We start from the raw sequence: 288,358 nt of genomic DNA on the forward strand, positions 1-288,358 counted from the left end.
ACAGAGGATGAGATGGTTGGATGGCATCACTGACTCGATGGGTATGAGTTTGAGTAAACTCCGGGAGTTGGTGATGGACAGGGAGGCCTGGCATGCTGCAGTCCGTGGGGAATCACAAATAGCCGGACATGACTTGACTACTGGACAAGAACAAGCAGTGTCAGATGATTTTAAATTCTTCCTAATTTTAGATATCTTCTTATCTAGGAAAAGAGGGAGGGGGTGGGTATATTCTGACAGACTTGAATTAAACTAAAAAAAACTGTTTTCATCAGCACAAAAGCTTTGATTTGAACATTCAAACCCTTACCATTGCCTTGAGGAAGAGGAATTTCCAAGAGAGTCGAGAGTGCTTTTTAGAACATTCCAAAAGAAAAATTCTAAAACCTCAGAAGGCACGTAAATGTCAATTTTTTACTACAGTCCCTGAATGAGCAAAAACTTCCTTTTCAGGGTGTTCAGTGTTAATGTGTAGGAAATATCTCATCTTTCCATGTTGAATTTATATCCTGCAACTGTGCTGAGGTCATGGATTGCTGTCTTTGTTTCTGTGTGGAACCTGGAAGGTTTCGACATGTCAGAGCAATGTTTGCCCTTGTAAATCCCGCATCTTTGTATTACCACACTTTTCCCTACAAAAACGTCTGCCTGACTGATTCATTACTTAAAATAAAGAGATCACCGCAAGGGGCTGAACGAGATGAGCACAACCCTGAAGGGTTGGATGGCTGAGACCTCCAAGCCCTTGGCTGCGATACTCGAACAGTGATTCAGAGCTGGGAGAGGCGCTCCTGCCTGGCAGGCTGGCCGATTCCCCACCAGCTGGCAGTGATGGGCTCTTTTATTCACGTCCCAGGATCAGAAACAGAGAACGTACTCGGAGAGAGCCACGGGGCGAGGAGAAGGCAAAACCACTCCAGCATCCTTGGCAGGCTCATCTGTTTCGCCAAGTCGCTTGGTAAAATGAGCCAATTTTCTTCCAGCGCTGGCTACTCACAGCCTGGCTTTTTCCTCTCCGGCAGTCATGGGTTTTTAACCTGAAGCACGGATGGGATGGAATGCCTGAACAGGTCTGCAGAGCTTCCAAAAGCAGGCTCCGCCCCCCTCATGAATATTTAAACGGGCGCATCGGTACCTTGACCCTCAAATTCCGAGGGGCCAAGATATTACACGTCCCATTGCCTGATACAAGGGGCCAGAAGATGAAAACAAAGGTAATATTACCAGCGTGGGAAGAAATATTATCCTGAATCATTTATAGAGCACTACGACTCATTGGAAAAGACCCTGATGCTGGGAGGGATTGGGGGCAGGAGGAGAAGGGGACGACAGAGGATGAGATGGCTGGATGGCATCGCCGACTCGATGGACATGAGTTTGAGTGAACTCCGGGAGTTGGTGATGGACAGGGAGGCCTGGCGTGCTGCGATTCATGGGGTTGCAAAGAGTCGGACACGACTGAGCGACTGAACTGAACTGAACTGACTGATCCTATCAACTCGAAGGAAATGAAGTTCCGGACAGCCCATCTCCTGGCACTGAAATTAAAAGAAGCTGCGGAAGGATTCAAGAGGGTTGAGAGGCAGGAAAAAAAAAAAATTATGATCAGGTAAATTCTTGACTGTGGTCATCTTTTCCTTTGGGGTAGAACTTGGTGAGTGTAGATGTTAAAAAGAATCAGAGACGGTCTGGCGCTAGGGCTAAAGAACCCGTCTGCCAATGCACGTCGATGTTAAGAGATGCGGGTTCGATCCCTGGGTGGTCGGGAAGAGCCCCTGGAGGAGGGCACGGCAACCCACTGCCATATTCTTGCCTAGAGAATCCCCATGGACAGAGGAGCCTGGTGGGCTGTGGTCCAGGGGGGTCGCACAGAGTCAGATACAACTGAAGCAACTTAACAAACACACAGTGAGGAAGAGAGAAAGGACGTCTGAAGGATGCTAGCTTGAGTCGTAAGCCACCTTTGTCCTGCTGGTAACACCAGGACCCACTTGCTGACTCTTCCTCCGGGTGGGGGTCCTGCCGCTGAGTTCCAGCTAAGTGGAAGCAGACCCTGCTGGGAGATGTGTTCCCTCTCCCATACCCTTTCCACTTGACCGACTTAAAGCCACAGCGCTGAGAACGTGGAAACTACAGAGTTTCGTGGTTGCCTGAGATGCAAGGACATCTGAAATCTGAAAGTGAAAGTCGCTCAGTCGTGTCCGACTCTTCGCAACCCCATAAACTATACAGTCCATGGAATTCTCCAGGCCAGAACACTGGAGTGAGTAGACTTTCCCTTCCCCAGGGGATCTTCCCGACCCAGGGAGTGATCCTAGGTCTCCCGCATTGCAGGTGGATTCTTTACCAGCTGAGCCACAAGGGAAGCCCCAGAATACTGGAGTGGGTAGCCTATCCCTTCTCCAGGGGATCTGCCCGACCCAGCGATCAAACCCAGGTCTCCTGCATTACAGGCGGATTCCGTACCAGCTGAGCCACCAGGGAAGCCAGAAATGCAAGGACGGTGTGGGTCCCAAATGTCTGACAGGGTAACAGCTGCAAGTCTGTTAGGCACACCCATTGCAGCCTTTACTGGAAGGAGAATCGAGCCTCTATCACGTGCTGGAATTATTACACGTGTCTGTGTTGTGCTTCAGCACTTAGAATTTCCTAACTACTAATACGGTATCTGAGTGACCTCACACAGGACAGTCCACGTGTCTGAGATTCTGTGTACTCATCAGAGAAGAATCTCATTAGAAGGAAAGAGAGCCAGCAAAATAAAAATGCTCCATACGCCACAATTATCATAACCTTCATCTGACATGAATGTAAACATTAGCTAATTCTCGGGATTTCCCTGGTTGTGCAGTGGGTAAGATTCCCACCGGAAGATCCCCTTCCAGTCTTCTTGCTTGAGGACTTCCATGGACAGAGCAGCCTGGCGGGCCACAGTCCATAGGATCGCAGAGAGTTGGACATGACTGAAGCAATTTAGCACCAGTGGGTAAGACTCCACAGTCCCAAGGCAGATGGCCTGGGGATTGATCCCTGCTCGGGGAACTAGATCCCACATGCCACAGCTAAGAGTTTGCATGCTGCAACTAAGACCCAGCATAGCCAAATAAATAATATTTTTTAAATTCAATAATTCTGACCTAAATACACACCTAAAATTTAAATGTACCATCTTACTGAGTCTAAGCACCATATATGAAATTATCCTATGCCTTGCAATAGATGTGCATGCTCAGAGTGACGTTTCAATTTTTTTCGTCACAGTATTTTAAAGAAAGGTCCAACTTTCTGCCTAGGGTGTCAGAATTGGTAAAGGGGCATGCTGTCTGCTGGATTCCAAGACGGTAACTGACAGAGTTGGTGTTCCTACAGGGTGAAGCCACATTTCTCTGCAACCTCCCAGCCACATTAGCCCTGAAAGCTAGGAGGCTACACAGTCAAGGTCAAAGGAATGAAATCCAGCCTGGTCTGCAGCCACCGCTAACATCCTCAGGGTGGCAGACTACAACGACATCACAGGAAAATAAGACCTCATTTCCCGACAATAAATGTACTCCCTGAGACTCAAAGGTTTAATATAATGATCCACAGAAAGGCATAATCTTATCCTAGCAGTAACAGCACGGACACACGGAAATACTGACTAAGAAAAATCACAGTCATCTCCTAAATCTCCAATGTGAAAGTGAAAAGTAAAAGTGCTGGTCACTCAGTCATCTGACTCTTTCTCGACCCCATGAACTGAAGCCCGCCAGGCTCCTCTGTCCATGGGCTTCTCCAGGCAAGAGTACTGGAGTGGGTTGCCATTTCCTTCACCAGGGGATCTTCCCAACTCAGGGATCGAACCCAGGTCTCCTACATTGTAGACAGATTCTTTACCATCTGAGCCACAAGGGAGGCCCAAAGTTCCAATCACACACCATAACTAGACAATGACTCATTGATGCTTTCAAACTGTGGTTCTGGACAACACTCCTGAGAGCCCCTTGGACTCCAAGAAGATCAAACCAGTCCATCCTAAAGGAGGTCAGCCCTGAACATTCATTGGAAGGACTGATGCTGAAGCGCCAAGACTTTGGCCTACCGATGTAAACAACCAGCTCACTGGAAAAGACCCTGATGCTGGGAAAGATGAAAGGCAGGATGAGAAGGGGACGAAAGAGGATGAGATGCTTGGACATCATCATGGATCCAGTGGACATGAGGTTGAGAAAACTCTGGGAGTTACTGAAGGACAGGGAAGCCTGAGTGCTATAGTCCATGGGGTTGCAAAGAGTCGGACACGACTGAGCGACTCAACAGCAACAAAAATTTCCATACATCTTCCTGGGTGTCCCATTGATCACAGCATCATATTAAATACACAACATTCTAACTGATGGTTGATATCGCCTCTAAACACTATTTCTGAGAGTTAAGATACACATGGAAATACCAACATGGCTTGATTATCTACTCTCCCAGGAGAAATAATGAATATTACTATTTTTTTTTAAGGGCACAGGAAATCTATTGCTCCTCCAGAGAGCCCCTCTAAGCTGATCCCATCTGCAGACGGCAGAGAAAGAAGTGCTCCCTCCCCAGGCCCGCTGCACGTCTCGTTGACAACTCAATCTAACCCACAATGCTGAGTTAAAAGAGACATCACACGACTATGGCCCCGGGCCAAATCTTGCCTGCTGCTTGCTTATATACAGTGCAAGAGTTATGCATGTTGATTTTTTTTCATTTTGTTGTTGTTTTTGCTGTCTTTGCATTTCCAAGTGTTTGGGAGCAATCAAAAAGAATAATATTTTGTAACACATGAAGATTCTGTGAAATTCCAACTTCAGTGTCCATAAATACAACCAGACTGAAATACAGCCATCGGTGTTTCTGTGCTGTCTCTGGCTCCTTCTGGACAAGAAAGCCAAAGATGTTTACTATCTGATGCTTGGCAGAAGAAAAGATCTAAGGCTCGCTCCCCCTAAGAAGCAGAAGAAACACCCCGTGGGAGATGTGTGAAATATTGAATCCCAGGCCAGATGAGGGGAATTATTTAGAATCTCTGATTTAAGTAGACCCTCAGGTGACTCATGCAGACATGAAAATTTGACAAGTCCACCCTAAATAGAATGGATATCGTATACATTTATCAAGAGTTCAGTCGCTCAGCTGTGTCCGACTCCATGCAACCCCATGGACTGCAGCACGCCAGGCCTCCCTGTCCATCACCAACTCCCGGAGTTTGCTCAAACTCATATCCATTGAGGCCGGTGATGCCATCCAACCATCTCATCCTCTGTATTCCCCTTCTCCTCCCACTTTCAATCTTTCCCAGCATCAGGGTCTTTTCCAGTGAGTCAGTTCTTTGCAGCAGGTGGCCAAAGGATTGGAGTTTCAACTTCAGCATCAGTCCTTCCAATGAATATTCAGGACTGATTTCCTTTAGGATGGACTGGTTGGATCTCCTTGCAGTCAAGCAAGGGACATCAATTTGAGGCAATGCAAACAAATTGATTCATAACTCACAAGAGTCAGGGGTATTTTAGTTGAAAATAAACACTAAATGATGAGACATTAACTTTCATGGGGGAAAAAAATCTGAGGAAATTTTAGATTTAACACTGAACAACTCTAAAATAGAGAGAACAAATATAAGCCCAGTCTTCTGAAAAGGGACACTTGCTTATCTGTAGGTTTTGTTTTTTTTTTTTTTTTCTTTTTTAATTGATCTAAACTGTTCCTTGTGGTAAAGATGTGACTAATTAACCAACAGAGCCATATAAACAATTTTACCTGAACAACAGGGGTGATTTATGGGTGAATATATGTTCTAAGGTTGTGAGCCAGCAAAAAGGACTTTCACAGCTCACAGAGCATTATAACCCATGAGATCATTCTAACTCATCAGTCAATATCCATTTATCCAAATAAACTGTCTATCGAGCCTTTCCCCTTGACACTTCAGCTTGGTTATCTCACGACCACGGGACAAGGACCTCTTACAGATGACCCGGGACGCTACCCTCAGGAGGAGAGTAGTATAGATGCTTAGCATTCTGCTCTTCTTAGATTTAAACCCGTGTTTCTTTTGACCGGGACCCAGGTTATTCTTAGGATTTTCTCCTCTGGTCATTAATCACAGAGGAAGAACTGACAAGAACAGGACTGTAACTTCTCCTGTGATAATTGTTAACGCAGTCCCCAAACAAGGCTGGTATTCAGCCCAGATTGTCAGGAGTGACTGCCAAAAATGATCCATTGCCAGGCTTACACCCATTGTACGTTTTCAGTTTCTGCTTTAGGTGAGCAACTCCAAGAGGCCTAACTTTCAAAATGCTGGAGTGGAAAAATGTTTGGAAAAAATACTGAGAATCTAAAAAAACAGATATACGCACGTGTATAACTGATTTGCTTGGCTATACAGCAGAAAGTAACACAACACTGTAAATCAACTATACTCCAATACAGTGTTCTTAAAAAGGTCGACATTTGGTGAAATCTCCCGAGATAAAGCAGGCATACTCACCCATCAAGGCCATTCACTTAGCAGTCATGAAATTGATTTGCATAGAAATCGGTTGTCACAGGCTATTGACAAACTTAATCAGTCATCCACACCTTTTCTTAACTTCTGGCAGTGTGGTGATACACGCCCACGTGAGGATTTCGGATTCCCTCAATCAACAGTGATGGCCCATCAACTTGGGTCTAGATCAAATGGACTCATTCCCAACATGTCACAGTGAGTTTCCCCTTTAATCATTCCAACCCTCTTGTTAGGAGCATGTCCGTCATTCCACTTCTGACTTAATGCCGAGCTCTACCTCATTTCACTGGGGGTGACTTGGAGACAATAACACTGCCCATCACCCCAGCCTCTTCCCCACATGAAATGCAATCTACACTGTGACCGAAGTCATCAAGGCTGCTACCAAGTCCTTGGTTAGAAGAACCTGTATGACTACATATACCGATTTCCACTTTCAACCTTCACAGTAATGAATGAAACTCCTACAATAAATACAAGTTCTATAATAGTGTAACAATACTCTACATGGGAACTCCCTCAATGATAAAAAAATATATATATAAACAGGAAAGGGACACGACACTATTTTCAACCAGACTGAAACTCAATGTGAACTGATTCATATTCGCCCAACTAAATGTGATTATGTTGAAATCAGTGACGAGGACTATCAATTTGGATTTATGGAATAGTCCCAACGATGGAAAGCAAAGTAAGCTAACTGAAGAGGATTAAAATGGAAAAACAACATCTCTTAAAATTAAAAAAAAAAAAAATGAGTAAAGTAATATCAGGTCAGAGATGATGAGAGCCAATGCCCAAAAAGGAATGAAGACATCTGAAAGATGCCAGCACCAGCGATTGGCTGACTACTTACTTCATTTGGGTACCACTCCTGGGATGAATTCACTCCAGCCCTTTTTATGCTCTGTTTAATATCCACACTCACTCAAGAGAGACTCCAACCAATGTAACTTCAGTTACCTATTTACTCCCTCATGATGCCATGAAGGTTAAGGGGGCCTGTCTTAGCCCACCCTCCCAAAAAATGAAAGAGGCCACGATGCTCCTTTTAAGAGAGCAACACATGAATGGAAGACAGGTGATCAGAGCAGAAACAGGCCATGAAACCTCTTGCTTCTCTGGTATCCAGAAAACCCAGGTCTTCGCAGACACATTTACAAAACTGTCCACCACCTAACATGTCGTAGTCATTCCAGGTAGAATAAGTCTTGCTCCCTAAAAGGAGACCCCACAGCCTCATCATCTGTCCAACCATCCCGGGACGTCCCTGTGGTCTCTGGCTTTATCTAGACTTCACGCTGATGTTCGACAACATAGACATTAACCTCCAGAGCCAATGCGTCCAACCACTTGAGGACAAGGAAATGAGGTACTTAATTAAAACATGCACAGCAAGTCATGTACGAGACATGAAAGCTAGAGGTGCCATATGGTATTTTTCACCTTCATCTTTTCCTACCTGTTCAAGTCCTCACGATGGCTGGCAGCACTTGGATTCACGAGGGCTCGTGGCTTGGTGGAACGAGGCTACTGAAAGCCTCCTGAACCCTGCAGGGCTACCCAGGCAGGGGGACACTGTACTCATTCATCCTGACCAGCCTGCATGATGTCAAAGGGAGCGGTCCCAGAGATCCCACTGGGCTCTTCCCATCGGCCTTATATGAGAATCACACGTCCCCCGAAGCATCCAAGTCAGCGATCCCATCCAGCGTTCTAAACACCCAAAACAGACACACGGCGGGCCCCCTATAGGTAAGCACAGAAGCTTAATCTTCGCAATACTGCTGTTAAAAGTGTGTTTAGCCTGGCGAGGCATTTCATCCCTGGATAGTTCAATGTGCCCGTCAGACAAGCTCAGAGTCAACTGCGGGAGAAACAGACATTTTCTGAGTGGGTCTTTAGAGATACTCAAGAGTAAAGAGAAAAAGAGGGAGAGAGAAACGCTGATAAATAAAAGCATACACTAGTCCGACGTTGATCAAGGTGAGGAAAATCCTTGGTTACAAATATTTGAAGCATATGCAAAATGCTATGCGTTCTCATCTAAAACTTGGCAATTCCTTATCTTAATTTCAGTGTATATGTCATTTCATTTTACTTTTCATCTACCTTTGTGTATACTATATGATAAAAACTTTACTTTGTACAAAAATTTCTGTGACTTCTTTGTCTAAGACGCTGTCTCGCCTTTTTGAAGGCAGATTCTCCTGTGATGTAGCTTTGCATGGGACACTTTGAAGCAGAGTTGTTCCTTTGTATTGGGAGTTTCCTAGAGAGTCTTCGATGGAAGGGGAAAAAACTATTGTTTATTTTTTATTTTATTAATCAGTTAAATTTAAGTATAGTTAAATTGAAATGTTGCACTAGTTTCCAGGGTATAGCAAAGTGATTCGGTTATATGTCTGTGTGTATGCTTGTTCAGATTCTTTTCCACTATAGGCTACTCTAAGATACTGAATACATTTCCCTGAGCTATAGAGTAGTTCCTTGCTGCTTACGGACTTTATACATTAATGTGTATATGTTAAACCCAAATCCTAAATTTAATACCCCCTACCTTGCCTTTTGGTAACCATAAGCTTGTTCTCTATGTCTGTGAGTCTATATCTGGTTTGTAAATAAGTTCATTTGCATCATTCTTTTTAGATTCTACATGTAAGTGGTATCATATGATATTTGTGTTTCTCGGTCTGACGTAGTTCACTCAGTATGATAATGTCTAGGTCCACCTACATTGCTGCAAATGGCATTATTTCATGCTTTTTCATAGCTAAGTAATATTCCATTGTGTTTATGGGAAACATCTATTTTTTTTGGGGGGGGGTGCACCATGCCACGAATCATGGAAGATGTTCACTGACCCAACAATTGAACCTGTGCCCCCTGCAGTGGAAGCTCAGAGTCTTAACCACTGGACCACCAGGGAAGTCCCTCACTACATCTGGTTTATCAACTCATCTATCGATGGACATTTAGCTTGCTTCCATGTCCTGGCTATTGTAAACAGTGTTGCAGTGAACACTAGGCTACACGCATCTTTTTTGAGGTAAAGTATTTCCCTGATACATGTCCAGAAGTGGGATTGGACGACCATATATATGCTAACTCTGCCTCTAGCTTTTTTGAGAAACCTGTGTACTTTTCTCTTTAGTAGCAGCACTAATTCACATGCCTACCAACAGTAGTGGAGCATTCCTTTTTCTCCACAGTCTACAGCATTTATAAAATAATGCATCTTGATGGGAGGGGGGATCAGGATGGGGAACACATGTGGATCCATGGCTGATTCATGTCAATGTATGGCAAAAATCACTACAATATTGTAAAGTAATCAGCCTCCAACTAAGAAAAATAAATGAAAAAAATAAAAATAAAATAAAAGAATGCATCTTTAGGTGATAAGTATACTTGTAGGATAAAAGAAATAATTAACAGTAATAAATATAACAAAGCAGTTATACCACCAAAGCAAAAATATCTGTGCTGAGTTTGTTATGACTGTTTTGGCAAAGCTCTATGACTAAGAAAGAAAAGATGAGGAATTAAGCTAATGAAAAATTTATAATAAAAGAAACGATAAACCTATGGATTTATATGTGATTATTGCAGTGAGTGATATAAAAACTATAATAAGACAAAACCAATTACCTATTTATTACAGGAGAGATGTGCTGAGGAGGAAAAATAATATTTGTGATTTGCAAGGCTCATAAACCAGCACACATTACTGATTCACGGGTACGGGCTTTGAGTTAGTTGATGTAACCTACCAAAAATGCTCCCCGGGGAAACCTAGAATTCTTCATGTCTGATTTATCGCCAAAACACTCTATTTTACAGCAGCATTTACAGTTTACTGATCAATGAGTCAACAGGTTCATCCATTTGGGGACAGCATTCTGTTTATGAATAAACCATAAAAAAAACTCATATAATTAATAAAAAGAACAATAGCAAGGAAACCTGGGGCACAAAATTGAGGTAATAAATTAGGCCACATTTCTCTTATGATGTGTGCTTTTATGATCCCGACTGTGTTTTACGATCCAGAACTGTGACTTTCTGCTATAAATGAAATAATTCTCCAGTTGATATTTACCCACTGCACACCAAAAAAAGTTGAGTAATAACATCGCTAACAGGATTCAGCCCCTAAAGGTGATAAGCCCGTCTTTGAAACATTAATTCACTGTTTGCTTTACATCTGTTGCAGGTTGCATTATAACACACAGCATCGGCTTCATCAAATACCTAAATACTCAATCCCCAATTTTTTCCTATAATCCCCTTGCAGACAAGATCTCTACCAACTTATTATAGAGACAACTAATACAACATCTACTTAGAGATGGAGACAAAATTACTTGAGGAAGTTTCTGATTCATTCCTCAAGTAATTTTGCCAAATTATCTGAATGATCCGAATTCATCGTCTAGGGCTTTCCTTGTAGCTCAGTTGGTAAAGAATCTGCCTGCAGATACAGGAGACCCGGGTTTGATTCCTGGGTTGGGAAGATCCCCTGGAGAAGGGAATGGCAACCCACTCCAGTATTCCTGCCTGGAGAATCCCATGGACAGAGGAAGCTGGTGGGCTACCGTCCATGGGGTTGCAAAAGAGTTGGACATGACTGAAGTAACTTAGCAAGCAGGCAGAGATTAACCTTCTGTCGGAAGACCTTCACTTGGAAACCTAAGTGCTTTCTAGAAAGAGATGTATCTGGATTACCATACTTCAGGAGTTTTCAGCTTTGGCACTATTAATATTGAGGACTGGATAATGCTTCATTCTGGGGCTTTCTAGGTGGCTCAGCGTCAAAGAAACCATCTACCAAGGCAAGAGACGTGGATTTGATCCCCAGATCAGGAAGATCTCCTGGAGAAGGAGATGGCAACCCACTCCAGTATTCTTGCCTCCAGAATCCCATGGACAGAGGAGCCTGGCGGGCTACAGTCCATGCGGTCACAAAGAGTGGACACGACTGAGCAACTGAACTGCACTGAACTTATTGAATTTGTTACAATATTGCTTCTGTTCCATGTTTTGCTTTTTTTTGGCCCCAAAGCACGTGGGATCTTAGCTTCTCCACCAGGGATTGAATCCTTACCCTCTACACTGGAAGGGCAAGTCTTAACCACTGGACCACCAGGGAAGTCTCAAAGAAAGGACACTTTCTGAAACTGACCCAACTCCTGCAGCTAGGAGATGGCAGAGTCTGCTCTGGGGGCTGAGTCGGCTTCTCATGCAGGCTTCCTCTCTTGCATGACATTTTTCCACACTCAAGTCTATGCCGGGCAGTCAGCCATGCTATTCTTTAGATGGCCTGGGGCTGTCGTATTTTACCTCCGTCTTCTTGCTCATCCACAGCGTGGCAGGTCTGAGGAAAGACAGAATGAGTGGGGTCAGTCTAAAGGAGTTAATACCCTCTGGCCAGTAATTTCATCGCTCCCTTCTCAGACGGTCCTCTCATGAACTTTGATGACATTCCCTTCTAAAGCTGCCACTCGGGGAACCAGAGCTTGAATTCAGCGTCAAGGAAACATGATGCTTTTCTCTTAAAGTTCACATTTAATGGGGGATATCAATGCATAGATGAATCAGAAAAAGATGGAGAGACTAAACTATAAGACGACAGATGGACACTGACATCGTATCAACCACTCTGAGATAAGCCCCAAACCCGGTCCCAGCCCCTCTCAGTCTGAGACCACTGCAACATGGAACCACCTTTTCTGTTTGGCTTTGATCACACTGACTGGGATGGAGGACTCTTAGTTCCCTGACCAGGGATCAAACCTGAGCTCCCTACATTGGAAGTGTGGAGTCAACCACTGGACCGCCAGGGGCCACCTTTTTTTGGCGACTGATGTACTGATCTTCCAAGGAGGCTACCTCATTCTTTTGTTTGTTTTTTCCAAACTTTAAACTTTCTGTTTTGTATTGGAGTACAGCCAATAGACTGGGTTCGATTTCTGGGTCGGGAAGATCCCATGGAGAAGGGAATGGCAACCCACTCCGGTATTCTTCCCTGAAGAATCCCATGGATGAAGGAATCTGCTGGGGCTATAGTCCACAGGGTCGCAAAGAGTCAGACACGGCTGAGTGACTAACACACCCCCCGCCCCCCACACACAGCCAATTAACAATGTTGTGATGGTTTCAGGTGAAAAGTGAAGGGACACAGCCATACAAATACATGCATCCATTCTCCCCTAACCCCCAAACCCCATTCAGGCTGGCCCATTAACACTAAGGATGCTATCTAATTCAGCCTGACCAGCTGGAGAGGATAATTAAGTTTATTCTTGAATAAGAATACATTTATTCTTATTAACACCTATGGATTGAAAATGTAGAAAACTGGTAGATAATGACTTTGACAATTGCAAATGTCACCAATTAACTGTGGGAACTAAAGCTGGCCATGTGTAAGTTATTTAATATGGCCCTTTTGTAAAACTGTGGAGCAGATGTCAATGCCTCTTGATAAGACTTTAGGGGTCAGGAATGAGTCATACGCTCTGGTATGGGCTCTCTCTGATTCTAAATTATTTGTGAGCACATTACATCAAATTTTGGGATTCCTGGGTGGCTCGGTAGTAATGAATCGACTGCCAGTGTAGATGTAGGAGATGCAGGTTGGATCCCTGGGTTGAGAAGATTCCCCTGGAGAAGGAAATGGTAACCCGCTCCAGTATTCGTGTTTGGAGAATCCCACTGACAAAGGAGCCTGGCAGGTTACAGTCCATGGGGTCACAAAGAGTAGGACCTGACTTAGTGAGGAAACAATAACAACATCAAACTTTCCTCTCCTCTAACTTTTAGATCATTCTTTCTAAGGACACACACTGACTTATGTATCATGGATTAGCTTCTCTGCCATTGATCACCCGAGGAATGATGTCGGTAGAACCTAGAAGGTGCACTGGTTCATATAAATTGTATTCCGGAGATTAATGTTTCATATCAGTGAGTCACAGCCATGGAATACAAAGTATATGAACATAGCTGAAATCATCAACTGCACAGGAGAAAAGAGAAATGTACACAATTTCTATCACCCCACCTTCTCTTTCTGGCCCATGTAGCCAGTCATTCAATCATCTGGGACGTGCTGACGACCTTGTTTCTCCTTGACTTCTGTACCTTTTTCTTTGTCTTCCGAAACCTGGGGTACATCCCCCTGCCAGCAAGCTATCATTCTCGAATATAACATTCCACACACACACGCCAGCTTCCGTTTAAAGTTAGCACTGTGACTGCTTTTTCATTTGCTAGTGACTTTGATATGACTGTATTTGTTATTATGCAGGTTGCAAAGTTCAAAAGGTTTTGAGCAACACGCTCTCAACTATTTCCCCCGAGCCCCGTTATTCTTAACTGTTTTGCTGAATGCTAAATTTATTTTTCAGGCATGTCTCTATCACGGAATAGCAAAACAAACAAAGGCAAAACTCAAATATAAAAACCCTGTACTCACCCTTAGAGGATCCATAAGCTCAGATATATCTTCCTGTAATAAAAAGAACAAAATCTTCATTTCACCCCATCTCTCCCTGGAACTACAAATCTCTGGCTATCCGTCACTTCACAGGCAAATCTCATGAAATATTCATCTCTAATTGCCATCTCCCCCTCACAACTCCCAAGGCTGGTTTTCATCTCTTCCACTGCCCTAAAACATCTCCCACAGTGGTTACCAGAAAGGTCTTTGCAACTAAATATAACAGACAAAAAAAAAAAAAAAACCACACACACAGTTCGCAGGCCCCTGGACCAGGGGGATGGATGCATACATTGTGGAGCCTCCATAATATGACAGAATTAAATCAGAAGGTGAAAATGATGTCTGAGACAGGGTGGACCAGTCTCAAAGTCACGATGCTCCATGGGAAAAGCCACCTTCAAAGACTAGATATGGGGACTCCCCTGGTGGTCTGGCGGTTCAGAAATCGCCTTGCAATGCAAGGAACATGGGTTCCACCCCTGGTCACGGAACTAACATCCCACAAGCAACTACAGGAGTCTGTGCATCACAGGAAAAGAGTCCTGAGTGACAGGTCCAAGGTCCCAAGGGCCACAACTAAGACCCAGTGTTGTTGCTGCTGTTCAGTCGCCCAGTCGTGTCTGACTCTTTGCAACCCCCATGGACTGCAGCACGCCCGGCTTCCCTGTCCATCGCCATTTCCTGGAGCTTGCTCAGACTCATGCCCGTTGAGTCAGGGATGCCATCCAACCATCTGATGCTCTGCATGAGCCAAACAAAAAGAACTTAGTTTTACAAATAAAACAATTAGCTTTACAAATAAAACTATTTAAAGAAAAGGCACAATCCTGTGCAATTGCATTTTCCAGGACATTCCAGCCAAGACAAAACTACACAAGCGGCCCTGGGATAGTTGAGGGGCTTGCTTAAAGGGGCATTTTGAGGGGGCAAAGCAGGAGAGGTAAAGGTCCCATCTCATGCCAGTCAGAGTGGCTGCTATCCAAAAGTCTACAAACAATAAATGCTGGAGAGGGTGTGGAGAAAAGGGAACCCTCTTACACTGTTGGTGGGAATGCAAACTAGTACAGCCACTATGGAGAACAGTGTGGAGATTCCTTAAAAAACTGGAAATAGACCTGCCATACGACCCAGCAATCCCACTGCTGGGCATACACCCCGAGGAAACCAGATCTGAAAGAGACACGTGCACCCCAATGTTCATCGCAGCACTGTTTATAATAGCCAGGACATGGAAGCAACCTAGATGTCCATCGGCAGACAAACGGATAAGAAAGCTGTGGTACATGCGCATGATGGAGTATTACTCAGCTCTTAAAAAGAATGCATTTGAGTCAGTTCTAATGAGGTGGATGAAACTGGAGCCTATTATACAGAGTGAAGTAAGTCAGAAAGAAAAACACCAATACAGTATATTAACACATATATATGGAATTTAGAAAGATGGTAACGATGACCCTATATGGGAGACAGCAAAAGAGACACAGATGTAGAGAACAGTCTTTTGGATTCTGTGGGAGAAGGTGAGGGTGAGATGATTTGAGAGGGTAGCGTTGAAACATGTATATTATCACCTGTGAAGTGGATCGCCGGTCCAGGTTGGATGCATGAAGCAGGGTGCTCAGGGCTGGTGTACTGGGATGACCCAGAGGGATGGGATGGGAGGGAGGTGGGAGGGGGGATCAGGATGGGGAACACATACACACCCGTGGCGGATTCATGTCCATGTATGGCAAAAATTTGTAATTTACTACAATATTGTAAAGTCATTAGCCTCCAATTAAAATAAATAAATTAATTTTTTAAAATATCTTGAGTTTTAAAAAAAAAAAAGGAATCATTTACTGTCTATTAAGCGCTGGAGACAGAAACTACAAAGATGAATCATTTACTGGGCTGTCCTCAAGGAAACAGGGACATGAATCCACTCAATAAAAGGGCTCTTCACCCCCCACCCCCCAGCCCTCAAAGGCATCCCTTCCTACACTGGCACGTTGGAAATAAATGAGTTGGTAAAGAGACTGTGTCTCATCAGGAAGTGGTTTGCTTATCTCTATTGTTGATTTTTCCCCAAAGGAAGGTTGTAATTTTTCTCTTTTCCAGGTTGAAAAATCGATGCTGAATTTAACTCTCTCCTCTGTGCTAACTCAGGAAAAAAAGAAAAAGTCACTGTGTATAGTAAGAAATCGACACAAATCAGATTTCCAAAAAGTATTGATACATCGGGTCAACACTAACCCAGATGGACACATGCATTCCATTTCTCTCAGCACTATCAATTGACAAATAAAACTGGAAGATACTTCTTAAAGAGCACAATGTAATGATATGACACATGCATATCTTAAGATAGGACGCTCCCACACCCATCACAAAAAATGCTAACCCTTTTAATTCTTTTGTGAACAACATTCAAGTTCTACTCATCTGTCAAATTTCATTTTCACAGTACAGTGGTGTCAATTACAGTTACCATGTTATATATTGAATGCTGCCGTTGTAATAATCCATGTCTGACTCTTTGCGATGCCCTGGGCAGTAGCCCACCAGGCTCTTCTGCCCGTGGGGATTCTCCGGGCAAGAATACTAGACAGGGTTGCCATGCCCTCCTCCAGGGATCCTCCCGACCCAGGGATGGAACCCGCCTCTCATTATGTTTCATGCATTGGCAGGCAGGTTCTTCACCACAAGTGCCACCTGGGAAGCTCTACCATTATCTTCAAACTTTATAGCAAAAGAAACTGAATAATCAAAATATTTAAGTCACTTGCCTCAGATCATACATGTAGTACAGGGCAGAACTAACATTAGTCAACAGGCAGTGTGATTCTCCACAGTTTATTGGTAATCATGGGTAATCCCTTAAGAAGCTGGTCAAAATGAAGAAAGAAAATGTAACTTTGACATTCAATGCCAAGAATCTTCTAATTGTGAAAAAAGACAGAGAGTAAAAGCTTCTTAAAATCACAGAGCAAAGGGGCGTGAAGGAAACAGTTCTGTAAAGAGCAATCTTTAAAAAGGACGTTAATATTGATTTTCAAAAAAAGACATCTCTGTGGTGTTTACTGAATATAGTGGGAACAGGATGGACAGGTGAGGGTCCCAAATCTTTGGCACATCCATCTGTCCCCTGGATGCAGACCTCCTGACTTAGAATGGAGAGAACTCACGCATAATGACTCCAAAGCTTGGAAATCATATTTCAAGGACACACTCCATTTTTAAACTAAGCACGCATAAAATATCGCCACTTCTATTCCCAAAAGTATTTCACTTTGACAGACCTGGCAAAGTATGCGCTATCCCAGGTTGTTTGTCAAAAACTCACAAACTGTATCCTAATAATCTTTTTTTTTTTTTTAAATTCCCTTTAACCAGAGAAAATATGCAGCGCCATATATCTGAGAAAGTTAAATAAGTACTGTCTGTTGTTGTTGCTTTTTTTTCCCCATGAGAGAGAGAGCAAAAAAGAGTAGGAATGCTGTATCTTACACCAAGTACTTTTTTTTTTTTTTCCTTATCTTTTGACACTTAACAAACACACAACCGATCAGAGGCCACAAGATAATTCTGTGTCTTCAGCTTGCAGGGAATCTCATACCAAGCATGGAATGACCTTGGGCAACTGAATCCAGTCCCCCACCCACCCAAGATATGCAGAAGACTCTTGAGAGTCCCTTGGACAGCAAGGAGATCAAAACAGTCCATCCCAAAGGAAATCAACCCTGAATATTCATTGGAAGGACTGATGCTGAAGCTGAAGCCCCAGTACTTCGGCCCCCCTGATGTGAAGAGCTGACTCAATGGAAAAGACCCTGATGCTGGGAAAGACTGAAGGCAGGAGGAGAAGGGGACGACAGACGTTGGATGGCATCACTGGCTCAATGGACATGAGTTTGAACAAACTCCAGGAGATGGTGAAGGACAGGGAAACCTGGTGTGTGCAGTCCATGGGGTCACAAAGATTTGGTCATGACGGAGTGACTGAAAAACAACAAAGATTTTTTTCATGAGGGCCACCTTTAAAGTCTTTATTGAATCTGTTACAATATTGCTTCTGTCCTACATTTTGTTTTCTGTGGCCACGAGGCAGGTGGAATCTTAGCTCCCCAACCAGGACCCCCTGGATTGGAAGATGGAGTCCCAACCCCTGGACCACCAGCGAAGTCCTTTCATCCAGTTTCTTGAGTTGGAAAGAAGATGGAAGAAGATCACTGCAGACCCTTCAGGATGAGCCTTCTCTAACTGAGCAGGACCTCATAGAGCCTTCCCAGGACAGACCGTCCCCCCATTGCAGAAAAACTTTCTGCTTCTAGATTGTAGAAAAACTTTCACCTCCCAGGCCTTCCCTGAGTTCCAAAGAATAAATTTAACCAGAGAAGTGAGAAAAATGCAAAAAAAAAAAAAAAAAAAAAAAAAGCACAGGAAAAGTCGAGCAAGATAAAATGATAATACTTTAGCCATTAGACCAAGTCAGGTGACGTGAAAGTGGGTGAAAGGGTTAGTTGCTAAGCCGTGTCCGACTCTTTTGACCCCATGGACTATATAGCCTGCCAGGCTCCTCTGTCCTTGGGATTCTCTAGGCAATACTGGAGCAGGTTGCCGTTTCCTTCTCCAGGGGGATCTTCCTGACTCAGGGATGGAACCTGCCTCTCCTGTATTGCAGGCGGGTTCTTTACCATTTGAGTCACCCAGGAAGTCCTGAAACAAAGTCAAGGACCTTTAGTTCCCCCTCAGGGGCTATGGATAGTATTCTGAGCCATGCCTCTTGAGCTATTTTATAGATACTGAAACCCTCACCAGGTGGGAGAAGCTAACCATTGATGCCCACCAGGGCAGAGACCCCACAGCACTGGGAACCAGAAGGCTGATGATGCTGACTCCCTTTAAACTGCCTATTTTGTAAAATGTATCATATTGAAGAGGAAAAGTTAAACATTTACATAACCTCCTGCTCTTCCTGCCTCTGTCACTCAGCTTGCTCCTTGCAAAGTCTGGATCACGTAGGTCTCGTAGTCTCAGAAAGCGGGGACTTACAATTCGAGGAACTGGAGCCGATCTCACTCACCCTTGTCCTGCTCTCTGCAATCGCCCGGCCCCTGCAAACCTGCTTAATCATGCCTGTCCGTGTAAAGGTCAGGCATCCCCCTCCCCATCTTGACCACTGTTCCCTCACGTGCGAAACCTCTTAGTTTAAACCAGCCCATTAGCAGCTAGTGTTGCCCACTATAGCCTGTCTATAAAAACTCTGCAACCCCTTTGTTCGGGGCTCAGAGCTTAGAGTGTTAACTCCTCTGGGCCCGCTGGCGTAATAAACCTAGGTTCTCCAACGCTCCCAATGTGGGGCTTGGTTTCTCGAGTACTGGTTTCTGCAACAGTATGAGAAATAATATTAAGGTAATAGGAATGTGAACAATATCATGGCAATTAATAGTTCCAAAAGGAGAATAAGCAGAGTGATAAACCTTTTGTCTAGGCTTTAGTTCACCTTCTGCTGCAGTATTTGTATCACTATAGCACCAAAATCTGGAGAGCTGCCCCTTGCGAGTAAAAGATTCTTCCCAGGGTGGGGTGGAGAATTTCATGTGTGGGCAAAGATTCTACTAGGAATGTGCATCAGTGATACTGTACTTGGCCTTTTCCTCTGTACTTTTTCTTTCTTTCTTTCTAATATTATTGCCTGAATGTATGTTGCAATGAGTCTTTAGTACAATGCTCAGGCTTTCTCGAGTTGTCTTAAAGCTTGTGAGATCTTAGTTTCCCACCCAGGGATGGACTCTGGGTGCCCTGCATTGGGAGGTGGATTTTTTTTTTTTAATTCATTTATCTTTAACTGAAGGATAATTGATTTACATTATTGTGTTGGTTTCTGCCAAACACCCACATGAAGCAGTCACAGGGATACATATGTCCCTTCACTCCTAAGCCTCCCTCCCACCTCCCTTCCCATCCCACCCCTCTAGGTGGTCACAGAGCCCCCGTTTGAGTTTCCTGTGTCATATAGCAAATTCCCTCTGGCTATCTATTTAACATATGGTAGGTATGTATGTTTCCATGCTACTCTCTCAATTCTTCCCACCCTCTCCTTCCCCCCAACCCTATAAGGTCCATAAGTCTGTTCCCTATGTCCGAGTCTCCATTGTTGCCCTGCAAATAGGTTCATCAGTGCTATCTTTCTGGGTTCCATATATATATCTACGTTAATATACAATACTTGTTTTTATTTTTCAAACTTACTTCACGCTGTATAATAGGATCTGCTGCTGCTAAGTCGTTTCAGTCGTGTCCAACTCTGTGCGACCCCATAGACGGCAGCCCACCAGGCTCCCCTGTCCCTGGGATTCTCCAGGGCAGAATACTGGAGTGGGTTGCCGTTTCCTTCTCCAATAATAGGATCTAGCTTCATCCATCTCATTAGCACTGACTCAAATGCTTTCCTTTATTACGGCTGAGTGATAGTTCGCTGTGTCTATGTAGCACAGCTTCTTTATCCATTCATGTGTTGATGGATATCCAGGCTGTTTCCACGTCCTAGCTGTTGGAAATGGTGCTTTAACGAGCACTGGGGCACATGTGTCTTTTTCAATTTTGGTTTCGGGGGGCAAATTCTTAAACACTGGACCTCCAGGGAAGTCCTTCCTCTGTCCTTCTGAACATTTGTCTAGAGCTTGAACATCAAGAGAAGCACTGAATAAACAGGGTGGGCAGATGCTCACTAGTCAGAATCAAAAGCAAAATTGCACTTGATCAAGACTCCACATATTTCATGCGAGAAAAAGAAAACAAAATCTCCGCTGAACAGAGAGTGGCTGCCCCCAGGTGTGAGACAGCGAACTGGGACAGGAACCCACGGGGGCCCTGGAAAAGCCAGCACCAGTGACGTCAAGTGATCACTTCGCGGCGAGCCTGTCCATCAACGCCCGACAGTCAGAGGGAACCATGTGTTTGCCTGTGTCTCTGTGATTTACCCTCATGCTTCAAGTCTCTGAATCCCCCTGTTTGAGGAAGAACTGCATTGAGATAAGGAGGGCCAGCGAGATGTTTCATGCAGGGGGTTCACTCTTTGCTTGTGTGAAATGTCTTTAGGACCGAAGACAATAGACCCATAAGAGGAAAGAGTCTGAAGCTTTTGCCCTGAGTTTCAAGGATGTGTTATCTTGCTTTTTTCTTATAACTTTTTATTTTGTATAGCCAGTTACCAATGTTGTGATAGTTTCGGGTGGGCAGAAATGGGATTCAGGACACACATACATGTATCCATTTTCCCCCAAACTCCCCTCCCATCCAGGCTGCCACATGACATTGAGCAGAGTTCTCTGTACTGCCTGTTCCTACCAGAGTCCCCAAACCCCTTGTCTTTGTTCAGCCTACAACGGTGTATAAGCCTCAATCACTGGGGCCAGTTCCTCACACTGCATTTCTCTTAGTGAACATCAGTGCGTTAAAACTGATGATCTTCTCCTCTTGTTAATGTCTTTATCAGTTTGAGTCACAACCCTAGCCATGAAAACCAGGAGGATAGGAGGAGAAAGATTTCTCCTCCCCTATGTGTTCAACAATGGCATCTTTCGAGAAGAGAGAAGAAAAAGGTAATGTGTGTGTATGTGTACATGCCTGTGTGTGCATTGGTATGTTGTGTCTGCATGCATGTATGTGTGTACAGTGTTTGTGTTTCTGCATGGGTGCACGCCTGCATGTGTGTGTTCACGGGCCTCTATACAAATGTGAATGACCCCATGGATGGTAGCCCACCAGGCTCCTCTGTCCATGGGATTCTCAAGGCAAGGATCCTGGAGTGGGTTGCCATGTCCTTCTCCACGCGTATGTATTAGTGCATGCATATGTATATGTGTTTGTGTGTGTGCACGTGCCTGTGTGTACACATATATGTGTGCGTGTGTGCACACTTCACTGGTGTCCCCAAACTCCTTTCATTACTCAGACGCTCTCCAGGTCTGTGCTCAGATCCTGTCTGCGATGACAAACGTCTTCATCAGGAATCAACTACCTGTTCCAAGGGCCTATTTCGGTCCCTTTGGCTGAGCCAGCGCTTTCTGTATTAACCGTGTAGCTCCCACCTTTCGTCTCCACTTCATAGGAAGAGAGACCCTGCTGGGGAAAAAAAAAAAAAAAAAAACCTCATCCCAAACACGGCCAAGCACAGCATGCCTCCTCACACAGTGAGAACGGACTTAGGGATGGGTGAGTGACCTGCCGCTACACAGAAGCGCATTACGGCCAAGTGAGCAGGCTTCCTGCCCCTGTCTGCTTGCGTTTGTGAAAGCAGCGGGCAGATACGCATTCAATGCACAGCTAGGGAATGCCAGGCGCATCTCAAGGACAGCTAGCTCCCTTCAACGGGGAAACCAGCAGGCATTGTCACACAGCAACAGGGGGGGCAGACGATTCACGAGGAATCGGAACTAGATACGCCAGCAACCGTTATTCAGAGAGGAATGAGAACAGAAACCATCGCAAGATGCTGGCTGCAGCTTAGAGGGCAACAGCAGAGAAGGCTCTTCACTGAGGTCAAGTAACTGCTCCCGGTCCCGTCCCTGTCCCCCAGCCCCACACTTACCTCTCAGGTCCAACCTGGGGTGCAGGGGGATCTAAGCACAAAGCTGAGATGCTTCCAGCTCCCAAGCTGCCCACCCCACTCCCACATCATGGAACCCACTGAACCAGTCCTCAGACTGCAGTTATCTCAACTCTTCGGGTCCTTAGAATGAAGCTGCGGGGGATCAGAACAAAGCCACCCCAAATGTGCCTGTTCCACGTGGTGAGTGTTCTGGCCCAGATGCTACTGAGGCCCTGCAGGTTCTGACGCTTTTCAACGCATGGACTGTAGCTCCCGGCAGTCTCCTCTGGCCATGGGATTCTCCAGGCAAGAATACTGGAGTGAGTTGCCATGCCTTCCTCTAGGGGAAATCTTCCTGATCCAGGGAAGGAACCCAGGTCTCAAGCATTGCAGGAGGATTATTTACTGCCTGGGCTACCACGGAAGCCCCACTGATGACTCAGATTAATTGAAAGGTGTGGTTCTTTGTAATTAATTTATTTTAATTGGAGGCTAATTACTTTACAATATTGTAGTGGTTTTTGCCATACAATGACATGAATCAGCCATGGGTGCATATGTGTTCCCCATCTTGAACCCCCCTCCCGAAATGTGTGGGTTTTGTGGGGTTTTTTCCCCCCCTCCAAAGAGTTATTCCCAGAGATAAATGTTAGTTAAGCAACCCCAGCTACACGTCAGGGCAAACACAACCACCCAACGTCTGCTCTTCTTCTTAGCATCCTGGGACCCTAACCCTAACTGTAACCGTAACCCTAACTCTACCCACTAACCCTAACCCTCCTGTCTTTGGAGGTCCAGGCTCCGTTCCATTCCTCCACCCAGGAAGCTGCTCAGACCTGCTTCGACCCTTCTGTCTCCGAGCCTCCCATGAATGTGAGGTCTCTGACTCTCATGCGAGGTTAGAGTATGTACACAGGTAAGTGAGATTTTCTCCTGTTCCTCTGTCCCACACCCGTTTAATTCTCAAACCAGCCAGAAGAACCTAGAAAGGGGGAGTTTCCTTTCTCCCCAATTCAACCTATCTGCTTGAATTCATCACACCTTTACTAAACATCACCTTGAAACCACCGATTTCAAACTCTGTCCTGGAAGAAGTCAGCCTTTATCACAAGAGCTTGCTGCTGATGACAGGAGCCAATGATTATTCTTCCCCTGAGAGGAAAAAAAAAAAACCTGGACATCTGGTGTGTGTGTGTTAGAAGGGAGGAGAAGGGAGAAGCAGAGAAAAGGTGCTAATTTAAAGAAAGCGGAAGGGCTTCCAGTAGTTAAGAGTCCAGCTTAATGCAGGGGACACAGGTCCGATCCCTAGTTTTGGAAGATTCCACATGCCTTAGAGCAATTAAGGCTTCCCTTGTGACTCAGCGGGTAAAGAATCCGCCTGCAATGCGGGAGACCAGGGTTCGATCCCTGGGTGGGGAAGATGCCCTGGAGAAGGGAACGGCTACCCAACTCCAGTATTCTGGAGAATCCCATGGACTGTATAGTCCATGGGGTCGCAAAGAGTCAGACACGACTGAGCGACATTCACTTTCAGAGCAACTAAGACCGTGAGCTGCAACTACCAAGCCCAAGTGCCTACAGCTGGTGCCCTGCAACGAGAGAAATCACCACAGTAGAAGTATCCACACCGCAACTAGAGAGCAGCCCCCCGCCCCCTCACTGCAACAAGAGAAAGCCCGGGCACAGCAAACAAGACCCAGCACAGCCAAAGAGAAATAAGCAAGCAGATAGTCAAGAAAGCTGAATGCAGAAAACGCGTGACTCACAGCAAACCCGCAAGCCCATCCTAGCAGAAAGACTTGCCTCACAGCCAACACGCAACCCTCCGGCATGACTTTTCCTGATGGCACTGTTGATTGACCCGGCACATGAGGCTGGCTGTAGAAACACAGCCTTGTGCCTCTTGAGTCAGACCATCTGATGCTGCTGGCCTTGTCTGCCAGAGAAGTGACCGCACCCTCGTGCTGACCTCGCAAGCACTGCCTTGGGGCGCCCTGAGTCACGTCTGTCTAGCTTCATCACATACCTCCTGTCAAGCGCCCCTTTGTTTGGATGTAAACGGCTGGAGGCATTCACACATTATACCTCCTGATCGCTCCACATGTTATGGAGCACACCGCTCCCTAAAAAAAGAGAAAAGGCAGTTTCCATGTGCACCCCTAGCACCCACAGAGTATAATATACTCTGCATTCTGCAGAGCAAACACAGTGCACCACGTGGTTAGAAAAACATCTCCAGGGACTTCCTTGGCGGTCCAGCGGCTAAGACTCCAAGCTCTCAAGGCAGACGGCCCTGGGTTCAATCCCTGGTCGGGGAACTAGACTCCCCCACCCCCGCATGCTGCAACTAAGATTCTGCATGTCACAACAAACCTTTGTGCAACCAAAATAAATAATTAAAAGGAAAAAAAAAAAATCTCCAAACTTTTACAAGTTTTTGTCGCTGTTTGTTTGCTTTCTTACATCATTTCTCCAGCAAGATAAAGAAGGGCTGGCTGGGAGCAGACTCAGTTGGCAGTGACTCAATTGGGTTGGTCACGTCCCCTTTCCCGGGACATCTGTCAATTTCTGGACATTAAAAAAAAAAAAACAACTTGTGCATTTTTAACTGGAGAATAATGACACTATTGTGTTGGTTTCTGCCATAAAGAGTCGGACACGACTGAGCAATTGAACAGAATGGAGAGTCAACAAAAGATCTTGAAGTGGTGACCGTAAACAGTCTTAACCGTCTCCTCTGTACACAAGATGGGAGGATGCCAGTTTGGAGTTTCTATTTTGGTTTGTTTGATTGATGAGCTGGCTACCCTGAGAAGGGTCAAGAGCCTGATTCATTCAGACGTCACACTGATGGAGGTGTTAACCCGCCAATACCTACCACCTCCCTACTTCCCATCCACCGGCCCGTTCTCTTGCAAATCTCCAGCCTCTGTCTCCACTCAACTCGATTTTTTTTAAGATCTTGTTGATGCTTTGTTAAGACTTCTTTAAAGTCTTTCTTAAATTTGTCACTATGCTGCTTCTGTTTTATGCGTTGGTGGTTTGGCCATGAGGCACATGGGATCTCACTTCCCCATCCAGGGATCAAACCCGCACGCCCTGCATTGAAGGCAAAAATCTTAACCACTGGACCACTACGGAAGTCCTTCCAATCAGCCGTATTTAGCTGACCCATTTGTCTACACTGTCAGCCACTATCTCAACTCCCAATTTCTTTCTTCAGTGGGGAAAACAAACGATTACAAAGTAGGTGTCCAGCAACAGGAAAGACAAAGGGTTTGATATTAAGGCAGTTTCCACATGGACCACAGACCACTCAGAACACACTCAGCTGTTTGCCAACCTACAGGCGTTTTTTTTTTTTTTTTTTTTTAATGATGTTTGACAGAAAACAACGAAGTTCTGTAAAGCAATTATCCTTCAATAAAAAAATAAATTAAAAAAATACATTCTTTACATCAATGTCAAGGTATCTGCATTCACTGCTATATAGTTGAGTGACATTTTTTTTTTTTTTTTTTTTTTGTGCCATGTCACGCTTTATGGGGACTCCCCTGGTGGTTCAGATGGTAACAAATTTGCCTGCAGTGCAGGAGACTCATGTTCAATCCCTGGGTCAGGACAAAACCCCTGGAGAAGGAAAGGACACCCCACTCTGGTATTCTTGCCTGGAGAATTCCAAGGACAGAGGAGCCTGGTGGGGTACAGTCCATGGGGTCACAAAGAGTCAGACACGACTGAGCCATTCAGCACAGCACATGCTTTGTTGGATTCACAGTTTCATTCCTGCTACCCAAAAACAAAACAAAAAAGGTTTAGCTTCATGGCTTGGTCCTACAGAAAAGGGAACACGGAGGTGCTTCAGAAGAACTGACCAAACAAGGCCTCTTCCTTTGGAAAGTACAATCTCTCTTGTCTGGGAAGAGCTAAGAATATAACAGCTCAAGTGATATGGGAAAGGTAAGGATTGCAGGGGACGGAGGCTTCAGGAAAAATTGATAGGCGTATATAGGGTACAGAATGCACGTTTTGCTTTGGAAGACCGTCACTTTAAATCTATGTATACAGATATATAAATTGCACATACACACTATATATATATATATATATGCATGTATACATAAAACTTTTTAGTAGCGTCTAATTCCTTTGGGCTTCCATGGTGGATTAGATGGTAAAGAATCTGCCTGAAGTGTAGGAGGCCCAGGATCGATCCCTGGGTCTGGAAGATCCCTTGGAGAAGAAAATGGCAACCCACTCCAGTATTCTTGCCTGGAGTATCTCAGACAGAGGAGCCTGGCAGGCTACAGTTGGTCCACGGGGTCACAAAGAGTCAGACAGCTGAGCGACTAACAGTTTCACATCACTTTCACAGTTGCTTTGCACTTCTGTACCACTTTCTGCTATACAAGAAAACTGAACGAGTAATATATAAAAATATACACAGAATGCATATCCAGTATTCTTGCCTGTAAAGTCCCATGGACAGAGGAGCCTGGTGGCCTACAGTCCATGGGCTGTACAAACATTCCTGAGCACACACACACACTCATACAGAACCCATTTACTGATAAAGGAATTGACAACATAATGGCGAAGACCCAGGCAGTCTATGCCTTCCAAAAAAAAAAAAAAAAGGCTCTCCTCACTTGAGTTCAAGGACAGTGAAATCAACTAAACCCAAGTCCCACTTCAGACAGCTCCGTGGATGGTAAAAGCCAGTTGAACTGTCGGGCTGACAGAAGTCGGATGGAGCATGCAGGCTGAATCCAGGCAGAAGATGAAGGGGAGTGCACCCTGAATTTCAAGTCCATCCTAACTGAGCCCTTTTCTGCAACGATGGCCTCTCCCATGTCTGGGGGGATGGAGCGGTGGTGGCGTTCGGAGCCCTCTGTCTTAAATCCCCAGGGCACGCCATGCCCACTGCCGTCTGCTATGACATTCACAAGAGCATCTTCCCCACCAGCGTGAGACTCACAAGCACAGTGGCTGGACCTCCCTCGGTTCTACATCTTTTACACCCAGCCCGTATTAGTTGCTCGACAAACCTCATTCAACCCGAGAATGAACAAAGATGTGAATGAGAACACAGCTCTCACTGACGCTAAGTTACCATATACACTGGTCAGAGTTCTAAGCCCGACAACCAACACGCGGGGACCACCCAGCTACGACGCACTGGAGTCAAGGCATAACCTCAGCATGTCTTCGAGGCTATTGCTAAGGGCATCTCCATAACAGTTCAAGCATCATGGCTGTGGAGGGAAGTAATCTAAGTGTCTACTGATGGGTGAATGGATAAAAAAAATGTCACACACCCATACACACACAGTGGAATATTATTCACCTGTAAAAAAACAAAGGACAAAATGTTGCCATTTGATGCAACATGGGTGGACGTGGAGGGCATTACGCTAAGTGGAAGAAGTCAAAGATATTGATTGCAAGACCTCACTTCTACGTGGGACTTAAAAAGTTAAACATCAAACTCAAGAGATGCAGAGAACAAACCGGGGGCTGCCAGACGAGGAGGGTGGCAAAGAGCATGAAGCCAAAATGTATCAACTGCCAGTTACATTTATAAGTATTTACTTATAAAACTTATTTATTTATAAAATAAATAAGCCATGGAGATGTAATGTACAAAATAGTGACGACAGTTAATTTGAAAGCTGCCAAACTTCTCATCAGAAAAAATAACTATGCAAGGTGACAGATGTTAGCTACAACTATGGTGGTGACCATTGCACAAAATATACAAATGTGGAATCATTATGTTCTACACCTGAAAATCATATAATATTGAAGGTCAAGTATATATCAATAATAAAGCCGCAGCTTTTTTTTTAAAAGTTTGAGACTTTCGTTTTTTCCCATCTGTATGACTAATCAAATATTTCACACATTCAAGAAGAAAAAAAAGTAGAACAGCAATCATGGGAAGCTTACAAGAATAAAGCAATTAATGCTCAGAAGCTGTAAATCAAAATAATACACAATGTGAAACAAACCCTGCTAGCCTATAAGGATACAAGCCATCTCACTACACAATTATCAAATAAAATGGAAGACCTATGCTATTAGGTTCTTGCCTGGAAAATCCCATGGAGGAAGAGCCTGGTAGGCTACAGTCCATGGGGTCGCAAAGAGTCGAACACAACTGAGCAACTTTTCACCATGATGTCAGCGCAAGGAGTCCAAGGCAGGCAATTGCAAGCCTAAACGGCTATGAAAAGGAAAACTAAAGCAGGTCACATGGGCATCCATGCGCAAATTCTAAGGACTATCTTCTGCAAGAACCAGCAGGTTGAAACTCATAGGGTGAGCTGAGTGAGCCTTCGTCTACATATAGGACGACAAGACTGAGAGAAGGAACCCAGGTGCATCATCACCACCCGAGTGACTGGTCCGGTCTGGAAAGAAATCTGGTTGGTGAATAAAGAAGCCCTTTCTTTCAGAGGTGCCTGGACTTCCCTGATGGTACAGTGGATAAGAGTCTGCCTGCCGATGCAGGAGACACGGGCTCGGGTTCACTCTCCAGACTGGGAAAAATCCCACATGTCTAGGAAGAGCTAAGACTCTGAGCTCCAACTGGAGAGTTGTACAACTAGAGAACGCCTGCTTGCAGCAACAAAGGCCCAGTGCGGCCCAAAACAAATTAATAAATAGATAAATAAAAAGAGACGCTGGATGCAAAATTGAGCAACACAGCCAATAGCTTTCAGCATTCTAGGCAAGCGTAAAGAAAGACATACCATTTGCTACTTCTTAATTGCTCCACTTATTCAATTATCTATTCATGTATACACTCATTTATTCACTCTTGGTACAGACGATTACTGATCACCAGTCAGAGCAGCACTTCTTCCACTTTGACGGGCAGACGAATCACCCAAGGATCTCATCAGAATGCAAGTCTGACTCAGGAGGTCTGGGCCAGGGCAAGACGTTCTGTACTTCCGACAGCCTCGTGGATGACATGGGTGCTGCTAGCCTGCAAAAAACCAACATCCCCCCCCCCCCCCCCGCTGATCCAGGCACCTGATATACTAAGCAGAAGAGGTCATAGTCCTTCTGGTTCAAGGACGGCCTCTACTAGACTAAGGTGAAAAAAATATTAATGTGGTTTTGCTCAAAATGTCTTTCACTCTCCAAGAGACTAAGATGCTCAGCAAAAAAGCATATCCTTTTTATTCTCTCATAGTATATAATATATAATTATGCTATACTATAACAAATGCTATTATGCTACACTATATATTATGCTATACTATAACAAAGGCAAGCACACAAACCCATACATTTGTAGTGGAAAATTATTCCATAATTCAATCTAGTTCGGAATGTGTTATGGCGGTTTCCCGACTCTTAGGTTCAGGATCTGACAGAGGTAAATGAAATGAACAAAATCCAGGTTAATAGGATAAATATGTTGAGAATACCAGACCAGCCTACCAGCCTCCTGAGCCGGTCAAGAAGCTACAGTTAGAAACAGACATGTAATAACAGACTGGTTCAAAATTGGGAAAAGGAGTATGTCAAGGCTGTATATTTTCACCCTGCTTATTTAACTAATGTGCAGAGTACATCATGCGAAATGCCGGGCTGGATGAAACACAAGCTGGAATCAAGATTGCTGGGAGAAATATCAGTAACCTCAGATATAAAGATGACACCACCCTTTTGGCAGAAAGTGAAGAAGAGCTAAAGAGGCTCTTGAGGAAGGTGAAAGAGGAGAGTGAAAAAGCTGGCTTAAAACTCAACATTCAAAAGAGGAAGATCATGGCATCTGCTCCCATCGGGTTCAGGGCAAACAGATGGGGAAACAGTGACAGACTTTATTTTCTTGGGCTCCAAAATTATGAACAATGACTGCAGCCATGAAAATGAAAGACAATTGCTCCTTGGAAGAAAAGCTACAGCAAACCTAGATAGCATATTAGAAACCAGAGACATCACTTTGCTGACAAAGGTCTGTATAGTCAAAGGTATGATTTTTCATGTATGGATGGGACAGTTGGACCATAAAGAAGGCTGAGCGCTGAAGAGTTGATGCTTTTGAACTGTGGTGTTGGAGAAGACTCTTGAGAGTTCCTTGGCCTGCAAGGAGAGTCCATTCTAAAGGAAATCAGTCCTGAATATTCATTGGAAGGACTGATGCTGAATCTAAAACTCTACTTTGGCCACCTGATGTGAAGAGCTGACTCATCAGAAAAGACTCTGATGCTGGGAAAGATTGAGGAGAAAGGGATGACAGAGGATTGGATGGCATCATTGACTCAATGGACATGAAAACGCTGGGAGACAGTGAAGGACAGGGAAGCCTAGGGTGCTACAGTTCATGCGGTCACAAAGAGTTGGTCACGACTGACTACTGAACAACAAATGCACAGATTTTATTGTATTAATAATTTCATATGCATGCGGGGTTTCACAGAAAATAAATGAGCACTCTAAAGAGGAAGTTAGATCCAGGTCATGTTAACCAAGGGCGATAAACTGTGTAGAAGTGACTAGATAATGAAAGAAGGAAGAGTTTTAGCTTCTAGGAGAGGCAATACATAGGAAGGAAAATATCTGAGGGAAGCTTAAGGGTTGTTTAGCAAGTTTTGTTATAAGAAGCAAGCTGATACCCTCTGCAGAAAGGAGTCATGGCTCAGTTTTAAGAGTTGTTCTCTACTTGATAAGACAGAAGACAACTTTACAACAGAAAATGCGTTCCTTTTATTAAAAGATAACGCATGGCGTGCTTTTAGGCAGAGAGGGGGAGGGCAGAGTTCCCCCTGTGTCAACCCTTGAAAACTGCTTTTAGCTCCAAATCATGTCACATGCTTTTGACAAAGACAGAGTAAAGGGACAAAGTAGATAATTGAGTAGCTAATTCCACTAAGGGATTGTAAGTAGGAGAAAGAAATGTGGGAGATCCCTTTAAGTTGGTCTTCCCTGGTGGCTCAGTGGTTAAAAAAAAAAAAAACAAAAAAAACAAATCCTGCCTGCCAATGTAGGAGACACAGGTTCGATCCCTGGGTCAGGAAGATCACCTGGAGAAGGAAATGGCAACGCACACCAGTACTCTTGCCTGGAGAATCCCATGGACAGAGGGAGCCTGGTGGGCTACAGATGGGGTCGCAAAGAGTCAGACAGGACTGAGCGACTGAACACAATCACGGACATGAATGAGCACAAGAAAAACAGGTTTGCTTAGCCACAAAACCAAGCAGGCTTCCTTAGCAACAAAAGTATGCAACAGATGCAGGAGACACGTCCCAAGACAATAAAATAATGGTGGCATGAGACCCACATCCTGCCCAGTGAGCTCGGCAAATTAGGAGAAGCTCTCTACACACATAAAGAAGGAATAATCTGTGGTCCTAACTTGACCACGGAGGGAATAAGAAACCTCCCCTTGCTCCGCATGGAGAAGGAGCCGATGATGGAAGTGTTGACACCTACTCGAGAAAGTCAAAGAAGGGTTTCTCCTCCTCCCCTCTCTACCTTTGATTATAAAAATGTTACCTCCTGACTACTCCAGGCATGGAACCCCCTGACTTGTAACCCTCATAAGAGGTCTATTCTAACGAATCACTTCTTACCACTTTGCCTCTCGCTAAATTCTTTTCTGTGCTGAGACCTAAAAGACAAGAGTTTTTTTCACAGCCCCCAGAGCCCCAGAAACACCACTCGTCTATTTCACTTTGTGGTTGGCCGCTCAGTCGTGTCTGACTCTTTGCGACCCCATGGGCTGTAGCCCACCAGGCTCCTCTGTCCATGGGGATTCTCCAGGCCAGAATCCTGGAGTGGGTTGCCATTTCCTTCTCCACTGTTTCCATTTGGGGTGGCATATTATCATCCTCTTCATTTGCAAAGTCAGAAACTGAGTCTTATTAACTGTTTCTTTCGTAGCATTCTCTGCCAAGAAACAAACTCTTCCGTCAACCCAAAATATCTTCCTGGGGGCATTTTGTGGATGCAAGTGAGGACCTCCTTCATCTCTTGAAAGTTTCGAGCACCCCAGGTCAGCTTGAAAGTTTCCCCAACTACACACATGGCCATCACCCAGAAACAGTTTCAATTTCAAAGTAGCTGTACATACACTCACTTAACCAGAGGCTGTCTTTTCCTCCAGACTGCAGAATGCCCAGGGGGCTCAAGCTGCTTGCCACTACAGGAGACATAAGAGACATGGGTGGGGAAGATCCCCTGGAGAAGAGCAGGCAACCCACTCCAGTACTCTTGCCTGGGAGATCCTATGAACAGAGGAGCCTGGTGGGCTACGGTCCATGGGTTAGCAAAGAGTTGGACATAACGGAAGCGACTTTGCACGCATGCACGCACATAGACCCCGGAAGCCTGAAGATGTACGTCCTCCACCAGCAGGCTCCACAACACGGGTTACATAATACAGTGACGGATGACATCTGTCCAATGCTCACTGCGCTCACATAGCCTTCTAGGCGCTTGATCTGTGTTAATTTCTTTAATCCTCCCAACCACTGACAAAGTGCAAGAAGGTCTGTCACCACCTGCCTTTTAGAGTGCAGGAAGTCATACTACCCAGGCAGGAAAGATTCAGGGCCAGGCAATCAGCTGTCATCTCAGGGCACCTAAATTGAAGGGTGGAGCTGAGCAGAAAAATCAAGCTGAAACAGTGAACTATCCAGAATTCTCTCACGTCTCCCATTTCACATGTCAGGGAGTCTTAGTTACTTAGTCCTGCAGACTCTTAGAGACCCCATGGACTGCAGCCCGCCAGGCTCCTCTCTCCAAGCAACTTCCCAGGCAAGAATACAGGAGTGGCTTGCCAGTTTCCCAGAGCATCCCAAATACTCACATGCCAGATGCTGGCAAAGAACACAGACCAGGTGTGCAGCCGGTGGGTTCTGGAGATCGGATTCCACTCTGGATTCCACTGTCTCTGCTGTCCCAGCAGAAACTTGTTTACAAATTTCTGCTTTTCCATCTCCATGTCTATTACCGTCCTCCCCGCTGAAGTCGCAAATCACCGCCCCAACATCCTCTGTCATCTGGAGCTGAAGACGGTATTCAAGAGGAGGGTCAGGGACACTTTGGTTTCCCAGGGTCTCCCAGGTATACGTGTTATTCAACTTTTGTTTCATATTCTTTCTGGCCAATCTGTCTCATAGCCATCTAATTCTTAGACCAGCCAGAAGGGTAGAGGAAGACTTTTTCCATCCTGACAACCGCAAGGCCAAGCTTCAATACTGCAATCTCATTATGATCATTGTAAATAGCTGAGCTTGGGTATAAGAACCTCCCTTCACACACCATCAAATGGTGCTTCTCATGCATTTTGCATGCAGAAGTGTATGAGTCAGCCAGAAGGTTCATTAGGGCTTTTCCACAAGACATTACAGAGAAACCTGATTTTTTTTTTTTTTTTTGCAAATCCTATCTATTTATCTGTAGGTGCTTCATAGATGGCTCAGAATCTGCCTGCCAATACTAGAGATGCAAGTTTGATCCCTGCGGTCAGGAAGATCCCCTGGAGGGGGAAATGGCAACCCACTCCAGGATTCTTGGAAGAATCCCATGAACAGAGGAGCTTAAGGGCTACAGTCCATGGGGTCGCAAAGAGTCGGACACGACTGAGCATGCACGCATGTATATAAAGATGACACGCTGCCAGGCCTACATGGATACACATATGTAGTGGGTGGGTAACAGAAATAAGTATACAACGTCCAAGTGTCCTTTCTCTGGACTTAAACTCTCAGGGAATCTCCTGAACTTGTGCGTCTTGTAATTTGGTTTTATTTTCACACGCAAATTAGCATTTGGGCCAGGGCAGACTGAGCGATGAGGCTAAGCCACTGACAACCGAAAAAAAAACAAAAAAAATCTTTGTCTTCATTGATCGGGGGTCTTTTCAATCTTTTGAATACACACTGCTCTCCAATGCTATCGTGTGCTAATCCACTCCCGGAACACACAACTCTTCTCCCCTGTTCTATTTACTCTGCTCCCTTTTCAAGCCACACTGTACTCGGCAGTTGACAAACAAATGCCATTCTGTTCTGAACAAATACACTTCAGCTTCAATCGCAACGCATAAACAAAGGATGATCCCCAAGATGGCAAAACACAGCTGAAGAGTTAAAGCAAATAAACACTTGTATAACCTTTTAAAACACGGCACAGAAGCAGAACACTCTTACTTAGAAATGTGGACACATCTCTTCAACCAACTGCATCACGTCCAAATTATACCAGCCGCTTTTTTTCCTCCTTCAACATAATCCAAACAGTATGATAACCGATGTTTTTTGAGCTTATTATTAAATAAACCATTGTGGCTTTGATGATGAGAGCAAAAATTAGTTATGCTTGATACCACATAATTTTTCTGAATGACCAAATCATGCATGGCCAACAAGTTATGGACAAAACTGTGCAAACTGAAAATCATGATTTACGAGGACTTCTCCCTGGTGGCTCAGAGGATAAAGCATCTGCCTGCAATGCGGGAGACCTGGGTTCGATCCCTGGGTCGGGAAGATCCCCTGGAGAAGGAAATAGCAACCTACTGCAGTATTCTTGCCTGGAGAATCCCATGGACAGAGGAGCCTGGCAGGCTACAGTCCACGGGGTCGCAAAGAGTTGGACACGACTGAGCGACTTCATTTTCTTTCTTTCTTTCTCTGCCTGTTCAGTGGTCAAGAGTCTGACCTTCCACTGCAGGGGGCAGGGGTTTGATCTCTGGTCAGGAAACTGAGATCTTACATTCTGTTCAGCAAGGTTAAAAAAAAATTATGATTTATAAGGCATTTTCAGTCACATGAGACAATGTTTGTGTTGAAATATTCATAGGGAAAACATTATACTATCAATGTATACACTGTGTTTATATCATTGCGTTATAAACAGACAATGGGCAGACACGAAATCTAAAGATGTGGATAAATATTAATACACACTCAAGATATACAAGCTTCCCAGGTGGCTCAGTGGTAAAGAATCTGCCTGCCAAAAAAAAAAAAAAAAAGAAAAAAAGAATCTGCCTGCCAACACAGGAGACGCAGGTTTGATCCCTGGGTTGGGAAGCTCTCCTGGGGAAGGAAATGGCAACTCACTCCAACATTCTTGCCTGGAGAATCCCATGGACAGAGCAGCCTGGTGGACTACAGTCTATGCAGTCACAAAAGAGATGGATACGACTAAGTCACTAATCAACAGGTACAAAAATATATAATTTCTTAAAACAAAAAGCTGTAGGAGAGATACCCAAATCATACCTATTTAGTTACATATGGAGGAATCTTCCTAAAGAATCACTTTAGTAAACAGCTTGCGGGGGACTTTCCTTGTGGTCCAGTAGCTAAAACTCTGAGCTCCCGACGCAGGGGGCCTGGGTTTGAACCCTGGTCAGTGACCGAGATTCCACATGCGTGCTAAGTCGCTTCTGTTGTGTCCGACTCTTTGCGACCCCACAGACTGTAGCCCGCCAGGCTCCTCTGTCCATGTGATTTGCCAGGCAAGAATCCTGGAGTGGGTTGCCATGCCTACCTCCTACATCCCATGTGCCTCATCTAAAGATCCCACATGCCACAATGAAGACTGAAGATCCCACGTGCTAGAACTAAGGCCCAGTACAGCCAGATAAACAGACACATATTTAAACAAAAGACAGAAACCAGAATATGAAAAGAGAGAAAGAGACAGAACACTGGACCTAGCAGCATCAATACATCTTTATCACATGAGTTGTAATTCACGACTTTCCATCAGCAGGGAACGTGGGTGACCGGATGTGCCCAGCTGTGAATCTGGAGGGCCTGCCCACCAGGATTCTCTCCTCACACTGCTTCAGACCAACAATACGAAGGAAACTATAGAACAAACATTTGGTACTTTGCTTCCCACTTCCAGAGTCACACACTGTGTAAATATGCAAGGCCCTGAGTCACAGTGATGAGTCAATAAAATTGAGGTGGGCAACTCCTGCCTCAGGCATGTTTGGTTCAGTTGCTAAGTCATGTCTGACTCTTTGTGATCCCGTGGACTGCAGCACGCCAGGCCTCCCTGTCCTTCTCCATCTCCCGGAATTTGCTCAAACTCATGTCCATCGAGTCAGTGATGCCATCCAACCATCTCATCCTCTGTCGTCCCCTTCGCCTCCAGTCTCCAATTGTTCCCAGCATCAGGGTCTTTTCCAATGAAAATATATGAATATATACATGCTGATAGAGGACAGTGGCTTATGTGTGACGATAAACACAACGTCTGTAGCTAATGGAAGTGTTCCGAGATGAAGAACTGCTTAAACGTAAATAATGATTTATGAATCACGGGCTGAAATAACCACAAAGACACATGATTCCGAAAGATATAAGCGAGAACAGTACTCCTGGAATCCTGGATTCGTAACATGTTCCCCAGCTCAGTCAATAATGTCATGTTTAAAGGAGGGGCGGGGGAAAGACCAAAAGGGGAATATGTTCATTTCCTCTAGAATCATCTCCTGTTTCATCGGCTACGTGATTATAAGTCCTCATGATATCATTTTATTTTCACCAAGGAATTTTCATTTTATGACTACTCTGGTAGAATTCCTGGTGGCTTTCCTGCTGGCTCAGACAGTAAAGACTCTGCCTGCAATGTAGGAGACCCAGGTTCGATCCCTGGGTCGAGAAGATCCCCTGGAGGAGGAAATGGCAGCCCACTCCAGTATTCTTGCCTGGAGAATCCCATGGACGGAGGAGCCTGACAGGCTACAGTCCATGGGGTCGCAATGCGTCAGACACAAGTGTGTGACCAACACTACCACTGGTAGAATTCCCCAGGATCGGGATTTCTCCCAGGACAATGTCTCTCTTTGATTCCTTCTTCCAGCGAGGCTCAGCCTTGGCTTCAGGAAAGGAAAAAAAAAAACCTCTAATGCATCATGTAAAATGTACACACTGGAATGACAGGGCGGTTTAGGGTGCCAATCAGAAAGAAAAGCATCCTTGATTCGCCTGACCCTGGACAATGGTGATGAGCACGGAAACTAATTCTGCAGGGGCTGTAATTCCCTCCCCCCCACCAGGTGAAGACCAGCATGGGTACTTTTCTGTGTGGTTGATAACCCTCAGCGCACAGGACTGGCCTTATGGAGGGAAGGTTCCCCAGGGGCTGCCTTAAAGTTGCAAATCCGCACCATTGTCATCCTGGTCTAAAGCTTCCTTTATAAGAAGATCTTCATGTCCTGCTAGGGCTTTCTTGGTGCCTCAGACTGTGAAGAATCTGCCTGGAATTCTGAAGCTCCAGGTTCGATCCCTGGGCCAGGGAAGATCCCCTGGAGGAGGAAATAGCAACCCACTCCAGTATCCTTGCCTGGAGAATCCCATGGACGCGGGAGCCTGGAGGGCTACAGTCCATGGGGTTGCAAAGAGTCGGACATGACTGCAGTGACTTAGCACATATGTGTGTGGATAACTCATTCACTTCACTGTACATCTGAAACTAACACACCACTGTAAATTAACTATGCTCCAATAACATTTTTTTTTTAATTTTTTTAAAAAAAAGGGAAACAGTCAAGGTAGAGAAGAACTCATTTAAAAGCCAGAGCCTCAGTCAGATGCCCGTTCTTTGTTTTGAAACTACAGTGGTTTCAGCATGGGGATTACCTGCAGCTAAAGGATTACCTTGACCTACCTATCTCAAAAAGAGGCAGGCAGCCCTCAGAGGAGGTGGTCTCCAGATGCCCGACGACCGAGGATGCAAACGGTAGTCTGCAGCTGAACAAACAGATGTAGAGTGTGAGCTACGGACGTGGGCATGAAGTGTGAAATTTAACCCCCGGAGGTAACTCGGAGGGGTTCATGGCGGTAAAGAATCCACCTGCCAATGCAGGAGACCCAGGCTCATCCCCTGGGTCGGGAAGATTCCCTGGAGAAGGCAATGGCAACCCACTCCAGTATTCCTGCCTGGAGAATCCCATGGACAGAGGAGCCTGGTGGGCTGCAGGCCATGTGGGTACAGTCCATGGACTGGCAAAGAGTTAGGCATGACTGAGTGACTAACACTTTAGGTCCTGCTTATCATCCCATTCTTGCCAAGGCTTTGAGCCTGATATGGCCACTCCAAAGGAGACAGGGCTTAAAGATGAGGTGCCGTGGATGGATTCCTCCTTGAAATGGACTTGCAGGCTCTGAACGGTGCGAAATAAAAGTGAATTCTAATAGCCAGCGGCAGGGGTTCCCTGGTGGCTCCGTGGTCAAGAATCCCCCTGCCAATGCAGGGGACCACGGGTTTGATCACTGATCCCGGAAGATCCCACATGCTGTGGAGGACAAAGCCTCCACAAGTTATGTGCCATAACTACTGAGTCTGTGCTCCAGAGACTGGGAGACCCAACTCCTGAAGCCCGTGTGCCCTGCAACGAAAAGTAGCCCCCACTTACCACCACTAGAGAAAAGTCTGCAGAGCAAGAAAGACCCAGCCCAGCCAAAAATAAACAAGAAAAAAAAAATTACTTAAAAAAATAAAAATAAACACAAGCAGGCTGGGACCAGTTGGGCCATAAGGATGCCCCCAGTCTTGGAAGGTCCATTTGCTCTTTTCTTGGGCCTTCACTGACTTCTGTGTCTGGGAAGCTCCGCTTTGCAAACTGTAATCACTCCTGCCACGGAAACGGACTGGTGTTTAATGATAGGAACTTGATTTTACAGGTGGTTCCATCAATTACAAAGAAGCTGCCGTCGAGTGATAAAAGGTCGGGAAACCTAAAACCTAATAGAATGGCGGCTAAGAGGGAGGAAAAGATGCCTTCGGGAAACCATAATAATAAAAACGTCCAACCTGGTGCTAAATTGGGACAAAAAAAGACCCCTCTGGGGAGGGACAAAGTTCCTTCCTGAGGGACATAAAACCCCTTCCAAGCTGCCAAGGATCAACTATCATCTGCTAACAATGCCAACTGCCTCCTCCATCCTGGTGGAAAACAGGATTAGTCTTTCTTGCCTATTTTTTTCCTACAGGACAATGATTTCATCGTTAAAATCAAACCTAGGGGGCTCCGTGGGAGTTCTCTGTACTTTCTGCTCAATTTTTCTTAAAGAATAAAGTCTGCCTAAAAACAAATGTCAGAAATCAAAAGCAGTCACAAAGCCATGGAAACCAGGAAGGAAGCAGTACGGTTGTCTTGTGGCTGACGTTTGCCGGTTCTGGTCCCTCCTAAAGGACATCAGTCCTGAGTGTTCATTGGAAGGATTGATGGTGAAGCAGAAACTCCAATACTTTGGCCACGTGATGCAAAAAACTGACTCATCGGAAAAGACCCTGATGCTGGGAAAGATTGAAGATGGGAGGAGAAGGGGATGACAGAAGAGGATGAGATGATTGGATGGCATCTCCAACTCAATGGACATGAGTTTGAGTAAGCTCCGGGAGTTGGTGATGGACAGGGAAGCCTTGAGTGCTGCAGTCCATGGGGTTGTAAAGAGTCAGACATGACTGAGCGACTGAACTGAACTGAACTGAAGCCTTTGTGCAAGGATCCTTTCCCACAGTGTTTGCTGAAAATGTGGACACATTCCAGGAAAAAAAAAAAAAAAAGGAAATCCACACCGTGTGCTTTTGTCTCTCTTCCATGTATTTTCAGGATGAGCTCTCCAGGTGGCCTGGTGGTAAAGAATCTCCCTGCCAACGCAGGAGACCCAGGTTCTATCTTTGGGTCGGGAAGATCCCCTGGAGAAGGAAATGGCAACCCACTCCAGTATTCTTGCCTGGAGAATCCCATGGACAGAGGAGCCTGGTGGGCTACAGTCCATGGGATTGCAGAGAGTCAGACACGAGTGAGTGACTAACATAGACACACACACACGTTGACTTACATTGTCACGTGTGTGCAGTTCAGTCGTGTCCGACTCTTTTCAACCCTAGGGACTGTAGCCCCGCCAGGCTCCTCTGTCCATGGGATGCTCCAGGCAAGAATACTGGAGTGGGTAGCCATTTCCTCCTCCAGGGGAATCTTCCAGACCCAGGATCAAACCCACATCTCCTGCATTGGCAGGTAGATTCTTTACTGAAGAACCACCTGGGAAGCCCCTATTATTAAGTTTTCTAAACCTATGAGAGTACATTACCATATACCTGACTGTCTTAGTTTGGTACCTGGGCTAACTCTGTTGGACTTACAAACAAACTGTAGTTATGAATGTGCTGTCAGAACAAAACTTCTTCGTATGTAGGGGACTTAAACTTTTTGTTTTGTTTTGTTTCCCAGCAACAATTCTTGGCTCCTCCCTCACCTCCCTGGAACAGCTGCTCAGAGCTACGTGAGAGAATAAGTCTTTGGGTATCATTCTAAGTAAATGGAGGGAAAGTGAAGTCGTTCAGTCGTGTCTGACTCTTAGCGACCCCATGCCACGGACTGTAGCCCACCAGCCTCCTCTGCCCATGGGTTTTTCCCAGGCAAGAATACTGGAGTGGGTTGCCATTGCCTCCTCCAGGCACCCAAAGAAAACGTTAACTCTAAACGTCTAGGTTTTGCACTCTTCTTTATGAGTTCACACAAATCATGAAACTCTCCTTTCAGATGTTCAGTTTGTTCCCTAAAAATAAATGGCAGTGACAGGCTAGATATTCGTTTAGATCCTGCGAGTGTTCAGTCAGTTCAGTTCAGTTCAGATGCTCAGTCGTGTCCGATTCTTTGTGACCCCAGGGACTGTAATACGCCAGGCCTCCCTGTCCGTCAACAACTCCCAGAGCTTACTGAAACTCACGTCCATCGAGTCAGTGATGCCATCCAACCATCTCATCCTCTGTCGTCCCCTTCTCCTCCTGCCCTCAATCCCTCCCAGCATCAGGGTCTTTTCAAATGAGTCAGCTCTTCGCATCAGGGGGCCAAAGTATTGGAGTTTCAGCTTCAGCATCAATCCTTCACCCAGTGGATACAAACTAGCGGGCAGGGACGTCTCCAACTCCCTGCACATGCGCCCTTGATGGACAGCTGTTTCCTCAAGTGACCTTGGGCAGCCACAAGCTCATTAAGGGTTCATAAATATTCTATACAAACATACATCTCCCTGGAGAAGGAAATGGCAACCCACTCCAGTATTCTGGCCTGGAGAATCCCATAGATATGGCTGCCTGGCAGGCTACAGTCCACAGGGGTCACAGAGAGAGTCAGACACGACGGAGTGACTGACCACCCACATAACATCGGATTATAACAGAATGAATTATGGGAGAGGCATGCACAATAGAGCCTGTTGCTATGCAACCTGCAACTGCCAATCAAAACTGTTAGTCCCCTCCCACCTAGTGAAAGTCGCTCAGTCGTGTCCAACTCCTTGCGACCCAAGGGACGATATAGTGCATGGAATTCTCCAGGCCAGAATACTGGAGTGGGTAGCTGTTTCTTTCTCCAAAGGATCTTCCCGACGCAGGGATCAAACCCAGGTCTCCCACATTGCAGGTGGATTCTTTACCCACTGAGCCACAAGGGAAGCCCGCCCAGATGATCACGTAAAATCTCTGTTTTGAAAACGCCCCCTAACATGAATATTCCTACACCAGTGCCTCTCTTGGCTTGGCCCACCTCTCCCTTGAGGCCATCTTTCTCTTCTCTGTTTAGTAAACTTGGCTTTGGCCGTGGGTAAGACCTCAAGAGTCTTCTCTGTGTCCTTACCAAGAACCAAGGCCAAGGACAAAGGGTCCTCCTCCCCACTCCCTATCTCCTAACAGTGCTTTCAAACAAAGCTTGGACTGTCAAAGCTTTGCCCCGATTCTACGTTCAGTTTGCCTCTGCTCAAGCCTCTTTGTGACAATCCATTTATCACTGAAACCTCCTCCTGAATATACATGTATCCAAATTTAACCCATTTTGTCCTTTGCGGAGACACCACTTCGGGAAAGATCCCCAGCGTTCTCTTTCCTTGCTACAAGTAATATTCCATCCTTCCTTCTCTTGACATTTGGTTTGGTTGTCTCTGGCTCCACACCCAGCAAGAGATGAGCCCAGCTTTCATGTAACAGTAAAGAGAAAGCTTGTTCTTTGTGTTGTTTCAATTCCAGCAGTCTTGGGTTTCATACTCGGGTTTAGTCCCTTGAGTTAAGAGTTAGGGTCCGTTCTTGATAGACCAAGATAGCTTCTCATAGTTTCATGTTTTTGATCAACTCTGGAAATGTAACCAAGTGCAAAATAACTCTACAAGCCTTTGCATGCATTACCCCAGCCACACATATACCCGCTGTCCTGGAACACACATGGCAGGGTGTCTGGCTGGAAAGAGGGCTCTTCTTTCCATATTCAAGGTGGCTGGTGAATGTGGGGTCTGTTCTCCACACCCCTTAGTTCTTTGCCAAAGGGCACTCCTCATCCAATCATTGAAGGATGATTGAATGATTGCGGCAATCGTAACGTCGGCTTCCCAGGTAGCTCAGCGGTAAAGAATCTGCCCGCCATGCGGGAGCCGCAGGAGACACGGGTTTGATCCCTGGGTCAGGAAGATCCCCTAGAGATGGGAATAGCAACCCACTTTAGTATTCTTGCCTGGAAAATCCCACGGACCGAGGAGCTTGGCGGGCTAGAGTCCAAGGGTCGCAAAGAATCGGACACGACTGAAGCGACGCAGCACCCATGCATGATGTAAGATCTACTTGTTGTAATATTCTAAGATAAAAGAATATCAACTTCCCTTCATATCTATTCAAGCTGCACCTTTTTGTTTGAAATGCATCAGACAGAAGGATGACTGCTTCAAGCAACGTATGACTCATGCGCTGCTGAGCAGTTTAAACCAATTTAAATCTCGGCTTCCTTACTGAGATTAGGAGCTGAAGGCTTTTGTTTCCCCTTTAGTGAGACATTTTTTCTCTGCATTTCTGCTTATTATCTCCCTAATGAGTGATCATGTTTGGTCTCAATTCAATGCAGCGATTCCTCTCCTACAAGGCTCTGGTGGTTAGAGCGTTGCTATTTGCAATCTCACTGATGCCCTGTTCTCAATATTCATTAATTTAATGACAAGGGCCATTAAATACCTACTGCCAAGTGAGGGGTGATGAAAATAAAATTAGTCTAGCAGTTAGGACCAAAGAGAGTGGAATCATGGGATCTCAGGTTTGAACATGGATTTGCCACGCGATAACTCTGGAAGCCTGAGAAATGTCAACTTCTGTCATGAGTTTTCTGCACATTATGGGGTCACAGTGAGGGTCGGACCAAAACAGTGCTAGACATACTGTAAGTGCTAGGAGGGTGTGAAGACGGTGATGTCATCTATTCTACTTGAAAATCCAGCAAGAAGCAGGAACAAGGCTGGAGTTCGCTCTCCCTGGTCCTGCCCACAATGGCCTTCTTTCTACTTGCCAGAACTCTGTTTTGCCAGGAGCCACCTGACAAAAATTGTTTTGAAATACAGCAGAACCCTATAGTCCTTGCGCCCCATGTCCTCTGCCTGTCTTTTGCTTGCAGAAAAATTTTCGCCAGGATTGAGTTTAATCAGAAGGGAAAAAAGGCAGAAAAAAAGGAAAACAGTCCAAGAAGACTAAATAATAGTTTCATCATTAACGATGGTTTTGAGTGTGTGTGTGTGTGTGTGTATGTGTGTGTATGCTCAGTTGCTAAGTGATGCCAACAGTTTGCAATCCCATGGACTGCAGCCTGCCAGACTTCTCTGTCCTTGGGATTTCCCAGGTAAGAATACTGGAGTGTGTTGCCATTTCCTCTTTGAAGGGATCTTCCTGACCCAGGGATGGAACCGTCATCTCCTGCATTGGCAGGTGTAGTCTTTACCACTGAACCAATGAAGAAATCTTTAGTTCTTCCTCAGCAGTCACGTACGGAAGTGAGACTTGGATCAGAAAGAAGGCTATAGGACCGAAGAATTGATGCTTTTGAACCGTGGTGTTGGAGAAGACTCTTGAGAGTCCCTTGGACGGCAAGGAGATCCAACCAGTCCATGCTAAAGGAAATCAGTCCTGAATATTCATTGGAAGGACTGATGCTGAGGCTGACACTCCAATACTTTGACCACCTGATTCAAAGAACTGACTCAATGGAAAAGACCCTGATGATGGGCAAGATTGAGGGCGGGAGGAGAAGGGGGCGAATGAGGATGAGATGGTTGGATGGCATTACCAATTCAATGGACACGAGTTTCAGCAAACTCCAGGAGATGGTGAAGGACAGGGAAGCCTGGCGTGCTGCAGTCCATGGGGTCGCAAAGAGTTGGACACGAATGAGTGACTGAACAACAATCATAAGGGCTACAGGTAATAATATTCACAGGCATATCCTGTGAGCCATCTTTAAGACACTGAAACACCCACCATGGGGGAGAAGTCAGCTACACGATGACCAGACTAGCCATGACATGAGCTGCCACAATTTCAAAACCTGACCTCAAGGAAAGTGAAAGTGAAAGTCACTCAATTGTGTCCAACTCTTTGCAACCCCATCGACTATACAGTCCATGGAATTCTCCAGGCCAGAATATTGGAGTGGGTAGCCTTTCTCTTCTCCAGGGGATCTTCCCAACCCAGGGATCGAACCCAGTGCTCCCACCTTGCAGACGGATTCTTTACCAGCTGAGCCACAAGGGAAGCCCAAGAATACTGGAGTGGGTAGCCAGTCCCTTCTCCAGTGGATCTTCCCAACCCAGGAATTGAACCGGGGTCGCCTGCATTTCAGGAGGATTCTTAACCAGCTGAGCTGTCAGAGAAGCGATCTTAAGGAAATGGGTACAAAACGGAACTGAAGACTAACTGTACTTAAAACAACCAAGATGATGCTGGCCAGACCACCAACGACCAATTTCAAGATGACCGTCAAAGCTGACTGTGCTGTTTCTGCATGGAGTCCTCTCACTCAGCCCATAAAAGATAAAAATTCTTCCCCTTGACTGTTAGTAGAGCGGGGGGAGTTGGCCTTTGGACAGAAGTCCACCCTCCCCACTGGCTGCCACCATGCAAAATAAAGCAAATCTTCCATTCCGCCAACCTGGCCTCTTTATTGGCTTTTGAGCTGTGATCAACTGGACCTCAACTTTGGTTACAGTTTCAACAGAGCTGGCCGGTGTCTTTGGAACAAACAGAAGCACATTCATGTTGGGTTTTAACAGAGCTGGCTGGTATCTTTTGAACAAACGGAAGCACATCCGTGATGGGTTTGGTGCAGAGACTGTGTCAAATCTCCACTTGGAGAGGACAGCAAAATGGAATCTGCAACAGTGAAGATGTTTTGTGTTCACTTAAGTAAAACCGAATGTAATTAAAAACAACACTGTCCATCAAACTACCATATGATCTAGCAACTCCACTCCCAGGTACATATCCAGGAAAAAATGAAGACATTAATTCACAAAGACACATGCAACCCAGTGTTCACATCAGCTTGAGTCACAGTGGCCGAGACATGGAAGCGATGGAAGTGCCAAACAAGAGTTGGACGGATAAAGAATATGATATCATTATCTTTCTGGCTTACTTCACTCTGTATAAGGGGCTCCAGTTTCATCCATCTCATTAGGACTGATTCAAATGAATTCTTTTTAACGGCTGAGTAATATTCCATGGTGTATATGTACCACAGCTTCCTTATCCATTCATCTGCTGATGGGCATCTAGGTTGCTTCCATGTCCTGGCTATTATAAACAGTGCTGCGATGAACATTGGGGTGCACGTGTCTCTTTCAGATCTGGTTTCCTCAGTGTGTATGCCCAGAAGTGGGATTGCTGGGTCATATGGCAGTTCTATTTCCAGTTTTTTAAGAAATCTCCACACTGTTTTCCATAGCGGCTGTACTAGTTTGCATTCCCACCAACAGTGTAAGAGGGTTCCCTTTTCTCCACACCCTCTCCAGCATTTATTGCTTGTAGACTTTTGGATAGCAGCCATCCTGACTGGAGTGTAATGGTACCTCATTGTGGTTTTGATTTGCATTTCTCTAATAATGAGTGATGTTGAGCATCTTTTCATGTGTTTGTTAGCCATCTGTATGTCTTCTTTGGAGAAATGTCTGTTTAGTTCTTTGGCCCATTTTTCGATTGGGTCATTTATTTTTCTGGAATTGAGCTGCAGGAGTTGCTTGTATATTTTTGAGATTAATCCTTTGTCTGTTTCTTCATTTGCTATTATTTTCTCCCAATTAACACATATATATGGAATATAGAAAGATGGTAACGATAACCCTATATGCAAAACAGAAAAAGAGACACAGAAGTACAGAACAGACTTTTGAACTCTGTGGGAGAATGTGAGGGTGGGACATTTCAAAAGAACAGCATGTATACTATCTATGGTGAAACAGATCACCAGCCCAGGTGTGATGCATGAGACAAGTGCTCGGGCCTGGTGCACTGGGAAGACCCAGAGGAATCGGGTGGAGAGGGAGGTGGGAGGGGGGATTGGGATGGGGAATACGTGTAAATCTATAAGAAGAAAAGAAAAAAAAAATAAAATAAAGTAGAGATTGGAAAAAAAAAAAAAGAATATGATATCATGGTTAGTGAAATAAGTCAGAAAAAGACTATACAGTATCAGTTACATATGGAATCCAAAAAATAAAACAACTGTCTGTAAGAAAAGAGAAACAGACTCACAGACATAGAAAACGAGCTAGTATTGACCAGTGGGAAAAGGGGAAAGGCAAGATAGGGTGGGGAGGGGTAGTAAGAGATACAGACTACCATGTGTCAAATATATAAGCAACAAGGAGATATTGTATGCTACAGTATATTATAGCTGTTAATTTTTAACAATTTTTCAGTTCAGCTCAGTTCAGTCACTCAGTCGTGTCCAACTCTTCTTGACCCCATGGCCCGCAGCACGCCAGGCCTCCCTGTTCACAACCAACTCCCAGAGTTTACTCAAACTCATGTCCGTCGAGTCAGTGATGCCATCCAACCATCTCATCCTCTGTCATCCCCTTCTCCTCCCACCTTCAATCTTTCCCAGCATCAGGGTCTTTCCACATGAGTCAGCTGTTTGCATCAGGTGGCCCAAGGATTGGAGTTTCAGCTTCAGCATCAGTCCTTCCAATGAATATTCAGGACTGACTTCCTTTAGGATGGACTGGTTGGATTTCCTTGCAGTCCAAGGGATGTTCTCTCCAACACCACAGTTGAAAAGCATCAATTCTTCAGCACTCAGCTTTGTTTATAGTCCAACTCTCACATCCATACATGACTGCTGGGAAAACTATAGCTTTGACTATGATCATCACAGCAAAGTAAAGGTCATATGTCTGTAAGAATATTTTACTAGACAATATTGTAAGTGTCACTGTATTTCATTAAGGATCCTGAAATGCATGTGGAGAGTGGATTCTTTGGTCAACATTTTTTATCAATGACTTTCAAAATGAATTCCACTTGATTTTTTTTTTAAAGTTGAAATTCAATGGATGAACCTAGAGCCTATTATACAGAGTGAAATAAATCATAAGCAGACAAATATCGTATAACAACGCCTATACATGGAATCTAGAAAGATGGGGCCGATGAACCTATTTGCAAGACAGCAACGGAGATGTGGATGTAGAGAGCAGACTTGTGGTCACAGTAGGGGAAGGAGAGAGTGGGGTGAGTGGAGAGAACAGAATGAAAACTGTGAAGTGAAACTGAAAGTCGCTCAGTCCTGTCCGACTCTTTGCGACCCCGTGGACTATACAGTCCATGGAATTCTCCAGGCCAGAATACTGGACTGGATAGACTTTCCCTTCTCCAGGGGATCTTCCCAACCCAGGGATCGAACCCAGGTCTCCCTCACTGCAGGCAGATTCTTTACCAGCTGGGCCACCAAGGACGTCCAACATATACACGACCATATATAAAACAGATAGCCAGTGGGAGTTGGTCGTATGATGCAGGGAGCTCTGTGATAACCTAGGGCGGGTGGGATGGGGTGGGGAGGTTCAAAAGGGACGGGACATACGTATACCTACGGCTGATTCATGTTGAAGTATGGCAGAAACCAGCACAACGTTGTAAAGTTAAGTATCCTCCAATTAAAAAAAAAATTTTTTTTAAACAAGCTGACATATGATTGACCTGTAACATGATATTGGTTTCAGGTGAACAACTGAAGGATGTGCTATTTATATATATTACGAAAGGATCACCACAGTATGTCTAATCAACATTCATCACCACCAGCTCCACTGCACGGCTCAAAATTTGAAAAATCTCCTTCCTTGGCAAGATTTTCAAAAGAAGAAGCCTGTCCTATTCTCCACGATGAACTCGAAAAGAGCTTCTACCCCACGTGTTAACTTCTGTACATCTGAACCTTTTAATTAAACGAGGTGCTTCAGAAGCCGGGACCTCCTTGGCTAAGATCCTTTTTAACCACATGCCCTGCCTCTTCTCCTAAGGGGAGTTGATTAAGAGTTCTGCTCAAATTCTGCCAGTGTGATTTCTTAGATCTTCTAATAACTCTGCGAGCCAGAATGTGTTTCCTTTTATAATCCGTCAGGCCCTGAAAGTTGAACCATTTGTCTGGCTTTTTTTCAAGGGCTTTCTGCTCTGATTATGCAAATCTGTGCTGGATATGGGGTCTGGAGGCTAATTTTTTTTTCCCCCACCTTGTTGAAGAACAGCTATTTTGTCTGACTTCTGATTAGCAGCGGCTCTAACTCGCCACTCACACTGTACCTTAACACCACAGAAAAGATAAGATTGGAAGATTTTATAGAGATAGTTACATAGAAATATGGACAGCATTAATTATTATATGTATTACTGGGCTTCCCAGGAGGCACTAGTGGTAAAGAACTTGTCTGCCAATGCAGAAGATGTAATAAGAGATGTGGGTTTGATCCCTGGGCTGGGAATATCCTGTGGAGGAGGGCACAGTAACCCACTCCAGTGTTCTTGCCTGGAGAATCTCAAGGACAGACAAGGCTGACAACAAAGGTTTATAGTGTCACAAAGAGTAGGACAAGACTGAAGTGACTTGGCACGCATACACGCACTGATATGTTTTAGTGATCGTGTACATAATTATACATAATATGTGCAGTCTATATAATCTATAAGGATATAGCTATAATACATATTATATACTGATATGCATTGGTTATTACGTATATTATTGTTATTGTGGTTCAGTCTCTCAGTTGTGTCCGACTCTTTGTGACCCCCATGGACTGCAGCACCCCAGGCTTCCCTGTCCTTCACCATCGTCCAGAATTTGCTCAAACTCATGTCCATTGAGTCGGTGATGCCATCCAACCATCTCATTCTCTGTCATCCCCTTCTCCTCCCGCTTTCAATCTTTTCCAGCATCAGGGTCTTTTCCAATGAGTCAGTTCCTTGCATCAGGTGGCCAAAACATGCAAGCTCTTAGGAGCTTGGAGTCTCAGCCACTGGACCATCAGGGAAGCTACAATTACTATTAAACAATTCAAGGACCCAGGTAGGTAGGAGTACCAGGATTCAGCATCTGTCCTTGCCAGTGAAAGGAAACGGGATCCCACACCTGAATTTTTTCTACTTCTCATTACTTAACAACTACTTCCAACAATTTGTTAAATTTGCTTCAGATACAGCTCCCTAGTTATACACCTTGGGATTCCCAGGTGGCACTAGAGGTAAAGAATCCACCTGTCAATGTGGGAGATGGGGATTCGATCCCTGGGTGGGGAAGATCCCCTGGAGGTGGAAATGGGAAACCCACTCCAGTATTCTTGCCTGGAGTATCCCATGGACAGGGAAACCTGGCACGCTATAGTCCGTGGGGTGGCAAAGAGTCAGACACTACTGAGCAAGTGAGCACACAGTTAGAGAACAATCTACTGGAAACATAGGTCATCGCATCAACAATAAAAGGAACTTTTGCTTCTATGTCACTCAGCCTCTCGTTATAGGTGGGTACTATTTCGAACTCTTTGTGAGTTCATACGTTAAACATTTGCTGGAAACCACCGTGCGATGCATGAGACTCTACACAAGGTGCTGGGGATCCACCATGCATACTTCTCTTCCTTTATTCAGCAAGCGTTTACTGAAGAGCTCCTAGCTTCAGAAACCAGTTGGAGGCTCATCCCGAGAACACAGCACATTTTATACACATTTCCCTAACAGCTTTCCTATTTTTAAAAAAATGCTCGCAAGAGATGGTCCCCTGCTGTTTGCATTAAATGGGCAAAGACTGTGGTGGTAATACTATTTTCAAAGATAATTAATCACAGCTATAATAATCATAACAACGGAGCTTCCCTAGTAGCTCAGAGGGTAAAGCATCTGCCTGCAACGCAGGAGACCCAGGTTCGATCCCTGGGTCAGTGAGACCCCCTGGAGAAGGAAAATGGCAACCCACTCCAGTACTCTTGCCTGGAGAATCCCATGGACAGAGGAGCCTGGCGGGCTACAGTCCATGAGGTCTCAAAGAGTCAGACACGACTGAGATACTAACACACACATCATCCTAACAACAAAACTAATGCAAAGTGTCTCCTCATTTGAGCTAGACGCCACACCATGAGTCTTTACGTGTTATTTTTTATGATCATCAAAACGACCTGAACGTGTTAAAGTGTTAGTGCTCAGTTATACCTGACTATTTGTGACCCCATGGACTGTAGCCCACCAGGCTCTTCTGTCCATGGGAGTCTCCAGCCAAGAACACTGGAGTGGGTTGCCATGCCCTTCTCCAGGGGACCTTCCGGACCCAGGGATCTAACCTGGGTCTCCTACATGGCAAGCAGATTCTTTACCATCTAACCACCACTGACCCTTTTAAAACCTCCTTCATATACAAGTAAGGTGTCTCAAATAACTCACTCCATATACCACATCAATAAAAAGATCGATTATAAAAAAGACACAAGGTGGATTAACCTCCAGACACAAACATTACGCTATTAATAATTTTTAAAGACCAGAGGAAAACCACTATACAGGTTATGATTCTAGTCCATTTAAAATCCAGAACAGGCAAGTCTAGAGATGCAGGGAGTAGATTAGTCGTAGCTGGGCAATGGGGTGGGGTGAGGACTGACCACACTCAAGGACAATGAGCAATGGGGTGGGGTGAGGACTGACCACACTCAAGGACAATGGGCAATGGGGTGGGGTGAGGACTGACCACACTCTAAGGACAGTGGGCAATGGGGTGGGGTGAGGACTGACCACACTCTAAGGACAGTGGGCAATGGGGTGGGGTGAGGACTGACCACACTCAAGGACAATGAGCAATGGGGTGGGGTGAGGACTGACCACACTCAAGGACAATGAGCAATGGGGTGGGGTGAGGACTGACCACACTCTAAGGACAATGAGCAATGGGGTGGGGTGAGGACTGACCACACTCAAGGACAATGGGCAATGGGGTGGGGTGAGGACTGACCACACTCAAGGACAATGGGCAATGGGGTGGGGTGAGGACTGACCACACTCTAAGGACAATGGGCAATGGGGTGGGGTGAGGACTGACCACACTCAAGGACAATGAGCAATGGGGTGGGGTGAGGACTGACCACACTCTAAGGACAATGGGCAATGGGGTGGGGTGAGGACTGACCACACTCAAGGACAATGGGCAATGGGGTGGGGTGAGGACTGACCACACTCAAGGACAGTGGGCAATGGGGTGGGGTGAGGACTGACCACACTCTAAGGACAATGGGCAATGGGGTGGGGTGAGGACTGACCACACTCAAGGACAATGGGCAATGGGGTGGGGTGAGGACTGACCACACTCAAGGACAGTGGGCAATGGGGTGGGGTGAGGACTGACCACACTCAAGGACAATGAGCAATGGGGTGGGGTGAGGACTGACCACACTCAAGGACAGTGGGCAATGGGGTGGGGTGAGGACTGACCACACTCAAGGACAGTGGGCAATGGGGTGGGGTCAGGACTGACCACACTCTAAGGACAATGGGCAATGGGGTGGGGTGAGGACTGACCACACTCAAGGACAGTGGGCAATGGGGTGGGGTGAGGACTGACCACACTCTAAGGACAATGGGCAATGGGGTGGGGTGAGGACTGACCACACTCAAGGACTGGTCATTTTGGGGAAGATGGAAATATTCTCCAGGTACATTGTGGTGATGGTGGAACAACTCTGTAAGTGATGAAAAAAATCATTACACACACGAGCACTATGACGTACGAATTACGGTGGTTTAGTTACTCAGTCATGTCCGAGTCTCTGCAATCCCGTGGATTGTAGCCCACCAGGCCCCTCTGTCCATGGGATTCTCCAGGCTAGAATACTGTAGTAGGTTGCCATTTCCTCCTCCAGGGGACCTTCCCTATCCAGGGATCAAAGCCAGGTCTCCTGCGTCTGCTAATTGCCAAGTAGATTCTTTTCTGCTTGAGGCATTGGGAAAGCCAGCACATTGGTATATACAAAAAAAAAAAAAAATAGCATCTATCAAGCCTTTAATGTGTGCCAAACACAACCACTTTGCTCAGGTCTTTTATTAGTTTTCTCAGAAAACCCTGGAGAGTATACCTTATCTTGCTTTCAAAATGCAGAAACTGAGGCTTACAAAGGTGAAATAACCTGGTCCAAGGTTCAGCAAACAATTCATGGAAGCACCGCACTGTGAACCCAGCCTCTAAAGTTCCAGGAACTCTCCTAGTAAATAATTTTGACTACTGGGGAGGTTTGGTCCCTAATCAACTTTGCCCCGCCTCAATCTAGCGGCCTCCCAGGTGCCACCAGTCGTAAGGAACCAGACTGCCAGTGCAGGAGATGTAAGAGGTGTGGGTTTGATCCTTGGACTGGAAGATCCCCTGGAGGAGGGCATGGCAGCCCACTACAGTATTCTTGCCTGGAGAATCCCATGGACGGAGGAGCCTGGCGGGCTACAGTCCATGGTCTCGCAAAGAGTTGGACACAGCTGAAGCGACTTAGCACGCAGGCAAACACTCAATCTAAGTAATTATTCCCTTTCATCACTGAGCTTCTTAAAGGTACCAGCTGCCTTTTGAAATGCCTGCGATTGGACCAAGTGAAATGAGTATGTCCGAAACGTCATATTTTAACTAAGTCATGCAATACTCCTGAAGAACTGTAACACTAAACGATGTTTTAATACAACCTATCGCCAAATTCACTTTTATCACACCAATGAATTAGTGTCAAACACTTCAATTGCTGTATATTCTTTTTCCAAAATTCCACTTAAACCTTTAAAAAAAAAAAAAACTTTCTATTGCTTAAGGGCATATGAGACAAGCAGGAAGAATCAACAACATAGAGTAATGAATTTTTGTTAACATCTTACACAATGCTAGAGTGCGTTTTATAGAAATTTAGCAGAGGTCAGTGACCGTGGGGCCATATTTTTGAGAACTCATAACACCGTATTTAATTTCCAGGATATCAATAGTGGCACAGCAAATATGTTTCCATTGAAAACAACATGGAAAACTGTGTTATTTTGATCTTTCTCAAATGGGGCAATTTTCTGCACACACACACACTTTGGAGGGACAATTGGCAATACATGAAGATGTCGTTTTTGTTCCCACTACCTGGGGAAGAGGGTGCAACTCACGAGTGGGCAGAGGGCGGGGATTCTTCTAAACATCCACAAAGCATAAGGCATCCAACTCCCTATTGCAAAGAACTATTCAGCCTCAAATGTCAACTGTGCCCAGACCAAGCAAATAGGGCTTACGCTGAAAGTGAAAAGTGTTAGTCACTCATTTGTGTCCGACTCTTTGCAACTCCATAGATTGTAGCCTGCCAGGCTCCTCTGTCCATGTGATTTTCCAGGCAAGAATACTGGAGTGAGCCCAGGTCTCCTTCATTGCAGACAGATTCTTTAGTTTCTCAGCCACCAGGGACTAAGACCCACAAAGAACTTCTGAAAATGAAAGTTGCTCAGTCATGTCTGACTCTTTGCAAACCCATGGACAACACAGTCCACGGAATTCTCCAGGCCAAAATACTGAAGTGAGTAGCTGCTCCCTTCTCCAGGGGATCTTCCCAACCCATGGATCGAACCCAGGTCTCCCACATTGCAGGCAGATTCTTCACCAGCTGAGCCACCGGGGAAGCCCAAGAATACTGGAGTGGGGTAGCCTATCCCTTCTCCAGGGGATCTTCCTGACCCAGGAATAGGACTTTTCAGTAACCGGTAATCATCTGGATTCAATATTTTCTTAGTACCACTTGATGTGAAGAATTACTAGAAATCTACAGACTCCCCAGTCAGCAAACAAAAGCATCATTTCAATTTCTTTTTAAGAAAAGGACTAGCTTTTCTATAATAAGTGAGCTACTCAAGTGCAACGCTATTGCAGGAATGGGAGATTGACATATGAATTTGACTTGATACTGTGATTCTTTATTTTTAATTAATCATTTAATTTATCTGGCTGCACTGGGTCTTAGCTGTGGGATGTGGGATCTATTTTCCTGACCAGGGATTGAACCCGGGTCCTCTGCATTGGGAGCACAGAGTCTCAGCCACTGGATCACCAGGGAAGTCTCTGTGATTTATTTTAAAACATGGCACAAATGAACTTATCTATGAAACAGAAATAGAATCATGGACGTAAAGAACAGAGTGGTAGTTTCCAAGGGTGGAGGGGGAGGGAGACGGATGGACTGGGAGTTTGGGATTAGCAGAAGCGATCTAGTATATTTAGAATGGATTAAAAAAAAAAATGTCCTAGTGTAGAGCACACAGAACTATGTTCAATACCCTGTGATAAATCATCACGGAAAAGAACATTGAAAAGACTCAGTAAACAGAATCCCTTTGCTGTGTAGAAGAAAGGGAAGACAACACTGTAAACCAACCATACTTCACATTAAAAAAAAAATTTATTCATCACCATTTCTGGCCCAAAATGATACACTGCACATGGAGCCGTTCAAACCAACAACCAGAAAAACATCCGCATGATGGGAAATAAACCTTAGGGTGTTAAGTCTGCTGCTGCAAAGATGGATCTAATCAAGAGGCTTCATTTGCAACTTTCCTTCCACTATGCCATGGTCATTAAAGTCTTTTTAGGGACTCTTGCTTAGAAACTGCTCAGCTATGGATGTTTGGGCGTTGGGGCTAAATTTTCCTGGCTCTTGATCATTGACTGAATCAAGTGGATCGACGGTGATTTCCCACAGAAGGACTTTAGACATAAAGCTGCTCCAGCCAATAATTTCCCCTCGTCACGACGGCATCAATTAGATATTGATTTATTGGAGAAATTTCAGCTTCCTGGCTCTTCATTCCAGACTCAAACACTCATGAGAGCGCTTTATGGTTTACCACACGAAAAAGTACTTTTCCAGCTAATAAACTTCTTATTTATCTGTCTAAACCTTACACAAAGAGACGCTCGTAAAACCATCAGTCAATATTCTGAAGGCTCAATTCAGAGTTCTCAGAGAAAGGTAGCCACTGTCTCCTACAGCCCAGATTTGTCCCGATTCCATGAAATCCTCGCTCCTGCCTTCAGCCAAGGAGGTAATTCAGTCCACATTAGTCATCAAAGGTGCTCAGCAGTAAAATAATCCACCTGCCAATGCAGGTATTGGGAAGATCCCCTGGAGAAGGAAATGACAACCTGCTCCAATATTCTTGCCTGGAGAATCCCTTGGGCAGAGGAGCCTGGTGGGCTACAGTCCATGAGGAGCAAACAGTTGGACGTGACTCAGTGACTGAATACACACATCTAGTTATTTACAACGAAAAAAATGTAGAGACTTAAACAATTTTTATGTAAAGGTTCTTGCGACACAGAGATTCTTCTAAATGCATGGGCTTCCTGGAGACTCAGGGGTAAAGAATCCGCCTGCAAATGATCAGGAAATTGATCCCTGTATCGATCAATACAGTGGGTTCGATCCCTGGGTTGGGAAGATCCCCTGGAGAAGGGAACGACAACCCACTCCAGAATTGTTGCCTAGAGAATCCCAAGGACAGAGGAGCCTGGAGGGCTACAGTCCATGGGGTTGCAAAGAGTCAGACACGACTGAGTGACTCTCACACACACACACAAACACACACAAATTCTGATGGATCCACGTCTCTCTCCTCCCTGTTCCTTATTCTCCTTCCAGTCTTTCCGGCCCCCTCCCCACCCCTTTTTTTCTCCTCCAGCTTCTTTCTGGATTTCCCTCCTCTTTCTTCCTTGCCCCTCCTTCTCCCCCATGCAGTGCTGACGTTCGGGGACCAGGCAACACAGTTTCCTGACCAGTTCTCTGAGCAAAAGCTCAGGCAGACGTGGATGTGGTTTGCAACCGGCAAGGAGGCTGTCAATCCTGTCTGCTTTCCCACTTCCTGTGGGTGTTTGTATAATATTTAAGCATTAATTATGTAATGTTTGTCAAGTGTTTGACGCTCCCAGGGAAAAGGCACTATATTAACAGCATTATTATTAGTGTTTCCTCGGCGAAATTTCCATCACCGAACGTGTCGGGAAATGCGTGGTGGCCATCTGTCACCCAGTTTTTCAAAGCTTCCGACACGCAGGATTCTCTTTCAACTGCCGAACGGAGGTGCTTTGGAAGCCATATACAAGAATCATTTTAAAAGACGCATTGAACAGCTGTTGCGCCCTGCACTCATTTCAACACCTTGCTAGCAGCTATTATTTTCAACAACCTGCAAAACAAATCACGGTTTCCGTTACTCAGTAACGCTCACGTAAGTATGCACTGTGCTAGACCAGAAACCGTTTTATGGATAATGAGCAAAAGAACCAGTGACGTGTACTTGACTTTTTAATGCATTATGAGGTTCTTGAGCTTCGCAGGGGGTTCAGTGGTAAAGAACCCACCTGCCAATGCAGGACACCCGGGTTGGATCCCTGGGTCAGGTAGACTCCCCCGGAGGAGGAAATGGCAACCCACTCCAGTATCCTTGCCTGGAGAATCCCATGGACAGAGGAGCCTGGCGGGCTACAGTCCATAGGGTCACAGAGTCGGACACGGCTGACTAAGCACGAACACACAAGGTTTCTAGGGAAGCCAGATCTCGCATAAGCCCCTGAATGTCTGGAGATGGAGCAGAGGATGGTCTCCAAAACGCTCTGAAAAAGCAGAGTCATTCTGACCAAATCCACGCTCTACCAGCCCCTTCATCAACACTCAGCATTTCCAACTTTCTGCTTCATAGTTCTTTAAATAGTTGATTAAATTATATATACATTATTTTTGTGCAAATTATAAGGAAAGAAAGCAGGTTTGCTGTTTCACCATCTGGCTTTTCAAGTTGCCCCATCACCATGAACAATACAATTATCCACCTTTCTGAAATATCATATTATCATAGAATACATTCCGATGTCTGACAAGGCATTTTTCTGACATTCTACTAATTGCATTGATCTCTCAGTTATTAGGCCAACACCAAGCCATTTAAATACATTCACTTTTATCTACTAGGCAAGTTACATATATGAAGATGAAAGTCGTGTCTGACTCTTTGCAACCCCATTGACTATACAGTCCATGGAATTCTCCAGGCCAGAATACCAGAGTGGGCAGCCTTTCCCTTCTCCAGGAGGTCTTCCCAACCTAAGGATCAAACCCAGGTCTCCCACATTGCAGGCAGATTCTTTACCAGCTGAGGCACAAGGGAAGCCCAAGAATACTGGAGTGGGTGACCTATCCATTCTCCAGCGGATCTTCCTGACCCAGGAATTGAACCAGAGTCTCCTGCATTGCCGGCAGATAGTTTACCAACTGAGCTGTCAGGGAAGCCCTATTAGGCCAACACCAACCTATTTAAATATGGTCTTCATAGTGTACTTTTGTATTGAGTCAAGCCTTCTAGAGAAGTTGCATTTTCCTTCTACATGAAATGGACTTTCTTTCCAAATTCTTTCTAAATGGCATAGAATGGACACCATTCCATTAACTGCAAACATTCAAATCAGTCTTTACAGAAAGGAGAAACTGAGGGCCAATGTAGCCCCCTAAAAACTCTCTGATATTTTCATTAAAAAAAGTGAAGAAATTATGTCTCTGAAAAAGCTTTCAGCATTGCAAACTACACAGCTCTAAAAGCTGAATGGTCTAGACTTCATTGGGTATATTACAAAGTATCATCTTGATAGATAGGTTTTGGTAAAGTGCGACTGATCCTTTTTCAAATAGTAGGATCTTTGAACTGTGTCTGTAAATGGGGAGAACTGAATTCCACCATAGCTGTGCTCCAAAATATAACAGGCCATCAAAAGTTAGCTTTTTATCCTGACTCCCAAACCTCGACGGATATCAAATTGTGTATCTGTCAGGATTTCCTCTGGCTGCAAAGATTCTTCTAGGCTAACTTACACAGTTCAGGGTGTGTTTATCTCTGGGCACACGTCAGGGGCTGTAGGAGCAACTCAAGAAGTGTACCCATGACCCAGGATCCCTCCATCTTTGATTCAATGTCTCCTTTCTGGGCATGGTCAGCAAATGGCAGCTCAAACTCCTGACACGATGCCAAATATCCAAGTAGAAAGAAAAGAGAAAGAAAAAAGTGCCAGCAATAGATGATATCGAGTTTCACTGACCACCCTCATGTCACATGTTGGCTGCAGAGAACTTTGGTAAATCAAATGCCTTTCCCAGCTTTTGGTATAGAGACAGATAAAGAAAAAAGGAGGCTGGGTATAGTGTTAAAGTCACTGACACTACAGTATCATATTTTAAAAAGTTCACCTTCATGTCAGAGGGTACTCAGAAATACTAAAAAGAAAGCCATGCCTAAATATAGCTTTGGGATGTGTGGACATTCACAATCAGAAAAAGTTTTCAAGACTTCAGTCCCCTACCTCTTCTAAGAAATAAGACCATCATGAAGAAAATATCAGCTTAACTCCAGCATTCTCTTCCAAAGTACATACTGTGAGGAAAAAAATGGAGATTTGGCCGTCTAAGACTGTAAATACAAGTTCTATAAGCAGCCAAGGAAAAAACGTTCAGTCATGAAAGGACTTCAAAAGTCTATCAAATGCATGTGCTTTTAAAATAAAAAAAAAATTCTTCAAGAATGCTGATAAACTGATAAATGAATCAAATTAATATACCAATGAAGAGAAGTGCTTTGTATAATTAAAATGTCAATAATCCATGAAACACTGAAACTCTTGGCTGGTTTAGAAAGTTGTCATCGTGATGAGCCTTAATTCAACAATAAGAACTAAATCTTGTAAACAATAATGGAACAGATCTAGTTCATGTTATAATATGTAAATCATTGTGTATACATAACATACTATATTATAACTAATACAGATGCAATAATCTTGATCTGAAAAAAAAAAGAAGCAATTCATTTTAACCAAAATCTATGCAGAGGAAAGATGAATAGTGCTAAAAATGGTGCTGAATCATTACTAAGGAGCAGAGGGCAGGTGATGTGATTTTAGAACGAAGCATCCAAATGTTTTTTCTTGGGTAAAATTTTCAAATACCCAGAGCAGGGAAAACAGAGGAAAACTTGAGCAATTAAATAAAAGCCAGAAAATGACAAGAAAGAACAAAAACTCAGAATTTTAAAAATAGCAGAGAAGCGAATATCATGAAGAAATGAAATTTTACTTCTGTCCACTTTACTTAAGTGAAAGTCGCTGAGTCATGTCCAACTCTTTACGACCCCATGGACTATACAGTCCATGGAATTCTCCAGGCCAGAATACTGGAGAGGGTAGCCTCTCCCTTCTCCAGGGATCTTCCCAACCCAGGGATCAAACCCAGGTCTCCCGCATTGCAAGCAGATTCTTTACAAGCTGAACCACAAGGGAAGCCCAAGAATACTGGAGTGGGTAGCCTATCCGTCCTCCAGCAGATCTTCCCGACCCAGAAATTAAAGCAGGGCCTCCCACATTGCAGGTGGATTCTTTATCAATACTTAACATAGAACTAATTGTACACATAATTTAGACCTATGGTTCATACTCATTCTTGCCAGACAAACCTGCCTGAAAGACCCACAGACCCTCAGTGGTAAAAGAGATAAATCCTGCCTCCAGCTGCAAGTCAGGGATTACATGATCCATCCAATGAGCATTACTCACTCTTTTCAAAACAGGAGACCTTCCCCTTTGCAACATCATGGATGAACCTGAGGGACACGATGCAACTGAAATAAGCTAGACTACGAAGGATAAATACTGCACGATTTCACTTACATGTGATTCCAACAATAGTCAAACCCACAGATTCACAGAGTGTGATGGCTGGCAGGAACTGAGGGGAACAGGGATGTGGGGAGGTGTTGTTCAATGAGGATAAATCTCACTGAAGCAAGATGTACAGACTCTGCAAATGTGTTGTACAACAGAGCGCCCGTGGTTCACAATACAGGCTGTGCCCCTAAGTGTGGCCAAGAAGGTAGATATCACGTTAATTGTTCTCACCACCACCACCACCACCACCAATAACCCCAGTAGATCAGAGTGTCACACTCAAACTAATTTACCAGTTCTAGTGATCAGAACAGTGCTGGCCCAACAGGAGGAACCCAGAAATAGCTGCTCCCTGGGAGGGCTACCAACATACTCAAGCTTTCCTCGCTTCCGTTGAATGTATTTTATTTGAGGCCAGCAACCTCCACACACAAGGGTGGAATTTCAAATCCACTGCTTGTGAGCACATGGTCTACACTCGTATAGACCCTCAGATTCTTCCCTGCCTTCCAAACAAATGCATATTAGGATACGAACTGTGCTTGAAGGAGTCACCCCTCCCGCCTTTTGAGCATTGACACATATTATTGTTGTTTTTCAGTTGCTCCGTCGTGTCTAACACCTTAGTGACCCCATGGACGGAGCCTGCCGTGGGCGCTCCTCTGTCGATGGGATTTTTACACATATTTGAACACAGTGAAACACTGGTAAAACATTAAAAATCCTGGGAACGCTCCCCATGATGTTGAAGGGAGACAAACATTGATGTGTAGGCCCTGATGACTGACAATGTTTTTGCCAATAATCTAGAAGCAGAAGTGATGCTTGCTGCTCTGAGCCTGGCTCATAAAGCTCTTCCATGAATTTCCTTTATGTTCTTCTCCCTTTCTGCTATCTGAGAAGGAGATGCTCCCAACCCTCTCTCAGGAAATCCTTGGAACCATGTCTTTCGTTTTAATGTTAAAAAAAAAAAAAAAGTAGTAAAAATATTGTACCTGGTAAGGTCGGTCTAGTCAAAGCTGTGGCTTTTCCAGTAGTCATATATGGATGTGAGAATTGGACTATAATGAAAGCTCAGCGCTGAAAAATCAATGCTTTTGAACTGTGGTGTTGGAGACGACTCTTGAGACTCCCCTGGACTGCAAGGAGATCCAACCAGTCCATCCTAAAGGAAATCAGTCCTGAATATTCACTGGAACGACTGATGCTGAAGCTGAAACTCCAATACTTTGGCGAACTGATTCATTGGAAAACACCCTGATTCTGGGAAAGATTGAAGGCAGGAGGAGAAGGGGACGACAAAGGATGAGATGGTTGGATGGCATCAACAACATGACGGACATGAGTTTGAGTAAGCTCCGGGAGTTGGTGATGGACGGGGAGGCCTGGCATGCTGCAGTCTGTGAGGTTGCAAAGAGTCGGACACGACTGAGCAACTTGTCTGAACTGAAGATTTCAGCTATTCAATGAAGTCATTCCAGAGCAGGAAAAGGTCTAGAGAAGGGAAGACAGAACAATTAAATATGCAGAGCCACTGCTGTATGCAGAGGGCATTTAAGGATCAGTGGGATTTCATATGGGCTTCACAGGTGGCACTAGTGGTATAGAGCCCAGCTGCCAAGGCAGGAGACATAGAGACGTGAGTTCGATCCCTGCGTCAGGAATGGGCTCCATCTGCAAAGACCATTGCTGCCAAGGGATATGACTGAAGACTACAAACTCATAAAAGGTAGAATTGGGATGAATACAGACGTGCCCAGCAAATCCCAGTTTACCCCATCCACTCTCCCATCTAAAAAGGAGGAAATTTAGGACAAACATAGAAAGGGTAAGTTAATACAACAGCAGGTAGCAAGGGTCTGATGTACAAAAAATGGAAGCTAGAAAACTAGAAAGTGAGAAGTGTGATAGTCGGTCAGCTGTCTCCAACACTTTGCTACTCATAGACTGTAGCCCGCAGGCTCCTCTGTCCATGGGATTCTCCAGGCAAGAATATTGGAGCGGGTTGCCATGCCTTCTCCAGGGAATCTTCTGGACCTAGGGGATCAAAGCTCAGTCTTTTGCGATGTAGATTCTTTACCGACTGAATCACCAGGGAAGCCTGAACCAGAGGTTGACCACAAATATAAAAATCTTCACATAGGTACTAGAAAAATTCACAGATGACAGTTCCATTAAGGGAGCTAAAATGATGCCTAAAAAATTAAAGAGGCTTCAAAGTGACCATCCCAAAATGAAATGCATGCAATTAGAAATCTCTCTATATCGTGAATCTCTGTAACAATGGCATTGCTCTCACACCCTCTCCAGCAGGTTGCTTTGCAGACTGCCCCTGTATTCCTTCTTCTGCAAATTAATTTTGCTGTTAGATTTATTTCATACCAGCCAGAGTGCTGCTTTTATGGAATCGCTCATGGACAGGAACCTGTTACAGGTTCTGAATGACCTGAAGAAGCCCTGATTAACTACTGAATTTAGGTAAGACTGAGCTCTACTCAGAAATTCTTCACCGACATCACTGCAGGCATGAAACGGACCCACCCATGTAAAACAGTCATGTGGGCAGTTTTGACTGATAAGGGCACATGTTGCTACCAGACCAGTAAGATCAGAAGAGCCATCTATTCAATCCCTGGATGCTTGCAGATTATGTAGTCACTTTAAAAAAAAAAAAAAAAAAAAAAAAACAAGTTCCACAAAAGTGTTGCTTTCTACATGACTGCCAACAAAAGCATGTACCATGGCTTCTGGTTACTATAAGACCAACAAATTCAACTTTTTTTTTTTTTTTTAATTGAAATACAGTTGATTTACAATGTTAATGATAGTTTCTGTTGTACAGCAAAGAGATACAGGTATACAAGCACACATATGTATCTATTCTTTTTCAGATTTCTTTCCACTGTGGGTTATTGCAAAATATGGAATATGGTTCCCTGTGCTATGTACTAGTAGGTCCTTACCCTTAGTCGCTCAGTCGTATCCGACTCTCTGTGACCCCATGGACTGCAGCCTGCCAGGCTCCTCTGTCCATGGGATTCTCCAGGTAAAAATACAGGAGTGGGTTGCCATGCCCTCCTCCAGGAGATCTTCCCGACCCAGGGATCGAACTTAGGTCTCTGCATTAGTTATCTTAAATATATGAGTGTGTATATGTGAATCCCACACTCCCAATTTATCCCACCCTCACATTTCTCCTTTGCTAACTGTAAGTTGTTTTCAATATCTGTGAGTCTGCTTATGCTTTGTACATAAGTTCACTTATTTTTTAGGTTCCACATATATGATAGCACATAATATTTGTCTGACTTATTCAACTAGTATGATAATCTCTGAAGTCCATTCATGTTGCTGCAAATGACATTATCTCATTTTTTTTTAAAATTTTTTGGCTGAATAATGTTCCACTGTTATGTACGTACCACATCTTTTTCATCCATTCCTCTGTTGGTGAACTCTTAGGTTTGCTTCCCTGTCTTGGTTATTATGAATACTACTGCTATGAACATTGAGGTGGTTGTATCTTTTCAAATTACAGTTTACTCTGGATATATACCCAAGAATGGGGTTGCTGTGTGAGGAGGTAAGTCTATTTTTAGTTTTTAAAGGAACGTCCATACTATCCTTAGTAGTCGCTGCTCCAATTGACATTTCCATCTACAGTATAAGAGGGTTCCCTTTTTGCACACCCTCTCAAGCATTTATTGCTTGTAGATTTTTTGAGGATGGCCATTCTCACTGCTGTGACGTGATACCTTACTATAGTTTTGATTTGCATTTCTCTGATAACTAATGATGTTGAACATCTTTTCATTGCCTGTTGACCATCTGTATGTCTTCTTTGGAGAAAGATTTTTTTAGGTCTTCTGCCCATTTTTTTAAATTGGGTTCTTTATTCTTTTGATGTTGAGCTGTATGAAATGTTTGTATGTTCTGGAAATTAAGCCCTAGTTGCTCACATCACTTGCAAATATTTTCTCCCAGTCCATAGATGTCATTTCATTTTGTTTTTCATTTCATTTGTTGTGCAAAAGCCTATCAATTTGATTAGGTCTCATGTGTTTATGTTTCACTGCGAAATTTTTAAAACAAGAAGGCAAATGGTGCCCAGCTGGGAAATTCAATGCCTCCAAAGTTAGTTTCTCATGAATTTCTCTGTGGTATTCCAAATTCATGGCATACATATCAGGAATGAGCACAGCTCTATAGCTGCTATTTGGTACCTTATTACAGCAATGGGCACTTTTTATATATACAAGGATGTAATTAATTAAGTGCTTCCAATGATTTATTATTAAAAATTTTCCAAATCCCTGCTGGCTTCACTTGTACCTTATAATAATTATGATCAAGTCACATTAACTCTCATGGCCACACATTTTTTTTTTTTTTAAACTCTGGAGGTATAAACACATTTCCAGTAACATGCTTTGTAATCACAATAACAGTAGCATTTCATTTCAGTAGCCACTGTCATTGGCTTATCCCTAAACCAAACTTCCCTCCTTGACCCTACCCCTTCCGCCATGTCCCCCATCTCCTTCTGTCACTTCCTGTCCCCTCTTCCTACTTGTGTGTCACTTCCTGTCCCCTCTTCTTATGTCTGTCACTTCCTGTCTCCTCACTCTACTTCAAAGTCACTTCCTACCCCCTCTCCTTTCTTCCGTCACCTCCTGAACCCTCTACTTCTGCGTCACTTCCTGTCCCCCTCCCTACTTCTACGCCATTTCCTGTCTCCTCTCCCTACTTCCATGTCACTTCCTGTCCCCTCTTCTTATGTCTGTCACTTCCTGTCTCCTCACTCTACTTCAAAGTCACTTCCTACCCCCTCTCCTTTCTTCCGTCACCTCCTGAACCCTCTCTACTTCTGCGTCACTTCCTGTCCCCCTCCCTACTTCTACATCATTTCCTGTCTCCTCTCCCTACTTCCCTGTCACTTCCTGTCCCCTCTTCTTATGTCTGTCACTTCCTGTCTCCTCCCCCTACTTCAAAGTCACTTCCTACCCCCTCTCCTTTCTTCCGTCACCTCCTGAACCCTCTCTACTTCTGCGTCACTTCCTGTCCCCCTCCCTACTTCTACATCATTTCCTGTCTCCTCTCCCTACTTCCCTGTCACTTCCTGTCCCCTCTTCTTATGTCTGTCACTTCCTGTCTCCTCCCCCTACTTCAAAGTCACTTCCTACCCCCTCTCCTTTCTTCCGTCACCTCCTGAACCCTCTCTACTTCTGCGTCACTTCCTGTCCCCCTCCCTACTTCTACATCATTTCCTGTCTCCTCTCCCTACTTCCCTGTCACTTCCTGTCCCCTCTTCTTATGTCTGTCACTTCCTGTCTCCTCACTCTACTTCAAAGTCACTTCCTACTCCCTCTCCTTTCTTCGGTCACCTCCTGAACCCTCTACTTCTGCATCACTTCCTGTCCCCCTCCCTACTTCTACGCCATTTCCTGTCTCCTCTCCCTACTTCCATGTCACTTCCTGTCCCCTCTTCTTATGTCTGTCACTTCCTGTCTCCTCACTCTACTTCAAAGTCACTTCCTACTCCCTCTCCTTTCTTCTGTCACCTCCTGAACCCTCTCTAATTCTGCGTCACTTCCTGTCCCCCTCCCTACTTCTACATCATTTCCTGTCTCCTCTCCCTACTTCCCTGTCACTTCCTGTCCCCTCTCCTTACTTCTATGTCACTTCCTATCCCTTCTCTACATCTGTGTCACTCACTGTCCCCCTCCTTACTTCTATGTCACTTCCTGTCTCCTCTCCCTACTTCATGTCACTTCCTGTCCCCTCTCTACACTTCTATGTCATGTCCTGTCCATTCTGGACTCTTCTCTGTCATTTCCTGTCCCCCTCTCCCTACTTCTATGTCACTTCCTGTCTCTACTTCTACATCATTTCCTGCCCCCTTTCCCTACGCCGATGTCACTTCCTGCCCACTCTCCCTACGTCTATGTCACTTGCTGTCCCCATCCCTATGCCAACTTGTGACACTGACAGCCCTTCTATGATACTTCCTGACCCACCTCCTTGATGTCACCTCCAATCCCTACGCCTCAGCTGTCTCACCAAAAGTCATACTCAAATTTCCCAATTAAGGATCACCCTTGAGCTGAAGGCTATAGGATCAGGCAGAGAAAGAAGAGGTTGATGGCAAAGGTCTTCACTGATGCCCTCAGCTGATTGGATGGAGATCTCTGGAATCGGGATGGCTCCGCAGTGTGGTCCATCCTCAAAGTAAGGGGAAAGATCAGCATTTACAGCCCTGTGAGGACCAGGTATTGCATGCAGGCTGCCTGTGAACTGGGCGTCTACCTTGGATGAGGCAGCTCTCCTCAACTGAGGTCTATTCTGGAGGAGAGAGTCAACTGAGATCTGTGAACACAACACACAGCAATTGCCTTGGTCCTGATGGGGTCTCTGGACAGGGTGCCCCAGCCTCCATCACCCTAACTTCTCTATGGAATTATACTGTCACTGCAAAGGGTACAAAGAACATGAAACTGTCATCTGTACCCTTTGCTGTTGTTCAGTTGCAAAGTCGTGTCTGACTCTGCGACCCCATCAACTGCAGCATGCCAGGTTTCCCTGTCCCTCATTATTTCCCAGAGTTTGCTCAAACTCATGGCCACTGAGTCCAAGAAGCCATCCAACTACCTCATTCTCTGTTGCCCCCTTCTCCTTTTGCCTTCAAACCTTCCCAGCATCAGGGTCTTTTCTAATGAGTCAGCTCTTCGCATCAGGTGGCCAAAGTATTGGAGTTCTAGCTTCAACATCAGTCCTTCCAATGAATATTCAGGGTTGATCTCCTTTAGGATTGACTGACTTGATCTCTTTGCTATTCAGGGGACTCTCAAGAGTCTTACCCAGCACCACAGTTCAAAAGCATCAATTCTTCAGCACTCAGCCTTCTTTATGGTCCAGCTCACATTTGTACCTTTGAGCAGCTTAAAATTCCATTAGAGAAATGAGACATAGTTGCATCTCTGAGTAGGGCTCACTGAATCTCCCCATCAGAGATAGGTCATGAAACTTGGATTTGAATTCTTTTAAAATGTATCACTATCAATAGACATTGCGTGATGCATTGATGATTTCAGATGAGAAATGCACATGCTATGACCCAGGAGCCAACTTCTGTCACCACCTTCTTTAGTAAACAAAGCATTATTGAAGCATAATCACACAGATTCACTTACCTACTGGACTGAGAGTCCAACCAGGACCAGAAGGGACAGAACAGACGTAGATCCCAAAGACAGAAGAAAGGGAAAGCATAGTGAATAAGCAATACGTGAAGAGACTACTACGCAAAGTTCAGGGTCCTGCTCTATGAAAGAATGGGGCAACTGATTTCTAATTCCATAAGGAAAATTAAAAAGGGCTAATTCAGAAGAGTCACCAAATAATTGTATCTAGTACCTAAAAACTAGATTTTTATATAGATTCTAGACAGAGAAAATGATTCAAAATACAATACCCCCATTCACAGGACTTCCCTGGAGGCCCAGTGGTGAAGCCTGTGCAATGCAGGGAGCAGGGGTTCAAACCCTGGTCAGGGAACTAAGATCCCACATGCCACTTGGGTGGCTAAAAAAAAAAAAGAAAACAAATTAAAATAATTAGTGCAGGATGGGAGTGAGAGGCTGAGGCAGGCCCCACGGAGTTCACAGGCTCCTGCCTTGACAAGGTGTAACTCAGAGGCCTCCCATGGAGGCAGAAGGGATGGGGCAACTGTGGAAATTTAAGAGGCGTCTAGGACCTTATCATACTGACAGCTCACTATCCTTGGGGCCCAGAGAGGAGAATGTAACACATTAGCCAGCATCTTTTTATAAGCAAGCCCAAAGGACCCCACTGGAGCTTGTGTACAAACAGACTTTTCCAGAAGTGACAATGCAGCCGTTAAGAGACAAAACCTAGGCTTCCAGGCTGAGTGGCAGAGACAGCTATTTGTATTCCAACTGCTCCTCCAAAGCCACTTGCCTGAATGACACTCGAGGGTTTGCGTTCAGATCTTTTGAATGATAATTTCTGGCTCTATTGCCTATTTCCACTGGGCCAGTTCCAAATGCATCTTCTGGCATGGTTGTCTACTGTGATAGAGGGATATTCACTTTTAAAGTCATTACCTTAATCATCTCTGCTGCTTTGATTTAGTATGAGGGATGGCTGATTTTGTTTCCTTGCTTATTGCCAAGAACTTCACTCAGGGTCAGATGAGTTTTATTTTTAAGCTGAAAGTGTGGATCACAGACACGAAAGCTTGGCGCACAGAGGCTTGAGGCTTCGTTTCGTATACACAGGTGTTAAATCAAATTTAACAACGTGACTTGGCCAGGGCTGAGCCAGACACAACAATGCAGTGTTTGCTTGAAGGAGAGATCATGAGCAATGAATGTGCAGGGCAGCTTCTCAATCAGAGCTTGAGAACACTGGACCGTCAGTGGTCACCATGCCCACCCATCACAATGGAGACTGTAACATGTCATGCACTCGAATCAGTGATGTTACTTCTTCTTATCCTTCAACCTGGACTAATGGCTACACCTAGAAGTGTTTTCAGATTTCCTAAAAAATAGGTTCTCACAGGAAAAGCAATTAAAAAATAGACACATTGGGTTACATCAAAATTAAACATTTCTGACCGTCTTAGGGCATAATCGACAGAATGAAAGACAGCCTATGAAATGGGAGAAAATAATAACAGATCATACCTCTGATAAGGGGTTAAAATCCAGTATACATAAAGAACTCCTACAACTCGACAATGAAAACACCCCCAAATAACTCTATTAAAATATGCACAAAGGATTGAACATACCTTTCTCCAATGATCAACAGATTGCCAACAAGCATATGAAATGATTTTCAGCATCCCTAGTCATCAGGTAAATGCTACCTAAAGTCACAATGACATACCACTTCATACCCATTAGAATAGCTGCTATCAAAAAATAGAAAGTGTTGGCAAGGAGGTGGAGAAATCAGAAGTCTTACGTACTCTTGGCAGGATAATGTAAAACAGTGCGGGCGCTATGAAGAACACAGTGACAATTCCACAAAACAATTAAAAGTAGCACTACTGTATGATCAAGCAATTCCACTGGTGGGTAGAGATCCAAAAGGAAGGAAGTGAAGGGAAGTGAAGTCGCTCAGTCGTGTCCGACTCTTTGCGACCCCATGGACTGTAAGGAAGGAAAGCAGGGTCTTGACAGGTATTTGTATACACGTGTTCACAGCCACAGTTTTTGCAACAGCAAGAAGTGGAAGCAATGCGAGTGTCTATCAACAGATGCATGGAGAAACGCAATGTGGTCCACGCACATTATGGAATACCGTAAGCATTAAAAAGGAAGAAAATTCTGACATATGCCAAACATGCATAAACCTGGGGGACAGTTAAAAATAATACTATGTAATTCCACTTATATGAGCTATTTAGAGCAGTCAAAGTCAGAGCAACATAAAGTCCAGTGGTGGTTGCCAGGAGCTGGGGCTTCCCAGGAATCTGCCTGCCAATGCAGGAGACCCAGATTTGATCCCTGGGTCGGGAAGATCACCTGGAGAAGGAAATAGCAACCCACTCCAGTATTCTGGCCTGGAGAATCCCATGGACAGAGGAGCCTGGCAGGGCTACAGTCCATGGGGTAGCCTGGTAGGGTACAGTCCACACTAGCCCCATGCAAACAGTCGGTGGGGGTAGTGTGTGTGGAGAGTTTTCAGTTAAAATTTCAGTTTTGCAAAATGAAAAACATTCTGGGGATTGGTTACAACCATGGGGATAGGCTTGGAACTGCTGAATTATCAATTTAAAATAGCCAAGATGGAAAATTTAATGTATTTCATTACAATTTTTAAAACGTTAAGTTTAAAAATAGTTTCACATCAAGAGGTTTTTACTTTTTTGTTTGCTTCCAATCAAAACCTTTTAAATCACAAGTCCTATATGTCTACCTAAAAATGTAAAGTGGACTAATTGTGTCATCAAACAAAATAAATGGATTGTTCAAGTAGCCACTCTTTTTTTTTACAAAATGTTTTCAAGCCAGACAGAAATGTCTGACGTGGTTGAAGCCCGCTTTACCAATCTTGCCTTTGAACACCAATGTAGTCACTGGTAGCTCAATGGTAACAAATCCCCTGCTAATGCAGGAGACACAAGTTTGATCCCTGGGTCTGGAAGATCTCCTGGAGAAGGGCACGGCAACCCACTCCAGTATTCTTGGCCTGGAGCATCCCATGGAGAGAGGAGCCTGGCGGGCTACAGTCTGTGGGGTCACAAGGAATCAGACACAATGGAGCACACACCCCCCTTCTGATTGTAAACTGTGGTGACCGGCCAACAGACCTTCCACTAAAACCAGCATGAAACTTGTGTTTTGTAAGCTGTTTCAACTGATGACAGTGGGTGGAGAGAGACTTCCTCGGTGATTGTGGCTCAGACTCTGTCCTCCCAATGAAGGGGGACCGGGTTCCATCCCTGGTTGGGGAACTAGATCCCACATGCCGGAACTTAATAAAAAGATCCTACATGAAACAGCAAAGATTGAAGATTCCCACGTGCCAAAACTAAGACCCAGTGCAGCCAAAGAAAGACGTATTTAAAAAAAAAAAAAAAAAAGGGAGGGGGGAAGAAATGGATGGGGAGAGATGTATCTATCTGAGATTCGGATGCAAAGTCCACTTTCTGAAAGCCGACATTCATAAACAGACTTCCTAAGATAGCAGACTATTTCATGTTCTCAGCAAATAGCCATCAAGCGCTTTCAGGTAGGTTATTTAGCTAAAAACAAAGAAGGCCAGTTCATGGTCCCCAAGCAGATACAAGGTGACTCCAGGAAATAATGAAAAAAATTCTAGGTGGTTATGTCATGGGGTAGAAATGTCAGAGCACGATATACAAACCCAATCGTACCTAAGCCAGTTCACCTTTTCGAGGAGGTGTGCTCAGGAAGGGCCACGGAACGGGAGTTCGTGTTGCGCACTGTTCAAGGAGAAAAGATCCAGCTGCTGTTCAAGAACTGCCTTTTTCCAAATGCTTGGCTTTATTTGGGGGGGGGGGGGTGGCAGAGGAGGAGGGGGGAAAGCTACTTTTAAAGATGGCATGGATTCTTATGCTGGTTAAATTTTGAGTGCACAAAGCTAGATTGTGGTGCCTAGCGGTTTGGTCCAACATGAATCTGGATGCTGCTAAGAAGGTACTTGGTATTGATAGATGTGTGAACATCTACCATCTACCGACTTTAAGCCAATGAGAATATCCTCTTTAATAAGATGGCAAAGAATCCAGGTTACCAGTGCAGCAAACGACATACACATGGGTTTAATCCCTGGGTGGGGGAAGATTCCCTGGAGCAGAAAACGGCAACCCACTCCAGTACTGCTGCCTGGAGGATCCGATGGACAGAGGAGCCTGGTGCGCGACAAGCCATGTGGTCACAATGAGTTGCACATGACTGAGTCAGCACAAGTGTGACCCTTACCCAGTCGGCTGAGGGCTACAGGAGTGTCACACACCCCAGGTTGCCTGGAGAGGAAGGAACTCTGCCTCAAGACTGTAATAGAGAAATCCAGCCTGCCCTGGATTTCAGACTCAAGACCACCGTTATCAGTCCCCAGAGTTTTCCAGCCTGAGTGTCTCCCCTGAAGACACAATTCAGACTCCAGGAGTCTCAGGATGACAACACCCATTCATGCCTGAGTTTCCAACCTACCCTCCTCTACTCTATGGAATTTGGACCTGCCAGACCCTGCAACCGCATGAACCAATTCTTTCAAATAAATCTCTCTCTCATATATATATTTGTAGGAAAAAAAAGAGCAAGTGTTAGTCATTAGTGGTGTCCAACTCTTTGCGACCCCATGGACTGTAGCCCGCCAGGCTCCTCTGTCCATGGGATTCTCCAGGCAAGAAGACTGGAGTGGGTTGTCATTTCCTTCTACAGGGAATCTTCCCAACAAAGAGATGAAACTCGGGTCTCCTGCATTGTAGATGGATTCTTTATCATGTGAGCCACCAGACAAGTCCATATACTTTTATATCTGTGTATATTTGCATATATATAGAAAATATATAGTATCTATATAAAATGTATATATAGTATAAATATATAAAGTAATGCATATGTATGTCTATCTATTAATCGATCTATCTATCCACCTATCTATTGTCTCCTATTGTTTCAAAGAACCCTTGCCGATACCACTCAAAGACGGCATGGCAACCCTCTCCAGTCTTCTTGCCTGGAGAATCCCACGGACAGAGGAGCCTGGCGGGCTGCAGTCCATGGGGTCGCAAAGAGTTGGACCCGGCTGAGCACAGATGCACTGATACAGCTCTTTGCCAAAGCAAGAAAGCAAGGGTCAGGAAGATGGGGAGGGAGGTGGGAGGCGGGGTTCAGGATGGGGAACGCATGTACACCCGTGGCTGATTCATGTCAAAGTGTGGCAAAAAGCATTGCAATATTTTAAAGTAATTAGCCTCCAATTAAATAAATTAATCAATTAAAAAAAAAAAAAAGAACAAACTTCAGCTGCAGAGAGAACACTTGCATTGCCTCATGTCATATTCCCTGTCCAGGAGAGAGGTCAACGTGTGTTTCCCCCCCCCATAGTCACTCCTACTTTGAGAGGACTGTGCCAAGAATTGTTTTTCCAAGTTGCTTGAATGCCGTGGATCCGGCAGAATGGGAACATTCCCAGCACTGATCTCCCCATCACCGCCATGAATATTAAATATTGAGGGCACCTACTGCCTGGTTATCAATGGCACAGGCTGCCATTAATCCATTCTGGAGGCTCGTTACACTCTGGCCATTCCTGGTTATACCCCACCCAGAAGAAGAGTCAGCATCCATCGGTGGACTCCCTGCCAGACCTCACACATCTTTTCTGAAGCAAGACTCATAAATAAACATGAGCAGTCGCCAAAATGCGGTCAGACATCAGGGCAGTGCCGCAGAATAATAGCTTTATCGTGGAGGGTACCAGACCATACACGCAGGACGCCTTCAGTAAACCTAATAAAACACGAAGTAATTGGAAGGGGAGGACTAATTAATTTCCCTCATCTACCCTTTCCGCCTAAGACAGATGAAACAGCTTTCCTTAAAACAATGCTATTGCTTTTCTTACTTAGGAAAATTGCTTTTCATTCCCTGAGTGCATAATACTTAAAAACATTGCCCATAAAAGAGTTGCCACACTCTACTTGGAGGTTTAAAAACAGAATCTATAACTCGGGGCATAACCTTTCCGTTTCGACTCCTCAAGATGTTTCTATTAACAGAAGTGGCGAGTTTCAAGGTTGTTCACGGAGACCGTTATTTGTTACTTTATAACTGCCTGAATTCGCCCTCATCTTTATGGGAATCCTCATGCCTAGACCCTGGAAATTCCTCACTGGGCTTCAAGAGTCCTCCTGCGTGCTTTGCGGTACTTTCTAAAGTTTCTAATGTGTTTTTAATTGAAGGATGATTGCTTTACAATATTGTGTTGGATTCTGCCATACATCCACATGAATCAGCCATTGGGATGCACACGTCCCCTCTGTCTTGAACTTCCCTCCCACCCCCCATCCCTCTAAGGTTTTCACAGATCGCCGGTGTGAGTTCCCCGAGCCACAGAGCAAATTCGCAGTGGCTATCTATTTCACGTGTGGTAATCCATGCGCTTTCACACTGCTCATCTCTCTGTTCATCCAACCCTCTGCTCCCCCCACGTCGGGGATCCATAGGTCGCATCTCTATGTCTGTGTTCAATCACTTCAGTTCAGTTGCTCAGCCGTGTCCGACGCTCGGCGACCCCATGGACTGCAGCATGCCAGGCCTGCCCATCCACCACCATCTCCCAGAGTTTACTCAAACTCATGCCTATTGAGTTGGCGTCTTCAATGCTGCCCTGCATATAGGCTCATCCGTATTGTCAGAAAACGCCGCGGGAAGAAAGAGCCACCTCTAAGGACCGTTGACGAAGGCCTTTATTGGGCGGTCACTCTCGGGCAGAACTCCCGGGGGCGGATGAGCGAGGAGACAAAGGGAGTCTGCGAGGTATGAGGGGTGGGGAGAGGTTTTATAGCCAGGGCCGGCGTCCAAGCCAGGTCTTCCCATATAAGGAAGAAAGCGTGGGCTACAGGGGCGGTTGGTGTCCAAGGGCTCCGTGTCGGCACCTGATTGGACCGGGCTGCAGGGGGTCGGCCCCCGGAAGTTTAGCCAGCCTCCGGAACTTGTCTGCGGCACTTTTCCGGGGCATGCCTCAACATGCCCGACCTTTCATCCCGGCCTTTTTGTTATAGGACAAGGGGCGCCGGTTCTCTCTGGCTACTTCCTGCTGAACGGGGGTGGCGAGGTGTAGGGTGTCGCCGGGATGACAGGGAGCGCCTGCCGTTAATTTTGTCATGGAGTGAGTCACAGAGTGTTTGTTGGAAGCCCTTGGTACTGCTGTCGCAACACCATCAGCTGGACCGTGTTGAGCCGTTGTTTGATAAAGGCCAAGAGCTTATTTAAGAGACAGGGCCCGAAAGTTAAGAGCAACAAGAGGATTATGAGTGGTCCCATTAAAGTCGAGAGCAGGGTGGTCAGCCAGGGGGAGTTTTGGAACCATGATTAAACCAACATTGCTGGGCTTCCCGTTCTCTCTTTCTGCACTCTAGTCCTTCTCTTACTTTGGCCATGGACTCCCTTACTACCCCTGTATGGTCTGCGTAAAAGCAACACTCCTCCTTGAGGGCTGCACAGAGGCCCCCTTGTTGTAAAAAGATTAGGTCTAGGCCTCGTCTGTTCTGTAACACCACCTCTGACAAAGAGGTTAGGGATTTTTCTAAGGCCGTCATAGACTTCTCTATTCGTGCAATGTCTTCATCAATGGCGACTCTCAGGGTGATCAGGCCCTGATGTTGTGAGGTCAGGGAAGCAATGCCCGTACCCGTTCCGGCTGCCCCCAGGGTGAACAGCGCTGCTAGACTAATAGCTGGAACGGGCTCCCTCTTATGTCTAGGAGCTGGGGTGTCTCGGTCCCAAAAGTTGTAGAGGACCTCTTCTGGGTGGTATGTAATCTTGGGTACTACCACTACCATGACACAGAATTCCCTGCTCTGGTCGAAGACGGCCAAATGGAGACAGGGCGTCAGCCCAGTCTGTGAGCATACCCACCACCCCCCGATTTCGGGTATGACGTAGGTCTTATTGGTGAAGTTGGTGTCATAGCCAGTCCGGGTGCACAGGGTTTGTTTATCCGTAGGAACCGTGCCTAAGCAGGTCCCCGAACCCCATACTTGTTTCATGGTAAGGCCCACCTTGCGGTCTCCCCAAGAACACTGTGGTGGGTTGGAGAGAGTGGATAAGTTGTAGGTGGCATTTAAGCCCACGGCCTCGTAGTAAGGTGGGTGTAAGGTGTAGCAAAGCCAGCAGGATTGGGTCGCATTAGGATTGGAGTGGTTGAGGGCCCCGTAGGTTTCTTTGATCAAGGCCCACAGGGGTTCTTGGGTTTCTGGCGGGTCTGTCTGGATCAGCTGAAGAGAGGGGGTAGGGGTAGGCGAGGTCACAACATTTGTGGCGTTTGTCTCTTGTGGTGAGGGGCGGGGAGGTGCAATAATCTGGTTGGGCCCCACAGCATGGGTCTGGGCGGGTTGCAGGACTTGCTGGACATATAACGTTGCGCTATTGCTTCCCGTGCCATAGGTATCATATATCACTACCCCCCAGGACAGCCCGGAAATCCATCTATTTTCAGTCCGTCCCTGCTGTGTAAATGATAGTCGGACCTGGTCGCTGCACTGCCCTGGGTTGGAGGGTCGTCCCTGCCAATCTGATTTTGGAAGAGGACCCGTGAAGGACATATTGATCAGGTCTGGCTTGGTCACCGACCACTTCCAGTACCCATCGTTGGAAGTGACACAGCCCCAGGATTTACAGTAGCGGCTCACCATTCCCCCACAGGTCTTTATGTTTTCCCGCTGATGTCCCGGGCAGGCATAAAACCCGAGGGACCTGACCCTACACTTGGAGTATCCTGATTGTTTGATTAACTTTGTAAGGTTAAAGTATAGGTCCGGCCACCACTTATCTTTTGGTTGGGTGGCTGTGGTCCGGTTTAGCTCCTCGTAGGTCTCTCCATTTTTTAAAATCCAGGTGACTTGAAAAGGCTGGTGGGGGTTTTGGTTGGTGTGCCCCCCTTTTTCCAGGACCCCCAGTACCCCCAGAGTAACCCAGAGTAGAGAGCCCTGCATTGTTCTGAGGTTGGGGTGAAGGGGGTGTGGCGGACAACCAGCCTCGTGGGTCTTGTGGGGATGGAGCTGGTAACCAGGTCAGGGTGTCCCAAGGGAATAGCACCCCAGGAGTAGGAAGCAGATGGCTAGGTATGTGAGGGCGAGGGACAGTCGAAGAGTGGAGGACCAATCGCGGGGGGCCGCGGCCGCTAATCCAATGGCAAAAAGTATGGCCAGAGCTGTGATTGTCAGCAGCCACAGCAGGTGATGCCAGGTCAGCATCGGATATCGGGATGTGGTCCCTCAATTATTCTGGGATCGACGACAGAGGGGTTCGGGTGATGGTCCGTTTGGTCGGCCCCGTGAGGGTGAAGCGGTAGGAGTAATTGGGAGGAGGGGCCTGGGCCGGGGCCACCCCTGTCTCTGGGAGACCCGGGGGAGCTCGTTTGAGCCGGGTTAGGTGATACTAGGGCTCGTGTCCCAGAAGTTTGGCTGCTGTGGGAGTGGTGAGGATTACAGTATGGGGCCCTGTCCAGCGAGGTTGCAGCGGGCGGGAACTCAAGGCTTTTAGCAGTACCTGATCTCCCGGGGCCAGAGGCTGAGTTGGCCCCTCGTCGTCTGTCGGTTGTGGCAGGACCCGGTCTGCGTGTTCTCTCAGCAAGGATCGTAGGAGGGAGAAGAGGGGGAGGTACCCCGAGAGTGGGGGAGCCTCTCCCTCTGGGAGGTGAGTCAGGAGATAGGGCCTGCCGTAGAGCAGTTCAAAAGGGTTCAAACCTGTTTTGGAGTGTGGTGTGGTGCGAATGCGAGTGAGCACCAGAGGAAGGAGGTCGACCCAAGACAGCCGCAGTTCTGAGGCAAGCTTGGTCAGGTGCGTCTTGATGATGCCATTCACCCGTTCCACTTTGCCTGACGACTGGGGCCGATAGGGGATGTGGAGATGCCAGTCGGTGCCCAGGGCCGTAGACACCTGCTGGGAGATCTGTGAGATGAATGCAGGCCCATTGTCAGACTGGAGGGAGTTTGGCAACCCAAATCTGGGAATGAGATGGGTCGTCAAGACCTCTGCCACCGCCGCTGCCGTCTCTCGGGCGGTGGGGAAGGCCTCGACCCATCCTGAAAAGGTATCCACCAAGACCAGCAGATAGCGGTAGGTTCGATGTCTGGGCATGTGGGTGAAGTCTATCTGCCAATCTTGTCCGGGCATATGTCCCCTTAGTTGGTGAGTCTCCTGTGGGGGTCGGAGTCCTCCTTGAGGGGAGGTGGAAGCACATGTTAGGCAGGAGCGGTGGACCGCATATATGGTCTGTCTGAGATGTTGGGGAGAAAAGACAGGGCTGAGAAAGGAAAAGAGAGCCCTTGGTCCGATGTGGAGGGTATTGTGGATTTGGGATATTATGGCCTTGGCCTGGCGCTCAGGAAGCACCGGTTTATTATGGAGTAGTATCCATCCCGACGGGTGCCTCTGAGCCCCTTCTTGTGCCAGCAAGGCTCTGGCTTCCTCGCTGGAATAGTCTGGGTTGAGGGTGGATCTCAAAGTCAGCAAGGGCTCGGGGGCTTGTTGTAAGGTGATTTGTCGAGCCACTTGGTCTGCCACATTATTACCCAGAGCGACAGTGTCATGAGTATTTTGGTGTCCCTTGCAGTGTATGATACCGACCTCTTTGGGCAGAGATAAGGCATCTAACAGTCAAATGATGTGGGGGGCATTACAGATGGGGGATCCTTTAGTGGTCAGGAAACCCCGCTCTCTCCAGATCGCCGCATAAGAATGGGCAATCAAGAAGGCATATTTGGAGTCTGTGTAAATATTGGCCCTTTTTCCTTTTGCTAGGTGTAAGGCTCTAGTTAGGGCTGTTAGTTCAGCCTTTTGAGAGGTCGTCCCGGGTGGCAAGGGCTGAGCCTCCAGGACTTCTCGGGTGGTTACCACAGCATAAGCCGCCCTTCGGTTCCCATCGGGATCTCGCTTTGAGCTCCCATCGACGAACAAAGTTAGCTCTGGATCTGGTGGAGGTTCGGAAAACAGGTTGTGAGGTGGTTGTATAAGGGACTCAAGGACCTCTGAGCATGAGTGGGCTGGGGGTTTTGAGGAGAGGGGGAGGGTGGGCAACGGAGGAAGCGGGTTTAATTGTGGAGAACGACCCACGGAAACTTGCGGATTGTCTAAAAATACCAGGTGAAACTGCTGGAGCCTGGACTCGCTGAGGCCAGAGAGAAATCTAGAGGCTAAAAGATCGCCAAGGCGATGAGGTGAGAAGATGGTCAGGGGTTGACCATGAATCAGCTTTTTAGCATCAGCGTACAATGTTGTCGCTGCCGCTAGTGCCCGCAGGCAGGGGAACCATCCCCTGGCTGTGGGGTCAAGTTGTTTGGATATGTAAGCAATAGGCAGCAGTTCAGGGCCAATCGGTTGCACCAAGGCTCCAAAGGCTATCCCTCCCTTTTCATCAGTGTATCGATGGTGCGGATAGTTGGGATTTGGGAGAAAGAGAGGGGGTGCAGCCAATAGGGTTGAGCGTAAAGCGTGGAAGGCCTGAGCCACTTCGGTGGGGGAAGACAGCGGTCCTGTGGGAGTCTCTTTAGCGGCGGCATATAGGGGTTTGGCCAGGGTGGCATAATTTGGGACCCAGTGTCGGAAGAATCCCGTCAGTCCTAAGAAGGACAATATCTGGTCTCCGTTGGCCGGAAGGCAGATGGACCTGAGGAGGCTACACCGATCTGCTGTCAGGGCCTTAGTGGTAGGGGTGATTTGGAGACCTAGATAGACAACAGAAGTCTGAGTCAGTTGAGCTTTGGAATGTGAGGCTCTGTAACCCTGGGAACCGAGGAAATTAAGAAGAGTTGCAGAATGTTGTCGGGAGGTCTCTTCCGAGGGGCTGCAAAGGAGCAAGTCGTCTACGTATTGGAGGAGGGTGCTAGGGCTGAGCGAACATCTAGCCAGGTCCCGGGACAGAGCCTGCCCGAAGTAGTGGGGACTGTCTCTGAACCCCTGAGGGAGTACGGTCCATGTGAGTTGTGTGGTCAGCTGGGTGTCGGGGTCAGTCCAGGTGAAAGCAAAGAGGAATTGGCAGTCGGGGTGGAGTGGGATGGTAAAAAAGGCATCCTTGAGGTCAATAACGGTGAAATGAGAGGTTTTGGGAGGTATGGAAGAAAGGAGGGTGTAAGCGTTAGGGACAAGTGGATGGGCAGGGACCACCGCCACGTTGATCAGGCGGAGATCCTGCACTAGCCGGTAGTCTCCTGAAGGCTTTCGAACAGGGAGGATGGGCGTGTTACAGGGGGAAGTCGTGGGGATCAGGAGACCCTGTCCCATGAGACGGTCGATAATGGGCTTTAGCCCCCTGAGGTTACGAGTAGACAAAGGAAACTGGGGCCTGGCTGGGAAGCAGGTGGGGTCCCTTAGCCGGATGAGGACTGGAGGGTGGTGCCCAGCCACCACTGAGACTCGGGTGTCCCAGACCTCAGGATTAACAGAAGAGGTTGGAGGGTCAACAAGTAACATTAGGAAGGCCCCTGACGTGGGAGCCGATCCTGGAGTTAGGTGAAGAGTGGCCTTCAGCTTAGCGAGTATATCTCTTCCCAAGAGAGGAGTGGGGCAGGAGGGGATGACCAAAAAGGAGTGGGTAAATAGGCAGGAATCTAGTTGACAGGATAGTGGTTGGGTTTGGAGCAGACACGAGGGTTGGCCGTCAATGCCCATAACCGAAACCTGGGAAGGACGTAAAGTGCCCCCAAAAGAGGGAAGGACCGAATAGGTAGCCCCCGTATCAACTAGAAAGTTGATGGACTTACCCGCTACCTGGAGCGTTACCCTGGGCTCGGCTTGGGTTATCGGGGTTCCCGAGTCTGGGCGGCGTCAGTCATTGTTGAAGCTCAGCAGCTCCAAGGCTGGAGGAGGGCAGGAGGTCTCCCTGGGGTGCTCTGGTCCCCGGCCCCTAGAGGTCGGGGCCCGAGAGGCCTGGGGACAGTCACTAGCCCAGTGTCCTCATTGTTTGCACAACGGGCATGGCTTGGAGGGAGGCCACGGATTGGGGCACATCTTGGCCCAGTGTCCTTCTTGGCCGCACTTGAAGCAGGCCCCCAGAGGGGGGTTTTGGGGCCCCGAGCCCTCCGCCGGCCGCAGGGCCGCTACCAAGGCCTGGGTTTGCTGGTTTAGGAGGCTTGCCTGAAACTCGGCCTTTTGTTTGAGCCTTGCCTTTCAGCTGGCCTCAGCAGTTTCTTCACGGGCGTTGTAAACTTTAAAGGCCATTTTTACCAGGTCTCGAATAGGGGTCTGAGGGCCGTCCTTGGCCTTGGCCAGTTTTTTTCGGATGTCAGGTGCGGATTGGGAGATAAAATGATTGGCCAAGGTAGCTGCCCCAATGGGGGACTCAGGGGACAGTCTGGTGTATTGAACAAGGGCCTCAGTCAGCCGATTAAGAAACATGGCTGGGTTTTCATCAGGCCCCTGAGTCACCTCGTCTAGTTTGAGGAGGTTTACTACCTTATGAGAGGACGTTTCCATCCCATCGAGGATACACTCTATCATATAGCATACCCTCTGCTGGCCGCCACCCCCTTCTTGGTAGTTCCAATCAGGGTCGGTGTCAGGAACTGCCTGAGCTCCCGGGGGGCGCTCGGGGGAGGGGTTGGCACAGTGCCGCTGGTCGGCCTGAGCCCTGGCTGCCGTCCAAATGGCCTGCCTCTCTTCGGGGGTGGTGGTAGACCCCAGGATGAGGGTCCTGCCATGTTAAGGCGTAAGCTCGGGTCAGACCAGTAAACTGCTTAATGTACTGAGTCGGGTTGGAGGAAAAGGATCCCAGCTTGGCCTCAATCTGTGCTAAGTCCTGGAGAAAGAAGGGGACGTGGACCTGGGCTAGACCCTCAGCTCCGGCTACTTGTCGCAGCGGGAGTAGCGGGGCTGGGGGAGGGGGAGGGGAGGCCCCTGGAGGGTTGCTGTGGGAGCGAGTGTGGGAGCTAACCAGAGAAGGGGAGGGAGTGATGGGGAAGGGGAGGATACAAGATAGGGTTAAGGGCCGGAGGATCTGGGGCCGGCGGTGGAGTCTCGGGGGCGGGAGCAGAGGCAAGAGGGGCCGGAGTGGAGGGGGAGGAGGCAGGAGCCAGAGAGGAGGGGTGGGGGCCGTGGGAGATGCATAGGGAGGAGGGGCCACCAGATCTTCCGGGGGAACAGAGAAAGCAGAGGACTCAGAGACGGGAGGAGTTGGCTCGGTCCGGAAGGGTGGAGTCGGGGGGGGCCATGGTGAGTAGGATTTGGCTGGGAGCACACGTGGTGCACAGGGTGGGGCGACAGCGCAACGCCCAAAAGGCCTGAACATAGGGGACCTCGGACCATTTTCCCGTTCTCCAGCAGTAATTATCTAAACCACGGAGGACGTCAAAGTCTAATGTCCCTGTGGCTGGCCATTGTGAGCCATTATCTAGGGGATACTGAGGCCAGGCCTGTGAACACAGAAAAGTGAGCTGCTTGGGGCGGATATATCCCTTTAGTCTTAGGGTCCGCAGGTTAGCCAGCAGGCACTCTAAGGGTGTGGAGTATTGGGGATCGGGTTTGGAGGCTGTCGATCCCATGGCGACCACGGGGCGTGGAGGCAACCCCCGCAGCCCAAATGTCTATATAAAAAAAAATACTTTGCAGAATAAAACCGTATGTTTATTAAGGTTATTTGCTATAGAACATGCCAATAGGTATGTTTGACGGATACCCTATGATTTGAAGCTACCTCTAAAGGATAATTTTCTCTAAACATAGAGACAGCCATGGAAATGACTGTCTTCAAGCAAAGTGGAGTATTTCCATAAAAGCTGACATTACCTGTATATTGACAGAAAGAAATTCTGTGGTACACCAGTGGCTTCCCTTGACTCCCCCAGCTCTGTAATAGCAGTGCAAATCTCACCATGCAAAATATTTACAGTGAGCCAGGATCTGTTCTTTCACATAGCTTGCCTCTCCTTCTCAGAAGTAAGCTGTTTGTACAAACTGTCTCATCTTCCCTGGGCCAGGACACACTCCGAATGATCTGAAGTGTGTTTACCAACAAGGTGTGTAGAGAGATGAATTTCCCTGGTGGCTTAGATGGTGAGGGAAAAAAGTCTGCCTGTTATGCAGGAGATGTGGGTTTGATCCCTGGGAAGAGAAGATTCCCTGGAGAAGGAAACGGCAAGCTACTCTGGTGTTCTTGCCTGGAGAATCCCATGGACAGAGGAGCCTGGAGGGCCACAGTCCGTGGGGTTGCAAAGAGTCTGACTCAGTGAGTGAGTAACACGTAGAGAGATGGGTGCCTACCTCATCTTGATCCTTCCTGGTGTCCAGGTTCATAATCTCTGTACCAAAATGTACAACAAAGTCAGTAGATGTGTGCAGTGGAGTATTACTCAGCCATAGAAAAGAGCGCATATGAGTCAGTGCTAATGATGTCCATGAAACTAGAGGCCGTTTATACAGAGCAAAGTCAGTCAGAGAGGGAAAAGCAAATATTGTATGTTAACGCATATAAATGGAATCTAGAAACGTGATACGTGAAAGGTCGGGCATGTTGAGACATGCCCCGGAAAAGTGCCGCAGACAAGTTCCGGAGGCTGGCTAAACTTCCGGGGGCCGACCCCCTGCAGCCTGGTCCAATCAGGTGCCGACACGGAGCCCTTGGACACCAACCGCCGCTGTAGCCCGGGCTTTCTTCCGAAGAGAAAGGAAAATGTTGGGTTGGCCAAAAAGTTCTTTTGTGTTTTTTTTTTCCAGTTGATGTTACAGAAAAACCTGAACGAATTTTTGGCCAACCCAATACAAAGTAGTATAATGTAAGAGCATCTTTTATTTATTATTTAATTGGAGGAAAATTTCTTTATGATGTTATGCTGCTTTATGCCAAACATCAATGTAAACTGGTGATAATTATATACATATATATATATATCATGCATATATATATATATATATATTGAATCCACATCTCTTATGTCTCCACCATTGGCAGGCATGTACTCTCAGCATCCCATGTGGCACTAGCGGTAAAAAACCTGCCTATCAATGCAGGAAACATAAGCGATGTGGGTTCGATCCCTGGGTTGGGAAGATACCCTGGAGGAGGGCACGGTAACCCACTCCAGTATTCTTGCCTCGAGACTCCCATGGACAGAGGAGCCTGGCGGGCTATGGTCCATGGGGTTGCAAGAGTCCACGGACACACGACTTAGCGACCAAACCAGCACTTCCACGCTCCAATATTTTCTTGATAATTTTCGTTTTCTTATTGTCCTTGAGTTGAGACAGAAGGTCTACAGGAGTATGAAGATCTAAATGACCCACTCACCCGTTTTTCATGCAAAGACCACATGCATGCGCTCCGAGCTCCGGAGACCTCTTTTCAGGAACACCCTGCTTCTGTTGCAGACGCAGGGGGCATGGAGCTGTCCAAGGTCCCAGCTCACTATGAGGGCTACTCACTCTTAGACACTTTGATTGGCTCAAGAGTAAAAATGTGCCTAAAACACAAAATGGCAATCAAGCCACCACGCGTCCCTGTGTGTTGCTATTAATTAACACTGGGTGATCTGGCAAGTAAAAAAGTCGTGTTGTGTTTTTTATCTCTGCGAGCACATTAACAGTGGCTGTAGGATTAATAACCGCATACATCTGTGACTGCACAACACTGCATTTAACATATAGCATCATTTCCATAACCATCCTCCTATTGTTGCAGGAACTCAAGAGTAGCCTGTTTTTATTTCAGCGATTCCAGAAGTGGGTCTTTTAACTACCTATATTATAAATAACTGAGGTCATTTTTTTTTTTTTTTTCAAACTTTAAACTTTCTCTTTGTCTTTTTCTATTGGCCTAGCGACTTAGCAGCAGCAGCAGCAGCAGAGTTGATCAACAATATTGTGATTTTAGATGAACAGTCACACATACACATGTATCCATTCTCCCCCCAAACTCCCCTCCCATCCCGGCTGCCACGTGACATTGAGCAGAGGTCCCTGGGCTGGACAGCAGGTCCTTATTGGTTCTCCCTGTTAAATACAGCAGTGTGTCCATGTCCATCCCAGACTCCCTAACCATCCCTTCCCCTGTCCTTCCCCCGGGAACCGGTTATAAGGTTATTACAGAGTATTGAGCAGACTTCCCTGTGCTGTCCAGCAGGTCCTTGCTGGTTCTCCATGGTAAATACAGCAGTGTGTCCACGTCCATCCCAAACTCCCTGACTATCCCTTCCCCCATCCCTCGCCCTGGTGACCATAAGGTTATTACAGAGTATTGAGCAGAGTTCCCCGTGCTGTCCAGCAGGTCCTTGCTGGTTCTCCATGGTAAATACAGCAGTGTGTCCACGTCCATCCCAAACTCCCTGACTATCCCTTCCCCCATCCCTCGCCCTGGTGACCATAAGGTTATTACAGAGTATTGAGCAGAGTTCCCCGTGCTGTCCAGCAGGTCCTTGCTGGTTCTCCATGGTAAATACAGCAGTGTGTCCACGTCCATCCCAAGCTCCCTGACTATCCCTTCCCCAATCCTTCCCCCCTGGTGACCATAAGGTTATTACAGAGTATTGAGCAGAGTTCCCCGTGCTGTCCAGCAGGTCCTTGCTGGTTCTCCATGGTAAATACAGCAGTGTGTCCACGTCCACCCCAAGCTCCCTGACTATCCCTCCCCCCATCCTTCCCCCTGGTGACCATAAGGTTATTACAGAGTATTGAGCAGAGTTCCCTGCGCTGGACAGCAGGTCCTTGTTCTTTATCCATTTTGAATATAGCAGTGTGTCCATGAACCTCCTATGGAAATGAACGCAGCCAACACTGAATCTAGTGAACCTGGTTACTTGGTAACAAACCTCATCCATCTACTGAGATGGCAGGGAGTGAGTGCTGGATAACATTGTTTCTCATTATCTAGAGATTTCATTTGCCCTTACTTCTGTTCATGATCTGCATAAATAACAGTTGTGTCTGTACTGAACACAAGCTGTATGTACCTCTTGTTATGTGTATCGCACTCATTTTGCCATGAAACAGTCGTCTTTCCCTGGGAAATGTGAAACAATGAGACTTTATCTCGAAGGATTAGAAGCTTCCGAATTATTTGCATTTACCTTGGGGTAAAATTTTTTTTTGTTTTTCTTTAGCTGGAGTATTTTAGTTTGCCTGTTGGTCAGGAGAGATAGAAACTGAATCATAACCCAAAGAATTAGAAGGACAACAAAGTTCTCTTCAAGCTCACAGCATTCGGAGTGGAGACTGTTTGTAGACACCTTGGCAAGAAGAAACAGTGAGAATACTTGATGGACCAGTTTTCTCCCCAATCTGTAACCAGCTCACCTGGCTTTCATGAGAAAAAGCCAGTTTTTCTAGCTTTCCCTGACTTATGAGTGACTAACCGCTTATGGCATGGATCAGATGTTTCTTCCTATCTCTCTAACAACAGAAAAATGTATCTTGAATTATTATTTCCTATTGTTGGTCATTTATTAAATAATAAACGTCTTGATCTGCCCAAGTACACTGAAGTAGGACAGTCAACAATGCTTCAGCAAACACCCTGAAATTCATTTTGGCCTTATGAGATTAAATTAGCTGCATGCATGGTACCTGTTGCATGTCAAACAGTGTTAGTAGATCAGATAAGAAGAGGATTAAGAATTGATCATCACATTTCATAACAGGAAGATCACAGGCGACCCTGACAAGGCAAGTATTGTTGACAGTGGCAAACGTTTTACTAGAATGGATTAAGAGAATAAACAGGCATTTAAAAATAAATCATAAGTGTCACGTATATGCGGAACCCAAGATAGGACACAGATGAACTTATCTATCAAACACAAACAGGCTCACGAGCAAAGAGAACAGGCTTGTAGTTGCAAGGGGAAGTGGGGCGGGGGAGATAGGAATGGAAGTTTGCGATTACCAGTGGCAAATTACTATATAGAGAACGGATAAGGAACAAGGCTTTTACTGTATAGCACAGGGAACTGTATTCGATACCCTATAACAGACCATGATGGAAAAGAATACAAATAAATGTGTGTGTATCTATAACTGAATCACTTTGATCAACAGCAGAAATTCACCCAACATTTTAAATCAACTATACTTCAGCAACATACATTTTAAAAAATAAACACATCATATGAACGCTTTATATGTTAACTATAGTTGGCTCTTGAACAACTAGAGTTTGAACTGGGTGGGTCTACCTGTATGCAGAGTTTTTTTCAATAAATACACTGGAAAAACTTTTTTATTAGAGATTTGCAGTAACTTGAAAAAGTCTCAGATGAACCACATAGCCTAGAAATTTTGAAAAAACTAAGAAAAATTTTGGTATATCATGAATGCATAAAATACACGCAGTTAGACATGGGCGTGTGCTAAGTCACTTCAGTTGTGTCCAGCTCTTTGGCCAGACTGTAAAGACCATAGCCCACCAGGCTCCTCTGTCCATGGGATTCTCCAGGCAAGAATACTGGAGAGGGTTGCATGCTCTCCTCCAGGGGATCTTCCCAACCCAGGGATCGCACCCTCATCTCTTATATCTCCTACAACAGCAGGTGAGTTCTTTACCACTAGTGCCACCTGGGAAGCCCGTAGTCAGAAATATAACATATAAAATAAGAGCTAACCAACTTTATGCTATCAAGTAAGGCTTCTGGTCAATACGGAGCTATTCGCAATTACATGTTTATGGAGTCGAAAGTTACACACAGATTTCTGGTTTTGCTGGGTGTCAGCATTCCTAACGCCTGTGTTGTTCAAAGATCAAGTGGATAAGAATGCCAAGTTAAAAAAAAAAAAAAAAAAAGAATGCCAAATTTTCTAGTAAAGACAAATAATAATTGCTATATAAAACTAACTGGAATGTACTTTGAATCTTAGAGGAAAAATCATAAGGCCAAAGGTATTTTTTCCATAGGATACATTCCCCCTAAATCTCCAGGTAATAGAGAAGACATAATCAACAGCAAAATATTTATCTGGCAACAAGGAGAAGCAAGTCCGTTCTCACTACGACCCACATGAGGAAAGAACTGATAGATTATCTACTAGGCTATCTCAGCTGGAGTGGCTTTGGCAGCCTAACAGAAGACTTTAGTTACAAAAAGTTTGATGTGCCCAGAAATGCCAGTGCGGGCGAAAGAAGGGGGAAAAAAAATTCAGCGGATACCAAGGCAAAGGACAGAACACTAAAGCAGTAAATCAGCCAGGAAGACCTCTTGGGAAGTCCGAGAGATGAACTGAAGGGTCACCAGAAGCTAAGCAGGGACAGAACAAGAGGCTGATGGTTCAAGAGCCAGTAGGGTATCAATCCTGAAAACACTAACTTTCTCTCCCTGTCTTCCTTCACTCCGGATGGTCATTGACTGCCTTACTTGAGGTTACTATTTTTTCTTTCCTTCCCCCCAAGGCTCCATTTCACACGAGCAAAGCAAAGTGAGCAAAGGAAAATATGAAACGAATGTACCCAGCAACCACGAGGCACACAGTCTTTTTCGCATTGTCTGGGACCATTTTGTTTCAGAGTCGTTCAGAAAATAAACCACTAATTGTGTCAAGGGTGCCTGGGAGTTTCTCTGCTCTTCCTTGTCCTGGGCATGCAACAACAGGGACAGTCAGTCAAGGCTGAAATCTGTTCCTGTCAGCTCTAATTTATAAGCTACAAGGCCGGGCAGGATTGTCCTTGTCAGTCACCATCCTGTGGATCCAAAGACATCAAATCAAATACAGCTCTGTGAGTGGAAGGCCTGAATCCTTGCAAAGGTTGCCTTCAGTGTAGACTTAAAGGTACCTCCGCATGTCAATGAATCTACGCTTTAGAGACCAAACCTGCATGGGTCGCTAAGGGCTCTTTGTTAAAAACATGCGAATCATTTTAAGGACCAGCCGTTTTGCACCAGTTTGGAAAAGACTTAAAATATCTAATTGGTTTAAAAAAAAAAAGGAAATCGATAATTGTAAACCACGGTGTCAAGAATCAGAAAAAGATTAATTGCAGGTGGTCCTTGCTGAGGGTGAACTGACAAGCCCAGGGAGCAAGGTCCTAGCAATTAATACAACAAGCGGCCATGAGATTTACATTAGTGTTCAAAGGTCAGTCCATTACAATGAAAGCATGCATTCATTAGAAAAACGAATGCTCCAAGGAAATCCTATAACTGCCTCTTATCCTGCATGACTATATTAGCCTTTCCACTGGCAAAAAATAAAACCCTACATAATGAAGGGCACCATAGTCCAATAGTGATGGATATGGAATGCCCTTCACAAACCCTGAGAAGTTACTGTATTACCACTCCTCAACTGTTGAACTGGAAACATACATTGGGCTTGGGGAAAGCAAACACCAGGGCCCCACTTGCAATCAGACAGAAATACTGACTTCTTGTCAAGGCAAATCGAAGCAGCTGGGGGGCTACCTGGGAAGATTATTAATTTTTTTTTTTTTTTCCTTTCGTCTTGAGGTGGCCAAAAAACTCATTCCATTGTAAGGAAAAATTCGAATGAACTTTTTGGCCAACCCAATGTTTTTCTCTATTTTCCCTTCATTTATTTGTTTTAAAGGCTTTCAGTTCAGTCGCTCAATCGTGTCTGACTCTTTGCAACCCCATGGACTGCAGCACGCCAGGCCTCCCAGTCCATCACCAACTCCCGGAGTCCACCCAAACCCATGTCCATTGAGTCAGTGATGCCATCCAACCATCTCATCCTCTGTCGTCCCCTTCTCCTCCCACCTTCAATCTTTCCCAGCGTCAGGGTCTTTTCAAATGAGTCAGCTCTTCGCATCAGGTGGCCAAAGGATTGGAGTTTCAGCATCAATATCAGTCCTTCCAATGAACACCCAGGACTGATTTCCTTCAGGATGGACTGGTTGGATCTCCTTGCAGTCCAAGGGACTCTCAAGAGTCTTCTCCAACACCACAGTTCAAAAGCATCCATTCATTGGCACTCAGCTTTCTTTATAGTTCAACTCTCACATCCATACGTGACCATTGGAAAAACCATCTCTTCTATAAACATTAACAAATGACAAAAAATAGAATGTTGAAGATTTATGTTGCTTTCGTTGGATTTAGTATGCTGCTGCTGCTGCTGCTAAGTCGCTTCAGTCGTGTCTGACTCTGTGCGACCCCATAGACGGCAGCCTGTCAGGCTCCCCCGTCCCTGGGATTCTCCAGGCAAGAACAATTGAGTGGGTTGCCATTGCCTTCTCCAGTGCATGAAAGTGAAAGTGAAAGTGAAGTCGCTCAGTCGTGTCCGACTCTTAGCGACCCCATGGACTGCAGCCTACCAGGCTCCCCCGTCCATGGCATTTTCCAGGCAAGAGTACTGGAGTGGGGTGCCATTGCCTTCTCTGGGATTTAGTATGACCTGGCTGCAATTTCTATCCAATGCTCCACACCATTCTCACTCTTGAGACTCACCGAATCTGCCTTGTTTTTTATTTCAGTTTGTTCCCTGACCTTTGGGAACGTGACAAATGTTTATTTATTGTCATGTTTAAAATTTTAAGGTATACACCCACTTTCTGCACTGTGTTCCTTCCTTTTTTTTTTTTTGGTTCTAACTGCTCTCCTTGAATAACCTCACCAATTCTGTTTTTTAAAAAGTCACCATGAAAGAACCGAGGTGTTTCCAATGCCTTTGGCATGTTTATAGACCCTGAACCAAACAGGAAACACTGAACACATAAAAATTGGACTTGTATTTGCAAATGTTAGTGTATCTGAAAGGATCTTAGACATTTTTCAGGTGCTTCCTCTGGGTAGCACTTTAGAAATAAAAGAATATGAATCCAAGGAGTTTCCATTTCAATCCCTAAAGCATATGACCCAACAATCCCACTACTAGGCAAATACCCTGAGAAAACCATAACTAAAAAAAAAAAAAGACACACGTTCCCCGATGTTCATTTCAGCACTATTCACAAGAGCCAGGACATCGATGAGCTAGATGAACTTTTAGGGAAGTCGTGGTACGTATATACAATGGAATATTACTCAGCCATAAAAAGGAATGCATTGGAGTCAGCTCTAACGAGGTGGATGAACCAAGAAGTAAGTCAGAAAGAGAAAAGCACATATTTCATCTTAAGGCAGATGTGTGGAATCTAGAAAGATGGTACCAATGAAAATCTGTCTGCAGGGCAGCCATGGACACACAGGCCCAGAGGAAAGACTTGTGGACACAGCGGGGCAGGGGAGTAGAGGATGGGAAAAATGGAGACAGCAGCATGGAAACATATACACTATCATATGGAGAACAGACAGCCAGTGGGAATTGGCTGTTTGACTCAGGTAGCTCAAAGTGGTGCTCTGTTGACAACCCAGAAGAGTCGGATGGGGTGTGAGGTGGGTGGGAGGTTCAAGAGAGAGGAGACATATGTCTACCTATGGCTGACTTATGGGAGTGTAAGGCAGAAATTGTTACTAATACAACATTGTACAGCAAGTATCTTCCAATGAAAAGAATAATTCCCTAAAAAAATATATATATATTTACTGGTTATTTTACTCCAATAAGGGACAGCTTAATGTAACATTCAAATACAACATTCATTCATTGCTCTAAAATTCACTACAACATTCATTCATTGCTCTAAAATTCACTGCAGAAGTATTCATTAAGTCCCTACCACATAGCAATACTCTATGCTGAGATAACAAATTAATGTTGATCCAATGGTGGGACCTGAAATCAAGTAACCGAATAAATATTTAACAACATCAGTTAATTAAACCTTCAGGCTTTGCTGATACGCCAAAAATCTGAGATCATTAAAGCATAACTCAAGCCACTCACTGATTTTAAGATTTTTACATTAAGCATTTCAAGGGATCCTTAGGAAAAAATGGATCCCAAGGTGGGTGTTTCAAATATCGGCATGCAGTCTCCTACCAACCACGATGGGAAGTAACTGGATGAAAATCGGACACTCACAGCCAACCTAGAAATACAGACTGATTTGCTTCAATTTTTGTAAGCTCCACATTGTGAAGGAGGCAATTCAAGGAAAGAGCTTCACATACCACCTGCCTGAAACACCTGAAGACAGTGTCACTGAGCTCTTGTATGTGGTGTATAGCTCCATGAAACTTTTCCCATCACGCTGTTACCGACCTAACAGAGGACTGAATCATCGGCCACTGGGTCTCATTACGGAAAAGGTTTTCTTCTTCAGTTCAGTTCAGTTCAGTTCAGTCGCTCAGTCCTGTCCGACTCTTTGCGACCCCACAGACTGCAGCACGCCAGGCCTCCGTGTCCATCACCAACTCCCGGAGCTTGCTCAAACTCATGTCCATCACGTCCGTGATGCCATCCAACCATCTCATCCTCTGTCGTCCCCTTCTCCTCCTGCCTTCAACCTTCCCCAGCATCAGGGTCTTTTCCAATGAGTCAGCTCTTCGCATCAGGTGGCCAAAGTATCAGAGTTTTAATTTTTGTGAATTCAGCAGCTTCCGCAAGTCATTTTGTTGCGTCTGTGTTTTCCTTATCACCGCATCACCCTTCACACTGCATTTCCCGGGGAGACAGGACCCATGGACGCGACTCAGACACCATTCCACCGAGCAAACTGTTTACACAAAACCACACTTCTGTTCACAGAGACCAAACCTGCATCTCCTGCAATGGCAGGCAGACTCTTTACCATCTGAGCCACCTGGGAAGCCCCTGGTATGGAAGAGAGTCCCTAGAAAGTGAAAGTGAAAGTCGCTCACTCGTGTCTGACTGTTTGTGACTCCATGGACTGTACATGGAATTCTCCAGGCCAGAATACTGGAGTGGGTAGCCTTTCCCTTCTCCAGGGGGTCTTCCCAACCCAGAGATCAAACCCAGGTCTCTTGCATTGCAGGCAGATTATTTACCAGCTGAGCCACAAGGGAAGCCCAAGAATACTGGAGTGGGTAGCCTATCCCTTCTCGGGGGGATCTTCCCGACCCAGGGATTGAACCCAGGTCTCTCGCATTGCAGGCAGATTCTCTGCCAGCTGAGCCACAATAACCACTCACTAAAGGTGGACAAGGTCAGGACTGGCCCTTTGTGCATTAGAGACACTCAAGCCCCTTCTGGGGAGACTTCATATACATTTCCTGAGATTTTCGCAATTAGACATTGTGCTTCATGTAGCCGGAATTTATAGGTGGGGCTAGGGGCCAAAGCAGGAGACGTAAGAGATATGGGCTCAGCCCCTGGGTTGGGAAGATCCCCTGGAAGAGGGCATAGCAACCCACTCCAGTATCCTTGCCTGGAGAATCCCAGGGACAGAGGAGCCTGGTGGGCTGCAGTCCATGGGGTCACAAAGAGTCAGACAGGACAGAAGTGAATTAGCACACAGCACACAAGCTGTTTTCTCAAGAACAGTACATGTGAGAATTAATGAATTAATAAATGAGAGTTCCAAATTCCAAAATATACACGCACCCCAGGGTTCCCAGCACTGTATACAATAGCCAGGATACGGAAGAAACCTAAATGTCCGTCAACAGAGGAATGGGTACAGAAGATGTGGTAGATATACACAATGTACGGTATACACAGTATGCAATGGAATAGTACTCAGCCATACAAGGGATGAAAAACTGTGCCACTTGCAGAGACGTGAACAGACCCAGAAAATGTCATACAGAGTGAAGTCAGTCAGAAAGAGAAAAATACGGTATATTATTACATATACGTGGAATCTAAGGGCTTCCCAAGTGGCGCTACTTGTAGAGAACCCGCCTGCCAATGCACAAGATGTAAGAGATTCGGGTTCGATCCCTGAGTCCAGAAGATTCCCCTGGAGGGAGGGCATGTTAGCCCACTCCAGTACTCTTGCCTGGAGAATCCCATGGACAGAGGAGCCTGGCGGGCTACAGTCCACAGGGTCACAAAGGGTATGACATGACTGTGCTAAGCGGCTTAGCTCGCATAAAACAGATAACTAATGAAAACCTACTTTATGACACAGGGGACCCTACCCAATGCTCTGTGATGACCTAGATAGGAAGGAAATCCAAAAAAACAGAGGAGATACATGTATATGTATAATTGACTCTCTCTGTTGTATTGTATAGCAGAAGCTAACACAACATTGTAAAGTAACTATACTCTAATAAAAAATTTATAAAAAAAAAACAAAAACATTTTCCAGTGACACATATTCCACAGAATAGGGCTTGCAAGCTGTCCCCGATAGTCTAGGTCCAGCTTGCCGCCTGATTCTGGGCAGCCTGTGCCCTAAAATGACTCTCATATATTTAGTTTTCCCCCAAAATCAATAACTGATTTTATAACATGTGATAGATATATAGAATTTAGAGTCCACAAACATATATTTAGCAAAGTGCAGCCATGTTCATTGTTCAGGAACTGCCCACAGTGAATTCCACTCTAAAAATTGTGGAATTCTTTGTGATGGACACAGGTCAGCAAAGCCTAGAATGTTTACTCTCAGTCTCTTTCTGCAAAATGTTCTCTGAGCCTGAATAAGAAGCTCTTGTATCTGTCCTGGGGTTTGTCCAGCTGTGCCTCTCGGGTCAAAGATGGGGCTCTGGGTGAAAAGACACAGTCTCAACACAGCCCTCTGCTGGTTCTCATGATCAAAGGGTAACTTCAGTTCTCAGCAACTTCTCAAAAGAAGATATGTGTCTGACCTTGACCCCTGTTGATTTCCAAGTCAGACCTTCTCCCCAAGTCCCCCAAGAGTTATTTTCCTTCATACAGCTCAATGCAATTATGCAAGAATCATATCTGATGATAATCTCACTCATGCATGTTAGGAAGAGATTCGGCTCGTTGATTTAAATGAAACTAAATGCTTTCAAAGTGTGGTGCTGGAGAAGACTCTCAAGAGTCCCTTGGGCAGCAAAGAGATGAAACCAGTCAATCTGAAAGGAAATCAACCCAGAATTTTCATTGGAAGGACTGATGCTGAAGCTGAAACTCCAATACTTTGGCCATCTGATGTGAAGAACTGATTCACTGGAAAAGACCCTGATGCTGGGAAAGATTGAAGGTGGGAGGAGAAGGGGGTGACAGAGGATGAGATGGTTGGATGGCATCACCAACTTGATGGACATTAATCTGAGCAAACTCTGGGAGATAGCGAAGGACAGAGGAACCCGTCTTCCTGGAATCTGTGGGGTCGCAAAGACTCAGACACAACTCAGAGACTGAACAATAACAACAAACATGAGCACAAAATTAAGATAATCAATGAAGTCAATGAGATGATCTTTGTTCCTAAGCAGATAGTCTGATTTCTGCCATTCCATTCCAACGTGAGGTCCGAAAGAGTCATTTATACTCATGGATTGATGTCATACTGAGGACACGGTGTTTGGAAAAGACTTTAACTCATATCCATGAAGTCTGTGTATGCTGAGAGGGTCATATAGAGTGTCATATAGAGTTCCAGAGAAACTAAACTAAAAAGAAACTAAACAAGATTCTCTAGAGAAACAGAACATACATATCTATATCTATATATCTATATACATATATATATATTTATCAGTTCAGTTCAGTAGCTCAGCTGTGTCCGACTCCTTGCGACCCCATGGACTGCAGCACGCCAGGCCTCCCTGTCCATCACCAACTCCTGGAGTTTACTCAAACTCATGTCCAGTGACATATATATATATATATATATATATATATATATTATTATTATTATAGTGAATGGATTGACATGATTACAGAGAGAGGCAAATAAAATATCTGCAGACTTTATTTCCAGTTCAAATGCAAAAGCCAGAAGCAACTGCCAAACCAGGAAGAAGCACCAGTGACAATATCATCGAGTACAAAATTTTCTCTTATCTCAGGGAAGGTCAGACTTTTACGCTAGCCAGGCCTTCACCTGACTGCATGAGGCCCACCAGGATAAGGAGAGCAATCTGCTTCACTCAGTCTGTTGATTTAACATTCATCTCACCCAGGACACCCTCATGGAAACAACCAGAATAGTGTTTGACCAAATATCTAGTCACCTGATGGTCCACGCAAGCTGATGCATACTCTTAACCATCACAGGAACACTGACTAATCATCAGTGTTTAGGAACACTAATGGACTAATCATCCATTCTTTCATTATCCAAGGATGCAGAAGACATGCAATGGGTCATTTCTAAATGTAGGCATTCAGCACTTCTAATCAGCAACTCCAACAGACTCTACCAGAGCCGAGGCAGTGTCTTAGATGAATATGTATAAAGTCATTCAAAGTCTCAAGCCTGCTGAAGTGTGTCAGAAGTAAACACCAAGGCACAGAAATCATTATTTCTGCTATTGGTTAAACCCACGAAACAAATAAGCCTAACCCACTCTTTGAAAGAATTTCATCCTCTGCCTAAGGTTAAGAAAAATTTGAATTTATATTGCATTCAGGTCATAAACCTGCTAATAAAGGTGTGAAAGTGAAATTCTCAGAGAAATTGATTGCAAGATGCTGAGAGATCTTAGACAAAAAGCCTGTGGCACTGGTACTTCCAATACTAATTTTGCTATGTTAATAAATGTTTTCTCTGTTAACATTCCTACATCTACATTTTGATATTAATTATTATTATTATTATTCTACTATCCTAATTTAAGCTGGAATCAAGATAGCCAGGAGAAATATCAATAAGCTCAGATATACAGATGACACCACCCTTATGGCAGAAAGCGAGAAGAACTAAAAAGCCTCTTGATGAAAGTGAAAGAGCAGAGTGAAAAACTTGGCTTAAAGCTCAACATTCAGAAAACTAAGATCATGGCATCCGGTCCATCACTGAAAGGCACATAGATGGGGAGACAGTGGAAACAGTGTCAGACTTTATTTTTCTGGGCTCCAAAATCACTGCAGATGGTGACTGCAGCCATGAAATTAAAAGACACTTACTCCTTGGAAGGAAAGTTATGACCAACCTAGACAGCATATTAAAAAGCAGAGGCATTACTTTGCCAACAAATGTCCACCTACTCAAAGCTATGGTTTTTCCAGTAGTCATATATGTGAAAGTTGGACTATAAAGAAAGCTGAGCACCGAAGAATGAGTGCTTTTGAACTGTGGTGTTGGAGAAGACTCTTGAGAGTCCCTTGGATTGCAAGGAGGTCCAACCAGTCCATCCTAAAGGAAATCAGTCCTGGGTGTTCATTGGAAGGACTGATGCTGAAGCTGAAATTCCAATCCTTTGGCCACATGATGAAAAGAACTGACTCATTGGAAAAGACCCTGAAGCTGGGAAAGACTGAGAGCAAGAAGAAAAGGGGACGACAAAGGATGAGATGGTTGGATGGCATCACTGACTCAATGGACATGAGTTTGAGTAAAGTCCGGGAGTCCGTGATGGACAAGGAGGCCTGGCGTGCTGCAGTCTATGGGGCTGCAAAGAGTCGGACATGACTGAGCGACTGAAGTGAACTGATCCTAACTCTCCTTATTGTTTCTGCGTCCTGAGACTTTCCACCTGCACTGGACTCAGAAAATCAAAATCAAATTCATAAGATCCATGTCTCTGAAGTGTGCTATTGTCATTGAATCACTAAGTCATGTCTGACTCTGTGACCCCATGGACTGCAGTACGCCAGGCTTCCCTGTCCCCTACTATCTCCCAGGGTTTGATCAAACCCATGTCCATTGAGTCAGTGATGCCATCCAACCATCTCATCCTCTGTCGTCCCCTTCTCCTCCCGCCCTCAATCTTTCCCAGCATCAGGGTCTTTTCCAGTAAGTCAGCTCTTTGCATCAGGTGGCCAAAGTACTGGAGCTTCAGCTTCAGCATCAGTCCTTCCAATGAACATTCAGGACTGATTTCCTTTAGGATGGACTGGTTGGATCTCCTTGCAGTCCAAGGGACTCTCAAGAGTCTTCTCCGAAGTACTTGGCATTAACTTGCTTTTCTGACACTTTTGAACACCCAGTTATGCACGATAGGTAAACAGGAGCATGTGCTGGGCTCTGCGGTGGTTAGTGGCTCAGTCGTGTCTGACTCTTTGCAACCCCATGGATGGTAGCCCGCCAGATTCCTCTGTTCATGGGGATTGTTCAGGCGAGAATACTGGAGTGGGCTGCCATGCCCTCCTCCAGGGGATCTTCCCAATCCAGGGATCAAACCCAGGTCTCCCACATTGCAGGCAGATTCTCTCCTGCCTGAGCCACCAGGGAAGCCCAAGAATACTGGAGTGGGTAGCCTGTCCCTTCTCCCGGGGATCTTCCCGACCCAGGAATCGAACTGGGATCTCTTGCATTGCAAGAGGATTCTTTACCAGCTGAGCTACCAGGGAAGCCAAACTGGAGCATGAGTTTAGAAATTATGTAGTGAAGGCTTGAATCCTGGGACCTTGCTGGTGGTCCACTGGCTAAGAATCTGCCTTGCGGTGCAGGGGACAGAGGTTCAGTCCCTGGTTGGGGAAGTAAGGTCCCACATTCCACGGAGAAAGTAAGCCCTCACACCACAACTCCTGAGCCTTCAGGCCACAACTAGAGTCTGTGCGCCTCAACAAAAGACCTTACATGATGCGTTGAAGATGCCATGTGTGCCAACTGAGACCTGATGTAGTCAAATAAAATAAAAAGATTTGAATCCTGAAAGACTGTCTACAGAGCAAACTAAGGAAATTTTTGTTTTCAGTGTAGCAAGAGAAGAGAACCTTATTCATATCAGCAGACACTTGGACATGTCCAGAACATCCGTTAAGACTTCTGATCCAGGCCAAAACATCTTTGATATTTGATTATGTCCAAAACATCTGACAGGGTATCGGGTCCATGACAAATGGTTCTGGGCAGCAGAAAATATCAAGGATGTTTTGGTGTGGACCAAAAGTCTTAAGGACCTTTTGGACAGGACCAAATATGACCAAATGTCAAAGACCTTTTCTCATGGACCAAGTGACTCCATGGACATTTTGGACAGAACCAAACATAACCAAGTATCGAGAACATTTTGGTGAGGACCAGCTAACTCCATGGACTTTTTGGACAGGACCAAACATGACCAAATATCAAGGAACTTTTGGTGTGGACCAAACACCTGCATGAACATTTTGGACAGAACCAAACATGACCAAATATCCAACAACTTTTGGCATGGATCAACTGACTCCATGGACGGTTTGGACAGGACCACATGTCTTGCAAGGAATTTTAAAGAAATGAAGAAAATGAGATGGAACAGAGGTGATAAAACATGGAGGCAGGCCAAGGAGTTCCCATGTATGTACCCTGTATCCGGAGGTGTCCATGCATTATCTTGGACTATTTTTGCAGCATTCTGCAAAATGATTACCCTTCTCCAACCTGTGTAGAGTAAAAAAAAAAAAAACCCGAAGCTGAAAAAGGGGGGTGACTTGCCTAGAGTCACAGAGCTGGTGAATGCTCAGATCTTCTGACCCTAAATCTCACATCTTTTCCATCATCATAACAACGATTGAGATTGCTATCATAAATTCTCTATTTGAGTCACTTCCATCATAATTAAATTTCAGACTGAGACTACCAAAAACGATCAGAATACTGTGCCTTTTCTCCAACAGATTACACTTTGTACAACTCAGGTAAACTTTAGAGAAGTAACTCCTAGCGTCACAAAACCATCATCTTCTTAAAGGCCGCCAACAGTATCCCACACCAAAACATAATCAGTGCAGGTCAGAAGATGTCGGAGTGGGAAGTGGGAAGAGGTCTCAAAACCAGAATTGATTTTCCTCACCAAATGGTTGGTAACGAAAGAGAGACGGTTCTTAGAACTGTAGCACCATGTGAATGGGAAAAATACGAGAAGGCTAGGAGGGTGCTATTTATTTTTTCAGCAATCTGCCTCAACCTTATCTTTGCAGGATCACTGGGGACACTCAAAACACCACTGGGAGTTGGAACTGCCAGCATCAACTCCCTGGTTTTCTAATCCGTCAGGGATTATTAGCTAAGGGGCTAATGTGCACAGTAATACAAATTTCAAATAGGACAGGATGTGAAAGAGAGTATCAAGTCTTCATTGTAACCCTTTTCTCCACATTCTAGATGAGTCCACATCTCCACATTCCTTAAGTTTTTTTAAGCCATCACAAACACTTTTACTAAAACACAGGTGGTTCTTAAGGTAGATATCTAGAAGCCTCTAAGAATGACTTCAGGGTTTCACTTTTCAGACAGAAAGGAATGAAAAGCACAAGAAATGAATGAAAATCTAATTCTAGTAACAAACTCCCTTCAGTTAAAAAATAAATTTAAAATAAAATTAAAAAAAAAATAGGACTGGAAGGCCCTGAGGATATAATCTTGGATTATTTGCAAAGACCAAGACTAGAAAGAAAATATTTCCATAGTTTAAACAGATTATTTGAATAAACGAGTCACTCCAGTCTCCGAGTAGAGCAAGTGGCTACATTTTTAACACGTAAATAAGAAAGTGGTTTGCTTTTGTGATGTGTAGGTAGGTAGATGGAGCCTCAGAGACAAGCATGGTTATGTAAACATAGGGTAGATGCAGACAGTAACACATCATTTGCACACACAAGCCTCAGGGCCCTTCGGCGTGTGAGATTCAGCCAAGCGTCCCTGCGGTGAGTTAAAATTCTCACCAGGAATGTTCAAACTCTTGCAAGAGCTTGAAAACATACAGGAGCTTCTGACTTTATCCTCATCCGTTTATACAGGCATCTTGTACTCTCCAGAAGAACAAAAGGAAAACTGTCAAGTTGCATGCAGACGACCAGACCAATTATATCCACTGATTTTCATAAAACTAGTCGGGCACGGACTTGCTCTTAGCAAACAAACCCATGGAGCTTCTAGAAATCACGATTCCATTTATCATCATCTTTTTGAGGATCTCTTCCAGAACATTAAGATTTATCATCTAACTGACCAGACTGTAATTTCCAGAATGTTATCCTCGGCTTAAAAAAAAAAAAAAAGTGAAAAAGAAACCGGGTCAACATTTACTCATTTCTAACTCTTTCAACTTTTCTTATGAACCTTGATCATTCAACGACTCAAGTAGCTACTAGCCTTGGTCCCGGAGTTTGACTTTATTTTATAAAGCTATGTCCCATCATTGTTTCCTCACTTATCAAATTCCATCCAACTCTACTTGCTTTTGCAATGGCAACCCACTCCAGTACTCTTGCCTGGAAAATCCCATGGACGGAGGAGCCTGGTGGGCTGCAGCCCCGGGGGTCGCTGTGAGTCAGACACAACTTAGCAGCTTCGCTTTCCCTTTTCATTTTCACGCTTTGGAGAAGGAAATGGCAACCCACTCCAGTGTTCTTGCCTGGAGAACCCCAGAGACAGGGGAGCCTGGTGGGCTGCCGTCCATGGGGTCGCACAGAGTCGGACATGACTGAAGCGACTTAGCAGCAGCAGCAGCTATTTGCTTTTAACTTTAAAATGTGAATACCAGTCCTGGACTCTTTCTATCTGTTAATATACCGTCTGCTCTCAATAACGGGCTTGGGTCTGCTTGCTTTTCCTACCCAAAGGCTAACTCCAAACTACTGTTTAGGGTTCCCAAGCATTTTCCATAAGCCTGGGATTCAGCGTTCCGGGTGTCCTCTTATTATGATCTTAACATTGCACATCTGAAGACCTTTTTCCTTTCAGCATCATCAGGAAACATGTTGCAACAAGTCTTCTCAACCCCAGAGCCCTATGACTCCTGTCATCACAAAACGCACCAGAAAACTCCCACCCCAATAAGAGAAAAGAGCCAGCTATTGCTCCAAATGACTGCTTCTTTTGGGGGGGGAAAAAAAAAGAGTATTTATCTTTTTAAAAATTATCTTTAGCTGTCACTGTGGAAAATACTGAACATATAGAAATTAAAGAAAATTAGGTAATGAATGGAGAAGGAAATGGCAACCCACTCCTGTATTTTTGCCTGGAGAATCCCACAGACAGAGGAGCCTGGCGGGCTGCAGTCCACACGGGGTCGCAAAGAGTTGAATGACACGGAAGTGACTTAGTATGCACGATACAGTGAAATCCCAAGAAGCTTTCTCTCCACTTCAACAAGTATGGATATTTTGCCAATCTGTCATCTATATCTCTGGCCACACCCAACTTTCATGTAGCTACCATTTAAACACTTTTACTGTTATTAGTATTACTTTGCTGGACCGTGACGGTTGCAGGATCTTAGTGTCCCAACCAGGGATTGAAATCACGACCCCTGCATCGGAAGGCGATTCTTAACCAATGGCCCACCCGGGGAAGGCACTGTAGTTAGCATTTTTGCCATCCTTTTTCTGAGGTAAAATATGCATATCTTGAAATACACAAAGATTAACAGCGCAGTTTTGAGAAAGGCATGAAGCACCATGATCCAGAATTCTAATACCACAGAGAATGTTTCCATCTCTTCAGAAAGCTCTTGCCACTCCCCAGTCAGTCCTTCAACACAGAGGCACCGCCTGTTGAATTCCTTTTCCCCTGAGGTTAGTTTGCCTGCTCTAGCATCTCATATATATACGGCATCAATTCTTCAGTAGTAGGTTTCAGTATCAGTATTTAGCGTTCAGTCCGGCTCAGACGCTCAGTCGTGTCTGACTCTTTGTGACCCCATGGACTGCAGCACGCCAGGCCTCCCTGTCCATCACCAGCTCCTGGAGCTTGCTCAAACTCATATCCATTGAGTCGGAGATGCCATCCAACCATCTCATCCTCTGTCATCCCCTTCTCCTCCTGCCTTCAGTCTTTCCCAGCATCAGGGTCTTTTCAAATGAGTCAGCTCTTCGCATCAGGTGACCGAAGAATTGGAGCTTCAGCATCCGTCCTTCCAATGAACACCCAGGACTGATCTCCTTTACAATGGACCGGTTGGATCTTCTTGCCGTCCAAGGGACTCTCAAGAGTCTTCTCCAACACCACAGGTCAAAGGCATCAATTCGTCGGTGCTCAGCTTTCTTTATAGTCCAACTCTCACATCCATACCTGACCACTGGAGAAACCGTAGCCTTGACTTATTATCTGATTTATCGTTTGGTCAGTGGTTCATCCAAGTTGTAGGATATTGTCAGCGGTTTGTCCCTTGGGACTGCTGAGCATGACTGCACTGCATGCATATACAATAAACATACACATCAGATGAATATGACAAACCGCTCACCCCTGCCCCTGTTATGGGTTTGGGCTCTTTCCACTTTTTGGGGCACCTGTGACTAAAGCTCTTAGGATGGTTCTTGCGTAATCACTTTTCTCGGATAAATACCTGAACACAGAACTGCTGGGTCAAAAGACAGATGCATAACTCATTTTAGAAGAACTTGTGCAACCTCACTCTGATGGTGCTGGACATAAGCGAGTCAGTTTCTCCCATTAAATTGTTGTCGTCATTTAAAAAAAAAAATTTAGCCATTCTATTTCCTGTTTAAATAGTGTCTTGCTGAGCTTTCCATTTGCATTTCTCACATAACCACTGATGCTGAACACATTTTCATGTGCTTACCAGCTGTTTGTGTATCATCATTAAAAAAGGAAAAAAAAAAACTTTTAATTTTGAACTAATGTTAGACTTGCTGAGAAGTTGCAAAAAATAATTACCTTTCTGCCCTCACCCTGTACTCTCTAATGTTAACAATTTGTTGTTTAGTTGCTCAGTTCTGTCTAACTGTTTGCAACCCCATGGACTATGTAGCCCACCAGGCTCCTCTGTCCACGGGATTCTCCAGGCAAGAATACTGGAGTGGGTTGCCATGCCCTCCTCCAGGGGATCTTCCCTTCTCAGGGATCAGACCCAGGTCTCCTGCCTTGCAGCTGGATTCTTTACCATTGAGCCACCTGGGAAGCCCAATGTTGACATTTTACATCAATTATGAGGAATTAACATCAATTAAATATCAACTAAATTAGATCTTATTTGTTGAGATGTATTTTGATAGGTTAAAAACCTATCTGGTTCAAAGCAAAAATTTATTAAACGGAGTCTTCTGCCTCCTCAGCTTTCGCCTTCACTTCTGACCACTCTTTCTGTGTCCTTGTAATGTTTCTGTATTCAACACAAACTATTAAACAGAAAGTAGCATACTATATAAACTCCCCTGTTCCTCACTGTTTTATTTTTTTTACTTAACAGCTTTCTGGAGATTTTATATGCCAGCAAGTAAAGGAGTTTTGTCACCCCTTTTCCAACCACATTTCATTGTGAGGCGGTCCTCTGGTTGATGGAACTACATGTCTATTTGAAAGATTCTTCCATCCTCATAGTTGTCAGAGTGATCTTTTTGGATGGCGCTGTCAGAATCTCAACACCGCCCAGTTCCTTTCAGAATTTCTGAACCGGGGATCATAACTGAGGACATTTGGAAGAGGCAAGTACAGTCAGGCTGACCTTGTTGGGTACCGTCCATCATGTGTGTGTGTGTGTGTGTGTGTGTGTGTTACCTGCTTAGTCATGTCCAACTCTTTGCAACCCCACAGACTGTAGCCCACCAGGCCCCTCTGTCCATGGGATTCTCCAGGCAAGAACACTGGAGCGGGTTGCCATTTCCTTCTCCAAAAGGAACTATAGAAAGAAAGAAAGTGAAGTCACTCAGTTGTGTCCAACTCTTTGCAACCCCTCAGACTGTAGCCCCCCCCCCGCAGGCTCCGCTGTCCATGGGATTCTCCAGGCAAGAACACTGGAGCAGGTTGCCATTTCCTTCTCCAAAAGGAACTATAGAAAGAAAGAAAGTGAAGTCACTCAGTTGTGTCCAACTCTTTGCGACCCCTCAGACTGTAGCCCCCCCAGGCTCCGCTGTCCATGGGATTCTCCAGGCAAGAACACTGGAGCGGATTGCCATTTCCTTCTCCAAAAGGAACTACAGAAAAAAAGAAAGTGAAGTCACTCAGTCATGTCCAGCTCTTTGCGACCCCTCGGATTGTAGCCCGCCAGGCTCCTCTGTCCATGGGGATTCTCCAGGCAAGAACACTGGAGTGGGCTGCCATTTCCTCCTCCAGGGGATCCTCCCGACCCAGGGATCGAACCCACGTCTCTGGCGTCTCCTGCATTGCCAGGCGGATTCTTGACCACTGAGCCACCCAGGAAGCCTCGTCACTGAATTGTCAGCATCAGATAAAAGAGAGCCTGTCCCCTCACATGGGTCCCCGGACGTACACCCCTCCACTGCTAACCCTCCTCTTGGGTCTATCGTTCCCACGCCTGGACTGGGTGTTATTAAAGCAGATATTCACACAAACCCTCAGATGCTACAGACGGCATTTTCTGCACGACCAACACGATGGAATGAAATCCCTACAGGGGCACAGAAAGTTGTTGTTGCTAAAAGCGAGGAGACGCCACCTTGGAAGTCCAGATGCCACCGAGAGCCGGAGAACTGGAACCATTTTTAATTTAAGCTTGATGTAGTGAGTTCTGAGCATGGGAGTGATACGCAATTCACGAGTTGGTGGGAAGTCAGACTTCAAAAACACTATTTCGCAGAGAAGTCCGGGGAGACGTGGCATTCCTACTGTTTTTCCATTTATTTAGTCGTCTTCATCCCCCACCCCCAGTAAGTGTTGGAGTTGAAACAAATGGAAACATTTTTCAGTCTGGATAGATTAAACCTGTATCTTATTATTTTTTATTTCAACGTGCAAATGACTGAAACAATGTTGTCCTGGACAGGCTGGAATACAAATGGTTTCCCGGGAGAACACAGTGTCTCTAAGTCCTCTGCGTGTGGATGTGGCATTCCTAGAGTAAAGGAACTGAAATACTCTACATTTTGTCGGCTTTTAGCTACTTTGTTCTAAAGACAAGAGCCAGAGAAGGAAGGAAGGAGGTAGGGTGGGATATGAAGGGAGGAATAAGAAAAAGAGGAAGGACTTGTCCAAAGAGAGCGGGGAGGCTGCACTGGGTGCCCGGTGAGAATTTTCCACTCTTGTGTATGCTATTTATAAAGTCAAGATAGAGCAGCCTCCTGCTATGGGTGAGGGGAGGCTTAAGAGCAGGGGACATGTGTGTATGCGTGTATGTGTCTGTGTGTGTGTCTGTGTGTGCGTGTATTTCCCAGGGGGCGCCAGTGGTAAAGAACCTGCCTGCCAATGCACCAGACTTTAAGACATGCGGGTTTGATCCCTGGGTTGGGAAGATTCCCGCCGCCCCCCCCCCCCCCCCCCCCGAGAAGGGAATGGCAACTCACTCCAGTATTCTTGCCTGGAGAATCCCATGGACAGAGGAGCCTGGAGGGCTCCATAGCATCGCAGTGAAGTGAAGTGAAAGTCACTCAGTCGCGTCTGACTCTTTGTGACCCCATAGACGGTATAGTCCATGGAATTCTCCAGGCATCGCAGAGTGGACACAAATGATGTGACTTAGCATGCATGCATGTGCATGCACACACACCTATATACAGTTATACATGTATATACATATGTACATACATATGATATATAGAGTTATGACTGAGTCTCAGTGTTGTATGGCAGAAATCAACACAGCATGGGAAAGCAACGATCCTCCAATTAAATATTAAAAAAAAAATTTTTGCTTGGCTTTCAAATTAAAAAAAAATGTTACTAGCATACAAAGACAACATCCTCAGACACAAGTCGCTAAGGTTTAATGAGGGTCTTCTCACGACTGTGCAGGAAACTGGCTTAGGAGGGGTGAGGGAGGGGAAACACCAGGATTTCCCCACTGGCCCAGCGGATGGGAAGTGGAGGACAAAGGGGTCTGTTGATGCAGCCAGACGCCCGGGGCCCCGAGCGAGGAGGGAGACGGTTGGGAGGGCTCTGAAGGGGAGATTGCTCGGCCCACTATGCCAGCACTACTGCAGGTTACTGAGACTTCTGTCATTGGCACTAGTCGGTGTGATGGTCAACCATCTCCAAGGACCATCTCCAAGACCGTCTCCAAGGAGACCACGCCCGGGATGCAGGGAGGGGGAGAGAGGGAGCCCACCAAGATGGGCTGATTTATTTGCTGGCTCGTCATTCATTCTTTCCTCTTAACATTAGACTCCAATTTATCCTTCATCCATCTAACTCATTCTTTCACTCTTTTTTTTTTATCTCTTCTTTCATTCTTTTTTCCTCTTTCGCTCTTTCTTATTTCTTCTTCAACTTTTTTATTTCTTCTTTCACCATTTATCTAATCTACTTTCACTCTCATTTATGATCTATTTATTTAGAGCACTTGCCAATCTATATCTATATCTATATCTATAATTTGTCTACATAACTATCAACTATCTAATTCATTCTTTCATTGTTTATTCTTTCCTATGAGACTCTATGCTTTCACTATCATTCATCATCTATTCTATCAGCTGTCTATCCATTATCTATCATCTGGGTACCTCATTTTTTCTTTCCTTTTAGGCTCCAGAGAAAGCTGAGCACCGAAGAGCTGATGCTTTTGAACTGTGGTGTTGGAGAAGACCCTTGAGAGTCCCCTGGACTGCAGGGAGATCCAACCACTCCATCCTAAAGGAAATCAGTCCTGAATATTCATTGGAAGGACTGATGCTGAAGCTGAAACTCCAATGCTTTGACCACCTGATGCAAAGAGCTGACTCATTGGATGAGACCCTGATGCTGGGAAAGATTGAAGGCAGGAGGAGAAGGGGACAACAGAGGATGAGATGGTTGGATGGCATCACCGACTCAATGGACATGAGTTTGAGCAAGCTCCAGGAGTTGGTGATGGACAGGGAAGCCTGGCGTGCTGCGGTCCATGGGGTCACAAATAGTCAGACGTGACTGAGCGACTGAACTGAACTGATGAGGCTCTTATTTATTCATTGACTGTCTATTTATCATTTGTCATCTATTCCGTCAGCTATCTGTCTATGCATTATCTATGTAGCATCTATTGGTTGATCTAATTTATTCTTTCACTATTTATTGTTTCCTATTAGGCTCTAACTCATTCTTTCACTATCTATCTATTTATCGTTTGTCATCTACTCTATCAGCTCTCTGTCCATTATTTGTCTACTATCTATCTATCCGATTTATTCTTTCACTGTTTATTCTTTCCTGTTAGGCTCCAAGCATGCTATGCCTTCTCTTGCCTGTACCCCTTTGAACTTTTGAGCAAAGTGCGTGCACATCAAGTGAGTTCAAAAAAACAGGTCCTGAATTTGGGCATGAATCAGAAATATGCACGTGGGACCATCAGACAGAGAGATTGCTGTTTACCAGCTGGCGTTCTGTTCTGATCGTACCTCCACGGCACGCCGATCGGCTGCCACAGGAGCCAGCCTCTAGACTGAAGGTCCGGAATGTGCAGCTACCATGGAAAACCACGTCCTATCCCAGCTCACAGGAGGAAGCGACACGCAAGACCAGGGTCAAGGCTTGTCCGTTCTGAAACAACCATCAGTGGACGACTTGCTTAAGAAGATGTGGTCCATATACACAATCGACTATTACGTGGCCATAAAAAACGAAACTAAAATCATGACATTTGCAGTCACACGGATGGACCTGGTGATCATCACACTAAGTGGACAAATTCAGATACAGAAAGGCAATTATATAACATCAGTTAGACGTGGAATCTAAAGATAATACAAATGAAAGTATAAACAAAACCCAAACTCACAGGCATAGGAAAACCAACTTACATTTAGCATATAGGGCTTCACTGGTGGCTTAGACGGTAAAGAGTCTGCCTGCAGGGTGGGAGATCCAGGTTTGAGAAGATCCCCTGGAGGAGGAAACGGCAACCCGCTCCAGTATTTCTGCCTGGAGAATCCCCATGGACAGAGGAGCCTGGCGGGCTACAGTCTATGGGGTCACAGAGAGTCGGACACGACTGAGCAACTTCACTTTTGTGTTTACTGCAGAAGAAGGAAGGGATAAATTAGCAGTATAAGATTAATAGATACACACCATTTTACACAAAATAAACAACCAAGACTTACTATACAGCACAGGGCCTCATATTCAGTATCTTATAAAATCCTATCATAGAAAATAATCTAAACAAATATATATACGTGCGCGCGCGCGCGCGTGTGTGTGTGTGTGCGCGCTAAGTCTCTTTAAGTTGTATCTGATTCTGTGCAACCCTATGGACTGTACCCGCCAGGCTCCTCCGTCCATGGGATTCTCCAGGCAGGAATATGGCGTGAGTTCCCATTCCCTTCTCCAGGGGGATCTTCCTGCCCCAGGATCAAACAGCTGCATTGCAGGTGGATCCTTCAGCATCTGAGTCCCCAAGGAAGGAAGCCTGGTGCGCTGCAGTCCCTGGGATATCAAACAGTCAGACATGACTAAGCAACTGAACAACTAAATATAGCCACATACATATATGTATATATATAGTATATACATATAACTATACATATATATACCGAAATCCCTCTGCTATACACCTGAAACACAATAACGTACATCAATTACACTTAAAAAAATTTTTTTTACAGCTGTCTAAGCATTTCTCCCTAAACCTCTTCTAAAGTCACGGCAATCCGCTACTGCAAGTCTGCTCATAAAAGACAAATCACCCTAACAGAAGCAAATAAACAGCCTTGGGGAAAAACTCAGAACCAGTCTATTACAGATCAGCGTGCCTGCTGGCTGAGTCTGACACAGCACAGAAAAACAAGGGCACATTTTCTGATGACAGAATTTCGCTCAGCTACTTTCATCTGATTAAAATACCTGCATCCCATAATGTCCTGCAAAGACCACCGTGAATTTCAGTCTCTTAATAGCTAAAATAAACTGATCACTCTCAGGACCCATGTCGAGTGTCCCCAGTGCGAACACCTTTTTCATCTCCGTTTGATACTCGTGGAAAGTGCTTACCAGGCATATCAATCAATAATAACATACTGAGAGGCAGCTTCTGTAGGAGACCTACCCCAGCTTCCATGACCCTCACTCGGGTTAGATTTTGGCCAGCTTTATTTCTTGTTCCGCACTATGGAAAAATAAGGATCTTTCAGCCTAAATATTACTTTACTGAAAGAATAGTCAAAGTCGCTCAGTCGTGTCCGACTCTCTGCGACCCCATGGACTGCAGCACGCCAGGCCTCCCTGTCCATCACCAACTCCCAGAGTTTACTCAAACTCATGTCCATTGAGTCAGCGATGCCATCCATCCATCTCATCCTCTGTCGTCCACTTCTCCTCCCGCCTTCAATCTTTCCCAGCATCAGGGTCTTTCCTAATGACTCAGTTCTTCACATCACGTGGCCAAAGCATTGGAGTTTCAGCTTCAGCATCAGTCCTTCCAATGAACATTCAGGGTTGATGTCCTTTTAGGATGGACTGGTTTGACCTCAAGTGACCATTTGGCTTGTTATTTCCAGTAATCTAAAAAAGCCAAGTTCCCGTGTTGGAGTTAAGAGGCACTTGATGGAGCTCTAGATCCATGCCTTCCTTTCCTCCCCGTGCCTGTTAAACCAGACTCAGGAAACCAGACACAAAGCCAGGGTCCTTGCGCTGAAGACCAAGAATCAAGGGAGGAGGGCTTAGCGTGGCCACCAGACCATGCTGACCATGCTAAACCCAGTCTCAGGAAATGGAAACCCACCCAGACGCTCCAGACAGAGAGGGTTATCAACAGTACTGCATTAAAGGAACCCAACCGGGTGTGTTTACAAGACCATGCATAATTTAATTTAACATGAGTACATTTTCATTTAACGGACATGACCAAACAAGGGACATTTACTTAAACTCAGGCAATTCACATTCACTCCAATACACCAGGCAAATACTGAAGCTTCAGCATCCCTGTCTTTTTCTTCTATTATTTTTTTTTTTTATTTTTTCGCTTTTGGCTATGCTGTTTTGCATGTGGGATCTTAGTCCTAAGACTAAAGATGGGAACCCGTGGCCCCTTGCAGGGAAAGCCTGCAGTCTCAACCACTAGACCGTCGGGGGTGTACCCTCTCCTTTTTCTTTTAATACATCACAAGAGCACGTTTGCACGTCAAAGTAACAGAAAAGATAATCTCTTCCCCAAAGTGCTTCCATTTTGGAACCTACCTCTAGCCGTATCAGAGAAAAGATGGCCACGTGTGTACTCGTGAGACCACAAACTATATTTACCAGCATGTGGGTGTTTCTGAAGAATTTAAAGGGATACAACAGGGAGCCAGTCACTGAGATTTTTCTCTGAAAACAGTGCAACAGAGGAGGAAAACACTGAAGGTTCTTGCTGCCTGAGGGCAGAGCCCAGAAATAGATGTGATTATCAGGCATGACAAGGACCTGTTTTTAGAGCAGAAATAGGTGCACAAGAATTCTTTCTTAAGTCGTGATGCCATCGTGAGTCGTGAGCTTATACCATGTAATTCTTTCAAAGGAATCAAACTAGTTTAACCTTCCAAAGATCCTTCAAAGGAGATGTGTAAGACATAGATCCAAATAGAATGCATGACTTAAAAGTCACAGTGTTAGTCATTCAGTCATATCTGACTCTCTGCGACCCCATGGACTGTAGCTCACCAGGCTCCTCTGTGCATGGGATTTTCCAGACAAGAATACTGGAGTGGGTTGCCATTTCCTCCTCCAAGGGATCTTCCCGACCCAAGGATCGAACCTGCGTCTCCTGTATTGCAGGCAGATTCTTTTTTTTTTTTTTGCAGGCAGATTCTTTACTGCCCAGCCACCGGGGAGGCCCAGATTCGAACAGAGTGCTTAATTTAAAAGCCCTTCTTTCTTTCCTTCACTTCCTTCCTTCCCTCCCTCACACTCTCATCTACTTTTCTCATTCTAAAACCACTGCAACAATAGAGTCTCTACAAGGTGCATATGCATTCTGGAACCTTTCAAACTATAAAAGGCAATGGTAACAACAAGACTGAAAGTGAAAGAACACACACCTCAAGCTCAAGTTGGAGGAGGGGCCACGTGGGGATTTTGGCCACGGACAATACCTCTGGGGGGTAGGGGGAAATCCCATGTTCATTTCTTCATGTGGGTGGATGCTACATAGGGTTTTCCTACAACAAAATTCATTGAACTGTACGACTAAAACGTCTGAGTTTATTGTTTGTATTTGAAGTGTCAGGAGGGAGGGAAATTTTAAAAATAAATGGAGAAATGCCTACCAGTGAGATAAGCTCATATTTAGCTCCTCGAGGAGAGTCCCTTGGACTGCAGGGAGATCCAACCAGTCCATCTTAAAGCAGATCAGTCCTGGGTGTTCACTAGAAGGACTGACGCTGAAGCTGAAACTCCGATACTTTGGACACCTCATGCGAAGAGTTGAGTCATTGGAAAAGACCCTGATGCTGGGAGGGATTGAGGGCAGGAGGAGAAGGGGACGACAGAGGATGAGATGGTTGGATGGCATCACCGACTCGATGGGCATGTGTGTGAGTAAAGTCTGGGAGTTTGTGATGGACAGGGAGGCCTGGCATGCTGCCATTCATGGGGTTGCAAAGAGTCAGACATGACTGAGCGACTGAACTGAACTGAACTGAAGTGGCGTGTATGGCTGCATTCGCTGATTTTAAAATTCCGAAAGGTACAAGCAACCTAGAGGTCCATCGACAGATGAACAGCTAAAGAAGCCATGGTACATATGTACAGTGGAATATTACTCAGTCATGAAAGAGAAAGAAATCATGCCACTTGTAGCAATGTGGATGGACCTAGGGACTGTCATACTGAGTGAAGTAGGTCAGACAGAGAAAGAAAAATATTTCGGACATCACTTATACCTGGAATCTAAAAACAAGGGTACAGATGAACTTATCTACAAAACAGAAATAGACTCGCGGACATAGAAAACAAACTTATGCTTAGCAAAGCGGAAAGGTGGGGAGGGGATAAATGAGGCATTTAGGATTAACAGATACACACGACTATATATAAAACAGATGGCCAACAAGGACCTTCTGTATAGCACAGGGAATGATACTCAATATTGTATAATAATCTATAAGGGGAAAAACCTGAAAAAACAAAAACAACACCAAATCACTGTGCTGTCCATCGGAAACTAACACAACACAGTCAATCAACACTACTTGAATTTTTTTAAAAAAATTCTTAAAAGAATGATTCCTTTCTGTCCTCTATGAATCCAGTATACCGGAAGGCTGTACACTTCAACCTCGGTGTTTGGTTGGGAAAATTGAATGCTTCAGAAGACAAGACAACTCCTCAGGTTGACTATTCCATCCTTCTTCCACTGGATCGGGCCACAGTTGAAAACCGCTGGTGAAAGACACGTGCAATCTGACACTGGGTTCCAAAACTCCAAGCCACTTTGTTGCAAAGGTGTTAAGGAAGCAAATGAAGGAAGAAGGCATAGGAGCTGTCTCGAGACTTTGCTAGTGGCCCAGTGGTGATGACTCTGCCTTCCACTGCAGGGGACACAGGTTCCGTCCCTAGTCAGGGTACTAGATTCCACTTGTTGGACAGTGCAGACAATAAATAAACAAATAAAACTTTTTTTTAAAAAAAAAAAAAAGAAAGCATAAGAGTTGTTTCATTAGTGTGGTGGTGGTGTAGTCCTGTTAGACTCTTGTGACCCCATGGACCATAGCCCACCAGGTTCCTCCCTCCATGGGATTCCCCAGGCAAGGATACTGGAGTGGGTTGCCATTTCCTTCTCCAGGGGATCTTACCCACCCAGGGATCGAACCCAGGTCTCCTGCATTGCAGGCGGATTCTCTACCGACTGAGCCACCAGGGAAGCCCCATTACTAAGTTTCATTAGTAAGGAACCACATACTGAAGTTTTTTGGTTGCTAGTTCATTCCTTATCTCATACTGTTTACTAGCTTACATGTTCTTGAATAACCTACTACTAAATCATCCAGGTGGAAACAGTGGTAAAGAACCTGCCAGCCAATGCAGGAGACATAAGAGACGCAGGTTCAATCCCTGGGTCGGGAAGATCCCCTGGAGAAGGAAATGGCAACCCACTCCAGTATTCTTGCCTGGAAAATCCCGTGGACAGAGGAGCCTGGTGGGGTACGGTCCATGGGGTCAGAAAGAGTCGGACACGACTGAATAGACTCAGCACAAAACCATTCAAGCAGAAAACATAAAGAAAAAAAGTGTGACTCTCATTGATGGAATAAGCAGGTGCAGGTGACGATTTAGGCAGATGGTCTATTTTAGCTCGGGTGTGAATCTGTAACGCACCGAAAGCATTTCTGAAGATGAATGCGACTCCCTCCTTTGCTGTGGATTCCAGGGCAATAGACTTCCTCTACACTGGGGGAAAGAGGTCCCATTGCAGGATAAAAAGAGGATATCTGGGCCTGTAGAGAGGCTACCTGGCCTTGTTCTGTGAGCTTAGGATGTGTGTGTGGGGGGGGGGGGGGGGGAAAGTGTCCAAGCTCGAAGGATTTTACCAAATGGGAGCACTGCTCACAGAAGCCAACTTCACATCCCAATTCAGACAAAACAAGAGTCTTTCCGAGCTGAGAGAAGCAGACGGGTGTAGTACCAGGAGGAATAGGCTTCAGACATAACAGGGGATTGATTAAAATCTGACTTGCAAACCCTCAAGTCCCTTAATCCTCTTCATTGTCCTCCTGGCTTACTCTGTGGGATTCTTATTTCCACGAAAGGAAGTATTTCCTCTGCATCTCAGGAAACCGAATCCGGGCCGCTCGGTTGGTGGTTTTATATAACGCCGTCACATGGAATGTGGAACACGAAAGATATATTGACTAAACCCTTCCTGCGTGGGTCAGAGAGGCAAAGACTGAAGAGAGGGGATAACACCACATACAGACCATCAGAGATAAATGATCTTCCAGACATGCAGGTTTTGGAAACCATCGCCTTAGAAATCTGAATGTTACGTTGTCAAGTTTTTAAATTTTTATCGAAATGGAGTTGATTTCTAAACAAGGCTGTGTTCATTTCAGTGTCCAGCAAAGCGACTCAGTTAACCATTTATATTACCCTTCTGACTGTATTCCTTTTCATAGTCTTTTCCATTTCCACCATCCGTGTTTTTGTTTGGTATTTCCTTCGTTTCTCTCGCTGTCTCCTTGCTGTTTTTTTAAATTTTCTCATTTTGAGCAATACCATGGGTTGCATAGTGGGAAGTTCAAAATTCTTAATATTTTTCCTGGTGAATAAACGGTTCTTTTTTGTGCGTTATGCACTGTCTTTGTCTGTATTAACATTTGCCTTAAAATCACTCTTCCTTTTAATCAAACTATAGTTGATTTAAAACATTGTGCTCATTTTTGCTTTACAATGAAGCAATACAGTTTTATACACATACATTTAATTTTTCATATTCTTTTCCATAGTGATTTATCACAGGATATGAAAAATAATTTCCCGTGCTATACAGTAGGTCCTGGGTTTTTAACCCATCCTATATATAATATTATAGTTTACATCTGCTAATCCCAAGCTCCCCACCCTTCCCTCCCCCACCCGTCAATTTCTCAACGTTTAAAAAGAAAACATAAAATATTCAACTGCTTCAGTGCACTGATCCATTATGAACACATCTGGGGCAAAAAAAAAAAAAACCAATCATCTTTCCTACACACACACACACACACACCACGTAACTGCCTTTAGACGATGCAATGTTCTGCCGGTAGATAATGCAGACAGAAGGATGGCGTAGAAAGTGTATTCATTGGTGTCACTGGCACACTGTGGGGTCTTAAAAGCCCTGTTGGCCCTCTTTGGGATTTTCTTCCTCATCAGAAAATAAAAAGAGTTCTTTCCCTGGAACAGTTAAGAGTTGCAGATTCTTAAGGCTGCCTACCGTGTTCAGGGAGGTGGTATGAGAGAGCATGCCAGGATAGAATAGGAGGTGAGGGAGGTTGGGCTGCACTGGAAAATTCATGTCATCGTCAAACCCGCAAGCCGTCTCCTAACGAGGCCTCTCTGATTCACAGAATCCACTCTGAGGCTTCTGTGAGCAGTGCTCCCATTTGCACGCTCAGTCACTTCGGTCGTGTCCGACTCTTTGTGCTCCCGTGGACTCTAGCCCGCCAGGCTCCTCTGTCCGTGGGATTCTCCACCACTCCGGGAGTGGGTGGCCATGCCCTCCTCCAGGGGATCGTCCTGACCCAGGGATCGAACCCACGTCTCCTGTCTCCTGCATCGGCAGGCACATTCTTTATCGCTAGCGCCACCTACTTTATATATGCCCAGATAGCAAGTTTAGCATACAAGAGGGACGGCTTGGGTATTCACTTTTGCCCAAAGCATTCAACAACCTTCGTTTTGGTGTCATTGCTACTGTTTATATCACAGTAGCTTTATTTACTTATTTTTTTTAATTGGAAGCTAATTGCTTTACAATATTGTGGTGGTTTTTCCCATACATTCACATGAACCAGCCATGAGTGTACATGTGTTCCCCATCCTGATCCCCCCTCCCACCTCCCTCCCCATCCCATCCCTTAGAGTCATCCCAGCGCACCAGCCCTGAGCGCCCTGCCTCATGCATCGAACCTGGACTGGAGATCTGTTTCACCTGTGGCAACATACATGTTTCAATGCTATTCTCTCAAGTCATCCCACCCTCGCCTTCTCCCACAGAGTCCAACACTCTGCTCTTTACATCTGTGTCTCTTTTGCTGTCTCGCATATAGGGTCATCAATACCATCTTAGTAAATTCCATATGCGTTCGTTAGTTTACTGCATTGGTGTCTTGCTTTCTGACTTACTTCGCTCTGTATAATAGGTTCCAGTTTCATCCACCTCATTAGAACTGACGCAAATGCATTCTTTATAATGGCTGAGTAATATTCCATTGTGTATACATATCACAACCTTCTTATCCATTCGTCTGCCGATGGACATCTAGGTCATGGTAGCTTTAGTTGTTCTCCACATCGGTTGCAGACAACACTATTGTAGAGAACTTAAGCAGGAAAGGATCTCTGGGGCAAATAGACAGCTCACGGTCTTCAGAATGGGGATGCAAAAGTAGACCCAAAGATACATTTCCAAGAGAATCTCCGAGGACCACAGTGACGAACTGGCCTGAAGGAGGAGCAGTTACATGGCTCCATCAGTAAGCGACTACCAAAAGCCACCCTCATGAATCATGCCTCCAGTGTCGTCAACAGAAGCCTATGTTTGCATCTTAACCACAGAAGACGCTAGACATGGGTGTTCTCTGTCTTGCTTGCTTGTGACAACTGATGGTGCAAAGTCAGGATTTACGAGAGGATGTCTGAAATGAAAAGATGATGCTTCAAAGATTGTCCGGCACATAGATCTTAATATCGCTAACAATTCACCGCGTATGGCCATTAACTTTAAGGTTGTAGATTTAAAGATGAACAATAGGTGTGTTTTTCTCCTGGGAGCTTTCGAAGAGAAATGGTTGCCTGGGATGGTCATGACAGGTGATTCTTATTTGCATCTTTCTTAAACAAATTACATTATCCCGGGGAACTCTGTAGACTTGGCTTTTGGTATACGCCCTTGAGAGAAAGGCTGCTAGATTGATGGCTAAAATCTTAATTGCTGTTCAGGCAATTAACCTATCCTCTGAAACTCAAAGGACTTTCCAAGATGGAGTGGGATTTAAGAAGTCTGCATGGTGAGCATAAATAAACTTAATGGGGGTGATCAAAGCTTTTGTATTACAAAGGCAGGTAAGAAATGAGAAAAAAAAAAAAAAAAGTAGAGAAAGAGAAAGAAGCAGTTTTTGCTTTCAGGGAAAACAGAGGTGAATGTTTAAAATGGTTATGTAAGATACTTTATGTTTTCTCAAAACCATGGAAGTGATTTTTTTTTTTTTAAACTTTCAAATACATACTAATGATGTGTTTAGTATAAGTCAAACAAGTCTCCTCTGTGGGTAAATCTTGGGAGACCTTGAAATTGTCCTTACTGTCATATGGTACAGAGTATATGGTGGTGGACGACTGGTGCTTTAGCAGTAGTCATCTGTGACTCTCTGCGACCCCATGGACTGTAGCCCACCAGGCTCCTCTGTCCATGGGATCCAGAAAAGGATCCTGGACTGGGTTGCCATTCCCTTCTCCAGGGGATCTTCCTGACCCAGGGGTTGAACCGAGGTCTCCTGCATCGTGGGCAATCTCTTGCATTGTAGGCGGATTCTTTACCAGCTAAGTCATCAGGGAAGACCATGACTTCATAGCGGATGAAAGTTTTGCTCTGATCCAGGTTTCTCAGCCTCGGCAATACTGACTAGTCTCTGGCACTCTGTAGCCCTCTGCGTCCTTGAATATCACACACCAGAAACCTGGAGGCAGTGGAGTTCACGATCCTTAAATGTTCCACTGCAAGGCTTCTTTTGCTCTCTCTTTCCCCCCCAAAAAATCTCCAGCTATTGCCAGATGTCCTCAGGGGGCAAACTTTCCTTCCTGCATTTAAGAATGTTTTCTCTAGGTGTCAAGTCAAAGAGTGTTAAAGAACTGATGCTTTTGAACTGTGGCATTGGAGAAGATTCTTGAGAGTCCCTTGGACAGCAAGGAGATCCTACCAGTCCATCCTAAAGGACATCAGTCCTGAATATTCATTGGAAGGACTGATGCTGAAGCTGAAACTCCAGTCCTTTGACCACCTGATGCGAAGAACGGACCCATTGGAAAAGACCCTGATGCTGGGAAAGTGAAGGCAGGAGAAGAAGGGGATGACAGAGGATGAGATGGTTGGATGGCATCACTGACTCGGTGGACATGAGTTTGAGCAAGCTCCGGGAGTTTGGTGATGGACAGGGAGGCCTGGCGTGCTGCAGTCCATGGGGTCGCAAAGTGCTGGACACGACTGAGCAACTGATGAATCAATTGGCTTCTCTGCCTGAAGGAGGCTGAGGAGATCAGTTTCTCTGCCCTGTTCCCTGGGTCACAACTTCTTCCCCAACCACAAGGCAGGCGAGTAGCCGCAGCATCTGACCATGTGCCTGCCTCTAAGTGACACAACTGCCCTCTGTCAACATCCGCTCCTACACTCAACACATACCTACTTTCATTTTTATGATTTTGTAAAGAAAGATTTAACTCTTTAAAAAAAAATCAGAAGCCACAGCCACAGTGCAAATACATACAGTTTTCTTCTTTTCCCCAAAGACAGTCACATTTTTTGTCATGGAACCAAATTATATATATCTTTAGGAAGCACATAGTCTATAAGAGCATCACACCGTATCAGGTGTTACGACACATAACATCACCAACGTGTTCACATTTTAAATAAAATCAACAGTGGAGCCAATGCGAGGTGCCTCTGTTGTTGAACAGGCATGTTTTGCTTTCCAGGTCCTGGCTGGAATTAAAAGATCGTAGGAAGACAGGAACAGATTGAGGTGGACATGAGCAAAACTGCCATTGAAAAGAATACAGTGTTTTGTGTCTGCGTGGCATCTGGAGGGAAACTGGGACCGAGCCGAATTTATCAGGGAATCTTCTATTTTGTTTTTTTGAAGACGTCATTCACAGCTCTACTGAAAGAATTACTCCACACAATGTAGGACACCCCGGGGCAATCCATGGGCAAGGAATTAATTTCTTTCCCTGTGTTAGGAGACCATTTGCAAGCTGTTTTGGAAGCCAAATGCCTGTCCTCTGAAATCATTTCCGAAAGACTGGCTTGCAGTTGTCAGTCACGGCGATGCCCACCATGGGAGACATCTATCTCATCTGAGGTCCTGCTAGTGGGCGCCGGTGCCGATCAATTTCATGCACCGTTAATGAGAAATGAACACAGCCCATTGGCGAGAGGGCTATCGTGTCCTTGATCCTTTCTAAGCCTTGCTGGGGTCTGTTCAAAGCCCACACTTGGAGGGCAACTGGTGATTCTTGGCTCTGAGCCTCCTCATGTCTTTGACCAGGAACGTGTCTGTATACACACAGGAACGGTTTGCTTCTCTGCCTGGTCAAAATTGAGTACAACTTTGCCATATTCTCCACAGTCTGCCTTTGCTCAAGAAATAGGCTATAACACACCATGGCGAAGTGAGTGAAGCGAAAGTTGCTCAGTCGTGTCTGACTCTTTGCAACCCCATGGACTATATACATAGTCCATGGAATTCTCCAGGCCGGAATACCAGAGTGGGTAGCCGTTCTCTTCTCCAGGGGATCGTCCCAACCCAGGGATCGAACCCAGGTCTTCAGCATTGCAGGCAGATTCTTCACCAGCTGAGCCACAGGGGAAGCCCATCCATGGTGAAGGTGATCATCAAAGCCAGACAGAACTGTGTTATGAAATTCTTACTAAATTTCAGAGCTTTTCCAAAGTTGGTAGGATTTCCTTCCATTTCCTTGGTAGGATAATCAAGCAGCCCCCACGACGATCCATATGACACAGAAGGGCCAGAAGACCTCTGAAAGAAAAACGTGTAGGAGCTTCCCTGGTGGTCCAGTGGCTAAAGACTCCAGGCTCCCAATTCGAGGGGCAGGGGTTCAATCCCTGGTCGGGGAACTAAATCCCACAAGCAGCAACTAAGAGTTTCTGTGCCACAGCTAAAGACGTGGTGCAACCACATGAATATTTAAAAATGAAGCGCTTGCAATAGCCTTTCATGGCACGAATTACGGACTACACGCTGAATCAAGGATGACTACGTCGAAACTACATTTTTCTCAAGTCTGGACCAGAAGACCTTCCCAAATATCTAAGCCACCCTTGAGATATTTTCTCCTCAGGATGACTGCCTCTGCTGTTCACATCAAAATCTGGGGCTCACATGATACACTGAAGAGGAACGTGAATCACCCAGAACTCCTGCATCTGGTCCCGAACTATTATAATAGGACTTGCGGTTTTATTGTTTGTATTTCTGGTATCTATTTATTCTACAGCCAAGATGTAAGAAACACAAAAAAAACACACATCTAGCATCTTCCAAGAGTGAAGCTGAGTGTTTTCCCTTGGGCTTTCTATCTTGGGGAAGGTACGGGTAGAATCATCGTTATCCCGGAGTGACAAGGATGGGACAGTCGACGATGGCCGGCGCATCGCAGCTCCGTTAGCCCCATCTGGTAGGTTTTCATTGACATCCGTTTCACAGGTCTCGTCGACCTCGCCATCATGCTTTCCGAACTTCTACAAGGATGGGCGCGTGGAAACGCCCCCCACCCCAGGGGCTTTCCCTGTGATCCACGTTCCATACATCACCTCCCCCACCCGGGATATGGTGTGTGGAGCCTCGCTCATCCAACGCTCAGCAGTGCTTACTGTGTATCAGGCATCATATTGGCAACTTATGTGGGTAACTCAGGCTAAGAGCTCACAACGTCCATGTGAGAAAGGAACCTGAACTCTTCCAAAGAAGGAAACTCTTTGGAAGCTAAGAAACTGAGGCACCAAGAGGTGAAAACACTTGCTGGACATAATAATGTCAGTGAGCAGTGAAAGCAGCAGCAGAAACATTAACACCTTATGCACAAGACTCACGCACCCAATTTGTACCTACGGACACTGCCCTTCTGACGCTGGGAGATATGGAAGGCAAAACGAGATGAGGACGACAGAGGATGAGATGGTTGGATGGCAGGACCAACTCAAGGGACATCAGTTCAGTTCAGTCGCTCAGTCGTGTCCGACTCTTTGCGACCCCATGGACTGCAGCATGTCAGGCCTCCCTGTCCATCACCAACTCCCGGAGTGGACCCAAAGTCATGTCCATCGAGTTGGTGATGCCATCCAACCATCTCATCCTCTGTCGTCCCCTTCTCCTCCTGCCTTCAATCTTTCCCAGCATCAGGGTCTTTTCCAGTGAGTCAGTTCTTCGCATCAGGTGGCCAAAGGACTGGAGTTTCAGCTTTAGCATCAGTCCTTCCAATGACTGATTTCAGGACAGATTTCCTTTAGGACTGATGTCCCAACCCTCCCCCACCCCCCCCACCCCCCAAATATCCTCACAAGCTTAGCAGTGCCTTCAAAACTTTCTAGTACAATAACAAAGAAATCCACCACTCCAAGAAAACACTCATTTTTTTTTTAAAAAAAGAAAATACTGGAAATGTGAAACATACATCACAGTGTACCTCAATATATATTTTCCTCCCAAAGAATATTGGCGTTTAAATCAAAATTAAGTACATTAAAATCTGAATAATATTTTTATAAGGAGCTGCCTTGTGTAACCAACTAAAGTAAAATTCAGGAGAGGGTTTTCTGCCCAAGGTCTGCTGAGATTCACCCACATGGATGAAATTGTCATCTGAAAATAACGCTGTGAAGAAGCAGAAATCAGTCTTTTGGTTACCAGTGGTAATGCTTGACACCTTTCAAATTCAGGACAACCAAAGTTTAACAAAAATCTCAGGTTGCACCGGTTTTTGTTAACACTGAAAATGTGAAAATTTTGCAAACTGTCAACCTCAAGCTCACCAAGATAAACATTGCTCAACTGTTTCTAATGGGTTCTTAATTTCATGCTTTCTTTGCTTCTATCTATGTATAAATGGGCTTCCCTGGTGGCTCAGTGGTAAAGAATCCACCTACCAGTGCAGGAGATGCAAGAGACGTGGGTTCGATCCCCGGGTCGGGAAGATCTCCTGGAGAAGGAAATGGCAACCCACTCCAGTATTCTTGCCTGGAGGATCCCACGGACACAGGAGCCTGGGGGGCTATGGTCCATGGGGTCACAAAGAGTCAGACACCACTGAGCAACTAAACACCAGTAACAACGTATAATCAGCATCTCTCCTGCTGTTACTAAAAACCAGCTCCTCTAATTACACGGTCAAGCCCACAGTTCATATTAACTCCTTCCCGAAATCTTACAGCGTTTATCCTCTTTAGGGCATAATTACCATTTCATATGTGTGGGCTCTGACATTTCAATTTTCAAGCACTTTGTGAATTAAAAGGTTTAAGTGCGTTATATAGCCCAACTTACACCGGTTTTAAAATTAAGCGTTAAAACTGTTTCCTGTAACATTGGTATATGATCTTTAAACACTGCTATTTGTTTTAAAAACGGAGAAATCCAGAATGCAAAATTAAAAACCGTGAATTACAATATTTCTGTTTCTCTCAGCCGACATCATGCACAAATCATTCTCCTAGGAATTGGACTGAACTGAATTTTTTAAAAATTCACTCTGTGTGAGAATTTCACAGATTTTTAACAGAAGGTGAAAGTGTTTTCTTTTTTTTTTTTTTTTGCTTCTTGGCAGTTGAAAGGAATATAAAACAACAGACTGCCTTTCTGGGCATGACTCTCTGGATGAGAAAAACAGAGGCACATATTGTAGATGAGAAGGGAAAAAAAAAAACAAAAAACAAATCACATGAATCATGTGTAATATTCAAATGTTGAACTACTGAGACTTCATCACTGGAAAATTTAGAGTAAGTGAAAGTTGTACATTTGATGTTCATCAATCTCTTTTCTTGTAGCTCTAGTTCAGTAAACACTTCACGTGGAATTCTTGTTGTTCAGGCACTCAGTCGTGTCTGACTCTGCGACCCCATGGACTGCAGCACGCCAGGCTTCCCTGTCCATCACCAACTCCTGGAACTTGCTCAAACTCATGTCCATTGAGCCGGTGATGCCACCCAACCATCTCATCCTCTGTCATCCCCTTCTCCTCCTGCCCTCAATCTTTCCCAGCATCAGGCTCTTTTCCAGTGAGTTGGCTCTTCCCATCAAGTGGCCAAAGTACCATGAGGAATATCCCATTGCTTCGGTGTGTTTTAATAAAGCATCGCCCTGTGCTTTGGATGGCTACACAGGATGAATATTCTGACCTGAACTGGAAGGTTATCTCCAGGGTAGAGTTTATGTCTGAGCAAGTAGAGCCCTTTGGAATGAAGCCTATGATTCCTTGCAGAGACAGATATTCTGAGCATAGATATAAACAGACATTCATGCCTACCTTGTTATTGGTCCTAGAGAAGTCATCTGTTAAGCTTCCCAGGGGGAACTCATTGGTCACACTGTCTCCTTGCCAAGCCCGTCTGTTGTTTTATTTGGATGTATAAACTTTCCCACTTCACCATCTCCCCTGTGGTCAGTTCTTTTTGCATGAGGACCTACGCCATATTCAGTTCAGTTCGGCTCAGGCGTATCTGACTCTGTGACCCCATGAATCGCAGCACGCCAGGCCTCCCTGTCCACCACCAACTCCCAGAGCTCACTCAAACTCATGTCCATTGAGTCGGTGATGCCATCCAACCGTCTCATCCTCTGTCGTCCCCTTCTCCTCCTGCCCTCAATCTTTCCCAGCATCAGGGTCTTTTCCAATGAGTCCATTCTTTGCATCAGGTGGCCAAAAGATTGGAACTTTAGCTTCAGCTTCAGCATCCAAGGAATATTCAGGACTGTTCTCCTTTAAGATGGACTGGTTGGATCTCCTTGCAGTCCAAGGGACTCTCAAGAGTCTTCTCCAACACCACAGTTCAAAAGCATTCATTTTTTGGCGCTCAGCTTTCTTTAGAGTCCAACTGTCACATCCATACATGACTGCTGGAAAAACCATAGCCTTGATGAGACGGACCTTTGTTGGCAAAGTAACATCTCTGCTTTTTAATACGCTATCTAGGTTGGTCATAACTTTTCACTGATTACTTAGTCAGGGGATAAATAGTCAATGACCGAGTCAGTCCAGGCATAAATAGCCTACGACTAAGGAAGGCAGGGGAAAATAGCCAATAACAGATTGGGGTACGTAGATGATGACCGATTAGTCCAGGCATAAATAGTCAATGACTGAGTCAGTCCAGGGAAAACAGTCAGTGATCAGGTCAGTCCAGCTGATGATGGAGATGACTGTCTGAAATCTCAACAGAGGGAAGGAAAGAGCCCATGAACAAATCAGTGCAAGGGAAAGAGCTGATGGGGAATCCAAAGTTAAGGAGGGTTCCCCCAGGTCTGTGGAAAACAGGTGATGACCCACTTATTAGAAGGAAAACAGTTAATGATGACCTCAGTACAGGGAAAAGAGTTGATAACCCATCAGTCGAGGGGAAGGAGATAGCCAAGCCAGCTCAGGGGAAAAATAAGTGATGACTAAAGGTCCCTCTTGTCCAGGCTATGGTTTTTCCAGTAGTCATGTATGAATGTGAGGGTTGGACTATAAAGAAAGCTGAGCAGGAAAGAAATGATGCTTTTGAACTGTGGTGTTGGAGAAGATTCTTGAGAGTCCCTTGGACTGCAAGGAGACCCAACCAGTCCATCCTCAAGGAGATCAGTCCTGGGTGTTCATTGGAAGGACTGATGTTGAAGCTGAAACGCCAATACTTTGACCACCTGATGCGAAGAGCTGACTCATTGGAAAAGACTTTGATGCTGGGAAAGACTGAGGGTGGGAGGAGAAGGGGACGACAGAGGATGAGATGGTTGGATGGCATCACCGACTCAATGGACATGAGTTTGAGTGAGCTCTGGGAGTTGGTGGTGGACAGGGAGGCCTGGCGTGCTGCGGTTCATGGGGTCGCAAAGAGTCGGACACGACTGAGCGACGGAACTGAACTGAACTGAGTCAGGGTAGTGAAAAGGGTAGATAACAGAGTCAGTCAATGGGTAAAGAGTCCATGACCAAGGAAGTCCAGGGGTAAATAGCTGATAACTGAGTCGGCTCAGGGGCCAAGAGTCTATCGCCAAATCAGTCTATGAAATGCAATAAATTATGAAATAAATTCACAGACAGCCTGGATGACCCAATTAAAAATTATCCCCCCCAATACAGGATAACAACAATAGCATCAGTCCAAAACATCAAACGAAAACAAGACAAAAACCACAGTTGAGAAAAATGATGATGTTTCTCTCAGTCCAGGGAAGACCAGCGGCAACGGAATGACTGCAAGGAACACAGTCCAAGACCGAGTCAGTCCAGGTTAAAGGAGTCAATAACCAAGTCAGTCCAAGAATAAATAATTGATGGCAGGAGTCAGTTGGGGAAAGGGGCATTCGATACGGAGTTGGCCCAGGGGTCCTTATCATGACCACATGACAGGGTGATCCGTCATCCCAGGAAAAAACAGTCAATGGTCAAGTGACTGCAGGGAAAACAGTTGACCACACGGCCGGCAGTGAATGACTTGGTCCGGGAAATCCAGCTATGCTTGAGATAAGTATTGAGGATGCCATTGATAAGGACAAAAGAGCACATAGGTGTGTGGACCAAAGCCCATCAGGGTCTAGACCACAAGCCTTCGAGATGGTCCCCCCGCCCCCCGCCAAGTTCCACTTCAGCTCTACACTCATCATAACCAAGGCCACGCTGAACTCACACTTTCTCCAACAGACATTTGCCTTGCCTGTTCCAGAACCTCACAAAGGATGGAATCCACAGTGGACCTTCGACCAAGGCTCCTTTCCTCCCACCAGAGATTTTTACATAGATTGATCCGAAGAATGGATGCTCTCGAACTGTGGTGTTGGAGAAGACTCCCGAGAGTCCCTTGCACTGCAAGGAGGTCCAACCAGTCCATCCCAAAGGAGATCAGTCCTGGGTGTTCATTGGAAGGACTGATGCTGAAGCTGAAACTCCAATCCTTTGGCCACCTGATGCAAACAGCTGACTCATTGGAAAAGACCCTGATGCTGGAAAAGATTGAAGGCAGGAGGAGAAGGGGACGACCGAGGATGAGACGGTTGGATGGCATCACTGACTCAGTGGACATGAGTTTGGGTAAACTCCAGGAGTTGGTGATGGACAGGGAGGCCTGGCGTGCTGCAGTCCATGGAGTCTCAAAGAGTCGGACGTGACTGAGCGACAGAACTGAACTGAACTGATCCCTGTCATAGGATAGGGGGTCTGTTACAAATAGGAACCATCGGTGCTAAAACCTATGAGCATCAAATTAATACAACCATTCGGATGCAATGTTCTTCAAAAAATGGAGTAATTCATCTTGCCCAGCACATTTATGTTATAGCTAATCAGTTTTCTTCTGTATCACTGCAGAGCTCAACACACAGCCTGCCACTCTGGGGATATTCACCAAAGAGTGTTGAACTACTGAGAGCAATCTCAAGGCCATTAATTTACTTGTCAGGAATCCAGCATGGTTTTCACAAAACAAAACAAAATCCCAAAGAAAAGCCCCTTTACCCCATTGTTCCCTACCCCTGCCAACAAAATCTATTGCCTACTGCATTTTCTGCATTATGGAAAGTTGTAAATTGTTTCCTGCTGTTTTTCTTCTCCTCTTTGCACGGACTCACAAATCCTTTTATTAGCATCCCTCCCCTGTCACTTCTATTTTGTATTATTCTCATGCCTAAGGCACAAATCACATGGATAAGACCTCTTCAGAGGGTGAGAAAATTAAATAGTCTTTCTGCTGAGGTTTTTGGGTATCAAATCACTTGGAAGTATTGTCTCGGGTTTTGTCCTTAAATGAATATGAATTCAACTGTCTGTGAATAACCTGTATGTAAACAAGTTTCTTAAAATATAATTTAGAAGTTTATAAAATATGATTTATACATCTGTAGATGTGAGATCAGTCGTTTCAGTCATGTCTGACTCTTTGCGACGCTATGGACAATAGCCCGTAAGGCTCCTCTGTCTGTGGGATTCTCCAGGCAAAAATACCGGAGTGGGTTGCCATGCCCTCCTCCAGGGGATCTTTCCGACCCAGGGATTGAACCCATGTCTTCTGAGTCTCCTGCATTGGCAGGAGGGTTCTTTACCGATAGTGCCACTTGGGAAGCCCCCAAGATTAATACAAGTTTCTTAAAATATAATTTTACAACTTGTTGAGTACAAAACTTGGGCTCAGAAAGTGTTTCTTCTTCTCCAGTCGAGCAACAAAGATGCTTTCTCTTAACACTGGAAGACCCAAAACAAAGTGACATAAAAATTGGGGAAAATGAGAAATTCCCTGATCACCCAGTGGTTAGGGCTCTGTGCTTTCACCGCCGAGGGCCTTGGTTCAATCCCGGGTAGGGGAACTAAGATCCCACAAGCTGCATCGTGTGGCAAGGAAAAACAAAACCCAACACTGGAAAAACGTCTTAGCTACATAACAAGCAAACTTGTAATAAAGTGATTCCAGCATTAACAGATTAGTCGGGTCAATTTTCTTCTAATAGCATATAGTTTTCATTCTTAAACTCATTTAAACCTCCTTATAAATATGATTGTAGATAGGAATGTAGTTTTTCTCTTTTTTATTCTATACAGACAGTCAATGATGCCAGAACTACTTACCAAAGAAAGCAGTTTGCTTCTACTAAATTAAACTGCAGCCTTAATTACAAATATATTTAATTGTTACGCATCATAAGTGTAAGTGTGTGTATATACACACCTATCAGTAATCTCTTTTGTTTAATTGCTGTTAATGCTGCTGCTGCTAAGTCACTTCGGCCGTGTCGGACTCTGCGCAACCCCACAGACGGCAGCCCACCAGGCTCCCCCGTCCCTGGGATTCTCCAGGCAAGAACACTTATGTGTTTATCCATTTCCTCACTAGTATTGGGTGTTTCAATTAACAAAACTAAGGTAAGTTGGAATTTCTGGTAAATTAGACCAGCCCCCCCCCCCCCCATACAAACACACAGGCATCGTTGCACAAACATTATTTTTTTTCACAATATCCCTGACTGTTCACAAAAGGTGAAGAATATTTAATCCTTTTCCTCCTTCCCTCCCCATGCGCTAGGATTTTACCAGGGTGCATTCAATTTACATATTTGTGTTTTTATACAATTAAGTATTCAAATCCAGGACAATGGACTAGCTCTCATATATTCAGGCTTTCTTTTGTACTTAACAAAATACATGTAAATTCTAAGTCCTTCTTATTAAATTTATGTCTATGAACTAGTCATTTTCAACATCATTACCAGTTGGCAATTTTTCATTGCTTTCCTAAGACATTATTACCAACTGCAGACAAAAAAAAAAAAAAAAAAAACCAACAACTATTGATTTGTGTATGTAACTTGCATTGATATTAATTACCCTGATAAGATTGGCTTAATTCTAGTTTGCTTTTATTAGTCTCCAGTCTGTAAAAACAAATAATTGTCTCTTAATCTAATATTAAAATACATTTGATTATCTTCTTCGGTGTCTTATTATTGTAAATTAACCAAGAGAGTTTAATGACAGCAATGAAAATTGATGTCATAGTTCTGCACCTAACTCGAATAGCAATCTTCCAAAATCTCAGTATTGGATTGATGATTGTTATTTTAAGACCATTTATCATATTAAAGCAGTTTGTTTTCCGTATCTGTTTTACTAGTTTTGTTTTTTTTTTTTTAATTTGTAAGGACTATGTTTTTAATCAAATGCCTGTGTAGTTACATGGGCTTTCTCTTACACTTCTTATTATCATTAATTATATTGATGTAATTTCTATACCAGATCTTAGCTGCAGCTTGTGGGATGTAGTTCCCTGACTAGAGAGTGAACCTGGGCCCCTACAACGGGAGTGCAGAGTCTTGGCCACTGAAACCACCAGGGAAGTCCCTTGATATAATTTCTGAAGTTTAACATTTATTTCATTCATGAAATACACTGTACTTTATTATCATATATTATCCTTTGGGTCTGGACGTATGCGAGGTCTGCCAATACTGTGTTTAGAATTTTTCACCTGTGTTCATAAAGGACGTGATTCTATGTTGCTGTTTTAAACTACACCATCCAGTCTGTCAATGAATGCCACAACCATGAATAAGATGAAATCAGACAACAGGCATCTTGACTACTTGAGGGAACCGCAGGACGCCTCCTCCCCCAGACACGCCTGTCGGGCAGAAGACAACCAGGAAGAAGCGGAGAAGAGAAAACCCTGGGTCCTCCACTGTTTGCCTAAAAAGCAGGACACAGATTTCCAGCGCTCTCACGGATGACAGAGGTTAATCCCAGGGATGGCTTTAGACACCATCGTGGGCGGGGCGGTACTCTCTAGCTGCAGCCATGGGCTTCTCACTGGGGTCACTTGTTTTGTTGCAGATCGTGAGTGCCATAGGGTGCGTGGACTTCAGTAGTTGTGGTGCACGGGCTCAGCAGCCCCTCGGCACGCGGGATCAAAGTCCCCTGACCAGAGATCGAACCAGCGTTCCCTGCATTACAAGGCACATTCTTAACCACTGGACCACAGGGGAAGTCCTGCCCCTACGGCGTTTGTTAACTCCCAGACTTTTAAGTCTTCATGTGTCGCTGTTATTAACTCTTTCCTCTTTACCACTGTTTATCCTTATGTCCATGTTACCATGCTACTCGGGGGTCTTCCCTGGTGGCTCAGTAGTAAAGAGTCCGCCTGCAATGCAGGAGATGTGGGTTCGATCCCTGGGTGGGGAAGATTCCCCCGGAGGAGGGCATGGCAACCCACTCCAGTATTCCTGCCTGGAGAATCCCATGGACAGAGGAGCCTGACGGGCTACAGTCCACGGAGTTACAAAGAGTCGAACACGGTTTAGCAACTAAACAACAATATGCCACTTCACAGTCATGTTTTACAAAAACTTTTTCATCTAGCATATTTCGAACTGCGTGTGTCTCTCTCCAGATTTCCAAACCTTGCACTCGTCTTGAAAAGTTTCAAAACCCAAGAAAGCAGCGCTCTTCTGAGCATCTCTCCGTCACGGTCATCGGGTATAACACATTGTGTCAGCGAGTCTTGAATCAAATGGTATACTGGTGATTCTTTTTTTTTTTTTTTTCCCCCCAGGATGTATTTGTTTCTCTGAGATCCCCATTATAAATCTTTTCCTCTTAAAATTCTCCTGGAGTCATGCTAGCCAGCCCGGTCCCTACCATTGTTCACAGCTATTTTAGTCTTTTTCTGGATGGTCACAGAAGTTGGACACGTCCATTTCTCAGTTTCGATACTTTCATGTTAAAGATGAACAACATAGGAACTGTAAAGAAATTATGCCCTTTAAATGGCACTCGTTGTTTTCCTTCATTGAAATGATGGCTTTTAACAAGCTGTTCTTGTTTACTCATCACTACTTTGGTAAATAAGAAGATTTGTGTCTTAAGCCCGGCTGAATAAAATGAGTGGAGATTTTCCAAAAAAAAAAAGTATTTTACATTCAGAGCATTAGATCCAAGCCACATGTTTCCAAGCCCACAGAACACATGGCCATGCTACAAGAGATCAATTTCCCCACTTGGAAAGTTACCTTAGCAACCAAGGCCCAAGAAACAACAATGAACAGGTCACTCTCAACTTTCCAAAATAACCACCACAGCCACTTACATGAGTACATCTAAAAACCAGGAGGTGTAGAAAGCAAAAAGTGGCATTTATTTTGGGATTTAAAAAAAAAAAAATTCACGGTGCTGTCTGTAGTCTGAATTTTTATTTGCAAAGTCACTCCTCTCATCCCCACAGTGACTTCACCAAACTATAGCCGAGGGGGGGGGGGGCGGGGGGGTGCGGGTATCTGGCCCAAACCGTGTCCCAGAATTACAATTTTCAGATGAACCCAAAGACGCCGTCTGTGCCAAGCTCCCCCGGTGAGGTTCAAGGTCATCTCGGTTTCAGCAACACGATTTCTGCAGCAGTTCTCAAACTTGATCGTTTCAGGACCCCTTGACGTTGTTAGCAGCGGCTTCAGAAATTAACAGCTCGTGTGGTCTGCGTGCATGCGTGCTAAGTCGCTCCTGTCACGTCCAACTAACTTTGTCACTTTCTGGACTGGAGCCCCGCCCCCGCCCAGGCTCCTCTGTCCATGGGATCTCCCAGGCAAGAAGACTGGAGTGCATGCCCTCCTTCAGGGGAATCTTTCCAAACTAGGAATCGAACCCATGTCTCCTGTGTCCCCTGCCCTGGCAGCTGGTATTCTTTACCTCTGAGACACCGGGTAAGCCCCCCATGTGGTTTAGTATGGTGCAAACAAAACTGAGACATTCCTGTAGTGTTTACTGAGCAATGCTCTGTCAAAACACAAATAACATAGTTGTGGAAAATAAACAGATTTTACCAAACTAAATGAAGACTCGACAAGCATCTCCTGGCTCTTGCTGACGTTTTTAACACCTGGCCTCCTAAAAGACACTTGGATTCAAATGTGCGTCCCTGCACTCAATCTGTTGTCGTACGCTGCTTTGCTTGGGGGTTCAGAATAAAATGCAATCTTGCACGGATATCTAGTTGGAAAAGCTTTTTCTCCTCAGAGTACTATGGACATTCCTCTTGGATGCCATTAAACGTCTAAATTCTCATACACCCAAATTCCAAAAATGGATCGTTTCTTAAAGACGGCTTGAAATCTGGAATCTGTAGGATTAATGATCTTTTCATATCCTGTTTCATTCTAAACCGTGGCTCTGTCTTGCATTTTGAATGGATCTTTCAGCAGAAATGGATTTTTTTTTTTTTTAACAGAATGCATGATTCATTTACAAAACAGTGCTTCAGAATGCCACGCAGCAAATCTAAATATATTCACACATTGTATCATGGAGCGTTAAAGATTTCATTTGTTAAAATCACCACGAATCTTCTCTGAAGAGTCTGTAAGGATTGAAAAGCTGTCAAACCTTATCGCTAAGAATAAGTGACATCTGCTGCTATCCCTGGGGTGATCAGCTCACGTTGGTCACCCAAAAATGTCTTCCAAGCTTGCGTGGTGGTCCACTGGTTAAGAATCGCCCTTGCAAAACAAAGGGGCACGGGTTTGATCCCTGGTCTGGGAAGATCCCACATGAGACTAAGCCCATGAGCCACATCTACTGAAGCCCACAGGCCCTAGAGGCCCTGTTCCTCAACAAGAGAGGCCACCGCGATAAGAAGTCTGCACGCCATAACTAGAGAGTAGCCCCTGCTCCCCAAAACTTGAGAAAGGCCATGCATAGCAACAAAGACCCATTGGAGCCAAAAACCAACCAACAAACAAAAAATATGTCTTCTAAATCCTGAAGTCTCTCTAGCAGTTAAGAGAAAATGGTATTTCATGGAAAAAAACAAAAAAAAAAGGGTGTCCCAACTTGCGTCTAGTTTAGCACATAACAACTCAAATAACAGCATAAGCGCCTCCTTACACAAAAAATAAATAACTAAACATGACTTCCTGCAGTCAGGACTTCACTTTTTCCCCTTCTGTCATAGAGGAGGTGGAGAAAACATGTACCCCAGGACAGAGGATTACATTTCCTTTTTTACTCCACCCAGGACATTCTTAAGGGAAACAGTGTTGAAAGCTACCTACAGAAGCAGAAAGAATAAAACAATTACTAACACAGTCTTAATATCACTCAACTAATTTATGCTAGGGTACCCACAACTTTTGGCACTGTAATTAAAAAAAAAAATCAACCCAGTGAAAATAGGCAAATATTATCTTAGTGCTCTTAGCAAAAGAGTTCTGACTTAACCACTAGGAAGTTTTGAAGACTCCTAGGTGTGCTCAGATGGTGAAGAATCTGCCTGCAATGCAGGAGACCTGGGCGGGGAAAACTGTCTGTTCGTGGGGTCGCAAAGAGTCAGACACGACTGAACAACTAGCTACTACTTCTACTAGGGGTGTGTGAAGGACAATGAGTTTTAAGTCACTTCAGTCCTGTCCAGCTCTTTGCGACGCCATGGACTGTAGCCCGCCAGGCTCCTCTGTCCATGGGATTCTCCAGACAAGAATACTGGAGCCGCCGGTGGCCATGCCCTTCTTCAGGGGATCTTCGCAACCCAGGAATCGAACCCAGGTCTCTTACATCTCCTGCACTGGCAGGCGGGTTCTTGACCACTAGCACCACAAAGACTTCTAGGGGTCCGTGAAGGACAATAAGAATCCCCAAGCTAATGTCTTGGGACGGCCCAGTTCCCACTAGTATTTTTGCCTGTATGAGGTGTGCGTTTTCTTTTCCCTTGCAAAGTATTAGCCCCTAATTGCTCTTGCATTGGACAGATTTTTTTTTTTTTTAAAAGGCCCATGTCTGATGTCTGGAAAGACCTCTTGATGAATGCCAGATCTCCGACCACATACGAAGGGTCTGCATTTGCAAAAATCTGCTACGGTCCCTTCAGGCCACGAGAGCGTCTTGAAAAACGAACTCGGTTGTTCTACTGCGTTGTCATCTTCCCGTCTCCGGAATGAACAAGAGTCACACTCTTAGGAACTGCAGCATCTCCAGACTGATCGCCCAGTGACTGACCAGGGAGCCGGGCTACCAAGAAAGATCACGTGACTGGAGAAACTGAATGAGGTTCAGCTCAGGGAAGACCAGAATGAGGAAGCAGCCTGCGTGTTAATCCGTCACTGGCTGACTTCAGGGAGATTAGCGGTTCCAGGAGAACACTTGGAACTGAGTCCTTACAAAAAAAGAACCGAGTTCTAAGGATGAATCCCAGGGGGAAGGCAGAAGAGGTTCAGAAAAGGAGAAACTGAAAACCTCTAGTAGGTTCTTTGATCGCCCTTTTGTGTTTTGACGAGCACGGTCACCTAACAACTGGGATCACACGGAGATTTTACCTAGCGGCAATCAATGCGTAAAAGACTTGGTTTTTTCTACATTTTTGCCCCAGCATGAGTGTCATCAGCCTACATACTCATCAGTTTCCCCCTCTCTTGACATTACGATAGATAGACCCCCAAGGAACCCTCCCAACCTGCAGCGTAGTAATACACGGTAAACCTTAGTGGAACCGTGGAAGAGAGAAGCTGGATTCTAAACAACCCTGGAGAGCAACCCTTTTCGAGGTGGTCCCTTTGTTCTGACCCAAGGGAGGCACGGCCTCTACCTCTAGAATCAGCCCAGAGAAGAGTCAGGATCTCTTCGGAACCACCGTGGGTACTTTCTTCTACGTACACGTATGCTTTTGAGAATTTCAACAAGTGCGAGTTGAACCAAAAAGAAGGCTCAATGCCAAAGAATTGATGCTTTTGAATTGTGGTGCTGGAGAAGACTCTGCAGAGTCCCTTGGACTGCAAGGAGATGGAACCAGTCCATCCTAAAGGAAATCAATCCTGAATATTCATCGGAAGCATTAATGCTGAAGCTGAAGCTCCAATACTTTGGCCATCTGATGTGACGAGCTGACTCATGGAAAAGACCCTTAGGCTGGGAAAGATTGAGGGCAGGAGGAGAAGGGGACGACAGAGGATGAGATGGTTGGATGGCATCACCGACTCAATGGACATGGGTCTGAGCAAACTCCGGGAGCTGGTGAAGGACAGGGAAGCCTGGAGTGCTGCGGTCCATGGGGTTGCAAAGACTCGGACGCAACTCAGCAACTGAACAAAAACAAATGCTCTTTGCGATGCACACATATGCACACATAATTTTATCACTATCAGGAAATTCTTAGACAGTTTAAAAAACTTCAAAGGGTTAATTTAAGAACACTTAGATGAAGGGTATGAGGCTGACATTTATTCCAAAGTTGGAAGTTCCTAGAACATTCTCTGAGCATCTTTTTTTTTTTTTCCCTTTCTTGGCCACCCTGCACAACATGCAGGATCTTAGTTCCCTGACCAAGGATCGAACCCGTGACCCCCTGGAGTGGAAGAGCAGAGTCTTAACCACTGCACCGCCAAGAGCATCTCTCGTAGCATCTGTCATTGAACATGTTGGGAGGTCCCAGCCCTTCCTAGGTCTATTAAAGGTTACTAATAACTCCTGATACAAGGATACCAATGAGTTATGCTCTGAACACGTCAACGTTGGGACATGAACTTAGCTCCTGCGGGTGATTCTTGAAGCACGAAAAGGCAGCAGCCAAAGCAAAGCTGAACTAACTGGCTCAGCTCCCTCACTGTTCCTGTCCGTCTTCAGCTTCTAAACAGGCATGTGAAGCCTCAATCCTTCACGCCCTAAAGGCTCTCGGTTGACAATTGTTTAGTGAGACGCTTGCCACAGAGGCAGGGCTCTGGCAGGCCCTCCCAAGCCACAACGAGGGATGCTCTAGCAAGAAACACACAAGAAGGATGGAGATTCAAGCCTCATCATAGCGGGGGTGAGTGAAAAGACTGGGTGTAACCAAGTCCTGGCATGCTGCAGTTCATGGGGTCGCAAAGAGTCAGACACAGCACAGCAACGAACAATAACAACAGCAAAAAACCAAGTCCTCAGCTGTGGAGTCATCAGTCAGAAGTTCTATAGCGTTTTGAGAACAGGAGGATTTTGAATAAGGTACATCACTCCCTTGCACACACTGGGTCTAGCCTGAATGGCCCAAGGCAGACTTGAGGTTATGGCTCATCTCTAGGTCTCTGCTTCTTCTAGGGGAAGTTGAGTTCCATTGCTTGAGGTCTCCAGGGACACATGATCTGGGGTCTACAGTGAAAAGAAAGTCAAAGTGTTAATGGTTCATTTGTGTCTGACTCTCCGTGACCCCCGTGGACTGTAGCTCACTAGGCTCCTCTGTCCATGGGAATCCTCACGTAAAAATACTGGAGTCCAGCGCCATTCCCTTCTCCAGAGTATCTTTCCGACCCAGGATCAAACCTGGGTCTCCTGCATGGAGGGTGGATTCTCTACCATCTACAGTGTTAGCTTGATGGATGAAGGATGTTTGACTTTTTTTTTTTTTCCTCCCCACAGCAAGAAGCATCCTCCCATCCAAGTATTAACCAGGTCTGACCCTGAAGCTAATAGCTTCAGGGATCAGATGAGATCGGGTATGTACAGGGTGGTGGGGAGTTTGGGGGAGAACAGATACATGTGTATGTATAGCTGAGTCCCTTTGCTGTCTCCCTAAAACCATCACAACATTGTTAATGAGCTATACCCCAATACAAAAGAAAAAGCTCTTCTTTAAAAAAGAAGCATTCTGATGAGGGTTACAGGAAGCTCAACACGAAAAACATGAACGATAAATCCTGTGAACAGAATGGCGAGGACTGTATCTTCCAGCGAAGGAATTCTCTTATAGGCAGTCTTTTCTCTAACACCTTTTCCATAGCCTGTTCACTCGGACAGAGAGCAAGAACATATTTATGTACCTAACTGGACCTGTTATTGTCCACCACACTTGTAAAAGATTATAAAGAGCTGGGAGAAGGGGCATATCCAGTATTTACTGTGTTTACATCCTTCATCCGTCAAGCTAACATCCTGTAGACCAGTGGCTCAGAGGGTAAAGAGTCTGCCTACAAAGTGGAAGACGCAGCTTCCAGCCCTGGGTTGGGAAGATCCCCTGGAGAAGGGAATGGCAACCCACTCCAGTATTCTTGGCTAGAGAATCCCATGGACAGAGGAGTCTGGCAGGCGACAGTCCACGGGGTCGCAAAGAGTCAGACACGACTGCAGACATGTGTTATCATGAAAACACGCCCTTATGCTAAAAGACAGGAATCTTGAAAACGCCGACGGAGCTCAGGTTAGCTGTGCTAGAGTGCCGAGCATCCTACTGACAGTCTGTAAATAAGAGCCGGATGAGAAAGGAGTGGAGATGAAGAACCAGAACAACTCCCGGCAGTGAGTCAAGTACCACCTCAAGTGGGAATCGATGCAGAAGACGGTATCGACAGTTGGTTGGGATGTAACACTCAGCTGACCCTCAGAGGAAGGCAAAGACTAACTAATGCGGGGCACGTTCCAGGAAAACAAAGGTGGCCTTCCTTACTGAACACTGGCCTCTCTGCTCGCTCAGGTGATAAAGAATCTGTCTCCAGTGCAGGAGACCCAGGGTTCAATCCCTGGATGGGGAAGATCCCCTGGAGAAAGGAACAGCAACCCACTCCAGTATTCTTGCCCTGGAAAATCCCATGGACAGAGGAGCCTGGTGGGTTACAGTCCGTGGGGTCACAAAGAGTCAGACATGACTGAGCGACAAACACTTTCCTTGCTCAATGCTGTCTGCGGTTTCAGGGGCAGGATATGCCAGTAAATAATAAAAAAAAAAATGGGCGAAATGTTAACAAAATGTGTGCAAAGCACATAAAGCTTTCACAGGAGAGCCACAAAGACAGAACCTAACATATTTACGAAGTAACTAACATGCTGATTTCATTTAAAAGGCAAATTAAGCGAGAGGGAATTGACTGCCGAGTCTTTCAACACACTGCATTAGGGATACAAGCATTATATTCCATGATAATGTGCATACTGCATGCTCAGTCACCTCAGCTGCATCTGACTCTTTGTGACCTCATGGACTGTAGCCCACCAGGCCCCTCTGTCCATGGGATTCTCCAGGCGGCAATACTGGAGTGGGTTGCCATCCCCTCCTCCAGGGGATCTTCCTGGCCCAGGGATCGAACCCACATCTCCTGCATCTCCCACATTGCAGGCAGATTCTTTTACCGCGGAGCCACCATGGCCATGATTATCATCTCAGAAGTCGGTTTCCCTTCAGAGCTTTTCAAACGCTGTGAGTTTCAGCGTGCCCCTCTTCCTTTTGGTGGAGATGCATTCAGGATTATACACCTTGGTCACTGCCTAATCTCATAGGATCGGCCATGACAAACGATTTTGTAGCTAGCACACAGCTGAATTGTAAGTCTTATCCGATACACCTGTTAATGGCAATTTTAATGGTTCAGTCACTCGGATCAAGAGAACTTCAAAACGTTTCACGGTACAGAAAGAGATGGACAAGCATGCTGGCTACTTCTTGCCTATACTGTCATTCCGCAAAAGACCAAAGGGCTGACTTCCTAGAAAATGCTTTTGATCCAAGAAGAGAGCAGGCTTCATGCATTTTTTATCCGTGAATAACTAAAAGCCCACACTCTCTCTTCACAAAGTCACTTACGGAATCGTCTAACTCAGAACGGATTCGCTTCACCTTCGAGATTTAAAACTGGTTCAAGTGTCTCGTTAAGGCTGTTCTGACTCTCCTTCATCGGATTCTGCCGTAATAAAAATCTCCATCATACTAGTCTTCCCCCTTTCTCTAGCCACTGTCTGTCTCTACTCCTTCTCCGGCTTGGAATTCTACCGGAGTGGCATAGATAAAAACACTTCCCCATTTTAATGATTAGAATATAATGCTCATTCTCTTACAATTCAGAATTTCCTTACTTTAAGCCTCGCTCACCTACAAGGTCCAGACTTTATGACTTTGAAATCCAGGCCCACCCCAGGCTCACTTTTCCAACCTTGCACACATGTGCTTACTCACTCAGTCGCGTCTGACTCTGCGACCCCACGGACTGTAGCCTGCCAGGCTCCTTTTTTGTCCATGGGAGTCTCCAGGCAAGAATACTGGAGTGGGTGGCCATTTTCTTCTCCAGGGGATCTTCCCGACCCAGGGATCGAACCCGGCCTCCTGCACTGCACACAGATTCTTTACTCTCTGAACCACCAGGGAAGCCAGACATTAGGTCCCTGTTTTGACTTGCAGGCATCCCAACTGGCAAACCAGATAACGAATTCCCTTCTGAGTGTACTGTGCCTTACTTAATGCCCTCCTTCAGGACTTTCTCAGACACAGAAAACGTGTATTTCATCCACAGAATGTCATCCAAAGAGCCTGTGAGTGCAAGGACCCGACACTGAATTCTGGTCTTCCCCTCTGATTTCAGCACTGTGTGAGTGGACAGCTCCACAACCCACCTTTGATCATCTCAAGCCATCTCCAAGGTTCCCCCCACGCCCACTTAACACCACAGGAGTTTCAGGCCCTCAAGTCAGCACCCTGGGGACCACCCTCCAAACTAACAGGATGTGGGAAATCGGCGGATAAGCGCCCCCAAGTTCATATCCTTGCTAAACAGAAGATTTTGCCCAAAACAGCCTTTTTGTAAGAGGCCGTCAACCATGACCTCTTTCTCTCTGATCCATTTTCAAAGTTAAATGGCAGTATGATCGGCTACATAGATAGACTTTAATATCCTACTGGCCTTTCTTTTTATCAAGAAATAGAAGAGAAGTATGCCTGACAAGTGCCTTTTCTGTAAGCGGTGTTTCAAAAGTCAACAGCTGAAGACCGAGATCAGTTAAGTAGGAACACCAGCTCCACTGTAATTTTACCTGAACAAGCGATTGAAACAGAAACGGAAATTGCCATCAAACACAGAAGATTGGTTTTGTGCAATTTCTGTTTTATGTTCAAAAGCACTTATTTTCAGAAACACTGTCTGTCTGTTCCTCTCCGAGGCAATCAAATTCCCAACTTGCACCGGAGTGTCTCTTTGCTGACACGGCCTTAGAATTAAACTCCTAACATTGCCTTGCTGCTTCAAAGCACCCACCTCCCGCTCCGGTGAGATTCCTGGGGAGACCGAGGGGCGTCTTTTAGAAGCGACGACACCAAAGGGACTTCACAGTTTCTCTGAGACACTTGGAGGACACACAATGCCGTGACATCACACGTGTCTACCCAGACCGCTTCATCTTCTATTCCTTTTGTTAGAGAGGCCCACAGGTAAGAAAACCATTATTACAAGAAAGAGAGCCTTCAGAGGTCGATGCCTACAGTCATGTGAGGCGGCTGGATTAAAAAGCCAGACAAAATCACCCCACACAAAGAATCCCTGCAGTGACCTACGCTGATCTGCATCTGGCACCCCTTTGACGGAGCCAATTGTAGAGAAAAGCGACTCAGCTGTAGAGACTTGTCCTGAATCCTGTCCTTTCTCCAAAAACATCCGATCGACTGCCTTCCCATTGTGCAACCTCCTCTGGGGTGGTATCAGAGATCACCCTCAGAGCTTATGTCTACACACAGTCAACTGGAATGGGCTGGTCACAGACCCCTGCTTCCCCAGCTCCCAAAATCCTCCACCCGCGTCTCTGGTCTCACTGACTGACGTGTCTGCTCAGCTTTTCAAATATATCAGAGGCAGCGGGGGGTTGGGGAATAAAACAGAAGAAAAACTAGAGGACTTTCCTGGCGGTCCGGCGGTTACAACTCTGGGCTTCTAATGCAGGGTGTGCAGGTTTGATCCCTGGTCAGGGAAGTAAGATCTCACAAGCCTGAGTGGCCAAAAAAATAAATAGAACAAAACATTTAAAGGAGATGTATGTCATGTGAAAACATTTTTTAAGAAGAATAAAAACTAACAACACCGGGGTTACTGCAGAAGTGATTCTCAATTATTAATGGAAAAAACAAAACAAAAGACATGTATATATATCTTTTTATCCTTGGAGAGGACGTTAAATGGATTATTCCCATTTGCCCCCAGTAGACAGTGAGAGTGAGACCAAAAGTTGCTCGGTTGTGTCCGACGCTCTGCGATCCCGTGGACTCTTCAGTCCAGGGAATTCTCCAGGCCAGAACACTGGAGTGGGTAGCCTTTCCCTCCTCCAGGGGATCTTCCCAACCCAGGGATCGAACCCAGGTCTCCCGCATTGTAGACAGATTCTGTACCAGCTGAGCCACCAGGGAAACCCAAGAACACTGGAGTGGGTAGCCTGTCCCTTCTCCAGCAGATCTTCCCGACCCAGGAATCAAACTGGGGTCTCCTGCATTGCAGGCAGATTCTTTACCAACTGAGCTATCAGGGAAGCCCTAAATAGACATGAGTCTAGTGCAAAATGGAAATTAACCCATGTCACCCGCAATCCTGGAGATGCAGTCAGTCTGCCCCTATTGTATCCATCATATTACAAACCAATTCATGTTTGGGGAAATACAGAGAGACCGCCCCCCAACCCTGCACCCTTCCATGCCATGAATGCAAGCAGAGGCTGCTCGCAGAGAGTAAAGAATCTGCCTGCAATGCAGGAGACCCGGGTTTCCTCCCTGGGCCTGGAAAAGGAAACGGCAACGCACTCCAGTATCCTTGCCCGGAGAATCCCACAGACGGAGGAGCCTGGCGGGCTACAGCTCAGGGGGTCGTCAAGTGTCGGACACGACTGAGCGATTAACACACTAGAAAGGAAGCCAGCCACTGACACCTGAGTCTGCAACAGACTCTGAAAGGCAGGCAGAGAGCGGAAAACAGTACAGAGAGAAAAGCGATGGATTTAAATGTCCCCTGCTTGCAGATTCTTAGTTGGAGGAGTTGGAGGCAGATAACTAGAAGTGAGGGACCTCACGTGTCAGTTTGAGGGGGGGGGTGTATTTTCCCTTCTCTGGTGGGTCCTCTACAGGCAGAGAGGCCAAAAAAAAAAAAAAACCCAGAGAGAACCGTACTGGGATGACTTGGAAGAAGGTATGTAGAGTTGCTTACTGAGGATATGATTGATCTGAGCTCTATCGTCATATAAGGTCTGTCCATTGTCTGACCATGTATGCAGTCTCTCAAGATCATTTGCAAAGACACATCAGTTAAGATTACCAATGTATGAAACAGAAAGAGACTGTTGAAAGAAAACAAAGACATAGAAAACATATGAGACAGAAACAAAACATAGAAAACAGACTTGTGATTCCTAAGGAATGGGGGAGCAGGGGAAGGCAATGGACTGGCAGTTTTGGGTTAGCAGAAGCTTCCTAGGTGGGACAGTGGTAAAGAATCTGGCTGTCAACGCAGGAGATGCAAGAGACGCGGGTTCGATCCCTGGGTTGGGAAGATCCCCCTGGAGAAGGGAAAGGCTACCCACTCCAGTATTCTGGCCTAGAGAATTCCATGGAGTGTACAGTCTATGGGGTCGCAAAGATTTGGACGCGACTGAGCAACTTTCACTACTGCGACTCACTAAATGTAAACTGTTTGGCTCCTGATGTAAAACAGATATCCAGTTCTGCATGTTATAATGGGCCATTCCACAAACGTATGCAGACTCTGACTTAACATATGACGGATAATAACACAGTCTTGACAGGCCTATCGAATATGTTTGCAAAGCTCCCAGCTTCACTATTTAGCAAAGATGGCAAAGTGCAACAATGAATCAGTTATAGTTGATGACCTAAAAACATTCGATGAGCCCATCATGTAATTAAAGATGAGAGCATCATTGGATAAATTGTCTTGTGTGAGGGAGAGGTCTTTTTTTTTTTTTTTTTGTATTAAGCATTATTGATGCACTGCACCTAGTTCTTCCCCTTCCTTTGATTTCCTGCATATCTTGAAAGACACAAAGTCTATTTTTAGAGAAGGAACCTTGCAGACAATGATCGAAGTGTAAATGCATGCAAATTCACTTTAATTACCTGCTTGTTCCTGCTTGTCAGCAGCCAGTTCCAAGGTTTCCCTGATTAGCAAAGGATCTCAAATTATTATTATTCCATCTACAATCACAATGATTAGGAGCCATAGCTTCCAGCTCAGAGACTGTACCGTCTTCCACCTCTGGTCCACTCCTCTGGAATTAAGCCACATCATATAACCCAAATTCGCAGCGACCCCGCCTCGTTTTGGAGAAGGAAAGGGCAACTCACTCCAGTATTCTTGCCTGGGGAATCCCATGGACGGAGGAGCCTGGCGGGCTATAGTCCCTGGGGTCACAAAGAGATTCGATTTAAAGAATGGCTATTAGTCCATGGGGTCACAAAGAGTTGGACACGACTTACAAGACTAAACAACCATCCCGTTTAAATAAATCTCCATCAACTCTTTCCTTGATGAAATCACAAGCCAGAATCTCTCAATGGATCCAAGACAGGAAGGGGCCTGAAACTGGCAGATAAAGGTCTGTGACGTGCTGAAAGACACCTCCCTTGATTTCTACCCCCGACCAGATACACCAGCTCCAAAAGCACTGTCGTACACGTTCGCTTTCCAAATTCACGCTTGCTGCCTGAAATCGGAATTCTCAAAACACTCAAGACAGGGTCTCAAGACAATAATCTCAAAGTAATTACAAGAGGAGAGGGAAGTGGCAGCATATTGCTGCGTGAGGTGTCGAAAAGATGAGATATGTTATTTCACACTCAGGAGGAACAGGCATACTCAATATAATAGCCTAAACAATGCGGCGTGCGATTTAAGAACACAGACACCGATATCAACCTAATGTGATCAAAGTGACGCCGCTGTAGCAAGAAGTGGGTTCTTTGCCCTTAGAAACAAACAAAACAAAAATCTCCCATATTAAAAGAAATCCTTGATGCGGCTACAAGGCAGAAAGAGGAAGGCTGGGACCCTAACGCCTCATAAACACGTAACGACATTTACCCAATGAATGAAAAATGAATAAAAGAATGCATGCCTGCATGAATAGCTACAGTGAAAACTGAAAAGGAAAAAAAGATGAACAAAGGCAGCTGAATGAGTTTCTTTCCAGAATCCTTTGGAGGTAAGAAGGAAGGGGAACGGACACTGGTTGCACTTGTTCACTTCTTTGAGCAAAATTTAAAAATCCTTCCAGGGACGTCCCTGGTGGTGCAGTGGCTAGAGACTCTGTGCTCCCAACGCAGGAGGCCTGGCTTTGATCCCTGGTCAGGGAACTACATCCCGCATGGCGTCAGTAAACAGTTCGAGCGCTGCAACTAAGGGACCCTGCATGCCACGAGGAAGGTCAAAGATCCGACATGCTGCAACTAAGACGTGGAGCAGCCAAATAAATATTTTAAAAAAATTAAAATCCTTGCATAACCTTTCAGGGGCCTGTGTGGTACATACTCACAATTTACATGCCCCTGATCATTTGTTGGGCTTCCCAGGTGGATCAGTGGTAAAGAGGCCACCTGCCAAGCAGGCGACGTGCATTCAGTCCCTGGGTCGGGTAGATCCCTTGGAGAAGGAAATGACAACCCACTCCAGTGTTCTTGTCTGGAGAATCCCATGGACGGGGAGCCTGATGGGCTAGAGTCCATGGGGTCGCAGAGAGTCAGACACAGCTGAGCTACTAAACAGCAACAGGAAATCTTGTTCTTCCTGACAAAGGGTGCTTCATACAAACAGCACGGAAGGCACCCAGAGGCATCTTGGAAGAGAGGCAGCCACTTGCTAGACTTCCAACAAGTTTAACTCTGACCTCACAACATCCATTTCCTCGTTTGCAAAACTCACACAGCAAGATCCGCCTGCAGGGCGGCCATCGGGAAGAAGGACAATGTCAGTCAAGCCCCTTAATGCACAGTAGGCTTGCGGCCTAAAAGTGGCTATCACCATTCAACCCATCTGAATAAACTTCCCCTTCAACTGGCCCAGGTGATTTTATGAATCTTGACCCGTCCTCTAAGAACACATTCTATCATCTTTGCTTGAATAAGCAAGCAAGCGTGGGTACTCAGTCGTGTCCGACTGAGTTTGCGACCCCATGGACTGTAGCCCACCAGGCTCCTCTGTCCATGGGGATTCTCCAGGCAAGAATACCGGAGTGGGTTGCCATTTCCTTCTCCAGGGGATCTTCCCAACCCAGGGATCGAACCCTCCTATCTTGCGTCTCCTGCATCGGCAAGGCAGATTCTTTACCGCTAGCAGCTCCTGGGAGTGCCTGGTTTATTCATAGTACGCTTCTCTTTGAAGTCTTTGTGTTTTACCCCTTATCCAAATGCAAAGCGTACTCCTGAGACTGTGCCTGAACCAGTTTCCTAATATAGGAAACATATATTTTCTTCATTGAATAGACTAGGCTATTTGTTACCTTGTGATATTGACAACTCACATTGTTTCTTAAGAGGAAAAATCAGGGGATGGTGTACTTCTGTTTTTTCCACGCAACTGTAGCTCCTGAAAACTTTAAACGCTCCTTAGTATTCCCAAGATTTGTTTCCACGGAAGGATGTATTAAGACCCAAAATAGCATCTGAAGAATAAGATATCCCAGGTCACCCAGCAACTTGATTTATAACAGCAAGCTTTCAGACATCTCCTTTATACATTAAGATTTTTAAAAATATCTATTATTTCATGTGAAATTTCAGAGGTTCAATAGAATCATTGATCAAGAACTGGCCTGTATACTGGAATAATACGAAATTATTGATTCCAAAAATGATAAAGCATGATTTTTAACTAACTATTGATGGCACTGCTCGAAACGGGGACAGCAATTCCATTTATCCACCGTCAGATTGTCTCTCGGGCAGGTCTTAAATGTGATGGATGAGTCTACTGCAGCAAGCATCTCGCCATGAAAATGTGTTTATATTACTGTAATTTTCCGCAATTCAGACTTTAAGGGGGATTTAAAAAAAATCACTTGGAATTTTCAATGCCAAGATACAGAACTAGGCTCAGGAGATTGTCTTGATTGAGGTTCTAATGAGGAGGGAAGCTCTGTAACTGAGAATTCTAATGATAAAGAGAATCCAGAAACACTTGTGAATCTTCTTTTAAAAAATATTTATTTGGGATCTTTGCTGCCACAAGCAGGATCTAGTTCCACGACCCGGGATCAAACCAGGAGCCCCCTGTATTCGGAGCTCAGAGTCTTAGCCACTAGACCACGAGGGAAGTCTCATGACGTGTATATTCTTTGAATGAGCTCTTAGGATTGAGCTCAGATGGTCAAGAATTTACCTGCCAAGCAGGAGGCCCGGGTTCAATCTCTGGGTGAGGAAGATTCCCTTGGAGAATGAACTGGTAACCCACTCCAGTTTTCTTGCCTGGAGAATCCCATGCACTATGCATGGGGTCGCAAAGAGTCGGGCATGACTGAGCGAACAACACTTGAACTTTCTAGGATTGAGCAGGCGATTCCATCATTAATCCCACCACACTGGAGAATCAAGTGGGGAATCATCTTTATCCAAACCTGGATGGGTTTCTTCACCCCTCACCCTGTGTGTGCATACACTCAGTTGGGTCCAACTCCTAGTGACCCCATGGGACTATAGCCCATCAGGTTCCTCTGTCCATGCGGTTTTCCAGGCAAGAACACTGGAATGAGTTGCCATTTCCTTCTCCGGAGGGTCTTTCCTCTCCAGGGATCAACCCGTGTCTTCTGCATTTCCTGCCTTGGCAGGGAGGTTCTTTTCCCATTGAGCATTCAGGGAAGCCCCAGTCTACAGCACAAAATATTTAATGTTGGTGGGTTTGACCACCAACTCTGCTCTTCTCACAGCTGAATGTAGAAACAGGGAGGCTTCTAACTCATTAGTTTCTAATCCAAATGATGCTCTCACTTCAGTTCAAAACAGATTTGCTCTCTTCTTTGCTAGATGAGCTAATTCAAGAAATTCATAATTTGAGTGATTTGCTTTTTCTGCCAGCACTGTTAGTTGGCAAAAGCTACATTTACATGCTGAAAATCCACTGGTGAGTAAAACTTCAACTGTTGAGATTCTGGCTCAAACGGATTCAGAATACGCCTCGGTGATGATGAAATACTTACAGAGTATTTTTCTTACTGAAATATTCCAACTTCTAAGAAACAGTCATCATTTGAGCAGTGTCCAGAATTTGTTTTTTTTTTTTTTTGGTGAAATGCTCTGACTAAGGGGCAGTGTTATAAAAATGAAATGTGGGCTTTCCTGGTGGCTCAATGGTAAAGAATCTTGCCTGCCCACAGCAGGTTCGATACCTGGTCCTGGAAGATCCCACAGGTCAAGGAGCAACTAAGCCTGTGCGCAAAAGCCATGCCTTTGAGCGTGTGCTTTAGAGCCTGGGAACTGAAACTACTGAAGCCCACACGGCCTACAGCCTCTTCTCTGCAACAAGAGAAGCCACTGCAGGAAGAAGCCTGCAACCTGGAACTAGAGAAAGCCCAGGTGCAGCAACAGAGACCCTGCATAGATCAGCTCAGTTCAGTTCAGTCACTCAGTCGTGTCCGACTCTGCGATCCCGTGGACTGAAGCACGCCAGGCATCCCTGTCCTTCACCAACTCCCGGAGTTTACTCAAACTCATGTCCATCGACTCAGTGATGCCATCCAACCATCTCGTCCTCTGTTGTCCCCTTCTCCTCCTGCCTTCAAAGACCCAGCATCAGGGTCTTTTCAAATGAGTCAGCTCTTCGCATCAGGTGGCCAGAGTATTGGAGTTTCAGCCTCAGCATCAGTCCTTCCAATGAATATTCAGGACTGACTTCCTTTAGGATGGACTGGTTGGATCTCCTTGCAGTCCAGGGGACTCTCTCAAGAGTCTTCTCTAACACCACAGTTCAACAGCATCAATTCTTTGGCGCTCAGCTTTCTTTATAGTCCAACTCTCACATCCATACATGACCACCTGAAAAACCATAGCTTTGACTAGACGGACCTTTGTTGGAAAGTAATATCTCTGCTTTTTAATAAGCAGTCTAGGTTGGTCATAGCTTTTCTTCCAAAGAGCAAGCATCTTTTAATTTCAAGGCTGCAGTTACCATCTGCAGTGATTTCGGAACCCCCAGAAATAGCCTCTCACTGTTTCCACAGCACAGCCACAAATAAACAAATTTTAAAAAATAATAAAAAATAAAATGAGATGTGATTTTAAAGCACTTTTATAAAGATTAATCTGCTTCAGGCATTATGCAACCTCATAAACACAAGAAAAGGACCTTAGAAAATGTCTGCCCTTTTGTCTAGCTCAAAGTTTCTTAACAAAACTAAGGAATTCAACAGTGGGAAATAGCTCCACGTGACAAAGTCACATAATTCGTTTAAGTGTTGAGGAAGGGCAAGAACTTGCAAATGAAGTGATGTTTAACTGTCTCCTCATTAATGGAAAGAGAATCAGACTACACATAACACTTAAGTTTCCTAATGGAGACAAGCTCAATCTTCTACAGCTAAATAATAATCACTCATACCCTGTACACACAGTTGGGCTGGTAAAACAGAATAGCAAAAAATAAAAATAAAAAATAGACTAAGCAAATGAAAGAAACAATAGTGAAATAGAATCTCAGTGTCAACGGGTCAAAGAACTGATTCTAAAATATGTCAATATAAAAGAGAATGAAGGTCAAACTTCTAAAGACACTGAAGCAGTTCTGAGAAAGAAGGTCATTTTTCAGTGCGCTCCATTTTTTGTTTGGGGACCAACAAATACAAATACTTCTGACTAAATATTTTTTAAATCACTGTTGATCTGGGATATAAAATAAGTTTCAATCTGGTCACGGAACTAGAGCTCACATGCCACAACTATGAGTTCGAAAGCTGGAACTAAAGATCCTGTATGCCTTGACAGAGACCCAGCTCGGTCGTATAAATAAACCCTGGGTCAGGAAGATCCCCTGGAGCAGGGAATGGCAACCCACTTCAGTATTCTTGCCTGGAGAATCCCCATGGACAGAGGAGTCAGGGGTCTACAGTCCATGGTGTCACGAAGAGTCAGACACGGCTGAGTGACTAACACTTTCTTTTAATGCTTTCTGGTGGCCCAGTGGTTAAGACTTGCGCTCCCAATGCAGGAGGGCCAGATTCGACTCCTGTTTGGAGAACTACATCCCACACACCAGAGCTAAAGAGCCTGCGTGCTGCAGCTAAGGTCTGGCACAGCCAAATAAAAATAATAATAAATCTTTAAAAATATCAAAAAATAAAATAATAAGTTCCAATCTTCTAGCTTAAGGATACGTATTTTGTAAGGGGAATTTTAGGAAGCTATACACCATCTATTTGACCAGTCTGGAAGTTGCTTTATAACTTGCAGATGGAATTTCTGGTTCAATATGGTGTCTGAAAGTGTTCATCGACCAGTCCAGTCTGAACACTGGAGTGGGTTGCCATTCCCTTCTCCAGGGGATCTTCCCAACCCAGGGATCGAACCCAGGTCTCCCACATTGCAGGAGGATTCTTTAACAGCTGAGCCACCAGGGAAGCTCAAATACTGGAGTGGCTAGCCTATACCTTCTCCAGAGGATCTTCCCAACCCAGGGATCGGGCCCAGGTCTCCAGCATTGCAGGCAGATTCTTTACCAGCTGAACCACAAGGGAAGCCCAAGAGTACTGGAGTGGGTAGCCTATCCCTTCTCCAGCAGATATTCCCAACCAAGGAATCGAACTGAGGTCTCCTGCATTACAGGTGATTATTTACCAACTGAGCTATCAGGAAAGCAAGAAAAAAAAAAAAAAAAAATATATATATATATATATATATATATATATATTTAAAAATAAAATAATAATCCCCAATCATCTAGTTTAAGGATACATATTTTGTAAGGGGAATTTCAGGAAGCTATATGTCATCCATCTGACCAGTCTGGAAGTTGCTTTGTAACTCGATTTCCGGCTCAACATCGTGACGGAAAGTGTTGGTCCATCAGTCCAGTCTGACGCTTTGCGGCCCTGTGGACTGTACCAGAATTCCTCCACGGAATTCTTCAGGCAAGAATGATGGAGTGGGTTGCCATTCTCTTCTCCAGGAGATCTCCCCGACCCAGGGATCGAACCCGGGTCTCCCGCGTTGCAGGCAGACTCTTCACCGTCTGAGCCACCAAGGAAGCTGCAGAAATCTTTTTCTGGCCAGGCCTTGGCACGCTGGATTCCACTTTCCCCGACCAGGGCTCGAACCCACGGCTCCTGAAGTTTGAGCACCCGTGAGCCACCCAGACTGCAGCCACAACTTTGACTCCTTACATCCTCATATGTTAGTGAAGTAACAGGCATGTTAGAAGAGATAAAACAAATGACCACACCACGGGGGCGTCAAAAGATGAAAGGGTACAGCCGACTTCCCAGAGCACTTAACATTGTTCAATGGAAATGAGACTCTCCAGGTAGAAAACTGACATGTGAACCTTCGAACGTGATGTGTGTGGGGACCCAGAGACAGTCTGCAGCTGAAATCATGGCCGGAGGTGGCGGGACGTGGAGGTTTACCAGATAGCCACTCACCCCATTACGGTTATAAACCAGCTTCAGTGTCTTCTCTGGATAAAGGCCCCCTGACCTGCATCCTTATAGTCATAGATTTTTCACGGAGAAGCTCTTAATGCAGCTGAGGGATACAAGAAGAGAAGAAGAACAAAGACCAAGGTGATACGAGGTCCCTCTACGGACACAGAAAAAGAAATTGAGGGAAGGTTTACGACGGGGTGATGCACACAGGTTGCTCACTTTGCTTTTGCCTCTGCTGTGATCCTAACGGTGCCTGTGTGACCTCCACGGGCCCCCAGAGAAAAATCTGTGTCTGTGGACAGGGCTGGTCACTCCCACATTTTGACAGAAGCCCCTTAGAAACGGAGTCACACTCTGCGAAAGAGCAATCACCGCAGCCACCTGCAATGAACCGAATTCTTACCCAGGAATAGAAACAGGGAAACAGACAGCTTGGGAGGAAAATCAACAAACAGACTGGAAATACGCCTGGGGCATTCTCAAGATGCCCCAGAACAACTGAAAACGTACAAAATGGGGAGCGCTTCCCTGGTGGTCCAGTGGTTAAACAAGGCCCAGCACCGCCAAAAGTAAATAAAGCTTAAAAATATATATATACAAAATCAGTATAACAGAAGAAATAGAGAAAATCCTCTAAAAAGCTAAAAGGGCTTCCCTGGTAGCTCTGTTGGTAAAGAGTCCACCTGCAATACAGGAGACCCTGGTTCGATTCCTGGGTTGGGAAGATCCGCTGGAGAAGGGACAGGCTACCCACTCCAGTATTCTTGTGCTTGCCTTGTGGCTCAGCTGGTAAAAAAATCCGCCTGCAATGTGGCAGACCTGGGTTCAATCCCTGGGTTAGAAAGATGCCCTGGAGAAGGGAAAGGCTACCCACTCCAGTATTCTGGCCTGGAAAATTCCATGGACTGTATAGTCCATGGGGTCGCAGAGAGTCGGACATGACTGAGCGACTTTCACTTTTAAAAAACCCAATTAGTTATCTTCAGGGAGACTCACAAGGATGTTGCATAGAAAAGAGACATAATGTTATCTGAAAAACTGGGAGAGTGAATGATAGTTACGAGATCCTTCACAGAAAGCCTCATAACAGAAGGAAGATGGATGTACAATGCGTACCATAAAATCTGAGTAAATCTCCCTGAGTAAATCTCCCCAGGACATGAAAAAGAACACAAATATATGTACAACTGAATCACTTCTGCTGTACGGTAGATTTTAACACGACACTGTAAATAAACTTTACTTCACTAAAACAAATTTATGAAAATAAATACATTTCAGAACACTGTAAATAAACTTTACTTCAATAAAACAAATTTATAAGAATATACTTCAGAACAGAGAGCAAACATGACAAAGATATAGAAAGTAAACTGGAGAGGCAGAGGGGAGACCAAGAAGGTAACATAACAAGCTCGCAGGATTTCCAGACAAGGGAATCAAGAAACTAGAGACGGAGAGAGAGGCCAGAAATCAAATCTTGGAATAATTTAACCATTTGGAGAAGAAACAATTGTGACTTTGGGAGGGAACGAGAAGAAGGCAGAGAAATGAATCCACGGCGACAACCGCAACACATTCTGATGAACCAACGCCCACAACCACAAGGGTGGCGATGAAAAGGCGAAAAGCTTAGAAAGAGAGAGAAGGAGAAGACAGTATTTCTTAGAGACACGCCTCATCACTTCCGTGGGGACTCAAACACATAAAGCTAAGACTGCCAAGTTCTGAAGGAAAATGTCTGCACCAGAGTTTGACAACCAGACTGTTAAACAGTTATCAGAACTTCCCCCCGCCCAAAACTCAAGGGCTCGTAATGTTTAGTACACAGGGCACTTCTTCTCACAAAAGCACATCCTTGGGATACGTTCTAGCAAAAAACAAAACTTAAGTACAGGCAGAGACAAAACATTCAAAGGACAGTAGTGTGGATATTCGGCCAAGTACTAGTTTTTAGCAGTATACATGCTACTTGGATGCACCATGGATGGATCTTATCAACACCAAGTTGAGTGGAAGCGGCTAGGCACATACACACATACACTCACAAAGATTTTCTGCTCTATGATACCAAGCTACACAACAGGCAGAAGGAATTCACTGCGACACCAGCCAGCAGAGTGTTACCTCTGCTTCGAGCTAGGGGGAGACGCCCTGAGCTGTCTTGACCTGTTCAGAATGGCCACGAACAGAGCTTTTGGGAACACAGTCACTTTCTACTTATCTTATCTCGGTGGTGCTGACCCAAGTCTGTTCATTTTGCAGAAACTCATCAAGCTGGACACTTAAGTGTACATTGTTCTGTGCGTTCTGCTACAAGGAAAACTCTGCTCAGATACAAGTAAAGAAAATGACTGTCGGGGGGCGGGGTGGGACAGGGAAGGACTGGGAGTTTGGGATTGGCGCATCCAAACGATTATATAGAGGATGGATAATAAACAGGGAACAATCCTGAAAACCCTGGGAGGGACAATAATGGACTTCTCTGGTGGCTCAGCGTTAAAGTGCCCACCTGCCAATGCAGGAGACTCGAGTTCGATCCCTAGGTCGGGAAGATTCCCCTGGAGGAGGGCATAGCAACCCACTCCAGTCTTCTTGCCTGGAGAATCCCATGGACTACAGTCCACGGCATCACAAAGACTCGGATATGACTGAGCACATAGCAGGCATGCAAACCATAAAGGGAAAAAATATGAAAAAGAAAGTGTATATATACGTATAACTGAATCACTGTGCTATACAGAAAAATTAACACAACACTGAATATCAACTCCACTTCAATTTAAATATAAAATAAAGTGACTGCCTCTTAGGTTTCATAACATCTCACGCAGTTGTCAGGGTTCGTGGTGCATATTTTGCAGTGAGAAAATGAACCATGCTGGCATGAAGGAGATGGCAAATTCGTGTCGGGCGATTCTCTTCACCAGTCTATAGGTTTAAAGCTCACTGTTTGATAATGAAGGTGCATTGAAAATATGACAACAGTTAAGCTAAGACTGTAAGATGGTAAAGAGGTGTGGACCTCACCCCTGGTCTATTAGGGCCATGGGACACTTCCCTGCAACCTGAAATAAGCACGTTCAGAGGAAGAAAAAAAAAAAAAGGATAAGCTTTTTGGATTGATGGGACCAAGTCTTTTTTTTTTTTTGGACCACTTGCCAGCATGGGAGGAGACAGTCGACCAAGACTGTTGAACAAGAAATGGGCGTTGGAGCTGAGCCCACTGGACCACAGGACTGGTAACTTTTCTGACCTCTGTCTTTTCATGAGTCATTAGAAACCGTTCTTTAAAAAGTTATATATAAAAAGTGTCAGCCACTCAGTCACCTGACTCTTTTCAACCCCATGGACTGCAGCACGCCAGGATTCCCTGTCCTTCACCATCTCCCAGAGCTTGCTCAAACTCATGTCCATTGAGTTGGTGATGCCATCCAACCATCTCATCCTCTTTCATCCCCTTCTCCTCCTGCCCTCAATCTTTCCCAGCATCAGGGTCTTTTCCAATGAGTCGGCTCTTCGCATCAGGTGGGCAAAGTATCAGAGCACCATCTTCAGCATCAGTCCTTCCAGTGACTCTTTGGGGTTGATTTCCTTTAGGATGGGCTGGTTTGACCTTCTTGCAGTCCAAGGGGCTCTCAAGAGTCTTGTCCAACATCACAGTTCAAAAGCATCAGTTCTTCCACACTCAGCCTTCTTTATGGTTCAAAATCTCAAATCCATACATGACTGACTGGAAAAGCCGTAGCTTTGATCATACAGACCTTTGTTGGCAAAGCGATGTCTCTGCTTTTTAATATGCTGTCTGGGGAACATCACGATGGCAGGTCTAACAAGTGTCCTTCAGAGAAGTTTCATGTACAGAAGCAGAGAGTGATGAACGGGGAACAGAACAGACTACCCCAAGTACGCTTCCGTGGCATAAGGATTTTTTTGAGCTGAGTATTGTGTGAAATAGCAGAAAGGGGAGAATCTCTGAAAACTGGGCAGAAATGACTCTTTTGAAAGGGAAGTTTACCTTTATAGGAAATCATCTGTAAGGGTGCTCCCCTAGCTCTGTACCGGGAAAGAGAATGATCGGACATCAGAACAGAATCTCATCAGAGAAACAGATACCAAGTTAAACCTTCGTAACAAACGTCATCCCTCTTTACTGCAATTTCCATGGTCACCCCACCATGACTGCCCTGCCATACACACACAAACACACGCACGCACGCACACGCACACGCACACACACACACTTCTCTGTCTCTATCCTCAGCTGAGATGGTATCTACGCTGGTGAATTAGTCTCAGGGAGTTACTCATGTTCACTGGGTATCTCCCACATAGACACGAGGTAGACAGATTAATAATCTGTGTTTCTCCTGTGGATCTGTCTTTTATTACAATGGAGCTCAGCCAGGAGCTCAGAAGGGTAGAAGGAAAATGATATTTCCTTTTCTGATTAAGCAGGCTTGCGCTAGGGGCCCGTCTCTGGCCCACCTCAAAGTCTCCTCTAATGTAAATAAAATACATTACACTGCAAATGCACCTTGACAGCCAGACCTGAGGTCATTGTGAGTAGATGCTTTTTAATCCCATTCTGAAACAATGAAGCAGCATTTCTTTTTTATACACAACATAAAAAGTGTGTATATATATATATGTGTACATATATATACAGCATACAAGATATTTACACAGCATACAAGATATTTACTCATCCCAGGGAGATACAGAAATGCAGAACCAAGAAAACCGTAGAAGATAAAGAGAGCTCAGTGGATAATGGAGATTCAAAATAGATTCTCAAAGCGGGCGCGAGCTCCCAAGAAAAGAAGTGAGAAGGCAAAAGCGACACTGTCACACAGCCAGCCTCAGGCCAGGACACAGAAGCAAGCTACACACACAAAAATGGTCACTTCTCCAGCCATCTCAGGGGCTTCCCTAGCACCTCAGCTGGTAAGGAATCCACCTGCGATGCAGGAGACCCTGGTTTGATTCCTGGGTCCAGAAGATCCCCTGGAGAAGGGATAGGCTACCCACACCAATATTCTTGGGCTTTCCAGGTGGCTCAGCTGGTAAAGAATCCACCTGCCATGCGGAAGACCTGGGTTCGATCCCTGGTTGGGGAAGATCCCCTGGAGAAGGGAAAGGCTACCCACTCCAGTATTCTGGCCTAGGGAATTCCATGAACGGTATAGTCCATGGGGTCGCAGAGAGTCGGACACGACTGAGCGACTTTCACGTTCACTTTATCCAGCGGTCCAGTGGTTAAGAATCCGCTTTGCAATGCAGGGGGCTTAGATTCGATCCGTAGTGGTGGAACTAAGATCCCACATGCCTTAGAGCAACTAGGCCAGGATGCTGCAACTATTGAGACTTCCAGGCAGAACTAGGGAGTCCAGGCACCGCAAGTAAAGCTCTCGCACGATGCAACGAAGACCCCGAGTGCCGTAACTAAGACTCAACACAGCCAAATAAATAAATGTATTTTTTAAATAGCCATTTTCTTTAATTAAAAGCTTTACCTTTGTGAATAAGTTCTTCCCCTCATATACGTACAGTGAATTTAGCTCTGAGGAAGCAGGGATTTATGTCACTCTGTACAACACTGTATGACCTCCCCCCACCCCACCACCAGACAGTCATTCAGTCCTGTCCGACTCTTCGTGACCCCATGGACTGCAGCCCACCAGGCTTCTCTGTCCATGGGATTCTCCAGGCAAGAATACTGGAGTGGGTTGCCACTGCCATCTCCAGGGGATCTTCCCGACCCAGGGATGGAACTCGGGTCTCCTGCATTGCAGGCAGATACTTTACCATCTGAGCCACCAGGGAAATTCTCATTCACGTAGTAGCTGCTCAGTAAACATGTTGATAGAATGCAGCAAATCCTATTCTCACCAGATTCTGCATTTTTACCAGGCATTTCCTAAGTTCTGCAAGTCCTGAGAGCTTAAGTTGAAGAGTTTTAGAACATGACACCCCAAAACAGCCCCTTTGTCATACAAGTTCTTTTGAGCTAAAAGAATTCTTCTTTCAACTGCTGGCAACTGAGAATGAGCAGACTTAGCATTAAGAAAAAAAAGCAAAACACTTTACAAACCTCTAACTGCTTCAACACAGAACATATGAATTTCCCCTTTTTTAAACGAAATGTGTATTTGTAAAGGAACACCCCATTTGCAGAGAAGCCCCCCATGAGAGGTACTCCCTGAGACAATTCTTATCACCTGCCAATGGACAAAACACTTATTAATATTTTTAAAGATTTTTTTTTTTTATGTAGACAATTTAAAAAGTCTTTATTGACCTTGTGACATTATTGCCTCTGTTTTATTACCCTTGCTTTGTTGGTTTTGTGGCACGTAGGACCTGAGTTCCCCAACCAGGGATTGAACCTACACCCCCCTACAATGAAAGGCAAAGTCTTAACCACTGGACCTCCAGAGAAGTCCCAAGAGAACACTTATTTATCATTCATTTTCTCCTTTGCATCCATGAAGTCATTTCATGAAACCTTGCAAGATGCATTTCTTACATCAAGATTACTCTCTCCAGGAACACTCATATATTGAATTTCAATGTTAATAAGATGAGTAGAACTCTTTTGGGTCAGTGTGTGTTATATTAGCATGCGTGAGAAAGCCGGGTCAGGCGATCACCTCTTCTGCAGGTAACCTGGGGGTTAATTTACTGCCATGAATAACCAATACTTTTAAAGGAACTAACAGCAAATACTCATTTTATGTCTTTACATTACGCACGTTAACGTGGAGAGACAAATGGACTGTCCATGGGATAACAGAGCCAAAGGCTCTCTGTTTTCTTAACCATGACCTCCTGGGGCCAGAGCCTCCATCTCTCTCCCCCAGAGGGCCTGGCTGGGGGTGGGACTTCCCACCCATGAGACTAAGGAACCTTGAGGTGATGGGCACTGGCCCATAGCTTTCTCTGGAGGCTGGCACCTCCAGGGTTCTTCCTCGCTAGGGGTGTTCTCTGCAAACAGCCACCACAAATACTGTGACTTCACACCCCGGGCCCCGGGCCCAGGGCACAACACACAACGCAGATGCCGCCAGTCCAAGCACACATCTCGCCAAGACAAAGAGAGCCAGGACCCCAGGTGACCCCCGCCTCGCTCTGTCTGAACACACCAGGCTGCCCGCGGAGACCCGGGCTCTTTGCCTGGGAGCTGGACCCGAAAAACGTATCATCAGAACACGACTGCTAGGATGCAGTTTGGAGGGAGGAGGTCGGCCCCTCTGAGGTTCTTTTCTAGGCACGAGAGCGTTCCACGTGGAAAACGTAAAAAGATACTGCATGTAGACATACAAGGTCTAACACTGAGTTTATCTACAGGGAGTGTTCCAGGATTTCTTCTCTTTGCTGTCAACTCACTGGAAAAGACCCTGATGCTGGGAAAGACTGAAGGCAGGAGAAGAGGGTGACAGAGGATGAGATGGTTGGATGGCATCATCGACTCGATGGACATGAGTTTGAGCAAGCTCCGGGAGTTCATCATGGACAGGGAGGCCTGGCGTGCTGCGATTCATGGGGTCGCAAAGAGTCAGACAGGACTAAGCGACTGAACAACAACAGATTTAAAGGGAGAGCCTCCAAATGAAGAAAAATCTCCTCAGTGGCCCACTTCTCGGAAAGCTACTTAAAACATTTACCTAAATGGCATGCAAATGGCTTTAAAGATGATCCACTTAGAGCCTGAATTTTCTGTGATAGTTGACAAAAATTGCAAAAGACATTGCTGTCCACCATACTATATAAACCTAAATCAGGTATATATACATGCAGGTGTACGTACAAAGCCTACACAGAATATATGACATCACATTACACCCAAAACCACTGTAATGTGATATATGCGTTGTTATATAATATATAATATATATTACACCTAGCATTTCAATAATTTATAACATTATAAATATATATTATATAAAACATTATACTAATGTATCATCTAACATGTCAACTTAGTATATAATCTCTATTTCAATCTATTATATTTTAATATCTATGTATATCATATATATTTTATACCTATGTATATTATATCTATATATATCTCAATACCTTACCCAAGAACTTCTTAAGTTTGAGAGTTTCCTCATGTGGCTGAATTATCCTGCCTCTTTCTCTGTACATAGAACCAATATCTCTTCCTCCACTAGTTAGCTAATGGAAGTCCCAGAGATGAAGAGAAAAATTTAATAAAAATGTCTTCTTTTAATTCTATTCTTAGTAGTTCCAATAGTGGAGAAAAACTTCCAATTCTCTCTGGGGCTTAAGAAAGGTTTGGCCTCCACTGACCTCATTTCCCCACCATATTTTCCTTCTGGGTTTTAGACAAGCAGAGTTGATACTTTACACCAAAACAAAAAACCCAATTTATTCGCCCTCTTTGTTCTAAGGACATTCAATGCATCTCCAGACAAGTTTAGAAAATTCATATATCCTTGAGGCACAGCTTCCACGAGAAAAATGAGGGTGATGGGTTTCTTTTTTAAGAGAGGAGGAAATAAGAGCCACCAAAATCATAAAATTAGGAAAATTACGCACATATATGTTACAATTCAGGCAGGGTGAATGAAAAGGCTGAATTCATGCACGCATTTCCAAGGTGGCTTTAGCAAGGAGGGAGAAAAGTCTTTCTCCTTCTGTACTCCTAGGTTCACAGCCGAGGTCTGAAACTCTTTGCTGCTGGGCTTTATGGATCGTCCTATGAACACTGAGAAATTACCTACAGACTAAATAGTCGTGGAAAGCCCAGAGCTAAGACGTGGGTGTCAGACAGTGTTCTCATAGTCTCAACTCACTCCAGGTAAAATCTGCATATGGTCCTTACGTATGAAGCGTTGAGGAAATGACTACGTCTCCATCACCACAACCACCACCCCTCAATCAGACCTGGTTGAGTGGTGGCTCAGACGGTAAAGAATCCACCTGCAATTCAGGAGACCCAGGTTTGATTCCTGGGTGGGGAAGATCCCCTGGAGAAGGCAATGGCAACCCACTCCAGTATGCTGGCCTGGAGAATCCCATGGATGGAGGAGTCTGGCGGGCTACAGTCCGCGGGGTCGCAAAGGATCAGAACACAACCGAAGTGACTTAACACGCACGCAAGATGATAGCTCAGGTTCCAGGCTTTGTCTCCAGACAAGGTATTCTTTCCCTCCTGAGTTCCCTCGGGGCTCACCAGCTCACCGTCGGGAGTGGCTGCAATCGCTGAAGACTGAGACATCATTTGCTTATTGATCCGGCAGGCAACATTCCATTTCTCACGTGTTATGTTACCACAGCAACAGAAACGAATGCAAAACCTACCTACGTCAGTTGGAAGGAGAATGGTCTCTGTCAATACTGGTGCTTCTCTGATGCACGCCTTGATACTGAGACAGACATTCAACTGGCCTGATCTCACACTCTTATCTTCCCATCTTCCCTGAGCAAGCCCAGCTCCCTGTATTTGCCCCTTCATTCCCAAACACCTCCCTTTACCAACATCCTCCCTACCCTAAGCCCAACCCCTTTGCTTAAATGTTTGCAGAGAAAAAGATGCATCACTTCAGACGCTATCTTAGTTTCCTTCATCAAGGTTAAGATGAAAACCTCACACTGCGTCACCCTCTCTCCTTCGCTGCTGTCCTTGAGGGTACCGCAACTGATAGATTCCACCACCCAATTTTATGCTGGTCTTCCAGGTGAATCACAACCCCGTAATTCCCTGGTCTGAACATCTCTCTCTTTACTCCTTCTGTCCTTTATTCATTCTGTCTCCTCCACACGTTTGGGAACACAGCAGAGACATCTGAGACAAATCCACAGGATCAATGGGGCTATGGATAAAGGCATGTGTCTCATTTCCACAGCAGACTTGTCCCCTGACTTAGAATATAATTCAAGCTACTCACCAGGATGCCCACGAACTCTCATAAAGTGGTACCCACTCCATCACTGGGGATAACCCGCGTGATCATCCTGGCTATGTCCCCTTCACCCACTGCATCTCAGAGAGAGGACTGCCCTTCCAGCAAAGCAAACAACTATAGCAGAACCAATAACTGTTTGTCAAATTGTTCTGCTTACCTACGAGGGGCTACGCTGGAAATCCTCACTGCTCCCAGCAATGCTCCTGCTCTTAAAAGATTCTTCTCTTATCATAACTTGGTCAAAGAGGAAATGGACACTCTATGCACCACCAATTCTAGAAGCCCTTGCCACCCAGCAGAGCATACTAGGGTACCAGAAGAGTTTTACTAAAGGCTATTTAATGGGTTTTCTCAGTTTACTGACAGAATCTTAAAGATATACAGTACTTACATGCTACTACGTATAAAATAGATAAGCAACAAGGTCCTATGGTATACAAAGTGAAAGTTGCTCAGTTGTGTCTGACTCTTTGCGACCCCATGTATTATACAGCCCACGGGATTCTCCATGCCAGGATACTGGAGTGGGTAGCCTGTCCCTTCTCCAGGGGATCTTCCCAACCCAGGGATTGGACCCAGGTCTCCCACATTGCAGGCGGATTCTTTACCAGCTGAGCCCCCAGGGAAGCCCCACTGTATAGCAAAGGGGACTATATTCAATCTACTGTAATAAACCATAAAGAAAAACAATATGAGAGATAATATATATATTCTTTACCATATGGGGCTTCCCTGGTGGCTCAGAGGTAAAGAAGCTGCCTGCAGCGTGGGAGCTTCAGGAGACATGGGTTCAATTCTTGGGTCAGAAGATCCCCTGGAGGAGGGCATGGCAACCCACTCCAGTATTCTTGCCTGGAGACTCCCATGGACAGAGGAGCGTGGTGGGCTACAGTTCATGAGGTTGCAAAGACTCGGACATGACTAAGGGACTTAGCATGCTTTGTATCATATATATAATAGGAATATATACCTACATATGTGTGCTCAGTCAATCAGTCGCTTACTGATACCCACTTGAAGTAAAAACATGCTGAAGTCAGAAACTGATGCTTTCAAAATTTTTCTTTCAACTGCCTGCCCAGTGATTCAGCAGCCATAAATCACGCTTTGGAGGTTTGACCCCTGTCTTTTCTCATTCTTCCTCCTTAGCCACACTTCTGAACTGTGGTGCTGGTAAAGACTCTTCAGAGTCCCTTGGACTGCAAGGGGATCCAACCAGTCCATCCGAAAGGAGATCAGTCCTCAATATTCACTGGAAGGACTGATGCTGAAGCTGAAACTCCAATCCTTTGGCCACCTGATGCGAAGAGCTGACTCATTGGAAAAGACCCTGATGCTGGGAAAGATTGAAGGCGGGAGGAGAAGGGGACGACAGAGGATGAGATGGTTGGATGGCATCACCGACTCAATGCACATGAACTTGGGCTAACTCTGGGAGATGGTGAAGGACACAGAAGCCTGGCGTGCTGCAGTCCACGCAGCTACAAAGAATTGGATGTGACTTAGTGACTGAACGACAACAAAGCCGTCTTAGTCATCCCTTACCCTTACACTGTAGTTAAGGAATTATTTAAATTCAAATCCACTGCTTTTTTTTCTTTTGCTTTTGCTAGTTTAGCTTATGGATGTTTAGTGATGAGGCTGCAGTGAGCTGAGTGTTACATTTGCTTTGTCCCGACTTCCCAATGAATAGCTGAAATGCAGCTAGAAGATTTTCCTCTGGCACGGTGCGTTTCAATCTGCCATGGTCTCGGGATCCAGATTTAATGTGAAGATGCTCCTGTAGGAACAGGGCAATCAAACTGTCTCCCAGGTTGGGATAGAAAAGGTTCTTACACTGCTACCTCGGTTCAAGAATTGCAAAGGAATAAATAAACAATAAATGGTTTTGTAGTGCCAAGAGGACCCACAGCCAGCAGACATGGGATATAATTCTTATCATACCAAACTCGAAGCAAAAGAACTCCCGTAGTGCAAAGCCTGTGGCTCTGGAGACATAGCAAGTTCCAAATACATCTCTCCTAAAATTTATCTCAGGCTACTTTGTAATATCTTAAGACAGCAGATTCACAGGTTGGAAGTGTCCTTGGGGGGAAAAAATATGATGTTGTAAATTACAACAGTTCCTAGATTTTTGTAAATTGAGTCTTATCTTGCTTTTATCTTGTGCTTGTGTTATGGAGGGTGCCGTCGCTTCTACAGCAGAAAATAAATTGCACCACTGAAAATCAGACTTTTCAGCAGCACAGTGATTAATTCGGAACTTCGAGGTTGAAGGGACTCCAGTCTAAGACCACAACTCCCAGCTCTAAGAGCAAACAAGATCGACGATCGCCTGTGCCTTAAAGCTTCCTCCCTCACACAACAAAGTGGGCTCTTCGGGGGTGAACATTTGGACCAAAATGGGACCAATTAGAAGCCACCTTCTGGCGCCAGGAGTTTGGACCTAAAAGGACCGCATCAAATATGAAACAGTTTCTGGAAATAGGAGACAGGCACCTGGCAGGTAAGAGGAAAAGAGACAAACTACCACACAAAAAAAAGAATGTGACAAATGGCCGTTTGTTAAAAGATAAAGCTTTTGGGAAAAGACAAAACTGTGAGTCTCGTGCAGATATAAAATGAATATGTATTAAAGACTTCCTTTTACTCCTACGATAGGAGAGAAGCAGGCAGATGTGACCATCTGTGGAAAGGAAAAACACCAACAATGCCCATGGAGTAAAGGCACTGAATTCCAAATGAAGCAATGCCTGCCCCGCTCCCCCCACTGGAAGATGGAAACTCTGCCTAACTACAGTCAGCTAGCCACAATTCAAAAAGAGATACCAACTATCTATAAGACAATCAGCCGTGCTGGAAATGAGACAGCCTCCAAGGTGCGTTGAAGGAAATGCGGAGATTTTTATGGAAGTACCTCTGGTATTCTGCCTTCAACACACAACTCCCCTATCTCTGTAGGGGTGCAAAGTCCCCCCTCCCCAAAAAATGTGTCTCTTTGGAAATGAGGATTAACTGTAGGGCGTTCCTGGTGGCTCAGGTGGTAAAGAATCTTGCCTGCCAATACAGGAGACCCAGTTTTGATCCTTGGGCCGGCAAGATCCCCTGGAGAAGGGCATGGCAACCCACTCCAGTGTTCTTGGCTGGAGACTCCCATGGACAGAGGAGCCTGGTGGGCTACAGTCCATGGGGTTGCTCGGAGTCAGACACAACTTACTATTATTTTAACATGTTTCAACCGGATGACTCAGTGGGTAAGGAATCTGCCTGCAATGCAGGAGACACAGGAGACACGAATTTGACCCCTGGGTCGGGAAGATCCCCTGGAGGAGGAAATGGCAACCTGCTCCAGTATTCTTGCCTGGAGAATCCCATGCACAGAGGAGCCTGGCGGGCTACAGTCCATGGGGTTGTAAAGAGTCGGATGATTAATTAATGCTTAGTAATTTCAAGAAACAGAAGACTTGGGAAGTTTTTCTTTTTATCTCCCCTTGGCTGCCTAAAGAATTTACACATAGGGCTTCTTTCTGGAACACACAGCTTCACCAGAGATGTCTGCAAAGACCATGGACCAGGTGTGGTGCAGGTAACCCAGCAGGATTTAAAGATCAGAGTCCACCGTGGGTCCCACAGTCTCCGCTGGCCCAGCACACACTCAATTCATCTGCTTTTCCATCTCCATGCCAACTGCTTGCCTCCCTTTTGAACCACCAGCCCACTCCCCCCAGCATCCTCTTTTGTCTTTAGCTGAAGATGGTATTCAAGGAGAAGGCTTCAGTCATTTTGGAAACCGACTCAGTTTTCCCAGGTCTCCCCCGGGTATACATGGGATTAAAATTTTATGTGCTTTTCTTCTGTCTTCAGTCAATTGAATTCTTACACCAACCTAGACAGCATATTAAAAAGCAGAGACATGACTTTGCCAACAAAGGTCCATCTAGTCAAGGCTATGGTTTTTCCAGTGGTCATGAATGGATGTGAGAGTTGGACTATAATGAAAGCTGAGTGCCGAAGAATTGATGCTTTTGAAATGTGGTGTTGGACAAGACTCTTGAGAGTCCCTGGGGACTGCAAGGAGATCCAACCAGTCCATCCTAAAGGAAATCAGTCCTGGGTATTCTTTGGAAGGACTGATGCTGAGGCTGAAACGCCAATCCTTTGGCCACCTGATGTGAAGAGCTGACTCACTGGAAAAGACCCTGATGCTGAGAAAGACTAAAGGCAGAAGGAGAAGGGGACGACAGAGGATGAGATGGTTGGATGGCATCACTGACTCGATGCGCATGAGTTTGAGTAAACTCCAGGAGCTGGTGATGGACAGGGAGGCCTGGTGTACTGCAGTCCATGGGGGTCGCAAAGAGTTGGACACGACTGAGCGACTGAACTGAACTGAAGGAACCAGCCAGAAGAACCCAGAAGAGCAGACGCAACTATCTTCCTCCCCGACACCCTTAATGCTACACGTTTTAATCTGATCGCTCATTCAGGGTCTACAGTGAATTTATATGCCATATACTATTTATACCATAAAGCCTGACTTAATTCCCTCAGCTAGGAGGTCATCATTTTGACTTCCTGCACACTCCCACAAACATACATCCACCATTCTCTGTAATACTTGTCACACTCTAATTTGAATTATGGGGTCTTATGTGTCTGTATTTGCCTTCCCTTGATCTACACCAGAGTCTCTAGCAATGGGTTTGCATAGACAGAATTTAATGAAGCTCTGTGAGATGAATGAATGGACATTGCTCATGCCTATTTGAAGTCCTCTGTCTCTCCCAGGGGTACTGGAGTTCTGAGGCATATTTTTACAGTCTTTACATCTGTAGCCATCAACGCCTGTTGGCATATCTTGTTGTTTCTTTTTGTTCAGTCATTAATTCGTGTCTGACTCTTTGCAACCCCATGGACTGTAGCCCACCAGCTCCTCTGTCCATAGGATTTCACAGGCAAGAATATTGGAGTGGGTTGCCATTTCTTACTCCAGGGGATCTTCCCTCTGTGGGCAAGACCTATTCCCAGCCACCAAGAGCGCTCATATGTGAACGCAAAACACACATACACAGACAATAAACACACACTGTCTTGAGAAGTTCTCCCCTCTTATCCCAACATATTAAGATGGGTCCATTAAACACGCTGGCACTGGGAGGTTTCACTCACTGGGCATTCCTCTTTTTTTTTGTTTAAGATTTTTTTTGATGCAGACCATTTATAAGCTCAGTTCAGTCCAGTCACTCAGTCATGTCCGACTCTTTGCGACCCCATGGACTGCAGCACACCAGGTCTCCCTGTCCATCACCAACTCCTGGGGCTTGCTCAAACTCTTATCCATTGAGTCGGTGATGCCATCCAACCATCTCATTCTCTGTCGTCCCCTTCTCCTCCTGCCTTCAATCTTTCCCAGCATCAGGGTCTTTTCAAATGAGTCAGCTCTTCGCATCAGGTGGCCAAAGGATTGGACTTTCAGCTTCAGCATCAGTCCTTCCAATGTACACCCAGGACTGATTTCCTTTAGGATGGACTGGTTGGATCTCCTTGCAGTCCCCATGGACTCTCAAGAGTCTTCTCCAACACTGCAGTTCAAAAGCATCAATTCTTCGGTACTCAGGTTTCTTTATAGTCCAACTCTCACATCCATACATGACCACTGGAAAAACCATAGCCTTGACTAGACAGACCTTTGTCAGCAAAATAATGTCTCTGTTTTTTAAAGTGCCGCCTAGGTTGGTCATAGCTTTTCTTACAAGGAGCAAGTGTCTTTGAATTTCACGGCTGCAGTTACCATCTGCAGTGATTTTGGAGCCCCCAAAAATAAAGTCTGTCACTGTTTCCACTGTGTCCACATCTATTTGCCATGAAGTGACGGGACCGGATGCCATGGTCTTAATTTTCTGAATGTTGAGTTTTAAGCCAGCTTTTTCACTCTCTCCTTTATAAACTCTTTATTGCATTGATTGCAATTCTGATTCTGTTTTATGTTTTGTGTGCTCCATTGCTCTGTCATGTCCTGTCAGGGAATGTCTGACGGGAGGATTCCTCCGTGCTGTCTCTCCTGAGTCCTTTGTCCCTCTTCAAGCGGAACAGCACGCTGCTCCCAGGGGCTGAGGTCATTGTGTGAGGCAGGCTTGGGTCTCCTTTAGTAAACATTCTCTTTAGGACAAAACTGCTTAGCCTTGCTCCCCTTTCTTGAGATATGGATTGTCTCCTGACCTTGTGACTAACATTACCCCTTGTTCCCTTGGTAATGGTTGCTGCATGTTTGGTTTTCTGATCGCTATCATTCCCGAAAGAAGTTTCTTGTACCACAGCCTATATATACTCATAGAAAAATTATTAAAGCACCTTTGCTCCATCAGAGCTTAGATCCCCGGGTCTTTTTTTGTCTCTCTCTCTCTTTTTCTCTCTTTTACTTTCTTATCGTCGACTACGTACCACCAGGTTCCGGTCCATTGAAGGACCCCAACAGTGTCCGACTCTTTCCAACCCCATGGCCTGTGGCCCACCAGGCTCCTCTGTCCGCGGAATTCTCCAGGCAAGAACACTGGAGTGGGTTGCCATCTCCTTCTCCAGGGAACCCAGGGATCCAGCCTCCATCTCTTGCGTCTCCTGCATTGACAGGCAAATTCTTCACCACTAGCGCCACCTGGGAAGCTTTTCTTTTCTTTCTTTTTTTTTTTTTGCTAAGAGGCATGTGGGATCTCCCCAACCAGGGATGGAACTGGCACCCCTTGCGATGGAAGCTGGACAAGAGAAACCATGGCAGTGAGAAGCCCGAGACCCACCACTAGAGAGGAACCCCTGCTTGCCGCAGCAAGAGAAAAGTCCACACTGCGTCCAAGACCCAGCACAGCCAAGAATAAATAAATGATAAAAATAAATCATTTTTTAATGGAAAGAAAAATAAAACTATTGGATGGGATAGTTGGCAGATCTATCAGTCACCTGCAATTTACAAAGAGATACAAAACGGCCCAAAGATATATGAATAGGCTAAGAGCCAGCGGTCTTTAATGTTGGGGAGGGGGGGATGAAGGTGGGGAGGAGAGCTGATGCATACTTTTTCACTAAAGTGCATTTTTTTATTTCCTCTCAAGATCAGGTGGGAAGCGGGAGGACGAGCTCATGCCTGTTTTCTAATATCTTTGCCCGAACTAGTCTCATTCCTCAAGAGACCCTGCTCCGAAGCCCCCCTCCTATTCTCCAAAGAAGTCTGTGGCATCCTTGAAATACATTCTGTTCACTCTGTCAAGCACGTGTAAGAGGATTTCTATTGTTTGTAAAACAAACGTGGCTTTGATAACATTCAAATTATCAGGAGAAAAAGAAAAAAAAAAAGAAAAAAACACCATAAAAGTTTGCTGATGAGACTCTAACCCTTTGTCTGCCCTTCCTTATCCAAAATCATTTTGTTTAAAGATGTCAGGCAGGGACTTCCCTGGTGGCCCAGTGGCTGAGACTCTGAGCTCCCAAGGCAAGGGGGGACCCAGGTTAGATCCCTGGTCAGGGAACTCAGATCCCACACACTTGCAATTAAGACAAAGCACAGACAAGTAAGTAAACAAATATTGTTTTTTTAAAAAAAGACCTAGGGTACCCTGAATAGACAGTCACCAAGGTCTACATACTTCCCAAGGACGTTGACACTGGTGTGTGGTCCAGAAACACATACAGAAAGGTGAATAGTCAAAAGAAGGCAATGGTCTTGGATGACCGTGATTGGAACAAGTGGTTGGCAGTTCATTGCATCATTGTCATTACCCAGGAATCCTTTCTTGAAAGGCAGAAGGTCTGGTAACAGGCGGCCAGTATCCCTACTGAGCAACATAGATTGCAGCTGAGTAAATACATCTGTTCTACCCCCACCTGGAGCTCCCATCCTGTCCACTGCATCCTTCACGGGTTCTCTGAAAGTGAAACTGTTGGTCGCTTAGTCGTGTCTGATTCTTCCGTGACCCCCAGGGACTGTAGCCTGCCAGGCTCCTCGGACCATGGGCTTCTCCAGGCAAGAATACTGGAGTGGGTTGCCATGCCCTTCTCCAGGGGAATCTTCCCGACCCAGGGATCGAACCTGGGTCTCCTGCACTGCAGGCAGATACGTTATCATCTGAGCCACCAGGGAAGCCCCTAAAGGTTCTGTACCTGGCCTCAAACCTTTAGAGATTCTCTCTCTGTCCGGTCCTGCCTGGATCTGGTCCCCAGTCACAGGATCTGGCCTGCAAGAAGACCCTCAGTCCCTCCATGATCACCTCCAAGGACTGAGGCTGCCCTGGGATAGGCCCCTTCAGGCCCAAATGTTACTCTTTAGTCTTTACGTCACCTGGAAATGACTGTGTCCACATAGGAGTTCTGCCACAGTTCCCCAGAAATCACTTTGCTTTGTGTTTGTACGAGCCCCAGCAAACTCCCCTGAGATAATTCACCAACCATCATCCAGACTCAGCCTTCCTAACAAACTCATCAGCGCTGTATGAAAAAAAAAATATTATTTAAATACTTGTTGACCGAACTATGCAAACAGACTTCTACAAAAGTCCCGCGTAAAATGCCGTTTCTCACCCTGCTGCCTAGAAAACACTTCCTTTCTCACGTTACGTTTCAAATTTTAAACATCCATGAATTCCACTTTGCTTTCTACAGCTCTTAATTTCTTCTCACTAATAATTCATAATCTTTCCAAGAATGATTTAGCTGCCTTTCTTCTTTTCTCGTACACAGAGCACATGAAAATTAACGACTAAAATAGATGAAATGGTCTCTTGTTAAGAAAATTATAAATGTTTAAGTCACCTGAATTTTTAAATATTTCCGTAATAATAAGGAGCTCAGGAGAGAACATTCAACACAAAAGTCTCTACTTTTGAGCTACGGTAAAAATTCTGGGACTTCACTGGTGTCTCAGGGGTAAAGAATCCACTTGCCAATGAAGGAGACACGGGTTCAATCCCTGATTCAGGAAGATGCAGACAACTAAGCTCATGTGTCATCACTACCAAGTCTGTGCTCCAGAGCCCAAGAGCTGCAAACAGTGAGCCCACACGTCCTAGAGCCCTGCTCCGCAACAAGAGAATCCAGGGCAATGAGAAGCCCATGCCGCAAAGAAGACCTAGCCACGGCCCAGAATAAATTAACTAAGTAATAAATTTAGAAAGTATTTGTTCGGTTTCCTAGACTCAGAGCTGGAAGCTTCTGTGGAGCCCTACACCAAGGTCACAGGACCAAAATCTCTGGAACTGATCAAGCCCCATAGCAACAGTTGCCATGAGCCTTCAGATCTATCTAAGCCCGTCCCCTGACCCCATATTAGGTAAAATACCCATGCTATTACCTACACTACAGGATCCTAACCAATCACCTAATGCCACCCACTCTTCCAATACGAATTTTCTGTTGAGGCTATAAAAACTGGCTACTAGCCCACGAAAGGAGTTGGCTCTCCCATGAGCCAGCCTCCTGTTCTAACAGGATCTTCCATGCTAATAAACTTGACTCTGCTCTCATTCTGCCTCATGCCTGGAAACTCTGTTCCAACCCACGCACAGACCATGACAGATTCCGGATAAATAAATACATGTATAGCCCTGGAAATTCTTTCTTTTCACTAGTTATGAGCCATTTCTTTTCAAATAAAGTTTAGTTTCAGGAGGATGAAGACAGACTAGAAGCTCACTAGGAATCATTATAATACTATGGGAAAGAAAAAAGTTCATTTATGGCAAAGAGAAAAGGTCTTTCAAATTTTTACTTACAAGGAAAGAGTTGCATTTTAAAAGTTTCCTTGTGAATCTGGATCAAAACATGTTTGTTTCCACAACTAGACTGATAATGATGAGAAAAAAAAAAAGATACCAACTACTTTCAGTACATAGTATTGATAGATGTATATTAGAATGGTTGGAAATATGTATTGAGAAATGGAATGAAAAAGTGTCTGACTCTTTGCAAACCCACGGACTGTAGGCTGTCAGGCACCTCTGTCCAAGGGATTCTCCAGGCAAGCATACTGGAGTGGGTTGCCATGCCCTCCTCCAGGGGATCAAAGCTGGGTCTCTTGCGTTGCAGGCATATTCTTTACCATCTGAGGCACTGTCAAACTTTGTGACAGTCACCAGCAACTGCAGCCACAAAAGATGGTGACCTGGTGTGCTGAAAGAGAACTTGGGAAGTGAAAACTCGGAAGAAGCTCAGAAAGTGGAAACACAGGATACGGGCCCCACATCGGGTTGCAGGGTAAAGTCAATTCTGACTCCAGGTTGGAACTATTTCCGTGACTTGCTTTTTTTTTTTTTGCTTTTGTTACTATAATCATACATTATGGCCAGCCTCGGAGAATCCTGCCTCTCTACCTGAGTGTTAATAAGCTAGAGTACTTTTGTTCAGGACCCTGTCCACCTGTGGATGGCTAGAGGAAGGAAGAAATTAGCCCACCTCCTGCCTGAGGCTGGCCATTCCAGGAGATATTTGTGAGACTGATTGCCTTTTTTGTTCCTCACCTCCCTCTGTCCTATAAAAGAACCTGGCATCCAGACCCCAGGAAGATGGTTATTTTGAGACATTAGTCTGCCATCTTCTCAATTTGCTGGCTCCCTGAATAAAGTCCTATTCCTTGCCTCAACACTTGTCTCTGATTCACTGCCCTGTCATGCAGGGGGCAGAGTGAGCTAAGACTCAGTCACAATAGCTGAAGTGCATATCAAAGGAATGATTTCAGTGAGCCCAGACTCTTGAATCTTCCCATACACAGAAAAGAGCAAACTTCCTTACCTTGGGGTATCTGGTTCTGCCCTTTGTTGCAAAACTTCTACATAATCCAGCTCCTCCTTTGCCTCCTTGGAGCAGTTCTCTCAGGGTCACTCAAGATGCTGCCTCCTGGGTTTGAAGTCCTAAAAAGTTCCCACCGAATAAAACAACTGTCAACTTTTAGGTGGCACATATTTTATTTTTAGTCAACAGTATCAGCAATGTTAAGTGTGCATGCCCATCTAGGCAACAAATCCATCCTAGGAAGGTAGGCAGACAAAGGTTCAAACAGATGTGCAAACATTCTCATCACAGTTTTAATTAGAACAGAAAAAGCAAAGTTTAGAAACATTCTAAATATTCATCAACTTGTTGTTGGTTCAGTCGCTAGGTCGTGTCCGACTCTTTGTGACCCCATGGACTGCAGCACACTAGGCTTCCCTGTCCTTCACTATCTCCCGGAGTTTGCTCAAACTCACGTCCATCGAGTCAGTGATGCCATCCAACCACCTCATCCTCAGCTGCCCCCTTCTCCTCCTGCCTTCAATCTTTCCCAGCATCAGCGTCTTTTCCAATGAGTCGGCACTTTGCATCATCAATAGGTCTAGCTGAACAAATGGCAGTACAGTTTATACAATTAAATACTAGTAATCTACTTAAAATGATAAGAGACAGGATGAACAGATAGATGGATAGATAAAAAGAAAGGAGGGAGGGAAGAAGGAAGGAATAAATCATCATTGATCTTATCATCCTTGATCTCTTCTTATAGGGGAAGAAAAGCAAATTCAATTTTTGTATTTATTAGCAGTGACCTTGATCATGGCACAAATCATGAGTCACATTTTTTAATGCCAGGATCAGCTCATTTCTACACTAATAACTGTCATCAGGACTTGGAGTTACGACGTTATCTATCATCCCTGAGAAACTCAAGGAAAAGGAAGATTTCTGTAGGTCTTTGGGGTCACCTGTATCTGATTCATCATCTGATAATGACAGGTTTTTCATTTAACTAACAGGTGGATAGGCTCTTGATGCAGGAGAAGGTGCATGAGGACACACCCTGCCCTCTCGTCTCTCACACCTGGCTTGGATCCAGCTCAGCAAATCAGTATTCCATGTAACCCAAGCGACAAGCCTGAAGAGAAGGATATCAGAGAAAACTCTCTCATCTCCTGGAACAAGGACTTGCGAATGTTGGTCTGTATTTCCATTTTACAAGCGATTCTACACAGGATGTAGAAGTTACAAACACGGGCCATTTGCCTGCCTGACGTTCTTGGAAATATCTTACTCCAAACTCTCTCCAGAGTGATTTTTTCCCCCCTCTCTTTTCTTTCACTGAACAGATGGATAGAAACATGAATTTTATCCTGTAATGTCAAATTGTGTTTGCCCAACATTTGCGAAACTTGCTGCCTGGGAAACTTGACCAGAAAATTTTGGAGTAAAACCAGACATGTGAACAGAACAAAATGGGCATCTCTCATTCTGCAATTCACACTTATAAACAAGTTATTATGCATTAAACTAAAACTGCCCAGGATCAAATTTTTTTTAAAAAAAATTTTAAGTGGAGATGTCTCATCTATAAAATCCTCTGCTCTCTTCCAGGATTCCTAATTTAGAGGAAGTACAAGCAATAAAAATACCCAAATCAGAAATTATTAGCTCTGTTATCACAGTAAAATTTCTCTAAGATGACCCCGAGTTAATAATCTTCTCAGGCTAATCAACAGAGACCATTCCTTCTGTAAAACTCTGACTAACTTCTTAACACACTAAACTCCTGTGGCTAGACTCTGGGTGATGTAAATATATAAATATATATTTGAGTATAAACACACAGATGTATACACATATTTGTTATTTATTTATTCATTTTTATACTTATAAATTGTTTTATGGGCTTCCCAGGTGGCACTGGTGGTCAAGAATCCAACAGGCCAGTGCAGGAGACATAAAAGATGCAGGATCGATCCCTGGGTCAGGAAGATCCCCTAGAGAAGGAAATGGCAACCCATTTCAGTTGCCTGGGAAATTCCATGGACAGAGGAGCCTGATGGGCTACAGTTTTTGGGTTTGCAGAGTCGGACGTGACTGTCTGAGCACACAAGCACACACATACATGTTGCTTTACATGTTATATAGTGCGGACTGTTAGTCGATTAGTCGTATCCAACTCTTTGTGACCCCATTGACTTTAGCCCACCAGGTTCCTCTGTCCATGGGATTCTCCAGGCAAGAATACTGGAGTGGGCTGCCATTCCCTTCTCCTACATGTTATATACAAATATATGAACAGTTAATAAATAATTATATATAGTTAGTTAGTTAGTTAGTTAGATGAACCCAAGCTTCCTTTTCCAGATTCCTTTTCCAGATTCCAAGATGGATCATTCCCAACAATCTGTCCAGAGCAATATTCCTATCCTGGTACCTCCATTGCCTAAGTGCCCTCCCTATTGGTGCAGAAAAGTGGTAGAAACTCATTTCCCACACCCTCCCCTCCCCGCCCCCCATCCACACTGACCTAACCTGACACCTAGTGATCAATCCCATTCCCCTTGGCACAGTGGAAAGAGAAACTGGATCACTTGGCCATAGAGGCAACATGACAAATTACGGATTTCCTGGAAATGTGTTTATATTAAGCTTCTTTTCTTTTTTAGCAAGAAATCAATATATTATCTATCTCTGTAAAGTTAAATATACTGTTTGCAGTATGCACACATTTGTTATACGATTCCTCATTTTTACTGACTATTGATTAACTGAACGATTATAAGTCTTGATCTCTTTAAATAAGAAATGGGTGAATGCATGAGAACTCTTCAGAAAATGGGGTAAGAACTACTTTAACTTTGTTTACACACTCCTGCTGGTCCATTAACTATAACAAAAATCCCAGATTTCTAATGAAAGTGAAAGTTGCTCAGTCGTGTCTGACTCTTTGCGACCCCATGGACTATACAGTCCATGGAATTCTCCAGGCCAGAATCCTGGAGTGGGTAGCCTTTCCCTTCTCCAGGGGATCTTCCCAACCCAGGGATCGAACCCAGGTCTCCCACATTGCAGGCGGATTCTTTACCAGCTGAGCCACAAGGGAAGCCCAAGACTACTGGAGTGGGTAGTCTATCCCTTCTCCAGGGGATCTTCCCAGCCCAGGAATCGAACTGGGGTACCTTTCTAGTAAAGGTTAGATTAAAGGCCAGTGGGTGTCCAGCAGTCCCTGCTGAGCTTCAGACGGATAGGTCCTTCCATCAAACCTAAAGTACAAAGGATACGCAGCCCCTGTGATCCCCACAAGGAGAGGGTGTGAACACGGTGGTGCAGGTTCCCAAACTCGAACACACTGTGACCCTGCCCCAGAGGCAGGCGGCTCTCCCACGGGGTGTGTTAGTAAATAAGGCAGGTGCAGGGGAATGCAGTGTGGAAAGTGTGCACAGAAATGTCTGTCCCTCAGTGGACACAGGGCTTCCCTGATGGCTCAGTTCGCCTGAGGTGTAGGAGACACAGGAGACGCAGGTTCGACCCCTGAGTCGGGAAGGTTCCCCTGGAGAAGGAAAATGGCAACCCACTCCAGCTCTTGCCTGGAGGATTCCATGGACAGAGGAGTCTGGAGGGCTACAGTCCATGGGGTCAGAGAGAGTCAGACACAACTAGAAGACTGGGCAACACGCAATGGAGATGGGCAGAGATGGGCAGATGTTCACATTTCTACACCTTGCTCAGTGGTTGAACCCTGAGTGTATTAGGTACAGTAGAAAACACTACTGAAATAGCAACATGGATATGCCTGGAGATGATCATACCAAGTGAAGTCAGACAAAGAAACTTCCATAGGATACCACATTTATGTGTAACCTAAAATATGACACAGATGAAGCCATCTAGGAAATACAGACTCACAGACATAGAGAACAGGCTTATGGTTACCAGAGAAGAGAGGAGGAGAGATAATGAGGAGGTTGGGGTTAACAGATACTATATACAAAATAGGTAACCAACATGGAACTAGTGCATAGCACAGCGGGCTATATCCACTATTCTATAATAATGTACAAAGGAAAAGAACCTGAAAAAGAATAGATATATATGTATAACTGAATCACTTTGCTCTAACACCTGAAACTAACACAATATTGCAAATCAACCATACTTCAATTAAAAAACAACCCTATTAAATTAAATTAGAGTATTTGTAGGTAATGAACTATAAATGCCATCAAATTTTGGAAAAATGTTGTGTTTAACTATGAACCAAGAAGTTTAAAACAACTCCCCCCCACCAAATAACATCTAACATTTTTTTTTCTAATTCAAAGAATCTGGATTCTTGAAAGAAAAGTCAATATTTCTGATGTCTAAAGAAATATTCAGGGACTTCCCTGGTGATCTAGTGATTAAGACTCTTCACTGTTGGACTTTCCTGGTGGTCCAGTGGTTAAGAATCCACCTGCCAAAGCAAGAACACGAGTTTGATCCCCGCTCCGGGAAGATCCCACATGTCTTGGGGCAACTAATAAGCCACAACTACTGAGCCCAGATGGCCTACAGCCAGTGCTCTGCAACAAGGCAAAGCCACCACAATGAGAAGCCCGTCAACCTCAAGTGGAGAAAGCCCACACACAGTAACCAAGACCCAGCTCACGCTAAATAAAGACTCCCCACTTCCACTGTAGCAGGCGCGGGTCTGATCCCAGGTTGGTAAACTGAGATCCTCCATGTCGCATGGTGCAGCAGAAAGAAAAAAGAAAAACTAGTATTTCAATCAGGCTGTATGTGCCCTTAAGCTTTAAAGTATTGATAAATACATTGAGAAGTGTCTTTCGTTGTCATATTATTTCTGAGTCAATCTGATGATGCTGCTGTTCAAACTATTCAATGGACTAATTCAGCGAAGACAAGCTCTCTTTGCCACACTACAGGCACCATTCCAGAATCGACTACTCTCCACCATCTATCCAGAAAAATATTCCTGGTACATCTGTGGGCTATTATCTTCAGGGGATGGAAAAGTGAAGGCGGGAGGAGAAGGGGACGACAGAGGATGAGATGGTTGGATGGCATCGCCAACTCGGTGGACATGAGTTTGGGTAAAGTCCGGGAGTTGGTGATGGACAGGGAGGCCTGGCGTGCTGCGGTCCATGGGGTCACAAAGAGTCGGACACGACTGAGTGACTGAACTGAACTGAACTGAAAAGGGACAGAAAACTCATTCTTTTTTCACCCTTGTTCACATTGATGTGACCTTTGTTGTTGCTGTTTAGTCACTCAGTCCTGTCTGACTCTGTTGGAGCGGGCCCACCTGGCTCCTCTGTCCATGGGATTCTCCAGGCAAGCATTCTGGAGTGGGTTGCCATTTCCTCCTCCAGGGGATCGTCCCAATCCAGGGACTGAACCCACTGCAGATGAATTCTTTACCACAGAGTCCCTGGGAAGTCCCCTGACCGAACCTTAGACCCACCAATAAATTCCATTCCCCTTAGCACATCGAACAGACAGATTCAATCACTTTCCTATCAGTGCAACACAACAGATTAAGGAGTTTCTAAAACTATCATCTTTGTATTAAGTACAGCTTCTCTTTTCTCTATTTAGCAGGAGATCAATAAGTAGCCAACTCCAAGGCTGTGTGGAGTGGGGCAAAATAACACACCTCAGTAATTCCAGACAGAAGCCTGGGATCTTAAGTTTCAGTTAAGCTCTTTACCTGTAGATGGCACGCACTGCTTGATTTGGAAAAGCCATTTCAGCTTGTCTATTTCTCCCTCTTTGCTGGGGCGGGGGTGATGAATACAAAAGCACTCCCCACTCGGAAGTGGAAATAACTGACCAAAGCAACATCTCTATGTGTTCTGTGACTGCCAAGGAGTCAGGAAACCTATCACTGTGGCGGGATCCTTGCGGGAAAGTGCATTTGCTCTCTGATTAGGGGAACACTGACCCAAGGTTACAGCTGCTACCAGCAGCTTTGCTCCTAAGATTCCGTTGTTCCCCATTGGAAATTACAACACAGAGAATGGGGTTTCGGGTGTTTGTGTGTGTGCAGCTTTATCTTAGCTGGCAATGGGCTCATCTGTTCATTAACAGGAATGTATGCACCTGCCAGTGTGGGAGATGCAGGAGACACGGGTGTGATCCCTGGGTCAGGAAGATCCCCTGGAGGAGGGCATGGCAACCCTCTCCAGGATTCTTGCCTAGAGAATCCCATGGAGAGAGGAGCCTGGAGGGCTATAGTCTGCTGCTGCTAAGTTGCCTCAGTCGTGTCCGACTCTGTATGACCCCATATATGGCAGCCCACCAGGATCTGCTGTCCCTGGGATTCTCCAGGCAAGAACACTAGAGTGGGTTGCCATTTCCTTCTCCAATGCAAGAAAGTGAAAAGTGAAAGTGAAGTCACTCATGTCTATGGAGTCACAAAGAGTTTGACATGACTGAGCATGAATGCAAACAAATTGGCAAGGAAAGAAGAAATGTTTTCTCACCTGAATTGAAAATTAAATTTTATATATATATATATATATATATATATATATATATATATATATATTTAAATATTTCACGTGTGTGGGTACTCAGTCATGTCCAACTCTTTGTGACCTCATTGACTGTAGCCCACCAGACTCCTCCATCCATGGGATTCTCCAGGCAAAAATACTGGAGTGGGCTGCCATCTCCTCCTCCAGGAGTTCTTCCTGACCCAGAGATTGAACTGGCATCTCCTCTGTCTCCTGCTTTGGCAGGCAGATTCTTTACCTCTAGTGCCACCTGGGAAGCATTTAAACAAATATAATCTATGTTGACCATAAATATTTTTATATATTTTGAGAAATAATTGGTAAATATATTTATAAAAATGTCTTTTATGTTAACCAAAATGAGTTTAGGGCTTCCCTTGTGGCTCAGCTGGTAAAGAATCTGCCTGAAATGCGGGAGATCTGGGTTCGATCCCTGGGTTGGGAAGAGTCCCCGGAGAAGGGAATGGCTACCCACTCCAGTGTTACGGCCTGGAGAATTCCATGGACTGTATATATAATCCATGGGGTCACAAAGAGTCTGGCACAGCTGAGTGACTTCCACGAAATGGGTTTAAAAGATGATGTACAAGACAAAGTGTCAGTTGTGTTTCTTGAACATATATACCCTCCCACGCATGGCTTTGAAGATCTTTGATACAATGGGCCCATCTTTGGACTTCCCTGGTGGCCCAGTGGTTAAGAATCCACCTGCCAATGCAGAGGATACGAGTCCTATCCTTGGTCCCTGGTTCGGGAAGATTTCACATGCCGCGGGGCAACTAAGCCCATGTACAACATGGCTTAGTTACAACTATTGAAGCCTGCATGCTCTTGAGCCCATGAACTGCAGCAAAGAGTAGTCCCCATTAACCACAACTAGCGAAAGCTCTCAAACAGCAAGACCCAGTGCAATCAAAAATAAATCAATGCATCAAAATGTCTCCTTCTTCCACTTTGAGCTCCATCTACGACTTCCCTCTGCTACTCCTGCTAAACCACTCTGGCCAATAAACGGGCAGGTTTAACTGAAATATTGGAGAAGGCAATAGCACCCCACTCCAGTACTCTTGCCTGGAAAATCCCACGGATGGAGGAGCCTGCTGGGGTCGCTGAGAGTCAGACATGACTGAGCGACTTCACTTTCACTTTTCACTTTCATGCATTGGAGAAGGAAATGGCAACCCACTCCAGTGTTCTTGCCTGGAGGATCCCAGGGATGGGGGAGCCTGGTGGGCTGCCATCTATGAGGTCGCACAGAGTCGGACATGGCTGATGCCACTTAGCAGCAGCAGCAGGCTCCTCTGCCCATGGGATTCTCCAGGCAAGAATACTGGAGTGGGTAGCCATTCCCTTCTCCGGGGGATCTTCCTGACCCAGGGATCAAACCCTGGTCTCCTCCATTGCAGGTAGATTCTTTACTATCTGAGCGACCAGGGAAGCCCCACCTGAAATACACATCAGATCGTGATAACTCTGCAATTGGCTTTCTCTATTATGGCAACCCACTCCAGTACTCTTGCCTAGAAAATTCTATGGATGGAGGAGCCTGGTGGGCTACAGTCTGTGGGGTCGCAAAGAGTTGGACACAACTGAGCGACTTTTCACATTCTCTCTAGATAGAATACTCCAACCAACCCAATAGATTACTATTGGACCCAATCTACTCTGGTTGACCAGATGTCCCTGGAAATAATGCCTCCTGGCAGGTAGTGACTGAATGTTATTTCACAGGGGAACCTTCAACTCCCATGCATTTTTGCTTTATCAAATCACAGACTCACCACGGAGATATTCCTCAAACTCTAGGCTCACAGTCCCACCCCATTGGTTTAATCCTTCAGGCAGCACTTTTACAGCCCCAGAGTTCAGCGAAATGCCTTGATGACAATGTCATAAATGAGGAGGGTAAGACAAAGCTACTTGCTGTTTAGTTGCTAAGAGACTCTGACTCTTTGTGACCCCATGGGCTGTAGCCCGCCAGGCTTCTTTGTCCATGGGATTTCTCAAGCAAGAATACTGGAGTGGGTTGCCATTTCCTTCTCCAGGGGATCTTCCCAAGCCAGGGATCAAATCCAGATCTCCCACATTGCAGACAGATTCTTTACCATCTGAGCCACCACGGAAGCCCAAGAATACTAGAGGGGGTAGCCTATCCCTTCTCCAAGGGATCTTCCCAATTCAGGGATTGAATCTGCGTCTCCTGCATTGCAGGCAGATTCTTTACCACTGGGCCACCAGGGAAGGACCAAAGCTATAGCTTCTTCAAATTCCAATCCTAGGAACTTCCCTGGCGGTACAGTGGCTAAGACTCTGTGCTCTCAATATAGGGGGCCAGGGTTCGATTCCTAGTCCAGGAACTAGATTCAACCTGCTGCAGCTAAGAGTTTGCATGTCACAAATAAAAGACCCCACATGAGGCAGCCACACTGGGTCCAGCCAAATAAATTAAAAACAGTCCAATCCAGGATTTCCCAACCATTGCACTTTCCAACGCCTTGATATCTGGGGCTGGACAATTCTTTGATATGGGGGGGGGGGGGGGGGGGTGGTTGTGGGCACTGTAGGATATTTAGCAATACCCGTGACCTCTACCCACTGGATGACCATACAACCACCTCTCTCCAGTTGTCAACATGTCTTCAGACCTTGCCAAAGAACAGCCCTAGAAGACCTGTGCACTTCATGTCTTCTGAACATTCACAGAGAACAATACACTGACAAAGGCTCTGAAAAATCCTATGATGAAGAAATAAGTCATTTCAATTGCATTTTCCAGTGGATTTAGCCGTTTGCATATCTCACCAACTGTGGTGCTGGAGAAGACTCTTGAAGAGTCCCTCGGACTGCAAGGAGATGAAAACAGTCAATCCTAAAGGAAATCAACTCTGATTATTCATTGGAAGGACTGATGCCGAAGCTGAAACTTCACTACTTTGGTCACCTGATGTGAAGAGCCAACTCACTGGAAAAGACCCTGATGCTGGGAAAGATTGAAGGCAAAAGAAGAGGGTGGCAGAGGATGAGATGGTTAGATAGCATCAGTGACTCAATGGACATGAATTAGAGCAAACTCCAAGAGACAGTGGAGGGCAGAAAAACCTGGTGTGCTGCATGCAGTCCATGGGGTTGCAAAGAGTCGGACATGACTTAGCGACTGAACACCAAACCTCACAAGGCTAACCTTGAACAGAAGAACATTAGAGAAACACTGTTCTATGAAATCTTCTTATTAACCCTATTTTAAGTACATGAGGCAAGCACCTGACCTAATTGAGGCACTTGTGAAAATACAGCACATAATCAAATGTCTATTTAAAAACCTTCAGTTATTTGCTTATGAATATGAATGGCCACCTAATAGACACATTTCTAATGGAGATTGGCACTCTAAAATTACTTCAATTAACCTAGGACTTATTACCTGCCAGTATATTTGTCTTCAAATAAATTTTTCTGGTAATATACAGTGTTCCAAAGGGAGCTCCTGTGCGTTGGTGATGTACTATATGTTCAATTATTTACCAAATTCATTGTAGTTCAGTTCAGTCGCTCAGTCGTGTCCGACTCTTTGCGACCCTGTGGACTGCAGCACGCCAGGCCTCCCTGTCCATCACCAACTCCTGGAGTTTGCTCAAACTCCTGTCCATCGAGTTGTTGATGCCATCCAACCATCTCATCCTCTGTCGCCCCCTTCTCCTCTTGAGTTCAGTCTTTCCCAGCATCAGGGTTACTAGCTGATAATTTTTATAGGTGAAATATTGAAAAGAGAATGAGCTTTAAAGCTAGCTATGTATCCAACGCATAAAACATCCCTCACAAACACAGTTGTGTTAGAAAAATTATGCAAGCCTTTTGAAATAAGAATGTTACTATTTAATAACCCAGAGAATTGTTGTGGGGCTTCCCCTTATGGCCCAGCTGGTAAAGAATCCACCAGCAATGCGGGAGACCTGGGTTCGATCCCTGGGATGGGGAGAATTGTTGCGCTATTATGGACACCAGTTCCAATGTGTGTGGGGCGTTCCCACAGTCATCAAGTAATTCTCGGACACAGGCTGGACGTCCTACAACACAACTCAATTCTGACACTATCTACCTGGAGATACAGTCAGATCCACAGGTTAAAGGTTCAGTCCTACAAGACAAGCGATTTAACACACACAGACACACACACACATATCTACAAGACTGCCCCAAACTCCGTAAACTTCAGAAGCCAATCGCAAGTCCAGAGTTTCACCGGTGATTCTGACCAACCGGCTCTGTATCAGAATTTCCCACAAACCCCACCCGGGGTTTGATTAATTTCCTAGAGCAGCTCACAGAACTCAGGAGAAAACTTTTACTTACTAGATTGCTGGCTCATTACGAAACATACAACTCAGAAACAGCCACCTGGGAGAGGTGCCCAGGGCAAGGTCTGAGAAGGGAGGACTCTTTGCAGGATGCCATTGTCCCCAAACGGCCACATGGTCTCCTACCCGGAAATTCCCCCAACCCCCTTCTTCCTTTTTTTTTTTTTTCTTTCCTGGAGGCTCTATTATGTAGGCACGATTGACAAGACCATTGACCACTGGGGTTTAAGTCAACGTCCCGCCCCCTTGCCCCTCCTTGGAGGTCGGAGGGGGATGGGACTGAAAGTTCAGACCCTAGGCGCTTCCGGGTTGGTTCCCATGGCAACCAGCCCCCAGCCTCCGGTGCATTGCAAAAGTCACCTCATTAACAAGAAAACTGCCTTGAGGGCTCTCCAGAGTTAGGAAATTCCAAGGGTCTTAGCTCTGTGGCAGGAATTGACAGCCAAAGACCCAGGCGTACATATCATCTTATAAATTCTAATATTAAAACGTGCTTCCGGGGCAATATGTAAATTCGTCTTTCACAATGGAGATGGTCATTAAGTGTTGATTTCTGTTCAAGACTCAATCTGACCACCTACTGAATGGGGAGAGTGAATTCTATTCTGAGATTTTTTTTTTTTTTTTTTACAAGTTTGTAGATTTTAAAAGCAGACATTTTTGGGGGTGGGGGGGCATGAGATGAATCGGGAGATTGGGATTAACATATATACACGGCTATGTATAAATCAGATAAGTAATGAGAACCTACTTCGTATCACAAGGAACTCTACTCCTTCCAGGGGGCGTCCAGGTGCTGCTAGGGGCAAAGAACCCGCCTGCCAGTGCAGGAAACCTAAGAGACACAGGTTCGATTCCTGGCTTGGGAAGATCCGCTGGAGGAGAGCATGGAAACCCACTCCAGTATTTTTGGCTGGAGAATCCCCATGGACAGAGGAGCCTGGTGGGCTACAGTTCATGGGGTTGTAAAGAGTCAGACATGACTGAAGCAATTTAGCATGCATGCATGCACTCTACCCAACACTCTGATGACCTACGTGGGAAGGAAACCTAAAAAACGCTGGATATTGGTATACATGTTGCACACACATCTATTTGTATACATTTGTATACATGCTGATTCCCTTTTTTTATACAGTAGGAACTCACACAACATCCTAAAGCAACTATACTCCAAGAAAAATTATTAAAATAAAAACACAGATTTTTATTAGAGAAGGTATTCTTGCAAGTTTATGGGCTTCCCTTGTAGCTCAAGTCAGGAAAAAAGTCTGCCCGCAATGCAGGAGACCTGGGTTCGATCCCTGGGTCAGGAAGATCCCCTGGAGAAGGAAATGGCAACCCACTCCAGTATCCTTGCCTGGAAAATCCCATGGACACAGGAGCCTGGCAGGTTACAGTCTATGGGGTCGCAAAAGTCAGACACAACTGCTAGACTAAGCACACATTCTTGCAAACTTATTGTTAAAATGCGGAAAATGTATACATGTACCAAGAATGAAGTAAAATCCGTCCATCACTTTACTACCCAGAGGTAAATCACTATTTATAGTTGGATGTGTTTCTTTTCCTTTTTTTTTTTTCTTTCACCATGAAATTTTGATCCCTGGGTTGGGGAAGATCCCCTGGAGAAGGAAATGACAACCCACTCCAGTATTCTTGCCTGGAGAATCCCATGGACAGAGGAGCAAAGAGTCAGACACGACTGAACTGACTCAGCACACATGCATGCAAAGAAAATATTAGGCAATAGAACATGCTGTCTTTCTCAAAATCAATTCCGACCTTTTATACTTTCCCAGGATATTGAAACAAGCAGTTGAGGAAGGAAGGGACTGCTGAAGGTCTTGAAACTTGCCCATACACTCATGCAGGGGTTAGTAAACTTTACCTATAAAGGGAGAGATGTCAATAATTTAGTCTTAAGGGGTCATAAGGTGTTTGTTACGACTACATATCTCTGTTGTGGTGTACAAAAGTGAGCAGAGATGATACATCAAGGAAAGAGTATTCCAATAAAATTTTATTTACAGAAGCAGGCGGCGGACAGGATTCAGTCCCTGAGCTGTTATTTTCCACTTACTGCCCTGCAGTGCCAAATGCTGATAAGAAATGAACAGGTAATAAATCTGCAGAAATGCAATAGCACTTGTACCTAATTGCTAGATCCGTTTCAGTTTTGCAATAGTACTAATGATTGATTATAAAAGAGCATCAAGGTAAAAATCCATCTGGGGAAATGACTGAATAATCAACTGTTAAAAGTTTTCATCGGAAAAAATACAGGGCTTCTGAATTCTTTTCAAAGTGAAACACTATCATTGCTTTTGGACCACGTTTCACAGAATATTATTATCTTCTGGGTCAACCTGTGTACTGGAATACTGATTACATTACAATCAGCAAAATGTTCTTATTCAGCATTTTTCTGGCAATACAGTAGACCTGGGTTCGATCCCTGGGTCAGGAAGATCCCCTGGAGGAGGAAATGGCAACCCACTCCAGGATTCTTGCCTGGAGAATCCCATGGACGGAGGAGCCTGGTGGGCTACAGTTCATGGGGTTACAAAGTGAAAGTGAAAGTCACTCAGTCGTGTCCAACTCTTTGCGACCCCATGGACTGCACAGGCCAGAATACTGGAGTGGGTAGCCATTCCCTTTTCCAGGGGATCTTCCCAACCCAGGGATGGAACCCAGGTCTCTTGCATTGCAGGCAGATTCTTTACCAGCTGAGCAACAAGGCAAGCCTAGGGTCACAAAGCGCTGGACACAACTGAGTGACTAGCCCTTCCAAGTTACAACCATTTCAGCCATGACATAAATCTCTGCAGTAATTCCCCCGAAATTAAGTCCCATCCGTCTCTTCTAATCAACTCACTTTCCTCCTTCAAATTCCAGACACCATCAGGCACACGTCTGCTAGAATCTGTTTTGAAAAGGACTTTCTTGGACTAGGCAATTTCCTTCAAGGATGATTGCTTGAGCAAACCATCAACAATAATATTTTCCTTGCGACAGAGATTTGAGATGGATTTCTGGTCTATTTCTTTGCTTCTTTCTTTTTTTTTTTTTTTATTTTCCCCCTCAATCCTCTTTCCCTCCTTCTGTTTCTTTCTTTCTCTTTCTCTTTCTCTTTTTTCTGTCTTCCTCTTTCTCTCTCCTTCCACCTTCCCTCCATCCCTTCCTCCCTCTCTGTTTGAAGCCTTTGATTTCGCAACGGACTGCATCACCGCAGAGCCTGTAGGTTACTGCGTCTTCAGCCGGACAATTCCTGAGTGACCGTTCCAGCCAATGTGACTGATGCTCTGCCACATCCCCAGCGGATCCTTCCGGCCAGCTCTGCGCACACCTCTTGGCTCTTTTGCTGGAATGTCTCCATCAGGAGGCCTCCTGGCTTTGGGCTCCTGGAACCGAGAGACGTGCTAGGAGTCCACAAGTCCTTCCCACTGGGAATCTCCACCCCCAATACATCCTCAAGCCCCAAACTATGTAGCTGATGACTGAAGAGGGGCAAATATACACGCCCAGCTCCCTGGCCTTTAGGCAAACACACACACAAAAATCCCCTAAGATACTGTTTACATCCCAGCATGCTACAGAGATCGGGTTGAGGCTGGGACTTGGCAGAAATCACCCCTCTTGGTCTCCCCTCCTTCCTGCCCTGCCTTCTCCTCCTGTAGCTGGCTTCCCTTCCTTGGGGTCCTGAGATTCGTCATCCCGGGTCAGCCTGTGGGGAAGGGAACCTGTGCACTGTCAACCACAAACACCTTCGGCCACCTGATGCGGAGAACCGACCCATTGGAAAAGATCCTGATGCTGGGAAAGATTGACGGCGGGAGAAGGGGACGACAGAGGATGAGAGTGTTGGATGGCATCACCGACTCGATGGACATGAGTTTGAGCAAGTTCCAGGAGGTGGTGATGGACAGGGAGGCCTGGCGTGCTGCGGTCCATAGGGTCACAAAGAGTCGGACACAACGGAGCGACTAAACAACAACAAGAGCCCTTGCCACCTGCCTCTACAAGGATTAAATCAGTCGCTGCAGCTGCTGACTTTTCAACACCCCCTGCAAGGAGCTCACGATGGAGAGCAGACAGGAGGCATCTGTGTTCTGGGAAAAAGTGGGAGGACAGGTCTTCAGAGAGTTAGCTATTTTCATATGCTGATTTTATGCGTGCAATTCTTGCATCTCCTCATATCTAGAAATGCACTAAAATCCTTCATGGTGATGTCTGGTCCTCAGGATGAGCAATAACCCTCATAAGACTAGCAGAAACTTTCCAGGAAAAAAAAAAAATGCTTGATTCCATGTCGTATCCCTTCACCAAAATTACGTATCTACTGACCTTCCCCCTTGCCTCTTTGGAGCAGTCTCTCAGAGCTATCTAGGGTGCTCTATCCTGGGCTCATTTTGCCCCCAAATAAAACCAGACTCATAACTCACATTGTCCTTTTTTTTCCCTCAAAGCTGACAGCCCTGTGCTAGTTCTCAGGAGCTTGCCTGCACCTCCATATACCAGGAACCTACGCTGACCTATTTGGACACCCCCTGCCATTGTAACCGTACACAAACATCTCCAGCTAATGCACCCCACAACTGCAGTAACAGAACCAAAGGCTAGGTATGGAACAATGATAACTGTAATTGTTTGCACTTGCTCTGACTTTCCAGACTGGCTTCCAGCCATCTCGTGGGTAAGGTGACGTGGGTTTCTTACAAGTCATTGTAAGAATTCTCTGCACCGATCATTCTGAATCACCAGATACCTCCATCTGGTTCTGACCGGCGACTGAGATGGGGAAAAGGGTAGCGCCTCCATTGATTAATACGATCACCTCTGCTCTCAGATCGATACTGTCTGAACTGGCTGGAAAATACAATTTTTATCTATTTAGGCAGCATCGATCAGGCCCTACCAAATTGATTCAGAATGATGATGAGACGGAATAAGTTATGAAACAAAAATGTCAGTGTGCAGAATAGCCAAGAGAAAGAAACCGAGTTTAGTCATGTGCTCAGCTCAGCCCAGCTCTGCAGGAGTTGATGAGCTTGGGGAGTGAGATATCAGATAGGATGGCATCTTCTGCTGGAATGAGAGGAAAGTGACTTAAGAAAGATCCCAGGGAGGCTGCAGCGTAAACGTCCTAGACCCTTAAACAGGAGGGATTTGCATGTGGAAGAGGCTGGAAATATCCCTTTCTCCGGGCTCACTCCTGTGAAGCGCTGCATGCGTGTGTGCTAAGCCACTCAGTCATGCCCAACTCTTTGCGACCCCACGGACTGTAGTCCACCAGGCTCCTCTGTCCATGGGATTCTCCAGGCAAGATTACTGGACTGGTGGTTGGAGAAGAGTCTTGAGAGTCCCTTGGACTGCAAGGAGAGCCAACCAGTCCATCCTAAAGGAGATCAGTCCTGAGTATTCATTGGAAGGACTGATGCTGAAGCTGAAACTGCAGTCCTCTGGCCACCGGATGTGAAGAACTGACTCACTGGAAAAGACCTTGACGCTGAGAAAGTTTGAAGGGAGGAGGAGAAGGGGATGACAGAGGATGAGATGGTCGGATGACATCACTGACTCGATGGACATGAGTTTGAGCAAGCTCCAGGACTGGTGATGGACAGGGAGGCCTGGCATGCTGCAGTCCATGGGGTTGCAAAAAGTCACACGACTGAGCGACTGAACTAACTAATACTGGAGTGGGTTGCCACTTCCTCCTCTGGGGGATCTTCCCGACCCGGGGACCAAAACCGCATCTGCTGCATTGGAGGGTGAATTCTTTACCACTAGTCACCTGGGAAGCCCTGTGGAGTGCGAATTGCTTGCAACATGGCAGGTTGCTGACATCAAAATGCTCTCCTTGTCGTCAACTCTGCCTCACATCTACGTCTCCTCCTGTTCAGACTGTTAATGATAATTCAGAGTCACAGTGATCATCTTCACATGGGTGAGCGATGAAGCCTGAGTGTGCTATGTCCATTTTATCTCCCTTTCCTCAGCTCCTCCAATGTTTCTCGCAGCTTAACTATCTGAGTGTAGGGTTATCAAAGACTTCAGAAGCCAGACGGTTTCCAAGGAGTGTCACTCTGAAAGAAAATGTAATCCATTGTATTCCAGTGTGAAAAGCAACACTTGAAAACTTCTAGAAGTACATATATGAAAATGTTATGACTTTGAAAGCAAGAGGTTTCATCACTGGGAGAAAGAATGCAAATCAAGAAGAAAAGGATTAGTACTCTGATAACCTCAAAACTACAACAAAATTCTTCAGTCATAGCTTTCTTGTTCATTTGCTCAGTCATGCCTGACTCTTTGCAACCCCACGGACTGTAGCCTGCCAGGCTCCTCTGTGGGAGGAGGAGATTCTCCAGGGATTCTCCAGGCAAAGGATACTGGAGTGAGAGTTGCCATTTTCTCCTCCAGGGGATCTTCCCCATCCAGACATTGAACCCAAATCTACCGCATCTCCTGCATTGGCATGCGGATTCTTTACCACTGAGCCACTGGGGAAATACCAGTCATAACTTAACAACCAATAATAATCAAAACACACAAATATAAACCACTGATTGGATTTTTGTGAACAAAACTGATGACTTTTGTAGCAGTAATATGTAATTAGGAAACATACAAATCTATACTATGGGACACCACTGTAAAATACATATTACATAAAATATTTTCTATCAACTATATATATATATCTATCTTTGTCCACGTGTGTGCAAGTTTTGATAAAAGCAAAATCCAAAGAAATGAGCAAAGAATAAGAACAGCAAATTCTTAGGAAAGGATAGATAAATGGTTAAAAAGATATGAAAAGGTATTCAACTGCACCAGTAGTCAGAGAAATGTAAATTAAAACAACAATAAAGTATTATTTCATAGCCATGTACTTGCATAAGCTAAGTCACTTCAGTCATGTCTGACTCTTTTGCGACTCCAAGGACCACAGCCCACCAGGCCCTTCTGTCCATGGGATTCTCCAGGCAAGAAGACTGCAGTGGGTTGCCATTCCCTTCTCCAGGGGATCTTCCCGACCCAGGGATCAAACCCGAGTCTCCTGAAGCTCCTTCACTGCAGGTGGACTCATTACCACTGAGCCACCAGGGAAACCCACTCTATAACCACAACATTGGCAAATATTAAAAAGTTTGCTGATCTCAAATGCCAGGAGTTTGTGCAAACTCTATCCTGGAGATCACTATAGGTATACACCTGCCCTCTGAGCTAAAAATTTCATTCTTAATTTTACAAGTTAAAGAAACACTCTTATCTGTATTAAACATGACATGTTCAGGAAGGTTTCTTAACGGCATTTCCTATCACAGGAGAAAACTGGAAGCAACTCAATTTTCCATTCAGGAGGAAAAACAAAATCACAGGTTGGATAGTCATGCAACGCAAGACTTGTGTAGGAGATCAAATGAGCCAACCACAGATACGTGAACGGACAACAGTCTCTAACAAAAATAGCAGGGGATGGTGAAAAAAAAAAAACAGAAGGATATGTATAAGATAACAGCACTGATGTCAAATTTTAAACCATGCAAAAGAAGTCTATATGTTGTTTCTGGATACCTAATTCACAGCACCATTTTAAAGACAAACAGACAAAAAATAAATACCAAATTGAGGATCCAGAATTATTTTGGGTGGGGCATGGTAGAGGCAGGATGGAAATGTCTGGGGAAATAATAAAGACGCAACTGCGTCTGTAAGTTTCCATTATTTCAGATGCTAGATACTCATTCGATATATGGATGGATGGATGGATGATGAATACGTAGGTTGATGGGTAAATAATTGACATTAGTTTCCTTATAATTCTCTGAGGACAGCTAGTCATTATTTGTCAGAAAGCCACTGTGTAAAACCTGTCTGCCAGACAATACTTATTTAGTGAAAATAATCAAGCCACTTGATTTTCTCAAAGTATGGAAGACTAACGTCGGCCCTGTATGAGTGCCAATAAACTGCACACCGGCCTCTGAGAATTTTATCCACTTCTGCCCAGTTAAATGTGTTCTCGGTGGGAAAAACTAAAAATAAATTTTATGTCACTTTAGGAGGAGTATAACTGGGAACTTGAGTTTTTAAAACTTTTTTTTAATCACATTTAATTCACTTAAAAAAAAAAAATTACTATCATTCCTACCGCTATTGTTAATTTATGTGTATTTTTTGACCCATACCTTGTGGCATGTGGAATCCTAGTTCCCTAACCGGGGATGGAACCCTTGATCCCTACATTGGAAGCACACACTCTCAACCGCTGGACCACGGGGAAAGAAAGCCCTGGGAACTTGATTTTAAATCCAAAATTAAGCATAAAACTCCTGTGAAACCACGGTCACCAGTTTCTCCTGACGCCTCCTTAGCATTTTATCTCTTCATCAGCAAAGATCAGAGAGAGCTGATTGACTTAGAATTCAGCTCTGGGAATGTATTTTCATACATGTGATTCGGGGTATGTAACTCATCAGTGCAAGCTACGCCCGTATTCTGTTTCCTCCTTTGTTTTACAAGACCATTTTCAACAACTTAAGTCCTAGAGTGTCTCTCTTTTTTCCTTTGACTGCACTGCTGAGCCTGTGGGATATTAGTTACCTGACTAGGGGTTGAACCTGTGGCCCCCACCCCCGCCCCAGTGGAAGCATGGAGTCTTATCCACTGGGTCACCAGGGAAGTCTCTACAGTCTCTCTATCAAAGGAAATACAAACCTGAAGTCTATCCGTACAGAGAAATGTGTGTACAAGAGAGGTTTCTCAAAAGAGAGGAAGCAATTAACTTTCTGCCCTGTAAGATCGTATTTGCAAATTATTTTCCAGCATCTTAATAAGAAGGCCAGTCACCTCTCGCGTATTAAGAGAAATCAGATCCTATAATCCTCAACCTCTGCAATCTCATCAACACTCAGAATGATTAACCTGGTAGTATATCCTCCAGAGTTGCAACATTTGGAAATTTTCGAACCCAATCAGTTCAGTTCAGCTGCTCAGTCATGTCCGAATCTTTGAGACCCCATGGACTGCAGCACACCAGGCCTCCCTGTCCATCACTCTCTCCCAGAGTTTGCTCAGACTCATGTCCATCGAGCGAGTGATGCCATCCAACCATCTCATCCTGTGTCGTCCCCTTCTCCCACAGCCCTTCATCTTTCCCAACATCAGGGTCTTTTCCAATGAGTCAGTTCTTCGCATCAGGTGGCCGTAGCTGGAGTTTCAGCTTCAGCATCAGTCCTTCCAAAGAATATTCAGGACTGATCTCCTTTAGAATGGACTGGTTGGATCTCTCTGCTGTCCAAGGGACGCTCAAGAGTCTCCTCCAACACCACAGTTTAAAAGCATCGATTCTTCGAACCCATAATTGCCTAATCTTAAACATTTTTCCAAAAGTCGCTCCCCACAAAACAGCAAGGAGCTGCAGATTATAAAGCGTATTCATCATCACAGCTGATTCTATGAAGCAAATCGGGTTTCCATCCTGAGCTATTGGCCTGTGGCCCTCGATGTAAACACAATTTGGGGGGTCATGCTTTATTCAGATACCTGACATTTTGACCGATACACACAAAGCTTTGTGTCACTCAGCAAAGTTTATATAATTTACTCTTAAGTCTGAGGCTTACTGAATCTTAAGGACAGGACGCATGCATAATAAATGTAACAAGGTGAAAAGCGAAGAAAGCCACGGGTTGCAGTTTCCTTGACTCTCTTAACAACAGAAGAGAAAAGCAACAAAGAACTAGCATTCTAAGTAAGACCCCAGTGAGAATTTCATGTCTGGGATGGGTGTGGACGATTGTTTCATTGGATAAGCTTTACAATATGAGCGTTAGACTTGTTAGAAATGAAATCCACAGTTACCCCGTCCTCCTTGTGTGTGCAAACACACAAACATGCAACTTTTTGTCGTTACATACACATGTACCGTTTGGGGGATGCCAAGTATGCTTTGCTATGCCTACAGGGTACCTACTAGAAGATTCTTTAGAAAAATGAAATGAAACCACACTTCTTCTTCGAGTGTCAAAGGGCAGCAGTGCACAGCAAGTTCTGAAGTTCTGAAGTCCAAGTTCTGAAGTCATTAAGAAAAAAAAAAAAGTGGGGCTTCCCTGGTGGTCCAGTGGTGAAGGATCTGCGTTGCAGTGCAGGGGACGTGTTGGGTTCCATCTGTGTTCCGGGAACTAAGATCTCACATGCTTCAGAGCAACTAAGCCCGCGGGTTGCAACTCCTGAGCCTGAGGGCCGCAACCAGAGAATCTGAATCACCCTGCATGACGCAAGGGAGATCCCGAGTGCTACTGCAGCTAAGGACCCGAGACAGTCAAGCAAACAAATACTAAGAAGAAAAAAAATGAGGCACATGAAACCAAAATGCTATCTTTATTGTCACTGCTATGGTAGATCACATGGGTTTTCTTGTTATTCACTTGCTAAGTCGTGTCCGATTTTGTTTGCGACTCCCTGAATTATAACATGTTAGGTTTCCCTGTCCTTCACCATCTCCTGGATTTTGCTCAGACTCAAGTCCATGGAGTCGGTGATGCCATCCAACCATCTCATCCTCTGTCGTCCCCTTCTCCCCCTGTCTTCGATCTATCCCAGCATGAAGGTCTTTTCCTATCAGTTAGGTCTTCCCATCAGGTGGCCAAAGTATTGGTGTTTCAGCTTCAGCAGCAATCCTTGCAGTGATTATTCGGGGTTAATTTTCTTTTGGATGCACTGCTTTTGTCTGCTGAAAATGAAGTATTGAGCCCTTAGTATCAACTCAGCCACTCGGCTCCAGCCAACATTGGTCTGAACTAGGCTTCCCTCTGTGACCGCCCCCTTGAGACACACAACACATCAGAACAGAGAAGGATGTCTCCATCCTGAGGCCAAGGACAAAGGGGTAAAGATGGAAGCTGGTTAAAGCATGTTTCTGAAGACTCAGACAAGTCAGTCTGCCTCTCAGGGAAGAGGGAGGGAGGCAGGCGGTAAGCGGGCGGCAAGAGAAATAGCAGGTGATATACCCACCTCCGAAGGAGGCACCAGGCAGGAACCAGTGTTCCCTCCCTTCTCCAGTTAGGAAGAAACGCATTATTCATGTGAAGACCCGAAATCCTGAGCCATTCAATACCACATCGATCCAGTAGAGAACTATTTCAGTACCTACTATGTGCTATGAACACAACTGCAGAAAACGTGCCTTCCTTCATTCTTAGTCATGGCGTATGTAAGTCAGACTGGCACTGGACACAGGAAAGACATATTTGCACCCACTGTCTACTCAGACAGCAAAAGAAGTTGACAAGTCAGTGAAGCAGAGAGCTTGGGAGTTGACCCAGATTTCAGTTCGGTTCAGTCACTCAGTCGTGTCCGACTCTTTGTGACCCCATGGACTGCAGCACGCCAGGCCTCCCTGTCCATCACCAACTCCTGGAAGCTTGTTCAAACTCATGTCCATTGAGTCAGTGATGCTGTTTAACCATCTCATCCTCTGTCACCCCCTTCTCCTCCTGCCTTCAATCTTTCCCAGCATCATGGTCTTTTCCGGTGAGTCAGTTCACATCAGGTGGCCAAAGGATTGATGCTTCAGTTTCAACATCAGTCCTTCCAATGAACACCTAGGGCTGATTTCCTTTAGGATGGACTGGCTGGACCTCCTGTAAGTTCAAGGGACTCTCAAGAGTCTTCTCCAGCACCGCAGTTCAAAAGCATCCATTCTTCAGCACTCGGCCTTCTTTACTTAGATGGAAGCTTTAACCATGGAAGAGAGCAGAAGGCACTGGCTGGGGACCTCAGGCTTCGCAGTATGGTACCCAAACCACAATGAACATAGAAATACCCAGTTTATAAGCCCCATGGTGTGATGATAGAAGGAAGATAGAGACGGAGGGAGAAGGAAGGACGTCCAGTGGGTTAAGACGCTGCACTCCCAACGCAGGGGGCCCGAGTCCCATCCCTGGTTGATGAGCTGGATCCCACAGGCCACAACTAAGAGATCAAACATGCTGCAACTAAGATCTGGTGCAGCCAAATAAATAAGTAACAAATACTTGTTTTTTTTTTAAGTGAAGGGGATCAGAATATGGCAGCACCCAGATATAGCCTGAGGATCCCTTTGCGCTACAGGCAATTGGGAGCCAACACTTTTGCATGTTGGCTCAGACAGATACAGAAACATTTATCTTCCCTCTCCTTATCCGCCAAGAAGTGGGCATACATCTTTTTAGAAAATTCATCACCCCCTCCCCTCAGAAAGGGAGGGCCAACTCCTCTCACCCAAGAGGAGAGTGGACCACAAGATGAGTCTGCCTCAGCAGACCTTCCTAAAAGAACCTGTATCTTGCATTCTTCCCCCACCTATATCCTTTGCTGTTTAATCACTAAGTCGTGTCTGACGCCTTGTGACCCCATGGACTGCAGCACCCCAGGCTTCCCTGTCTTACACTGTCTCTGGGAGTTTGCTCAAATTCGTGTCAGTTGAATTGATGAGGCCATCCAACCATCTCATCCTCTGTCACCCGCTTCTCCTCCTGCCCTCCATCTTTCCCAGCATCAGAGTCTTTTCCAATAAGTCGGCTCTTCACATCAGGTGACCAAAGTAGTGGAGCTTCAGTTTCAGCATCGGTCCTTCCAATGAATATTCAGGACTGATTTCCTTTAGGATGGACTGCTTGGACCTCCTTGCAGTCCAAGGGACTCTCAAGGGTCTTCTCCAGCACCACATTTTGACCCATATCCTAGTCTCCACGTTTTATCATCCCTTGAAACCTAAGCTATCTTTAAAAGGGTATATAAGCCCCTGAGTTTAACTATTTCTTTGCATTTCACTACTTTTCTGTGCGCACAAACATGCATAAAAATTGTGCACCTTTTCTCCTGTTCCTCTTTCTTCAGATAGTTTAATTCACACACTTTCAGGTAACGAACTTCAGAGGGGAGACGAAAAGTGTTTCTTCCCCAAAAATGAAATCGGAAAAGAAAATGAAATCTAGGTGCTTGCAGGAGAGTAGTTTTAGGTTTGCATTTTCTTTTCTGGGCAGGAGCAAATGCAGAATTCATAGTTAAAGAAAAAAAACAAAAACAAAAAACAGAAGGTCTAAGACATGCAGGTTAATGAAGAAAATCTAATTATTAGGAGTTCAAAATAACAAAAGCAATTGCTAATGGAATACAATGACCTGGGTTTTTTAAAGACCAGGCAATAAAAGAAGGTCAGATGTGTGAAGGGAGTTTGCAGGATTATCAAATGTTCTCTCATATAATAGCCTCAGAGCGAGTTTACACTTATACAAATTTACATAAGCATCAAGATACAAGAGAGAGGAAAAGGTCTTAATAGTTTCAGCTTAATCCAGTCGCTCAGTCGTGTCCGACTCTTTGCGACCCCATGGACTGCAGCAGGCCAGGCCTCCCTGTCCATCACCAACTCTCAGAGCTTATTCAAACTCACGTCCATTGAGTCGGTGATGCCATCCAACCATCTCACCCTCTTAAGAGCTTAGGGTCAGTATTTAAATGGTTGACACTATTTGAACAAAATGATGTGAGTTAATGAGACGCCAGTATCTCCCCTTTTCCTAGCTTATTCCAAAGTTTGCTCTCTTTCTTCTTCTTATTTTTGCTTTCTTTCTTTATCAAATTTTTATTTTTATTTTTGCCCGTGCCCCGTGGCATGGAGGATCCTAGTTCCCTTGACCAGGGATCAAATCTGGGCCCACTTCAAGGGAAGCTCAGAGTCTAAGCCACGGAACCACCAGGCGAGTCCTCCAAAGGGCGCTTCATGCCACCTTGCTTTTACAAAAGGCCGACTCTAGTATCTGTTTCTGCCAGCCCAAAGAAATCCAAACAAGCTTTTCAATCTTAAAGAAGCAAAAAAGTGAGGATCTGGTTTAGCATGTGTTTGGCAGCAGGCAAAGTGCACAGTCCCGGCAGAAAGAGCGGCCCCCCCCCCCATGCTCCGTCCCCAGGGACGACCCTCAGCATCTGAGCATCCAGACGTCAGAGTGTCTCTGCTGGGTCCTGACTTATTTTGTGCCCCTCTAAGGCAGACAGGTCCTAGGGTAATTCCTTCTTCACTCGGCAGTATTTCCAATTGGCGTCCAAGGAGCCTGCCGCTTGCATAGATAAGGGGCCTGGGGTGACTGTGAACTGTCCCCCACCATCCTTGCCTCAAAGTCCTGTGGGAAGCACGTCTGTGGCTGACCACAGATGCATCAAGAAATGGTCCACAGTCTGTTACGCTGGATGCATGGGCCAAGATCAGGTAGGGTGCCCAAATGGATACACTGTTCTGGGCAATGATGCATTAAAAAAAAAAAAAAAAAAAAAAAGTCTCAGGATTGGCAGGGCTCTAAAGCTTAGAAAGAAAGGGAAGGGAGTTGATTGATTATGCAGTGCCAGACATGGTCAATATTTTTTGTAAGGACTGAAGCTGAAGCTCCAATGGTTTGGCCACCTGACGCGAAGAGCTGACTCACTGGAAAAGACTCTGATGCTGGGAAAGGTTGAAGGCAGGAGGAGAAGGGGACGGACAGAGGATGAGATGGTTGGGTGGCATCACCGACTCAATGGACATGAGTTTGAGCAGACTCCGGGAGTTGGTGATGGGCAGGGAGGCCTGGCGTGCTGCAGTCCGTGGGGTCGCAAAGAGTCGGGACACGACTAAGAAACTGAACAACAGAGGTCGTCAAGCTCCCAGGTATTATTACGAAGCTGTTGCTGGAGGACCACACCCCTGCCCTTCTCTCCAGGTAGACCTGGAGAAAACCAGAACTAACCGCCTTCTCTAGCTGCGTTTACACGGCTTCTTTCCCTTACTCTCCATCTCCACTGTCATGTAAAACGCTTTGCATTTTGTCACAAATCTCCACTGATTCAACCTGCGCTCCATAACCATAACAGCAAAAATCTCTGCTGAGAGACAGGGTCAGAGGGACCCATGTAGCCACCATCCACTCGGCTCTGCAGTCTTAAAGTCCAGAAGCCAAGTCTTCCCTGTTGACGGCCATGTCGATCTTTGCTTCCATCATCTTTCCTCTGTTTCCTGATTCTCATGACAGTGACATCAGCTTCAGGGCTGGCTTCCTGGCTGTGTGACCCCACAATTGGCATCATGTTCTGTCATCGCTGACTTTTTTTTTAATTGGAGTATAACTGCTTTACAATGTTGTATTCATTTCTGCTGCACCATGAAATGAATCAGCTACAGTGAAAGTAAAAGTTGCTCAGTCATGTCTGACTCTTTGTGACCCCGTGGACTGTACAGTCCATGGAATTCTCCAGGCCAGAATACTGGAGTGGGCAGCCTTTCCCTTCTCCAGGGGATCTTCCCAACCCAGGAATCGAACCCAGGTCTTCCACATTGCGGGCGGATTCTTTACCAGCTGAGACATAAGGGAAGCCTGAGAATACTGGAGTGGGTAGCCTATCCCTGCTGCAGGGGATCTTCCTGACCCAGGAATCGAATCTGGGTCTCCTGCATTGCAGGCGGATTCTTTACCAACTGAAACCCAGGGAATCAGCTATAAGTACACATACATCCCCTTCCTCTTGATTCACACTTCACCCCCCCTCCCCAGGTCATCACAGAGCACCGAGCTGATTTCCCTGCTCTCTACAGCAGCTTGACACTAGCTGTTTATTTTACATATGGTAGTGTGTGTACCGGAGAAGGCAATGGCAACCCACTCCAGTACTCTTGCCTGGAAAATCCCATGGACGGAGGAGCCTGGTAGGCTGCAGTCCATGGGGTCGCTAAGAGTCGGACACGACTGAGTGACTTCACTTTCACTTTTCACTTTCATGCATTGGAGACAGAAATGGCAACCCACTCCAGTATTCTTGCCTGGAGAATCCCAGGGACGGGGGCCTGGTGGGCTGCCGTCTACGAGGTCACACAGAGTCGGACATGACTGAAGCGACTTAGCAGCAGCAGTGTGTGTATATCAATGCTTCTCTCTCAATTTATGCCCCCCACACTGAAATTCTTACTGTCATCTACGCACTTGCATCTTGGAAGTGAAATTTGACGGGAGGAAATGAAATACACACTGTGTGGTCCACGTTCATCCCTGCCTTGTTCACATGATTTATGGTGAGTAGAGATTTCCACTGGACTGACCGTGTGAGACAGCTGAGAAGCAAAGTGATTGCAAGGTGGGCAGGGAAAGTCTGCAATTCAGTAAGGGGAGACAGACGGAGGCTAACAGGCCTTTGGGCCAAGCTTTCCATCTGCAACTTGCTGCAGTGAGATTCTAAGAAACAGAGGCAATGAAGGAACCCATCTATCACATCCTGTCTTGTACTGGCCAGTTGCTCAGGCTGAAAACGACTACCCAGAAGGAAAGACACAGAGAGGCCGGCCCAGAATTCCTGTCTCTGTATCCTTCCTGGTGTTGGTGTTGGTGGTGGTTTGGTCACTAAGTCGTGTCTGACCCTTTGCAACCCCCTGGACTGTATAGCCCGCCAGGCTCCTCTGTCCACAGGATTTCCCAGGCGAGAAGACTGGAGTGGGCTGCCGTTCCCTTCTCCAGGGGAATCTTCCCGACCCGGGATCAAAGCTACGTCTCCTGCATTGCAGTCGGATTCTTTGCTGCTAAGCCACAACAGGGAAGCCCTTTGTCCTTTCTACTCGTCAGTGAAATAGTGGTAGAGCGTGTCGGTTGGATGTGCACAAAGAAAGAAGCAAAACTGGGACTTCCCTGGTGGTCCAGGGGTTAAGAATCCACCATGCAATAGAGGGGATGAGGCTTCGATCCCGGGTTGGGGAACTAAGATCCCACATGCCATGTAGCGACTAAGCCTGCAACTACTAATCCTGAGCAGCACAACCAGAGAACCCACGCTCCACAATGAACACCCCCCATGACACAACAGAGATCCCACGTGCCGCAAGTGACACCAGCCAAATAAATGCATAAAAAGAAAGAAGCAATATAAAAACAGCTGGTGTAGGGATATTCAGTGTTTCTATCGTTCTGATAAGAGAAAAAATACATATGCATGTGCCAGCCATGAAATATACACTCGGTCATTTCAGTGGTTCTGTATGTAAGTTAAAAGCTGTTAACGTTTGCATTTAAAAACTGGCACTGTACAACATGAAAATGAATGGTAATATTTGTGCTAATAGTTTTCCTGTACTTACAACAACATTAAATAGCAAATACAAAACACCATGGCAAGTCAACGACAGAGAGTGTGGAACAAAAGAAAAAGCTTTCTATGTCAAGCCTCTAACAACATTATTTTCCCTGCATCTTGAAAAGGGCTCCACAAATGATGCATAGCAAGACTCTGGTGGCTCAGACAGCAAAGAATCTGCCTCCAATGCAGGAGACCCAGGTTCGATCCCTGGGTCGGGTAGATGCCCTGGAGAAGGAAATGGCAACCCATTCCTGTATTCTTTCCGACAGAATTTCATGGACTGAAGTGCTTAGATGGCTACATTCCATGGGGTCACAAGACTTGGATATGACCAAGCACACACACACGCACACCACAAATTACATAGTTAACTCTTTCTGCATATCTATTCTTCACATAGTTCATCCAAGTTTCTAGAAGAATCTAGACACGTAAAAAAATTTTTTTCACTCTCTTCACTAGCAGCTTTTGTTTTTTTCACTTGGATACTCAAAATCTTGCAAGCAAACATTGTACAATTATGTTTTACCTGTCGAAGGAGTCACTTTAACAAGATGGACCTGAAAGAGGAGGGATGGATCTTGTTTTCAGGAAGTCAGTTTTGTAGGAAAGTATGTATTTGCTACAACATTAATTTTCTCCAATCCTCATCCCCATCAGGTTAACTAGCAAGCATCCTTGACAGAGTTTTTGCCTGTTGTTGACATCGAGTTTGTCAATGCTTCTCAAATCTGGCTGCACATTAAAATAACCTGGGCAGTGGCTTCCCTGGGGGTCCAGTGGCTAAGGCTCTACACTCCCAATGCAATGGGTCGGGGTTCACTTCCCAAGCAGGGAACTAGATCCCACATGCTACAACTAAAATATTCCATGTGCCGTAATAAGACCTGCACAGACATATTGAAAAAAAAAAAATCACCGGGCTCTTGCCTCTAAAATAAAAATGATCCTAGGTCCCACATTTTACCAGAGACAAAGCACTCCAAGTGCTATAGAAATCCTGCCCTCAACCAAGACCGAGACCAACCGCACAAATCTATGACAGTGCTTGGCAACTTTGTCTGAACAAAAGAAACCCCCAGGCATCACACTGCAATCCCAGACTCCTGGCCAAATTCATTGAGTTCTAAAAGATTAGAATTCTGTACACGTCACAAGAACCCCCCAGTTTATTCTGAGAATCAAGTAGATTGAAGAAGCAATGTTTTAAGGTGAATTGTGTGTGTGTGTGTGTGTGTGCATGCGTGCTCAATTGCTCAGTCACGTCTGACTCTTTCAGTCATGCCCAAGTCTTTGCGACCCCACGGACTGTAGCCCTCCAGGCTCCTCTGTCCATGGGATTTCCCAGGCAAGAATACTGGAGTGAGTTGCCATTTCCTTCTCCAGGGGATCTTCCCAACCCTGGGGATCAAACCCACGTCTCCTGCATTGGCAGGTTGATTCTTGACTTCTGTGCAACCTGGCAAGCCCAAGATGAATAGGGAGGGAAGGAAAAAAAAAAGATAAAAAAGGATCAGTCATGAAGTTGATAGAAATGATAAAAGACTCTGTAGGAATCATGCTGTTCTCTAAATATGCCAACCCTCTGGCATTAGCTATCTATATCTGTTCAGCAAATTAACATAAGCTTAGCGACTTCACCCTGTGCACATATATTATTAAGTCCCGGTTCCTGTGGATCAGGAATCCGGGCATTGCTTGGGTGGGTCTTCCCCTTAAGGCTGCTCCCAAGGGGTGGGCCGCAGCTGAGCTCTCATCTGAGGATCAAGTCGGGGAAAGACCGACTTCTAAGCTCCTGTGGCGGCTGGCAGAATTAAGATCCTTGTGAGGCTGAGCACCGAGGGCCTGAGTTTCTTGCCACGTGGGTCCCTGGAACGTGGCAGCTTACTTACACAGAAGCAGCAAAGGAGAAAGGCGGTGAGAAACAGCGGACCTACAGTCTGTTCTTAGGGCTTCCCAGGTGGTGCTAGTGGTAGAGAACCTGCCTGCCAATGCAGGAGACATAAGAGATGCTGGTTAGATCCCTGGGTTGGGAAGATCCCCTGGAGGAGGAAACGGCAACCCACTCCATTATTCTTGCCTGGAAGAATCTCAAGGACAGAGGAGCCTGGAGGGCTACAGTCCTTGGGGTCGCAAAGAGTCGGACAGGACTGAGTTAGCACGCACAGCCGGATCTAACATAATCACAGAAGAGGCAGCAAGCGTGTGTATCCTGCGTTGTATTCTGTTGATTGGAAGTAAGTCACAGAGCCCGTGTACACAAAGAGAGATGGGTATGGATTCTAGGGGGAGGGCTTTGGAAGCCAGCTTAGAGTCTAATAATCTCACATCAGGCTAGTGAGAAAAGGGAATGCTCTTGCACTGTTGGTGGGAATGTAAATTGATACAGCCACTAAGGAAGACAGTATAGAGATTCCTTTAAAAGCTAGGAATAAAACCACCATACGACCCAACAATCCCACTCCTAGGCGTAGACCCTGAGGCAACCAAAACAGAAAAAGACACATGTATCCCATTGTTCACTGCAGCACTATTTCCAATAGCCAGAATGTGGAAGCAACCTAGATGTCCATCGACAGATGAATGGATAAAGAAGTTGTGGTACATACACCCAATAGAATGTTACTCAGCCATAAAAGGAATGCATTTGAGGCAGTTCTGATGGGATGGATGAACCTAGAACCTATTATACAGAGTGAAGTGAGTCAGAAGGAGAAAGATAAATATCATGTTCTAACGCACATATACGGAATCTAGAAAAATGGTCCTGAAGAATTTATTTACAGGGCAGCAATGGAGAAACTGACAGAGGACAGACGTATGGACATGGGGAGAGGGGAGGAGAGGGTGAGATGTATGGAGAGAGTGACATGGAAACTTCCATGACCATGTGGAAAATAGACAGCCAACAGGAATTTGCTGTGTGGCTCAAGAAACTCAAACAGGGGCTCTTTGTCAACCTAGAGGGGTGGGATGGGGAGGGAGATGGAAGGGAGGTTCAAAAGGGAAGGGACATATGTGTACCTATGGCTGATTCATGTTGAGGTTTGACAGAACACAACAAAATTCTGTAAAGCAATTATCCGTCAATAAACAAATAAATTAAAAAGAAAAAAGTGGGTATGCAGATATGGTCCAAACAGACCATGGAATATCACTCAGCCATGAAAAAGAATGAAATAATGCCATTTGCAGCAACATGCATGGAGCTAGAGATTGCCATACTGAGTGAAATAAGTCAGACGGAGGAAGACAAATACATGATATCACATATATATGGAATCTAAAAGAAAAGGTACACGTGAACCCCTCTAGAAAACAGAAACAGAGTCACAGATATAGAAAAGAGACTTATGGTTACCAGAGGGTAAGGAGTGGGGAGGGATAAATTGGGATATTTTGTCCAACTCTTTGCAGCCTCATGGACTGTAGCCTGCCAGGCTCCTCTGCTCACGGAATTTCTCTGGCAAGAATACTGGAGTGGGTTGCCATTGTCTCTTCCAGGGGATCTTCCCAAAGCAGGGATCGAACACACGTCTCTTGTGTCTCCTGCATTTACACGTGAATTCTTTACCACCAGCACCACCTGGAAAGCCCCAGGATAGACACAGATACACGACTACATACAAAAGAGAAAACTAATAAGGACCTACTGTATACCACAGGAAACTCTGCTCAATACTCTGTAATGACCTATATGAGAAAAGAATCTAAAACAGGGTCAATATATGTATATGTATAAGTGACTCGCTTTGCTGTACATCCTGAAACCATATAACATTCTAAATCAACTGTACTCTGATAAAACTATTTTCTTAATGGTATATATACTCTATAATGTTGCTATGACAGTCGTTTGAATGACTGCATGCCACGAGTCTGCCCAAATGGCCAGAACACATCAATCGTTCCATAAATAAGAGGTTAGCGCTGCCCTTAAGTCCATAACACACTTGGCGATGCTATAATCAAGGCCCATTCTCTCTTTTAGCCAGTATTAGTAAACAAAGAAACATGCAATCCACTTCAGTATATGACTGCAATGAAAGCGAACATCGTGTCCGAGTCTTTGCGACCTCGTGGACTGCGGCCCACCAGGCTCCTCTGCCCACGGGATTCTCCAGGCAAGAATACTGGAGTGGGTTGCTGAAAGGTTGAGGCTGAACCACAAAAGATACTGGGATTCTTGGCCTCCGGATGAGAGGAATTCAGTCCGGGGTCAGAGACGAGGCCTGATCGCTCAGAGCTTTTGTGTAATAAAGTTTTATTAAAGAGTATAAAAGAGAGAGAGACATAGACCCCAGAAGGGGGCAGAAAGAGTGCCCCCCCCTTCTAGTCTTTGGCCAGATGCTATATAGCTACTAGCAGTCTCCTAATTAAAGAAAAGAAATGTCTCAAAACTCAGAGGATAGCACCAGTCCCCTCACCCACAACGTGCATTTGGGGATAACACTGGTACCAGGTGAGTCATCCCGGGCCATAAAATGATGGACATGAATGTTGAGGAAAGGCAGATTTCCAAGCAAATATATCATTTCATGAACATAGATTAGGAGAACCATGTAGGGGTAAAACATACTGGTTTGTCAAGTCGGCTCTGAGTCTTACGCTGAACCGACTTGAAGACAAGAGTCTAGGGTAAATACAAAGTTCATTAACATAGCTTCAGACAAACACGTCCATAAGAAAAACACATTGGTGAGCTCAAGGTTTGAGACAAGTTAAGTTCAGGTGGGACCAGGTGTCATGCCAGCAACATAGAATTTTAAGAGACACCTCTTTTTAAGTTTGTACAAAGAAAGGGAAAAAATAAAACACTAGTTTCCCCCTGCTGCTTAAGAGAGAGATAAAAAATGTCTGACACTTGCAGACTGTTTCCTCTGTTTGGAGACCCTTGGCCTTCCTGCCGGTTACCCTATCATTGACATGCACAATCATGCACATCAATGTCAAGATCCAGGGAATCTTCCCCACCCAGGGATTGAACCCGCATCTCTTAACGAGGCAGGAGGCTTCCTTACCACTAGTGCCACCTTTGAAGCCCGATTAACTGTTTAAGAGAGTGACAAATACGACACCAAGGAGCTCGTAGGTAAAGGGGGTCACTTCAGGCTGAAACATTCCACGTTGAGGTCATCTAACTAACGAAAGGGCAGTAAACAAAACGCATCACTATTGGAAAGTCTATAAAAAGCAAGTTAATCAAATTATCGATGGGCAAGTGCCTTATTTGGCTCAGAGCAGTAACGTTCTGCTTGTTCTGCAAAATGATACTGGGCTCCTCCGTGCTTTTCTTGGGGTCTGAAACCGACTGCTAGAATCATTCCACGGGGTGGGCTGGATATCCTTTCCCCTTCATGCTGGTTTAGTGGTCAAGACGGATGATGCTACGTGCATTGAGAACGCACGAAGGACCTCCTTGGTGGCTCAGCGGTCAAGAATCCACCTGCCCATGTGGGGGGTGCGGGGGGGGACATCAGTTTGATTCCTGGTCCGGGAAGAAGCCACATGCCATGAGGCAAGTAAGACTGTGCATCACGACTACTGACGCCCAAGAGACTTTGGGCTCGGCAACAAGAGAAGCTACCGCAATGAGAAGCCCGCCTACAGCAACTAGAGAGAGGCCCCTGCTCACAGCTACAGAAAGCCTGTGCATGGCAACAAAGGCCCACCACAGTCCAGAAAGAAAGTAAGTAAATCTTTAAAAAAAAAAAAAAAAAGAGGAATGCATGAAAAGGTTAATGGTTCACATGGTGAGACTTCGCTAGGGAGAACAGGGCAAGCTCCCAAGAGAAGATACAGAAAGGCTTGAAGCAGGGAGGAGGGAAAAGGCAGGACAGGTTTTAGGAGCTTAGGGGGTGAGTCTGGAATGAGGGGTCCTGAACACAGGTTGTTGCCTGCATAGTTTAAGCCCCGTCATCAGCCTGCCCCGGTGTGGACAGAAGAGGACCTGAACATGGTCAGCGGTCTAATGTGAATAGTCGAGCCAACTTTTCATCAAAGTGCTCTTGCTAAATTTCATATTGGCTGCACTGTCCAGCATGTGGGATCTTAGTTCCCTGACCAGGAGTCAAACCCACGCCCTCTGCACTGGAGGCGTAGAGCCTTAACCACTGGGCCACCAGCAAAAGTCCTGCAGAGTGCCTCCTTCATGCAAGTGAAGTAACTGAGTCACACGGATTCACCTCGTTGCCAGGGATCAAAAGTCAAGCCAACCTCTCCAGAAACAAGCCAGCATCAGACTTGACCACCTGATGGTTTCATTGGAAGGACAGGTGCTGAAGCGGAAGTTCCAGTGCATTGGCCACCTGATGCAAAGAGCCAACTCATTGGAAAAGACCCTGATGCTGGGAAAGACTGAAGGCAGGAGGAGAAGGGGACGACAGAGGATGAGATGGTCGGATGGCATCACCGACTCGATGGACATGAGTTTGAGCAAACTCTGGGAGTTGGTGAAGGACAGGGAGGCCTGGCCTGCTGCAGTCCATGGGGTCGCAGAGAGTCGGACATGAATGAGTGACTGAACAACAATTAACAACCTGGGCCCCAGCTGAAGCTTGTGCCAACTTTCCATTCAGGGACGATCAGGAGAATAACAAAGCGTTGCTGTTGATCTCCCCTGCAGGTGAGATCTTGAAAGGCACATTCAAGGGCTGGGAGATCTTTGAAAGAGACATCACACAACGCCGACCACATCAGAGGATATGGACAGACTGGAAATCCAAGAAGGAGGACTCAGTCTATCACAAGATACATGTCAGCATCTCCAGCTTCAGTGGTGATACCTCACATTACACACAAGCCTTCTATGTAAGGATTTCTTTTCTTTTTTTTTTTTTAAGGCATTTTTTAGGACGTCCCAGGTGGCTCAGCGGTAAAGTATCTGCCTGCCAATGCAGAAGACATGGGTTTCATCCCTGGCTAGGGAAGATCACACATGCCATGGAGCCACTAAGCCCGAGCCCCACAGCTATTACCTGAGGCTCTGCTCCAGGGCTCGGGAGCCACAATTCCTGAGTCCAGATGCCACGACTACTGAAGCCCGTGTACCTGAGAGGCCTTGCTCTGAGCAAGCCACTCAGTGAGATGCCCACCCATCACAATTAGCAGCCTCTGTTCAGTGCAACTAGAGAAAGCTCGGGCAGCATGAAGACCCAGCATAGCCAATAAATAAATAAAATCACACACATGCACGCACACACACACACACACGCACACACACACACACACACGTAAATATTTCGATGAGCCAATGGATGTTGGCAATCTGATCTGTGTTCCTCTGTCTTTTCTAAATCCAGCTTGCACATCTGGAATTTTTCAGTTCATGTACTGTTGAATATATAAATCAGTCTGTCTTTAAAAAAAAAAAAAAAGTCAATTTTTTTTTTTTTTTAACAGAATTTCCCTGGTGGTCCAGGGGTCAACAGTCCATACTTCCAACACAACGGGGTGTGAGTTCAATCCCTGGACGGGGAACTAAGATCCCACCGGCCTTGCAGGGTGGCCAGAAAATGAAAAAACACATTTTTTAAAAAAGAGGCATTTTTACGCCTCAAATTAAGCACGCCTGTTCTCTGCAAGGATGCCTTGATAAGTAGCTTTTGTGTACCAGGACTGTGGCTTCCATGACTCCAGGGAAGATAGTTTCAAAGCTCCAAATTAGCATACTATTATTATTATTTAACAAACAATGATCGTTATCAGCTCCTCCTCTCAAAGACAGCTGGCTTGCTTTCCAGACATCCAGACGCTTCCAGAGACAAGGGTCCTCCACTGAAGAGTTCCCTTTCAAGAAGCAGTAAATAGAGGTCAAGGACACCAGCCAAGGACTTCACTATCTGAGACGCCTCTTACCACCAGCTTACAGCGTCCCTTAATACGGGGGACGAGAGACCTTCAACTGTCATTCCCCACAACTCATTCATCTTGTACTGTTGCGAAAGCCAATTAGTCAACATAAGTGTGAGCGACTTCACTGGCAGATCCTCTCTCTTGTCATTAAACCTCCTTCTAAAGTGTTTAAAGGACCCTTTGAATGTAGCTCCAAGGAAAGAAAGCAGCAGGCTACGCTTCCACCATCTGAGAAATTGCTTTGTAACACTTTCCTCCCAGCAGACGTGCACTCAAGACAGTTCAACAGACACCAACCGCTCTGTGCTAGGCACTGGGCTTGGCACGTTAATTACGTATTGTACTTTAAGTCGCTCAGTGGTGTCCGACTCTTTGTGAGCTCATGGACTGTATGTAGCCCGCCAGGCTCCTCTGCCCATGGGATTCTCCAGGCAAGAACACTGGAGTGGGTTGTCATTTCCTCCTCCAGGGGAGCTTCCCAACCCAGGGATCGAAGCCAGGTCTCCTGCATTGCAGGAGGATTCTTTACCAGCTGAGCCACCTAGGAAGCCCAAGAATAGTGGAGTGGGTAGCCTATGCCTTCTCCCGGTGATCTTCCCAACCCAGGGATTGAACCCAGGTCTCCTGCATTGTAGGCAGATTCTTTACCCGCTGAGCCACCAGAGAAGCCCATGGAAAACAAAGATATATACCGATGAATAAGCTGGTAGATAAACATGCAAGCTCAAAAGGATATACTTATTTTATACTAAAGGAACATGCGTGATGCTAACAGGAACAGCCGCCAACTGATACCACTCCAGGGATGAAATTCAACTCATCATCACTTAGCCCTTAAGACTCTTCCTTCATTGATATCTCCTGAAGATTTGCTTATTTCATTTACTATGGATGGACATTTGAGTGGGCTTCTTCTTTAAAAGTGAAAGTCGCTCAGTCGTGTCTGACTCTTTGCGACCCCGTGGACTATACAGTCCATGGAGTTCTCCAGCCCAGAATACTGGAGTGGGTTGCCAAGCCCTTCTCCAGGGGATCTTTCCCATCCAGGGATCGAACCCAGGTCTCCCGCATTGGAGGCGGATTCTTCACCAGCTGAATCACCAGGGAAGCCCAAGAATACTGGAGTGGGTAGCCTATCCCTTCTCCAGGGGATCTTAAAGGGATTATAAATAGTGCTGTTAAAAAAAATTCCTTTCCATGTCAATGTGGATGAAACATGGATTTCTAAGCATGGAATTGCTCAGCGTTTAGGGTATACGTTCTACTTTAGGGGGGATGGCTCAGCAATTTTCCTTCCTGACCAATTTATACCCCGTGAGAGAGTTCCCGTTGCTCCACACCTTCACAAGCACTTGATATTGTCTCATTTTTTTTGTTTGTTTGTTTGTTTGAAATTCTGGTGGTTATACAGTCCTATCACACCATGTTTTCAATCTGCCTTCTCCTGATGACTAATAAACTTCAGAAGTTTTTAATGTTTATTGGTTATTTTGATACTCTTTGGGCTTCCCTGTGGCTCAACTGGTCAAGAATCCACCTGCAATGCAGGAGAGCTGGATTCGATCCCTGGGGTTGGGAAGATCCCCCTGGAGAAGGGAAAGGCTACCCACTGCAGTATTCTGGCCTGCAGAATCCCGCGGACTGTATAGTCTGTGGGGTCGCAAAGAGTCAGACTCGACTGAGTGACTTTCACTTAGACACTCTTCTTATTTTTATTATTATTGCTTTTATTTTGGGGTGCACCATGCAGCTTTCGGGATCTAACTTCCCTGGCCAGGGATTGAACCCCAGGCCCATGGCAGTGTAAGAGCTGAGTCCTAATTGTTAGGAAAAACGCCGCGGGAGGAAAAAAGCCACCTCTAAGGACCGGTGGTAAAGGCCTTTTATTAAGCGTCGCTCTCGGGCAGAACTCCCGGGGGCTGGTGAGTGAGGAGACAAAGGGAGTCTGCAAGGTATGAGGGGTGGGGAGGGGTTTTATAGTCCGTGCAGGCATCCAGGCCAGGTCTTTTCATATAAGGAAGAAAGCGTGGGCTACAGCGGTGGTCAGTGTCCGAGGGCTTTATGTTGGTACCTGATTGGACCAGCCTGCAGGGGGCCAGCCCCTGGAAGTTTAGCCAGCCTCCGGAATTTGCCTTGCAGCACTTTCCCGGGGCATGCTCCGACCTTTCACTAACCACTGGACAGCTAAAGGGATTCCCTAAACAGTCTGACTGGAGAGTGTCTATTCGGGAACTTCCCTGGGAGTCCAGTGGTTAAGACTCTGTGCTTCCACTGCATGGGACACAGGTCAATGCTCTGGTTACAGAACTTAAGACCCCAGCTGGTGTAGTCAAAAAAAAAAAAAGAAAGAAAGAAAGAAAGAAAAGTGTCTATTCAGGCCCATATTTCAATAGAGTTTTGTAAATTTTTTGATACTGACATATATTGTTTATACATCCAGCATATATATATATATATATATGTATGTATGCATATACATACACATATTATATATATATAATTTTTATATTTCTCACTCCTTTAAGTGAGTTTCTTTAAGGGGTTTTTAAGGGGCTTCTTTAAGTGAGCTTCCTTTAGGGGGCTTCCCTGATGGCTCAGCTGGTAAAGAATCCACCTGCAATGTGGGAGACCTGGGTTCGATTCCTGGGTTGGGAAGATCCGCTGGAGAAGCGATAGGCTGCCCACTCCAGTATTCTTGGGCTTCCTTGGTGGCTCAGCTGGAAAAGAATCCGCCTGCAATGTGGGAGACTTGGGTTCAATCCCTGGGTTGGGAAGATCCCCTGGAGAAGGGAAAGGCTACTCACTCCAGTATTCTGGCCTGGAGAACCCCATGGGCTGTATAGTGCATGGGGTAGCAAACAATCGGACACCACTGAGCGACTTTCGCTTCACTTCACTCTTTCAATGCTGTCTTTTGAGGAACAGAAGCTGTAAATATTTTTTGTTTTGATTGTGCTGTAATTTGAACCTCCCCGCCCATGAGTCCTCAAAAACACTCATCTTAGCCACAGTCTTTCATGAACGCATCCATTGGCATTTCCTATAAATCGCACCTTGCATACTGGTTTGTTACAGCATCACACGGGGAACCTGATCTCCACCGCAGAAGGACTGTCTGTCTTCTTTATCACAGTAGGAGCATAATAACTCCTGGGTTTAACTTTTAATACATGTGAAGACTTAAAACAACACTCGTTGTTACCATAAAAAGCAAATCAGCGGGAAGCTTACAATATTGGAAATCAGAGGATAATTTCATACCAAATGACTACCTCCTCCATGCACTAAAGGTAGTTTTTGTTCCATAGATAAATCCCAAATTTACCTGGATTACTCATCAGACTGACGCATCAAGTGGCAGTCAATTTGCTTTTATTCACACATCTATCTGGGTTTGCCCCTAGGAAAGTGTAATTAGGAAGATGGTCGCTCTTAAGATGGTTTCCCAGGTGGCTCTGCGGTAAAGAAGATGCCTGCCAGAGCAAGAGATGCAAGCTCAAACCCTGGCTTGGGAAGATCCCCTGGAGAAGGAAAGGGCAACCCACTCCAGGATTCTTGCCTGGGAAATCCCAAGGACAGAGGAGCCTGGTGGGGCGGGGGTGGCAGGCTACAGTCCACGAGGTTTGCAAGAGAGTCAGACGTGACCAAGCAACTATACCGACAACAGCAAGCTCTTGAAATGCTAGATCAAGGAAGACCTTCAGCTTAGCTTTTCACCATCAGGATGCTCGAGAGCTCATTTGACAGGGAAAGTATCCAGCTGGTGCAGCAGTGAAGAGAGAAAGGAAAAAATGAAGGATGGTATCATCTTGGGTAGCATAAAAAATAAAGGCTGAGCATAGTACCGATGCTGGGGAGGTCGAGGATCTGGGTGGGAAGACATGACAGGCGGCTTTAAAATTTTATTTTTCCTTTTTGGCCGTGTCATGTCGCATATGGGATCTCAGTTCCCCAACCGGGGATCAAACCAAGCACCCCCCTGCAACAGAGGCTCAGAGCCTTAACTACTGGACCACCAGGGAAGTCTTATAAAGACAAAGCAACTGATAAGAGAAAAGAATGACTGTTGATTACTAGCCCTCATCACTTCCCCAGAACAGGTGTCCAAGAGGGGTGATCGATCACTCAGGGCTTACGGAACAGGGGTGATTGCTCGGGGTTTACAGAGTCGGCGAAAGCAGAAAAGAAGGGCTGGCTTACGTCAGAGGACGATAAACTCTGGTAACTGACCAGAGAGAGAGAAACTTCAGGATAAGGTGAGGTTTATGGGATGAAAGGGAGGGTATTAAGGCAGTTTTACAAACGTCTAATGCTCTCCAACTTTTGATCTTGGCGTAACCCCTGGACAACAGCTGTGGCCGGCTATGCCTGGATTAGCCTTCACCAAGAAAAGAGTCGTGCGCGGATGTGAGAGCTGGACCGCAAAGAAGGCTGAGCACAGAAGAATTGAGGCTTTCAAACTGAGGTGCTGGAGAAGACTCGTGAGAGTCCCCTGGACTGCAAGGAGATCCAACCAGTCCATCCTAAACGAAATCAACCTTGAAGATTCATTGGAAGGGTGGATGCTGAAGCTGAAACACCAATACTCTGGCCACCTGACGCGAAGAAGTAGAAAAAAATATTGAGGGCAGGAGGAGAAGGGGGCAACAGAGGATGAGATGACTGGATGGCATCACCGACTCGATGGACACGCGTTTGAGTAAACTCCGGGAGTTGGTGATGGACAGGGAGGCCTGGCGTGCTGCAGTCCATGGGGTCACAAAGAGTCAGACAGGACTCAGCGACTGAACAACAACATCTCCTTTCTGGGCATGCTTCTCCTCCCTCCTCTTCAGGAGTATCTGTCCACGGGGGAGAGATTCCAGACGCTCATACTGGGGTCCACCTATCTCCTGCCTCATAAGGGCCTAGTCAGTGGTCAGGTTCCCAAGGCACAGTTTGAGACCGAGAAGGACCCTGCAGGGTTCCTGGGTACCAGGCCTTTCTGGGTGCCCCCAACCCCCGATTTCTGTGATTATAGGACACAGCCTTCATTCAGCCTGAGGTAGGAGATGGATGGGCTCCAGGTTAGGCATTTACAGACAGCCTGCTGTTTGCATTTCCTGAGACAGGATATAGCTGGGTTCCAGTTGGGGCATTTACAGTTAGCCTCCTAATGGCCCCTTGGAAATGGAAGTAACAACAGAAGGGTAAATGGCCAGCCTTTGTCTCTTGCAAACACCTCAAGGTAAGAGTTACCAGCAAAGACAAAGAGGGGGCAAAACATAGTCTGAGTAAAGAATTAAGGGGTCTCCGTGCCCCCTCTGTCATCTTTTGGGACAAAGGAGACACTACACAGATGTGAAAAGGCTCCTTGAGGGTCAAAAGTTAGGGGCCAAGGCCAGCCCATAATGAGTCATGTTCCTCCCAGAAGCCTTCACTGCAAGATCCATCTTGGCTGGGGGGTGCGTGGGCAAGCAGGGGAGGGTCCCAGGGTGGGTCGGGTGTAGACAGAGAAACCAGATACTTGGCCGGAAGGAAGACAAAGGCCCGGCAGAACTGACTTATGTAAATACATGACCTAACCACCTCTGTGCACTCTGGTTCACGAGGGCGGACGCCCACACCCTTTCTCTCTGGGTGTGGCCTCTCTGCCTTGCTCTAAAACTAAACCAGCTGCTTTGTTTGTGGTCTCCCACTTGTTGCTGTCTCAAAGAATCAATGTTGCACTCGCACTGACAGCTTCGGCCTCCGTGATAACTGCATTTTTCACCGGGGTGGGGGTTAGAGATCCAGGGAGAAACAGCTCCAAGCCTCTGAGCCCTTGCTGGTCTGGTGGCTAGGATTCCTGTTTTTTTCATCCGGGCTGTCCAGGTTTGATTCCTGGGCAGGGGAAATCAAGATCTGGCTTCGGGCCACTGCTCACTGCCTGAGATTGAAACTACCTGAGTTTGAGTCCCAAAGGGCAGATCAAAGCCGTGGCTAATTAGGGAAGGGAAGGGATGGGAGACCAGGAAGGAATAAAGAGCCAAGAGCAGGCTTGAGGCATCGTCCTGGTTCCCCATCATGGGATACACACGACGATACCTTTGAGCTATCTTGCAGATACTGAAACCCCCTCCAGATGGAACAGGTTGACGACTAATGATGGCATGCCCTCCACACGCATGTAAACCCCAGACCACTTGGACCTCAACGTTGATGATGCTAACTCCCAGTTACCTCACCAGCAACCCGTCAAAGGAAGGTCCACCAGCTGATCATGCCCTCTTTGAACCATTATTGCATAGCCACGCATTCCGTGGAAACAAACTCACTTAGGACAGTGCAGATCGTGGAGCGCAGTTGATTACACCAGCGGGCCTCAGGCAGAGTCTCTCCTCTTAGCCAAGGACCCCAACCAGTTTTTGTGAAAACCTTATATACCCTAAGTGTACGTGCCCAAACCCGCCTCCCCAAATGCCCCGAAAGTAGTCTGAACAAAGGAAAAGAAAGATACAGTCAAAGTTAACCTGTGATTCGTATGCCTTAACCCTAAGTAGTGAACAGTGGACAATTATCAATAGGCCTGTGGTCATATCCCAATAAGCAGAATAGAATGTTTGACTCTATTCAGTTACACAGATAATTAGGTTATTCTTTTAGGTGACGGACAGTCTAGGTAAGAGTTCTGGGGCTCTTTCGTGGTGGGGGCCGGGGGCTTGGTTTTCCAGTTGGTATGTCGTTTCCATAGATACTGGGCATAGAGCTCAAAGTCCATAGTCCGGCCCAAGATGTGGTCCTGCTTTCAAGATAGAGCCTGTTCTGTCTGTTTCCTCCTTCAGTATGATGAAACTTCTCACTATCGTCTCCAAGTAGGCACACATAGCTTTTTCAAGGCAGGAGCCCACTGTATCCCCCTTTGCCTGGCCCAGCAATAAAAGCCTCTCTTTTCTCTCTCCTTCACCCAAAACTCTGTCTCTGACGTTTGATTTGGCACCGGTGTACAGAAAAGCTGAGCCGTCAGCATCCGTTTCTGACCGCTTTTGACCAATTGGAGGCATCAGTGAGGGGCTTCCCTGGTGGTCCGTAGGTAAAGAATTTTCCTGTATTGCAGGAGACCCGGGTTCAATCCCTGGGTTGGGGGAAGATCCCCTGGACAAGGGAATGGCAGCCCACTCCAGTATTGCTGCCTGGAGACTCCCACGGACAGAGGAGCCTGGCGGGCTACAGTCCAGGGGGTCGCAAGTGTCAGACATGACTGAGCGACCAAAAGACCACCTCCGGGCACCAGGGAAACTGCTTCTAAAGCTCCTCTTCCATTTTCACCAGGGAAGAAGTCCTTTGGCATGCCCACTCAACACTGTAGGTAGCTGCCCTCTTGATTCCTGCAAAACGACCCCTCTTTCTGTTGGGGATATAGGAAGCTCTTAAAGAGAAGCACCGGCCCAAGTAACAGACAAAAATAGCTCAAACCCGAGTGCTTCATGACAGCTTGGCAAGAGCCTTGAAACGGTTTCAATTATATAGTAGCGCAGGTTTCCCGAGAAGTGGGGCAATTTGTACTGAGCTATTCTCTGATGTCAGATTATAGTACAAGCAAAGCAATTAGCTTGAAAGGGCTTCGGAGGACCAGGGTGGAACAAAGGTAAGCTATCCAGAGACAGGAAGGCAGTCTTCAGGATGCAGAGGCAAAGTCCTTGGGCAACAATCAATAGCCTGTACTTGGGTCAACAATAGATGGATTTGCCTAATTGTAGCCTCAAATCTTAGGTTCCCAGGTGAAGCCTGTGGTTGAGTTCTGTGCTTCCTAGGAATGAAGCTGCTGACCAAACGCCCACCCCATCCCACCCCTCAGCCATGGACAATCCAAGAGCTATGAGCTGTTTTCCCCACATAAATGGCATTATTTTGGGGACATCCCTGGTGCTCCAGTGGCTAAGACTTCGTGCTCCCAACGCAAAGGGCCAGGGTTCAATCCCTGGTCAGGGAACTAGATCCCACGTTGTTGTTCAGTCACTCAGTTGTGTCCAACTCTTTGCGACCCCATGGACGGCAGCACACCAGGCCTCCCTGTCCATCACCAACTCCCGGAGTTCACTCAAACTCATGTCCATGGAATTGGTGATGCCATCCAACCATCTCATCCTCTGTCGTCCCCTTCTCCTCCCGCCTTCAATCTTTCCCAGCACCAGGGTCTTTTCTAATGAGTCAGTTCTTCGCATCAGGTGCCCAAAGCACTGGAGCTTCATCTTCAGCATCAGTCCTTCCAATGAATATTCAGGGCTGATTTCCCTTAGGATGGACTGGCTTGATCTCCTTGCTGTCCAAGGGACTCTCAAGAATTTTCTCCAGCACCACAGTTTGAAGGCATCAATTTTTTGGCACTCAGTCTTGTTTATGGACCAACTCTCACATCTGTACGTGACTGCTGGAAAAACCATAGCTTTGACTAGGTGGACCTTTGTTGGCAAAGTGATGTCTCTGCTTTTTAATACACTGTCTAGGTTGGTCATAGCTTTTCTTCCAAAGAGCAAGCGTCTTTTAATTTCATGGCTGCAGTCACCATCTGCAATGATATTGAAGTCCAAGAAAACAACACCTGTCCCTCTTTTCACTTTCTCCCCTTCTATTTGCCATGAAGTGATGGGACCAGATGCCATGATCTTAGCTTTCTGAAAGCTGAGTTTTAAGCCAGCTCTTTCACTCTCCTGATTCACTTTCACCAAGAGGCTCTTTAGTTCCTCTTTGCTTTCTGCCATGAGAGGGGTACATCTGCATATCTGAGTTTATTGCTGACGGTGGCTCAGATCATGAGCTCCTTTTTGCAAAATTCAGGCTCAAATTGACAACAGGAGCGAAAACCACTACACCATTCAGGTATGACGTAAATCAAATAGGTTATGGTTGATTATACAGAGCAGGCAACAAATAGATTCAAGAGACTAGATTTGATAGACAGAGTGCCTGAAGAACTACGGACAAAGGTTTATAACGTTGTACGGGAAGTGGTAACCAAAACCATCCCCAAGAAAAAGAAATACAAAATGTCAAGATGGTTGTCTGAGGAGGCCCTACAAGTAGCTGAGAAAAGAGGAGAAGCGAAGGGCAAAGGAGAAAGGGAAAGATAAGCCCAACTGAATGCAGAGTTCCAGAGAATAGCAAGGAGAGATAAGAAAGCCTTCCTCAGTGATCAGTACAAAGAAATAAAAGAAAACAATAGAATGGGAAAGACCAGAGATCTCTTCAGGAAAATTAGAGACACCAAGGGAATATTTCATGCAAAGATGGGCACAATAAAGGACAGAAATGGTATGGACCTAATAGAAGCAGAAGATGTTAAGAAGAGGTGGCAAGAATACACAGAGGAACTATACAAAAAAGATCTTCATGACCCAGATAACCATGAAGGTGTGATCACTCACCTAGAGCCAGACATCTTGGAATGCGAAATCAAGTGGGCCTTAAGAAGCATCACTATGAACAAAGCTAGTGGAGGTGATGGAATTATAGCTGAGCTATTTCAAATCCTAAAAGATGATGCCATTAAAGTGCTGCACTCAATATGTATTTCATGCAAAGAAGGGCACAATAAAGGTCAGATCTCACGTACTGCAACTAAAAGGTCCTGCATGCCCCAACTAAGACTTGAAGCAGCCAAATAAATAAATAAAATAAATTTTAAAAAGAGCAAGTTGTTGTTATTTCACATATACACATACTTTGGGATTTACAGGGAAGCTATTCAAACCAGTAGACACTTAAGTCATTTCTGATAACCATTGTACTCATGCTTTGAAAGAGAAAAGAGAGAAAGTGAAGTCGCTCAGTCGTGTCTGACTCTTTGCAACCCCACGGACTGTAGACCACCAGGCTCCTCCACCTATGGAATTTTCCAGGCAAGAATACTGGAGCGGGTTGCCATTTCCTTCTCCAGGGGATCTTCTCGAGCTGGGGATTGAACCTGGGTCTCCCGCATTGCAAGCAGACACTTTACCATCTGAGCCACCAGGGAAACCCATTCATGCTTGGAACACATTCAAAATCCACTTGACTTTCAAGCCTATCATATCATATTGATTTCATCCCTTAATCTTTACTAAGGGTAAATGAAGACTGTTGAAGATGACTAACGTAAATCTGGGGGGCAGGGAAAACAACTAAGCAAGTCTTAAGATTTATGTCACCGTGTACTTTTTGTGTAGAATAGATCTTTATCAAATGTCAGATCTTTATCAAACGCTCAGTGAAATCAGTTCAGTCAAGTAGCAGCATTCTCCTTCATAGGATCCAAGCAGGAGGGAAAGATGAGATGTTTAGCATACTGACGGTGAGGACATTTGAAAAGAGATGGAAAAAGACCAACGTTCCTATGAAAGAAAGCGCTGTTTGGAGGAAGCTAAGTAAGACAAGGCTTTTCAGGGGACGCCGTGGTAAAGAATCCAGCTGCCAAGCAGGAGATGCGGGTTCGACCCCTGTGTCGGGAAGATCTCTTGGAGGAGGGAAGGACAACCCACTCCAGTATTGTTGCCTGGAGAATTCCATGGACAGAGGAGCCTGGCGGGCTACAGCCCATGGGGTTGCAAAGAGTCGGACACGACTTAGTGACGGAACACAAGTAAGATGGAGGAGTTAGGCAACTGGAATTCACTTGGCGTTGAAAGGAGTTAGATTTATGTGCTATGTTTTTACTGGTTAAATCAAGCCCTTCATAAAAACTTCGAAGCCCCAGCGATATTACAGGGAAGAGACACAGACAGCTTTTGGGCCCTGAAGGTATGTATTTCCAGGTATTCTGCATAGCCGTTTGCAGGGCATCTGGCTCCTCCTTTTTATCTGTTCCCATGTACCATCCACCCAATGGGTATCACTGGGGGTATCAATGAGGGATGTCAAGGAACACGCCCTTCATTCTTCGTCAAGGCCTCTGTCTGCATAGGCAGTGTCGTCTTCTCTTCTGTTTCCCCACTGACTTGTTCACTTCTGGGTTTCGTTTACAGAGAGCAGCGTCTCACCCACCACAGACATTCCTTTAAGCAAAAACAAGGAAGAAGGGACTTCTCTACTGGTCCAGGGGCTCAGACGCCGAACTACAAGTGAGCAGGGGGCCGGGTCTGATCCCCGGCCAGTTAGCGCTAGTGGTGAAGAACCCGCCTGCCAAGGCAGGAGATGTAAGACACAGGGGTTCGATCCCTGGGTTGGGAAGATTCCTTGGAGAAGAAAGTGGTAACCCATTCCTATATTCCTGCCTGGGAAGTCCCAATGGACAGAGGAACCTGGCGGGCTAGAGTCCACGGGGTCACAAAGAGTCAGACACAACTCAAGCGACTTAGCACGCACATACAGGTGCGTGTATGTTTACACGTCGCAATGATCAAAGATCCTATGTGCTGGAACTAAAAGCTGGCACGGCCAAATGAATCACTATTTTTTAAAAATTCAAGGAAGAAATTTTGCTGCCTCCTCCATCCCCAAGGTCTACTTCCTGGCAATGGGAAACCGGGGCATCACTCACCAGAGGTCAAGTTAGGACCAAGTTCCTTGGCACAGGCCAGCGGCCCCGTTAAACACTCAAAAGTTCCAAAGACTGGCAAATCCCATCCGGGAAAAGCCCTATTATGTCCTGGAATCGGCAGGACATTCACCAGGGAAGCTGTTTCTAATCCTACCCTTTCATAACCCTAGTTGAGACAGGACTCTGAGAGAATGTAGGAAAGGATACAGACTTCTGGAGAAGGTTCCATGACATGAAGACCTGGCTTTTGAGGGGCCTCTGAGCTGTTTATGGACTTCCCAGGTGCCTCAATGGGTAAAGAATAAGCCTGCAATGGCAGGAGACCTGGGTTTGATCCCTGGGTTGGGAAGATCCACTGGAGGATGGATTTGCCATCCATTCCAGGATTCTTGCCTGGAGGATCCCTTGGACAGAGAGGAGCGTGGTGGGGCTACAGTCCATGGAGTCACAAAGGGCCAGACACGACTGTGATTAAGCCACCACTCAAGGCGCAGACACTGGGTCATGAAATGAAGGGGAGTGATAGAAAAGACAAATTCTATCTCATGTCATCATCTTCGCATCCTTGTGAAGTGAAGTCACACAGTCGTGTCTGATTCTTTGCAACCCCGTGGACTGCAGTCTCCCAGGCTCCTCTGTCCATGGGATTCTCCGGGAAAGAATACTGGAGTGGGTTGCCATTCCCTTCTCCAGGGGATCTTCCCAACCCAGGGACTGAACCCAGGTCTCCCACTTTGCAGGCAGATGCTTTACCCTCTAAGCCACCAGGGAAGCCCATTCTTTGCAGAACTATGCAGAACTAGCATTCTTTAAGGGATCATTAAATTGTCTCTCTCTCCAAGGCGATACAATCATTTAATTTACATCAACAAAAGCTTTGAGTGAACTAAACTTTTTTCCTGAGTTTGACACAAATAATTCAAGCTTTTTCAACCTGCATCTCTGTTCAAAGAAATAGTTCTCTTTACGTCAAATGAGATTTCTTAAAAAAGAACACCAGTTTCTTTGTCCAGATGACACAATCCTAGCTCATTTTATACTCTTTTTTTCCCCTTTATCCTCTTAAAATGACTATTATTTTTAAAATGAGACGGGTACAACGCCATGCTGTGAAACAAATGCTGTCAATAGACATTATTATCACAAAACAGGAATGTAAGAAAAAAAGTTGATGGTGAGATCTACAGCTTGCTTAAAAACAGTAGCAAAAATAGTTCAAAGCTTATGCTGTTTGTTGCTGGCTGTTTTGTGGGAAAACATTTTATCTGCCCCCAAACTATGCAGCTTGGGCTTATTTCTATTGTGTTTGTTGTCAGATTTTTGTCTACTGGATTTCTTAAAATTCAAAAGAGGATTATACTACATTTATAATTGCACCTATAAATATGCTAGCTGAAAGCTTTTATTTTCTGCCTTCCTTGGGGGATAAAAGACATCACTTGGAGGATATTCTCTGCATAAATTCATATTTTCTTCTATTTTTTCTACTGAGATCAACTCTTCCCTCTTTCCATCAAGCCTGTCTTCATCTTCCCCTTTTTGGTCATGATCCTAATTTTACTTGAGTCCTCAACTGTCGGTACCAAAATGACAGCTGTGTTTAATATTGGAATATCAACATGTCAAAATAGCTTCACTCCAGAAAAGATGACATTTCTGTGTACTGACTTTGGAGAGTCAGCTCTGAGGGCCATTTATTTTTTAATCTAGTGATATCGGGAGTGTTTATAAATGCTCAAGAGTTTTTTCTTTCTTTCTTTCTTTCTTTTTTTTTTTGGCTTCACCATGCCAGCCTGTTGAATCTTAGTTCCCTGACCAGGGATCAAACCTGCGCCCAAACATTGGAAGGTGAAGACTTAACTATTGGACCACCAGGGAAGTTTCTTCAAGATGCCTTTAACTATAGTTCCTTCTTGCTCAGACATAACCAGGAACTGTGTACCATCCTCAGAGATCTCAGGGTTTGTGATAGGATGAAACCCACTGTGCACATATATTAAACAAGAAAGGACTCAACTACTTAAGAACTTATAATGTCAAGAGCTTTGATAACCTCCCAGGAAAAGATGCTTTAAAACAGGATTTTTTTTTTTTTTTTAAAGATTAAAAAAAAAAATGAACCTTTTTTAAAGTCTCTGTTGAATTTGTTACAACATTGCTTCTCTTTTTATGTTTCCGGTCTGTGAGGCATGTGTCATTTTAGCTGCCTGACCAGGGATCAAGCCATCACCCCCTCCACTGGAAGATGAAGTCCCAACCACTGGACCTATCTGGGGGAAGTTCCCCCCCCAAATAGGATTTCTCATGGGTGGTAACCTCTGAGACCAGGCGGAGATTTTGGAATGTCCACTTATGCCCTGCGAGTTACATGCAACTAAATGCTGACCTTAAACTCATCATCCACAGAAAGCATTACAGAGTGTTCCCTTCCTTCACAATTTCCCCCAAAGACACTGCAGTCACAGTAAGCTAGGTCACAGGACAGTGTCTACTCTAAAATCTCACTGGTGTAGGGACCTGCCTGGTGGCCCAGTGGTTAAGACTTCGCCTTCCAGTGCAAGGGGTGTGAGTTTGATCGCTGGGCGGGGAGCTAAGATCTCACATGCCTTACAGCCAAAGAATTTAAAAAAAAAAAAAAAACAAAAAAAACCCCACTGAAGAACAAAAAAAGAAAAAACAAAAAAAAACCCAAAACCCACTGAAGAAATATTGTAACAAAATTAATAAAGACTTCTAAAATGGTTCACATAAAAAAAAAAAATCTTAAAATCTCACTGGTGCAAAACGCTTACTTCTTTCTCATTCTCTCTCCCCAGTGTGGTTGGCAGACAGGTTCAGCTCATCCTTGTGACTCACAGACCCGACCGATGGAGGCTCTGCGATCTCACGATGCCCACCTTTCAAAATGAGGCTCGGTAATAGCAGGACGACTAAAGAGGCAGGCAGAGGTGATGAGCTCAGCCCAGAAGTGGTGTCTGTCATCAAGTCTCCCTTGTGTTCCCATCACGAAAAGTCTGAACTAGTCACCTGAGCAAATGTACCTCCAAAGGCACGGACTTCTCCCTGCAGAAGTAGAGGAGAAGCCAGATGCAGGAATATTTATAACGCCTACCCCGATGCTGGGAAAGACAGAAGGCAAAAGGAAAAGAGGGTGACAGAGGATGAGATGGTTGGATGGCATCATCAACAGACATGAGTTTGAGCAGGCTCAGAGAGGTAGCGAAGGACAGGGAAGCCTGCCGTGGGGCAGTCCCCGGGGTCCCAAAGACTCGGACAGAACTGAGCAAGTGAACACCACCACTTGCAGGGAAGGAGAATTCAGCATGCCTGTACCACAATAGCAAAAATAAAACATGAGTACCCCGAAGTCCCTCACTTCAGGGCAAGGGTGGGATGACTTGAGAGATTGTCGTTGAACACGTATATTACCATATGCGAAATAGACGACCAGAGCAAGTTTGACGCATGAAGCGGGGTACCCAAAACTGCTGCTCTGGGACAACCTAGAGGGATGGGGTGGGGAGGGAGGTGGGAGCGGGGTTCAGGATCGGGGGGGAACACAGGTATCCCTGTGGCCAATGCACGTTGATGTATGACCAAAAAAAAAAAAAAAAAATCATCACAATATTGTAATTATTCTCCAAATAAAATAAATAAATTATTTTTAAAACAACAACCACAAAGGATCAGTCACCTCTGAATTGATATAATTCACTTATACCAAGAGATGCTGAACCATGCAAAATGGCCATGGCTGAATCTCTGCAATGCCATATTACAATCCGGCATAACAATATTTAGGGAAGGGTGGAAATGAGTCTAAAGTCATCTTCATTAATTAAATGCATCAGATTCTGCATTTCAGGAAAGCTCTGGAGAGACAGCGGCGACTTTACAAGGGAGAAAGCTGAAAATAATGAATCTCACTCTCCATCTCCTTCTTGAGAAACTGTGCGCTGACTCGTATTTGTTTTAAGAACACCACATTTTGTGACCGCCGCCAGGAAGGTGAGACGAGAGAGGGACAAAAATCTAGGAGTGCGTTGTTGATTTTCTTATAATTTCCCATCTCCATCTCCTTTTCTTAGTGGACACAGCATGATCTGCTTCATGTAGAAAGTTCCATCCCAACGGGGATGTTTTTCCCAGCCTAGCTGTGTTGAGATTCGGTACTGCGGTGACTGAACCAATATAACGCTTGTGGGATTATAGACGTGGACAAGAGCTCTTCAGGAGAAGATGGAACTCAGTTGGACACAGATTATAGGATCTGTTTTCAGAGGATAAACCATGTTTTGACCATCTCGTTCAACGTCATGTAACAGTCTCTCAGAAGGACAGCACGGTGCTTGCTTTAGCAGCATATATACTAAAATTGGAACGATACAAGGAAGATTAGCATGGCCCCTGGGCGACCATGGTATGGAAATTCGAAATTCGTGAAACGTTATATTAAAAAAAAGTTACAGCATGAAACATTTCCCCCAAACGGTATTCAAATTATAATAGCAACTGCATCATTTTTTTTTAACACCATCTGATCTCAGAATTGTTACTGAAAACAAATATATATCTCAAAAGAAACAAAGTCGCAAAAGATGTCAGGCAAGGTTTGCTTTTACCATACTCTATGCTAAGTCACTTCAGTCGTGTCCGACTCTGTGTGACCCCATAGACGTCAGCCCGCCAGGCTCCGCCGTCCCTGGGATTCTCCAGGCAAGGACACTGGAGTGGGTTGCCACTTCCTTCTCCAATGCATGAAAGTGAAAAGTGAAAGTGAAGTCGCTCAGTCACACCCGATTCTTTGCGACCCCATGGACTGCAGCCTACCAGGCTCCTCCGTCCATGGGATTTTCCAGGCAAGAGTACTGGAGTGGGCTGCCATTGCCTTCTCCGACCATACTCTATAAACATTAGCATTTTGAGAAGAACAAATTCACATGCAAAACTCAGGCGCTTTGCATGGATTGTGACATTGTGCCCAGATGATGCAAATTAAGATCGCCCGGTTAATCCTGCTGGTATTTATAATCCTTTGGTGCAAAAGGTCAGCATCTTCTGCTGTGTTTTTTTTTTTTTTGATGTTGAGGGTCCAAAGTGGTATGCAGGGTTGACCTATTACAAGTTGACACTTTGTAGTGCGAATCCCTAAGGAGGTATCAGTTTATAGGTTTATTAGACAGGTTTTTTCTATATATCAAGGCCTTCCCTTGTGGCTCAGCTGGTAAAGAATCTGCCTGCAATGTGAGAGACCTGGGTTTGATCCCTGGGTCAGGAAGATCCACTGGCGAAGGGACAGGCTACCCACTCCAGCATTCCTGGGCTTCCCTTGTGGCTCAGCTGGTAAAGAATCCGCCTGCAATGTGGGAGATCCCGGTTCGATCCCTGGGTTTGGAAGATGCCGTGGAGAAGGGAAAGGCTACCCACTCCAGTAGGCTGGCCTGGAGAATGCAGTCCATGGGGTCGTAAAGAGTTGGACAAGACTGAGCGACTTTCACTTTTTCACTTGCCTTTCACATACAGGTTTTTCCATGTATCAAAAGGCATATGCCTAGGGTTATGCAGTAGATGTTTGTGGAGATATTAACCAAAAACAAAAATAAAATACGTGGAAGGAGAGGAAAAGTTGCTTTACTTGCCTTAGTTGTCCCTATTAAGGGATGGTTGAAGTCAACGCCTTCCTGGGCTTGCAGATGAAAAGACACACAGATACATGGGTGGATTTCATGTCGATTTCTAATCTTTTTTAACATGGACAACATCTGACTCAAGATGGACCCTAGAGACGGTCATACAGAGTGAAGCAGGACACAAAGAGAAAAACAAATATCGTATATTAATGCACATACGGGGAAACTAGAAAAATGGTACTGATGATCCTATTTGCTCTGCAGAAATAGAGATAGGGAGGTCGAGAACACACACAGGGACACCAGGAGGGTAAAGAGCGGGTGGAAGGAATTGGGAGGTTGCGGTTGACATGTATACACTGTGGATAACTATGCATAAAACAGGTCACTGATGAGGACCCACTGCATAGCACAGGGAACTCTCACTGAACAGATGCACATTCTGTGCTGATTTACACGGGAAGGAAATCCCCCCAAAATAGGGGATACGTGGATACGGATGGCTGACTCACTTGGCTGTAGAGCAGAAAATAACACAAATGTTGTAACGCAACCACACTCCAGTAAAAATTAAAACTAAGAAAGAAATAACAAGCTATTCTGTTCTGCAAACAGAAACGACACAGCGAACTTGAAAGGACTGATGAGACGCGCTCATTAACGTGGCACGTTTGCCAATGTATTTTAGGTAATGAATCTCTCAGTAACGACTGAGTCCCCAGCACATTTGTGTGACCGGACCAACGTCCCCTAATGACTCGGTCCAGTGGAAACGGCTAAAATAATGTGAATTCCTATATGACGGTTTCTGGCATCACTGGTTTTGCAAAACCTGAAACCATGTGTATGATCAGGCCAGGAGAGGAATACGTACAACAAGTATTTTTCACTGCAGTCTTCTTGAAGTATTACTGTTTCAAAGACTGGGCAAGTTTTGAAATATATCTCCAACTCCCAGTGTCTTTTCAGTCAATATGTTGATACCTTGCATTCACTTTTTGTTCTTAATTGCATGCATTCCTTAGTATCTATGTTCACTGATTGACTTTCCCACACACACAAAAATTATTTTATGTGTATTTTCGATTATGTATAGTCAGTGACCGACCTTCCTGTAAAATACCTTTCCTAAGATTAAAAATGATCTTTGTGATAAACTATGCAAACCTGACGTGACTCAGTCAGCTTTTCTTACTTCTTATCAATTTTACTGCCCTATTTCAGAAGCTTTCCATTTCCTCTCACAGCTTTTCAAGGGCTACGGCCAAAGGATAACTTCCTGCCTCTATATGCAATGCACTAGCTTTCAAGAGGTAAACCCATTTCTTGAAATTGCTTAGTACACTTGGTGGTATCGATAAAAGTCAGTGTTCCTAACTCTGTCTTCTTTCTTGATGGCAAAAGAATATAGAAGATATCTATTAGTTCCATAATATGCACTGCCCAATATTAACAAAGTGTATTAACTGTCTGACAACTAATAACAGTCACCACTCAAGTGGTCCTAAAGGACATCAGCCCTTCATACTCACTGAAGGGATTGAATCTGAAGCTGAAGTTCCAGTATGTTGGCCACCCGCTGCGAAGAGCCAACTCTTGATCTGAAGACTCAGAAAGTAGAGGGGACACAGTAGGTAATTGCATGAGGACAGTTATTCAAGACTACAAGGACTGACTTTAAGTCAGCCTAGAGAGTGTCTGGATGCCTGGATGAACGAATACATGAGACCAGACTGAATAACCGGAAAGTGGCAGGATTCCACTTGCACCTCCCGCCCTGCCTCTTCCCATCAATTCCTGTTGTTGACATTCAGAAAGAAGCTTCTCGCTTATTCAGAAAGAATTGAAAAGGTTTCTTTACCATGTTCTTGTCCCGCTCAACCCCACTTTTTACATCATCCCAACGGGAAGAAGAACACGCTTTCAACACCTGACTATCGTCACCACCTCCTCCCTACTCCACCCCTGGTCCTTTAGAGCCTCTCTCTAAAACTCTGACAAAATGCATCTCAACGCTCACGTTAGGGACCTTCCCAGGTGGTCCAGTGGCTATGACTCCAAGCTCCTAATGCCGGAGGCCCCAAGTGAGATCCCTCGTACTACAAGCAAGAGTTCATATGACTTGATGGAAGATCTTGCCTGCCTCAACAAAGACCCAGTACAGACAGATACATAACAAAATGAAAAAGTCGCCCTTAATTTGCTAATCCGCCAATGCATTTGGCCCTCCCCAGCTTTCCCCCTTTCTTCCATTCACCTCTGCTTTCTGTATTCTTTTTTTTTTCCTCCTGTGAATTCAGACTCAGCATCTTTGGAGTCCTGGTCTGCTCCTTCCCTCCAAAGGGCTCTTTAAACTTCTTTTCATCTTCTACTTGCTCCATGGAAATCATGTGTTCCCTGCTTCTCATTCAATATTTTACTCACCCATGCACTTTATCACGGGGCTACAAAGGTATTGGCTGACCCAGGCTTTTATCCAGAGACTCTGAGCAAAAACTGCTTCTGGGTTTGTTGAGGTGGTTGGCAGAATTCAGTTCCATGTGGTTGTAAGACTGAGGTCCCGGTTTCCCTGTTGGCTGTACTGTGGGGTTGCTCTGAGCTTCTCGAGGCTGACTTGCATCATCACCACATTGCCTGCTCCATCATTACACCAGCAACAGCACCACATGACCTTCTCAGGCTTCAGCTCCCGGAGGCATCTCTTTCCATCACATCTCCCCCTCTTCTCCGCTTCTAAGCGCTCCTGAGATTCCAGTGGGCCCACCTTGATAAATCAGGACAGTCTCCCTACTTAACATCAGCTGACAGACTTCCCTGGTGAGCCAGCATGGTTAATACTCCCACGCTCCCGATGCAAGGGGGTTCAAGGTTCAATCCCTGATCGGGGCAACTAGATCCAGTAAGCCAGAACTAAGAGTTCACAGATCCGTCAGCTAAAGATCCCCCAGGACACAGCTAAGGTCTAGCATGGTCAAACTGAAATACAAAGGCCAGTTGATGAGTAACCTTAGTCACATCCACAGAGCCCCTTCTGCTTTGTAACCTAACGTAACCATGGGAGTGATACCAAGGCTGCAAGGTCATGAAGTGAAGTCAAATTTGCTCAGTCGTGTCTGACTCTTTGCGACCCCATGGACTATACAGTCCATGGAATTCTCCAGGCCAGAATACTGGAGTGGGTAGCCGTTCCCTTCTCCAGAGGATCTTCCCGACCCAGGGATCGAAACCAGGTCTCCCGCATTGCAGGCAGATTCTTTATCACCTGAGCTATCATGGTGGGGAGCAATTCAGCCCATGCACGGCAAAATACTGAGCCCCCGCGCTCTGCTCCCAACAAAGATTCTGTGTGGGGCAACTAAGATCGGATGCAGACAAAAAAATAAATATAAAGGTCGATCCTTCCTGAAGGTTCTTTGGACACCAATGAGAGTCAGTTTAACCTTCGCTGGACAGACAAAACCAAACAAATATATTCCTAAAGGTTCTTTGGACGCCATCGAGAGTGAGCTGGATACTCACAGGTGGTGGCTGGTTTAGTCGACAAGTCGTGTCCGACTCTTTGTGACTCCATGGACCATAGCCCCGCCAGGCTCCTCTGTCCATGGGATTCTCCAGGCAAGAACACTGGAGTGGGCCGCCATTTCCTTCTCCAGGGGATCTTCCCGACCCAGGGATCGAACCTGGGTCTCCTTCATTGCAGGGAGATTATTGTCTGAGTCACTAAGGAAGCCCAAATAGCTGTCTACCTTATTGGAATAGCAAGCAGGCATAAATCACGTCAAACGATCTGTCTCTATGCGGTCTTATTTTCTTTTCTTTCCGTAATTGACATCGTTCTTTATCGGCGTTCATACTCATTTTCCCAGATGAATGAATGTCTGGTTAAAATAAATATTTGCTGTGGCTATTTGTTATTAAATGTCCAAGGTGCAATTGAGTTTGATTTCTTCTTCATTTTGGGGAGGCAAGGGAAAGATGGAATTTTAATCTCAGCCATGCATCTTCCAGTGAGTTATATCCGTATAGGGACATGAATCTTAGACTTTAAGTAATTTATGGTGATGAATAGTGTATCACTCAACAGTTGCCGTTTTCTCTGTATTCCATTTTCTTTGTGCATTTAAAAAATGGGATTTAATTACAAATGTCTGGAATTATGATACAGATTGTTTTCTACCAATGTCCTCCAGTGATTAATATTTAACTTTTATGTGAATGCTTTTTCTAGTCTCACCAATGAGCATTATTTCAAACCTTAGACTCCATTAATGATGCATCTTCTTATAACTGTTAATTAAATGTCATTTTTCAATGGAAAAAAATGTGTACTGTAATCCCACTGCTAAAAATGCACAATCACGTTATCATTTGCAAATACAGAAGCACGTGTAAAAGGACAAAAAAAGGGATGAATAAATAAATGCATTAATTTATTTATTAGTCATTCTATTCATTTATTCAGACTTCATTTTTATTCTAAGCCTCCCAAGCACCCATGTTCCACATGGTTGGATACTATAATAATTTAATCAACAGTATACATTTTACTGGGTACTAGGAGGATTAAAAAATTAACAGTTGAGACATGGAGCCCACTTTAAGATCTTAAGGATAATAAACGCAAAGAATAAATGCAAAGCAGACTCATGAAAAGCAAGAAAGCAGAATAAGTTCCAAAGAGTAGGAGCTTTGCTCGAACACAGGGGAGCGATCGGAGTAACCAAGAATGGCCCAGTAATGAATGGCTCTGTGACTTAAAATGTAGCTGGAATTTGAGGGGGCAGCATGGACTGGGAGACTGGAATTGACATATATATACAGATTGCTGCGAACGTTCTGTAATCGCTAAGTAACGTCTGACCCTTTTTGATCCCATGGACTGTAGCCCACCAGGCTCCTCTGCCCAACGGATTTCCCAGGCAACAATACTGGAGTGGGTTGACATTCCCGTCTCCAGGGTATCTTCCCAGCCCAGGGATCGAACCTGGGTCTCCTGTATTCCACGCAGATTCTTTACCGTCTGATTTAGTCGTAACACTACCCAGAGATCAAACACACATCTTCTCCACAGGCAGATGGATACTTTCCTATCTGAGCCTCCAGGGACACTGGGTGTATATACTACTATATATAAAATAGATCATGAATGAGAACTTGCTGGATAGCACAGGGAAGTCTACTCAATGCTTTGGGGTGACCTAAATGAGAAGGAAATCCAAAACAGAGGGGATATGTGTGTACATATGGCTGATTCATTTTGTTGTACGGTAGAAAGTTAACTCAACATTGTAAAGCTACTAAACTGTGTGTGTGTGTGTGTGTGTGTGTGTGTGTGTCTGTGTGTGTGTATGTAGTTGGAATGTGAATAAATGAAGAAGGGCAGAGGGGACTACGGAAGAAACCTGGAAAGGTGTGACTCTGCAGAGGAAGCTTGCATATTCTGAAATTCTAATTATGCAGCTAGCAGCCAAAAATCAAAGTTGAATTCTAGACAACCGAAATCATGGGATGTGGGTAAGAGAAAGACCTGCCTTGAGTCCATTTATGTGAGAACAGCCATTTAATTTTATCGTTAAACTATAAAATACCTATAAATCAATGGCAAGTAAACTGTGCATAATATATAATCCACTGACATAAAACCGGTACATTTAATTATAAAGTTTAGTGAAAATACAGCCATTAACTCCCATGGATTTTGCCCCCTTCCCTACATTATTCACTGTCTTGGATTTCTGGGGGGAAAAAATGGAAAATTCATAATCTGAATTTTTAATAATAGCAGAAGTTGGGTAGTGAGCAAAGAATACGAACTCCCTGTTTTTTTTTTTTTTTAATCTTTTTAGATTTGTTTTAATGTAGACCATTTTAAAAGTCTGTATTCAATTTGTTACCATATTGCTTCTGTTTTATGTGTTGGTTTTTTGGCCTCGAGGCATGTGGGGTGTTAGGTCTCAGACCGGGGATCAAACCCAAGACTCTCTGCAGTGGAAGGCGAAGTCTTAACCACAGGACTGCCAGGGAAGTCCCATAACTTCATTTTTCAGCATTGGTGGGAGAGGCAAATGTTCTCTTAGATCTCTGAGAAATTCCCCGACAACTCACACCACCCTTTAAGTGCGTCACACACACTATTTCTTGCACTTTGCCTCTCCCACATAGCGATGCCATGTGACCATTTTTGAATCCCACAGTGCCTGGGATGCTGTGTGATTTAGTGGAGTGGGGAAGGATTGCAGCGTGGTAATGTGAAGGATCGAACCATCTTGACAGGAACAGAATGAAGGGCCAAAATAGGTGATTCAATAGTTAATCCCACCAGTGGACTATAAGCTTTTTTTTTAAAAAAAAAAAGGGCGGGGGGAGGCCTTGTGAGTTATAAAGAAAGCTGAGCACCAAAGAATTGATGCTTTTGAACTGTGGTGTTGGAGAAGACTCTTGAGAGTCCCTTGGACTGCAAGGAGATCCAACCAGTCCATCCTAAAGGAAATCAGTTCTGAATATTCACAGGAAGGACTGATGCTGAAGCTGAAACACCAATCCTTTGGCCGCCTGATGCGAAGAGCTGACTCATTGGAAAAGACCCTGATGCTGGGGAAGATTGAAGGCGGGAGGAGCAGGGGATGACCGAGGATGAGATGGTTGGATGGCATCACCGACTCAATGAACATGAGTTTGAGCAAGCTCCAGGAGATGGTGATGGACAGGGAGGACTGGTGTGCTGCAGTCCATGGGGTCGCAAAGAGGCAGACGTGACTGAGTGACTGAATTGAACTGTGAGTTACTGATAACTCAAGAAAACAGGTTTGCTTCACCACAAAACCAAGGAGGCTTGCTTAGCAATCAAACCCCACGAGAGAAGCGTGGGACCTGCCTCCAAACAGTAAAAGCATGGTGACCTGAGACCCACATCTTGTCCAGGGCACTCAGTAAGTTAACAGTCTCTAGGACACGCTCTCTGCACACCTAAAAAGCAAAAATTTGCGGACCTAGCTTAACCATGCGTGGACAAGAAAACTCCCCTGCTCAACCTGGAGGAGGAGCTGATGATGCAGGCGTGACATCTACTCAAGAATGAGGGAAAAGGTGGTCTTCTCCCCCTCCCCACTTTTCTTTGATTATAAAACTGTAGCCCGGTAAGTTCTCAGGGTGCGGCATTTCTTGCCTGCCTGCTTGTAAGCCTCAGAGGCATCCTTTTCTAACAGACCACTTCTCATCTACCATTTTGCTCTCACTGAATTCTTTTCTGTGCTGACATAAAGGACCTCCTCGGAGCCCCCCTGAAATGAAAACAATTGGTTTCAGTCATACTCTCTTCCCATTGGGCTTAGAGGTGATTAATATCACGGCCTCTTGAGATGTTTTTATAGCAAGAGTGGCCGATGCCTCTTGCCTTTTAGCCTCTTTCTAGGGCCTCTCTTGCTGTCTGCCCAGCGATGGCTGGGTGATCCGTCTTGCACGTTTATGCCATTTTTCAGCACAGTGTCGCCTGACTGAAGCTGTCCTACAACAGCTGCTGGCATAGGCATGTACTGCGTGGAAAGGAGCTCAGAGACAGACTGTGGCAGAAGATGACAGCTCTGGCCCCAGAAAAGAGGCAATGCCAAAGGTGTCCGGGTAGAAAGAGACCAAACGCAATGGAAGGAAGATGTTCTCTAGAGCAAACAAGTATTTCCAACCTCACTCTGTAGTCACTGTGTCCATACCGTCATCACTCCCAAGTCACGGAATGTGTTAGGAAGCACCGAACAGGGAACAAAAATAGCATTCTGTCCACGGCATCTCTAAACCCTGGTTTTCAAGGCCATTTCCCCCCCACGCTCCATCAAAACATAGGGCTTGTGTGATCTTAGTTCCCCGACCAGGAATTGAACCTGGGCCACGGCAGAGTACATGCTGAGTTCTAACCACCGGACCATCAGGGAAGTCCCCTCAACATCATTTCTGAGACCACATTCATGTGAACATCTTCCAGTACCAGCAGTTCTTTAAAAAAAAACTATTTTATACTAGGGTATAGTTGACTAATAATGTTGTGTTAGTCTAAGTTAACAGCAAAGACATTTGGTTATACGTATGCAATGACTGCATCTACTATTTCGTGAATTCTTCTCCTATTTACGTTATTATAGAATATTAAGCAGAGTTCCCTGTGTGATACACTATGTCCTTGTTGGTTACCTATTTTAAATATAGCATTGTAGTACCAGGAGCTCTATTCTCCATATCTGAAGCCAAGGAGACCTGCCTGATGGCTTAAAAAAACAAAATGAGGCATTAAGCTTTTGACAAGAGCTAAAACTAGAAGCAATTTTTGTTCACAGTCTGGGACAGACAGTATGAACACACAAACATACATGCACCTTTTAAATATTCAGTTCAGTTCAGTCGCTCAGTCATGTCCGACCCTTTGTGACCCCATGAACCGCAGCACACCAGGCTTCCCTGTCCATCACCATCTCCCGGAGCTTGCTCAAACTCATGTCCACTGAGTCAGTGATGCCATCCAACCACCTCATCCTCTGTCGTCCCCTTCTCCTCCCGCCTTCAATCCTTCCCAACATCAGGGTCTTTTCAAATGAGTCCGTTCTTCACAATAGGTGGCCAGAGTATTGGAGCTTCAGCTTCACCATCAGTCCTTTCAGTGAATATTCAGGACTGATTTCCTTTACGATGGACTGGTTGGATCACCTTGCCGTTGAAGGGACTCTCTAGAGTCACTTCAAAAGCATCAATTCTTCAGTGCTCAGCTTTCTTCATAGTTCAACTCTCACATCCATTCATGCCTACTGGAAAAACCATAGCTTTGACTCGATGGGCCTTTGTTGGCAAAATAATGTCTCTGCTTCACAAGTGGGTTAAATAAAATAATCACTGGGTGTTGGAAGAACCTTCTAACTCTGTTACATTTTCTTTTCGTTTCTCTGGGAATAGTTATTTTCACTCGTGGAGCAACTGTCTCCTCGAGGCTGTAATTCAAGGGTATGAAGCTACATAACTCTAAGCCTTTCTCTGCATTGCTGATATCGAATTGCCATTTGCAGGGAATGAAACTCTTGGTACTTTTAGTCAGAAAACTGGCACTTTCAGACATTTCTTGGGAAGGTCCTACAAATATGTATGTAACTGCAGGTCAAGCTGGTACTGAGGACAACTCTCAGCCTTGGGTAGAAACACAGGATTTAAGAGAAACTACACTCAAAAACAGTAGCTTCATCACACTGCAGCTGGCTCAACCATGGGGTTGGCCAAGAAGTTCATTCCAGTTCTGCAGCAACATCGTGTGGAAAAAAACCCAAATGAACTTCTTGGCCAAGGCAACCGTTTCCTCTCTTATTAAACTAACACTTTGGGTCTTGGCTTCTACTGCATGATTTAACAAAAAAGCAGCATATGCCTGAATCTGCTGAGGTCCTCTTTACAAAGTTTCTTTTACTGGGAAGTGAGGATGGTTGGAAGAAAGGCTAATTATTTTCTCCATCAGAATGACAGCAACATTCTGACTTTACATAATCTTTCCTTGCTTCTAGAATGTATCTCTTTGGTCTTCCCTTGTGTCTTTTTTTTTTTTTTAACTGACATTTATTGATTTATTTTTACTACACTTGGCAGCTTCTGGGATCTCAGATCCTGGACCAAGTACTGAACCTGGGTCTCCTACAGCAGAGGCAGAGAGTCTCCATCGCTGGAACACTGAGGAATTCTCCCTCCGTCTGTTCTTTGTCCTTATTTTTATTGGAACAAAACTGGATCGCTCCTTGTCTCTAAGGCCCCTCAGACCAGCCCTTTCGGAAGTATATTTCTAGTCCCTAGCCTGCTCCAAAGATTCAGTAAGTGGGAAGAGAGTGACAGTGTTATTCACTCAGTCATGTCTGACTCTGTGTGACCCCACAGACTGCAGCCCTCCAGGCTCCTCTGTCCATGGACTTCTCCAGGCAAGAATACTGGAGTGGCTTGCCATGTCCTCCTCCAGGGGATCTTCCCCACCCAGGGATCCAACCTGGGTCTCCTGCATTGCAGGCAGATTCTTTACTATCTGAGCCACCAGGGAAGTAAGACATTGCATGCATTTGCTTTATGAACATAACAAGTTACATGTTCTCCAAGGGAATGAGTGCTCAAACAAGACTTAAACTCTATAACTAAAACGGATCACACATTAAGTACAGCTATCTTTGAAATGGATATTTTACTCAGCCTCCACTTTTAGAGTTGAAGGGCGCAGGTACAGGGTAATCGGTGCTACCAGACAGAAGTATGGCCAGCCTTCTCTCCCCAGAACACGCTTGGAGAGACATAAGCTTAAAACCTTCTTCTACTCAGCCATAAAAAAAAAAAAAAAAAAAAGAATGCAATCATGCCATCAGCAGCCTCATGGATGGACCTAGAGATTATCGTACAAAGTGAAGTCAGGCAGACAGAGAAAGACAAATACCATACAATTTCACTCATTCGTGGAATCTAAAAATACAGCCCAAATGAACTTATCTGCGAAGCACAAACAGGCTCACAGGCATAGAGATCAGACTCGTGGTTGCCAACGGGAAGGGGAGTTGGAGAAGGGATGGACTCGGAGTTCAAGGTTAGCAGATGCAAACTATTACACGCGGAACGGATAATCAACAAGGACCTACTGGAGAGCACGGGGAATTGTATTCAATCTCCTGGGATACACCATGATGGAAAAGAACATTAAGAAGAAAGTGCAGATACATAGATAGATGTGTTGCTCAGTCATGCCCGACTCTTTGCAACCCCATGGACTGTAGACCGCCAGGATCCTCTGTCCACGGGGATGCTCCAGGCAAGAATACTGGAGTGGGTTGCTGTTTCCTTCTCCAAGATAAATTATAGATATATAAGCAGAATCACTTTGCGATACAGCAGAAATTAAATCAACATTGTAAAGCAATGATTTTTCAATGAAGAAAAGCAAACTAAAAAAAAAAAAAAACGCTCTAAATGATCACACAAGGTTAATAACATTTTATTCCCAACAATGTTTATTTGTGGATTTTTTTTTTTGAAGCCATTGTGTTGGAGCTACACTATCTCTGACTTCTACAAAGAGCCATGACAAATTTCTGTCATCCCCAGCCCAACCAGCTTGGCTGAAAATGTGACGACAGCTTTCAAAATTCTCCACGACTTCCCAGGATCGCCAGCCTTCAAGGATGAGGTCTGAAGGCTGGGAAGAGAAGGAGGACTGTGGCTGAGTTCTACTGTCTGCGTGGATGGGTGGCAGAGGACCGCACACTCACGTGTTCTGAAATACTTTCACCAGGGCACTGCCGCATAATTATCTCTGCTCAGCTCCCAATGTTTTCTTCTTTTGTCTGGGAACTGGTCTCCCTCCCCTTTATTCTCCGAAGCTGAGAATAATTAAAAAGCCATTAGCGCGCTCTCTCTGCGATGACACTACATAAATTAAATCCCAGCGGTGTTGAAAAGCGCCAACGTGACCTAGCCCTTCCAGAGGGTCGCTGGAGCTACAGAATGGAAACTTCATTCGCGTGAGCAGGTCTCCTTCAAGGAGACCTTGAAGGACAACTTGACCTTGACCTTGAAGGAAGAACAACTCCTTCAAGGGTTGTTCATTCGAAACTCAAGGATTCGGATGTAAATCGCAAAAACACATGACTTATGATGACTGTGACACCTTCAGGATCTCTTCCGTCTGAGGAAGATAATACGTTTAACACATTAATGGGTAAAGAAGAGCATTTTGTAAAGGATCTTTGAGAGCAGGGGTGCTTTATTGGTATTTCTGAAGTCGAATACATGATTTTTTTTTGTATTATTTGGTGGGAGGTAGGTCCTTAATGGTCATACTTTCTGTTAGTGTTTATCTAGACAAAGAGGATTAAAATTTTTTTTTTTTTAATTAGAGTATAGTATCGTTGATTTACAATGTTGTATACGTTTCTACTGCATGGCAAAGTGAATCAGTTATGCTAGGCTAGTCACTCAGTCGTGTCTGACTCTTTGCAACCCCAGGAACTGTAGCCCGCCAGGCTCCCGTGTCCATGGGATTCTTCAGACAAGAATACTGGGGTGGGTAGCCATTTCCTTCTCCAGGGGATCTTTCTGACTCAGGGATTGAACTCGGGTCTCCTGTATGGCATGCAGACTGTTTACTAACTGTGCCAACAGGGAAGCCCCAGGTATCACAAGAATCAGCTATACACAAACACCTTTTCTACATCTCCTTCCCATTCAGGTTACCACAGAGCATTGAGTAGAGTTCCTTGTGCTAGACAGCCGGTTCTCAATAATTACTTACTTTACACACAGTGTCAGTAGCGTATATGCATCAATCCCAACGTCCCAATCCACTCCATGCCCCCTTCCCCACTGGTATACATTTGTTCCCTATGTCTGGGTCTCTATTTCTGCTTTGCAAATGAGATCGCCTACTCCAGTTTTTCCAGATTCCAGACTATACGTGTCGATAGAGACAAAGAGGAATTTTTCTTATTGGTTTGGAAGTAGAAAGAGTTGAGGTCTGAATGACCTGAATTCAGGGCGATGATAGTAGCAGTCTATAAAGACATTCAATAGCACCCTAGGGATGCAACTTCCTTGGTGCCCCAGTGGTTGAGACTCTGGGCTTCTGCTGCAGGGGGCAAGGGTTCAATGCCTGGTTGACAAACTCAGATCCCACAAGCCATGCTGCAGGGCCAAAAATAATAAAATAAAATAAAATAGGATCCAAGAGAGTTTCTCATAAACACATATCCACTCTCCACCTCTCTCAGTTCCCGTGCTGAGCGGCAAAGACTCAAGAAGTCGACAAGAAATCATTTCTGCTGGATTGAACCTGTGGTCTCACAGATACCAGGGCAGAGTTGCAATCAACATGGTGTAGACGGAGGGGTAAGCCCAGGACTGCACAGGGCCCGGTGATGGGTTAGTCTCTAAGTCATGTCTGACTCTTGCGGCCCCACGGACTGTAGCCTGTCAGGCTCCACTGTCGGTGGGGTTTTTCCAGGCAAGATGACGGGAGTGGGTTGCCATTTCCTTCTCCAAAGGGCTCCGTGAGGAGGCAGGTAATCAACCCAGAAGATGGCAAGAGAGAAGGCTCCCCAGAAGCCTAGGGAGAGGCATTGAGGATGGGGAGGAATTACACAGGATTAAAAAAAAAATGTCAGGGGGAAATGTCTCTCCCAGGCAGCACAGCAAGTGAAAACGGTCAGAGGTGGATCACTGTATAGAAATTTGATAGCAACCCGTTGACTTCCCGGTTGGTGCAGTGGTTAAGAATCTGTCTTCCAATGCAGAAGACGTAAGTGACATGGGTTTGATCCCAGGTAGGGAAGATGCCCTGGACAGGGAAATGGCAACCCACTCCAGTATTCTTGCCTGGAGAATCCCACGGACAGAGGAGCCTGCTGGGCTACAGTAAACGGGGTCACAGAGTCGGACACAAATGAGTGAGAACATACCCTATCGGCAGGAGGAAAGTTCAACCACGGCTTGAATACCATATGGGGGCGTTTGCAGCTTTATATCAAAGGAAATGAGGAATGATTTCTCCTGGATTTCAAACAGAAGAAGGACATGATTGATGTTTTTAAAAGGTCCTTCTGATTCCAGCACAGAAGACAGCCACAGAGAAAGGGAGAGAGAAGACTCTTGCTGTAAAGAACGTATTTCAACTAAGACGGTAGCAATGATGATGGGGAAAAGGCGGAGATTCAAGAGATGCTCATCGTGCATTCTGTCAATGGTGGTGTCCAACTGGGCTGAGAGGTAAAGACAGGGAGGAGTCGGGATGATCCCAGGGTCCTGATCACAGCAACTTAGGGTGAGGTAGGGGGGCAATGATATTCCTTATCAAAACAGGAAATGAGAAATGAAAGAAAGAGAGAGAGAATTTTTTATATTATAGTATCTAAGCATAAAATAAGCAATGAGTCCATGGAAGAAGTTCCAAGGAAGTAGCAAATTAGTCTATTAAAGCCATGTTGCAATGCCAGATAAAATATCGAGGGTGCTAAAATTATATAAAGTTATATACACAATTATGGAGGTGGTGGTTTAGTCGCTAAGTCGTGTCCGACGCTTGCGATCCCATGGACTGTAGCCTGCCAGGCTCCTCTGTCCATGGGATTCTCCTATTTATAATCCTATAATTATATAATATATTTGTATTAATATAATATATTTACACATTACTATTGACACACATTAATTGTATAATATTAGTATATTAATTATAACATATATCATATTTACATAGCAATATGCATAATATATATTACTGTAACTAAATAATTTACATTAATTATATATTGATTGTATAATTAAGAGTCATGTTATATATTAATATGGTATATAGAATAACATATAATTATACATATACCCCTATATATGCCTGGTGTGCTGCAGTCCATGGGATCACAAAGAGTTGGACACGACTGAGCGACTGAACAATATAAATCATTTAAATCATGATTTAAGGACACCCAACCCTAATCCATTTTAAAAAATGCTCTCTTATTGACATTGTGAATTAACTCTAGCTTGGAAATCTATATTTTCGTGCTTCAAATGATTAACGATAATTTGGGGAAGAATAGTGAATGGTAGAGTAAGTAGGAAATTTAGAGGAAGAATTGAAGACGAATTAAGGAAAGAGGGAAGACTATAAAAGTCACATGCAATAGTCAATGTACTGTGGTTTACATACTTCAGACTGTTGGTGACACGGGTGGGCCGTCAGCAGACTGAATGAGGAGCCACGTGAAAAATGGAAATGTGGGGACCCTTGTCTAAAATTATAAGAATTTCAAGACGCTTCCCTGGCAGTCCAGTGGTTAAACGACTCTGTACTTCTTCCACTAGGGGGGGAATGCATTTGACCCCTGGTCAGAGAACTAAGATCATGCGTGTTGCAAGTGTGGCCAAAAAATTTAAAAATAAATAAATTCTTTAACAAAAATTAAAAAAATAATTTTTTAAAAAAATTAAAAATAAATATTAAAAATTTTAATAAAGTATTTAAAAATCAAAAATAAAATTTTTTAAAAAGTAAAAAATAATTTTTTTAAAAAATTTAAAAAGAAATAAATTTCTTTTAAAAATTTAGAGATAAACAATCATTTTAAAAAATTTTAAAATAGTCTTTTTAAAAATTTAAAAAGAAATACATTTTTTAAAATTTGAAAATAAATAATTTTTTTAATTTTAAAAATAAATAATTTTTTAAAAAAATTAAAAATAAATAATTTTTTTAATTTTAAAAATAATTCTTTTAAAAATTAAAAATAATTTTTAAAAAATTAAAAATAAATAATTTTTTAAATTTAAAAATAAATAGTTTTTAAAATATTTAAAAATAAATAAATTTAAAAAATAATTTAAAAATAAATTTATTTTTTAAAAATTTTTTAAAATTTATTTTTAAAAAATTTAAAAATAAATCTATTTTTTTAAAAATTTAAAAATAAATAACATTTTAAAAAAAAATTTAAAAATAAATAAACTTCTTTTTAAAAACTAAACAAAAAAAAGAATTTCAAGGCAGAGGCAGGAAAACATTAAGCCCAGCACAAAGTGCTTACAGACAATCTGTCTTTCTAAGTCCAGGCCACACGCTCAATAAACCCAGTCCTGAAACCTTGTAGACGAAAGAGCTTGACGGGCACATCCCTCACTGGACTCTCTTGATGGGATGATGAGAGAATCTCAGAGACAGGAAAAGACAGTCATCCCGACTGTTCTTTCTGCAGGACTCTTCTGCAGACAGTGGCAGACAATGATGTGGAAAATGAAACCAGGCTGGTTAGTGACTCCCCAGCTTCAGTCCCTGGCTAAGGATCTAAAGTTCCCACATGCTGTGGGTCACAACCAGAGAAGCCCGCGTGCAAGTAGAGAAAGCCCAGGAGACACAACAAAGACTCAGCAGCGCCAAAAAAATAAAATAAAAGACAAGGCTGCTTAGAACATCTGTGAAGAACGTCTAGCTTGGAAAATAAAGAGAAAGCAATCATACGACTTTAAGATGACGATAGCGCCAAAAGGTAGGAGAGATTTAGAAAAGCACTTGAGAAAGAAAGGTAGATTGAACGAGCTTCAAATGTGAAGAATCGAGACTCAGGAAATCAGTGAAAATGTCAGTTGCTCAGCTGTGTCCGACCCTTTGCGACCCTATGGACTGGATGTGGTCCGCCAGGGTCCTCTGTCCATGGGATTCTCCAGGCAAGGACACTGGAGTGAGTTGCTATGTCACTTCTTCAGATAAAGAAAGAAAGAAAGAATTTTCATTCAAAACTTAAAAAAAAAAAGAAAACCAGGAGATTCTTTTTTCCAAATAAAATGTTGCTAAAATATTGAAAACTAATGGAGTGAACAGAATGCAGCATGTCCAATACAGTTATCAAAATACCTACCAAGAGTTATGATGTCAAAGTATTGAAAGTGAAAGTCTTTCCGTTGTGTCCGACTCCTTGTGACTCCTACTCCAGGGGATCTTCCCAACCCAGGGATCGAACCCAGGTCTCCCGCATTGCAGGGATGCTCCACCAGCTGAGGCACCAGGGAAGCCCATATCCAATACTCTGACCACCTGATGTGAAGAGCTGACTCATTAGAAAAGACCCTGATGCTGGGAAAGACTGAAGGTGGGAGGAGAAGGGGATGACAGAGGATGAGATGGTTGGATGGCATCACCGACCAAATGGACATGAGCTTGGGTGAACTCCGGGAGTTGTTGGTGATGGACAGGGACGCCTGGTATGCTGCAGTTCATGGTGTCGCAAAGATTCAGACACGACTGAGCAACTGACCGACAACAATAAATTATGATGTCGGCACAGCCAGCGTTTTAGTGAGAGACTCTTCAAACCCAAAGCATGCTGAAATTCAAAGAAAAATAAATACAAAATAAAAAGAAGCTGCTAGGGATGGAACCTCTTTTTTTTTTTTTTTTTTTTTTTGGTTACATATTTCCAGGTGGCTCAGCCATAAAGAATCCTCCTGCCAATGCAGGAGATGCAAGTTCGACCTCTGGGTAGAGAAGTTCCCCCCAGAGTAGGAAACAGCAACCCACTCCAGTGTTCTTGCCTGGAGAATCCCATGGACAGAGGAGTCTGGCGGGCTGCAGTCCATGTTGTTGCCAAAGAGTCGGACACGACTTTGCCACTGAGCACACACACTTGCAGACACCTGAGATGTTAGTTCCCTGACCAGGGATTGAGTCCACGTTTGGTGCACTGGAATGCGTGGGGTCTTAACCACTGGACCACCAAGGGGAGTTTCTGAACTTCATCCTTGATACACATCATGCATCTTCTAGCAGGCATGCAAGAGAAGAGATGTTCTCAAAGAGGCATCTAATATGCATGACAATAGACTAAAGCAAAGAATAATACACACCTTGAGTTTAGTTCACAGCAATAAAATTTATCTCCATGGAAGAGTATTCCATGTTTCACAAACATTGTTTTTATTCTCTCTCTCTCTTTTTTTTTTCTTCACATTTTACATCTCTTATTTACTCCAGCCATTATTCCTTTATAGAAACCAGACTCCAACAGACTCCAAAATTTATTTGCCCATTTAATAAAGAGTTCCTGAGGGACAGACTGAACCATTAGAGGCAATCTTCCCCCCCCATAATCTTGTGAAGAATAGAATTTATTTTTTCCTTTTTGAGAATGAGCTTCCTTAAGGACACAGACTTCCTTTCTGGACAAATTTTGGCCACTAAACGTCCACAGAGGGGAAGCTTAACATTATAAAGTTAAATGGAAAATGCAGGCTACAAAACTGGATCAATAGCACAAGACCAACTATGTAAACATATTGAAAACACACTGGAAAAAAATGTACCAAGAGAATAACGGTGCTCATTTCTGGGTGAGTTTTTCTGCTTTCTGCATGTACAGTTTCTTACTCCTGCTTAAGAGATTCAAGTCCTGTTACCTATCCAGTGAGGTCTAAATTCCTCCACCCAGCAGTCAAGACATTATAATAATGGCATCCCACCAAGCATTTTCTACCAGGAAGCTGATCCTATTTCTGCCCACCTTTTCTTGCTCCCACTTGCATCCATTTGCTTCTATCACTGACTCCTCCTTGTTGTTCAGTTGCTAAGTTATCTCCAAATGTCTGCGACCCCATGGACCGCAGCACGCCAGGCCTCCCTGTCCATCACCAACTCCCGGAGCTTGCCCAAACTCATGACCATCGAGTCAGTGATGCCATCCAACCATCTCATCCTGTCACCCCCTTCTCCTCCCACCTGGAATCCTTCCCAGTATCAGGGTCTTTTCAAATCAGTCAGTTCTTCACAACTGATGGACAAAGTATTGGAGTTTCAGCTTCAGCATCAGTCCTTCCAATGAGTATTCAGGACTGATTTCCTTTAGGACTGACTGATTTGATGTCCTTCCAAATCTCCCGACACTCTGAGGACCATGAGAAGTGATACCGATGGTAACTGGACAAAAAAGGAAGATGAACCTTTTGTGTACGAGGTTCACAGCACTAGTTAGCAAAAAAAAAAAAAAAAAAAAAAAGCACACACATGCAAAAATACTTGTGTCCTCAGGAAGCTTCCTGGAGGAGGAGGGTATCCAAGACTTACAAATACAAGCGGAATTTCACATCTGAACATGGGAAAGAAAAGTCAAGGTGTTCTCTAAGAATGACGAGAGGGAGTTTAGGGAGACTTGAGCATGAAAAAACAATTCTGGAAAATGCTAAGTTATTGGAAGTGGAGAGGTCCGTCTAGTCAAGGCTATGGTTTTTCCAGTGGTCATGTATGGATGTGAGAGTTGGACTAGAAAGAAAGCTGAGTGCCGAAGAATGGATGCTTTTGAATTGTGGTGTTGGAGAAGACTCTCGACAGCCCCTTGGACTGCAAGGAGATCCAACCAGCCCATTGTAAAGGAGATCAGTCCTGGGTGTTCATTGGAGGGACTGATGTTGAAGCTGAAACTCCAGTACTTTGGCCACCTGATGCAAAGAGCTGACTCATTGGAAAAGACCCTGATGCTGGGAGGGACTCGGGGCAGGAGGAGAAGGGGACGACAGAGGATGAGATGGCTGGATGGCATCACCGACTCGATGGGCATGAGTTTAAGTAAACTCCAGGAGTTGGTGACAGACAGGGAGGCCTGGTGTAGTCCATGGGATCGCAAAGAGTCAGACATGACTGAGCTGAAAGAGAATTGCCATGTGACTTAGACTGCTTTTTCAAATCATGTGCATGCTAAGTCGATTCAATTGTGTCCAACTGTTTGCAACCCCGTGGACTGCAGCCTACCAGGTTCCTCTGTCCATGGGATTCTCCAGGCAAGAATACTGGAGTGGGTTGCTAAATCCTTCATTTTTTTAAACTTCCTTGAACACATTTTGGGGAGGGGGGGCTGCAATGCTCAGCTTGTGGGATCTTAGTTCCACAACCAGGGATGAAACCCAGGCTCACTGCAATGAGACTCCCGAGCCCTAACCACTGTTCCACCAGGGGACCCCCTAGAACATCTATTCTTGGTGCAGTGAACATTTTTTGCTACATTTCGCTACATTTCCTGCTGTTCACACTGGCCTCTCCTAATCTTACCTTGGTACATGCTGTCTGGGTGTATCATTCCATTCTTGAAGACTAAATCCTAGTCTTCCTCTTTCATTCCTTCTTCCATCTTCATCCATCTCACTGGGCTTCCCAGGTGGCTCAGATGGTAAAGGGTCCGCCTGCAACACGGGAGACCCGGGTTCGATCTCCAGGTTGGGAAGATCCCCTGGAGGAGGACATGGCAACCCACTCCAGGACTCCATGGGGATTCTCCAGGCAAGAATACTGGAGTGGGTTGCCATGTCCTCCTCCAGGGACTCCTCCCAACCCAGGGATCAAACCCAGGTCTGCTGCAGTGGCAGGTGGATTCTTTACTGACTGAGACGCAAGGGAAGCCAATTATTATAAATGAATAAATGTATTAATATATACATGTGTACATAGGTGTGCACACATGCTAAGTCGCTTCAGTTGTGTCCAATTCTTTTCATCCCCATGGACTGTAGCCCCCCAGGCTCCTCTGTCTATGGGATTCTCCCAGGCAAGAATACTGGAGTGGGTTGCCATTTCCTCCTCCAGGGGATCTTCCCGACCCAGGAATCAAACCTGCAGCTCTGAGGTCTCCTGCATTGGCAGGTGGGTTCTTTACCAGTAGCCCCACCTGGGAAGCCCATGTATACACACACAGAAACACACACACACACACACACACACACATATATATCACTCCAAGGGAAAAAATTCAAGGAATCAATAAAATAATTTTTGGACATAAAAGAATACTTGGAAACTTACCTGGCACTCCAGCAGTCAAGATTCTGAGCTTCCCCTGCAGGAGGCATGGATTTGATCCCTGGTTGGAGAACTTAAATTCTGTAAGTCACAAGGGGTGGCTGAAAAAAAATTAACAAATAAAAATCTAGGACCTACTGTACAGCTCAGGGAACTCCACTCAATACTCTCTAATGATCTATATCAGAAAAGAATCTTAAAAAAGAATGGGTATATGTTTAACTGAGACACGTTGGCATGCAGCAGAGAGTAACGTGGAACTGTAAATCAACTATACTCCATCAACAACAAAATAATTTTTTTAAAGGATATTTGAACTGTATAAGATCATAAAATCTTAAAGGGTAAAAAATTCAGAGTATATTACATTTTCCAGAAAATACTAAAACATCAGAACAGATATTAGCATTAGGAGAAACATACAGAAGGATAAGGGATGAAAATATTGGTAATATGCGCTCCTAAAATGATATGGAAAAAAGATGATGATTAGACACAAAGTGTTTCTCTTCATGCAGAAAATGTAGAGACACATGTATCCCAATGTTCACTATTTACAATAGCCAGGACATGGAAGCAATCTAGATGTCCATTGACAGATGAGTGGATCAAGAGGTAGTGGTAAATATACACAATGGAATATTACTCAGCCAGGAAAAAGAACTGGGCTTCCCAGGTGGTGTTAGTGGTAAAGAACCCACCTGCCAAAACAGAAGACACAGGAGATGCAGGTTTGATCCCTGGGTCGGGAAGATCCCCTGGGGAAGGAAATGGCAACCCACTACCATACTCTTGCCTGGAGAATCTCACAGAGAAGCCTGACGGCGTACAGTCCATGGGGTCGCAAAGAGTCGGACGCGACTGAAGTGACTTAGCATACAAAAGAAGGAACACATGTGAGCCAGTTCTAAAGAGGGGGGTGAACCTAGACCCTATTATACAGAGTGAGGTAAGTCAGAAGGAGAAGGACAAATATCGTACATTGATGTATACTTATAGATGGAATTTAGAGAGATGGTACTGATGAACCTCTCTGCCAGGCAGCAGTGGAGATGCAGACGTAGAGGCCGGATTTACGGACACAGAAGGGGAACAAGAGGGCAGGAGGAACCAAGACGGTACCACTTAAACATACGCACCATCAGGTGTAAAATTACTAGGTTGTTGCAAAAATGTCAGTTCTGCATTGCTGAACTTTGCCACCTGATATCGGAACACATTCTTAAATAAATGAAGCTATGTTATTTTAAAAGAAAGAAAATAGAGAAACATTAAAAGAATATTTGAATTGTCTAAGACCATAACATCTTGACATCCAAAAATTCAGACTATATGACATCTTTCAGAGAGTATCAAACATGAAAATAGATGCTAATATTAAGAAGAAGCATAAAGAAGAACAAGAGATGAAACACCCCGTAATATGCTCTCTTAAGAAGATATGAAAAAGAAGATGCTGATTAAACACAAAGCATTTCACTTTGCGTCCAAGACGACAATAAAAACGCCTCACTTTTCTTTCGGTTCTCAACAATCAAGACATCACCTAGGAGGGGATAACCTTCAAAGTTAATGGAGCTTACTCCCCTAAAATTAAAGGCGTGAGAAATCTAATCCTCTTCTACTGTGAAGTCAGTTTCACAAACATTGTCAGCCCTGTCCTCAGAACATAAATGTCTCTTTCTCCTGGAACTTTCTTACAGATAAGCATATTTTCTACCTAAAAGGTTGCTGCGTGTTACAAAAAGGACACCTTTCTCTTTGCATCTGACATCGTCAGTGAAAACAAAGCTAGGATCTTGTGATAATGGGATTTCTTCTTTTATCCAATTGTGTCTCCTTACAGGGTGATCCCAGAATGTGCCTAGGTTTATACAGTCAGCTTCTCACAAGTCTCCTGAGTTAACAGATATTTGTATTCTGCAGTGGTGGAGATGGGCCTTCCTGGTGGCCCAGTAGTCAAGAACCCGTTTGACAATACAGCAGACGTGGGTTCCGTTCCTGAGTTGGGAAGATTCCCCTGGAGAAAGGGAAGGGCAATGCACCCCAGTATTCTTGCCCGTGAAATCCCATGGACAGAGGAGCCTTGGAGCGGGAGGAGGTTCCACTTCATGGTGTGGCAAAGAGTTGGACGTGACTGGGTCACTAAACACAAAGACAGCAGATGCTGGGTATGTGACCCTATGCCTCCTCCAAAACCCACAGAACTGTACAATCCCAAACAAAAAAGGACAGAAATGCAAACTGTGAGGTTTAGCTAATCAAACTGTATCCATACTAGTTCACCAACTGCGGTAAATGTGCCCCATGAACTGAGGATGTTAATAACAACACAAACTACCACAAGCAGGGAAGGAAAACCTCTGTATGGTTGGCTCAATTTTTCTGCAAAATTAAAACAGTTCTAAAAGATAAAATCTATTACCTAAGACATGCGTTTTAATAACATTCTAACTTACTGAAACCCTCTTGAAAACCAAGCTCTTAGAATGATAACGGACACTAGGACCTCCTTGGAGGTCCACTGGTTAAGCTCCAAGTGCCAATGCGGGGAACACGGGTCCGATCCCCGAGCTCCACGAAGATTCCACACGCCATGGAGGAACACAGCCCGTGTGCCACAACTATTGGGCGCTGCTCCACAGTGAGGGAAGCCACGACAAGCAGATGTCAGAGACGTGGGTTCCATTCCTGGGTCGGGAAGATCCCCTGGGGGAGGAGAGGGCAGCCCACTCCAGTGTTCTTGCCTGGAGAACCCCATGGACAGAGGATCCTGGTGGGCTACAGTCCACGGGGTCGCAAAGAGTCACCAGTTCAGACACCACTGAAGGGACTTACCACGCACGCACGCATAGATGGAAGGGATGTCATGAATCCTCAGGCGCTGACGACTGCTGGACCACTGTCGGAGACGCTGAGCATCTTCTGATACATCTCTGGGAGTTAGCTGAGCCTCAGAGCATCATCAAGTGAGTGAGATGAGTTGTACAGGGCAGGGTGACTGGGATTCAGACTGATTTCCCTGGTCTTTCCCAACTCTCAGCTCGCGGTCACCAGGGCAGGCAAACCTCCTGTGGGTACCCTGCCCCCAAGGCGTTGCCATCAGGAATGGGATGTCTCGTCTTTCAAAGACTTGGGTCCTTTATTTTCCTTATTCTGACATGAGTCAGAGGGTGTTGGAATCAAAATATTTCTCTTGTATAAGCAGACTACAGAGCCCGATATGAGATAATCCTTCTGCAGAGAATAGCAGCCATTTCTTATACAGTCAAATATGCAACCAGCCGTCCTAACCAGAATATTTATCCAAGAGAAATAAAAGTGTACGTCCACACCAGACTTATACCTGAATGTTCACAGCAGCTATTTCAGCAAGAGCTGAACATAGACAATAGCCCAAAAGTCCATCAGCGGGTGAATGACTATACACACGACAGGATTTTTTGTGCCTAAAATAAAGATACACAAAGGGAGTGAAGGAAATCTGTGGAAGAAAAGAAACTGTTGCAAATTCCAAATGAACAAAACCTAGTGCAGTTTGTATTTTCCGGGCAAAACACATTTTAAGAATGACTCATTGCTAGATAAACAGATGGTGAGAAAAACACAGCCAAGGCTTAAAATACATAAAGAATTGAAAGAACTAAATGGAGTTACAGACAAATCTGTGACTATCACGGAGTAATCTAATATACCTTCTCCAGTAAAGGATAAGACGCAGCAGATTAAAAACTTGACTAAAAATAGAGGATAACAGAATGATTCAATGAGTGCATTTGATTTAGCAGACATATATTACTTCGTGCATGCTAAGTTGCTTCAGCCGTGTCTGACTCTTTGTGACCCCATGGACTGTAGCTCACGAGGCTCCTGTGTCCATGGGATTCTCTAGGCAAGAAAAATGCAGTGGGTTGGCATGCCCTCCTCCAGGGGGATCTTCCCCACCCAGGGACTGAACCCGTGTCTCTTACGTCTCCTGCACGGGCAGGCGGGTTCTTTACCACGAGCGCCCCACTGCACTAGGAGTTAAAAGTACACCCGCTCTTCGGGACCTCCCTGGTGGTTGAGTAGTTAAGGATCTGCCTTGCAATGCAGGGTTCGATCCCTGCTCAGGGAACTGAGATCCTATGTGCTGAGGAACAACTGTGCTCACCCGCCACAACTACTGAACCCACGGACTACAGAAGAGAATCCGTGCACCCCAACAAAAGATCCTGAGTGATGCATCGAAGAACCCACATATCACGCCTGAGACCTGACCCAGCCAGATAAATAAATAAATAAATATTTTTAAAAAAATATATGGATGTACACACTCTCTGCAGGTACATCAGAGAACCCACATATCACACCTAAGACCTGGCCCAGCCAGATAACTAAATAAATAAATATTAAAATATATATATATAGAAGTGCATACTCTCTGCAGGTACATCAAGGAACCCACATATCACACCTAAGACCTGACGCAGCCAAATAGATAAATATTTAAAAAATATTTATCTATTAAATATTTATAAATTATTTATTAAATATTTGTTTAATAAATAAATACTTAAAAATATATAGAAGTACATACTCTCTGCAGGTATACAGAAAACTGTCAAATGGTGGCACTAGAAACCAAATCCTAATATATTTCAAAAGACTGAAAATAATATACTACAGATCTCTGACCGCTATGCAACGAACTTTGAAATCTCCACATGTTTGGAAATGTTCTGAAAGTCTGCATTATCCACCGGTAAAGGGAGAAAATATCACTGAAATTAGATAATGTTTTTGAATGAATGGTCTGAAGAATGCACACCAAATATCTTAGATATGACGAGAATAGTCTTGAGGGGACAAGTGTGTGTTAGCTAAGAAGGACTGAAAACTCATAAACTCATCACCATCTTAAAAAGCTAAAAATTAGTCAGTAATTGAGAAGGAGGCAGAAGGATGGAAATGTAGAGATATGAGCATGGTTTACTTAAGTAGAAAATAAATATATGTGTGTGTGTGTGTGTGTGTTAGTCATTTAGTCGTGTCCAGCTCTTTGCGACCCCATAGACTGTAGCCCTCCAGGCTCCTCTGTCTACGGAATTCTCCAGGCAAGAATACTAGAGTGTGTTGCCATTTCCTTTCACAAATAAATATATAGCGGGTTCAACTGATGAAAACAAGCTGATTCTTTATAAGGTCCCACGAATAAATAGATCAGCGAGTCTGATCAATAGGGAGAGAATGAAGGTAGAAATAACCAAAATTAGAAATGAAAAAGAGAATTTCATAAGATCTTACAGCATTAGAGAGGTATCAGGAAAACCATTAGGATAGTAATCCGCTGGAAAGATGCAACTTGAAAACTCAGAGAATAAACAGGAGACTCAGAGTCACAGATGCAGAAGAAAGCTGAAGTAAAAAGTGAAAAAGTCAAAGTGTTAGTCACTCAGTCTTGCCCGACTCTTTGCAACCCCATGGACTGTAGCCCACCAGGCTCCACTGTCCATGGGATTCTCCAGGCAACAATACAGGAGTGGGTTGCCATGCCCTCCTCCAGGGGATCTTCCCTACCCAGGGATCGAACCCATGTCTCCTGCATTGACAGGCAAATTCTTTACTGTCTAAGTCAGTCGAATTCCCAGTCAAATGTTTCCAGAAAGAAATCGCTGGTCCACACGGGTTCAGCAGTGAGTGTTATAAGGCATTCAAGGAACAAGTAATTAATTTTATTCAAACTCTTACGGAGAACAGAGAAGGGAACACTCAATAAATCATTTTATAATGCTGAGATAACCGTCGTTCTAATATCTGACAAGGCAGTGTGAGAAAGAATATTTCCAGGCCAGTCTCCCTCAGCAGATCCAAAACAGAGCAGAACAAAGCCTAAACAACATTTTAGCAAAGACCTCCAGCGGTGTATTAAAATGATGATAATTAAAAAAAAAATGATGATAATTATCGTAACCAAGTGGGCTGCATCCCAGAATGCAAAACGCTGCTTTAACTTACTAGCGTCATTCTGAAAACCCTTCCTTACGGACTCACCTTTCATTGCATCTGTTTGCATTTCAACATGAAATGAATAACTTCATCGGACTCCCTGAATCAAAAAAGAAGGGAAGTAAAAACTACAGTTTGTCAGGAAGGACCTGATTACTTGGAAAATAAGGTTGAAAGAGGGTCACGGGAGAATGAATTCTTGTGACTGCAGCATTGTGTATTCTTAAGAGGATTTGTAGGTGGCTCCGTGGTAAAGAACCCGCCTGCCAACGCAGGAGACCCAGGTTCGATCCCTAGGTAGAGAAGATCCCCTGGAGGAGGGCTTGGCAACCCACTCCAGTGTTCTTCTCTGGAGACTCCCAAGGACAGAGGAGCCTGGCGGGCTACATATAGTCCATGGGGTCGCAACTTGTCAGACATGGCTGAGCACTCACATACACACGCGGCTAATTGATTTAAGACATGCCTTACAGCCATCATTTTGTACAGTTTCCCTTCCAGGGAGATACAGCAGAAATGAAAACTAGGGATCATTACTGAATGAAACAAAGGTGCGCTTCGACATGGCCTTTTCCACCACTGCGTTCAGAGAGAAAAAGCACCAACAACCAGTGGACACAAAGCTTAACTGGCCAGCTTTCCACCAAATGCAGCTAAATCCTCCTGGGTATGAAATTCTTACCTAAGAAAACAGAAACTTTCAACTGACGCTCAGGCAGGATTGTGGATATGGCCACCTCAAAGCTTAGTCTCCGTGGCTCCTGGGGACTTGTCATTTCCCCCAAACCAATCGTGTTTAAGGCAGCGGGATTATCTTACTCTAAATCAAAGCAAGCAGGGCACGTTCTCACAACACAGGCCAGTGTAACTATTCGACTTGAGAGCAATCATAAAAAGGGTTTCCCAGCTTTAGGAGAAGGAAAAAAGAGAAACACTAAAAAGCTCATTTGAGACCACGGGGAACCACGCAGCTGAACAGGCTTGCGAGACCTGAGGTTCAGATCGCAAGGTGATCGCTCCGGGCCGTGACGGGGCGTTTGTGAAACGGACACAGAAGCCCATTTTTAAAGGAAAGTCTCATCTCCTCTGGCTGCCGCGGCGCTTCTGAAGGTCCCGAAGGCAGGTGGGGTCCACCACCCACAGCAAACGAGGTGGAATCTTGAAAGGGCACGTGGGCGGCCTGCTTGATTTCTTCTACGTGGTGTGACCTTGGCGCTGGAAACCAGAGTCACGTCCAGGGCCGAATCTCTGCTCAGCAGCTAGCATGACTGCCTTGTGGCCGGACCCACGGAGAGCAAAAGGCAGGCACATCTCAGACAGGTCGCTAGGGAGAAAGGCTTCAGGCCACGCAGAATTGCTTACCTGCCGTGAGACCTGGCCAGTTCTCCCATCTTGCTGGTCTTTGTTATTTTCACCTGGGGATTTTGTAAGTGAGTGTAGATATCGGCGGAGGGCAGGCTTCTTAGGTGCCCCCCACCGCCCACAGAATGATCCTGTGCCTTACTACACAAGTCTCTGTGGAACCCCCTTTCTTGGGGTCTGGGCTAGGACCTAAACACGTCCATCACACAGAAAACTGCAGAGGTAATGAGTCTTGCTTCCCTGACTAGGTTTTTTAGAAAGACCCTGATTTCCATCTTACTGGGCTTCCCTGGTGACTTGGATGGTGAAGAATGCGCCTTGCCAATGCAGGAGACCCAGGTTCTATCCCTGGGTTGGAAAGATCTCCTGCAGAAGGGAATGGCTACCCACTCCAGTGTTCTCGCCTGGAGAATCCCATGGACAGAGGAGTCTGGAGGGCTACAGTCTACGGGGTCGGAAAGAGTCAGACACAACTGAGAGACTAATACTTTCACTTTCTGTCTTACTAGCAGACTCCCTTTCTGGCTTTGATGGTGCAAGGCACAGTGTTGGAAACACTCAACTCCATGCCAACTGCTTCTTGGTGGTGGTGGTTGCTGGTTTAGTGGCCAAGTCGTGTCTGACTCTTGCGACCTCATGGACTGTAGCCCGCCAGGCTCCTCTGTCCATGAAATTCTCCAGGCAAGAATACTGGAGCAGGTTGCCATTTCCTCCTCCAGTGGATCTTCCCGACCCACGGATCGAACCCAAGTTTCCTGCATTGCAGACAGATTCTTTAAAGACTGAGCTACGAGGGAAGCCCATGGTGGCCTCCGGCTAACGCTGAGTGATGAAGAACTCTGTCCCACAGCTCTCGGAAAGCATGGCAGAGATTGAAAGCAGATCCTTCCCCAGTCAAACCTTGAGTTTAGGGCTCAACTCCAACCAGCGCCTTGCCTGCAGCCTTGCAAGAGATGGGGAGTTTCAGGGCCCAGGGAAGCTATGGCAGGACTCCTGACCCACAGAAACTATGAGATGATACGTGGGTGCTGTTTTGGGCCACCCCTTGGTGGTCTAGTGGCTGAGGCTCTGAGCTCCCAATGCAAAGGACCCGGGTTTGATCCCTGGTCAGGAAACTCGGTCTCACACATGACCACTAAGAATTCGCATACCACAACTGCAAATACAGACCCTGCATGGCACAACTAACATCTGGCATGGACAAAAAAGAATTTTTTTTTTTTCCTATAAAAAAAGATGTGTTCTGCTTCAAGTCCCTAAGTTTTTTCACCCCTGAAAATGTACACGGCCAAACCCAGTGTATTTATAGCAACCTACTAGGTCGTCTTCCCCCGCAGTCCCCAAGAGATGTTTAAAAGTCCTGGAAATGAGAGTGGAAATTACATCACGATCTCCGAGAAGGACCTATCCATCAAAGTCAAGATCACATCACTCAGTGCAGCAGCATCCCGGATAACGTACCACATTTCTCAGGATTTATTACGGGTAACACACAGATTGGAACTGCAACGTAATTCTGATGAAGTCTTTCTACTTCACAACGTACAGATGTGCCTTAAGGATGGGGCAAAGAATGAGCTTTCCTTTTCCTTTGTAGCAAATAATGATGTCCCCTCCAGGTTGCAAGGGCTGTGAGTGAATGAGCCCTTCACATATCATCCAGTGCTGATCATTCAGAAGGCTAATTGCATGACACGCCAGTTCAGTTCAGTCCAGTCACTCGGTTGTGTCTGACTCTTTGAGACCCCATGAACCGCAACACGCCAGGCCTCCCTGTCCATCACCGACTCCCGGAGCATACTCAAACTCATGTCCGTGGAGTCAGCGATGCCATCCAGCCATCTCATCCTCTGTCGTCCCCTTCTTCTCTTGCCCTCAATCTTTCCCAGCATCAGGGTCTTTTCATATGAGTTGGCTCTTCGCATCAGGTGGCCAAAGGATTGGAGTTTCAGCTTCAGCATCTCCAAGTCATCCCGTGAGAACCTAACAACGTAATTTTCAATCATGTTTCCTTTTAGATGACACAAGAGCAGTGTAAAAAATGAAGTTTGCTGGATGGTTACCTTGTAAGTGTTTACTGCCAATGTTTGCTCCCTAGCATCGCTTTTACTACTCAAAGACATGTGTTTTTGTTTTTCTTTTTTTTTTTTGATTTGCTACTCTACCAACAACTTTCTGGTATCTGGTGGATGTTATCAGTAATGTATAAACACTGGGACTTCCCTGGGGGCTCAGTGTTAAGGAATCCTCCTGCCGATGAAGGAGACGGGGGTTCCATCACTGATCTGGGAAGACCCCACCTGCCTCGGACCAACGAAACCCGTGCATCACAACTATTGAGTCTGTGCTCTAAAGCGTGGGGGTGGGGGGAGCCACAACTACTGAGTTCACACGTCACAACTACTCAAGTCAGTGATTCCTACAGCCTGAGCTCCAGATAAGAGAAGCCGCCCCAACGAGAAGCCCCTGCAGCCCAACTAGAGAGCGGCCCCTGCTCGCCGCAGCTAGAGAAAAAGCCCGCACCAAGCCCCAGAACAGTCAACAATAAATAAATAAACAGAATTTAATGCATGAACCATGATGACCATTATGACGAGAACTTCCCCAAGTCACATGAGTGGGGGGAGAGGGAGTGGTCAGAAATGGAGGATTCTATCCAAACATTCGTATCTCAAATCCAGAAATACGGCTTACCACGCTTCTACATGTCATGTGTTCGTGACAGATTCCAATGGTTTATATTATTCTTTTTTTCCCCAAATAAGATCTGTCTTCCCCAATGCAAGTGCCAACAGCTAAGTTGTATTTTCTGATCATCCAAGAAGACCTCGCCATTAACTCCAGCTGAATTCTTTTCCGCATTATTATAGACTACGGGAAAGGATTATTGTTTTCCTTTGTGCTTCCTTGAAAGCTCAGTTGGTAAAGAATCCGCCTGCAATGCAGGAGACCCTGGTTTGATTCCTGGGTCGGGAAGATTTGTTGGAGAAGGGATAGGCTACTCACCCCTGTATCCTTGGGCTTCCCTGGTGTCTCAGCTGGTAAAGAATCCACCTGCAATGCGGGAGACCTGGGTTCGATCTCTGGGTTGGGAACATCCCCTGGAGAAGGGAAAGGCTACCCACTCCAGTATTCTGGCCTGAAGAATTCCATGGACTATACAGTCCATGGGGTCTCAAAGAGTCGGAGACAACTGAGAGACTTTCTTTCTTTTGCTAAACCAACTGTTTATCAGTTATGAGACAGGAGAGATATGGCAATTCCCGTTTCTTATTCTTGCCTTGATGTATAAACTCTGAAATCATCAGAAAACAAAAGTAACATTCAATTAAGGTAGTGCTATTACCTACTAAGTGGGAACTTCCAAATGTTTCTTTTTTTTCCCCAAAATGTCAGCATGTTAAACACTGTTACCAACATCTTTGTGTGGTTCCTTCTGTAAAACTTGTTCCTCTATTATACTAATGAGCAGAAAAGTATCGGAAGTCACATTCCTACCTTTCAAAATGTTGTACCATTTAAATTTTAAATGTGTGGTGCTTAAAAACGCAATTACACAGTAGGTACAAGGGGACTGTGGGATGAGCCATATCACATGGTTGGAGAGTCCATGAATGAAGACACCCTGAAAGGTATAAGTCAGACCTGTCTAAATATATAACACGAGGGACCCTCCTTGGTGGTCCAGCGGCTAAGACTCCAAGGTTCCAGTCAGGGGTCCTGGGTCACATCCCTGGCCGGGGAACTGGATCCTGAATGTAACAACGAAGACCGTGTGTTCCAACTAAGAAAGATCCCACGTGCTGCAGCTAAACATCCGACATGCTACAGCGAAGATCAAAGATCCCACATACCTCAACCAAGACCCAGCGCAGCCAAATAAATAAAGAAAATAAAATTTTTAAAAAGTGTTGTTAAATATATATATATATATATATATATATATATATATATATAAAACAAAATAATCACAGATGAGATGTTTGCAGAAATTACCTACTATAGAGTATGTGTTAGTTGCTCAGTAGTGTCTGACTCTTTGCGACCCCACGGACTTGTAGCCTGCCAGGTTCCTCCTCTGTCCATGGGATTTTTCAGGCAAGGATACTGGAGTGGGTTGCCACTCCCTTCTCAAGGGGAATCTTCCCAACCTAGGAACCGAACCTGGGTCTCCTGTATGGCAGGCATATTCTTTAGCGTCTGAGAAATTGAGAAGCAGAGGCATCGCCATGGACTGAACTGTCCGCGTCCTACATTCATACGGGAGAGCCATAGCTCACCCATGTGCTGGTATTTAAAGATGGACGACTTTGGGAGGTGGTCAGGGTTACAGCAGGTCATGAGGATGGGCCCCCCACCCCATGGGATTAGTGTCCTTATAATAAGAGATAACAGAGAGCTTACTCTCTCTCTCTCTCCATCTCTCTCTTCACCACGTGAGGACACAGCAAGAAGGCAGCCAACGCAAGCCAGCCAGAGGGTTCCCACCCTCTTCTTTAGTTATGGCAAAGCTGCCACACGTCAATTAAGAACGGTTCGCTTCCTCTGTGTTTCACCTCCTCTGACGCACTTGCCAACAGTATACAAGCTCAGCTAAATGGGGAAGGTGGTCATTATTTCATCAAGAGTGCTTTTCGTCAAACTTCTGAAGACACGGTTCATTTCTTTTTCTCTATCGCTGATTTAATGTGCTACACCCCAACTCTGTAATTTTGCCAATACAGTTTTCTTCTCCCAGAAGCTGTGTGGTTATGTACTATGAAGAGGAAGGCACTCAGAGTCAGTAGAAAAGGGTTTAGCTTCAGTCTTCAATCTAACGACCTGAAATCAGTGTTTTAACTGGTATGAAAAACAAGTGGATGACCCATCAGTGAAATATCTGCCCATGTGTGAATCCATGCTGAAACTCCAATCCTTTGGCCACCTGATGCGAAGAACTGACTCATTGGAAAAGACCCTGATGCTGGGAAAGATTGAAGGCGGGAGGAGAAGGTGACGACAGAGGATGAGATGGTTGGATGGCATCACCAATGCGATGGACATGACTTTGAGCAAGCTCCGGGAGTTGGTGATGGACAGGGAAGCCTGGTGTGCCACAGTCCACGGGGTCACAGAGTTGGACACGACTGAGCGACTGAACTGAACTGATGTGACTCCATAGAAGAAATCTCTCAGCAATCGTAAAACTCGACACAAGTATAAAGTTCTCTTGTTACAGGTATTAATGCGATTGGCATTATTATTAGAAGCCATATCTAGAATCCATTCTCATGACTTGCAACTTTCTCAATCAATAACAGCATGCTCCTCCAAAGAGACTCCGTTTATTATGCACACGGAATATAATTGCATTTTTGATGTTCAGATGATTTTGAAAATCATTAAAAGACCATTGCCGACTAAAGCACTCTGTCTGCAGTGCACTTCATCAAATGCTTGATACGATGTATATGAACCAGTCATTTATGTCCCTTTTGAGGTGGGGGGTTAGCCCCTCATCAAGCTGATGGTGCAGTCCACCAAATGCATTCGCAATGACTAGTTATTAATTTTATAACCTTTTCTAATTAACAGAATAAACTGCAAAATGAAGACAAATTGAACGTATCCAAGGGTGAAATACATTCAAGCACTAAATGCATACTTATGCAGAAAAAATAAGGGAAGCTGGCTTGTGTCGTTTTATAGACAGAACTCAAACACGCAAGCAAATCCCTTTGTCACTGGCTTCTCTGTGTCTTCTTTCATGATGCTCCTGACATTGCCGGGGAGAAGTACTGTAAACATCATCACAATTGTCCTTTATTTTATACAGCACTCCTTGGAAGGATCCCAGAGTTGCTGGGTAAATAGCAAAACATTGAGAAGTCGCAAACAGCAACAAACACATTTGTAGCAGGAAAACATGCACAGAAAAAAAAAAAAAAGCATAAAGAGTTGAAAAGAAGTAAGACAGTAGAATAATAAAAATGGAGACGATTAAGTGCTGGCAGGGGTGAATATTGATGTCTTTGGAACAATTGCAAAATGTTAAAGGGGTGTGGGTTTTTTTTTTTTTTTTCTAAAATCAGTATCTCAGAAACAGAGTTAATTAAGTAAAAATGTAGTGTTTTGACTTAAAAATCAGGTTTGTTTTTTTGTATTTAAATCAGGGGTTTTTGACTTAAAAAAGTCAAAATCAGGGTTTCTCTGATATTTGGGGTGAGATAAATCTGTGCTGTGACAATGGTTCTGTTCTTTTGGGTGGGGGACATGGCTCAGAACTTTAGCCTGAGTTCAGGAAGGTGAATCAGAGACATTTAACATTTTGAGGGGAAAATAAATGGCATTAAGGTCTAAGGGTTTCCCAGATGGCACTTGTGGTAAAGAACCCACCTGCCGGTGGAGGAGAACTAAGAGACATGGGTTTGATTCCTGAGTTTGGAAGATCCCCTGGAGAAGGAGATGACAACCCACTCCAGTGTTTTTGCCTGGAGAATCCCAGGGCTAGAGGAGCATGGCGGGCTACAGTCCCTGCGGTTGCAAGAGTTGGACATGACTGAAGTAATGGGAGAGGCATTTTGTCTGAGCCGGCACCAACACGCACTGAAATGCTAACACTGAACATTGCTGGTGCCAACAGTCAATGACACGCCAACATTAAACATTGCAGACTGTCATACAGAGTAAGTCTGAAAGAGAAAAAACAAGCATCATGTATTAAACACCCACATGTGCAACCTAGAACAGTGGTTCGGATGAACCTATTTGCAAAGCAGAAATAGAGACAAAGGCCCAGAGAACAGACATATGGACACCAAGGAGGGAAGACGGGGTGGCATGAATGGGGAGGTTGGGATTGAGACATACATACTCTTGATGTGCGTGCATGCTCAATTGTTTCAGACCCTAATGGGCTGTTTGTCATTCATGTCTGACTCTTTGTGACCCCATGGACTGTAGCCCGCCAGGCTCCTCTGTCCATGGGATTCTGCAGGCAAGAATACTGGCATGGATGCTATGTATAAAACAGATAACGAATGAGAGCCTACTGCATAGCACAGGAAAATCTACTCAATGCTCTGTGGTTCCCTAAATGGGAAGGAAATCCAAAACAGAGGGGATATATGCATACATGTAGCTAATTCACTTTCTAGCACAGCAGAAACTGACAGAATATTGCAAAGCAACTATGCGTTGTTGTTCAGTCGCTCAGTCGTGTCTGACTCTTTGTGGATCGCAGCACGCCAGGTCTCCCTGTCCTTCACTATCTCCCAGAGGTTGCTCAGATTCATGTCCATTGACTTGGTGATGCTATCTAACCAAATATACTCCAATTAAAAAAAAAAGCAAAACTCATCAGAGGTTCTGATCAGCCGTATGACTTAGAGGCGTCAGTAAAGTGAGAATACGGAAGGGATTAATTCTGATGCTCACTGTGACCTTGGGATAACACCCCTGCCCATGAAGCCTGGTCCAGGAGCAGAAGAATCCCAATGCACGCTTGATGTCCTTGGGACACTTGAGCAAACCTGCTGATTCGGGATCCCATCTCAGAAGATGCAGACGGGAAAAGCAAGCATCCATCTGATCACTCTAGACTAGGGGCTGAAGCCAGCAGAGGCAGCAATGACTTTTTGAGTGGCCTCCGATAGAAACTCACTAAATCACTAGAAGGGAAACCACACCTTCTTACTGTCTGTTTGTCAACTAGTATTTTACATCTGCGGTCTGCTAGTCACTATGTCAGGAAGTCGTAAGAAATGCAAAAGGGCTCTCGTCTGGGCTTAGCATGGGCTTTGAATTTGGCCAAGGCTAAAACACTGTTGAAAGACACCAGAATTGTGTAGAATGAAATGTTTTATGTTGTTGACCTTTGGCGGGAAGCACGGTGGTGAGACACTCATTGCAAGAACCAGCATTGAGGACTTCCCTGGTGGTCCAGGGGTTAAGACTCTAGCAACCAAAGCAGGGAGTGTGGGTTTGGTCCCTGGTCAGTTGACTAGATCCCACATGCTGCATAGCGTGGCCAAAAGATTAAAAAAAAAAAAAAAAAAAAACAGTATCTAGACAGCATGCTTTCTTAATCAGGACAGACTTAACACAACATCACTTCCCAGATGGTTTGAGTGATAAAGAACCCGTCTGCCAATGCAGGAGACATCAGAGATGCGGGTTTGATCCCTGAGTCAGAAAGATCCCCTGGAGGAGGGCATGGCTACCCACTCCCCAGTATTCTCACCTGGAGAATCCCACGGACAGAGGAGCCTGGTGGGCTACAGTCCATGGGGTCACAAAGAGTCAGACATGAATGACAAACAGCCCATTAGCCACTAACGCAATATTAATGGAAGATGCTACCAACCTGTCCCCCACCTTCTTCCCAGACAGAAGAGGTGTTTGGAGAATTCCTCCTCCTCCCCAGTGTGCATCTGGAGAGAGGTCTTAGGACAGTGTTCATGGGAAAAGCAAATATAAACCACGGGCTTAACCCTCACCAGGAAAACCCATAAGTAGTCATCTGTGTGGACTGCTACACACTCTCCAGAGGCACCTGGATTTTGTAAAGCCAATAAAATATACACCTCATTTAAAAGACCATGAAGCTCTGTACTATATGATCTAGCAATCCCACTCTTGGGCACGTATCTGGAGAAAACCATACTTCGAGAACATGCATGCACCCCAGTACTATTTACAGTAGCTAGGACATGGACAACAACCTACACATGGATGAAGATGGGGTGCATGTGTACAGTGGAATATTACTCGGCCATTAAAAAGAACAAAAATAATGACATCTGTAGCCACATCGATGCAACTAGAGACTGCCCCGCTGAGTGAAGTCAGACAGAGAAAGACAAATGCCATATGATACGGCTCATGATACCCGAATCTTAAAAAAAAGGAAAGAAAGGAACTCTGCAAATGAACCTATCTACAAATCAGAAATGGAGTCAAAGAAGTAGAAAAGAAACTGAGGAATCAGACTCCCCAGATTCCACCCCAGCTGAATTAGTCTTAGTAAAAGGCACCCACGTATAGCCATGCCCAAGAGGCCAAGATTTGCACTGGGATGAAAAATGGCTTCATGAAGTGTGGACATTTCTACACTATGTGAATGATGCGTGCATCCCACCGCTTCTAAATATTTCAGAAAACATTTGCCGTGTGGCCCTCAATCAGGAAACAAGAGCCTGCCGTTCCGAGGACCTCGATAATCAAGACGTTGCTCTTTTTTTTTTTTTTTTCTGTTGGGAAAACAGGAAAAGAACCCCCAGGAACATGAACTAAGGTGAACTTATTCACACACCATATGAAGAGGTACCCAAGAGGCTCGTGATGCATACAGACTCCATCCCTCCAATGCCTCCTGCATTTCACGTCTTCCGACGAAATCTCTAATAGACGTTAGAGGTTCAAAAAAGTTAAAGGTGAATTTGTCACATGGATTCTGTCCTCTATCCTAATATATGTGTTATGTTTAAATACGATGGAAGAATATCAGAACTGCTTTCTCAAAAGCATTTCTCTCCCCCTCGCGTGTAACCTTGAGAAATCATGAACAACTCAAAAAATGACAAGTCCTGCTCTCAGATGTGTCAAGCTTTGGGAGCAGGGGAACCACTGATTCCTGTTTGCATCTGTAAATTCATTCCCTACAATGACCTCTCCCCCAGTGTTCTCACTGGATTCTGAACGTGCGTGACGTCAAGGAAACACATTCACTGCCAGAAATCGGTAAAGTGTTTGCTGTGTTGCTGTGACTGGCTCAGTCGTGTCTGACTCTTTGTGACCCCATGGACTGCAGCCCACCAGGCTCCCCCGTCCGTGGGATTCTCCAGGCAAGAGTACTGGAGCTGGTTGCCGTTTCCTCCTCCAGGGGATCTTCCCGACGCCGGGATCGAACCCTCGCCTCCTCGGTCTCCTGCCTCGGCAGGTGGATTCCTTACTCTCTGAGGCACCAGGCCAGCCCGAGGTAGGGGTAAATTCAGAAGAAAACTCTTGTCCTCTACAAACACCCCGAGAAACACACCGCCTCCCTCACAATGTAGCCCCCTATCAGAGAGTGAGAGCTAATTATCTGAGTTCCCTTCAAAGTCAGGTTGCATCAGGTTCTTTCTGGGCCAGGCGAGCAATCCTGAGGCATTTCAGAGGAGGTCCCTGGATTGAGTTTCAATTCAAACACAAAAACCAGTCCTTCTATGGTCCTCTCCCCTACACGACCATAGCTGGCCAATCGTTCCAGCACCCAACCCGAAATGTAGCATCGTAGGCTCTTAGGAAATAAGAAGAAACATGCTTACGATACTTATTTATGAATCATTTGGCTTCAGCAGGTCTCAGCTGCGCCCCATGGTGTATTTGCTTGCAGTGTGTGCGCTGTGGAGGACGCGGGCAGAGTTGCCCCCATGGCGTTCAGCATCTTAGTTCCCTGAACCAGGGATCGAACCCGTGTCTCCTGAGTTAGAACGTGGACTCTTCACCACTGGACCACCAGAGAATTCCTGAGAACGTTCATATTAATCTGAAGGGCCAGAAGCAATGATAAATCTACATGATGAACACAAGTGTATAAAACTCTCTCTCTCCAATCATTTCAACATTCAGCCTCAAATCGAGCATCGTGGGCTAAGAGAAAATAAGAAGACAATCTTAGAACTTTTTTTTCGTAAGCAGAGGGCTTCCTGGGTGGCTCAGTGGTAAAGAATCCGCCTCCCAATGCAGGAGATGCGGTTCCATCCCTGGGTCGGGAAGATCCCCTGGAGGAAGATATGGCAACCCACGCCCAGTATTCTTGCCTGGGGAATCCCGAGGAGCCTGGTGGGCTACGGTCCATGGGGTTTCAAAGAGTCAGACATGACCGATTCATGACAGAGTACACATGCACACACTTAGCCTCTGTAATCAACAGAAATTGATTAGAGGACAGATGAAAAAATCCAGACAAGGGTTTACTGGGGCCCCGGCAGCAGCAACGTGGAGGGGAGGGAGAACAAACAACAAGGTCCCTTGGTTGCTAACGGAGGTCCCTAATAGAGATGAGCGAATTCCTCTTATGGAATGCAGGGAGCGGGTATGTCCAGGGGTCAGGCTGGAGGCGTGGCTTAGGTCTTTTGCCCATCCTCTAGGTGGTGTTGTGTACAGGGGGCACACACAGAACCCTGCTTTCGCTCCAGACTCCTTAGAAGTGGCAGTTGAGTTTCTTGGTCTTTTTTTTTATCGTTTGTCCAGAATTCACTCTAAGTGCACATGAATACAGGCTTCCCAGGTGGCACTCGAGGTAAAGAACCTGCTCGTCCATGCAGGAGACGTAAAAGACATGAGTTCAATCCCTGGGTCGGGAAGAGCCCTTGGAGGAGGAGATGACAACCCGCTCCAGTATTCTGGCCGGGAGAACCCCCATGGACCGCAGAGCCTGGCAGGCTACAATCCATGGGGTCGCAGAGCCAGACACGACGAAAGTGACTCAATACGCATGGATGCACGTGAATGCAGTTATTTTCAGTCCCGTAGAGTTTCTTTGCCTTGCAGCAAAGGATGCCAAGTCTCAGACTGTCTCAGTGCCCGTCCATCAGGAGAACCACACACAGGCTGCCGTGTGAAGAAGAGAAAGTGAAAGTCACTCAGACATGTCCGACTCTTTGTGAACCCGTGGACCGTGCAGGCCAGAATGCTGGAGTCGGGTAGCTGTTCCCTTCTCCAGGAGATCTTCCCAACCCAGGGATGGAACCCAGGTCTCCCACATTGCAGGCAGTTTCTTTACCCACTGAGCCACCACGGAAGCCCAAGAATATTGGGGTGGGTAGCCTATCCCTTCTCCAGGGGATCTTCCTGACTCAGGAATCGAACCGGGGTCTCCTGCATTGCAGGCAGATACAGTTTCATTGTTTGCTAGTTCACGATCACAGCTGCCACTGGACCACTGAGGGTAAGAGGCCAGAGGACACGGCTGTGAGCTGGGCCTCCCTGCTCTTCGACGAGAGAGGTGGAGAAAGCGCGGGGTGTGATGGGGGAGGCTCAGGTTTTCTCTCTGGCAGTAGACACATAACTGCAGGCAGGATGCAGCCTGGGGTAATGGGCAGGGCGCCCTCTACAATGGCGCAGAGACGTTGCCTGAGGGGACACACGACGTTCCCCCCAGGTCTGCATTCACTTCATCTCCATCTTCAGGTAGCCCGCTTCTCCACGGCCAACCCAGAGTCCTCTGGGACATTAGCACACAGACCCTGAAGCTTCTTGTGCCCCGTGGACACAGTCGCAGCTTAAATTCCCAAACTACATCTTTTACAAAAAGGCTGGATGTTGAAGACGAAACTCAGGATGAATCAAATCATAGGTTGAAAAAATGGTGGGAGACAACACGAAAAACTGTATTCCACTGTTTTCCCTCCCTCATCCCCCTCCCACCAAAAAAAAAATGTCATCATGGGGACTTGCTTGGTAGTCCAGGGGTTAAGAATCCGCCTGCCAATGCAGGGGCGACGGGGCTGGTCCAGCCCCTGGTCACGGGAGATGCCACCTGCCTCGGGGGAAGGAAGCTGCCTCACAACCCACTGAGCCTGCATGATGCAATGACTGAATGCGCTCGTCCAGGGGACAACACAACCGGAGAAATTCCGAGAGCAGTTAATGAAGACCCCGCGCAGCCAGAAATGAATCAGTAACTAAATAAAACTTAAAAGAATATGGGCTGCAACGCCGGGGATTCGGGTTTGATTCCCTGGTGAGGGAGGATCCCACTAATTCTGCCTGCCACAGATGCTGAGTCCACGTGTCACAACCAGAGATTCCAGGAGCCAAAACAAAAGGTCTCGCGAGATGCAACTAAGATCCAATGCAATACATAATCTAAAATGTGTTTTTAAAATGTCATGATCAGTAGAAATATACCAAATGCTGCCCTCTTTGCAGCTTCGCCCTAAATAGCTTTAGTCCCTCTTCGCTTGTGTCATAGTGATAGAGAAGTTCAATTTTCACACTGTTACTGTAGAATATGTCACACACTCTCCCGCCCCAGACTTAATTTTCCCTTGGGTTTTCCCAGAAATGAAGATTTCATCATGTGGACTTTATGGGAATGGGACTTTTATCACGTACGGATGTGAGAGCTGGACCATAAAGAAGGCTGAGTGCTGAAGAATGGATGCTTTTGAACTGTGGTGTTGGAGAAGACTCCCAAGAGTCCCTTGGACAGCAAGGAGATGCAACCAGTCCATCCTAAAGGAAATCAGTCCTGAGTGTTCATTGGAAGGACTGATGTTGAAGCTGAAACTCCAGTCCTTTGGCCGCCTGATGCGAAGAGCTGACTCACTGGAAAAGACCCTGATGCTGGGAAAGATCGAAGGCAGGAGGAGAAGGGGACGACAGAGGATGAGATGGTTGGATGGCATCACCCATTCAATGGACAAGCATTTGAGTAACCTCCGGGAGATGGTGATGGACAGGGAGGCCTGGCGTGCTGCAGTCCATGGGGTTGCAAAGAGTCGGACACAACCAAGAGACTGAACAACAACTTGTCCAAAACATCTTGGCACCCACACTAAGATGTTATCGAAGACAAACACTCTCACCACCACCCTGACCTCATCACTGGAACGTGTATGACAGCTGTCAACCACACAGGAAGGCAATGAACACACATTCCGGGAACAGACTTTCCTAAGGTTGGCTTCTGACGTGCACATCGTATTCTCCTCTCCTGTCCTGCTTTGTCTTCCTCTCATCATTATTTGCCGTGTGCTGAGAGTCTGTGTCCCTCAGAGCGAGACCCACAGGTTGAAGTCCCCGCCTGCAACGTAACAGTATCTGAAGGTGGTACGCTTGGGAGGTCACGAGGTCATGAGGGTGGAGCCCCATGAACAGAATTAGTGTCCTTATAAGAGAGACCCCAGAGAGCTCCCTGGCAATTTCCACCATGTGAGGACACCCTGCGAAAGCGACCCTCTATGAACCAGGAGGGGAAGCATCACCAGGACCCGTATCAGTGGGTCTTGGTCTTGGACTTTGCGCTTCTAAACGTATGAGAAAGAGATGCCTGTTTATAGGTCCCCAGTCGACAGTACGTTCTCTTATAGCACCCTGAAACAAGCTAAAACGTCATATAATCAAACAATACAGAGGGCTTCCCTGGCGGCCCAGTGGCTGAGACTTTGTACTCCCCGTACCGGGGACCTGGGTTCCATCCCTGATCAGGGAAGTAGATCCCACGTCCTGTAACTCAATACCTTCATGCCAGAACTAAGATGCAGTACAGTTAAATACCTAAATCAATTAAAAAAAAGTTACCAGACAGTTTCAGGACCAGTGTTTTGGAAAGTTCTTACAGCAGTTCAGCTTCTGGGGCTTTAAATCTTCTAACTGACATCTTAGAACGTTCAAGCCAAGGTAACCCGGGAGGACGAGCTTCACCATGTGGAGACCCCGTGATGTCTGCTGCCCAGGTACTCATTTGGGACCTCGGCTGTCTCTGTGGACATTGACAAAAAGTGGAATCACAGACATGATCCCCTCAAATCATAAGTCACACAAGCACCTGCACAAAATTTCTCTGTGGTCCTGGAGGAAAAAAACAGGGATTCTGTTAGATCAAAGCACACCCATCTCTGTTGCGCTTTCAGGCGAGTTTAAGATAAGACTGCTTGGGCTTGGGGTGGGATGGGGTGGGGTGGTTTATGCCCCAGGATCAAGAAGATGGCATCACAGTGATTGCATGTCTACAATTTCTTTTCTATGACAAGTCCCAGTTTCAAAACAAGAACCAAACCCCCGCACCCCCCGCAAAAAAAAATACAAGAACCACCTACAAAAGGTCTTTGTGTCTGTCCGGCTTCACACAGGATGGACATTAAGGGGAAACAGAAATCTCGAGTGCTTTGCATTAAACTGGGGGCTCGGTGGGATTTCTCTACTTTCACAGAAATCTAAAGAATCTGTGATGCTTTCCACAGTCAACCAAAGAACCTAACCGTGTCTATGTCATTAAAAAAAAAAAAAAAAACACGACCAACAAAAGTGCAGCACAAAATCTCTGCCTTCCGGTGAATCCTTCGAGGTTATGTGTTTGATGGTGTCTTTTTGTCCCACTCAGAAAATGTCATCGTTATTGATGATGATCTAAAGGAAATCATTTTTCATCCGGGACACCAGAGAAAGATAAGAAAAACAGAGGCTCTTCAGGTTGCTAATGTCTTTTATATTTTTGGCGAAACAATTGATGAGTTTCTCTGGGAGAATAGGAAAGTAAAGGTTAGCAAGCCAAAGGTTAACAGGATCAGTGTAAAGAGTCGCGCAATTTTCGACTGCATTTCTTTCCAAATATTTTGAAGGCTTCCTGAAATGATTTTCTGACACACACGCTTCAGGGGGGAAAAAAAAAAGTGCACATCTGTATTCTCAGAATAAAGATGACAAGTGGCACATCCTTCTTGGAATATGTGAGCTGATGGTTTTGCCCTCGGGAATAAAAACACACGTGCGGACCATCTTATCTAGGCGCCATAGCAACATTAGGCCAATGATCAAGACAGGATGCGGTTCAGAGGGTCGGGCAGCCGTGTCATTTCCCAAAAACAGCTCAGGCTTCAACATGGCTCTGCGTGGATGTCCACAGGAACACAGGACACCGAGTTCAACGCCCCGGAGCTACCAAGGCCGCTTTGTCGTGCTGAGCGGGGACCGTGGGCAGGAACAAACGGACCCAAGAAGAGAAAAGGCACACCTGTGTAGGAGCTTAGCTCATTGCATTCGATTCCCGTGGCTACAAACTGGCCACAGGTTCAGGGGCTGAAATCAACACACAGTGTAACATCTTACCTTCTGGAGGTCGTGTGTCTGAAAGGAGTGTTAAAGGGATGAAACCAAGGTGATGGCAGACCCACATTTCCTTCCAGAGGCTCGGGATTGGGGCTGGAGGGGCCCATTTCCCAGCCTCTTGCTGCTTCTGGATGCTACCCACGTTCTTTGACTCCAGCTCACGTTATTAGTCTTTTTTATTTAATATTTATTTATTTGACCATGCCAGGTCTTAACGACAGCAGGCAGGATCTCCGATCTCGCAACAAAGCAAGCGGGACCTTTACTTGTGTCTTGAGGGATCTTTTCGTTTTGGCATTCAAACTCTTGGTGGTGGCATGTGAGATCTAGTTCCCTGACCAGGGATAGAACTCCGCTTTGGGAGCGTGGAGTCTTAGCCACTCACTGGACCACCAGGGAAGTCCCCGGATCATGCTTTTTCCTGATCTCTGCTTCCAGCCTCACAACTCCTCCCCTGACTCTGAACCTCCTGCCTCCCTCTTACAAGGACCCTTGCGGACTTAAGCGGGGGTAACCTCTACACAACGCAAGTGCCTTAACTTTCTCACCTCCTCAAGGTTCCTGTTCACAAGTAACTTCTTCCAGAGGCTCGGGATTGGGGGTGGAGGGGTCCACGCAAGGTAACCTCTTGACAAGTTTTGAGGATTCAAACATGGACATCCTTGAGGCGAGGGGAGGGGTCGTTTTCCTGCTTATCATCTCATTCTAATGGGAATGCTCCAAGAGTCCCTCAGTTTCCCCCAGAGGATACTGGTGGGACGCTTCCTAAGTTGGATCATCGAGTGAATTCTCACCACGGCTTGATCGTATGCCTCTAGGTCTTCCCTTGGTGAATTTCCAGCCGCCTTTTTTTTTTTTTGAAACCTCATGAAAATGCATTCTCTTTCCCTTTAACTGAATCTTGGCTTCCAGACCGCCAGGCTGCTCATATGAAAATATGCTCTCATCCAGGAGTCCTTTCTGGCCACCCACTCGCCAGTTGAATTTTTCTCAAAGAACTCCCTTTAGGATGCCATTTCTATGTTCCTTTGCTGCCACTTAGGTGCAAGGTACATTTCCAATATCAGACTTGAGGACATCTTCCCATCATTCCTACTTGGGTCAACTTCCCCCCACCCCCATCCCCCGAGCCCTGTGACTAACCCACTCATTCACCGGTTCATTCATTCATTCAACAAATACTTATTGAGAACATACTACATACAACGCACACTTCTAGGTGCTCAAACAAGTTGATGAATCTACAAGGGAACGAATGCATTAACTGCCCCAATACTTTGGCCATCTGATGCGAACAGCTGACTCGCTGGAAGAAAACCCTGATGCTGGGTAAGATTGGAGGCAGAAGGAGAAGAGGGCGACAGAGGGTGAGATGGTTGGTTGGCATCACTGACTCAGTGGACATGTTCTTAGGCAAACTCCAGGAGATGGTAAGGGACAGGGAGGCCTGAAGTCTATGAGGTCGAGAAGATTCAGACACGACTTGGCAGGTGAACAACAACAAAATGTTAATCAAAGACTGTTAGCATAAATGTTCTTGGCTTAACTTGGACCCTTCTCTCTAGAAGCACTTGTTATTTGAAAGAAATAAGTTCTATGGATATCATAACCTGAAACATATGGATAACACTATTTTCTACCCTTCGGGAAAGTTTATATAGTCTATTAAATTGCTTATTACATCATTCACAATGAATATTCAAGGGACATTGTGCACGCGTATGTGGTCAGTTCTGTCCGACTCTTTGTGACCCCACGGACCATAGCCCGCCAGGTTCGTCTGCCCATGGGATTCTCCAGGCAAGAATACTGGAGTGGGTGCCATTTCCTTGTCCAGGGATACTCCCCAATAAAAGAGCTTTAAAAAATGCTTTCAGAGTACCAGTCATTGGCCTCTGAGTTGGTTCAGACTCCTCCGTATTTTCACTGTGAGGGGATTCCACCTAAAGAATGAAGTTCCAGCTGGTGAATGTCATACAGCCCAATTCAGGGCATCCACGGGATTCCATGTGGATTCCGAAGACTGCAGTCTGACTTTCTGCTAGCGCTCCATCCTGGCTCCGCTCGTGAGGACCTCAAAGATTAGGGGTACATGAAGCAACCAAAAATGTCCTAGGCACGTGTAGACTGGTAAGTGTCCAAGAGGAAGAAACATGTAACATTCTCAGCTAGACTATCTCTGCTTCAGTATAAACCTTGGAATATAAATGGAGGGTGTTAGCAGATGCCCTCACAGTCCGCATCTGACCTACACCACATGGGCTGCTGTAGCAGATGGGTTTAGGAAGTCTCTCAAGATGGTAAAGAATCCGCCTGCAATGCAAGAAACCTGGTTTCGATCCCTGGGTCGGGACGATCCCCTGGAGGAGGGCATGGCAACTCACTCCAGTGTTCTTGCCTGGAGAATCCCGCAGACAGAGGATCCCGGTGGGTTACAGTCCATGGGGTCGAAAAGAGTTGGACATGACTTAGTGGCTATCAATTTTGGGGGGCTTCCCTGACGGCTCAGATGGTAAAGAACGTGCCCACAATACAGGAGACTTGGGTTGGGTCCCTGGGTGGCGAAGATCCCCTGGAGAAGGGAATGGCTACCCACTCCAGTGTTCTGGCCTGGACAATCCCATGGACAGAGGAGCCCGGTGGTCTACCATCCAAGGGGTTGCAAAGAGTCAGACAGGACTGAGTGACTAATGCTTTCACCCTCACCACGTGCAAAATTTGAACACAGCAGTGACAATCAGAATGATACAAACACACTGAATGTAGCAGAGGAAGGACTTTGCAACAGTCTAGCTGTGACCACAGCCTTTCTGTGGCTTTTGGCAGAAGTTAGGGAACTCCTAGGCGTGCCAAACAAAGAAGAATCAAAATGAGAGAATGATTTTCAAGGTAAACCAGTGGTTTTACATCAGTGTGCTGGGCTTAGGGGAAAGCTTGCGGGGTGGGCATACATTAGTTGAATCTGTTTGCTTTCTTTTGATAAAAAATACCTCTTGCTACTGTATTTCTCTCTCCCTCCCACCCCCCCCTCGTCTCTCAGCATGCTCTCTGACTTCTTCTCTTTAGCCACCCACTGGATGATGCCTTCTCAACTCTTGATTCCTGGGTTCTACTGTAAGACACACAGACATTTTTCTCTCTGAGTCCTAAAGTAGTTCCACCAGCAGATACTGCATCCTGTTCACGGTTATCAGCAGACGGGCCACGACACTTAAAGATGGATGGTGGACGGATTTTTCCACCCACAGACAACCTCCCAGTAACGCACCTCTCATCACAACTCCTTTGGCATGTTCGTACCAATTCCCCTACATGAATTCTCCCGCCGCTAAGCAGATGTCAGCCATGAAGTGAAAAAGCCTTCCTTCTATTCCACCAGCCTCAAATGAATCAACACGATTTCCCACTGATTGAAAGCCACAGGTATGAAGCAGTGTCCAACTCTTTGTGACCCCATGGACTGTAGCCTTCCAGGCTCCTCTGTCCACAGGATTCTCCAGGCAAGAATACTGGAGTGGGCTGCCATTTCCTTCTCCAGGGGAATCTTCATGACCCAGGGATCGAACCCATGTCTCCTGCACTGGGAGGCAGATTCCTTACCTCTGAGCCATCAGGGAAGCCCACAATGAAGGATACTCACATTGAAAGGCGAAATGTTCCAAAAAGAAAAGATTTTGCATGTTGCCCTCCAGATCAAAGGATCCATTTTGCACAAAGATGTACACCCATGGCTGATTCATGCAAATGTATGGCAAAAACCACCACCATATTGTAAAGTAATTAGCCTTCAATTAAATTTTTTTTTTAAAAAGTTCAAAAAAAAAAAGATACTGAGAACGTACATGTGGAGTTGATATTGGGGATAAGCATGACGCAGAGGGAGTAGACAGCTGAGAAGAGATTATTGTACGTCTCCAGAAGAAAAGGATAATCATGACGGACTGAGGATTTCGCCTGCCCCAGGCCCTGTGTCCTGCAGGTGGAAGTTCTGATTTCGGGCAGGTGGCAATTACTCTGACCTTGCTGGGAAGGTCAAGGTCATTTGAAGATGCTTCAGGTCTTGCAAGAAAGATTTGAACAGATGAAGCCACGTGCCCAGGGTCACACAGGTAGTGTAGGAACAACCAGGACTTTGAACCAAAAGACTGTGAGCAGAACTCGGGTCTCAGTCATGCTACGTTTGGGGGCCATGTGTAACGGAGTTGATGCCCACGTGTCTTAGAACACATGATGCTGCTGGGGGGTGGGGGCGGAAATGAGAGACGGAAGACGACGTGGTGTGACGCTGTCTACCTCCCCCCGCCCCCGGAAAAATCCACATAACCTGCTTCCTGGTTCCTATCTTCTCAGGAAGGCAGAGAGGCAACATGGGGCTGTTCTAGCCAAGCAGAAAGTGAGGGATGAGGAGGGAAAAGTGAGGATCTCGGCAATACCAGGGTCAGGGCAGAAGGGATGGCTAGTACCCCGTGAGGGACAGCGTGAGGTCCTGAGGAATCCGGGCGCCTTTTATCTCTCCAAGGCTGACAAACCTGGATGGACTGAATGAGCTAACCTAAGGAGCAAAGCTTCCCTCATAGCTCAGGCGGCAAAGAATCCGCCTGCAATGCAGGAGACCCTGGGTTCGATCCCTGGGTCAGGAAGATCCCCTGGAGAAGGAAATGGTAACCCACTCCAGAAATCTTGCCTGGAGAATCCCATGGACAGAGGAGCCTGGCGGGCCACAGTCCATGGGGTTGCAGAGAGTCGGACATGACTGAGCGGCTAAGCCACCACCACCAAAAAGCAAAGAGGCGGAAGGGCGTGGAGGAAGCTCTGAAGCTGGGGTGAGGACTTGAGCCCATCACAAGCTACAAAGACACTCTACCAGGACACTAAATATTATAATTTTTTTAGAGGACAAAATTCTCCTAATTGACCACTCTTGCTGTTGGTGTTCGGTTGCTCAGATGAGTCTGACGTTGCAGTGATTTCAGATCCCAAGGTGAATCTGACCCCCTGGACAGCAGCACACTAGGCTTCGCTGTCCTTCACCATCTCCTGGAGCTTGCTTAAACTCATGCCCACTGCGTTGATGACGCCATCCAGCCATCTCATCCTCTGTCGTCCCCTTCTCCTCCTGCCCTCAATCTTTCCCAGCATCAGGGTCTTTTCTAATGAGTCAGCTCTTTGCATCAAGTGGCCAAAGTATTGCAGCTTCAGCTTCAGCATCAGTCCTTCCAGTATCACAGGTGATTTCCTTTAGGATTGACTGGTTGGATCTCCTTGCTGTCCAAGGGACTCTTAAGAATCTTCTTCAGCAGCACAGTTCAAAATCATCAATTCTTCAGTGTTCAACCATGTTTATGGTCCAATTCTGACATCCATACATGACCACTGGAAAAACCATAGGTTTGACTAGACAGATATTTGTCGGCCAAGTGATGTCTCTGCTTTTTAATACACTGTCTAGGTTTGTCATAACTTTCCTTCCAAGGAGTAACCGTCTTCTAATTTCAAGGCTGCAGTCACTGTCTGCAGTGATTCTGGAGTCCAAGAAAATAAATTCCGTCACAGTTTCCACTTTTTCCCCCATCTACTTGCCATGAAGTGATGGGACTGGATGCCATGATCTTAGTTTTTTGAATGTTGAATTTTAAGCCAGATTTTTCACGGTCTTAAAATTCCCTCCCCACGTTATCTCATGAACTAACTTTTGCCCTGGATTATTTACTTCCATAACTTCCTTGGATAGGACTTTGACATATCGTGAATTACATAAGTCGTATGCTGGAAAAAATTGACACTCTACCCATTGTCTCCGAAGAAAAGACCGACAACTTCGGATCTTCATGTCTTACGCACCTTTTCAAATCATTTTCTCCTCTGGAAGATTAGAGTTGAAAACTGCCACTTACGCTAACTATAAATATGTAAAATGGGCTTATTTTAATAGCTAGCTATAGAGTAGGATTCAGGGATTGGATTGGAAATACACATATCTTCAAATACAAACCAAACAGTCTACTGGAAATGTTAAAGCAAACTATTTTTCTATCCCCCTTAGTTCACGAGGGTGGACTATTCAATAAAAACAGTGGATTCGTTGACTTTGGAAGAAGGCATACACCCCCGGGACAAAGATCTAAGCGCTTGATTTGGGTTGCAAAGTGGACGTGTTTCAATCTTCAGAGACACTCTCATTTGGCACGCTAGGCATTGAGAGCAAAGAAAAAGGCTTTCTAAGTTCAAAACATTTTTCAAAGAGGATGGAATAGAGTTGTAGGTGTCAGGAGGAGGAACTGCAGAACAAAGGTCGGTGTAGGGGGGCAGGTGTGGAAGTCAGAGAGTTGAGATGTGGGCGTGTTGACTCCTCTAAGACCTTTTTTTTTAAAAGATTTTTTTTTTTTTTGATGTGGACCATTTTTTTAAATCGTTGTTGAATTTGTTACAAGGCTGCTTCTACCATACAGTTTGGGTTTTATGGCCTCGCAGCTTGTGGGATCTTGGTTCCCCGACCAGGGATGGAACCTTCGTCCCCCGCACGGGAAGGCGGAGTCTTAACCACTGGAACACCAGGGAAGAATCTCCAAGGCCTTGAGGAGCAGGGGAGAGACTGCTGAAGCTGGGACAGACCTCCTAGGCAGAGGCAGTCACAGTGGAGGGTGAGGGTGGGCTGGCTAGGGCTCACAAACAAAACACCTCCTGAGAAATTGGTCCAGAGAAATCTCCTAGACCTCCCGGGGATCTGACGCCCTATATACATCACACTTTGCTCCGGTGAGAGCCAGTGATTCCTTCCTGGAAGGAAGCTCAGTGGTGGCTTCTTGCGCTGATCAGAGATTCCTTTCCCCTTGGTGGGGAGCAGGGGGAGTTACACCACAGTGGAGGGCGGCAGAACAGAACACCCCAGACAAGGAAGAAAACTGAAACAGGCAGAGACAAGGGAACCAGAGAGTTGGCCAAGGTGGGGGCTCCATGAGCAGCTCCACGGGCTGGGCGGGTCCCAGGAGCCTTTTCTTTTTTCTTCCAGCACCCCTGGACGTGGGAGTCTTGACCATAAGACAAGGCCACTCAGAGAAGAATGAAAGGGACTCCCCCTCACTCACTCAGACACCCCAAATGTAGTGTGTATTTTTTTTGGCCACATCTCATGGCATGCAGGACTTAGTTCCCTGATTAGGGTTGAAACCTTCACCTCTTGCATCGCAAGCAGGCAGTCTTAACTGCTGGGCCCCCAGGGAAGTCCCTAGTGTGAAGTATGTTGACATAGTTCTGCTGTTAGCCCAAAAGTCTGCGCTTCTTGCAAGATGCTCTCCTTCAACTTTCAGGGGCTGTTTTGTGATTCACCACCCAACAGGTCGAATCCCGAACCAAAGAGACTCCGAGAACCACAGCACCGACCCAGATGACTGACAAGGTGGCCTGGACTCTCTCCTCTGTTTGGACTGTTTCTGTGAAAACTTCCCACAAGGCAATCTTGATGCCAATTCATCTGCCAACCTTACACAAATGCTTAGCCCTGCTTTCCTTAAGTCTAATCCCTATGTGGACGGCAAGGAGATCCAACCAGTCCATCCTAAAGAAAATCAACCCTGAATATTCATTGGAAGGGCTAACGTTGAAGCTGAAGCCCCAATACTTTGGCCACCTGATGCAAAGAGCCCACTCTTTGGAAAAGACCCTGATGCTGGGAAAGACTGAGGGCAGCAGAAAAAGTGGACGACAGAGGATGAGATGGTTGGATGGCATCACTGACTCGATGGGCATGAGTTTGAGTAAGCTCTGGGAGTTGGTGATGGACAGGGAGGCCTGGCGTGCTGCGGTCCATGGGGTCGCAAAGAGTCAGACATGACTTACTGACTGAAGACACAGTCATATATATGTTTGATGATTTTATAAGCGAGAAAAAGATGGATTTGTCGCTGACAACTGAGCACAAAGAAATTTGAAGTATCCAGTCAGATTCCAGCTTTCTGAGGATATCAGGCTATGTTTTCAGAGCTGGCATTGAATGTGTATGTGTTCACAGTCACCAGGAGTGCCTGCAAAATTATAGTCATTCTATGTATCAACCACGCATCCATGCACAGAATACAAGAAACATGTTAATAAGCACATGGATATACATATGATAGGCTCAATAGTGAAGTGAAAGTCGCTCAGTCGTGTCTGACTCTTTGCGACCCATGCACTATACAGTCCGTGGAATTCTCCAGGCCAGAACACTGGAGTGGGTAGCCCTTCCCTTCTCTAGGGGAATCTTCTCGACCCAGGGATGGAACCCAGGTCTCCTGCACTGCAGGCAGATTCTTTACCAGCTGAGCCACAAGGGAAGCCCAAGAATACTGGCGTGGGTAATCTGTCCCTTCTCCAGGGGATCTTCCCAACCCAGGAATCGAACTGGGGTCTCCTGCCTTGCAGGCAGATTCTTTACCAACTGAGCCATCAGGGACAGACTTAATAAGAGAACAATAATAACAATGAATGGTATTCACATATGATTATCCACATGCTGATGAACCTTCTGGAATCAGTCGACATGAGTGCTTTTTCTGGGCTCCTCTAAGGCTTGTGGGATCTTAGTTCACTGACCAGGGATTGAACCCGTGTCCCCTGCAGTGGAAGCATGCAGTCTTAACCCCTGGACCACTGGGGAAGTGCCTTAGCATGGGTCCTTAATGCACCAAGAATGTTAGCTTCACGATGGATTTCCCAGTGCATATCTTTGCCCTCAGTCTCCTTGCCCATCAGCGATTTGAACCTCAGGCAAAACAGACTGATTTGGTTTATAGGAGAGCTCAAGAGCACCGAGGAGGACTCTGACGGTGTGACACATACTATATCGCAGATTCTGCAAGGACAATATCTGGATGACCATGGAGGGTGTCCTGCCGGAGAGTGATGACATGTAGTATTTAGAAAACGCATACAGGAATATGGGCTTCCCAGACGGCTCCGTGGTAAAGAATCTGCCTGCCACTGCAGGAGACCTGGGTTCAATCCCTGGGTCGGGAAGATCCCCTGGAGGAGGAAATGGCAACCCACTCCAGTATTCGTGCCTGGGGAATCATACAGACAGAGGAGCCTGGCAGGCTATAGTTCATGGGGTCGTGATGAGTTGGATATGATTGAGCGACTGAATAATACACAGGAATATAGGAATCATATGCACTCTTTCCAAGGTCACTGCCAAGCCTGGATTTTGTACTAACACAGTAATACATGCCTATGCATAAGTCTTTCAAGAGCAATAAGTTCTCAGAATATACCGAGCCTGCCTGGCAGCTGTCTGCGGCTATGTTCACACGAATGCAGAATGCCAAGGTCAAAAGAGTCTCATTACCACTTTTGTTCACTTCAGACATATTTATTCAGCATCTATGGAATAATGCCTTCACATAACAGCTGCCTGTTAGTATGAAGGATCGATTCCTCTTTGCCTTCACTATTTTTTTGACGTGATCTAATGGACATAGGTCTTCCTAGGTGGCTCAGACGGTGAAGAATCTGTTTGCAATGCAGGAGACCTACGTTTGATCCTTGGATCAGGGAGATCCCTGGGAGGAGGAAATGGCAAGCCACTCCAGTATTCCTGCCTGGAAAATTCCATGCACAGAGGAGCCTGGAAGGCTCCAGTCCGTGGGGTCTGAAAGAGTCAGACATGACTGAGCACCAGTACCCTCACTACCACCAACGGACACACTCTTTTCCCATTCGCAAAGAAATCCCAGACCTCACCTTTCTTCTGAGAAATCCGAGAACCCCAGCGTAGGAAACACACGCTGTCATGAAAAGACACGGTCAAAAGGCCCACTTACAAAGAAGGAAAAAAACCGCCAGGCCACTTGTACATAAGCTGCAGCTCCATCACTCCATTAAAATTAGGTTACCGAGTCTAACTGTTTGACACATATTTATTCCAATTAATTTCAATTAGGCAAAACAAGTGTCAATGGGTGTGCAGACATTCGCTTCCCAGGAGGCTCATCCGAGATCCTTAGACACGATATTCATGTGTGACTGTTAGTACAACGGGTAGACTGTGAATCAGTCCTTCCAGCGGTCAGGGCCACTGGGTAGAAGTTATGTGGCGACAAACCTTAAATTAAATCTCCATTAAGGATTCCAATCAATCTTGACGAGCACATGAGTTCTCCCCCCACCCCCGCTGCCTTTTTTTTTTTTGGTTAAGTAAATTAATAATGCATAAGAATTACGGAAACCAACTAAAGTGGACTCTTTTTCATCTCTTTCATTTCTTTTTTTTTGGGGGGGGTGGGGGATGCTGTACAGAGGCCGGGCAAGGAGGGGCCGGGACGTTTGCAGGAGACCTTAAGTCATGAATATTCAAGGCAGAGTCCCCGAGGAATCACCCAAACGTGGCACATCTATCTTGTAACCTGAGATCTGCATGGTTGTCCGTGAAGGAATGACAACTCTTCTTCTGAGGTCTGCAGACCCTGCAAGCCTTGGAGAGTTATCGAAGAGGAGATCAGACCTTGTAGAGCCTTTTTCCAGGAAGCGTCTCTTAAGAAGAAAAGGTCGTCAAGACCTTCCATAAGCCTGGGCCAGAATGGAAGCCCATGGCAGGGTGAGCAGATGGGGTCAGATCAGACTTGTGCCAGGTACCGAGGAGAAGTCACTGACGGCATCCTTGATCAATGCAGTTCCTCTGGGAATGTTTTCTTGCAGGAAGGGGGTAAATGATGGGGACAACTGCATTTCTAAGAAATGTCATTTCTCAGCAGTGACAGAGGAAACCGCCTGTGTGAGAATATAGCATGTATCTTATGCCACACAACAGGCAAACTAACAGAGAACTTCGTATGCACAAAACGTCATATATAGATTTTTTTTTTTTCTAACTTTGCAACACTCCTGAGCAGTATATTCTTTTTCACACTCATAGGGATCCTCTGGGGGTTCTGACAGTCAGGAATGCCCACAGTGTGGGAAACCCTGCTTCGATCCCTGGGAGGGGAAGATCCCCTGGAGAAAGGAATGGTAACCCACTCCAGCCTTCTTGCCTGGATAATCCCACGGACAGAGGAGCCTGGTGGGCTACAGTCCACGGGGTCACAAAGAGTCAGACACGACTGAGCAACTTACACACACACACACACACACACACACACAAACCCATTGTTTTTCAGATTCTTTTTCCGTATAGGTTATCGCAGAATACATGAGTACAATTCCTTGTGCTCTCTGGTAGGTCCTCACTAGTTACCTATTTTATACACAGCGGTGTGTGCATGTTCATCAAACAACCTAACAAAAAAAAATGAGCATTCTGAATAGACATTTCCCCAGAGAAGACGTACAGATGTCTGTACGTACATCTGTACAGATGTGCCAATAGGCACACGAAAGGATGCTCAACATCGCTAAGTACCAGAGAAAGGCAAATCAAAACTACAACGAGGTATCACCTCACGTTGGTCAGAATGGCCATCATCAAAAAGTCCACAAATGACATGTGCTACAGAAGGTGTGGAGGAAACGGAACCTTCCTACACTGTTAAAAAAAAAAAAAAAGAGAGAGAGAGAAAGTGAAGCCGCTCAGTCATGTCCTACTCCTTGCGACCCCATGGACTGTAGCCCACCAGGCTCCTCTGTCCATGGGATTCTCCAGGCAAGCATACTGGAGTGGGTTGCCATGTCCTATCCCAGGGGATCTTCCCAACCCAGGGATGGAACCTGCATCTCTTGGGTCTCCTGCATTGGCAAGTGGATTCTTCACCCCTGGTGCCACCTGGGAATCCCTCCAGATAACCCAGCAGTACATGTTTTATTCCCATCTCCCAGAGGAAGGAACTGAGGCTTGGAGAGGTTGTCAGGGGGGTGTCTCCCATCCTCACCATCACAGCTTGGTTACTAGAACCCCGAAACTCTTCCATCTCTGCTAGGATGTCAAGTCAAGTCTTCACCCCAGAAAAGCAGCTCAGGGAGCAGGTGACAAATGAGGTCTTAGGCAGACGGGGAGTTAATAGCACCCGGGAGAGAAAACGGTCCCTAATAAGGAATTCAATCAAACATCCAACCCACTTTATGCAAAACAAGCTTTCAGACACAAATGAGGCAGGGCCATGAACATTTAGGAAGACAACTAAACTACATTTTAAGAGCGTGTCCCGATGCAAACTGGATTGATGAAAGGGCAATTATAAAACACGTGCTTTTAGAGGTACGCTGTTATTCAATCAATCCTCATTTTAACATCTACTTATCTCTCTCTAGTACTGCTTTTATTTACAATTGCTAGTGTTGCCTGTGACATTTATCTCTATGAGCTTGTCAAGGTGCATTCCAGGAGGAGGGAATTGAAAGATTGTTTCCATTTGTTTCTCTTTCCAATTGACTCTTTTCTTGTTACAAACACAAGGACAGCTGCATCCTCCGAGGGGTTTATACGCTTAACTGCATCTTTATTTTCTTTACAGCTTCTTTAGATGGTACATATTTCTTGATCTTTATTTAACAAAGGTCTTTGCAGTATTCACTCTTGCAAAGTCTCCCATGGACGGAGGAGCCTGGCGGCCTACAGTCCGTGGGGTCGCAAAAAAGAGTTGGACACGACTGAGTGACTAACCCTTTCACTTTCAAATGAGTAAAAGCTACAAGCAAATGAATAAACTACAACAAAATTAAAAACGATAACACCACCACCACCCAAATCTCAGAAGGCTCTGGAGACCTAAGTTTGACTGATACAGAAATAGCCAGGAACAAGCTTCGAAGCGGAGAAGTTTTGCTTTGTTTTGATGTTCAGAGAAGTGACTGGAGAACAAGGCAGTGATGCATTTAGTTTTAGCTGCAGAGCTGATGGGAGAGAATGCAGGTTCTGAGCCAAGTGCATGCTGACTTTTGTGATCCTGTCAAGCATCACTCAGGGATGCTGTCTGCTGTATTCCCGTGCAGGGGTTTGCCGTGTGGACCTCACGCCCCTTTGGAGCCTGGGCAATATCTCACAAGGCCCCTGAGAACACATCCACCTTCGTCATAATATAGAACTGTCATGTACCATTTCCACCTTGTTCACAATTGTACTGACGGTGGAAAAATTGGGAAAACTGTTGGCACCTTACCAGGGGTCAAGACACTGAACACAAGCGGTGTATTCATCACCACCATGCCCTGGAATACAAGAATGCCAGTTTCATTTCAGAATATTGTGTATTTTTGTGATGCTTCTTTATTTGACTGCACTGGGTCTTAATGGCAGCAAACAGAATTTTCGATCTTCATTGCGGCGTTCCGGACCTTTAGTTGCAGCATGTGGGAGTTAGTACCCTGACCAGGGATCGAACCTGAGGCCCCCTGCACTGGAAGCTCGGAATCTTACCCACTGGACGGACAGGGAATCAATTCCCTAGAATGCTTCAGATGAAGCGGTAAGCATAGCTGATTTTCTTAAATATTTAGAGTAGGTGTCTTTGGGCTATCCCGCATGAAGAAATGGGATGTATACATAAAGGTCTTCTCTTTCCCAATGAAGTTCAACGTTAGTCTCCAGGAAAAAAAAAAAAAAAAAAAGGTGGGCCACTGTTTGAGAAGCAAGGAAAAAGACTAGCTCTCATTTTTACTTGATACGATGACTGACAGACCATCTATGGCCATTCAGACCCAGGTACGTGGCAGACATTTTCTCGAAATTGAACAAAGTGGACCTGTCACTTCATGGAAAACAATCGAGAGTATTTGTTGCCAGTGACAAATTCAAGATTGCCGGAAAAAAATTAGAATCTCAGAAGTCTGACATCTGCCACTACGAACCTGATGAGCTCCCAACACTTAAATAATTCATTCCTGAGTTAGTGATGGACAAGGGAGGCCTGGCATGCTGCGGTCCATGGGGTCGCAAAGAGTCGGACACGACTGAGCGACTGAACCGAACTGAGCAACGTCAGTGGCGGTGTTAATAAGTGTGAGGTTTCTGTCTTTGTTTATATTTTGCCTTCCCCGTTCATACATTGGGAAGAAGAAAACCTCCAGGCTGCAGCTGCGTCCTTGGGAAGGAACAAACAAAAAGTTGGGGAGGAACTCAATTTTCCAAGACATGTAGCAGGTGACGGCTTTCCCAGTGAAACGTCCAGATGACATCTCAGCCCTGGTTGACACGTGCAGTGAAGCCTCGTGAGAAATCCTGCTTGGATCGTGTAAAGGACCCGATGCTTGGGTTCCTGACCCACGGTGACTGCGAGATGACGAACGTGCCTCATGCCAAGCCCTTCGGGTTGAGGACTGCTGCCATTCAACGCTACACAATGGATACCATGAGTGCGCGGGCATTTCCGCTTCTATGTGAGTCAGAGTCGGTATCGATGTGAGTAGCTCTTAGGAAGAGTTTCCTGTCAAGCTCTAGCTTATTTACTTCACTCGTGTCCGACCCCATGGACTGCAGCCCGCCAGGCTCCTCTGTCCATGGGATTCTCCAGGCAAGAACACTGGAGTGGGTTGCCATTTCCTCCTCCAGGGGATCTTCCCCACCCAGGGATCAAACCTAGGTCTCCCGCACTGGCAGACGGATTATTTACCACTGAACCAGCTGGGAAGCCTTACCTGTCTTGGTTTGCATTAATTGATAGCTTTATTATTTTAATTCTTTAAAAGCAGCTCTTTATTTTTTAAACATTTATTTTATCTCCCTGGGCCAGGTCTTAGTTTTTCCACATAGGAACTTTGTTTGCAGTATGTGAATTCTTAGTTGTGTCATACGGGGTCTAGTTCCCCAACCAGGGATTGAACCCAGGGCCCCTGCGCTGGCAGTTCTGAATCTGAGCCGCCAAACCACCTGGAGGTTCCCTAACTGATATAATTGCTCAAGATCTGGACATCAAAGTGTCTCAGATATAGCAAGTACTTAATGAAACTTGCAGCAAATTATTGGGAGAACATACTCATTTTATTTTACAAACACATGTAAGGCTTTGCGTTAGATCCTGCACATGAATATCAAGGTGATTGGGGTTTTGTTTCTGAGCTCCTGTAATTCATCATTGGTGGTGGGAGGCAGACTCGCAAATGAGCTTCTATAATTAAATATTCCACAAAGTACATTGGTGCACGAAAAGGACATTTTAAACACTACATCACAATTATACCTTGAAGGAAGCCACAAAGCTAATGCCACTTTGCAGAGACAGACTCTGCATTCTGAAAAATCACTAGGGCCTTCTGTCATAAGTTGAATGCCCCCCACCCAGAGATGTCCACACCCTGATCCCTTGTACTGATGAATATGTCAAGTTAGGGCTTCCCTTGTGGCTCAGCTGGTAAAGAATCCGCCTGCAATGCAAGAGACCTGGGTTTGATCCCTGGGTTGGGAAGATCCCCTGGAGAAGGGAAAGGCTACCCACTCTAGTATTCTGGCCTGGAGAATTCCATGGACTGTATAGTCCATGGGGTTGCAAAGAGTCGGACACGAATGAGTGAATCTCACTCACATGACGGTTATTTTACATAACTAATACTACAGACCTTAAGATATGGAGATACTCCTACATTACAGAGGCTGACCCAATCCCACCTTTTTCTAGCTCGAAAGTGGGAGAGACATGGCAGAAGCCAGAGAGATCAGAAGCATGAAAAGGACTCAGGGTCCTTCTGGCTGGTGGTTTGAAAACAGAGGGGGCAACATGGCAAGCCACACACAGAGGGCCATGAGAAGCTCAGAAGGGTGTGGCTGCTGGCTGACAGTCAGCAAGGAAATGGGGAACTCCGTCCTACAGCCAGAAGGAGCCGAATTCTGCCAATCACCAGGAAGGAGTTTCTTCCTCTGAGTCTCCAGATCAGATCTCTGGCCATCCATAACCATGAGTTTAGCCTTAGGGAACAGAGAGCAAAAAAATCAAAGACACATTGTAAACTTCTGACCTACATTCCTGGGAGAAAATAAACAGTTCAAAGCAGCTACATTTGTATTCACTTTTATGACAGGATTAAAAAACTGATCAAACTGGTTAACCCTAAAGGAAATCAACCCTGAATATCCCTTGGAAGGACTGATGCTGAAGCTGAAACTCCAATAATTTAGCCACCTGACGCGAAGAACGAACTCATTTGAAAAGACCCTGATGCTGGGAAAGATTGAGGGCAGGAGGAGGAGATGACAGAGGATGAGATGGCTGGATGGCATCATCGACTCGATGGACATGAGTTTGGGTAAGCTCTGGGAGTTGGTGATGGACCGGGAGGCCTGGCGTGCTGCAGTCCATGGGGGGGGGGGGGTCACAAAGAGTCAGAGACACGACTTACTGATTGACCAGCAACAATGAAAAACTGATAGATTTCAGTGGCGGGGGTGGGGGGCGGGGAGGAGAAAATACACTCCAAACAGTGGTATCTGTTAGCATGAGCCAAGATGTGTGCCCGTGACCAAGGAGAGGAAATGGCAAGTTATCTGATGTGGCTAGATCATAAATACTGAGCGAAGAGCAAACACAGACAGGAAGATAAGGGTCAGGATTGAGTATCAACAAAGCAAGTCCCAGTATTTGTCTGCAGGATAGATGAGAGAGGAAGAAAATCTGTAGGAAGGATGATCCATCAGAAATAATCTAGGTGAGACACAACAAGACCCGAAGCGAAGCCAGTGGCATCTGGAATCAATAAAAGTGTACCCACGCAAGGTCACTTCAGTTCAGTTCAGTCGCTCAGTCCTGTCTGACCCTTTGCAACCCCAAGGACCGCAGCACGCCAGGCTTCCCTGTCCATCGCCAACTCCCGGAGCTTGCTCAAACTCATGTCCATCACGCTGGTGATGCCAGCCAAGCATCTCATCTCAACAGTATGAAATAGTATGAAACAGTATGAAAAGGTAACAGTGTGAAAAGACAAAAGTGGATGACCCACGCAACAAGACACTTCTACAGTGGAGTCAACACAAGTTGATACAAACCAAATGTAGAGTTTGTGAGACAAAGAGAAGACAACTTGCATATTTTGAGACGAAAGGAATCAGAAGATGGGCATGCAATTACCCATGAGTAAGAGGTGGTTTGGGAGAAGGCAATGGCACCCCACTCCAGTACTCTTGCCTGGAAAACCCCATGGGATCGCGAAGAGTCAGACACGACTGAGCCACTGGACTGAACTGAAGTGTCTTCTAATTTCATAGCTGCAGTCACTGTCTGCAGTGATTTTGGAGCCCAAGAAAGTAAAGTCTGCCGCTGTTTCCATTTTTTTCCCCATCTCTTCACCATGAAGTAATGGAACCAGATGCCATGATCCTAGTTTTCTGAATGCTGAGTTTTACGCCAGCTGGTTCCTATGAAACCCATCATGCACAATGCTGTGAGGCATGGGATTGAAAATCATTTCCACTCCCCACCATCTCATCCTTTATTTGATCATGGAGCATTTGATACAGTGCCTCGGAGGCAATAAGAAGCAGCAGAGAACAGTTGTCTTTCTTCCAAGATACATGGGTTGGCACAGATGTCGTATCTCAAGAAAGAAACCTGTTTGCTGCATCTGCTACAGCCTGAATTCATTTACAGTCCTAACGTGATTGAAGTCTGCCTGGTTACATGAGACTCAAGCCTCTCATAAAACTACTCAGCGCAGAGGGGAGTCGGGGAAGGGCAGGGAACACACCGGAGCCTCCAGCTTGGCAGAAGAGTAATTTCCTCACTCTGCATCCTGGGAGGAAAAAATGAGCCCTTTGTAAAAAAAGAAAATGATGCTTGCAATCCTGGAAGGGAGATTCTAAGTCCGTTCTTTACTTTTCTTCTCTGAAGTGCAGAAGTATAACTCCCCAGAATATGAGAAGCACTTGAGCATTTTACAGCACGCTGTGCAGAAGGGGGGTGTTTTATCCCTTCCAAGACAACAGGTTTGAGCATCACTTGTCTATAAAGTGACAAACCGACCGACTTGCTGTAAGGACAAAACCTTGTATGTTTCTGCTTATCGTCCTTTCACTCGACTGGACCACTGAACTCACCAAGGGGGTGAAACACACAGGCAGCTGCTATGTGTGAGAGTGTGTGTGTGTGTGTGTGTGTGTGTGTGTGTGTGTATGCGTGTTCTTAGTCATGTCCAACTCCTTGCAGTTCCATGGACTGTAGCCCGCCAGGCTCCTCCGTCCATGGGATTCTCCAGGCAAGGATACTGGAGTGGGTTGCCATTTCCTCCTCCAGGGGATCTTCCTGACTCACGGGTCAAACCTGCGTCTCTTACATCTCCTGCACTGGCAGGCAGATTCTTTACCACCGCACCCCCTGGGAAGCCCACTGAGGCAGATGCTTATAGCCGTGATGCTATAATTCTCAGAAGCATGGTAGCTCCTTTCTTCAAACCTTCCAAGGCTCCTGTCACCTTAAAAAAAAAAAATGCACAACGTGAGAGGTGCGAGTTAAGTTTTCTTTGGGGCAAAATGAGGACTGCAGCCCATGAGACAGCACCTCAGATATCTCTGACAGACTGCTCCATAGAGGCAGGGGGAAGGTCAGTATAGATGTGATTTTGGTGGAGGGGGTATACATGCAATCAAACACAATGTTTTGTAGAAAAAAATTTTGCTAGTCAGGAGGATCATTCATCACCACGAAGGACTTGGGTGTTTTTTGAGATATAAGGAGATGCATGAATCCGGACGCACACACACAGGTATACACACGCATGAGCCCACAGTCATGAAAACATTAAAGGCCTTCCAATGGCTAGAAATAAAATAACACTTCACCCTCCCTTCCCCGACGCCCTTTCGACCTTGTGCCTACAATTTTGTCTCTGCGTCGTTCTCCCGCTGAAAACGACCGCCGTCAAATGAAGTACTCTTTCCCCTCATCTGTAAATAGACACGATAATTACTCCTTCATGGGCATCATATGAGCCTGAAATGGCAATGGAAACGAGATTGATGACAAGCTGGAAAGCAGGTTACTAGGGAGGGCAGCAGAGGCTACTGATGGCATCAATATCTATTCCGCACTCCATTCATAGTTACAGACTTATTACCTGAGCACAGAGCTACTGTGCTAAAGACTACATTTCCCAGAATCCTTCCTAAGGACTACATTTCCCAGAATCCTTCCTAAGGACTACATTTCCCAGAATCCTTCCTAAAGACTACATTTCCCAGAATCCTCAGTGGCTCCGTTTGCTCATGTGACTGTGTCCTAGCCAATAAGAAATCAAAGGGAAACAAATTGCAAAACAAGCTCTTGAGTCCTCTTGGAAAACTGCATTGAAGGATGATTAAAATATATATATATATAATTTCCCTGGTGATCAAATGGCTAAGACTCCGTGCTCTGAATTCAGGAGGCCTGGGTTTGATCCCTGCTCAGGGAACTAGATCCCACATGCTGAAATTAAATACAAATTATAAAACCAACCAACCAAACCAAAAAACGGGATGGAAGGAGTTTGAACCCCTGAAAAACTCTTAACAGAAAGCCACCCCCCAAACCTGCCACATTCAATAATGAGTAAGTCACAGTTAATTAGAGTCTCTTACTAAAAATATCAGTCCTGAATATTCACGGGAAGGATGGATGCTGAAGCTGAAACTCCAATCCTTTGGCCACCTGATGCAAAGAGCTGACTCACTGGAAAAGACCCTGAGGCTGGGAAAGATTGAAGGCGGGAGAAGGGGACGACAGAGGATGAGATGGCTGGATGGCATCACCGACTCCATGGACATGAGTCTGGGTAAATTCCGTGAGTTGGTGATGGACAGGGAGGCCTGGCGTGCTGCCATCCATGAGGTCGCAGAGAGGCGGACACGGCTGAGTGACTGAACTGAACTGCTAGCGCAAAAACCTTTATTCCAACGGATAACTGCAGCAGTCAGAGCTCAGACAAATGGTGAAGCAGCTGGTTCACTGTGAGTCTTTGCCTCCCTTCTCAGGACTCATCTCCTTTCCCCTGGTTCTTCTCTCCTCCCAGCCCCTAACCCCACGCCCCAGCGTCTCAGGCTGCCCTCCGTCTGTCCTGGAGTCCGTGGCTTCCAGTCTCCCATCCCTGGCTCGTCTAGGGCAGGTGAGGAAAGACATGGGGGCCCTTGAGCCAAAAGATCAGCCGGTTTAAGAGAGAGGTTTGTCCTCTGCCCTGGGGTGTTTCTGGATGTCTCTTCTTCATGGTGGTTTCCTCCCATGAAGCCTCCAAGTGTCGCCTTCACTGGAGTTCCATCTGCTATTGCTCACCTAAGCATTAAACACCCGCTCTGGGCTAATCTCTGAGAAAAGAGACCCCCGTCAAGGGATGGTTCCGACTCCTGGGTGAGATGAGGGAGCAGGGTTGGCATCGGTCAGTTTGACTTCAGAGCCACTCAGATGCAATCCTTCCACGCCGCTCTGTCTCAGAGAAATCCATCCTTTAGACCCTGGAGAGGGCTGTGCTGGTCCCAGTTACCCACTCCACACATTCCTAATCCAGGCCTCCCTCTGCAGTTTCATTACTTCATGGGATGATTTTATTTTAGCACATTATTTACCAGACACGTATTTATACAAGTTGTGTTAGCAGAATGTTATCGACACGGGACATATCAATACATTTTCAGAGAGTGATATAATTAACATCACCGCGTGAAGTTGTTGAAGGCTAAAATTGACCAAGGTTTCATTACACAATGTACAATTGTCATTATCATTCACGTTTTGCTCCGTTAGGTTTTCGTTCCAACCTTCTGTATATTATAAATGCAAAATTTTCAAAAGCAACGCATTGTGAAATTTTGAACGAAGAAGAATTTTTTTGGTGAGTTTTAATGCAGATGAACTTTCTGATTGAGTGACATATATACTAGTGTCTCAGAAGATGACAGGTCTTCAGAATACAGCTCTGAATCAGACGATGAAAATATTAGGCCAACAAAAAGAAGAAAGACCTTAGTGATTGATTGTGATAAAGAAAGTGAACATGAAGCTCACACCGCTGGAGAACGCTCCTTAGTTTCTACAGAAGCGTGGACTGAAGACAACGTTTCACGAGAATTAGAAGACTTTACAGATGCATCAGGTGTAACTACTGAAGGTAATAAGCCACAAAACGTTAGTGAAGTAACAGAATTCACTTTGGGCTGGTCAAAACAAAGATCGCCGGCCATGGGCAATAGTTTCTGCAAAAGTCATCTGGTCAATAATGAGTGGAGTCAGGGCAGGTGACACTGGAACAGAAATCTGAAGATACGGCACCAGTGACCTGGTTCCACCAACCACAGACACTCGTCAGGTTCAGAGAACACTCAGGCAGACCTAATTTACAAG

At 45.4% G+C, this 288,358-nt stretch overlaps 1 protein-coding gene and 1 non-coding gene across 5 annotated transcripts; one reads left to right on the plus strand and one right to left on the minus strand.

The window, feature by feature from the left end:
• Nucleotides 1-74,648: 74,648 nt before the first annotated feature.
• Nucleotides 74,649-181,739, minus strand: LOC133052000 (MLV-related proviral Env polyprotein-like). Of its 4 annotated transcripts, none has more exons than XM_061136718.1 (3): nucleotides 181,602-181,739; nucleotides 170,749-170,867; nucleotides 74,649-77,838 (listed from the first exon to the last, which is right to left on the minus strand). In XM_061136718.1, exon 3 carries the CDS (start codon nucleotides 76,878-76,880, stop codon nucleotides 75,231-75,233), a length of 1,650 nt encoding a protein of 549 aa, XP_060992701.1. In that variant the 5' UTR covers nucleotides 76,881-77,838; nucleotides 170,749-170,867; nucleotides 181,602-181,739; the 3' UTR covers nucleotides 74,649-75,230. The 4 variants fall into 4 exon arrangements, 1 of the variants encoding a protein (XP_060992701.1); XR_009691984.1 differs by lacking the exon at nucleotides 74,649-77,838 and adding an exon at nucleotides 77,867-78,107; XR_009691985.1 differs by lacking the exon at nucleotides 74,649-77,838 and adding an exon at nucleotides 108,508-108,582.
• Nucleotides 181,740-222,421: 40,682 nt separating this feature from the next.
• LOC133053290 (U6 spliceosomal RNA) lies at nucleotides 222,422-222,524 on the plus strand. Its single transcript, XR_009692216.1, has one exon. It is a non-coding gene; the product is annotated as a U6 spliceosomal RNA (small nuclear RNA).
• Nucleotides 222,525-288,358: the final 65,834 nt, after the last annotated feature.

The sequence above is a fragment of the Dama dama genome, chromosome X (genome assembly GCF_033118175.1).
Source record: "Dama dama isolate Ldn47 chromosome X, ASM3311817v1, whole genome shotgun sequence".
Lineage (NCBI taxonomy): Eukaryota > Metazoa > Chordata > Mammalia > Artiodactyla > Cervidae > Dama > Dama dama.

Bases quoted from the DNA above. Each gene is read 5' to 3' on its own strand.
- LOC133052000 (XM_061136718.1), bottom strand. From the start codon at position 76,880: ATGCAGGGCTCTCTACTCTGGGTTACTCTGGGGGTACTGGGGGTCCTG.